This window comes from Manis pentadactyla, chromosome 12, assembly GCF_030020395.1.
Source record: "Manis pentadactyla isolate mManPen7 chromosome 12, mManPen7.hap1, whole genome shotgun sequence".
NCBI lineage: Eukaryota > Metazoa > Chordata > Mammalia > Pholidota > Manidae > Manis > Manis pentadactyla.
In genome coordinates, this window is record NC_080030.1 from 17346940 (window position 1) to 17626310 (window position 279371).

General features: G+C 51.2%; 11 protein-coding genes, 3 long non-coding RNA genes and 2 other non-coding genes across 37 annotated transcripts; 12 read left to right on the top strand and 4 right to left on the bottom strand.

Moving 5' to 3' along the window:
- Nucleotides 1-3323: 3323 nt before the first annotated feature.
- Nucleotides 3324-18337, top strand: MAP1S (microtubule associated protein 1S). 3 transcript variants are annotated; one of them, XM_036876059.2, is made up of 7 exons: nt 3324-3675; nt 4830-4931; nt 6350-6450; nt 7239-7379; nt 8074-10429; nt 17045-17280; nt 18095-18337. In XM_036876059.2, exons 1-7 carry the CDS (start codon nt 3339-3341, stop codon nt 18248-18250), a joined length of 3429 nt encoding a protein of 1142 aa, XP_036731954.2. In that variant the 5' UTR covers nt 3324-3338; the 3' UTR covers nt 18251-18337. The 3 variants fall into 3 exon arrangements, with proteins under 3 accessions (XP_036731954.2, XP_036731955.2, XP_057346098.1); XM_036876060.2 differs by having other exon boundaries at nt 6368-6450; XM_057490115.1 differs by lacking the exon at nt 18095-18337 and adding an exon at nt 16657-16736 and having other exon boundaries at nt 17045-17181.
- A 9768-nt stretch (nt 18338-28105) lies between these two features.
- On the top strand, nt 28106-54179 carry FCHO1 (FCH and mu domain containing endocytic adaptor 1). Of its 8 annotated transcripts, none has more exons than XM_036876077.2 (29): nt 28129-28175; nt 31534-31598; nt 32898-32942; nt 33680-33750; nt 37537-37628; nt 38662-38736; nt 39816-39957; nt 41314-41466; nt 41713-41817; nt 43125-43223; nt 43299-43413; nt 44494-44538; nt 44650-44728; nt 45463-45487; nt 45887-45946; nt 46440-46616; nt 46701-46725; nt 47094-47145; nt 47666-47757; nt 48112-48387; nt 49713-49825; nt 49920-50007; nt 50180-50288; nt 50964-51119; nt 51437-51569; nt 52142-52341; nt 52975-53030; nt 53400-53564; nt 53895-54179. In XM_036876077.2, the coding sequence occupies exons 4-29, from the start codon at nt 33724-33726 to the stop codon at nt 53915-53917; spliced, it is 2682 nt and encodes an 893-aa protein (XP_036731972.2). In that variant the 5' UTR covers nt 28129-28175; nt 31534-31598; nt 32898-32942; nt 33680-33723; the 3' UTR covers nt 53918-54179. The 8 variants fall into 8 exon arrangements, with proteins under 8 accessions (XP_036731969.2, XP_036731977.2, XP_036731972.2 ...); XM_057490116.1 differs by lacking the exon at nt 28129-28175 and adding an exon at nt 29709-29781; XM_036876075.2 differs by lacking the exon at nt 28129-28175 and adding an exon at nt 31159-31260.
- Nucleotides 54180-57619: 3440 nt separating this feature from the next.
- Nucleotides 57620-72674, top strand: B3GNT3 (UDP-GlcNAc:betaGal beta-1,3-N-acetylglucosaminyltransferase 3). Its single transcript, XM_036876142.2, has 4 exons — nt 57620-57767; nt 67769-67828; nt 69116-69721; nt 71111-72674. Exons 3-4 carry the CDS (start codon nt 69155-69157, stop codon nt 71660-71662), a joined length of 1119 nt encoding a protein of 372 aa, XP_036732037.1. The 5' UTR covers nt 57620-57767; nt 67769-67828; nt 69116-69154; the 3' UTR covers nt 71663-72674.
- A 2188-nt stretch (nt 72675-74862) lies between these two features.
- INSL3 (insulin like 3) lies at nt 74863-77161 on the bottom strand. Its single transcript, XM_036876162.2, has 2 exons — nt 76594-77161; nt 74863-75719 (listed from the first exon to the last, which is right to left on the bottom strand). Exons 1-2 carry the CDS (start codon nt 76793-76795, stop codon nt 75514-75516), a joined length of 408 nt encoding a protein of 135 aa, XP_036732057.1. The 5' UTR covers nt 76796-77161; the 3' UTR covers nt 74863-75513.
- A 1158-nt stretch (nt 77162-78319) lies between these two features.
- Nucleotides 78320-93742, bottom strand: JAK3 (Janus kinase 3). 5 transcript variants are annotated; one of them, XR_005022800.2, is made up of 24 exons: nt 93475-93584; nt 91573-91765; nt 91019-91142; nt 90614-90725; nt 90294-90439; nt 89690-89984; nt 88937-89059; nt 88680-88837; nt 88103-88214; nt 87676-87862; nt 87000-87127; nt 86653-86784; nt 86021-86105; nt 85112-85239; nt 84277-84409; nt 84053-84204; nt 83764-83914; nt 82957-83096; nt 82686-82875; nt 82188-82312; nt 81809-81949; nt 81444-81561; nt 81121-81231; nt 78320-79632 (listed from the first exon to the last, which is right to left on the bottom strand). XR_005022800.2 is itself a non-coding variant. In XM_036876062.2 (24 exons), the coding sequence occupies exons 2-24, from the start codon at nt 91754-91756 to the stop codon at nt 79525-79527; spliced, it is 3315 nt and encodes a 1104-aa protein (XP_036731957.2). In that variant the 5' UTR covers nt 91757-91765; nt 93604-93742; the 3' UTR covers nt 78320-79524. The 5 variants fall into 5 exon arrangements, 3 of the variants coding, with proteins under 3 accessions (XP_036731957.2, XP_036731956.2, XP_036731958.2); XM_036876062.2 differs by lacking the exon at nt 93475-93584 and adding an exon at nt 93604-93742 and having other exon boundaries at nt 81777-81949; XM_036876061.2 differs by having other exon boundaries at nt 81777-81949; nt 93475-93583.
- Nucleotides 93743-93771: 29 nt separating this feature from the next.
- Nucleotides 93772-106970, bottom strand: LOC130680085 (uncharacterized). Its single transcript, XR_008993096.1, has 3 exons — nt 106299-106970; nt 100707-100776; nt 93772-93869 (listed from the first exon to the last, which is right to left on the bottom strand). It is a non-coding gene; the product is annotated as an uncharacterized LOC130680085 (long non-coding RNA).
- A 51-nt stretch (nt 106971-107021) lies between these two features.
- RPL18A (ribosomal protein L18a) lies at nt 107022-110309 on the top strand. The gene is made up of 5 exons (XM_036876157.2): nt 107022-107161; nt 108503-108682; nt 109100-109229; nt 109881-109990; nt 110165-110309. The coding sequence occupies exons 1-5, from the start codon at nt 107144-107146 to the stop codon at nt 110255-110257; spliced, it is 531 nt and encodes a 176-aa protein (XP_036732052.1). The 5' UTR covers nt 107022-107143; the 3' UTR covers nt 110258-110309.
- On the top strand, nt 109607-109740 carry LOC118907504 (small nucleolar RNA SNORA68). The gene has a single exon (XR_005022826.1). It is a non-coding gene; the product is annotated as a small nucleolar RNA SNORA68 (small nucleolar RNA).
- Nucleotides 110310-110352: 43 nt separating the features above from the next.
- On the top strand, nt 110353-126222 carry SLC5A5 (solute carrier family 5 member 5). 7 transcript variants are annotated; one of them, XM_057490119.1, is made up of 17 exons: nt 110353-110461; nt 111959-112391; nt 112990-115428; nt 116244-116309; nt 116630-116681; nt 116857-116924; nt 117753-117907; nt 118366-118506; nt 118590-118719; nt 119565-119653; nt 120518-120630; nt 120706-120776; nt 121199-121285; nt 121374-121567; nt 123118-123242; nt 123938-124053; nt 125154-125636. In XM_057490119.1, the coding sequence occupies exons 3-17, from the start codon at nt 115063-115065 to the stop codon at nt 125316-125318; spliced, it is 1938 nt and encodes a 645-aa protein (XP_057346102.1). In that variant the 5' UTR covers nt 110353-110461; nt 111959-112391; nt 112990-115062; the 3' UTR covers nt 125319-125636. The 7 variants fall into 7 exon arrangements, with proteins under 7 accessions (XP_057346102.1, XP_057346107.1, XP_057346103.1 ...); XM_057490121.1 differs by lacking the exons at nt 110353-110461; nt 111959-112391 and adding an exon at nt 125674-126222 and having other exon boundaries at nt 112791-115428; nt 125154-125243; XM_057490120.1 differs by lacking the exons at nt 110353-110461; nt 111959-112391 and having other exon boundaries at nt 112764-115428; nt 118635-118719; nt 125154-125638.
- A 33013-nt stretch (nt 126223-159235) lies between these two features.
- Nucleotides 159236-168280, top strand: CCDC124 (coiled-coil domain containing 124). Its single transcript, XM_036876156.2, has 5 exons — nt 159236-159283; nt 163605-163774; nt 166955-167144; nt 167639-167753; nt 167848-168280. The coding sequence occupies exons 2-5, from the start codon at nt 163616-163618 to the stop codon at nt 168053-168055; spliced, it is 672 nt and encodes a 223-aa protein (XP_036732051.1). The 5' UTR covers nt 159236-159283; nt 163605-163615; the 3' UTR covers nt 168056-168280.
- Nucleotides 168281-168600: 320 nt separating this feature from the next.
- Nucleotides 168601-168704, top strand: LOC118907503 (U6 spliceosomal RNA). Its single transcript, XR_005022825.1, has one exon. It is a non-coding gene; the product is annotated as a U6 spliceosomal RNA (small nuclear RNA).
- Nucleotides 168705-181338: 12634 nt separating this feature from the next.
- On the top strand, nt 181339-203254 carry KCNN1 (potassium calcium-activated channel subfamily N member 1). Of its 3 annotated transcripts, none has more exons than XR_008993098.1 (9): nt 181339-181534; nt 185709-186191; nt 186788-186883; nt 189590-190008; nt 192830-192971; nt 194967-195077; nt 195633-195735; nt 200197-200266; nt 202296-202431. XR_008993098.1 is itself a non-coding variant. In XM_036876119.2 (9 exons), exons 1-9 carry the CDS (start codon nt 181385-181387, stop codon nt 202548-202550), a joined length of 1854 nt encoding a protein of 617 aa, XP_036732014.1. In that variant the 5' UTR covers nt 181370-181384; the 3' UTR covers nt 202551-203254. The 3 variants fall into 3 exon arrangements, 1 of the variants encoding a protein (XP_036732014.1); XR_008993097.1 differs by having other exon boundaries at nt 195633-195769; nt 202296-202349; XM_036876119.2 differs by having other exon boundaries at nt 181370-181534; nt 195633-195760; nt 202296-203254.
- A 1223-nt stretch (nt 203255-204477) lies between these two features.
- ARRDC2 (arrestin domain containing 2) lies at nt 204478-211255 on the top strand. Its single transcript, XM_057490126.1, is given in 9 exon segments — nt 204478-204736; nt 204739-204865; nt 207688-207756; nt 207990-208137; nt 208649-208751; nt 208840-209096; nt 209273-209435; nt 209700-209857; nt 210102-211255. Coding segments are annotated over 9 exon segments (1155 nt in total). The 5' UTR covers nt 204478-204660; the 3' UTR covers nt 210156-211255.
- A 15984-nt stretch (nt 211256-227239) lies between these two features.
- Nucleotides 227240-228251, top strand: LOC130680087 (uncharacterized). Its single transcript, XR_008993100.1, has 2 exons — nt 227240-227738; nt 228045-228251. It is a non-coding gene; the product is annotated as an uncharacterized LOC130680087 (long non-coding RNA).
- Nucleotides 228252-241809: 13558 nt separating this feature from the next.
- Nucleotides 241810-247959, top strand: LOC118907485 (ral-GDS-related protein-like). The gene is made up of 9 exons (XM_057490125.1): nt 241810-242488; nt 243226-243441; nt 243752-243855; nt 244341-244410; nt 245143-245208; nt 245552-245620; nt 246529-246650; nt 246763-246873; nt 247240-247959. Exons 1-8 carry the CDS (start codon nt 242171-242173, stop codon nt 246848-246850), a joined length of 1053 nt encoding a protein of 350 aa, XP_057346108.1. The 5' UTR covers nt 241810-242170; the 3' UTR covers nt 246851-246873; nt 247240-247959.
- Nucleotides 247960-262976: 15017 nt separating this feature from the next.
- On the bottom strand, nt 262977-269972 carry LOC130680086 (uncharacterized). The gene is made up of 3 exons (XR_008993099.1): nt 269038-269972; nt 265190-265761; nt 262977-265107 (listed from the first exon to the last, which is right to left on the bottom strand). It is a non-coding gene; the product is annotated as an uncharacterized LOC130680086 (long non-coding RNA).
- Between the last annotated feature and the right edge of the window lie 9399 nt (nt 269973-279371).

The following is a 279371-nucleotide window of genomic DNA, read 5'->3' on the forward strand; positions in this document are numbered from 1 at the left end:
CATCATCATAACAATAAAAATCTCAAGTGTTTGCAAGGATGTGGAGACCCTGGGGCCCTCACACACTGTGGGTGGGGATGTAAAACGGTGCTGCTGCTGTGGAAGAATCAGGCAGCTCCCCAAAACCTAAACACAGAATTACCATAGGACCCAGCAGTTCCACTCCTAGATATACACTCAAGAGAACTGAAAGCTGGTACTTGGCAAAAAGATGGAAACAATACAATTGTCTGCCAACAGATGAATGGATCAGCAAAAGTATGGTAGATCCATACAAAGGAATAAAGTAGTCATACACGCTACAACATGGATGCATCTTGAAAACATTATGCTGAGTGAAGAAAGCCAGATGGAAATGGCCACAAATTGTATGAAATATCCACAACAGGCAAGTTCAAAAAGACAGAAAGGAAGGGGTATGTGGGGGGAACTTGGTGAAGGGGGGAGCCTAGTAAACATAATGTTCTTCATGTAATTGTAGATTAATGATACCAAAATAAAAATAAATAAATAAATAAAAGACAGAAAGGAGATTAGTGGCTGCCAGAGGTTGGGGACGGGGGTGGGAAATGACCGCTCATAGGGCTGCAGTCTCCGTTTAAGGAGATGAAGTTGTTTTGGATCTAGATGTTGGTGAGGGATGCACAACATTGTGAACTAAATGTGCTAGAAGTCACTAAATTACAGTTTAAAATGGTTAAAATGATGTTATATGTGTTTACCACGATATAAAAATTTTAAATGGCATTCACGAACACTACATAGTAATGAAAAGAGGCAACACCCTCTCCTTATCACAACATGAGGAGCAAGAGAAGACAGCTCGAGGAGTGGACCCCCTGTGTGATCCTATTTATATGAAGTTCAAAACCGGGTAAAACTCACCTGCAGCGACAAAGGTCAGGGCAATGGTGGCCTTGAGGGAGGGGAGAGTCAATGAAAGTCTGAAGGAACTGCCAGGGCCTGGGAATGTCCTAGGTTCCAATCCAAGGGTCATCACCCTCATCAGCCTCCACTCCTGACATTTGTGACCTTGACCATGCCTCTGGTAAACCTTGACAAAAATGTTAAAAAAGAGAAAAGAACTGTCAGGAAAAGAAAAGAGCACCCAGCAGTCTGGAAGGCCAAGAGTTCTGTTTTCCTGACGCGCGCCATCGCCTGACCCCGCTGCCAGCCGTGAATCAGTCACGCAGCTGAGAGTGGACAGAGGCAAGAGGCAGCAACCTGAGTCCAGGGCTTGGGGTTTCAGAAATGGTTCCTGGATGCTTCTTTATCTCTGGGGAAATGCTCCCCACTCTCCCCACGTCAAAGTCTCAATCTGGGAACAACCTAGGTAATGAAGGGCAGCAGCAGGCTGATCCTGCCTCCCAGAACTTCTCATTTCTGTCTTGATTTGTTTTGTACACCTGCAGAGACAGAGGGTGCACCTCCAAGAGAGACAACTCAGCGTCTCCTGGGCTTGGACAGTTGTCAGAAAGTTTGGTGCAACATGATTTTTTTTTGGACAGGGAAACCTCAGGACTTCAGAACACTCAGAACATCAGCCCCCAGAGGCCTAAGGACGGACCCTTCCCACCCAATCAGACCCCACCTCACAGAAAAACGTCTTGACACCTCAGGGCCCTTTAAGACCAACTAGAATTAATACCAGCAATCATGACTAACAGCCTTAGCAGGAGAGCATAGACTTCAGTCAAAAAGTCCTGGGTTGAAGTTCTGACCCAATCAATGAATACACATGAATGAATGAAAGAATGAATGGTGGGCAAATGGGCTTTTCACTCCCATTCTACAAGTCTTTACCATGCATTTCCAGGACACCCAGCCTTGTCCTGCAAAAGGCCACGACCCCAGAGAGGTTTCAGCCTGGTCTGGCCTCCAACAAGCTTCCAGCCTCGTGGGAGAGATAGAGCCTGACATGGACGCTCTCACTCTTATTATTGCTCAGACCAATAAGAAGTCACATGTAGCCAGGACATTGAGAAAGGAGCCAAGGAGGAGGAGGGATCAGGGTAGAGGAAGGATGCCAAGCCCAAAGAGAGAGGAAGTGGAGTTCCAGAATGTTAGACGGCATGTGACCAGCGACTGTTACACACTGACCAGGCAGGAAGTTGGGCTCAACAACCTAGATAATGAAGGGCAGCAGGGGGCTGATCCTGCCTCACAGACCTTTTCATTTCTGTTTTGATTTGTTTTGTATACCTCCAGAGATGGGGAGGTGTAGTGTGCAGCACGTTTTCTTTGGGTGACATGAGAGAACAAATAACACAGACAACACAGACAGACAATGGCTGCAGCCCGGATGTGGCGCAGCACTTTTATTTTTATACTGCCTTTCTCGGACCTCAGCCAAGTGCTATACTCATCTTTCCCTTCTCCCGGGGGGACAGGCCAGAGCACCTTGTTGATTTTCTTAACGTCTGCCCAGTAAGCAGGGGCAGTGTTTTCACACGTCCTCAAGGTCTCCCTGTTTTCAGAGTGAGGCTTCTTGCTGGCTCATTTCAAAGACAAGATATGCTTCAGTGGGCAGATAACGTCCAAGGACGGCACCAGTTGTTCTCAAGCTAGTGCTTTCCCACGCTGTGTTCAGACATGGGGGAAGGTGCTTTGCCATTCCGCATTCAGACATGTGAGAAGACAAAGGCCATCCCCATCAGGGAGGTCACTCCCAAGAAAGACAGCCCAGCCCTTCCTGGGCATGGGCAACCGTCAAAAAGTTTGATGCAACATGACATTTCAAGTAGTAGCCACCATAGGTAAAAGGGCTGGGTGAGATTTCTGGGGGGAAGGAGGGATACCCATGTGACCCTGGCAGTCCCTGCCACAGGCTGGATCTGGAATCAGACCCACTTGGGTATGAATCTCCTCTCTACCACTTAGGGGCCTGGTGACTTCATCTCTCCAAGCCTGGCTTCTCTCCTTTGACATGAACATAGTAACAGCAACTGGAGTAAAATGCTGGCACACAGTAAATGAGTAAGTGCATTGCTCTGCTCTGGGCGCAGAGTGCTCCAGAACATATCCCAAACACACCTGTGCTTGCCTACCTCTAAAACTGTGCCCTTAACCCTAATTTCTGTCTCACATGCTCTTGCTCTATGACCCACACCTGGCAAACTCCTACACATCCCTCAAAGCCCTACAAGATACATTTCCTTTCTCTGTACAAGCCCTGAGCCGGGAAGCTGGGAGCATCTGGGCCTAGTTCTGATTGGGCCCACTGTGATGTGATGTGAGTTCCTGAGGGCAATTCACCAGGATTCTGCTTGGTATGTGGTGGGCTGGCGGTCAAAGCTTGTGGAATTAATGGATGCCTGGATGGGTGGGTGAATGCACGAATGATCATTTGGAAGGGGGTGCCCAAAGCGAAGACCCAAGAGCCTGCCAACCACTCGGCACTCACATCGCCACCTCCCACACCCTCAAAGGGCCCACTTCGGCAAAGGGGGGCTTCCGGGAGGGGTCTTCAGCCCTTCCGGTCCAGCCCCTTTAAGGGGCGGAGCCAGAGGGACCGACGCTCGGATCGCCGGGGCGGTGCAAAGATGGCGGCGAGGGCTCCGGCGACGGCCGCGGGCCCTGGAGTGGCTGAGACCCCGAGCTCGCTGCTGCTCGTGGTGGGCGGCGAGTGCGGGAGCCCGGGGCTGCTGGCCTATGTGCTGGAGGAGCTCGAGCGAGGTCAGACCGGCGGGGGACACAGGGCCAGGGGGGAGGGAGGAAGGGAGAGGGGCGGGGCCTCGCGTCTGAGGCCGGGGGCCGGGCCGGGGGCGGCGGACCGAGGGGGCCTGGGGCTCGGTCACCCTCACCGATGGGCGCCTACGGAGGAAGCGGCACGCGGGCCAGCGTTGGGCTGCTCCGCCCCGACTGCGTGCAAACCGGGGAGGGGACACGGGTCCGGGTTTGGGAGCCGCGCGAGACCAAAAAGACAACAGCTTCGCTTCCCGCCCGCCCGGCCTGCCGAGGGGAGGGCGGGGTCGCGTCGAATCTCCCAGTCTTAAGCAGCCCGGGTATCCTGGCCTGGGTATGCTGGCCGAAGGAGAAGGGACAGCCAGGCCCCAGTTTCCGTTGCTCCTGCTAATTGCGGTGTGGGCGGGCGCGGCCTGCCCAGGGGATTTGGCATCTGGGGAGGTGAGTCATAGGTGCACCTGCAAGGTTCACCTGCAGCCTCTTGGCACGGTGGGGCCTGGGGCGTGGTGTGCCCGCACCCTGTTAGGAGGGCATTATTCCTTCGTCACTCAGATCCGCTCTGCCTGTGGCCCATCGCCTGTGAAGTGGGATGGCAGCACACGCCTCCGCTCACGTGTTTGGGGCGTGTTCCCCCGCAGGGCATGATAAGCAGGCTCATCCCTGCCCTCAGGGGCTAAGAGTCTGTGAGAAGTTGGATCCAAAGGGAGTGAGCAGACAAACAAGTTTTAAGCATGTGTGGCGTCTGGAGTACTCTGAAGGATGCAAAGGGTGGGGTTGCAGGGGACGGGCCTCCCAACGGTGGGAACAGCTGGTCCAGGCTAAGAAGTGGGAGTGTTCCTGGCAGGGCAGGGGGAGATAGTGGATGGGACAAGGTGACCGTATGAGGAGGTGGGGTCTTTCTTGCCGATGATCTGCATCTTCTCTGTAAGGTACCACGTTTCAGTCTGGGCTTTTTGATGCAGACATAGTGAGATCCAAGAGCGTGTTGGGTGGTTCTGAGTCTTCTGGCTGGCTCCTGCAGGGACAGGTTTGGTGGGGAGGGGGCTGGGGCTGCTTCTACGCCAGGATGCTAGTTATTGAAACTTTCTGGGAGCTGGGGAGCCTGGCTGATTTCCCTCCTCGTTGCTCTCCTTCCCCTCGACCAGGCATCCGGTCCTGGGACATTGATCCTGGCATCTGCAGCCTTGATGAGCAGCTCAAGGTCTTCGTGTCCCGGCACTCGGCTACCTTCTCCAGCATTGTGAAAGGTGAGGCTCGGGACCCCATGTGCTCCAGCTGCTCCCCTTCTTTGGGCAAGCGTTCTGTGAGCACCAGCTATATGCCAGGCTTGGGGGTTGGGGATGGCTGTAAACAACAACAGTAATAATATAGCTGAGATCTTCCAGGTGCAGAGCTGTGTTGCACCCTGACCCAGTGCTACTTCCCTTGGCCATCAACATCCCACAGGGCAGGAACTTGTGTTCTCGGTCACCTGAAGTAAGGGGACAGGGGAGACCTCTGAAGAGGGGGCATTTTGGGTAAGAAGCAGCTAGGGCTGGTCTGTCAGGTGGAGAGAATGGCCCAGGCAAAGGTTCAGGACATTTGGAAAGTGAGGGGCAGCTGAGTGGGCCTGGAGGGTGAGTGTGGGCCCCGTGTGGCGGGGCCTGTGTCTTGTTCACGGCCCTGACCCCCTTAGGCTGGGTAGGTGCTTAAAGGTGGAGAGCTGATAAAGAAGAAGCAAGACTGAGGAGGGGTAGGGATGCCTGATCCACCCCACACAGCCTGTGGTGACCCAGGGTAAAAAGAGCAGCTGCTGGGTGGGGTCCAGGTACCACCTGCAGCACCCTCATGCCCCAGCCGGCCTGTTGAGTCACCCCTAGACTGCTGCGGGAGAGGAAGGAAGTGTCCGTCGCCTCATTGTCCCAGTGGTTCCGGGTGGCTTCCTGACCCCCAGCAGGATGGGGGAAGACTGGAAATCCCATCTGCGCTGTGTGACCTTGGCAGCCACTTCCCCTCTCTGTGCCTTGGTTTCCCCACCTGAATGGGGCAACATCCAGATGTCATAAGAAGCATGTGATAAACTGATAAAGGCTGACCAATACCAGAGGGTCCTGTCCCTCCAGTTTTGGGGCTTGGTGCTCCCTGTTTGAAATGTTTGAAGCACCTCTGGGCTTTGGAGGGATAGACCAGGCTTCGTTCGGATTCCAGAATCAACCCCGCTCCCCTCTCCAGGGCCCTGAGGCCTCCCTGCCCTTGGCCCCCTATACTGCCCCCCACTCCAGCCCCACCCACCATTTCCTGACCTTCAGACACAGTGAGCCCAGGCCTGCCTCAGAGCCTTTACCCACGTTGGGCTATCTAACTGGTGTACCCGTACGGGCCTTCCCTGCATTAGGCTCGCAGACTGTAGAATGGGGGTGATGATGGCGTCCCACACAGGGCTGCCAGCTGCAGAGGGGGCCCTGTGAGCAGGGGGGGTCATTGTGTTCACAGTGTGAAGCCTGCTGGGGTTTCCTATTCTTGCACCATCCAGATCTGCAGGTCTACCATGCATCTCTTGATCCCTGATGACCCCCTGGCTGGGGTTTCCCAGAAGCAGAATCCTGGAGGGGCTTGTGGCTGCCTGGGGTCACACAGGGAGACAGGGTTGATCCTGGGCCCACCTGACTCAGCCCCAAACTCATAGGGCCTGATTCCTTCCCAGGCCAGCGGAGCCTACACCACCGAGGAGACGCTTTGGAGACCCTGGTCCTTCTGAACCCATCAGACAAGTCCCTCTGCGAAGAGGTAGGGAACCATCAGCTCCTGCAGGTTGTGGGCTACTGGAACTGGCACCATCCTGCATCCTAACCTCCTGTGGCCTTGGCTTTATGCTGCCTGAAATCCTTGCCTCCCATGGCATTGCCCCTTCCCTCAGGAAGCCTCCCCAGATGGGTCCAGCCTCAGCTTATTCCCTCCTCAGGGGTGATGATAGGAGTAGGTAAAGTCAGAAACGGCTGGAGTTTGGCAGGAAGGAATGGCTGGAGGCAGAAAGGCAGGACCCAACTGATGTTTGTATCTTATGCCTTACCTCTGGCTGGGCCCCAGTGGTTGTCTGAATTGACTTCTGAATGTTTCTGGCTTCTGAATGTCTGTGCCCACCTCCTAGTTATCTGTGTGAATGATCAGCAAGTCAGAGCCCCACGGCACCCCTCTAGAGAAGCTTGTACAGGCTGATCGCACTGATTAAAAATGTTTCCCTTTTGTTCTCTCAAGAGGCTCTGAAGGAGACAGAGCCAGACACAGATATCCTCTTCCCCGTGGTACTGGGGATGGGCCAGAGGGAGCCCAGGAAGGGTATGGAGGGCTTCCAGGAGGAGGGAACACTAGAGCCCATCTTTGTGGATTTTAGGGAGGGCCCAGCAGAGGGCCCAGAGGCAACCCTTCCAGCTTCTAGTTGAGCACTGGCCTGGCCATGGGGTGGGGACAGGAGTGGGGTGGTTGTATGCAGGTTGAGTCTGAGGGCCACCCCAAAGTGGGGTGCTGACTGTGTCACTGCACAGAACAGGGCCTTTGACACTCTCCCCCTCCCTCAGCTCCGGAACCTTCTGCTGGACCCTGCCCCCCACAAGCTGCTGGTGCTGGCCGGGCCTTGCCTGGAGGAGACAGGGGAGCTGCTGCTGCAGTCGGGGGGCTTCTCCCCCCGCCACTTCCTCCAGGTCCTGGGGGACAAAGAGGTAAGCTACTCCCTCTGCACCCTGCCTCCCTGGCTCTGAATTCTGCCACCTCCCCTTTGGGCTGTGAGGCCCCAGTGACCTGCTGTCCCCCTGACTACCATCCCCTCCTCTGCTGTGGGATGCTGATGGTGACACACGTCCCTCCTGTTGTCAGGACCCAGTCCCATCACCTCGTACAGTGTGTGGTCTGAGGCAGGGACTCTGTAGATCAGCAGACATCCCGGAGGCCTCAGGCTACCCCCAGATTCCAGGTGCCAGCTAGGATGGAGCTAAATGAGGTCTCTTTTGGAGCCTTTAGTCAGGTGGGGCAAATGAGCAAAAAACTCTGGCAAATCATGTTTTCACATTGTAGTGAGTGATAAAATGATGGTGAGGTAAGAGCCAGGAACAGAGTTGGGGGCTGTGGAAGGCCTCCCTGGAGGGAACTGGGCTCTTGGGGGCCAGAACAGCATGTGCAAAGGCTCTGGGGCAGGGAGAGTGAGCAGTTGCGTGGGGAAGTGGGGGGACAGGTGGTGAGGCAGGACCATGGGCGAACATGGGCTGTCGGAAGGCCTGGGTTTTGTCCTGATGACACAGTTGAACAAGGGACTGTCCCTGCCCCAGGAAGTAGGACGGGTATCCTTGCCAAGTTTTCCCAAGGGCCTGGGTGTTGTCTGGCTTCCGGTGGCCCCCCTAACCATCCCTGTTCCTACAGATCCGGGACCTCCTGGCCTCCACACCTCCACCTACAGACCCACCCAAGCTCACCATCACCTGTCCGACCTTTGGTGACTGGGCCCAGCTGGCCCCTGAAGTGCTCGGCCTCTGGGGTGTGCTCCAGCTGCAGTTAAACCCGCCTGTGCAGCTGCCGGCTTCCGAGGGCCTGCATGAGTTCCTGGAGTATGTGGCGGAGGCACTGGAGCCGCCATCCCCCTTTGAGCTGCTTGAGCCACCAGCCTCTGTGGGCTTCCTCAGGCTCGCCCGGCCCTGTTGCTACATCTTCCCTGGCGGCCTGGGTGACGCCGCCTTCTTCGCCGTCAATGGCTTCACGGTGCTGGTCAACGGCGGCTCAAACCCCAAGTCGAGCTTCTGGAAGCTGGTAAGGCACCTGGATCGGGTGGATGCTGTGCTGGTGACCCACGCGGGTGCAGACAGCCTCCCTGGCCTCAACAGTCTGCTGCGGCGTAAGCTGGCGGAGCGTGACGAGGCGGCGGCCGGCGGGGCCTCTGAGGATGAGAAGCTGCGTCGGCTCATCTCACCCAGCCTGGGTGTCGTGTTCCTCAGTGCCCGCGCCGCTGCCTCGCGTCTGGTGCGTGGTGAGGATGAGGCGGAGCTGGCCCTGAGCCTCCTGGGCCAGCTGGGCATCGCTCCTCTGCCCCTGAACCGCGGGCCACTGCCGGCAGAGCCCACGGTGCTCTTCCAGAAGATGGGCGTGGGCCGGCTGGATATGTATGTGCTGCACCCGCCCTTGACCGCTGCTGACCGCACACTGGCCTCTGTGTGCGCCCTGCTGGTGTGGCACCCCTCGGGCCCCACAGAGAAGGTGGTGCGTGTGCTCTTTCCTGGTTGCACACCACCCGCCCGCCTCCTGGACAGCCTGGTCCGCCTGCAGCACTTAGGGTTCTTGCGGGAGCCTGTGGTGACCCCCCAGGACCTGGCAGGGCCTCGGCGAGCTGAGAGCAAGGAAAGCGTGGGCTCCCGGGATAGCTTGAGGAGAGAGGGCCGGACTATGGCCCCCGCACGGCCTGCCCAGGAGCGCGCTGGGGCAGCACGGAAGGTGATGGCCCAGGCTGAGGCTCCTCGCAGGGTTGAGAAAGAAGCCAGGCCCCCCAGGGAGGTGAAGAAGGAACCCAAGCCAAGTGTCCCTCGGGCCCAGCCCCGGGAGGTGCGCCGGGCAGCCTCCGCTGTCGTCAGCACCAAGAAGGCAGGAGCCCAGGCGGTCCCCAAATCCCGCAGAGCGCCCAACAGCCCCCGCCCGGGTGTCCCGCTGCCCAAGAATGGGCCCCGCAGTCCCCCCAGCTTCCGGTGTGGAGACGGCAGCCCCCACAAGGAGGCCTGCAGCTCCCCCGCCCCCCAGCTGGTGGCCACGCCCAGCCAGGAGAGCAGTCTGGAGCTGGGGCCGAGCCCAGCCAGGGAGGACTGCGGCGGCACGGCCGGGGAGACTCTGGAGCTGCTCTTGTCCACGAGCAGCCCCCGGCCCTGCACACCCTCACCTGCCGGAGCCCCCCAGGACCAGGCTGAGGGCAGCGGGCGGCTGTCCCTGAGCCCACTGCGGGGCGGGGAGGCTGGGCCGGATGCCTCGCCCACGGTGACCACACCCTCGCTGCCTGCCGAGGTTGGATCCCCGCACTCCACGGAGGTGGACGAGTCTCTGTCCATCTCCTTCGAGCAGGCACTCCCGCTGCCGCCCGCTGCCTCAAGCGAGGCCGGGCTGAGCCTCCCTCTTCGCGGCCCCAGGGTGCGGCGCTCAGCGTCCCCACACGATGTGGACCTGTGTCTGGTGTCGCCGTGCGAGTTTGAGCACCGCAAGGCAGTGCCCATGGCACCAGCACCCGCCTCCCCCGGCAGCTCGAACGACAGCAGCGCTCGGTCCCAGGAGTGGGCAGGGGCCCCAGGGGCCGAGGAGACCCCGCCCACGTCTGTCAGTGAATCCCTGCCCACCCTGTCTGACTCGGACCCCCTGCCTGCCGCCCCCGGCCCCACGGACTCGGATGAGGACATGGAAGGCTTAGGGGTCCCTGGCTGCGACCCGCTGCCCGAGCCTCTCAAGTTTCCCCCACCGCTGCCTACCCCGCCCAGCATCTGCATGGTGGACCCTGAGATGCTGCCCCCCGAGCAGGCCCAGCTGACGGAGGGCCTCGGTCGCACCCGGAAGCCCCTGGCTCGTCCCAGCCCTGGCCGTGCTGTCCCCAAAGCTGCTCCAGTGACCACTGCCAAAAGCAAGGGGCTGGTTGGTGGGGACCGGGCCAGTCGGCCACTCAGCACCCGGACTGAGCCTGGTAACAAGGGAGGTCGGGCACCGCTATCCAGGAAGTCCTCAGTTCCCAAGACGACAACTTGGGGCCCATCTGGTAAGTACCTGGGGCCTGGAGTCCTGAGTCAGGTTACCAGCCCAGGACCTGTTCTCTGTTTGCTGTGTGTCCTCAGCCGCACCTGCTACCCTTCCTGGGCCTCAGCCTCACCAGTAAAACAGAAGCTCTGGCCTCACTCTATAAGCACTTGAAATGCTGAGGCACTTAAGCAGAGGCATCAGTGGAACCATAAAGTGAGCTTCTGTCATCTTGAATTTGCTAGTTGACCACAGTAAGCAAAATGAAATGGGCAAAGCTAACTTTAGTAGTATATTTTATTTAACTCCTTTGTATTCTCAAGGTTCCCAAGACCACCCCTGGGTTTATGTTGGATGTTTGGTTAGGAGGACCCGGCATGTGGTCATAGTTGTGGCTGAGATGCGTCCGAGTGAAAGGACCCAGAGCAGACATTACAAAGGGAGGAAGCCTGGGGGTCGAGGTCAGGGGAGTCCTGGGAAAACCCAGCACAAGATTCTGGAGTATTCTCCCGGTGGGGTCACACACTATGGGCTTAATTCCATGAGGAAGGAGGTGTGATGGCCTGTCTGAAGTGTCTGCCAGGCAGGTTCATTAGAGACCCAGCACCCAGGGTTTCTGTCGGGCTGGTCGTGCTTGCGCCTTCTGTTTGGCACAAACCAGAGTTCCAGACTCATCAGAAATGGGAAAGCAGGTGTTCGGCATATGCCGTGTTTTTGTGCAGACAGCACAGCCTCCTTGAGCTGCCCTTCTCATTTGCAGGGTGGTGGGAACCTTTCAGAAATCTACCACCAGCCAAGAGCCGACCAGTAGGCAAGGCTTTCTAAGGATAGCCTGCTGTGCCAACTTCTTTCTCCAGTTTTCTTTAACTGTGATGAAATACGTAACAAAATTTAGCCATCACCATCTCTGAGTGTACTATTCAGTGGCATTAAGTCCGTTCACACTGTTGTACAACAGTTACCACCCTGCGCCTTCAGAACCCATTTCATCTCGCAAAGCTGAACCTGTCCCCTGAAGCCCTACCTCCCCTCCCCCTCTGCCAGCCCCTGGCACCCACCATTCTACCTTCTGTCTCTTATCAGTGTGACTCCTTTAGGGAGCTCCTTTAAGTAAAATCATATAATAGTTGTCTTTTTGAGACTGGCTGATTTCACTCAGCATGATGTCCTCAAGGTTCGTCCATGCTATAGCATGTCAGAATTTCCTCCCCTTGCATAATGCTCCGCTGTACGGGCACCGTATTTTGTTGAACCCTTCATCCATTAACGGATGCTTGAGTTGTTTCCACCTTTTGGCTGTTGTGAATAATGCTGCTGTGAACATGGCTATGCAGGTAGCTCTCGCACGGCCCTGCTTTTCAGCTCTTTGGGGTACATACCCAGAAGTGGGATTTCTAGATCAAATGGTATTCTATTTTTAATTTTGTGAGGAACTGTCCTACTGTTTTGCATAGTAGCTGCACCATTTTATACCCACCAAAAGTGCACAAAGATTCCAATTTCTCCACAGCCTCACCCATACTTAAACTTTCTACTTTTTTGATAGTAGCCCTTCTGACAGGTGGGAGGTGGTAACTCACTTTTGATTTTCATTTCCCTAGTAATTAGTAATGTTAAGCATCCTTTCCATGTGTTTGTTGGCCATTCGTTTCTCTGGAGAAATGTCTGTTCAAGTTGCCTGTTGTTAAATCAAGTTATTTGCCATTTTGTTGCTGGGGGTTGTGAGGTTCTGTGTATATTCTGACTATTAACCCATTATCAGGTATATGACTTGCAAATATTTTCTCCCATTCTCCGTGTTGCTTTTTACTACTGATAGGTATCCTTTGCACAAAAGTTTTTAATTTTCATAAAGTCCAGTTTGCCTATTTTGTTTTCCATGCTTTTGGTGTCATATCCAAAAAATCACTGCCAGCTCCAGTGTCAGGAAGCTTTTGCCTTATGTTTTCTTAGAGTTTTATAGTTTTAGCTCTTACATTTTGCTCTCTGATCAATTAAGTTATTTTATATGTATGGTGCTAAATAAGGGTTCAACCTCATTCTTCGGCATGCCGAGATCCCATTTTCCCAGCACCATTTATTGAAAAGACTCTCCTTTCCCCACTGAATGGTCTTGGCCCCCTTGTCAAAAATCATTTGATCATATATGTGAAGGTTTATTTCTGGGTTATTTTATTGCATTAATCTGTATGTTTGTCTTTGTGTTAATACCACACAAATCTTGATTACTGTCCCTTTGTCCTAGGTTTAGAAATCAGGAAATGTGGGTCTTCTAACTGTTCTTTTTCAGTTGTATCTTGGCTTTTTGGGGTCCTTGGAGATTCCATATGAATTTTAGGATTGATTTTTCTAATTCTGAAAAAAAAAAAAGAAAACATCATTGAGACTTTGATAGGGATTGCATTGAATGTGTAGATCACTTTAAGTAGTGCTGACATTTTAAGTCTCCCAATTCACAAATATAGGATGTCTTTCCATTAATTTATATCTTCTTTAATTTCCTTCAGCAGTATTTTTTAATTTTCATGGAGATATTTTATTTCCTTGGTTAATTCCTAAGCAGTTTATTCTTTTTGATGCTCTTGTAAATGGGATTGTTTTCTTAATTTCGTTTTCAAATTGTTTCATTGTTAATGTTTAGAAATGCAACCGATTTTTGTATCCAGGTGCTTCCCTGAATTCATTCATTCTAACAGATTGTGTGCACATGTCAGTGTGTGTAATCTTTATTTTTACCTATAATCCCATATCATCTGTGATCAGAGGTTATTTTTTCCTTTCCAATGTGGATACCATTTCTTTTTCTTGCCTAACTGCTCTGGCTAGAACCTTCCAGTATGTTGTTTCACTAGAAGTAGCAAAAGCCAACATCATTACCTTGTTCCTGATCTTAGAGAAAATGCCTTCAGTCTTTCACCATTGAGTGTGATGTGAGGTGGGTTTTTCATACATGGCTTTTATTATGTTAAGGTAGTTTCTTTCTATTCCTAGTTTGTGGAGTGTTTGTATCATGAAAGAGTGTTGAATTTTGTTAAACGCCTTTTCTTTGTTAACTGAAATAATGGTATGGCTTTTTCCTTCATTGTTAATGTGGTGTATTATATTGATTTTTCATATGTTGAGCCATCCCTTCAACCCAGGGAAAAATCCCACTGAGTCATAGTATCTAATCCTTTTAATATGCTGCTGAATTTGGTTTGCTCGTATTTTTTTGAGGATTTTTGCATGAGTGTCACCAGATGCAGTGGTATGTAGTTTTCGTTTTTTGTAGTGTCTTTGTCTGACTTTTATATCAGAGTATTGCTGGCCTCATAGAATGACATAGGAAATGTTATTGCTTCTTCAGTTTTTTTGGAAGAGTTTGAGAAGGATTCATGTTGTTTATTCTTGAAATGTTTGGTTGAAGCCCAGGAGGTTTTTAATGATTGATTCAGTATCCTTGCTAGTGATAGGTCTGCTCAGACTTAGTTTTTGTGATTCAGTCCTGGTAGGTTTGTGTTTCGAGGAATTTGTACAATTTGTTGTAGGTTGCCCAGTTGTTTGTGTGTAGTTCATAGTACTTTCATAATGCTTTTTGTTTCTGTAGAATCAGAAGTAATGTTGCCACTTTCATTTCTGATCTTAACTGATTTAAGTCTTTTTTCTTAATCTAGCTAAAGATTTGTCAGTTTTGTTAATCTTTCTGAAGAACCAACTTTCAGCTTTGTTTGCTTCAGTGTTACTTTTCTACTCTCAATTTTTAATATTTCCGATCTATATATTTTCTTTTTTCTAGTAGCTTTGGATTTACTTTTGCTTTTTCTAGTTCCTTAGGTTTTGAAGTTAGATTGTTGAGATACTCTTTATTTATATAAGCATTTCTAGGTATAAACGCCCCCATTTATCACTGCTTTTTCTCAAAGAGATTCTCTTTTTCTTTCAGTAGTTTGATTCTCATGTGTCTCTGTGGGTTTTTTGGAAGTCATCCTCTGTGGAAGTTGGTCGAGTTTCTTGGATGTTTATATTAACATATAAACAAATATGTAATCAAATATGGGAAGTTTGGGGCCGTTATGTCTTCATATATCTTTCTGCCCCTCTCTCGCCTCTTTCTGGGACTCCCCACATCCCCATGTGCATACGGGTACCCTCGATGGAGTCCCACTGTCCCTTAGACTGTTAACTCCCTCCAGCCTTTTTCCTTTCTGTTCCTTAGACGTGATAATTTCCATTGCCATATCATCAAGGTTGCTGATTCTTCTGCCCATTCAAATCTTTAGTTCCTCTAGTTATTGTACTTTTTAGCTGTTGAATTCCTTTCTGGTTTATTCTTGTGTTTTCTGTCTCCTTCTTGATATTTCTCATTTGTTCATAGACCATTTTCTTGACCTTTTCCACGTCTCCCTTGATTTCTTTGAGTCTCTTTAAGCCCGCCGTTTGGTCTTCCTCAGGGATGGTTTCTGTTAATTTTTTTTTTTCCTTTGAATGGGCCACACTGCCTGTTTCTTTGTAGGCCTTGTGGCTTTGTTATTCTTTGTTTTTGTCTTTTGGGGTTGGGGCGGGTTTAGTTGAAAACTAGATGTTTGAATTAATAACGGGAAGAAGCCCTGGTGATCCAAATCTCCCCTTGCCTAGGGTAGGTTTGCGTAACTTGTTTGTTTGGTGGTGTTTAATTGTCGTGTGCCGGGGATCCGAGTGAGGTGTAAACTTCAGGTGTCCTGGGTCCGGTATGAGCCTGCACCTTTCCCTGCACCCACCATGTGGGTGACTCACCCAAGTTCCCCCGTATGTGTGCTTGCTTTGGAATCCTAGTCCTTGAATGCCTGGCTCCCAGAAGGGCAAAAAGACAGGAGGGTGGGGGAGAAGAAGTGTTCCACCCTGTAACTCTCTCCTTAATCACTTCAGCCTGATGGGGAGGGGCTGCCAGCACAGTTGCCCTCTGGCCGGGAGACAGGTTCCTTGTGCCGCCCACTGCACCATCATCCCAGCATCCTCTGCTGCATCCACTCTTTACGGCATGCTATTTCAAAATACTGCAATGTGTAATTAATGTAAAGACTTACTAGACAGTCCCCTTTTCCACGCTGAGCCTTGGGTGCCTGCACGTGTTTTGCTGTCCACACTCAGCTCGCACCTGCCATGTCCCAGCGCTCAGCAGCCACTGCATGGGGCAGACCTAGAACTACCCGGGGATGGCGGCGGAGAGCAGTGGCGACGATGGCATTACCACCTGTAGCTCTTGTTCACTGAGCACGTGCTCACCTTCCCGAGTACCTGGCTGGTCCTGCCCTCCCAGGGGTGACTGCTGTGTCCAGCTTCTCTCCCAACATGGCCTGTCCTCGGCTCCTTTCCCCCGCGGTCTCTTGACTTTCTCCTGGCCTCCGTGCCTGCCTGAGCTGCCGCTGCTTGTCCTCATTAGGCAGATTCCTTTGACAGGTCAGGAGTTACCAGCACAGTGGCAGGGGGAGGGTGGCCACCCAGGGCCTGTTGAGTAAAGCCAGCACCTGGAGGCAGGGAGTTGTCGGAGACCCCGTCTGCTGGGGTGTTTGGCCTCTTTCTGGAGACCACAGTCTTGTCCACTCAGGGCTTCCTGTTCCCACTGCCTCCAGTAAGCTGACCTTCTGTGCTGGTGTCAGCAAACCATGTGTCTTCAAAGACCAGAGAGTATACATTTCCAGCTTTGCAGGCCAGGTAGTCTGTCCATCAAAACTTCCTGTAGTGCAAAAGCAGCTCAGTAAGGAACTGAACAGGCACTCTGGCATACTGCAGGTATAAAAGCCGGTGGTGGCCGCATTTGGTCTGCGGGCTGTGGCTTGCTGGTTCCTGCTCTACCCTGTCCTCCTGTCCTGCAGCTCTGCCCATGGTCCCCTCCTTCTCTTTGCTCTTCCACTTCCGGCGTTCCTGTCACCCCTGTACCTCCATAGCCACGGGGCCTTCCTCTTCCTGAGGCTGACCTCAGGGTCCTTGCCGCTGCTATCCTGCTATGAGCGAGGGATACTGCCAGACCAAAGCTATGGGTTTCATTCATTCTGCAGATGCCCTGTCCGCCCTCTGAGCCCACACTTTGAGCTGGTGGTTATGATTATCAGACACCAACTCTGGCAGGCTTACTGTGCCAGAGACCCAGCTGTGTCCTCAATTGGTTAATTGTGAGTTCCCTAGCCTGGGGGTGGTGGCCTCAACCCCTTTCATAGGCCCTGGGTTCAGGGCCACGGATGACAGTGTTGCCCGTTGCCCTTTGGGGCAAAGATGTTTGTGTCTTGTCCCCAGTGAGGCCCTGGCGCCCAAGGGAGCTTGAGAAATGCCTCTTGAGTCACTGAATGGATGGATGCTGCAGCAGAGTGTTTCAGGTACTGGCTGCTTTCGGAGCTCAGGCTCCACAGCCCCCTCTTCCAGAAAGCCCTCCCTGACTGGCCCCTCCTACACGTCTTCCCCCCCAGTCCTGGGCATATCTGTGTCCAGGGGCAGCCAGTCCCGGCACTGAGGGGTGTTTGAAGAGTTCTTTGAGTAACTGCCCATGCCAGGGAGTTTGTCAGCCATAGAACAGTGAGGTCAGGCCTCCCGCCGAGGAGAGAGCCACGTAGAGAGGCGCAGGCCGGCTGGGAGCTGCTTCCTGTTACTGGGAGCTCATGACTGACCCCGTCCCTCTTGTCTGAAGGGTCAGCTGGCAGCCGGCCAGGTGGGTCAGCAGCCCCGTCCGGCTCCCCTGTCTACCTCGATCTGGCCTACCTGCCCAGTGGGGCCAGCGCCCGCCTGGTGGATGAGGAGTTCTTCCGGCGAGTGCGTGCGCTCTGCTATGTCATCAGTGGCCAAGACCAGCGCAAAGAAGAGGGCATGCGGGCTGTCCTGGATGCGCTGCTGGCTGGCAAGCAGCAGTGGGACCGTGACCTCCAGGTGCATGACCACCCCTGGGCCTCATTCTTGGCACAGGGTGGAGTCCAGGGCTTCCTGGTGTCTTCCTGTTGATCCCACAGTCCTATCACAGTCCTATGACGTCTGTGTGACCTTCATTTACCTAAGGGGGTGGGGGGAGGGAGGAGGTTCTCAAAGAGACCAGCGGAGTGCCCAAGGTCATGGACACTCTTCTGTGACGTCTTCCTCAGCTGCCTGCAGCTGCTGGGATGAGGATGTGAGTGGGACCAGTTTGATCAAACCCCCCTGCCAGGAGAATTGGCCAGGAGGAGTTAAGTGGTGTGTGGGGTGTCTACAAAGCAGGACAGTTTAGAATTGACCCAAGAGCTGAGGTCTTCCCAAAGGCAGCCTTGAAACGGAGCTTTGAGGGGTGAGGCACATTTGGGGAGGAAGGAACTACCTGTTCAGCACCCAGTCCAGGAAGCCTGCAGTCCCTGCTCTCCTGAAGCTTATAGAGCAGCTGGGAGGGAGGGGCCCGGGTGTGGGACAGAGTGCAAGCGAAGACTCAGAAGTGGGAGCAAGCTTGGTGCGGCCAAGGAGCCCCAGGGAGGCCTGCAGAGGGGTGGGCAGGTTGGCCGGAAGTGTGATGTGGGGTTGATGAGGGACTCACAGAGCAGTGGCATCTATAGGGGGCCCTTGGGTGCTGTAAGGAAGAGAGGGACTCTGGGGACAGGCAGACCACCTGCTGCAGACGTCCAAGTGAGAGGGTGACAGGGCAAACAGAGGGACCTCCCTGTCAGGAATGGAGGGCAGGGGGCATGCCCCCTCACTGCCGGTTCATCACTCCCTCCCGCAGGTGACCCTGATCCCCACCTTTGACTCGGTGGCCATGCACGAATGGTATGAGGAGACGCACGCCCGGCACCAGGCTCTGGGTATCACGGTGCTGGGCAGTGACAGCACAGTGTCCATGCAAGATGAGGCCTTCCCTGCCTGCAAGGTGGAGTTCTAGCCCCACTCCCACCCACCCCCTCTGCCTAGAACCTGCCACCATCCTGAGGTTTGCCTGCGTCACAAATAAACCAGGTACTCCACTCGGCTGTGGCCTCAGTTCCTTTCTCTGGCGGGAGACCTGGCATGCCCGGCGCAGTCATCGCTGCTGCATGGTACACCACTTTGCAGGGAGTAGCTTCCGTGGAATCCCTGGTAGCCCCCAGGTCAGGCCTCTGTGTCACAGATGGGAAAACCCAGGCCCAGGGGTGGGCATGCCTCTCAGATAGTGACCACTGGCCAGTGGTGCTTGGCTGCTGACTGCAACCCTCCGGGAGGGGCCTGTTTTATGATGGGGAAGCTAGTGCCTCTGAAGGCAGCTGCCAGAACCCCACACACAAACCAGTCAGTGGCCAGGGTGAGATTTGACAACCCCTCAAAACTCATCCAAGCCCCAGCTCCCTGTACCTGTGTACAAATGGGCCCTAAATCCAGTGGTAAGCGGCCTTTTCACAGAAGAGGAGACACAGAGAGGGACAGGCTATGAAGACAGAGGCAGGTATTAGGGTGATGTGGCCACAAGCCAAGGATGCCGGGGCCCCCTGGAGCTCAGAGGCAAGGGAGGGATTCCCCTCCCTCAGCCCAGAGCTTCCTGGGGGGCTCACCCTTCCCACACCTGGACTTAAGGCTACTGGCCCCTAGAACAGTGAGAGAATAAACTCCTGCTGGGTGAAGCCCCCCAGGGTGTGGGACTTGGTGACCCTGACACACTATCGTATGTCCTAAGCGGGTCAGCACACCGCTTTCTTCCTTGGCAGCGGTGACCTGAATGACTGTGTGCCTGTGTAAGATTTTGTGGTATGGACTCCTCCGTTTGGCTGGCTGAGCCAGTGTCTTAGTGTGTTCAGCACACCACAGACTGGGCAGCTTCAACAGTGGTCATTTATTTCTCCCAGTTCTGGAGGCCAAAAGTCCAGGATCAGGGGGCCGGTATGGTTTGTTTCCAGCACACTTCCCGGCTTGCAGGTGGCTGCCTGCAGACTCTCCTCACGTGGCAAGAGAGCGCCCAAGTTCTCCTGGGTCCTTTCTTACAAGGGCACTGGGGCCTCTTTGAACCTCATGACCTCACCTAACCCTAAGCACCTCCCGAAGGCCCCCCCCTCCAGACACCACCACACTGGGGATTTGGGCCTCCCCCTACGGATCTAGAGGGCGTTCTGTGCCTGTCAGCCCGTCAATGAGCAGTGTTGTGGTAGGACTGGCCCTTGGGGTTCTTACTATGATTGCAAGATGTCCTTCAGCAACCATCAGGAAACCCTGACAAAATAAAGATTTATTACTTACAAGACCTGGAAATTAAACAGCATAGCTGGGACCACACGGCAAGGTAACAGGTAGAGGGACACAGCCTGCGAGCCTGGGGTCCTCCTTTGATTGTAGCTGAGCGGGCCTAGGGTTTCCCAGGCTCACTCTTCATTAAGCTTTAAAACAGAAGGGCAGGAATTTGAAGCATGGGAAGAGAAAAAACAAGTGGCCCACACGATCAGTTAGCAAAATCCGCCAAGATCTCTCAAACCAAGGAAGCCTCCGTGGGGGAGGTGTCCCGGCTCTATCTGGTCCCTCGGCGGCCCTGTGTTCCCTGGAGAGGGAGCTCTTTGGGAGCAGATGCCTCTGAAGCGGAGGCCTCCCAATCAAAGCTTATATCAGGCCCTTGCGTGATAAGAAAAAAAAAAACCCCACCTGTTGGGGCTTAACACTACAGGGGGCACAATTAAGTTTATAACAGTCAAGGGTCAGAGTCATCGGGCCAAGGACAAAGTTGGATTCCAGGACGGCTGCCTCGTGGGGGAGCCACCTAAACAGTCTCCAGGCATCTTCACGTGAGGCGCGAGGGCTTGACTCTGAGGGCCGGGCAGTTGGAAAGGGCAGTGGATGTCAGGAGAGCCCGTGTGTGAAGCCAAGGAAGCTGGGGCCCTCGGCCACCAAGCCCCAGGCACCCCTGGACAGAAGTCCCCACCTCACCCCACCGTGCGTGTGCCGTGGGCCCTCCTGCCTGATGTGCAGGGCGTGGACCTTTTCTCAGCCTTTCCCCTGTCGTTGCCAGGTAAGGATGGGCTTTTCAGTCCTGGGGTGGGTCACCGTCGATGTGTGTGGCTCCATCACCTGATATTTCATTTTGGCCAAAGTGACAAGTGATGGGGTCAGTCTCCTGTTGTCACTTCTTTCATTACCAGGGAAGTTTTCTAATACTTGCTTTTCATGAACTGGTTCAATTTTTTACTCATATGTTTGTTTCTTGTACATAATAATTAAAAAATAATAATTTTTTAATTGTTTAAAACCAAATAGAGTCTGCTATCTTAACATTAATATGCTTTGTGTTGCAAGCCTTCTTCCAAATTTACCTTTCAGTTTTGTTTACGCATGGTCTTGCTGTCAATGTTTTATTTCCATGGTTTTCAAACCACAGTCCTTAAATGTCTGAGGTTTGTGCTTTGAGAGGCCTTTCCTGTAGTTGGCACGGATTCTCCCATGGCTTTTTCTTTCTGTTTATAACTCCAACTTTTATTTTTATCCATCTAGGGTCTATATTGGGGATGAAGCGAGATGTAGGGATCGCCCCACCCCAAAGGGCTGACCGGTTGTCTCATGCCGAGTAGACTTGAAACAGACTCCTCCTCCTGAGTAAGATCCTGTGTGTGGGCATCTATTTCTGAATCTGCTGTAATCTGTCACCAACTTCTCTGACCATCTCTGCACAGTTTTCATTAGTGTAGCTTTGTGTGTCTTCATAGTACTTCAGACAGATCCTCCTGTATTTTTTTCCTTCATGTATTTGCAGCCATTTTCACATATTCCTCTCTCATGGGAGTTCTCGGATCTCCACAAGGTTAGGGCAAAACACATACTTAAGAAGCATTGTAAACTTCTGCTTCTGACTAGATAGCAGACTAGATTCCCAAGCTAATTCCTCAATAAAACCAATTAAGATTGCTGGATAAAAATGAGCTAAATCTATGTGCGTCAGCAGCCCAAAAAGAAGGAATGGTCAGAAGGCCAGAGCACCAGTGCGGGCAGAAGCCCCAGGAGGAAGCAGCTTTTGTGTCAGACAATGTCTGTTTGGTCTTCTGTTTCCATGGACCTTCAGGATGGTAGAGATGATCAGTCAAGACCTCAGGGCTGAAGCCGAAATCAAAATAAGATCTTCCCAGGAATGGAAAGGGCACTTGGGTATCTCCAACTTGGTGCCAGCAGGAGTGCGGAGAATCTAGTCCCATGATCTGTGACCTCACGTGAATGCATTTCCAACATTACCTGGGCATCCCAAAGCCTCCAGTGGACAATATGGCTTAGGGCAGTCCGGCGTGGCAGTGACCCTACAGGTCTGCTGGAAGGACCTTCAACCCTCACCTTAAAGAGATCCGCCAGTCACGTCCCAGGAACTGTGAGGGTGCATCAAAACGCACAACCTGTCAGCGTGAGTGGGAGCCGGCAGACGTGGTGGCATCCTCAGACCCAGGAATCCTGAAACTGGGTCAAATGTAGTTTAACCCTGAAATATGGACAAAGAGCAGGAGGAAACAGTATTATTTATAGAACAGTCGAATAGAACTATAACTAAAAATAAAAGAAATGAGATTTCAAACCCTGGGCGTGGCTAACTGGGTTTGAGGTAGCTGAAGAAGGAACCAGTGAACTGGGGGACGGAGCTAAGGAAATTTCCCAAACACGGGAAGAGGAAAGGCAGGTTACGAGACACAGGGGAGGAAGCAGCAAGCTCTGAAGGGGATGATGGTGGAGAACTTTCCAGAACTGATGAAAGACAGTTCCTCTTACAGAAATTCCTATGAAAGCCAGCCAATCCCCAGCAGGGTATGTATAGAAAGACAAAATACCAGAAAAAAAGTGCAGAAAACCAAAGTTAACAAAAAAATGAGAATGATGGACAAAGATCCAGCTCCTCAGCCCCACAACGTGGATCTCGGGACATCGCAGGGTGGGATGCGGGTGGGGATGCCATCTTCAAGGTGCTGGAGAAAATAACCCCAAAAATGCTCACCCAACAGAAATATCTTTGGGGGATGAGATAGAAATGAAGACCCTCATTGGATGAAATCCTGAGGGGATTTTTTTTTTCAGGCAGAAGGAAAGTGATCCAGGTAGAAGGGCTGACATGCAGGGGAAAACAGCAGAAAAGTGGTAAGTATGTGGGTGTGTCCACTGTGTAGAATTAAAAACTAAATTTAGTGGCAAATAACAGCCAAGTAGAGTAAGTTTTTAAAATCTTCGTATTTGAGGGAGAGATAACATTACTTGATTGAACAGGATTAATAGCTACAGTAAATACCAGGAGAACAGAATTAGTCTATGTAACTTCCAAATCAGAGGGGGAATATCAGAATGAAAAATAACCCAAAACAATCCTTCCATAGGGGAGGAGGTACAAATAGAAAGCCCAAAATAAGATAATGAAACACATAAAATTTGCCAGTAATTACAATATGTGTAAATAGGTCCAAGAACTCCAGTTACAAGACAAAAGATTGTCAGGCTGTATTTTTTTTTTAATTCAAGTGTTTTGCTATTTACACAAACATCTAAACATGAAGATGATAAAGTTATATTTTTGGTATACTACTATAAATAAGGAATATCAAATCAGAGCTTTTAATTCACCAAGAAGATGTAACAGTTCCAAACTGGTGTGCACCTAATAATACGGCATCATATAAAGAAAGTTAAGACTCACTGGAAGGGATCATAAGTTTATCTTTTTAAAAACCTTTTAATAGGTTTTCTAACACTGATGCATCCTTACATTCCTAGAAATAATCCCACTTTGACTTTATTTTAATAAGCTTTTTTCAGGGGGCAGGGGGAGGTTCTGGGCTTTTTGCCCTAAATACTTGGTGAATCTTGTTCTTCCGATTTCTGCTGTTGCTGTGTTTCTTAACATTCTCACTCAGCAGTCCAGCCTGTCAGAACACCCACCTGCTAGAACGTGTGGTGAGCCAGGGAAAGGTACCAGGCAAATCACAGACCAGCTCTAAGGGCTTCCACTAGGGAATGACAGGCTACTTCTGCCCTCCTCTGATTGACCAAAGCAAGTCACATGACCGCCTAATTCGGGAGCTGAGAGGTAGTCTATCTGGAAAGAGGAGAATCAAATAGGATGAAAATCAACAAATAACTGCTGATGTATCACCCCCAGAGAGTTTTGTTCTGGCTAGGGGTTAGCAAACTCACTGTCAAGAGCCAGATAGGAAATTTTTTTGGTGGTGTGGGCCATACAGTCTGCTCAGGCCACTCAAGTTGCCTGTTGTAGCTGAACAAATGGACATGGCTACATTCCTATAAAACTTTATTTACATAAAGAGGCCATGGGCCCAGTTTGGCCTTTGGGCTGTGGTTTGGCAACTCCTCGTCTCGGGCATTACTCTGACTTTCCCACCAGCATGCTGGGATAGTTTGGGACCTGGAGTCTCCCCTGGTGCCTCCTCACCCGCACTCCTGCCCCTTCCCCTCTGTCCCTCTTTCCCCTCTGTCTTCCTTCCCCAGTCCCTCCTGACAGCTGTCTGGCCCAGCCTCTGCCAGAGCATGCACTAAAAATACCCCCTGCAGCAGCGGAAGCACCTGGGGGCCCTGAAGCTCCAGGCAGGAGCTGGACATGCAACCTTGGCTGGGGCATCCACTCTCTGCACTGCCTGTTCATGCCGGATACCTGGAGCTGAGCCACAACCCCCCTCCAGTACAGGTGTTGCTTCAACATCCAGATCGCACCTCCAGGCCTTTAACCTGCGGCGTCTTCTCCCTGAAATGCCACTGTCAGTCATTCACCAAGCAATACATTCTGTGTACTGCCCTCCCAGGGCAAACAGTGTCAAGTGGGGGAGCAGACCCATAGGAGGAGACAAGGGTCCATGGAGGCCCTCCACGCGCCTGCGGATGAGGGAAAGCCTCAGGATGCAAAGGATTAAGCCATCTTTGAAGAGGGAGAGAGTAGGCAGGGTTTGCTCTTCTAGAGGAACTGAGAGGAGACTGGTAATATTGTAGCTCCCAGAACAAAGGGAGGTTGCAGACAGGGGGGGCCCTACAGCTGCCTGGACACCCTGGGACTCCTCTTTCAAGGAACTGGGGCCTTGGGGTAGGGGAGGCCAGGAGCAACCCAGGTTTTGCATGTGGAGTTGGGAGAGGTTCCGAACGGGGGGCAGGTGGGGTCGGGGCACTTTTCTGGGAAGATGTGAGCCCGTAGGAGACTGTGATGGGGGAGGCAGGGATGGTTTTTTCCAGGAAGAGCAGCACAAAAACCTTTCATCTTCCAAGCCCCACTTGTTAGGGCGCCACCCCCAGGAAGTCCTCCTGGCTCTCTGTACCCCCAACCCACCCAGCCCTGTCCTCTGACTCTTCCTGACTCACTGCTTTTAAAATGCCGCCTGGTCCACCAGCAAGTCATCCTCTTGTATTTCTTGGTCTGTAGCCTGGGCTGCTACCAGGACAGGACATGGTCCCCACCTGCCTGCACCCAGTATGTGTCTTTGCCCACCGGGCACACGGTAGGTACTCAGGAAATGTTGGTTTGTGTCTCAGCGAGGCAGCACAGCTGGGTAACCTTGAGAATGTTACTTAATCTATCTGCCTCCACCACCCAATCTCAGAAATAAGAAAATTGGCCTTAACCTCCAGGAGGCCTGGGGCTGTACTTGCAGTCACTGGACCCACAAATCTCCTTCCCCAACCCAAGACGGTCTGCTCTGCATCCTGTCCTCCCAGCCCCACAGCATCTTTGGGGATCCAACGTCAGGGCCAGAGGGAGCTTTGACACCAGCACACCTGGGTCAAATCCTGCCTCTAACATGTCTTTGCTGTGTAACTTCAGAAAGTAGCCTCTCAGTCTCGAGCCTTCGTCCCCTCACCTGTAAAACAAGATTATCCCCCTTACCCACCTGGACTCTGGCCCAGGCTTAGAGGAGGCGTGAATGGGCAGTACATCTGCAGCTCAGACCTCACCTGGCTGGTGTGGGTGGTACCAGGGCCCCCACAGAGCTCCCAGCCTGTGGCGGGAGGGGATTGAACTCCTGGGTGGAGTGTGGTGGTCTCAGTTCTGGAGAGGAAGGCGACCCAAGCCTCCCCTCCCCACCACCCCTCCACTCCCAGTGGGTATGTTTGCATCCTGAAGCTGCCATACCTGTGCCCTGGAATGGAACAGTTCTTTAGCAAGTGGAGGATAGAAACTGTGTTTCTCACTGTTGGAGCTGGGAGGTTCCAGACGGGCAAGGGGAGGAGGCTAGAATGATCCATTAGGTAATGGATTAGATGTGGAGACACCTGCATGAACTCATATATGACTTAATACAGATACAGACAGTTACAAAGGGAAATATTTACAGATCTGTGTATATACACTATTGGTATACCCACATTTATGTCCTTTCCCTGGCAGCTGAGAGAGCCTAGTAACAACAACGACACCCCATTTGCAACCAGCACCCCTCCTGCCCAGATCCTGGTTCCTGATAGTACAATGGTCCCACCTTATCTGCGGAGGATACAGCCCAAGACCCCCAGTGCATGCCTGAAACCGGGGTAGTACCAAACCCTGTATATACTGTCTTCACCTATATGTACATCACTATGGTAAGGTTTAGTTTATAAGTAGGCACAGTAAGAAATTAACAATAACTAATAATAAAAGAACAGTTCTAACAATGTACTGTAATGAAAGTTATGTAAATGTGGATTCTCTCTAAATACTGTACTGCACCCACCCTTCTTCTTGTGATCTTGTGAAATGATAAAATGTGAGGAGATGTAGTGAGGTGGAAGATGCAGGCATTGAGACCTAACATTAGGCTGCTATTGTCAGAAGGAGGATCATCTGCGTCCAGACCAGCTGACCGCAGGTAACTGAAATCCTAGAAAGTGAAACCATGGGTTAAGGGGGTAGCTACTGCATTCTCCAAAGAAAGGCACTTGGGAAAAAAGGCGGATTCTAGGACTGGGTCGGGAAATACACGAGATGAGCTTGTAGCATTTTGTAGTGGCAGAGTAAGCAAGTATTAAAAGAAAAAAACAAGAGGTGATAGAGGCGTGTCAAGGGGATGTGAGAGTCAACTGACTGAGCTTCCAGTGGCCAAAGCTGGGAACAATTTGAGTAAGAAAATCAACAAAGTAGTATTAGGTTATAAGCCAAAGTGTAAAATAAATATGCATGGGTCCACACTGACATGAATGACTGAACAGATAAATAAATGAGGGAGAAAAGACAAATCTCTTTGTCAGAAGAATCCCCAATAATTTGAACAAATGCTCTGCTCTGGGGGAGAGGGAGCAGACTCCCCACCCCTCAGGTGTGGGCTGTGCATGCTGACTTCCTGCCAAAGGGCACAGCAAGGAATGGGGGAAGAGGGAGACTTCACAGTGTAACAACGGACAGCCACTACCTCAGCCATATTCTACATCACAGCGAAAAGTCACACTGATGGCACGTGCCCTGGACGCAGTGTGATGAGGAAGCTTTACCTCTGTGGCCTCCCCCCAAACCCCCCAGCCCAGTCCAACCATGAGAAAAACCAAATCCCACCTGCAGGTTGTCCTACAAACCCCTGGCCAATCCGCCTCAAAACCGCCAAGGTCATCCAAACCAAGAAAATCCAAGAAATTGTCTCAGCCCAGAGACGCCGAAGGAGGCTGTCAACTAAATGTCACGTGAAATCCAGGGATGGAAAAAGGGTATTAGGGGAAACTGAGGAAATCTGCATCAACTATGGGCCTTAGTTAATGGTAATATCTCAACACTGGGTCACTAATTGTGACAAATGTACCATATTAATGTAAGATGTTAATGACAGGGAAACTGGGTGTAGGATACACAGGAACTCTACAGTCTACAGTAATTTTGTAAATTGAAAACTCCTCTAAAATAAGTGTGTGTGTGTGTGTGTGTGTGTGTATATATATATATATATATATATATATATATATATATATATATATATATATATGTAAGCTGTAATTGCCATGGGGAATGGGGACTGTCTGGACAGTCGGTGGAAGGAACGAGGCCCAAGTAGGAGGCTGAGGAGCATGTGGGCTGGGGATGACGGCCTGGACCAGGCCACTGAGGGGCACAGGAAGATGGGCAAATAGGGGTGATTCAGGAAGCAGGACCAATATGAATGATGAATGGAAGAAGATTCTCAGAGACTCCCAGGCTTCTGGTCCACACCCCTGAGCTGCCCTTACCGAGTCAGGGAGGCTGGGGCAAGGAGACCTGCCAAGTGTCCCAGTGGGAGGCTGAATGGGGGACTGGAAAGTATTGTGTCAGCCTCATCTTATGAGGGCCCAAGTGAGGGAGACGGGAACCTTTTCTACTTCTGACATGACATCATCTTGCAGATGGCTCTTCCCAGCCCTGGGGCCAGACCCTAGGCAGCTGATATGCTGTGCGGCCTCCAGGCAAGTCCTTGCCTTCTCTGGGCCTCAGTTTCCTCATCTGTAAAATGAGTATCAATACTGTCCTGCTCACAAGTGCCTGGGCGCTTAAGAAACTGGTCACCCTTTCCCGCTCGCACGGCATCTCAGATAGAAGGAGAGGCAGCTGTGGCTTTAATTTATGCAAATGAACTGCGGGCCATGGAGGCGGGGGTGGTGGGGCTGGGGAGGAGAGGAGCCAGCCGTGTCTCCGGTTCAGCCAATCAGAGAGCGGGGCTGGCAGAGGGCGCCTAATTGGCTCAATGACGGGCCGCGCGGACTTAGATCCCGCCCCTGCCTCTGGGAACCGTCGCTGGGGGCTGGGGCTCTCTAGGACACGCCCCTGGGCGGGGCCACCCCGCCGGCGGCGCCGCAGCCGCGGAGGGAGGGAGGGAGAGCAGGGGCGGGGCGGTCTCGGGTGCCAGAGACCAAGCCGCAGGTGGAGGCGAGCGCGGGGCTCGGTCCGAGCTTGGGAGGTGAGTGCTGTCCCAGGGAACCCCTCCGAGGCCCCAGGCCCTCGCAGCCCCCCGTGCACACTACACTGGTCAGTCCCCGCGGCAATGGGGTGCAAAGGCGCGGCGGGGCGTGCGGGATAGCGACCAGGGGGTGGGAGGCTGCGCGGTGGGCACCCGGCCTCCCTACGGTGATAATCGAGAGTCAGCGAAGGAAGATAGGCACCCCTCTCTAGGTCCCTAGTCTCCTGGCCTAGAACCAGAGCGTGCAGGGGAACGGCTGTTACGCCAGACCCCTCCCCAAATCCCTTTATTCTAAGCCTGGATGTGGGTCTAGGTTCCCGGGTTGCAAAGATGGGGGCGCAGCTCCCCTTCCAACCTGGAACCCAGGACAGCCGAAGTGGAGACCACCCCCGGTTTCCCTCTTCCCAGCTCAGGCCTGCAGACCCTTGGGACAGAGAGGAAGAACCCCCTTCCCTTTTTCTCCACTGTGTACCCCAATCCAGGCTTGGTGGAGGAACTGGGGGTCCCCTGGTACTCTAGTCTGTACTATCCCAGTCCTTTACATAAGGATGGGGTGGGGACGTTTCACTGGCATACTCTGCAGGGACCCCAAATTGAAATTCTGGGGAGGGGGTCAATGTGGGGTCCCTTGCCTGGCAGGGATTGGCCAGGCCAGGCCTGGGAGGGCCTGAAGCAGTGAACTTGGGGGTGGTCCCTGCCTCAGTGGGGGGTGGGCAGTGAGCATCTGTTCCTGCGGATTAAAATAAATCGAGGTAAATTAGGATCTTGCTGGAGGCTGACTGCAAGTGGGGTGTGGAAGAGGGTGGGGGAAGCGGCGGGGCGGGGAGGTGGGGCGCTCCATCTGCCTCAGATACCAGGAGTTGCCTGCCCCAGCCACCGTGGGACCACGAGGCCGCTTTGCTTGGACCGTCTCACTGGTGACCTTGGGCAGGTGACAGCACCTCCCTGAGCCTCAGTTCTCCCCTTTGCAAATGGGGTTGTGGGTTTAAGAGGTTGTATCTACAGATTCTGAAACCCACCCACCCCATCTTTTGACAGATTGTGATTCCACCCTTCTGCTTAAGATGTCAGTGGTTTGGGGGGTGAGAGAGCAATAGTTTTGAGACCTCGCACCACATGCCTTGCTGGCCTAAGCCTCAGTTTACTACACTTCAAAATGGGTTGATGGTCGCACTATTGCATTTCCGGAAAGGCCACTCTGCCAAACAGTAAAACAGATTATCAAGCTGCAATCATTGGAACAACCTGATCTGACTGCCCAGGGCATACCTTGACCCACATACCATGACCCACGCCAGGGGCGAGCCAGTTCCTGGGTGGGGTCCTGGGCAGCAGGAAGTGGAAGTCTCAGGCAAGCCTATTCCCTGTCTCTTGGATCATGGCTTTAGCCCCTGCACCTTGGTGTGTCCTTCTGTGAAATGGGCTGAATTCCCCCTGGAAGATTGGAACACTGTGGGAGGATGGGAACTATAAATACAGACATGATCATTATAATACTAATCACAATATTTATGATCATAAATGGGGTCACAGCTGACCAGAATAAGAGGAGAGAGGTAAGCCTGCAGGCATGCCGCTTGCTGTGTCTCCAGAACCCGGCAGTCAGGTATGCAGTTGGTGCTCAATAGGTGTTTGCCAAACAAAGCAACAAAGGGAGGGGACCAGTGCAGTGGACTGAAAAATTCCTAAGCTCTACAGCTCAGTTGCTCTGTGACATGGAGCATGTGCCTCAGTTTCCCCAATGGGGTGATGGCCAAGTTGAAACACTGTCCCAAAGTGCTGTTAAGAGAATCAAGCCAGATTGTGTAAATGGTCACAGCTCTGGCGGCCAGGCCTAGGGGAAGGAAGCACATGACAGAGCTGACCATTGAAAGACCACGGCCAGGAGGCCAGTCCCCAAGGAAGCAAAAACTCCAACCTGGCCCTACTGTGCAAAATCAGGGGTCCGAGGGAAGCAAAAGGTCAGATCTTGTTTCATAGGCCCCTGGAAGCCTAGAGAGGTCAGGGGAGGCCCCAGGTCACACAGCAGGAGAGCAAGGGCTTGGGACAGCCAGCAGAGGCCCTGCTTTCTTTGCTGACATGGTTCCTGCCACGCTTTGCCTGCCCACAGGTTCCGTAGACCAGGCGCAGAGCCTGGTTTTTGGAAATTGGTGCTGGGGAGGCAGGATCTCTAGATGGGGCCTGGGTCTTGTGTCCAATCACCCCCAGAGAACTCTGTTCCTGCTTCCTGCAGCCAGAGGGTGGGGGAGTCAGTATCAGCTGGCAATCAGCTGTGTGCCACTGGGCAAGTCCCTGTCCATCTCTGGGGTTTGCCCTGTGGAGGCCCCGAGACTGGGGTTCAAGCAGGGCTGACTCCTCCATCAGAGGCAACGACCACTGTGTCTTGGGCATAATACTTTTAGAGGTCCATGAAGACGTTTTAATTTCTTTTAAAATCAGAAGGAAAAAAAGAGTTTGGGAGTCACAGAAAACATTTTAATATATGGTATTAATATACTCACCTCTATGGCAATGCAGTTGAAAACATAGCTTAAATTCTTTTCTTTCGTGGAGGAAGGGACCCAGGGAAGCAGAAGTACCTTGGCCTGTAGAAGTCCTAATGCGGGCCTGGGTTCAAGTCTAACTGCTGCCATTCACTGACTGTGCGACCCTGGTTGTGTAGGGTCCCCTTCTGAGCCTCAGTTTCCACCTCTGTAGAAACAGGCATGATTAGCCCACCTCACGATGGTGAGATGTTGAATGCTTAGCCCAAGGTTGGCACTTAATCTGTGGGTGCTATTATATTACAATTGTTGTCATGATTATTACTGGTTGGATAATAATAGCCCCAGGCTGGGGGCCCCAGGTTCAGGGGCCTCAGTTTACCCATGCATGGCCTGCATGGTTCCAGAAAGGTCTCAGGGGTGCTAGTCTGGCAAGGGAGGGGGGTGGCGGTTGGGCGGTGGGCGGGGCAGGGTGAGCTTCCTGTCCCCCACGTACACAGGCCTCCACTCGGTGCTCACGGAAGTGGCAGGGGCCGCGTGGCTACCTCCTGGTGCCTTCCCTGTCTGACAGGGCCTCCCAGCCCCACTTGCTGCCCTGTCCGGTGAGTTCCAGCCCTGCCAGGAGGCCTTCTCCTTGGCCCCCCAACCCAGGAACAGAAGGAAGGCCCTTCTGCCCGGCTGGGTTCAGGAGAAATAGCAGGTGTCACTTCCTGGGCTGGGCTGGGCAGGGGCCTGTGGGGGGGTGCCACCTTTCACTCTGCCACCCTAACCCCCATTACACTTCTGAGTGGTGGGGCAGGCTGTGGGGGGCAGAGGGGACGTGGAGACCCAGAGCCCCATATGGTGGTTCTGAATGGGAGTTCTTTGGCAGACAGGCCAAGAACAGAATCAGTGACCAGGAGACAGTGAGTGACCTCTCTGTGCCTCAGTTTCTTCATCTGTAAGTTGGGATTGAGCCCCACACTATGGTTGTGAAGGATGAATGAACTAGTACCTGTGACGGGTGGGACATGGTGCCACACACACATACTGGTGCTCCATGTATGTGGCAGGGGGAGGGGCAGTCTCATCGGAGTTGTAAAAAGAGTAGTGAGATTCTTAGTTTCTGGGGAACTTGGGCCTGCTGGCTCCCAGGATCCCCTGTCCTCTAGAGCAGCACAGAACTTTCTCTATCTCTGCTGTCTAATATGGTGACCACCAGCCCCAAGTGGCTACTGAGTCCTGGAAGCAAGGCTGGCATAACTGAAGAGCTGGGGTTTTAACTGTTTGATTTTACTTAGCTTAAAATGAGGTTGCCACCTGGGACTAGTGGTTCCCATATCAGTTAGTGCAGCCTTAAGGGATTTGGAGATGCTCAGGGTCTAGGTCACGGCCAGAAACTGAGAAATGAGATGGGAATTTAGGGCTCTTCATCCTTGGGATCTCAGCCAAGCATGCCCTCCACCAGACTGGGTTTCCTCAGGGCTTGCATTGGCAACTGAAGTTTCTCAGGGGCCCCAGCATTACCCAGCAAGAGGGGTGGTTGGGAATGTTTCTTGAATCAAATTTTTTTTTTTTTAGCCTGGTGAACTCCTATTCGTGCTTTAAAACCCCAAGCCCCATACCTCTCCTTCAGTACAGGCTCCCCTAGTTGTTTCTCTATTTTGCCCAACTCTGACCCTGCAGAAATGGGTATCTATCCAGCTCTATTCCCCTAGACTAGAGGCTCCTCAGGGCCCAGGGCCAAGTCTCCGTTTCTTCATCTGTAAGTTGGGATTGAGCCCCACGCTGTGGTTGTGAAGGATCATCTAATGGACCCTGGCATTGTCCTGGCCTCATGGGCAAATGGTGGATGCTAGGTGACTTACAGAAGTCAAGGGACTGGGGGATAGATGGTAATGGGTCAAATTAAAGTCACTTTCAAGATTAGATAAACTGAGGCTCAGTGAGGGGTGCCCTTTTCCAAGGTCCTCGCTTGGTCCTTTCCCAGTGAAGCCCAGGGAGCTTTCCCAATCCTGCAGGCAGCAGCCCTGACACTGCTGCCACTGTAATTCCTGGGCGCCTGGCTGCTGCTGAGCTGCCCGCGGGGTCATGAATTATGGATGAGGCCTGCCGGTTCCTGTGACAAGCCCGGTCTCCAGAACACGCCAAGGACACCGAGTGTCCCTCCTTCACTGAGTGGCTTGGCCCAGGCCCCTCCGCAAGGAAGCCTGGGGTCCCCCAGAAAAACCCCTTCTAGGCATTCCCTCTTGTTTTGCAGATGGGGAAACTGAAGCACAGAGCTGGACAGTGACTCAGACACCAGGTGAACATTGGCCTCTGGGTGGCAAGGTTGGGATTCATAGGGACACCAATGTCAGCTGTGCCACCATGGTGAGGGGTGAGCTCTCCATCCCAGGAGTGTGCATGAGACTGGACCTGTTGTGGAGGGATTCAAGAGCTCCTGAGGGACTCTTGGGGACACTTCAAAGACCCTGACCCATGTGGCCAATCATGGTCCATCTCTCATCAAACCCTTTTCCCACAGGAACTGTCCAGTGTGGAGTTAAGTGCTCAGGTCTGGATTCAGCTGGCCCAGGGCACAAATCTAGTCACTTCCTGGCTGTGTGACCCTGGCAAGTGGTTTCTTCTTGGGGAAGGAGGAGGCTGCTCAGTTTTCCCACCTGTGGAATGGCCCAGAGCTTTTCCACCCAAGCGGTGGCTCATCTAATATGCAGCCCCTGCCAGTGAACTCCTATTCATGCTTAAAAACCCCAACTCTCATGCCCTTCCTCTAGTCTGGGTTCCCCCAGCCCCTATCCCTCCATCTAGTGCAGCTCTGACCCCCTGGACCGAGGACTGCTTAGAGAGTTGCTTGGGTATGGGGTGGGGGTGGCAGGAAGGAAGGGGAGGATGATCCTGCCAGGCCTTGGGCTGGATCATTGCAGGTACTCTGGGGCTTTTGGTTCCTCCTCCAAAGGGAGGAGAGTTGGAATTTCCCCTCCTCAGGCTCAAGGTGGCCATGACTTTGCAGCTCAAACTTGCCTCTCTTTCTTCAAACAGGCACTGAATAGGAGCCTGCAGGGGTCTCCACAGAGGTCATCACGATGTCATATTTTGGAGAACATTTTTGGGTAAAACTGACTCTTATTTTGGAGGGGGTTCCTGGAAGGGCTGTGGGAGGTTTTATGGAGATGGGGGAGCTAGTAGATTGTCAGCAGAGTCCTGGGCAAGTGGAGGGTCTACAGGGGTAGAAGTTAAAGTGGGAAGAGTCAGGCTGGGTTTGAATCTACACCCCCGACTTCGTGGGCCTTTTGAGCTCAGGCAAGTTCACAGTTTGAACAACAGGCAGATTGAGACCCAGGGCAGGAATCTTTTACCTTAAGTGGCCCAATAAAGTGCAGAGTCAGGATCCAATCCCAGGGCCAGACTAAACTTCAGGATCCAGAGTCATTCCAGGCAGGGAATTTCCATGTCTTTCCCATCCTGGAGAGTTGGGGGGTTTTCTTGATCTGACCTCTAGAGGCCCCCTAACCCCTCGGCTGTATGCGGTGAGGACCACAGACGGTGACCCAAGAGGGCTGAGTAAGCAGACTTGTTTACACTCATTCATTCCCTTCCTCCCTGCCACTCCCACCCCATACCCAAGCAACTCTCGGAGACACTGGGGTCCCCAAGAGGCTCCGTCCCAGCTCTGACCCCATGGAGCTCCCAGTCTGGGGGACACAGAGTCAGCCGGACACCTCCAGACCTTCAGGGTCAGGGCTGAACCCAGCCTTGCAACCAGAGGGGAAGCCGGGACACAGAGCCATGCTTGCTGTGGGCTTTAAAGGCTGAGGTTTTCCAGGATGTAAGAAAGGCACTCCAGGCGAGGACTCCTCCTGCAAGGCCAGGCTAATGGGGAGCCGCAGAGGGTATGTGAACAAGGGAGCTGAGGAAGGACCAGGCAGAAAAAGTCCCTTCCCCAGTTGTGAGGTTGGAGCTTGGAGAGGGAGCCCGTTGCTAGGCAAGTGGTTGCCCCTGACAACAGGCCGCTCCCTCCCCAGCTGGGGCTCTTCTTACTGGCACTTGTTTTCTTAAAGGGGCCGCACCCCCTTGCCACCTGCGTGGGGAGGGCAGGGGGCGGGCAGTTGGGAAGGCCGACCTCTGTCTTCTCCCCAAGGGTCAGATTCCTTGGATTTGTCTTTGAATGGCTGTGTGACCCCAGCAAGGGGCTGCCTCTCTCTGAGCCACTGTTGGCATCCCTGTATAAGGGGTTGACCGTTTGAGGATTAGTTGTCACCCACATTTTGGAACCCTGACAGCAGCACCTACACTTTAAACTTTAAATCCTTTTTAATTGCATGAGGTATGCAAGCTCGCTGCAGAAAATTCAGATCAGCAGAGGAAATAGAAGCCACCCCCGATGCACACCCCTTACCTAAAGATACCCTGATAGAGGGTAGATAAGAGCTTTGAGCCTGGGATTTGATTTGGTCTCTGCTAGAAACCCTTGGGCAGCTGAGTTTTTGTCTCCAAGCCTCAGTTTTCCCATCCGGGAAAGGGGGATGAAATTCCTGCCTCCCCAGTACTTAGGGGGTGCCCTTGGGATAGCTGTCCCTCGCAATATTTCTTTCAATCAATTGTTTGTATTGGTGGCTCTTTACTGGGTGACACTGAGACCCTAGCTGTCCTGAAGGAGGCTCCAATCAGGGGAGATCAAGCCAGACAGGGATGCCCCAGTCCCACTGGGCCATGGCAGGGCCAGAGGCACGGAGGGCACTAGGGAGCCATGGAGGAAGTGTGAGCAGGAGAGGGACATAGTTAAGCTGTGTTTGGAAGATCCTTCTGGGGCTGGCATGGGGGCAAGACTGGACTCCAGAGGTTCTGACAGGAGGCACAGGCCTGAAACAGACCCTCCTAGGACCTCCAGCTGCCAGCCCAGTCTGAGGGAGGCAGATACTGCTGGGGGCTTTGCCAGGTCTGGGAAACAGGCCAGCAGTTGGCTCTGAGTCAGCCCCAGATGCTGGCCTGGGCGGCAGTGCCTGGTGCAGCCTCACCCAGGGATCCCCAGGGCGGGCAGAGCAGGCAGGGGGCTGCTGGGCTCTAGGCACTGTGCAGGGGGCCTTGGGTTCACCAGCTTACCAGCCTCATCTCACCAAGACCATTAAGAGGTGTGTGCTATTGTTGTCTCCATTTGTCAGTAAAGGAAACTGAGGCCCAGAGAGGGGAGGTCACTGACCCAAAGTGACCCAGTGCATAAAAGGAGAATTTGACACTTGAAACTTCAAAGCATGACTCCAGCCATGAGAACATAGAACATTATATTCCAGAAGAGCAAGAGGAAACAAGAGTGACTTTTCAGGGCAGTGGGTGTCTGAGGAGAGCCTGAGAAGGTTCCTGAAGGAGGTGGGCCTGGCAGTGACCCTTGGAAGGATGGGTGGAAGGAGATATATAGGCTGGTGAGCCAGGTGGTGGGAGTGGCCCAGGCCAAGGTGCAGTGGAGGTAAGGCACAGCACGTCTTTGCACCACCTGCCATTTTGCTGATGAGGCCAAGAGGGAGCTGAGAGGTGAGGTTGGAAAGGCAATTCCAGGCTAAGGGTTTTGGACATTAGCTGGTAGGCAATAGGGAGTGATGGATGATTATAGAATGAGGGGTGACTGTTGGAAGATTTGAGATTTGAGCTTGAGCTGTCCTGGGTCTGCCCCAGTCTCAGCCTCAGTTTTCCCATTTGTGTGACAAGAAGGATCATCTGGTAGTGACTTCTGGCTTTAGCTTTTAGGCTTGCAAGTAACTGAGGAGGGGAACCCCACAGGTTTGGGGGTGGCTGGAGGAAGCCACCATTTCCAGAAGGCCTGCTGAGTGCTGCCAAAGGCATTGGTTCAGTGATCCATGTTGGGAATTAAATAACATCAGGTCTCGCCACAAGCCACTTCTTTTAGTCCTGATTACAAGGCCCTATTTGGTGCTCCGTGTCTCCAGTTCCCTTGGACCCCAGCTAGTCTCCCTTTTTAATGGACAGCTTAGTGTTCAGACACGATTCCCTTCACGTGCGACAGGATCCAACCAGCTTTAAAACATTGTTGCCTTATTATTTTCCCATTCCCTTCATTATGGCGTGGGATTCTGGTTGTCCATTTATAATAGAGGTTTTGTGTGAGGCACCAGGGTAGAGGCTCTGTTCCCACCAGCACCAGGTAACAGCAGAATAACTCATTTGTTCATTTGTTAAACAAACTCAAATACCCTTTCTGGGCCCCACCCTGAACTGGACATCGCTGCATCCTGAGAGAGGGGTCAGACCCAGACCCTCCTCTGGGCATCTCAGGGAGTTTCCATGTCGAAGACAACAGAAACCATGTTACAGTGATTTAACCAACAGGGATAATGGCTAGCAAAGGTGAAATATTGTGGGAGTAATTCAGCTTCAGGTTTGGTTTGATCCAGTAACTTGACTCAACACATTTTTTTGGACCCTTTCAGATGCAACGTCTTTACAAAGTTCATGGTTTCCATTTGGCTTCCAGTATCTCCTGTGTCTGTATAAATTCCTCATTTATGGAAAGACACACAATAAAACAGATGGGAAGAGACTGAGTGAGAAACAGAGGCAGAGAGATGCAAAGAAACAGAGAGAAAGAGATACAAAGACAGAAAGATGGAGACAGGAAGACACAACAAGCAGAATGAGAAAATCTTTCCCTCAACTATTTAACGAAAGTCCCAGGCTTCTCTCTGATTGGGCCAACTTAAGGCCCATGAACCAATCCTTGTGACCAGGGGGGAAACGCAGCAGACTGATTGGCTACGGCCTCACCCAAACCCTACAACCCTGGGGATAGATTTCTGTTGATTGGCTTCCTTTGTCCACGCCCCTGTTGCTAGGCAGCCTTGACATCATCATCCCCTTTCTCAATCTCCACCCCCATTCCCCTACAGGGTGAGAAAAACCATGGCTTTGAGGTTCTGTATCACAGCGTGAAGCAGGGACCCATCTCAACCAAGGAGCTGGCAGACTTCATCCGGGAGAGGTGAGGCCCCCACACCCTATGACCATGCCCTGCAGTCCGTGCAGCCACGCCCACTTCAGGCCCCACCACCTCTCTCCTCTCCCCCTGCGCCTCCCTCCACTGCCCAGTAAGGATCCAGATCCCTGTGGGCTCCAGGAAGGGCTTGAAGGCCCTGGAAACCTGCAGGTCTCCGCACGGTTAACCCCACGCGCCCTTCATCAACAACAATCCCCAGGTTTCTAATGCCTCCTTCTAAAGAGATGATAATATGACCTACTTAGAGGAGACATTTTTGAAAACGCAAACTCGTGTCCTGTGTACAATAAAACACATATTCGATGAAATAATCTACATTTCACCATATAAATGCTCCACCATCCATATCCCAGGAAACATAATAAACTCGAATTGTAAGGTAGCCTTCTGCTCCCCAGCTACTCAGCAGGTGAACACTTGTTTAATCTAGGCAGAGAGTCCAAATGATTATAACCAGGTGTTTCTCTTTGTGGCTGTCCAGGCGGACCATCTGAGCTGCACAGGAAAGGGACCACTATTTATTTTGAGGGCCTTCAGCACCTAGACCCATCCATTAATGTGGTAACAAATGGGTGCCTCTATCAAAAAATACCTTCCATGTCCTCCCCAAATAATTGGTTTTAACTGGGCACATTGCTGCCCCAAACAAAATTAATGTTCTATTAGGACAAAAACTGTGAGTGGATATTAGGCAGGCATTTAGCAGAGTCTGTCCAGCGGGGAAAAGGGCATAGGAGTTTGCTCCTGCAATTCAATGAAGCAAACTACAGAAAGCATGTAGAGTGTGTGCTCAGAAATTTTTTACCTACTGTTCTACTGCTATTGCTGCTAGTAAAATATATTACTTAAGGATAAAAACCTCTCTTAGGAATTTCCAAAATGCCTCCCCCATAGCAGGGGACTATCCTTGAAGCTACTGTCCAGATGTTTAAGGTTGGGCAACTGAGGCCTAGGGGAGTGGAGTCTCTCTCAAGGGTGCTCAGGACATTCCCCATATTTTCCCTGACCTCCTACCCAGGGCCACCATCGAGGAGACCTACTCAAAGGCGATGGCGAAACTTTCCAAGCTGGCCAGCAATGGGACCCCTGTGGGGTGAGTGAGCCATGGGTGGGGTAGGGATCACCAAGGTCGCAGGGCCCTGGGGGCATCGGGAGCCTACCCTTGGGTGGACATGTGACATGTAGAACAGAGTTGTCCCCCTATTTATGTGGCTAATTGAACAGAGGAATATATATATCATTCATCTACCCACTAGTTCATTCATTCATTCAACAAACATTTACTGAGCACATACTATGCTATCCTGGGCACCAGCGACTGAGTGGCAATCAAGACAGATAAAATCCCCAGTTACCTCCATGCCATGTACATCCGGGATGTGTGACAACCCGGATGTCACACACAAACATGAACAAAATCCTTCACTGGGGTGAAAAGTGCTAGAAAAGAAATGAAACAGTAGTGTGAGAGGTCAGGTGCTTCCTCTGGGGTGGGCTCTGGTTTCCTTAGCTCCAGTTTTGGGAGCTGAGATCTTAATAATGTGGAGGAGCCAGCCCCGGGAGTGTCAGGGAACAGAGACCTGGACGGGAGGCACAGCCAGTGCAAAGGCCCTGAGGGAGCAATGCATTCTGCATGTTCAAGGAAGAGCAAAGAGGCTGGCAAGGCTGCAGAGGCTGGGCAAGGTGGAGATGGAGTGCAAGGGAAGGAAGAGGGGACAGGGCCACAGGGGCCCAACACACAGGTGACTTCTTTTAAACTGGGATGTGATGTGGTCCCAACTGCCATTTGCAAACTTCCCCATGGCTGCCGTGGGGCAAAGGTCTTGCGTATGGTGATGGAGGAATTAGATGCAGGCCCTGTGCATTTTGTTGGGGCAGGTTGACCCTTAGCTGCCCTTCAGTGTGAGGCAGGGCCTGGATTTAAATTCCAGCTCTGAGGTTCATTTGCTGAGGGGCCTTGGCTGAGTTATAGAGCCCCCTGTGCCTCAGTTTCCATCTGTCACAGACCCGCCTCGCACAGTGGCAGTAGGGATGAAATAAGCTAATACATATTCATGCTTAGCAGGGCCCAGTGCGCAAGAGGTGCCTGAGCCAATGCCAACTGTGTTCTCTGAGGGGACCCCTGGGAGGTTGGGCCTGCTGGACCTTGGGTATGAGCCCACCTCTTCCCAGGACCTTCGCCCCGCTCTGGGAGGTCTTCCGTGTCTCTTCGGACAAGCTGGCCCTCTGCCACCTAGAGCTCACTCGGAAGCTACAGGACCTCATCAAGGATGTGCTGCGCTACAGTGAGGAGCAGCTCAAGATGCACAAAAAGGTGTGTGCCAGCAGGCACTGCCTGGGCCGGTGGGTGGGGGTCACCAGTGGCTGGAAGGATGCTTCGAGCCTCCAGCCCCTCATGTGTGTCTCTGAGAACTCTGTTACTTCCACAACATCAAACCCAGACTCCCACAGACCCGAGCATTTTGCAGGTCAAATTGCAGACTCCCAAAATTCTAGACCAGGAGCTGCAAACTATGGCCTGCATTCCAGATCTAGCCCACCACCTGTTTTGGTACAGCTTGCAAGCTAAAAATGGCTTTTTACATTTTTTAATGGTAGGGGATAAAAATCAAAAGAATATTGCTGAAAGGTATATGGGAACTCTTGTACTGTCTTTGCAAATTTCCTGTAAATCTAAAAATATTCCAAAATAAAAAGGTTATTTAAAAAAGAATTTTAAAAAATCAAAAGAATATTTTGTGATATGTGAAAATTATATGAGACTCAGATTTCAGTGTCAATAAACAAAGTTTTATTGGTGCATAGCCACACCCATTCATGTACATATTGTCTGTGGCTGTTTTCAAGCTGCAACAGACATGTTGAGTGTTCGTAACAAGCCAAACACATTTACTATCTGTCCTTTTACAGGAAAAGTTTGTCGGCCCCTGGTCTAGAGCATTAGAAGCTACAGGTCTTGTTATTTGACATTTCTAGACTCCTAACAAACCTAGAATCTTGGAAAATTCAAACCTTAGTTTCTCAAGATCCCCAAATATTCAAAGCTCATGATTCTAGAGTCATAGATGCTTTGCATTTACAGAGCTCTTTTAAATCGGCAGTTTTAAAGCCCCCAAAATACTGTGCACTTAAAAATAGCTAAGATGGACAATTTTATGTTATGTGTATTTTATCACAATTCTTAAAAAATGGAGGGGGGCAAGGAAATTCTTTGTGGGCTGTTATGGGACAGTCTTGGGAATGGATTATTAAGTGGAAAAAACAACAGTTAAACAACATGGGTGGCTGCCACTTGTCATTAAAAATGGGCTAGAACAAGCACATTTGTTTGTCCATGTGTTAGTATTTCTGGAAATGTATGGGTAATAATAGGGAACTCCTAAGTCAAGCCCTTGGAGTCCGAGGGAGGTTTTTTTCCTGAGCTCACCCCTTAAAACTTGTGAAATGTGAATTATGTGTGAGTATTACCTATATAAAAAGTTAGAATTGTTGAGATTAATAGAGTATTAGAAGAAGGAGACTCAGAAAAAAAACCCAAAAAGGCCTGGAATCCCACAGAAAGTTGGGGAACCTGAGAGGTTTACAGCATACCCCAAGGGGCTGCTCAGGCCTGGCTCCCCAGTTGGGGCTTCAGATGGCACTCACAGTTCCCCTTCCCCGCCCCATGCAGTGCAAAGAGGAAGCAGTGGGCACCACGGATGCTGTGCAAGTCCTTGCGGGTGTCAGCCAGCTCCTGCCCAAGTCCCGCGAAAACTACCTGAGCCGCTGCATGGACCAGGAGCGGCTGAGGAAGGAAAGCACCAGCCAGAAGGAGCTGGACAAGGTGGGCCCGTGGCTGCCGGTCCCCAGCCACCCCAGCCCATGCAGGTCTGAGGCATCTGCTGCGGGGTGGAGGGGCTGCCTGATGGGAAAGTAAAATGTCATTGAACCTCCATGTGTCACCACACCCTGGGCACCCCAACAAGTCTTCCTTGGGGGTGGGACTGGGAGGAGGGGGAAGTGCCCTGAGTGTCCTCCTCCCAACCCCTCCCAACCCCTCCCAACCCTGTCTCCTCCCTGTGCCTCCTAGGCAGAGACCAAGACCAAGAAGGCAGCCGAGAGCCTGCGGCGCTTGGTGGAAAAGTACAACTCTGCCCGCGCGGACTTTGAGCAGAAGATGCTGGACTCAGCTCTGGTAGGAACCAGGGTTTCTAACTCAGAGTACTACGCATTCCTTGGCCCAGGATGCCAGGGGGCTCGGAAGTCCAGAACTTCCCAAACCTTTGGCCCCCAGAAGCCTTAGGGTCACAGGCTTCAATCTGTAGAATTCTAGAGCCAGTTTGCTATTGTTATTGTTGATATTATTATTTCAAAAGTCAAATCATTTTTGTGGCTTAGTTTCCCCTTCTGTAAAATGGGGACAGTAATAGTGCCTCCCTCACAGAGTTGTTGTGAAGATGAAATGAGTCACTGTATGTGCAGTGTGCAGATTAGTACCATCCCCATAGTAACCACTCTATAAATCGTTACTATTATTAATATCATTATTTCTGTTATTATTGATGAGGTTTTTGAACAAGACAGGTCTAGCCTCCATTCTTCACCATGTATGTGAACTTTTACAAGGCACTGCACATCTCTGGGTCTGTATCCTCCAAAAGGGTGACTATGTCCACCAAAAGGCTGACTGGAAGCTCAGCATCAGGAATCAGAATTTTTGTTCTCTAATTTTGCATGTCATAGAAACCTTCATTCAAACTAAGAAGATTTATAGGCTCAAGGAACTGAAAAGTTAGAGGGGAATGCTTCAGGCACGGCTGGATCCAAGTGCTCAACTGGAAGTTGTTCCTCTCTGCTTCTCAAGTCTGTTTTCTTGCTGTGGGCTTCATTCCCAAGTAGACATGCTCTTCTCTGTGTGCGTGTGTGTGTGTGTGTGTGCGCGCTTCATTCCCAAGTAGACATGCTCTTCTGTGTGTGTGTGTGTGTGCTTCATTCCCAAGTAGACATGCTCTTCTGTGTGTGTGTGTGTGTGTGCTTCATTCCCAAGTAGACATGCTCTTCTGTGTGTGTGTGTGTGTGTGTGTGTGTGTGTGTGTGTGTGCTTCATTCCCAAGTAGACATGCTCTTCTGTGTGTGTGTGTGTGTGTGTGTGTGTGTGCTTCATTCCCAAGTAGACATGCTCTTCTGTGTGTGTGTGTGCGCTTCATTCCCAAGTAGACATGCTCTTCTGTGTGTGTGTGTGTGTGTGTGTGTGTGTATGTGCATGCAGCAAAATGGCCATCAGCAGCCCCCATATGTATTCCACCAACTCATTGACTCAGGGTCTGAATATGTCTCTTTCCCTGTAGTTACCGCAGAAGTCTCAGAGCAGATTCTCATTGGCTCTTCCCCCAACCAATCACTGAGGCCAGGGGGTTGGAACATTCTCATTGGTCAGGCTGGGTCAAATGGCCACTCCTTGTGGTCTCCACCTTCCCTTTTGCCCCTCGCCTTCTGCCTCAGCGCTTCCAAGCCATGGAGGAGAGCCATCTGCAGCACATGAAGGCCCTGCTGGCCTCCTATGCTCACTCGGTGGAGGACACCCATGTGCAGATTGGGCAGGTGAGTGGGGCTGGGGCTAGGGAACAAGGCAGGGGGTGCTGGGCAAGAGGGCCCTGGCCCTGCCCAGTTACACAGTCCATCCATCTGGCCCAGGTGCATGAGGAGTTTAAACAGAATATAGAGAACGTCAGCGTGGAGATGCTGCTGAGGAAATTTGTAGAGAGCAAAGGCACAGGCCGGGAGAAGCCTGGTGAGTCGGCACATCTGCTGGGGTTAGGTTGTGGGGCCCCAGCTGCAGGGAAAGAAGAGGACTCAAGAGGCAGGAGGCTAAGCCTCCCTGTGCCCTGGTTTCCTCACTGGAAACGTGCATTGATGACAAACCTCACTCTGCAGCCTATACAGGAAGAGGACTTGAGGCCTGGTCTTACATGTAAATCTTACAACCAGTTACCATTGAGTGGGGCCTTCAGTGCCGGGCTCAGCTCTTCAGACGTTACCCTGAAGGCCCAAGGGAGCCACTGAGGGTTGTTGAGCAAAAGACCAATTAGAAAATGTCCAGATGCAGAGTCAGGGAAGAGTTGAGAGCAAAAGTTTGGGGATCAGATCTGGGTCTGTGTCTTTTCATCATTGCTTGCTGTGTGACCTTGGACAATGTCTTGACTTCACTGAGCCTCAGTTTCCTCATCTGGAAAGCAGTGATGAATAATCCCCACCTAATAGTGTTTTGAACATCAGTCATTTGATGCAGGTAGAGGGCAAAGTGTGTGCCTGGCACACAGTAGGTACTCAATGAATGCACAGTTTACATCCCCAAGTCTAGTCAATTGCTAAGGTCTGTCCTTTTTCCCTTCTGTCTCTATAGCTCAGGCCACCTCTCTTTGTATGGGCCCCCACTTTTGCCCCTCACTGGCCCCAGATCTGTCACACCCTGCTCCTGCTCACATACCTTCCACGGCTCCCTGTCACACTTGGGAGAGAGTCCCCGCTGCTCATCCTGACACTTGAGACCTAGCTCACAGCAGACTCATGGCCCTTTCTCTGACCCACCCAAGTCCCACCCAGAAATGCTGGAAGTAGAAGGAGTAACTCAGACATCACCCTTTCCAGCCTATCCTAGGGTGGCAACCATCCCAACCATTCCGGAAATCTCAGCCCATCCCGTCATGACCATCTCTGGAGCTGAGTTAGCATCTTGGCTCATGCCCTGGACCCTGACTGGCCTTGAGCTATTGTGTGACCCAGATGCTATTGTGTGGCCAAGGGTGTACTGGTACCTCTCCCAGGCCCAGTCTCCCCACGGGACTGAGTTTCTCAATCTCTTCTGTCTCAGGGCCTTTGGACTTTGAGGCATACAGTGCGGCTGCCCTGCAGGAAGGCAAGTACGTCTGGGCCTGGATGCCCAGCCTGGACCATGAGGCAAGGGAGGCAGGTCTGAATGGGAAGGGGCACCCTTAGGCTCAGTTCTGCCCCCCTCATCTGTTTTCAGCAATGAAACGTTTGCGGGGAACCAAGGCCTTTCGCCTCCCGGGACTGAGCCGGCGGGAGCGGGAGCCACCTGCAGCTGTGTGAGGAAGCACCCCTGCCCAGCCCTGGCCCAAGCTACCCCAAGATCCATTCCCCTGCCCAGGATATCCCAGAAGTCGTCTGCTTAGAGTAGCCCATTCCCTCTACCCAGGCTAGACCACAAGTGCCTCTGTCCCAGGCTAGCTCAGTATTACCACTGCCTAAGCTAGTCTAGATTCTTCCTTTTGCCAAGGTTGGACATGATCTGCCTGTCCCGACTCACCCAGGGTCACCCCTACCCAGGCTGGCCCAGGATTTCTCCCTTTTGTCAAGGCTAGCCCTGCTATTGCGACACCTGATCGAGCCCAGCAATTCCTACTTTGCGAAGACAAGCCCAAGAGTCTCCCCATCCAAACTAGTACCGAATTCTTCCTCATGCCCATGTTTCCCCAGGCTAATCCAGGATTAACTCTGCTCAGCCTAGCCCAGGATTCTTCTCTTTCCCCCTTTATTTCCCTGATGAGGCAAGCCCCTACATTTCCTACCTTCTCAGGTCAGCTTTTCAGATTAGCTCCTGGGTTCCTCCCCTCCCAAGCTGTTTGACACCCCCAGCTCAGCAAACTCCAAATTCACTTCCTAGTCCATGCAAGGCCCAAGTGCCCACTGCCTGCAGGGCTAGCTCAAGACAATATTGCGGCCCAAGGGCCGCCCCCAGGAGCCATGTCCATTGTTGCGGGCTGAGGAGGGGGCAAGATGAGCTAGGGAAGCTGACACTAACATCTCTCTCCATTCCCAGAGGTTCCCTGGAGCCTGATTCAGTGGTAAGTGCCATGGGAGTGGGAGGGGTCAGGCCAGGCTGCAGGTGGGAGGGGTTCAATCCTACCTTGACTCCCAAGCCTGGAAGCCAAGCCTGGAGCTCAAGGGCCTAGAGGTGGCACAGCTTCGGGACCGAGTTCAAATCCCACCTTGGCTGCAAACCCCTGCGGACCATGGGGGGAGGACTGATGTCCTTAGCCTCAGTTTGACCTCCAGCCCTTGCCCCCTCAGGAGGGGCAGTGGCATGTTCTTTTCCCCCAAGAATTTTTCCACCCACTCGGGGAAAATCATTATTGCCTTTGGGGCTTTTAGGTCTGAGTCAGGGCCCAGAGATGGGAGAGGGGCATGGCATGGTCGATGGGAGGTTTGGTTGGGGGGGCCTGACTTACCTCTTGTCCCCCCAGACATGTCCAGAGGTGGATGAAGAAGGTTTCACTGTCCAACCTGATGCGACCCAGAACAATATCCTCCTGGCACCCTCTGGGGGCACTTGTTGGCACAGCAAGGACAAAGCTCTGTCCACAGTGATTCATTCACTATTAGCAAGCCCTCTCTGTGCACACTATGGGGCGGGGGGGGGGGGGGCGTGTCACGAAACCTACCAGTATGGATGAATTAGATTCAAATTCAGTCTTCTGCTATGTGGGGTCAGGGCTAAGTAAGAGGGATAGAGGGGGGCTGGGTGACCCCAGAGGGGAGGCAAGGGACTCCCTGGAGGAGGGGCACCAGTGATGGGGTTTAGCAGCTGAATAGAAGTTGCTAGTTTAGGCTAGAGCATGTTTGTGCAAAGAGTTGGGGGGCAGGTGGCAAAAACGTGTCAAGGCCAGGGTGACAAGTGGTGAGAGATGGAATTTTACAGGCCCGCAAACGGTTTGAGCAGGAAGGGATAGATTTGAGGGCTGACTGGAGGGAGACCCTGTGTTGGGATCTGCTTGGCCCCTTAACCGAGGTGCACGCACAGCAGAGCCCTCCCGCTTCTCATCCAGTGACTCTGACTTCGACGATGAGGAGCCCCGCAAGTTCCATGTGCACATCAAGCCCGCCGCAGCCCGCGCCCCAGCCTACAGCCCCGAGGCGGCTGCCGCGCAGCTCAGAGCCACGGCTGGCAGCCTCATCCTCCCTCCTGGCCCAGGGGTGAGGTGTGGGACAGCTGCTCCCGATGCAGCTGGTGGGGCTGGCTGGCCATCCACGACCTAATGGCTCCCCCTTTGTCCACAGGGCACCATGAAACGCCATTCTTCACGTGAGTAGCCTGAGGGGTGGGCATGTGGAAGAGAGGCTGGGCCTGGAATGTGGGTGTGGGTTCAAATCCCAGCTCTGCTGTGTGATTCGGGCCAGACTGCTTTGACCCTCTGTCTCTCAAAGACCACTCTGACCCTCAGTCCCCTCTTCTGTAACATTATAAGGTCATGAGAATTAATTGAGAGCTGAAAGGGGTAGCTGGGGCCAGGAAAGAAGCCAAGGCCTAGAGATAGGTTGGCTCAAGTTTACATCCCTTTGCCTGTTTTGCTGATCACCGTGGGCAGTGGGCTGGACAGTCTCCTGGTCTGTGGAGTGGGGAGCCCTGCAGGCAGGGCAATAGGAAGACTAAGGGAGGTGTATCTCTCATAGGGGATGCTGCTAGTAAGCCACAGAGACCTCGATCTGCCCCAAGGACCAGCAGGTGGGTTTCACCAGCGTGGGACATTGGGCCAACATAAGTGGGCAGGTGGGGGCTATCCCTGCCTCCTCTCTCCTCCCCTTCTCAACCTGGCAGGGCGTTGAGGGCTTGCTATTTTTCAGTGACCACTTATGCATTTGATGAACATTTGTTGAGTGCCTGCGGTGTACTCGTGTTAGTCTGGGTTCTGGGGATGTATGATCAAGATAGGTCCCCCTTCTTAGAGTCACATCCAATTGGCCAGATTTTAAGAATAACAAATAAGTGAGAGCATATTCTATACTTCCAAATTGTAAGAAGAAACTAAATGATGAAAGCTAGGAGTGGGTAACTGTAGTTGGGGTAGCAGTGGAGGGCCTCTGGTGGTGGTGGTGGGGATTTGGGCTGAGTCCTGAATAGGAGCAGGAGGTGGCTACAGGGTTTGCTGGGAGCTCAAGACCAAGAACAGCATGTGCAAAGGCCCTGAAGTGAGAGGAGGCATGGAAGCAATAGAAACCACCAGTCTTGTCCACTCGGTCCCCAGCTGTACAGAGAAGCTGCAATCCGATGAGCAGGTGTCCAAGAACTTCTTTGGGCCGCCCCTAGAGTCTGCCTTTGACCACGAAGATTTTACAGGTGATGGGCGCAGGGACTTCAGATGCATGGGCGGGGCCAGCAGAAGAATGGGTGGGGCCATTGCAAGGGGAGGCCGGAGAGTGGCTGGAGGGAGCTTGTGAGGTCCTTTGGGGGTCAGTGTGAGGGCGCGCGACCCCGGGAGAAGGTGGGGCCTTTGCGGGAGTGAGGGTAGTAACAGGTGGATGGGCGGGGCAGCGTGGAAGGGAGGGGCAGTGACCAGAGCTGTGGCCTGCTGGGGTGGGCAAGACTTTGAATGGGGGCGGACCCTTTCCCGACATGGGCGCGGCCTGCAGGGGGATGGACAGGACTCCGAGTGGGTGGGGTCTGGAGCTGGCCGCCCCCTCCCTCCCCCAGGCTCCAGCAGCTTCGGCTTCACCTCCAGCCCCTCGCCGTTCTCCTCCTCCTCGCCTGAGAACGTGGAGGACTCCGGGCTGGACTCGCCGTCCCACGCGGCACCCGGGCCCTCCCCGGATTCCTGGGTCCCCCGTTCGGGCACCCCGCAGAGCCCACTTAGCTGTAGGGCGCCGCCCCCCGAGTCGATAGGAACACGGCTCCTACCTCTGTCGGACTCAGCACAGCCCCTCGCCCCATCCCCGGGCCCCTGGGGTCTGGAGGCCGTGGCTGGAGGAGGTGAGTCCAGCGGCCCCGGTTCTGAGTTATCGGAGCCCCGGGGGTAGGACTGAGCGCCTTCTGTGGCCAGGGCCTGAACGGGGTGCTGGAGACACAGCTGACGCCGAGGTGGTCAGAAACCCCCGAGCTTGCAGGGACAGTAATGATACGCGTATTTAACAAGGCAGGTGGTGACAGGTGCCTGACGAAGGCTCAGCAGGGTGGGGCTTCCCTGGAGGCCACATCTGAGCTGAGGTTTGACGGTGGTGAGAACAGAGCCGTAGGGACAAGGCGGAAGGGTGTTCCCAGCAGAGGGCGCAGTGGGGCAGAGGGAGGTCCCCCAGCGAGAGGGGCGGGCCCAGGGCGGAGCTGGGGCGTGGCTGGAGGTACGACGGGGCAGGGAAGTCCTAGGCTTGGGGTGGAGGGCCTCCCGGGGACCCTGAGTCAGGGAGTGTGGGCCGGGCCACAGGCGGTCCCCAGCAATGGTGACGGTGCTTAGCAGCACCCTTGGTTGGAGAAGGAGCCTGGTTGGAGCTGGCTCGTGGGAGCACCAGGGGAATGAGTGGAGCTGCCAAATGCAGACGACTCGAGTTGTCTATCTGAGCTTCACTGTAGAACTTGGGTTCTCAACCAGGCCAGTTTGGTATTTGGCAGTGTCATCACTGCTGTTTGATTGTCACCACTGGGGATGGGTGAGTACCACTGGCATCTAGTGGGTGGAGACTGGGATGCTGGTTGACACCCTGCAGGGTACAGGGCCTTCCCTCCACCCCCTCAGAGAATGATCCAGCCCTAGACATCAGTAGTACCTTTGAGAAACCCTGGGGGAGGGGGTAGAGGGTGTAAGTAAGTGGTGGGGAGGTGGGCGAGCAAGCATTTGTAGATGGAGCAGAGCAAGGGACACTAGGGAAGCCAGAGAGCTAGGGGAACCTGTTAGGTTGTGAGTTAACTTTAAAGGGTGAGACTCAGACACAGACCAGGGTAGGAAGTTACCCTCAAACTCTCAGAAAGGATGATGGTCATGGAATTTCCAAAATCAGATTAAAACCTTCTGTCAAATCCCCAGAGGGTGCCTGCCTCCTGAGCATCCAGCCCTTGCTTGTATACCCCCAGTGATGGGGAGCTCACTCCTTATCAGGCCACCAGTCTGGTGTGTGGGAGGCTCAGGGTTGTGAATAGTGTCTATAGTCCTGTCTGCCACCTTTTCTGCAGTTCCAGGACTTCAGACCCAAGGTGTCTCCCCAAAATAAGCCTGACTTCCCATTTTTTACTAAGTTGTTTCTCTGGGGAGGCCTGAGAGGCCCAGGGCAGCATCTCAGCCACGCCTATTCTCATGCTCTCCCCAGACCTGATGCCTGTAACTGCTGACCTCACAGCCAGGGAGGGCCTGGCAGCTCCACCCCGGAGACCCCGCTCCAGGAAGGTGTCCTGCCCCCTCACACGCAGCAATGGAGATCTGGTAGGGTGAAGGCAGGAGCTGGGCTGAGGTGTCACCTCTGGGGCAGCATCAAGGCCCTGCTCCTGGGGCCCTCACAGCCTGGTCTACCTTTCAGTCTCGTTCCCTGAGTCCTTCACCACTGGGGTCCTCGGCCCCCAGCACTATCCTAGAACGGCCCAGCTTCTCATCACAGACAGGACATGGTACGTGGGGGCAGCCCTGGGGCCCTCCCTGGGTCTCGGTTCCACCTTCTCTAGTCTGGGTGGATGGATAAGTGGTCCAGTGGAGGTCCCATTGGCAGAGGGGACGGTGTGAAGCCTGGGACCTGGGCTCACTCTGTCTGTCTGTCCCCCGATCCCTCCCCACTACCCCCAGGAGTCTCCCGGGGCCCAAGCCCTGTGGTCCTGGGCTCCCAGGATGCCCTGCCTGTGGCCACTGCCTTCACCGAATATGTCCACGCCTACTTCCGCGGCCACAGCCCCAGGTACACAGAGAAAGGGGATAGTTCAGGCTGTGAAGGGGCAAACACGGCTCCCTGGGGGCTGTGCCTCTGGGTTCCAGCAGTGACAACCTTTAGTATGTTTCATGACCTACTTTACCACAGAAGGGCCTTGAACACTAAGCTGAGCGATCAGGCACTTTGAGCAGGGCTAGGTACTGCTGTAGCCTCAGGTTAGAGGAACTCTTGTGAGAACTTCCTGCGAGGCTACTGTGTGGGCATCAAAATAAAGGGAGCAAGACCAGAGGCCAGGCCCACGGAGGGGCAGGTTAAGGGCTAGTTGAGAGAGGCCTAAGGGTAATCTAGAGGCGGTGCCCAGCAGAAAACACCATAAGAACAAACCACGAAGAAAGGAGGGTATTAGACCTTAAACCCAAGCTAAGGAGTTATAAAACTGAATGTGTTTCTTTGAACCTCCTGCCTAGGGGAAAAGAGAACTAAGGTGTTTCTACCTCCTAACCCAGGGTGGATTCTTTCTGGTACCTGGATTGCTGTCCAGACAGGAACTCAAAGGGAGGAGGCTGGGGTCCGGGTGCTGGGAGTGGTCAGGGCCTGGCTGCTTCTGCGGAGCTGCCAGCTGCCACGGAGCCGGGAGAGAGGGGAGGATGAGGTGCTGGGCAGAGCCTGAACCAATGCCCAGTCCTCTGACCCCCATCCCAGCTGCCTGGCTCGAGTAACTGGGGAGCTGACCATGACCTTCCCTGCTGGCATTGTGCGCGTGTTCAGTGGGACCCCACCCCCGCCGGTCCTCAGCTTCCGCCTCTTGCACACGGCCCCCATTGAGCACTTCCAGCCCAATGCTGACCTGCTCTTCAGGTATTTATGGAGGGTAGGGGCGGGGGCAGGAGGTCCCAGAGGTGGATGAGGGGGTTAGGGGCCCCCAGCTCTGAATTCCTGCCCTGCCTCTTGGGATTGTCTGTGTGGCCCTGAGAAGTTGCTGTCCCCGCTCTGAACCGCACTCTCCTTCCTTCCTCTGCTTCCCATCCCTCGTCCCCTGGGGGTCCTGCTTTGCTGGGCCCAAGGTGAGCCAGGGAATCTACATCTTTAGAAAGCCCTGGGGTAGGTCGGATGCACTGGGCGCTTGGAAGGCATCTCCCGAAGAGGGTCGGGGTGTTTATTTCTGGTCCCTACAGTGACCCCTCCCAGAGCGACCCTGAGACCAAAGACTTCTGGCTCAACATGGCAGCGCTGACTGAGGCCCTGCAGCGTCAGGCAGAGCAGAATCCAGCGGCCTCCTACTACAATGTAGTGCTGTTACGATACCAGGTGGGCCACGTGGGCGGGGCGGGGATGGCGGGGGCGGGGCGAGGCGAGGTGGGGGGGCATGGCGGGGGCGGGGCGAGGCAAGGCGGAGGGGCATGGCGGGGCGGGGCGAGGCGGAGGGGCGGGGATGGAGGGGGTGGGGCGGGAAAGGGAGGCAGAAACGGAGGTGAGTAGCCGCGAGAGAGCTGGGGGAGCTGGGGGAGGTTGGCAGGGTGAGCAGGAAATGAACGGTGGCTTCATAGTCGGACCAGGCCTGCCCTAGTGCAGATGGCACCGTTATGTAAATGAGAAGTGGCCCCATTCCGGAATCTTGAGCCCGGCACCTGTCAGCAGACTTTGTTAGAACGAGGCACTCTCCTGCCCTCTGCTGAAAACATGGTGTAGTGCAGGCTCTGATCCGCAGTCGCCCCGGAAAGAGGAATGGTCCCCTTCGGGCTGCATATGCAGTGCTGGATCTGGTTGGTTGAATGGCGGGCCGCGAGGCAGGGTCAGGGGAGTTGAGTAGTGCGTGGTGTGGCAGGACAGGGTGGCCCAGGCCACGGCCTCTCTCGTGTTCTTGCTTTTGCTCCTCCTAGTTCTCCCGCCCGGGGCCCCAGTCTGTGCCTCTGCAGCTAAGTGCCCACTGGCAGTGCGGGGAGACCCTTACTCAGGTCTCGGTGGAGTACAGCTACCGTACCGGTGCCACAGCCGTGCGCACACCACTCACCAATGTCCAGATCCTGCTGCCTATGGGGGAGCCTGTGACCAACGTCCGCCTGCAGCCAGCGGCCACCTGGTGAGGGCATACTGGAGGCCAAGGGAGGTTCTGCGGTGCTCCTGTGACACCCCCAGAACTCCCCTTGATATAGCAACTAAAGGGTCTGTCCTAGGCCCAACCGATCACCATGAGCTCACCTTGCTTAGAGCTAAGGATGGTGTTGTTAACAACAATAATAACAACATCAAGAGCTTCCTACATGTCAGGTGTGTCCCATGTGCTCTGCATGCAGTGACTGGCTCAGGGCTTATAGCAGTCCTTCGAGGTGCCATCATTTATAGAGTGGGAACTGAGGCATAGGGAGGCTAAGGTACCTATCTTAGGTCACACCAAGGATTTGAAACCAGCCTGCTCTTGGCACTGGGCTTTTAGTCACTGCACAGCATTGCCTTTGTTTTATGCAAAAGGTAGAAGCTGCCATGAAAAGCCAGGCTTAAAGACTGAATGCATCATCTAAAAATGCTGTAAGGATAGAGGGCCCTGGGGCCCAGCTGCTCTGTACCCTACTCCCATTTCACAGATGGGAAAACTGAGGCAAGGGAAGGGACCTACTTGGTTTGTTGGGTCATGTAGGCAAGAGGCAACTGAGCTGGGCCCCTGCTCCCAGTGTCCTCTCTGGGGGACACTTGACCAAGCTTCTCTCGATGCCAGGAACCTGGGAGAGAAGCGGCTCCTATGGAAGCTTCCAGACGTGTCTGAGGCAGGGGGTGAGTTATGGTTGTGCATGAGGGCTTGGGGGTCACAGCTGGGAGGGACTTATTTAAACTGGGGGAGGACTGGGGACATGCTGGGGGCAGGGAAGCGTGGGCACTGAGGAAAGCTTGAAAGGGCTTTGACAAAGTGGGGGAAAGGGCATCCCTGGGGCAGGCACAGCAGATATAAAAGCCCCGAGGGAGGGCTCCTTAGCAAACCACACGTGGCCCCATGGGTACAAAGGGGAAGGATACAAGGGCACAGAGGATGTCTGAGGGAGAGGATAGAGGCCACAGGTCAGAGGGTGCGGGTGTAGGGCCCAGGAGGAACCTGGGTCTCAGTGGGACTGGGACTGGAGCCCTGCTGACCTCAGACCTCCCCAGGCTCTGGCCATCTATCTGCCAGCTGGGAGCCGTGCTCAGGGCCCAGCACACCCAGCCCAGTGGCTGCTCAGTTCACCAGTGAGGGAACCACTCTGTCAGGCGTGGACCTGGAGCTGGTGGGCAGTGGCTACCGCATGTCATTGGTAAAGCGGAGGTTCGCCACAGGTACTCCCCTACCCCACTGCTGTACACCCCTGGAGCTGGGCCCAAGCGGGAGCTAGGGGAGACACTTGGAGTGTTGGGGAAGGATGGGTGGGTGCTGGGACTTGGAGACCCAGGTTGGGGGACACAGGTGGGGAGGCTGGTCAGGACTGCAATGGGAGGGGTCAAGAAGGACTGCCATCTCCTACCCCCACCCCATTCTCCTGCCCCCATAAGAGGCTGTGGGGGACCAAGGGGAAGTGGGAACAGCAGGGGTGTTTTGAGGAGGATTGGGTGAGGGGTAAGGAAGGGGTAAGGGACCCCCTTTTCCCTCCTCATGGCCCCCCTCCACAGGAATGTACCTGGTGAGCTGCTGAGTGTGCAGAGGCTGCCCAGCCCTGCTGGTCCTGGCTCTGCCCTGCGTCCTGGTGCTCACTGACTGCTCCCTGCCTTCCTGCCAGACTCTGGGTCCCACCCTGGCCTCCACCAAGGCCCCAGCTATGTGGAGAGAAGACCCACACCCAGCCTGGCTGAGCCTGAGATTCACTTCTGCTCACGCCAGCTCCCATGCCAGTCCTTGGACTTTTAATGTTCTTTAAATAAACACTTTATTTTCTAATAAAATAAATAATGAGCCTTTTCCTGCTCCAGGAAATTTCTTTCACACTGCTAGAGAAGACGGATGGCAGAGATTTAATATTCCATCCCACCTCCAACCCCTACCCCTGCCTAGCCTAGGAGAGAAAAAGCCAGACATGGACACTCCCCAGCGCCACAGTCACCACCAGTCCCATGGGCTCAGAGTTGGGCTGGTGGAAAAGACAAGTACTAGAGGAACCCAGAGGGGGATGTCAGGAAATTTCCTAAGAAGGGGGCATCATAAATGGGGCTTTGAGGTATAAAGAGGAGTTTGCAAGGTGGGGCTGGGCATCCCAGGCATGGTGAGTTGTGAGTTCAGTGTGAAAGCAGCCAATCCACATTGATTGAGCCCCTACGGTATGCCAGGCAGCAGAGACACAGCTGTGAGCAGGACAAAGCTCTTCGTAGAGATGAGGTTATGAAGCCAAAATGCCTGAGTTTTAAGCAAGTGACTTGACCTCTTCAGGCCTTAGTTTCCATCTCATAGCCCACCTCACTGGGTGGCTGTGGGGAGACCACACACCAAGGAGTAAATGCCAGCAGTGCTGGCAGGGGAGCCAGGTAAGCAAGGGTGGCCTGAGTGGGGCCCAGGCCAGGTATGGTAATGTGCATACTGTGTGGGGAGCAGGTCTGAGCTTGGTGGACCATCCTGGGTCCCTGTGGACATCTAGCGGCCCTGGGGGCCTAACCAGAGGCTGTGCGGATCCTAGGGACTAAGCTCAGGAAGCAAGAAGCAAGATTTGACCTGCACTCTCTGACCGTCCCATCCAGTCCTCTGAAGAGAGAAGTGGTGGTGGTAGTGGGTGGTCTGGCTATGCCTCTGTTTCCCTATCTGTGAAGTGGGGGGAAATTCTCTAGTTGGAAAAGGTCTGGGGAGCATCCTCAGTTCAGTGCACGAGCCACACCACACACCACCGCCCACCCATGTGAAGAGTGATTGCACACATGAAGAAGTCAGAAAAATGAATGGCATTTCAGACCATGAGGGCTCCAGCACACACACTGTCCTGCCCGGAACAGGAACAGCTCTAAGACTTTGTAACCTGTTGAGATGGACCATCCTCCTTGAGGTTTAGCTCCCCAGCTGCAAGGTCTAGTTCACAGCCACCCTATGGGGCCCTGTGGTTGGTTCCCTGAGCTCATGGGCCCCATAAAGGAACCAGAATCAAGTGTCCAATCCTGTGGGAGTGTCCCCTGCATTCCAAGTCTGTGCATGTGCGTGTGTGTGCACTTTCAGTGGCCTTGGTCCCTGCAAGGTGGTCCCTTTGCTGGTCCCCAGCTGAGCAGCTGGGGTGCTATCTCCACGGGATGGGCCACTGCATGAGGGGACAGGATGTTTGCCACCACTTCCTGACATGGAGGCACTTTTTCTTTCGGATGTAAGTGAAATTGGGTGCCCTTTAAAACACAGAAGGCATTTCCTGGGTGTGGCGCCCTAACTGCCCAGCCTCCCGGAGCTGGTGTGACCCATACCTACTTTGTGAGGGTGAGCCCAGGAGGAAGGGTGGGACACCCATGTAATTGGCCATCCCTGGACAGGCAGGGTGTCATTTGGGGGTTTATGATGCCCTCGTCTCCTGTGCCTGGGAGGCCCCAAAGCCTCGTCTGGGGGCACAAAGCAATTAAGAACCACTTGCCAGAGGTACCCGCATTTGATGAGTGGCCTCATGGGTGAAATTCACATCACAGAGGAACATTTAAAGTGAACAGCTCAGTGGCATGTAGCACACTCACAATGTTGGACAACCACCACTCTGTCTAGTTCCAGAACATTCCCATCACCCTGAAAAGGAAATCCCGTGCCCATCACACACCACCTTCCTCCTCCCCCAGCCCCCGGCACCCACTGATCTGCTTCTGTCTCTATGGATGTGCCTGTTCTGGGCGTTTCATATACATGGAATCATACAACAGGTGGCCTTTTTTATGTGTCTGGCTTCTTTCACTCAACATATTTTCAAGGTTCATCAACTCTGTGGCATGCGTCAGGGCTTCATTCATTTTCGTGACTGGGTAATATTCCATTGTACATGTACACCACATTTTGTTCCACTCTTTGGCTATGGTGAATAGCGCTGCTGTGAACATACGCATACAGGATTTGTCTGAACATCTATTTTCGATTCTGTTGGGTAGATAGCTAGCAGTGGAATTGCTGGGTCATACAATAAGTCTTGTCCCCGTTTGAACATGAGCGTTCCAGAACCAGAATCCACCTGGAAGATTTTGGAGCCACTGTGGAGGGTGCGTGTGTGGATCTCCTTGCCTCGAACATCCGACCCGGCGGGCCTCGGGTTCCCGTGGTAAGGAGAGCTCCATGTGCCAAGCCCCGTTGCCTCCAATGCTCAATTTGCTCCCAGTCCTAATCTGACTTCAGATTAGGGCCCAGAGCAAGTTTCCAGGGCCACAAGCAGGAAGGGGCCAGTTTCTCAGTGTGGAAGGAAAGGGCAGGGCCACTGGCAGGAAGTCATTCAGAAGGTTGACTCCCCCTCCTTAAAGGGGCCTATGAACTCCGGAAACCCACAGGGCTCCATAGAATGGGCAGGGAAAAAGAAGTTAGGTTGCTGATGCCCCACAAGGGGGAGAAATGTCCTCGATGGACTCCAAAATCCAAGCGTTTTTTGAAGCCAAAGTGTGCATGCCAGAGCCACCGCAGTTCCAAAGCATCCTCATTTGATGCAGTGACATTTGATGTAATCGCCCTTCCTACTGGCAGTGTAGATCATGCCCTTGTGACCTAAACCTCTCCCCACTCAAGGAGTCAAGACTTAGCTCCTCCATTTTCCAGGCAGGGAAACTGAGGTACAACCAGTTTCCTCCCCTGGAAGAGACAGGAATGCGGGAGGAAGCTGGGTAGGGGTGACTCAAATGGCCGCCTGGCTCACCCCTGTGGACCTGCATCTCTCCCATCCCAGAGCTTCCCTACTCCAACGTGTCAAGACTAGAAACTACTAGAGACTCAGAGGTCAGCACAAGGGGGTTCAAATTTTCACCAATACCCCACCCCAAGAATCTTCTGATTCATCCTGCCACTTCCTGCATGCCGGCCGTCAGCATACGGACTTCTGTGGGCTCTGGATAGGTTTAAGGGTTCTGGAATCTTCCAGCCCCCTGCAGGTGCCACCTGACTCCCTGCCCTCTACCCCTTTAAATCACTTGTCCATGCAACACATGTTTGACCAGCCCTGTGCGGGGTTGCCCTGTGCCAGGGGCTGGGAAGGCTATGCTTGCATACCTCCAACCGCGGGGAGCTCACTGCTTGCTCTGGACCGACCCAGGTGGGGTTGGGGCCCCAGAAGAGCAGGAGGGGCAGGAGAGGCTAGAGCAGGACAGTGTTACCAGGAGCCACCCAGAAAGGGGAAGCGATGGGGGCGGAGAAGGGAAGAAGGGAGGGGCCAGCGCGGGTGGGGTGTGTTGGGGGTGGGGTGGGACTTCGACCGCCTGCCCCACCTGGAAACCAGATGCAGCTGCGAGGAAAGCGCGGGAGGTAGCCGGCAGGGGCGGGGGCGGGCGCCCAGGTGGAACTTCCTCCTGCCGGGAGTCGGGAGGAGCCCGGAGAAGGGGTCGGAGGCCGGAGTGTACCCTGCGGTGAGTGTTGGGGGCCCCTGAGGATCTGTCGGAGCCCCGTGTAGGTTAGCAGGGGGGAATCGGGGCTTCAGCAGAGGGGGCCGGGTCTCCACTGCATTTACCCTAAAGATATCTGGAGGTCCAAATCTCTATAAACCCATCGCTCCCACCCATCCTCAATAATAGTAGTCAGTGTTTCCAAGGCTGGCTGGGGCTCGGGCATGCCTCCACTGCAGCAAATGGACACAGTAAGGCCGCCCTGGACCCCAGCCCCTCCTTCCCCCCTCCTCCCAGGAGAGGGCTGGCTCAGAACCCGGCAATGGAGGGCTTTCTGTGCGCTCGGCCGGTAATGTCACTCTTGCTGAGGTTGTTAGCGCACTGATTGGCAGGGCCTGGGCTGGAACAGCACCGAGTTTCCTGAGTTGAGTTACTACTGTGTCTTGAGGCAGCTACTGCTGACCCGCATCCCCGCCAGAAGCAGGGCCAAGTTCCAGTCTGGGGAACTCAGCCGACCTCCCTGGGGTGCAGGCCCCTCGCTGCTCAGCCCGGTTGTGTGGCTTGGGCAGGATGCCCCTGGTCTCTGGACATGCCTCAGTTTCCTCTCTGCGAGGTAAGACAACGATCCACCTTCGAAGAGGATGCCTGAGGTGCTCGGCCTGCGGAAGCTTTCAGGACCAGGAGCACTTCTGGCCGCTAGGGAATCTCTTGGAAGTGACTTTAGGTCTCTGAACCTCAGTTTCCCTGTGTGTCAAATAGGACTCGTGGCATACTGAAATGGGTCCATAAGTGCTCTAGCCACCCAGTGGGTGTCCATGGAATGTCAGCCATCACCGTAACTCTATTGCTATTATTTTTAGATCCTTAACCACCTTTCCAGGTTCCAATCAACATTCTCTCTCGGTGAGATTTCTTTTCTTCATGGCCACTTTTCAGATGGGGAAACTGAGGCCTCCCCCTACCTCTGGCCAGGGTCTCCTGTTGTCCACATCTGGGATTCAGGGCCCAAGGGGAACTGCCTGGATTTGGGACCACAGCATCCCCCCAGCTGCCCCTGTCGGTTCCTGAGGCAGCCACCATGCCAGGCAGAGCTGAGGAGGCCGGAAAACAGGTGTGTCAGTCAGCTGGGCCCCCACCTGGCCTAGGTGAGCAGATTGTTTGCCCAGCCCAGCCCAGCCTGGACACCCGTCCATCTCCTCGCCCTCATCCCCAGCTGGTGGTGATTTCTGCCACGTACTCTGAGTGTGAGGGACCAAGAAGGGATCTTTGAATTTCTATGCTCAGGGCCAGAGCCCAGAGGATTGAGACAAGCCAGCTAGGCCCAGGGACCCTGGTCAAGGTAATGTGTCACTGGGCAACTTCTCTTCCTGCACTAGTGACTGAGGCCCGAGCATGGGCTAGTGACTTGCTCCACCTCCCCTGTGAGGCAGGGAGGATGCCCACTGTGGTCCCTTCTCTTGATGGGAGCCTGACCTGGATTTGATTGCCCTCCATGATGGGGAGCTCACTACTAATAAACTAAAGGAAGCCACACCAGGCCATGGTTAAAGGAAGGGACTGGGCTCACACTTGGCCTTCCTTGAATGAGTTCCTTGACCTCAAACTGTTCCTCAGTTTCCCTATCCATAAAAATGAGGCTCACAGTGCCCCACCTCCCAATGTAGGTATGGAGTGTCAACGAGTAGATGGTGGAAAAGACCATGTGCAGACAAGGCATGTTAACTCTAATCCTGATTATGAGGTTCATTGTGCTCTCATTAGTGACATTTATCATTTATCATGACAGAAATAATGTTGTGAAGACTGCCAGACCCTAAGTACAAGGCCAGGAGTAAGACCCCGACCAGCCTGAAGGTGTGGGGGTCTTCCAGGAGGCCCTGAAAGGAGGGGCCCATGACATCTAAGTCCCCATCAGCCCTGGATCATGGGAAAGGGCCTGGGATGCTCCTGGGGCTCAGCTGGGGCAGGGCTGGTGTTTAATCCGGGACCTCTGTCCAGCCTCAGATTCTTTCCTGGACCTGTTCCAGGTACCCTGGGCAGAGGTAGGGGAGGGACAGGTCAGCGAGTGAATCACCTGTGACACGCCCTGGAGTCTTGAAACAGAAAATTCTAGGGTTTAAAGGGTGTATCTCATGGTACCCTTACCCCTTCTGCCACAGCCAGGGGTTCAGTGATGTTGGGGGTATGTTTGCACCAAATCCACTCGCACGCATGCTGTTACTAAAGCAGAGGCTGGCCATACGAGCCTTTCTAAAGAATTATCTCCCCTGGGCTGCTGCTGCTTTTTTCTCTGTTTACCAAGCAACTCATGCTTCTTGTTAAAAGAGACCAGCCCATCATTACTGGAAGGCCAAGCTGGTATGAACCTGGGAGGGATCACCTTGAGGGCCAGCATGTCAGGGTTCAAATTCCAGCAACCCTCCTCAGTCTCCATTGGCTGTGTGACCTCTGGTAGGTGGGCACCCTCTCTGTGCCCACCTCGCCGTCCAGAGAACTGGAAACTACCCCCTTCCCCAGAAGGCTCAGCGAGAATATTCCCAACTCAGGGAATCATACTCTCAGGAGCCAGGACCCCAACTCACACCCTGTGTCTCTTTAAGCCTGGAACTTTCTCTTCTCTGTAAAATGGTCTTGTTCACCACTTCCGTGTCCTCTGCTAGTAATTCAGCTCCATGAACACAGGGCTTTCTCCTGGTCATCTTGGCTGTGTGCCCATCCCTAGACCGGGGTGTGACCCACACTAGGTGCTTGGTGCTTGCTCAGAGCAGCCACAAGTGTGCGAGCTGGAGTGGCCGCTGCTGCTGCTTTAGTGTTGTCGCTTTTGCTCTGTGTAAGTGTGTGCTTTGGAGGAAAGGCCACTGCTTGGTCCCCCAGCCTTCCCAGGACTCACACTGTTACACACACAAATGGGGGGTTCTCCTGTCCCCAAAACCTCTCACCTTGCCTTTTGGCAGCTCCGGAATATTCCATGACCCCAGGCAAATCCCAGCTGAGGGTTGTGCGGAAGGAATCGAGTCCACAGTACTGATGGTCAGCACGTGCCAGAGGGGAATCATGAGTTGGCAGCTGACACCATCTAGCTTTGCAGATGAAAATGCAGAGGCCCAGTGGGGCCTGGCTCCCTGCCCGGGGTCCAAGGATGCTTGGTAGCCAGGTCACGATGTCCTTTCTGAGGGCCACCGTGGGTGCTTCAAGGGCATCAGCTCTTGGTCCCTCAGTGGCTGGGCAAAAGGCAACTGAGCCCTCACTTTCCTGATTCTGAAACTGAGCCCTGGCGACTAGGCCAGTGGTGGGTACCCAGGTCCATGGGTCGCTGGATCTGGAGTAGGGAGGGGCATCGATGGTTGTGTCTGACTGGCCTGAGAAGGATCCAGGACTCACCCATTCCCGGACTCAGTTTCCTTATCTGGCAAGTGGGAGCATCCTGCGGAGAACCGCCTTGATGTGCTGAAGGCCATCACCTCAGTGACAGGTAGGTTCCCCGTGGTGCAGGGCAACCTGGGGGGCAGGTCTCGGCCCTGAGGGGTCAGCAGGTGGGGCCTTGCCACCTGGGCTGCATGACGTTCTCATGCCCCTTCGTGTCTCAGCCCCTCTGCCTTCCCAGCCTTCCAGGGGACAGCAAGAACAGAGGTGCCTGGAGCCACATGTGGTGGGCTTTGCCAGTCATTGGCTGCTACCTGAGGATATAGGCAGAGGATGTGGAGCCGGATTTCTGTCTCTAATAGGGGCCCCAAATTAATTCTGCTGAGTGGTCAGCCCCTCCTGTACATCTGGTGTTTCATGAATGTTCAATAAATCATTAATATTTAGTGCCATGTATATGCAGTGAATTATGAATATTCAGTGACTTGTGTATTGGCAGCTCAGGGCTCACTAATGGCTCGTTCATATTCGTTGTGATAATATTCACTCTTGCATCATGAGTATCCCTTGCAATTATTAATTGCTGCCTTCCAACTATTTTGTATCTTATAAATACTGGATACCTACTATATAATTAGGTCATTAATATTCAGTTCCTCCGCAGACATTTGATGCTTGCTCTTTAAAGCATTGTGAATATTTCAGGGCTGTGGATATTTGGCTATTTAGAGCATTAGGAATATTTAGAGTTGGGAATATTCAGTGTCTCTCGGTTCTGTCCCCTGGGCTCCACGCAGGCGCTTGTTGATTTGTCGTGACTGAATGGCCCACATCCTCCAAGGCCGCAGGACCCCAGGCAGGGGATGGCGGCCGCTGTTGCCTGCAGAGGGCTTGGGCTGAAGTGAGGCAGGAGGAAATGGCCAGTATGTGGGTCTTCGTTAGCGTTTTCCCCTTGTGCAGCAAACACCAGTGGGTGTCACTTAGGATACAGCCCCACCCCACCTCTGGGGCTCCAGCCTAGCTGGAGAGATGGACAGGAAAGAAGTGAGTGGATTTCCCATGTGCAATGGTGGTGAGTTTTGAGGAGAAGAGCAGAGCCGGGGCAGGGTATTTTAGCGGGCCAGTTGGGGTCCCTCTAAGGAGGTGACATTGGGCTGAGTCTGAAGACTAAAAAGAACCAGGGCAAGGAGCAGGGATCCCAGGTGGTGGGAAGAGCAGGTGCAAAGGTCCTGTGGTAGAGCTGCAAGGAGCTATGAGGAGGTTGTTGAGGCTGGAGCAGATGGGCAGAGGTTGTCGGGGGCAGGGAAAATGGGAGCCGACTCAAAGCCCCACACCAGGCAGCCACACCCCAGGGGAAGGCACTTGGGTCTTGGCCAAAGAAAACTGTCTTTTCTGTGTGCACTGGAGGAAGCAGGCTCTGGGTCATGGTGAAATCCCACCAGTGCGTGGAGGGCAAACAGTCCCAAGAAGGACTGGTTGGTCTGGCGGTGGGGGGCTGGGCAAAGATCCCTGAGAATCAGTCCAGATGTCACTGATGGTGACTCTTTCCACGGTGGCACTATGTCCCATTTTGCAGGGAGGGGCACCCAGGAAGCCCTGCCATGTGCAAGCAGTACACGGATGTGGCCATCCATCATAGAGCTATTGGGCCTTCCTGGTTTGCATGCCAACATGTCCCAAAGACTGTCACCGGACATCATACCCGGGTCACCCACTGCCCCATAATGTCCCCTTGTGAAAGGCTCACAGGCTTTTCACATTCTGTTGTCCCTGGTCCTCCCTTTTCTATCCCCACAGCCAGGCTTTAACTCTGTTCATCATATTTCCTGAGCCCACGCACCTCTTTGTACTCTGTCAGCCAGCCCCTGTCCATGCCCCCAAATTCTTCTGCCTGTTTGCTGCCCTGCCTCCACTCCTGCCCTGATTCTTTTTCCCCTGCCTGAGCAGCTGCAGGGGACTTCTTAAAAACATGCATCCATCTTGTCCCTGCCCTGCCCACCCACCCTCCGTGGTTCCCCATTTCTCTTCACATGTAACATAAATTCTTCATGGTCTGGAAACCCCCCTCACACACACACCCTGACCATGTCAGCAACCTCCCCTCCCCCTGCACCAGCCACAGCTGGCCTCCTCCCTCTCCCATCAACACCCTAAACCTGTGTTCACCTCAGGGCCTTTGCACTTGCTGTGCCCTCTGCCTAGGGCTCTCCAGGACTCTGCCCCAGGTGATCCCCATCATCCTTCAGGAGATCCCTAGTCTGGTCAGGTCCCTCTGCCTACACTGTGGGCCCCTCTTCTTCAACAGCCTTTATCCCAGTTGCAACCAAACTAATCACTTCTTCATGTATTACTATCATAAGGGAGGGGCTGGCTTGGTCACGGCTGCCTCCCTGGCACCCTGCATACAGTAGGTGTTCAGTAAATACTCTGCGGCCCATGGGTCGATGCAATAGGTAAAAGGATTGCTCTCATGCACATTCATAGAGGCACACACCGGTCTGCCCCTGGCGTGGCCCAGCAGCAGACTGTTGGCCTACCTGGGTCCCAGGTTCTCTATTGACAGCTGTTTAGCACATGGCTCCCTGTGACAGGTTCTGGAAGGCTCTGGGGTCCAGGCAGGGAATCTCCCAGCAACTCCAAATCAATAGAGGGATGGGGTGGACAAACTCTACTCCTTGGGGTCCTGGGTTCCAATCTTGGTTTACACTGAGGCTCAATGTCCCCTGTAAATGGGGATTTGAGAGGCACCAAAGAACCAGGATGGTGAGCCAAGGTCACTGAGGTCGTCCCCACCCAGCCAGGCAGGCCCTTTGATACACAATTGTAAGTGACCCCATTGCGTGCTGGGGGCGGGGGCTGGGGTGGTGTCTCAGCACTCCAGTGTCTGGTGACAGAACAGACCCCAAGGATGAAGGGACTAGCCAAGGTCACCTTGGGGCAGAAGGGGCCGTTCCACACTGAGTCTGACCTCTCAGCTCCCGGCTGCCACACCCTGTGGGGCTCCTCGTTCCCAGGTGCAGCCCCACTTCTCAGCCTGGCATTCACAGTCTGCCTTCATCCCCTATCCTCAGAAATCCTCCTGTTCTCCAGATTCTGCTTTTCAACGAAACACATTACCCATAATTCCTTGATGACGCTTGTTTTCTTTCCCGCACCATGCTCTCGTGTTTGCTCTTTCCTCCACCTGAACGCCCCTTGGTGAACTCCTATGCATTCTCCAGAGCCTCAGCTGCAATGTCCTGGTCCCTTCTTCTCTCCCAGCCCCATTTCCACAGGTGTCAAGATTTGTCTCCCCCAGACTGGGAGCTTCTTGGAGGCGAGGCCAGGCCCAGGGTCGAGGCTCTCCTGTTCCCCAGAACCTATTTGTTGAATGAATGAATGGTTTTTCTTATGTATACTTGGGATGAAAATTGCTGAGACCCTTTCAGGGTGGAAGGACCTGAAGACAGCAGGGGTTTCTAGGGTAATGCAGGGCACCCACTGGACCACCTGGGGCTCCAGTTCCCCATCTATGAAATGGAGGTGGTGACTCCCCTAGAGTTACTCAGACCCACGGACTTCAAAGTGAGCAGCTGTTTGGGCTTCAGCAAATCTAATCATTGCATTGAATGGTGAGAACTGGAGAGAAGGGACAGCAGGATCTTGGGTGGGGGTCAGGGAGTTGAACCCGGGCCTGAGAGGAGCTTCTCATCAAGCACCCAGCCTCACCCAGAGTTGCTGCTCTGTTGCTTGGAGGAAGTAATATCAAGAGACATCCCCTCCCTGGCACAGCCAAGCCCTGAAGGCCCAGCATTTCCCACAGCAGGTGTGGGGTCCCAGTCCCTTTAGAGAGAAAGACCCACCAGGACAGGTTGGCAACTGCTTGGGGTGGAGCCCACAGACGCACCCAGACAGGGTTTACTGGACCAGTGAATCCTCAGCCCTCTCCGCCTTGCTGAAAGGGAGGCCTGAAGGTTCCTCTTCCTCCTTCTAGTGTGGGATGTTGTAAGGATGACAGTATTTCCTGTTTGAGGTTTTAAGGGGCCATGAGTCAGCAGGGTCCTTAGTAGACAGAAAAGGGAAAGGGGGCTTGGATGCATTAACAGGGGTCTAGTATAGGGAACAGAGGAGGTGAGCTTCCCTCCCCCACCCCTGATTTGAGCTGTCAGACCCCAATCAGGAACTTCATGGAGCCTTGGAGGGTGGATCTCCCCATGGATCTGCGGAGAAAGAGTTGGGAATGCAGATAGCCAACAAAGGGCAAGTGTTCCATCTGCAAAGCGTTCTTACAAATAAACAAAGAAAAATGCAAAGAAAAGAATAGGCATTCACTTAATTAAAATCATATGGCCAGCCCAAGAGGTCCTATTTTGCCCTGACACCCTGATCCCAGTCATGAGAGCTATTTAATTGCTTTTCTCTCTTCCCATGCCTTTCCTCTTTCCATTGCCCAGGTTTGGCTGAATTGTAAATACTCATATTTGCTGAGGTTACCGTCCTTTGTACCGGAGCCCTTGTTTGAAACTTTGAAAACACGTTCCTGGGGAACTGGTCGTTGGCCCATGTGTAATAAATATTAACAAATGTGTAATAAATACGTAAATAATACATAGATAAACAACAATCTTGTCAGTACGCCCCATGATCAATTTATTAAACCTCTATCAAGCTTCTTTGTTCCCCTTGTCATTCTCTTCTGACTTTGCCCCCTTTGAGGTCTCTGTTCCAGTTTCCATGTTGGTTTAGGTCAGGATCCCTCAACCTCGATCATGTTGACATTTGGGGCTGGGTCATCCTCTGTGCCATTTGTGGCCCCCTCTTAGTGCCTTCCTGTGCCCTGTAGGGTGTGAATTTAAGCAACATGCCTGACTTCCACCCACTCGATGCCATTAGCAGTCCCACACCTCCACACTGCCCAGATCAGGACAGCAAAAATGTCTCCAGACATTGCCAACTGTGCCCTGGGGGCAGAATCACCCCAGATTGAGAACCCCTGAGTTAGACTCTAAATATGGTTGGGGCGCAGGTGAATCACCCTATACATTTTCACCGGGCCTTAATGAGAACATCTCTTGCCCAGGATTTGGTTCCCAGACACCGGTTGTCTTCCAGCCTCTGTGGGTCTCCTGCACATTGTGGCGTCTCCAGTCTGATTTCCTGTTTGGTGATGTGATCTTTCTACTGCAGCTCATGAGGATTTTTTCCAGCCTTGGAGCTCAGGGAGTGCCAGTTTGCCCAAGAGCATTTATTTCTCGTCGTCCACCCTGGACTCGGCCCTCTCTTTAGCTCGGGGAATATGTCCTTCTAAGGTTCAGTTCATCCTTGCCTTACATTTGTCAGATCATAGTCTTATCTAAGAGTATTAGTCATTTCGGGCCTCCCAGACCTGCCCTCCAGAAAGCCAAACCCTCATGGCTGGCAGCCGCCAAGCTGGGGATGGAACAGCAACAAGGCAGGTGTGTGCCACCCTGAGGGTCCTGCAGCTGCTCAGGGTCCACCAGCTCACTCCCACCACAGGACCTTTGCCCCTGCTGTTTCTTCCCCTGGGCCTGCCCACCAGACCTCAGCTATGCTGGCTCCTCTGTGTCATTCACCTTCCAGCTTCCATGTCCTCTAGACCTCAAAACCCAATCCCGCCACCAGACCCCATTTCCTCCTGTGGCTTTTGTCACCTCGTACATTTCACTGAGGTTTTTATTTGGCGTTTGTCCCCCTTGAGAGTGCGGGTTCCATAGTAGCAGAGACTTTTCAGTACCTCATGCCTACTCGACATTGTGTCTCCAGCCAAAGGAGGTGCTTGGTACAGAGGAGAAACACAGTAAATATTGGCTTGAATGAATAAACATATAAATCCATTCTGAGAGTCAATATTTTTTTCAGATGTTGTGGTAACCCAGTGTTCATACATTCATTCATCATTTAACATGTTTTTTGAGCACCTACTCCTACTATGCCTCAAGCACAGTTCTACAGTCTGGGGGAAAATGGGGAGGAAGACAGGGTACATGGAGCTTCTGTTCTGGTTGGGGGAGAGAGACAAGAAACTATACATTTAAAATGTTTTGTTGTGTATTTTAGATGGTGAAAAGTGCTGTGGGAGAAAGTAGAGCAGTGTTTGGGGGATCAGGGCTGCCAGTGAGACAATGTGCCCTGAGCACACCCCCTAAGAAGGGAACATCTGAGCAAAGACAAGAAAGAAGGACGGGAGGGAGCTGTGGCAAATCTAGGGAAGAGCATGACAGCCTGAGGGAACAGCCTATGCGGAGGTCCTGAGGCAGGACTGTGCCCCGTGTTTGAGGCTAAAATCCCCTATAACACCCTTACATAGGGTGAATTCCCCCACCCCTCATCCCTAACCCTGCTCTTTTACATGGCAGCTCAGAGACATCAGCTTCTTTCTCAAGGTCATGCAACAGAACTTGTGGGGTGAGATCTGAGCCAGTTTCTGGGAGACTCTGGCTGGAGGCACCTGGGCCAGGTGGTGTGCAGAGACAGTGACGACATGTTGGGGAAACGGCCTCATGGACCCCACAGGGAGGCCCTGTCCCAAGCTCCAGCACTGATTTGCAGTTGTAGATGGAAATGGAAGTCACTCTTTCCTTGTTCCCAGGCAATAGCTGGGTGGGGCCCCTTGATACTGGAGGGACCTGCCAGAACCCACTGACTCCCCTACACTGTTCCAGGTGCCAGTGGGGAGAACGAGGAGACCCCAGACCAGCACAGACATCCTGAGGCAGCCTGAGGTAAGTGCTGGGGTTCATATATTCATTCAACAAGTGGTTGTTGAATGCTCACAAAGTGCTGGCAGTTCCCTTCATGCCTGAGAGTTGGGGGGTTGCTCAGATGCCCTCTTTATAGCGGAGGAAACCATGGCCCAGGGTATGGAGGGCGCGCAGCCAGGCAGTGATGGAGTCAGGATTTAAATCCAGGAGTTGGGCTCCAAAGCCTGCACCTCTCTGGGTTGAGCCAATAAGTGCAGAATGGGTGAGTCCTGCCCTGAGTCTAATTCAGCAATTTCATGCTGCACTAAAAATAAATCCTCAAATTTAGGGCTGGAAAACAGTGCAGACATCACTTTTCCAGTCAAACGGACATTGACAGAGTCCAGGGTATCCTGGGAAAGGAATCAGAAAGAGAGACCAAGGGCTGTGCCTGGATATGGGGAGGGAGAGCTTCTAGCAGGAAGGGACATTAGAGCTGGGGTTTTGAAGGATGAATAAGAGTTTGCCAGAGAGAACCTTAATGAATTTACTTTTATTCATAAATTCATTCATTCAAACACTCCCTGCTTCCCCCATGTGTCTGCCTCATGCTGGGCAATGTTAGGACTTTTAAGAAGCCCCCAGTTTTGGGAAGACAAAGCCAGATACAAATTCCACCCTGGGATCAGGATTTGCCTGGAGGGAAAGACAGGGCTAGAGGTGCCAAACAGGGAAGCAGGACTCTTTCTGAAGGGTCAAAGAGGGCTTCCCAGAGAATGGATCATTTTGGATGAGTTCTGAAGGAGGACTAGGAGTTTGCCAAGGAAGATAGCTTTGCTTGAGACATGCTAGTTCTGAGGGGTCTGTGAAAAGCCAGGGGCCATGCTCCGGACATGGCCCAAGAAGACTGGGTGGTTGTATCAGAATCCCAGGAGCTCAGAGCTTCCTGGGAGGACAAATAAAAAGGGAAGCAGGAAGGACTCCAGCAGCTCCCAGCTGGTTAAAGGGGCTTCTCTGCCTCTGTCAGGAAGGCTTCTGGGCTATCTCCGAGGCAAGGACATGAGGAGGGCCAGGTTGGATGGGGTGGGTGGGGTGGATTCTGGCACAGTGATTCTGGGGGCCTCACCTTGGAATCTTCATGACCCCATTTTCTCTGTTAAAAAAAAAGGAGCCAGCATGGGTTGGGGGTGCTGGAGAAGGTGCAGCGCTAGGGGGAGGAAGAGGTGGGAGTGAGCTCGGAGCAGCTCTACCCCTGTGCCAGGTGTTGGGGTCCACAGCAGCTCATGGAGAGTGCTTAGCCCACCCAGGTGATAAGTGTTTTCTCTGCAGGGGTCTCTTAAGACCAATCTCAAATCCCAGCTGACCGGGATGAGGTGCTTCTGGTCCCTGCGGACAGAGGTGGGCCTGGCTGCAGCCCTGGGCACCTTAATCTTTCTTCTCTTCCATCTGCACGTGTCACCCCCCACCAGCCCAGGACTGAGGGAGTCACCAGGCACCCCTATGGCTCTGACCTGGGACTCTCCGCCCTCCAGCCCCCAAGCCGCCCCCTGCCAGGCCAACACCTCTGTGGCCACCCTGCCGAACTTCATGGGTCAGCCGGAGCATGTGCGCAACTTCCTGCTGTACAAACACTGTCGTGACTTCCAGCTGCTGCAGGATGCACCCCTGGACAAGTGCACGCAGCCAGTCTTCCTGCTGCTGGTGATTAAGTCCTCACCCAGCAATTACGAGCGCCGGGAGGTGGTGCGACGCACGTGGGGCCACGAGCGCCAGGTGCAGGGCTTCCCGCTGCGCCGTCTTTTCCTGGTGGGCACGGCCCCCAACCCACTGGAGGCCCGCAAGGTCAACCGGCTGCTGGAGATAGAGGCGCAGAGGCACGGGGACATCCTGCAGTGGGATTTCCACGATTCCTTCTTCAATCTCACGCTCAAGCAGGTGGGATGGCTGGGGCTCGCCTGATCTAGGGCCACCTATCCTTCCTGCCCAGATTGCCACCACCGGTGTCTGAGGGACCCGGGGAACAGGGGTTCCTATCAACACCCCCTCCACTGTCCTCATGGTCTGAAGTGTTCCTCTGGAGGAGACAAAAAAAAAAAGGGCTTCCAGAGCCTGATGACCTGAATTCAAATCCAGGCTCTGTTTCTTACTTTCTGTTTGCCCTTGAAGATCATTTACCTCTCTGTGCCTCAGTTTCCCCTTCAGGAAAATGGGATATTAATTGGACCCATCCACCTCTGAGGCCTTTTGGGAGGATTACATGAGGTGATGTTTATAAGGCACCTGGAGTGGTTCCAGGTACTCAAATAACCCTGGCAGGAGGTGGGCCTGGGACACCGGACAGAACACATCTTGTTTATTCTGGTCTTATCTCCCCATGAGGCCCAGCTCTATGCAGTAGGTGCTTAATAAAGATCTTTTTGGTGGTCAAGAACCCATGGGAAATAGAATCCTGCTCAGGTGCAGATGAGGAATTGGTGGCGTGGCCCCAGGGTCCCACCCAGGTTGGCAGGGGTAGAGCGAACAGTAGAGACACAAGTTGATGGGGCCCAGGGCAGGTCCTGCTCGTAGTAGGTAGGCACAGGTCTGGGTTCAAGACCTCACGTCTCTAGTTCTCTGTTGTGTGACCTTGCTCAAGGCACTTGCTCTGGAAAGCCTCGTCTGTAATGGAGTTGAAGACCACCCAGCCCTCCTGAGGTCACATGAGAGATTCGAGGCATCCGGCATGCAGCAAAAGTTACTACGGAGGAACCCAAAGCCAAGGCTGGTAGAGGACCAGAACCTCTCAACATGCCGTGTTCTTAATGCAAAATGCAAAAGCATGTGGCAGACAACAACTTGACAGACAGGAATCTAGCACCTGTGAAGTACTGACCCCACACTGGGTGCTGGGGAGAGATGGAGAGACACGGCCTCCCCAGGGAGAGCCCAGAGTCTGGTAGGGATGGTAGATAAATAACAATCAACATGAGTATTTATTTAACAGCAGCGCTCAGCCAGGCAGACTCAGAAGGAATAGCAATAAATGTAACTGTTGTGACAATTTTCAAGCACGTCCTTGTGCTATACAGAGCATTGCCTGTGGATCCCCAGCACTCCTAGAGACAGGTCCTATGACGAGGCCTGTCTGGAAAGTTGGAAACTGAGGCACAGAGAGAAGTAGTTGGTTGTTGACGTCACCCTACACTGGGTAGGGTGGGGGCTGAAATGCAAGGTGGCCTGGGGACACACCCTTGCCTGGGCTTGCTAGGCTGGGACGACCAACAGGGACCCAAGGCTGATTGCCCCAGCCCTCCAGCCCATGCACCCCGTCCTCTCCTCCTGCAGGTGCTCTTTCTACAGTGGCAGGAGACTCGGTGCACCAATGCCAGTTTTGTGCTCAATGGGGATGATGACGTCTTTGCACACACAGACAACATGGTGTCCTACCTGCAGGGCCACAACCCTGACCACCACCTCTTTGTGGGGCAGCTGATCCTCAATGTGGGCCCCATCAGGGTTCCCTGGAGCAAGTACTATGTGCCAGAGGTGGTGACACGGCAGAAGCACTACCCACCCTACTGCGGGGGCGGTGGCTTCCTGCTGTCCCGCTTCACGGCCGCTGCCCTCCGCCGGGCTGCCCACACCCTGGACCTCTTCCCCATCGACGATGTCTTCCTGGGCATGTGCCTGAAGCAGGAAGGCCTGAGGCCTGCCTCACACAGTGGGATCCGTACGGCGGGTATTTGGGCCCCCTCACCACACCTATCCACCTTTGACCCCTGCTTCTACCGGGAGCTGCTGCTAGTGCACCGCTTCTTGCCATATGAGATGCTGCTCATGTGGGATGCACTGAACAAGCCCAAGCTCATCTGTGGCAAGCAGACACAGATGTACTGAGGTTGTGTCAGGGTCGCCAGCCTCTAGGCTCCTGTCTCCATCTCCCTCGAAAGGGCCTGTATCTTCCTCCCGGAAAGCTGAGACCTTGTCCTAAGTGGGCTGGGCAGAGGGGAGTGCTACGGAGGGTTTGATGAGTGACTAGTCTGGCAGGTGAACTCATACACACCCCTCAGAACCCACCTGGTACTTGAACTCATGTCCCATCATCTTCCTGGACTCTCTGCTGAGGGACCATCTCTTTCCATGGCAGCTAAATGGCAGAAGCACCTCTAGGCTTCCAGCTGCCATTTGAGTCACGGTCCCTCCCTATCCCTATCTTCAGTCTTGATTATGGGCTGGACCCCCAGACAGTGGCCAGCCTCTCCCTGGCAGTGAACAGGCAGTGCTTTCATGGTGGCTGAGCTCTGGCCTGTGGAGTTCAAGGCCAATTGGGAGCTCCTGGGTTCACATGCAGTTGAAGCAAGAAGCATTCTTCTTCCAGGGCAAAGAGGGGTTCCGTTCTCGACCCCCCTCTCCAGGTCTCAGACCCCCTCAGATGGTGGGAGGAGCCAGGGAGACCATGAATGGGAGCACCCCCACTCCTGCTTGTGGTTGTCAAGCACTCCAACTGGAAGCGGTCTGTCTCAGGCTATGGGAGCTCAGAGTTCCTGGGGTCTGTGGCAGGACCCCGCCCCACACCGCTGTTCCCCAAGAATCCACAGAACAGCCCTGGGGTCAGAGGGGTCCTCACAGGGCTCAAGGCCAGAACACACACCGACCCAGACCCCAGAGGAGAGGAAGATTCAGGTCCTTGGGTGGCCCTGAGCCCCCGGGACTTAGGACTGGCCCCCACCCCAGTGTGTCTTTTGGGTTGGGGAGATCCAAGCGAACTGTGCCCACCAGCCCTGGCGGCCTCAGACAGGTGTCTGGGACTTGGCACTTTCGTGGGCATTGTAGTGGTGGTGGGGAGGACTTCTGCAGAGGGAGGACTGGCAGGTGGGTCTCAGAGAATAAAATGTTTGGTGAAAACCTGGAGATTGTTTTTTTTTTCAGTGATTTACAGTTTTCAACTCAGATCAGTCTACATTAATTCATAATGTTACGGAAAACCTGGACGGGATCGCTGACGGAACCAAGCGGCACTCGGAGGTCTTGGAAGGCGGGTGTATTTCACACTGGTGGGCTCAGAGGACAGTGCTCTCCAAAGGTCTGAGCCCCAGAGTACAGCCTTGCCATGCCTTTCATACATTTACTTCAAAGCTAAGGCAGGAGTCAGCACCCAGAAACTGTTGCAGTGGGAGCTATTAGGTCATTACAGGTGTATTCAGGATGCTAGTTATATTTTAATCTATTTCTGTAAAGGTCGCCTGGATACCGTATTATAAACTAATGGGCTTCCATGACTATGATTAACAAGCTGTTCCATACCACTGAGTCCCTGAGTCCCGGTGGGGTTGGGGGGGAATACATTGCTACATTGTTTCAATCCCAATCATCCAAGCACCTTGTGGTTCCTCTACATTCCTGAAGCCTCAACATAAACCCTGTTTCCTTGGCTTCCTTGGCTTCCCACCATACCTGCCAAGAGGGGGAGGGATTTGAGAACTTTATGAGTATTTCTTCATCAATAAAAGTCTCATTTCCAGTAGAAAATTTACACCAATTATAAATGGCATGGATGATGTGGGGTGGGGGGGTTGCAGGGGTTTCTTTCAGTCAGATTTGACATCATCCCACCCCTGCTCATAAACCTTCCATGGCTCCCATTACCCTCAGCTCAAATATCCCCCAAGACCGAGTCTCACTGCCAGCTTGATGGCAGGCTCAAGAGGGACTGGCAGAGGGTAGGGCTGCTCCTGTGTGGGACACTGGGGCTGCCTTTGCCTCCTGCTTCTGGCAAGGCTTCTGAATCCTGTCCTGGCCACCACCCACCCTCTCCTCTCCTCCCACTAGGACCATGGCTCTTCTGTCCTCTGTCCTGCCTCCTTTCTCTCCCTTTATTTATTATCTCACCTGTTATGTGCTGCATGTTTTGTCCTGTACAACTCCCATGGGAAGAGTTGGCAGATACCTACCTTATAATGAGAGTACAAACCTGTGAGTAATCAAATAGGAAGTTATCAGAAGCAGTAAGGGCTTTCAGGGGTATTAAAATGAGGCAATTGGATACACTGATGGGGATGAACATTAGCTGGGAAGTCAGGGTTTTGGACCTGATGGAGGAGGACATGGCCTTGGGGAGAACTGGGAGAAAGGCATTTGAGGCAGAAGGCACAGCATGTGCAAAGGCCCTGAGGTGGGATGATCTGGTGCATTTAAGTTGCAGCAAAGAGGCCATGACTGGGTGAGTAAAAAGAACATGGAAAGAGAGGGAACGTGAGATCACAAGTACTGGACACATGGAAACTTGCGGGCTAGATGAGGAGAGAGTGTTATTTTGAGGGTGATGACTCCTTTGGAGTAAAGCAATTACATGATTGATTTTCACGTTTTAAAAGCCCTGTGGCTGCCATGGGAGTTTTTGGGAAGGGAGGAGGAGGCTAAGGCAACATCCAGGCAAGAGTTGGCAGGTCTAGATGAGGCAGGGGCTGCAGAGGTTTCTAACAGGTAGATCTGACCCCATTCTGCCCCTGTTCACATACCTTCTGTGGTTCCCCATCGCCCTTGGGAGGGAATCCTGTTCCCCTGTGGTAATGGACTGAACAGTGTACATCCACCTGGAACCTTAGAATATGGTCTTTGCAGATAGAAAATCGGGATCAAAATGAGCTCATCTTGGTAGGCTCAAAATCCAATAAGTCTCTTCAGGAGAGAGAATAATGAGCACAGACACGGAAAACCAGGCGATGAGAAGGTGGTGGCAGAGCTCGCAGTGATCAGCTACAAACCGAAGAATGCCAAGGATTGCCAGCAGCCATCAGAAGCCGAGAGAGAGGGATGGAACAGATGCTTCTTCAGAGCCTTTCAAAAAGAATGAGCCCTGCCACACCTTGACTTCTGACCCTGGCCTCTAGAACTGTGAGCGAAGAAAGTTCTACTATTTTAATCCTCGCTGTTTGTAGTCATTTGTTATAGCAGACTTAGGAAATTCAAACACATGTGACTGGATCACATAGTCAAATGCTTGGTCATTTTGATGAGGGAGGTCATATCATACAATCCCCATCTCAAGATGAAAAAAGGATGCAAGGGAGAAGAATGGTGAGAGTTGGCTCAGTAAATGTCCACTGGGACTCATTCAGACATTCAGGTGTGTGTCACTGTTAAGTGGACATGAAGTGGCATTGAGGCATCCCATGGGTCTCAACAGATGCCTGGATCTAAGTCCAGCAACTGGCCATTCCCTCCCTGTCTGACCTTGGCAAAGTGACCATCTCCCTAGGCCTTTGTTTCCTTGCTTTGTATTGTAATGACTCTTGAATTGTCATCAAGTCCTGGAAGTGTCGACAAGTTGCCTGGGGACAAGCCTATGTGAGGGCTGGCCCAAGCTTGTGCCTTGAGAAAATGCAAAAACTTGCTTTGGATTCTGCAGGAGTTTTATTTATTTACTATCAGGGAGACAACAAGAGGGGTTTCACAAATGTGGGGACAGTGGCACCTGGGGCTCCTGGAGGTGAGGACATTTGGCCCTCGGTGGCACCTCCACAAAACCAAGGATCCTTCGAGCCAGTGCTGGGGACTGGTTTCCCCCCCCTCCAAGTTGGCCCCACAGAAGACAGGTGGCCTAGAGAAGATGGTGAGAACCCCATCCCAGAAAGTAATCGACAATGTCCCCACAGATGTGGGGCTTTGCAGTGCTGTGTGGCTTCGGCTGCTCACCAGACCAGACCTTTCTGGCCTCAGGCTCCCATGAAGCCATGCCCCAGGAGGGTTCAGTGGGGACAGAGTATCAGCAGGTCCTGGCGGGTGCACCCACTGAGGCAACAGTGGCGGGCAGGGGTGGTGACAGCGGCCCGCCGGTGGGGGCGATGGCCAGAGGCCTTGGGTAGGAGTTGTGGGGCAAGTACCAGCTCAGGATCCCCATCGGCTGCCAGCCTGTGGAGGAGATGTCGGTCTTCCAGCCACAGCAACAGCTCACCTGGGAACAGAGCAGAATCCCCCATGGACAGAAGCCCCCTGAGGACCCCCGCACACACACTGTGTGCACACACAAGCTTGCTTCCTGCTGAGTGATCCCACCAAACACTCATCATGCACATTAAGCGTGCACATTGTGATAATGCATGTTAAGGGTACATTATGCTTATGAACTGCCTACTGTATCCCAAGAGCAGATTTAATCCCCCATCCAGATGTTTGCACTCTCCGCCCTCGCCACACTCAAGGCCCCAGCTGTGCCACCCATCCCACGGACGAACAGAAGACAGCAAGGTTGACATGTGACACATACATGGGCATGTGCGTGCAGGCAGTGGGCACCATGGACATGCACACCCCTGGGTAAGCACACACAGGCACACAGTCCCCTCTACTCCCTCCGTGCATGTGCACACCCATCTGCACCCATGTCACAGAGATGCACACATGCAGGACACACACGTGTGACACACGTGCATGCAAACCTGTTTCATATACTCTGTACCAGCGTCAGGAATAGGGTGAGGAGAGTGAACACTGGCTCTGGCACACAATTTAAGGGGCACCAGAAAAGTCAACAATCAAGAACAATCCTATTTTATTGCAACTTAGAAAAACTCAAAATCAACGCAAGAAATCATGAAGATTCAAACAGTGAAACTGCAAAGAAAGATAGGATCTGACCATGAACTTGCAAAACCTCCCTTGTCCTGCACTGCTACCTGCATGGCAGGGGACGCGTCCTCCGCGGATTTGCATACACCAGCGCGGCTCGCAGGTGGTACCTGCGTGCAAAGCCGCCGGCCTGCCTCGGAAACCTGTCCAGCTGCTCCCGCGTGCACCTGCCCCACCTGGAGACCCCAAAGAATACTCACGGTCGCCGCCAGCCGCCGGCCGGCCCTCCTGAGGGGACCAGCGCGGGCCTCCGCACACCCTCACTAGCGCGCGCACGAAGTGGTGGCCGCACAGCTTCTCGGGGGCTTCCCGGGCGGCCGCGGTGCCGATAACGGGGCGAATCGCGGGCGCCAGGGCCGGACCCAGCAGCACCAGTGCCCAGGTGAGAGGGCGGGGGTCCATGGCGGCGGAAGGCGCCTGGCCCCAGCGGAGTCCCCCACTTATAGGCGTCCAACCCGCCCCAGCTGGGGACCTTGGAAGCGGGACAGAGCATTCCTCAGGACGGTTCCGAGAGAAGGTCAAGGGCGGGGTCAGGGCAAGTGTAACGTAAGCCCTGACAGTTGGGTTTTCTCTTTTTTGTCGTGCAAGGACCTGCCTTTAGCTTTGAAATGAGAGGCATGCGCTTCAAAGGCGGCAATCCAGTACCCCAGGGTAGGGCTAAAGAGCTAGGCGCACTCCACTTCCTGAGGCTCCCTTGTTTTAGAGATCTTGGTCGATGTCCGTAACTGGCCATTTGGCCATGGCTTTAAATTCCCACTCTTTGTGTTTTAAAGTCACCAAAAACGAGTGAGCCAGGGAAACCCCACGCCCCTACTCTGGACGCAGATAAAAGCAGTCCAGAAAAAAAAAGAAAAAAAAAAAAAGCAGGCCAGGTGGGTGGGGGTGCTCTCTACTGGGCAACTTTGCTGTGTGGCCCCAGCTGCTCCGTGTAAATTTCCAGGTCCTATAAGAAATAAACCTTAGTTTTTCCAGTTTCCTGATGGCTGTTGAAGGGGATCTTGCAATGGCAGTGAAAACCACAAAGACCAATCCAGCCACAACACTGAAACCAGTACAAAACAATGGGGGGTCTCTTTCTCCTTGAGCCGGGGCTTGGATGTACCCCTCTAAGGGGTGCACCGGCAGAGTCTTTTTAAAAATGATTTTAAAGAGTTGAAATCAGTAAACTGAGAAATAATAATTCCATGGATGGGGGTAATCCAGCCACCGGAGACCAGGGACATTCAGAATCTTGTTGTCCTTCTTACTGTACAAGGAGACCACTGCAGGGAGGGGACCTTACACCTGCCCAAGGGCCCAGGAGGCTGGGCCCTGTGACTGGTGGTGGTGGCCGGCTCTGTGCCAGCCTCAGCATGGTCTCCTTGGGCTGCACAGGTGCTGGAGGGCCAAGAATAAAGGGGCAGATTTGTACCCAGGCAGGGGAGAGTGCAAGCTGAAACCCCCATCTCTCTTGAGCCCAGAGCAGGTCCCTCACCTTTTCACCAAAGCAGGTGGTTTTTCCTGGGTTAAGAGAGTAGTCACAGAGATCTTTGTCTCTCCCGGCCTCTCTCTCCATCTTTCTGTCACTCTCCATATCTTTCCAGCCATCCTGATTTGCACACAGGGGACTGGCTTGGCCCCTGCTGATGTTGGTCCCCTCCCCAAAGCCTAGCCCTCCCAACCTGGCCTTGCCCTCTGACCCCCTCAGAGCAGCCTGTTCCCTCCACCCAGCAAAAGCCTGTAATCAGTTCCCCAGGCGGGAGCCAAGGCCAGCAGCTGGGGCTAGGGGGAGGGCTTCTGTCCTCCAGGGCCCCTGCCAATGCCTCACCCTTCTGTCCCTCCTCCCCTAGCCTGCCCCGAGGCTCCATTGTGGCCCCTAGGGGTCTCTATCCCCCAGTCCCACATAGCCCCCAAGAGTCCCCATTGCACAAGTCTAGCAACAAACCATCTTTTCCACTGAACTCATTTATTCATTCAATGAATACTCCCAGAGTCCCCTCTGTGCCCACCCCAGCCCAGCCACCAAGGATCCTCCAGGTCAGAGGAGACGGAGCTGGACACAGACACCACCCCAGTCCTAGGGTCAGAGAGAAGTACAGTGAGTGATGGAAGCACACCAGGGAAGCCTGCAGGGAGATGATAGCTAGGGTTTTGAGAGATGAATGAGAGTTTTCCTGGGAGGCAATAGTGACAGAAAAGACTGGCAGGCAGGTGAGGAGTGAGAAGGGCTTAACCTGCACCAGACACCTTCTCACAAGCCTCTAGGAGTCAACTGCACAACCGAGGGCCCATCACTATTAATCTGCTCCTTGCATAGGAGATGGAACTGACACTCAGAGAGGAAAGCCGACTTGCCCACAGTCACACGGCAAGTAAGTGGGAGAACATCTCTGGCGCTTAAGCTCTGGACTCTGAGCCTCGCTCTTGCCATATTTTTCCCTCTGCCAAAACCGCCTTTCCTTCCCTCAGCTGCTGAAAAGCTCCTGGGATGTTCCAGTGTCTGTAATTGCATGACCTCCCATCAGGTCAGAAAGGTCCCCCATGTGCAGGGGGTGAAACTGAAGTCCTGGGACACTCAGGTAGTTAGGGAGACCTGAGACCCCAGCCTCTCCTGGCCCCTTGCTCATTCCCAAACAGCTGCACAGGCTTCCCCAAAAAGGGAATTTCCAACTGGGGCAGCCACTCTAAGTCCTTGGCTTCCCCCAGCAAAAGAGGGATAAGGAATAGAAGCTCAAGATTATACATATACTTAAACCTACTTAGCATCCCCACTGGAAGTGAGACAGGAAACTCAGGACCACGCCCTAAGAGGATGGGCACGATGGGAGGGGCTGAAATCTGGTCCCTCAGTTCTGCGGGGCAGGGCTCAGTGGGCCTCACTGAAGTGTCTGTCTTGAATCTTTACGATTCCAACAGCCACCAAGCTGCTGCTGCTCCACAAGCCAGGGGTGCCTCCCAAAATGCAGTGCCATTTGCCCCATAGGGGTCTCTGTGAAGCAGGAGGCCCAGAGAGGTGCAGTTCTCTGCCCAAGGCCACACAGCCAATCCATGCAGACCAGAACCCACAGGTCTGTGTGTAGGAGATATAAAAAGGACAGTAAGTTTTTCCTTCCGGACAAGAAGGGAAGGCATGATTCTTGAGCCTCCAGATGCTACCCCTGGCTTCCACTCCACAGTGCATCCAGCTGGGGTCCCAGGGTGCTAAATGGAGGCCGGTCTTGTGGGCTAGGGGCCCAGCACAGCTTCATGAGCTCATGAACCTGAGGGGATGGGAAGAGACATGTTGGCACATGTGAGCAGTAGGGTGGATATGACTCTTATTCACAGTTTTAAAGTATAAATTAGATTCCATGCCTCCCCTGCTCCAAAGCCTCCTATGGCTCCCTATTGCTCTTAGAGCAAAATCCCGTCCCCTGCACTGCCTCCCTCCCTTCATCACCTCCTCTCTAGTTCCTTGCAGCCACATCCATCCCGTCTCATTATTTAAAGGCACCAAGCTCATCCCCAATCTCAGGGCCTTTGCACCCACCCTCCGCTGAGCATGCCCTCTCTCAGCATGCCCCATGGATGGGCTCCTCCTTCTCACTCAGTCATCACCCCCTCTAAGAAGCCCTCCCTGACCACTCCCATCATTTCCCTCTGTACATCTCTTTCCAGACACTGATCACCACCAAAATGCTAGTTAGTTTCTGCTGGTTACCTGGAGGACAAAATAGTATCTATTGTCTTCTGCTGGGTCCCCACCAAAGAGCCCGGCATACAGTTGGCTCTCAATAAACATTTGTGGTCACTTTTTACAACAGCCAAGGTATGGAAGCAACCTAAGTGTCCATCAGTAGATGAATGGATAAAGAAGAGGTGGTACATATACACAATGGATTACTACTCAGCCATAAGAAAGAAACAAATCCTACCATTTGCAACAACATGGATGGAGCTGGAGGACATTATGCTCAGTGAAATAAGCCAGGCGGGGAAAGACAAGTACCATATGATTTCCCTCATTTGTGGAGGATAACAACGAAGCAAAACTGAAGGAACAAAACAGCAACAGACTCACAGACTCCAAGAAGGAACTAGTGGTTACCAAAGGGGAGGGGTGTGGGAGGGCAGGTGAGGAGGGAGGGAGATGGGGATTGAGGGGTATTATGTTTGGTACACATGGTGTGGGGGATCACGGGGAGAACAGTGTAGCACAGAGAAGGGACACAGTGGATCTGTGGCATCTTGCTGCACTGATGGACGTGACTGCATTGGAATATGGGTGAGGACTTGATAATATGGGTAAATGTACTAATCACATTGTTTTTTTATGTGAAACCTTTATAAGAGCGTGTATCAATCATACCTTAATAAAAAAAAACATCTGTGGCCTGAGTGGATTAATTTGTGAATGATCAACCACATGTCAGACACTTCCAGAGAAGTTGTGATGATAAATGCAAAGCGTTGCCACCATTTCTTGAGCACCGACTGCGTGCTGGGCTCTGAGCTGAACACTGGCCACTGTTAACTCATCCAATCCCCTTCCCTATTCTGTAAGGCGCTGTTATTCCTATTTTGCAGATAAACTGGAGGCTCTGAATGTTTGTGACTTGCCAGCGAGAGCAGCAAAGGGGAGGCCAGGATCCCCTTTAACCTCGTGCCCCTGCCCCGTGCAGTGGAGACCCAGAGGGGCCAGCTGGCTTGCCCCAGACCCCAGGCCTATTTGCAGAGTGGGCAACTGAGGCAGGCCCTCCAGCGCTCACCTCAGCAGGGCAGGCAGGAGGCGCCGGCAGTCTCAAGCCCTCAGCCAGCAGCTCCAGGAGGCGGCAGAGAGCAGGGACGTCTCGGTCACAGCCCATCATGCGCAGGAACTCCTGGGGACACGGGGAGCGCCAGTGGTGGGGGAGGGGCCCCCTGTGATGGAGCGGGGAGGGGGCTGCCTGGGGGAATGGTCCGCCAGAGTGAAGAGAGGTCCTCCCACTGTGACCAGGTGACGCTGAACAAACGCGGGACGCGGGCACAAGCGGCGGGATTGGCCAAGAAGGGGCTGGGAGAAGGGTGCTGGGGAACCGGGGCGCCGACTCACGGCGGAGGGGCTGCAGCTCTTGTCGCCGTAAGTGAAGAGCTCGTACAGGACGACTCCGAAGCTCCAGACATCCGACTGGCGCGAGAAGATATTGTCCGAGAGGGACTCCGGGGCGTACCTGGGCGGGGCGGACAGGGCGGTCTTGAGGGGCGAGGTGGGGCACAGGACGGGAACGGGGGACGGCGGAAGGTGGGGGCTGGGGGGTCATTCCCGTCTCCGGGGGCTCAGTTTACCTGATTGTGGGGTGAGGGATTCTACAACCCTGCGGGGGGCCGGGGCTGTGGGGGAGGGGCGATGCCTGTGCGGAGGGCCCGGGCAGGGTGGGCTCCTCACCAGAAGATGGGGCTCTGGCCCGGCTCTCGAACCACATAGTAGTCTTTGTCCAGCGGCAGCAGCTTGGCGAGGCCGAAGTCGGCGATTTTGACGTGCGTCTCACTCTCCACCAGGAGGTTACGCGCTGCCAGGTCGCGGTGCACGCAGCGGCGGGAGCCCAGATACTCCATGCCCTGCGGGCGGATGGATATGGGGCGGGACCCTAGGATGGGCAGGCAGGGGCGCCCAGCCTAACCTAACATCCAACCCTAAGCCCAGCCCAGACCCTAAGCCTAACCCTACCCGTCACCCAACCTGGACTCAACCCCCGGCCCCAACCTGACCTGGACCCCAAACTTCAACCAGCGCCTACACGCAGACCCCGCCTGGGCAGAGCCGGCTCAGTCCCCGCAGGTGCCGGGGCGCCCGCACCTTGCAGATCTGGGAGGCGTAGAGCAGCAGGCGGCCGGTGTTCAGGTGCGCGCGGTGCCGCGGCAGGAAGTCTCGCAGACAGCCGCAGGGCAGGTACTCCATGACCAGCCGCAGGCTCTGGCGGCCTAGGGCAGGCGGGGAAGGCGGGAAGAGGTCACCGACGAGCCCCATTTTGTCTACTCCCCTTTCCCATTCCTCCCCGTTCGGAGTGCGATCTTGGGTCCCTCCCGGCCTCAGCATTGCTCTCTATAAAATGGGAACTGCAACTATGACGCTTGTCGCTACTGTCTCTTGAGTACTTCCTGCAATACACATTGATGCATTTAAACCTCATAAACACCCATTTTTCAGGTGGCTCTTGACGCTCAGAGAGGTTAAATCGCCTCCTCAAGGTTGCCCAGCTGCTAAGGTTTAGAGCTGGAATTCGAACCTGTGACCGCTCTAATTCTGGGTAAGCGATGGCGTCGCTGGTGCCCTGCTGGTGTTCCCAGACCTCACCTGGGCCGTAGCTGACTCCGCGGTACTTGACAATGAAGTCACTGTGGAGAGCCTTGAGAATGTGGATCTCGCGCTGGAAGTCCCTCTGCTGGTCTGGCCCATTGTGCTGCAGCTGCTTCACGGCCACCAGGGCGCCTGTGTTGTCGCCCAGTGGGTCATAGCGGCACAGTTCTACGCTACCAAAGTTGCCCTGGGGGGACAGTGAGGCTGTTGTTCACATGCATAAGGGCAACCCCACCCACCAAGGCCCATCCAGGCACACCCACCTCACCTTGCCCAGCTGTGAGATGTACTTGAGGTGTCTCTCCTCAAAGATGGTAGGGTCCTGGCAGGCATAGAGCTGGGCACCATTCCACAGCCCATCACGGGGCGCCAGGGCACCAGGTGTGGGGTCAGAGAGGAGCTCATAATCTGGGGGGCACAGGCAATGAGTGACCAGCACTCTGGGCCCTGGGCCCCCACTCCTAAGCTGATTTGCTATTTGACCTCAATTTGCATGCCTACCCTCTCTGTGCACTCTGGCAGGGCCACTACAAGCCAAAGGGTACTTTGTGGGGGCTGAAAAAAGGTGCCCCCTGAGGAAAGGCAGTCCCCTTATGCAGTGCACACCCTGTGCAACTGTACATGGCTATGGAGACAGAAAGGTATTATTTTCCAGATTCTACTGCTGTGAGGTGTGGTCACATAACTGAGCTCAGGCTGATGGGGGAGATGTGCTGGGTGCTCCTTTAGATCTGGCCTGTGGAAACCTAGTGTGGGACCCTCTATGCTCTCTCTCAACTGCAGAGGATCCAGCAGGGGATTGAGGCCATCGGATGGGTGGAACCACAAAGGGAGAGGTGTCTCTTGACCAGGACACTTCCATCAAATGAGAATTAACCACCCATCATGTTCATCCATGAGCTGAGGGCCATGTTTGTTACAGCAGCTGTTGAGGCACTTGCTGACTGCTACAGTCACCAACCACTCTAACTTGATTAGGTGCACAAGGTGGGCTCTGCATACAAACCTTGCTTTTCTCTCCCTGGGCCCAATAGGACATGCTGGCCCCGCCCACCCTGCCTGGCCCAGTGGGCACCTGATGTAATGAGGCTGTTCAGGTCGCGGATGACTGCGCGAAAGGAGGGCCTCTGGCCTGGCTCGTAAGCCATGCATTGTTCGATGAGCAGGGCCAGCTCCACCCACTTGGGGGCAGGCAGCTGTTGACGTTCCTCGTAAAACTGGAGCTTCTGAGGATGGGAGGAGGGACTGGTCACCCCCAGTTCACCCTTAGAAGGTTCCCCAGAGCAACCATCCTCCCCAAGCAGGACTTTCAGTCCACCTTTCTGTCAAATGGAGTCTCTAGAGGCCAATGCCAGTGCTCTGACCTTAGCCGGGTCCAGGGTGCTGATGGGCATCGTGACACCACTGAACACCTCCCAGACGGTGGCACCAAAGCCCCACTTGTCAGCTTCCAAGCCAAGTGTCCGGGCCTCATGAAGACACTCGGGGGCCACCCAAGGGATCCTGTCAGTGAGCACTGGAGGTGGGGATGGGGTCAGGGATCCACTTCCTTTTCCTCTAGAACCCTCCCTCCTCTCTCGGTACTTACTTTCCAGGCTTAGCACAGTGGGGCTGACCCCAGGGTCACTAAGTTTGATGAAAGGTGGGTTCCCATCAGTCCCCTCCCGAGCCAGGAGCACCTTCCGGGCTGATACATTGCCATGGGGGAGACCTTTGTCTTCCTAAATGAAGCAGGCATAGGGAAATGCCAGAGAGAGTTTGATGAATAATTCTTCTGACTGGTGAACTCCTACATGTACTTCAAAGTCCACCTGGTACTGCTCAGACCATATTCCAGCCTCTTCCCCAGACTACTGGCAGCCTGTCTTACCTCCTCTAACCCATCCCCAATGCTGACCTGTGTTCCTCCCCTTCTCAAACACTGCTCCCCATCCCATGATTCCTCATTGCCTTCAGGTTAAAGTCAAAGATCTTATCTGGGCATTCAAAGCCCTTTGAGATCCAGCTCGTATTCAGTCTTCCCAGGAGCTTCTCTCATCCAGGCCCCACCACGGTCTTCTGCCAACTGAATTGCCTGATGCCTCCTGGGACACGTAACACGCCTAAGCTGCAGGACTTTGCCCAGGCTGGTCCCTCAGCCTGACATTCCATCCTTCCTTTCTCCTCTTGATGAACTGCTATTCAGCCTTCAATGTTCCCTCTTCCAGAAAGCTTTCCTACCCCGCCTCATTGCTCACTACTCACCCCAAGATCAACAGATGACCCTTCTGCTCTTACATCTCTGAGCCTATCTATACCTACACTTTTCCCTCAGTCTAAAATGCCCTCCCCTTGCACCCTTGCCAAATTCCTATCCACACTATAGAGCCCACTCTTAGTTCCCCCTCTGTGAATGCATGTGCAGCAGGCAGAGGGGCACTCACCAAATAGTTGAGGGCATAGGCCAGCTGTTTGATCACCTGCAGCTTCCAGGTGGCTGACACCAGGTGGCCACACTTGCGCAGATATGTGTCCAGCGCTCCCAGGCGTACAAATTCCTGCACCATGATGCCTGGTGGTGGCAGGGAGGGGTAGGGTTGGGAAGCAGGACTGTACCTGTATTCAACAGCCTCTGCCCCACCCCACCTTCAGGGGACCCTCCCGGGAACTCTCTGCTCTGACTGTTCCCTCCATCCTACTCAGCTCTCCTCTCCACTACCCATCTCAGAACCATTTGCCTGAAATGCCTGGAAGGTGCTGAGCTTTCTCTGTATCTCACTTCCAGTCCTTTGCATGTTCTGCCTAAAATATCCCTCTGCCTTATCTTCCCTACTTCCTTTTCATCCTTGCCCTCCCGGCTGAGAACTCCTCCTTGCCCACCCAGAATCATGGCCTGACCTCCAAGCTGGGTTAGTGGACTCTGACCACCTACTGCCCTGTGCTATCCCCATCGCACACAATCATTTATCACCCTGCCCAGCCTATCTATGTTCTATGCTAGGCCCCCAGCTCCTGGCACATACTGGTCTCCTGATAAATAGCTGCTGAACCAGACTGATGGAATCATGGCCTGGAAAGGTAACGTGGCCGTTGCAAAGCTGCAGAGGTGGTACACAGCTAAGTGAGATCAGAACCCAGGTCTGTTTGATCTGAAATAGTTCTGGGGAGCTGAGTATTGCTGGGAGCCTGCAGCTGCTGCCCAAGGACTGACAACTGAGGGCCATGGGTACAGGGTGATGGATGCTAGCGGACACGGGACCCCAGCCAGGGCAGGCTCTGCATGTGCACTGCTAATGCTGCTGTAGACAGGCTCAGGGTGGCAGGGCAGAGGCTGGGCCAGGGGTGTGTCTCACTGTCTCCAGCCATGCACACGCCGTGGAGCAGCACAAGATGTTGGTATGACACTTGACTCATCAAGCTTGCTGCTTCCAGGAACGACTGGGAAGGGAAGAAGGGAGACAAGATGCAGGGGTTCCTCCACTCCAGGGTTCAAAGGGCCCCAAACTTGTTTCTCACAAGCCTGCCTCCTTTGGCCCTGGAGTCTGCCATTAATGCACACAGCACTCTTTATCATGACAATTGGGTGTGGGCTGGAAGTCCTCACTGTAGTCTACCTTGAGTCTCTCATGCAGAAGTGGGAGATTTGGACTTGAAAAGGGCTAAAGCCTTCCCCCGTGTGACCCAGGCCCTGCTGATGCCTCCCCATCCACATTGTTCCCCTCTTCCCCTTTGCTTGCTCCTCTCCAGCCACTGTCCTCCTCACTGTTCCTTAAACATGCCAGGCTCAGCCCTGCCTCAGGACCTGGGCACTGACTGTTCTTTCTGTCTGATGTACTTTTTCTGTTGGCATCTAAATTCTCCAACCCTTCCATATTCCATGATTTGGAGATGCTGTGGTTACATTTCTGCTGCTTTAAAATTCTTCTGAATCTATGACTCTCTCTCCAGCCAGCCTTGACCCAGGCCTGGTCCTCACTCTGCTCACCTCCATGCAGTTTTTATGCTTGGCATCCATCACTTTGAGCAACACCTCCGTCTCCCAGGCCTCCCCATCTACGGCCTCATGGCGACAGCCCCGGTAAATCTTGGTGAAGGATCCATGTCCCAGGTTCTCATACTGAAGGGTGAGGGGCAACAGTAAGTGGGCTCCCATGGGATCCTGGCCCCCATCTCTGGCCTGAGCAAGGTACAGGCACTGGCCCCATTTTACAGATAATGAGACAGAGGCACAGAGAGGCTATGTCACATTCCTAAGGCCACACAGCAAAGGCGGATGTATATCCGGTCTCCACATCCCAATGAGTCATCCCCCCATCTCCTGGGACCCCTTACCCACTCCAGGCTGTCAGTGGGGATCTTGTGAAATGTCATCTGACTCAGCTGGCATTGGGATTGGGGCTGAACAGGGGATGATGTGGGCAGGCTGCAACCCCTCCGGACCACAATCAGGTTGGACTTTTCTACAGGAAAGAGGTGGAGGGAGAGAACCTGAGGTCAGAGGTAAAAGGTCCTTAATGGTTTGCTCATTCCCTTAGTGTGGGTGTACCCAAGAAGATGAGGATTCCAGGGCACCTGGTTTATTCGAAAGGAGACTCCAGGAAGCCCCGTTTTGGGGTGGGGAGTGAGACAGGAAGGGAAGGAACCTGCAGAGGGTGCCAGTGAGTAGGCAACACTGTGGGCAACCTAGTCTCAGTCCTGTTAATGACTCTGGGAGACTCTGGAGAACTCACACTTCAGAGCCATCCTAGCTGAGGCGTTTGTTTTGAGTTGACCCAGAGGGAGAGGCAAGAGATAGAGATTAAGTGGTAGTGACATTGTGCAGATCTAGACGTGCCTGGATCTAGCTGTACCTGAAAGTGGCCCTATCCCATGAACCAAAACATCACCTTTTCTTCCCTAAACCCCCCTGACCTGCAATCTCTGCCACCTGCCATATAAGAGCTGTGACAGACACAGGAGGGTGGGGTCCCAGAGCAGTCACTCAGCTCAGGGAAGAGAGCAGGCTCACCTTTGGGTCTGGGAGTGCAGCAGAAGGTGAGGTTCAGTGCAACCCCATCCACATGCAGCCCACCATCCCAGCAGGCTGTCAGGAGCTCTCGAAGACTGCTGTTGGGATGGCCAAGGCCAGCCAGGGAGAAGGTTCCTGAGGGGTCGCGCTGGATGAGGCAGCCCTTGTAATCAGGGCCTAGAGGGGTCTGCAAGGAGGAGTGGTCCTTGAGTGGGAGTAGTCAGCACCCTCCTGCTTACTCCTTCCTCGAGCATAATAGCCTCACTCCAATCTCCAAGCCTTTGCATACACTGTTCCTACCACTGGGGATATCTTTCCCTCCCCTTCCTCAGGAAGCAAATGCCAACTCATTTTCCAGGGCTCAGTTCAAATGTCACCTCCTCCAAGCAGCCCTGCCTGCCCTCCTGGTTCCCAGTGGTGGACCGACCTGGACACAGACAGTGAGCAGGAAGCTGTCAAAATCCTGGGGGCTACGGCGGAGAACATAGGAGCCGGGAAGTGAACCCCCAGTCTTGAGCTTGTTGATGGCAAAATCCAGGCTGTGGTGAAGTGTGAAGAAACCGAGTGTCAAAGACAGAGAAAGACAGAGAGATGGAGGCAGAGAAACCAAGCTAGAGCTGGATTATAATTTTGGTCTCTGTAAACCTTGGGACCAGGTAGCATTGTCTTGCTCCTTCCCATCAATAAACTAAACCCAAAGTATGGGTTTGTTTGGTTTTTTTTTTTTTTTTTGGTTTAAAGAAGAGGCTGCAAGTGAAGCCAAGCACCACTCCATCCCCAGGAAGTGACCCTGGGATCCCCGAGGACTCAGAGAGGGAAGCCGCTGCCCTAGGCAGCAGACAGATGGCCCCAGCCTCATTTAGTGGCCACCATGCACCATGGGCTGTTTCTGTCCAGGGTTCCTGGGAGGCCAGGACTCTGGGATTCCCAGAAGGGGAGAGACTGGAGTCGGGACCCTGGTGGGTCTGGCCGCAGAGGGATGGCATGGGGGGGTGGGACCTTACGTGATGGGGCCGTGGCACTGTTCCACCACCTCCTCCAGCAGCCGTGGTGGGGCGACCTCCTTGCAGAAGTAGTGCCGGGAGTCAGTGGTCAGTCGGAAGTAGCCGTCCACCAGCGCCACGAAAGACAAGGCCGCGGGCAGCCCCGGGAACTCGGCCTCCTGTGAAGATCCGCGTTAGCGCGTTCTGCGGCCCCAGGGCGACGGTCCCGCGTCCCCGCCCCCGGGGTCAGACAGGGAGGCAGGGTGTCCAGCACCCACCAGAATCTGGTTGTCTGTCCTGGTGATGGTGACCAGTCGGTGCTCCCCAGCAGGGCCAGCGCGCGGGGCCTGCTTGATGCTGATATCCACGATTTCTGGAAAGTCGCAGAAGGGCTGAAGGACCTGGGAGGTGGGAGTCGGGGGGAGGAGGGTTAAGGCCCTCTGACAGTCCCCAATCCCTCGTGGTAGCCGGGAGCCCGACACCCTCCCACGGGCCCCTCCCCCAGCCCCGCCCAGCCCAGCGCTTTCCCACACCGCCCCCGCCAAGCCCCACCTCTTCCATCAATCTCCCCTCTGTCCGCACGCCCTGCCCATTCCCAAACACGTCGCACTCCACCCTTGCCAAACCTTGCCTTCTTCTCTAGGCTGTTCCTTCCTTGAGCATCACTTCACCGCCCTGCCTCTTTCAGTGCAGTCGGAGCTCTGCCCCCTTAGTCCCGCCTCGACCTTGTTAGCTCTGCCCCTGCCCGTCCGTTCTGCCCGTCCTTCCGTCCTCTATGCGCCCCGCCCACTTCCTTCCCGCCCCCTCGTTCACCCCCACCTGTCATTCAGCCGGCCCCTCCCCTCCCCCACGGCCCCACCCAGCTGTTGGCCCAGCCCACTGGTCCCTTCCTACCAGCCACGCCCACTTTCATTTGCAGACCCCTCTCGGCCGGCCCCACGCCAATCCCCTCCCTTGGCCTCACCCCTCAGTTCCGCCTATTCTCCTGCCCCCGCCGTTAAGGCCCCACCCTGCCCAGCAGCCCCCCGCACCTCCTGTCCTCCTGGACTCCAAGCCACGCCGCTGCCACCATCCACGCGGAGCAGCCCGGGCGCACCCTGACCTCCACCAGCCCCGGGGAGGCCCACGACGAAGGTCTCGGCGGCCCTGGCCGGCTCCAGCCTCTCCAGGTCCATGATGTACTTGGCCATGAGCGAGTGCCTGTCAGCCTGGCAGGCGGCCACGCGGCGCAGGGCCCGGCCCACGGTCCTCCGGATACGCTTCCGCGTCACGAAACTCAGGCCCTGGATCAGGTCTCGAAGGCCGGGGGGCAAGCAGACCTTGTAGCTGCGAGTGGGGCGAGCAGGTCCTCAGTGTGGGGAGGATCTCCGCAGGGGCGGATGGGGACGTACACAAACGCTGGCTTTAGTTGAGGGGCTGGAGTGTGGCCTCGGTGCATGCGGTGGGGCAACGCACACAGGAGACACTATCAGGGACATACATGGTGGGAGGGCTTCAGTGTGGGGAGGGCCATTGGTGCCCACAGGACAGACAGGGACACACACAGGCCTTTCAGCTGCAGGAGGCGGGACACTGATGGAGCCTGTTTGCTCACTCTCAGGTAGAGGCTGGAAACCACAGCCTGGAAGCCCTCACCTGACGGTCTTCAGCAGCTTCTCGGGCCGCTGGGGCTGCTCACGGGCCATCCGGGCCAGGTCCAGCACGGCCAGGCTGAGACACTCACCCTGCTCCTTGAGGCCGAGGCCCACGGGGAAGCGGCCGCTCACCAGGTCGTTGCGGTGCTGGGGGCCGGTCACAGCCCAACCATGAGCCCTGATGTTGCCCTGCAGACCCCCTCTGGGCTGACCCCCAACCCTGGGCTGCCACAGGGAGGGTTGGCCAAGGCCACCCAACCATGAGCCCTGATGTGGCCCTGAAGACCCTGGTCCCTGGGATGACCCTCTCACAGACCTTACCTGGGCAAAGAGGTGCTCCAGGACTGGCAAGTCAAGGATGGCACTGGCCAAGTCCTTTCGTAGTCCAAAGCGGTGGCACTTCTCTAGCCCAAACCAGTTGGGGAAGCAAAAGCTGTGGAGGGGACAGGGAGAACCCCGCAATAGAGGTTTGGGGGGTGGGGGTGGAAGACTGTGCCAAGACCTCACCAAACCCAGGTTATGTCATTGACTTGCTGTGTCACCTTGAGCAAGTGACACACCCTCTCTGGCCTCAGTTTCCTCATCTGTGAAATGAGCAACGATCACACCCTCCCTAGGGAGATCGTAAGATTTTCGGATCATTGTTGTTTTAAACTCCCATTTCCTAAGCCCTCAGCATAAGGTATCCCCTCCTGGTATTATGTAGGGGTTGGGGGGAATTCCTACCGAAGCCTGTAGACAAGAACCTGGGTACCCATGTCCTCCACGGAGAAGATGTGGCTTGGGGGGAACCAGCAGGACATGTCCTCCGTGGCCAGAGCAAAGAGGGAGTGGTACACGGGCAGGATGCCTGAGGGGACACCCCCATCAGTTCCTCCCCTGGTGTCCCCATTTGTCTCCTGCAGGGATGCCATGGTTACCCCCATGTACCCCCACAGGGCTATTTCTCACCTTTGGCTCTGACACTGTGTCCCACCCCTGCTCATACACACTCAGGGGCTCCCCACTGCCCTTAGGAGAGAGGCCATGCACTAAACCTGCTGCTCAGGGCTCCCTGCCCCTTTCCCAGAGCACCTCCTTCCAGTGTACATTTTATCTCAAGGGATGACCAGCTGTTTCCCCTCATGTGCCTCTAAGTCTTTGCACATGCCATTCTTTGTGCACCTTCTCACCAAACTCCTACTCATCCCTCAAGGCCCCAGCTCTGATGCAGACTCCACCTGGCAGCTATTCCACTACCTACCCCTCCCTCAGGTCCAGTCTTCTAGGAAACCACTCACCACTGGCCTTAGCAGCCCAGACACACAGCTCTTCAGCTGAGTGGTCCCCAAAAGAGAAGGATAGGCGCTGTGGGGGTCCAGGGCCCCGAGGGGGCAGCAGCACATGGAGGGCACCAGCCTCTGAAGATGAGAGGCTACAGGAGCGCTGAGAGATCAGGGGTGTCTCCTCACTTGGAGGTGCCATGGGAGTAGCCTGTCAGAACAGAAAGAGAGGGAGCCCTTAGTTCTGGCCAAAGAGGACAAGACTACAAAGCTTTTGGGGGTTGAGGGTGCAGGGATGCTGCTGGGTGAGAAAGGGATAGAAACAGTGAAAGAGGGAGGAGAGACACACAGAGAAAAAGTGAAAGAGACAGAGGGGCATGAATGTGCAAGGTGGGTGAGGAGACATAAACCCCCAGATGAGGGCTCTGTTGGGGGCTGGAAGATATTCTGCACTTTAATTTGTGGGCATGTACACTCTTGTCAGTGCCCAGAGCAGACATTTCCAGTCAATCTGCAGCCTCCACACATACCCCACTTCCAGCTCCTGCCAGAGGCAGGCATGAGCAATCAATTACAGCCGTACAGATTTGCCAACCAGGAAGCAGATGGGTATTGGCTTGTGCATATGGAGGGTTAAGGGGAACCAGTGGCCGTCAATTCCTGTGGGTCTGGGGGTCTCAAGTACTGTTGTCGCTGGGGCTGGAAGCCTTTGTACCTAGTGTGATGCATACCTTGGGGACGGATCCAGACTGATGACTCAGTTCAGAGGCACTTGTGTGTCTGCCTCCCTCCCATCCTACCATCATCTCTGTTCCCTTCATCACACCCTTTATTTAGGCCTGCACAGCAAGAAGGCCTTTCCTGGGATGGGCCCAGGAGGCACCACTCCCTTGTTCCCAGGTGTTTGACACTTGCCTACCTCCAGCTTTCTCTCACTGGTGGGGGACCCCAGAGCTCAGGAGCCCTGGCTGGGCAGAGAGGGATTGAGCTTTGAATCCAGTGAAGATAAGGGGAAGAAGGAGGGTTATCCACTTAAACTGGCCCAAACGAAGAAGATACAGAGAATGCTGGGTAAAAAAACTATGTTCCAAAGTAATAATGGGGCTGGAGGCAGCACTGGTGAGGGTTTAACACACCCAGAATATAAGCCTGGGGCAGGGTAAGTGAAGACCCAGCTCTGGGTTCCAATTCCAGCCCCACCATATCCTGGCAAGGTTCCCGCTGCTGGGACTCAACTTTCTCAGCTGTAAAATGGGTGGACTCCTTGCTGTGGGTGAGGTGGTTTGCACAGCCTAGCCCAAGGTGGCCACACATCTAATCCACACCGATTGGCACGATCCTTGGTGACTTGCCCAGTGAGCACTTGACCAATGCCAACTAAACCAGACTGGAAGGGCGCTTGGAATGGTGGTTTGGCAGTTACCTTCTGGGAGGGAGGGCATAGTGGGAACATGAGAATTGGAATATTCTCAGCCCCAGGACCCCTGGGGCCCCTGTCACTCCTCACAGGGGTGACCACTGTCCTGTTTCTAACAACCAACCTCATCTCATCTGACTTTGTCTTTTACATAAATGGAATCACACAGTGCATCTTTCGTTTAAATTAAAGAAACAGGATTTTTTAAATACAGAAAAGTGAAAAAAAGAAAAAGTTAGAGGTGGTATTCAGGGCCCAGAAAAATGCCCCTGTCTTAACACCAAAAATCCCACATCCGGAGACGGTTGGCTATGTGCTGGCCTGGGGCCTGGGAGGGAGGAGGCTGGGAACCTGTAGGGGCCGAGAGCTCCGGGCAGGGCACATGCACAATTAATTGCTCCGGTGCCCAGGGCTGGGAATTTGAAGCCTCATTTTAGGCAGGACAGAGACCCGGAGAGGAGGGTGCTCTGCCGGAGGCCACACAGCCCGCCTTCCCAGCTCACCTCTGTCTGGCAGCTTTCCTCAGAGGCCTTGAAGGCAAGCTTGCCTTTGTCTCCATCCACCCCCATCCACAGGGTCCAGGCACACAGCCCCAACCCCCAACTAAGCCGGGTGGCCCCGCCAGCTCTTACCTGGAGGGTGGGGTCCCTGGGCCAACGACGGGGAGGCAGAACCAGGCATCAGCAGGAGGAAAGTCCCACTCGGCTCCTTCCTGTGTGGGCCCCTCTGCTTCCTGAGCTGCTGTCATTTACCGAAAATCATGGCCATGTGGGGACAGGGGCGGGGAGGTAAGAGCACCCGGCGGGGAGGTAAGAGCACCCGGCGGGAGGGGCACAAAGTTCCGGAAGCCTCCGCAGCAGTGGGCCCTGTTCAGGCAGAAGTGTTGCAGACCCCAGACCTAAGGGAAGGGTGATAGCTCACAGAGGGGCTGGGTCACCAGGGGCCTCAGGAGGCTCCAGACTCACTCTCACTGCGGTCCTGGCAACTCCATGGCTCCTCGGGCCTCAGTTTACCCATCTGTGGCATGTATGGGTTGCACACCCAGTGGAACTAATTTTGCACCCAGGGAAAAGAATCTGGTGAACCTGCCCAGGAAGGAGGCTGGGAAATTGCCCCACTCAAAGGTCAAGTTCTTGGGAATAGTTCTCCCATGAGGCCCTAAGAGGAATAATGGCCCCCTTCTGTGCATCATGCCCTATGCCTAGCCCTAAAAATGAAACAAACCAGCCCAAACCTACCTGCCTGAGGGTTCACCGTACCCTCTGGTCTGGCGGGGAGGCAATGAATCTTTACAGATAGCAAAGAAAACCAGGGTGCCAGGACTGGCATAGGCCAGGGCTCAGAGGGGCCTCTACACAGAGGCTCCAGTTAATTGAGCTGAGATCTGAAGCAGAACAGGAGACAGTGCTCCTGGTGGATAGCACAGCAAGAGAAAAGATCCTGAGGTGAGAATAAGCTGAGCAGCTGGAGGAGCAGAGAGGAGGCTAGTGTGGCAGGAAGAGGTAAGAAGAGAGAGGACGTAGGACAGTCAGCAGGAGCGCAGTCTAACTGATCAGGGTTTAATGTCCCCGAGGCTGTCATGAGTGGAGGAGGCGGGAGATCAGGAGAGTGTCCTTAGTAGGATACAAATCCCAGAAAGTAAAGCTTTGTGGATAGATTTTAGAGGACTCTCATCTCTAATCCCTTCACCAGTCCTGGCACAAAAATGGCTTTGATTCAGTCACCCACACTTATTGGGCACCTCCTATGTGCAGGTCACTGGGGACACAGCAGGGGACAGGATGGACCCAGTCTTTGCCTGGTGGAGCTGACAAACTATAATCGAATTATTACCAATTGTTTCAGTGGCCATCAGGGCAAGGCTTCTAGAAGATGCTGGGAGGGCTTCCTGGAGTGACTTAGATACAAAATCCAAAGACAAGCGGTATTAACCAGAGTGATCTGGAGGTGAGGGGTGTTCTGGCAGGCGGAGCAGCCCAGGCAAAGGCTGGGAGGTTAGCCACAGTCACAGTGCTCCTGAGAAGGGCAGGATGGCAGGGACACAGTGTGCCAAGACCTGGTTGGAGGCATCACCAGGGTCTTATGGGGTGGAGGGAAGAGGATGGGCTGTGTGCTCAGCACAGAGGAAGCTGCAGCAGGCTTGTAGCAGTAAGTGCTGCTGGAGGCTTAGCCATGGTATTTTTCTTTCGTTTTCGGGGTGACTCTAGCAGAGAGGAATGCAAACATGTACTCCCATCCTGGCTCTTAGACAGACGGTCTTGCCCTCCAGGAAAGAAAATGAGTTTCTAGGCTCCTGACAATACCAGTGTAAATGTCAATGTGGTATTTTGAAAATAAACAGGAAGGGAAACAGGGTCAGGACAAAGGTGGCACCCTCAGCCAGAGAGTGGCACATGAAGACTTCATGGGGAGCTTCCAGGGAGGCAGAGAGCAGAACTTGCCTAAGAACAAATTGGAAACTCCAGTGATGCAAACATCACAAATTTTCTGCTGGCAAAAAGCCCATAAATACAGTTGAAAAATTAAGAAATGAAACTAGAAATAATAACAATAAGAAAAGTGCAGAATATCTTCCAGCCCCCAACAGAGCCCTCATCTGGGGGTTTATGTCTCCTCACCCACCTTGCACATTCATGCCCCTCTGTCTCTTTCACTTTTTCTCTGTGTGTCTCTCCTCCCTCTTTCACTGTTTCTATCCCTTTCTCACCCAGCAGCATCCCTGCACCCTCAACCCCCAAAAGCTTTGTAGTCTTGTCCTCTTTGGCCAGAACTAAGGGCTCCCTCTCTTTCTGTTCTGACAGGCTACTCCCATGGCACCTCCAAGTGAGGAGACACCCCTGATCTCTCAGCGCTCCTGTAGCCTCTCATCTTCAGAGGCTGGTCCTGGGCCATCTCATCTCTCTTTCCTGCTCCAGCAGAAGCAAAACTGGCCTTCCCCCTCACCTCTTGGGTACAGATAACCACAGGGGGGTTGCTGAATAAACCGTGGCCATTCTCAGCAAGGCATATTACACAGCTGTGCAAAAGAATAATATACCAGTTATAATTCAGACTTTTGAGATACTTTGTGAAGCAAAAAGCAAGGTGCAGCAGATTGGATTAAAGATGGCAGAATAGGAAGTCAAGGCAGAAACCTCCTCCAAAAAACACATAAAAGAAGAAAATATAGCAAATAAAACTAAACCTGAAAATGACCTGAAGGCTGCAGAACAGACCACCTGCACCAGAGGAAGAAGAGAAGACCACACAGAAAAGGGTAAAGTGGCAAAGCCATGACTGAGTGGGACCCAAGCCCTCCTCCCACCAGTAATGTCTCCTCCAACAGGCAGGAGAAAGAGGAATGGATAGGGAAGAGACTAGGATCCCAGAAGCACTGCATACCTGGCGCTGGAGATCTGCCCTGGGATCACAGGCCCACATTACACTGGGTTCTGGTGAGTAGAGGGGCTGGACACCAGGGACAGGTGGGACACTCTGGGAGACTGAGACTCCAGCCAGTGTGCAGGGCAGGCACGCTCCGCCATTCCTGAGACCCAGAGCAGAGGTGGCAGTTTGAAAGACTTGCCAGCAGTGGGAGGGGTACCAGAGGGGTGAGGGTTGGATGGAACTCTCTACTCAGGAGAAAGGGCAGGTGGAGGATACCTCCCCAGCCCTTCTTTGGCCCAACAGGTCGGGAACTCTCAGGAGCCCCAGACACTCCATCCCCCTTGCTGGCAACACAGCCCTAAGTTCCCTTCCTGCACACACTGCTGGGAGCCAACCCACTTGGACCAGTGGCAGCATCAGACTTTGCTGCCTGGCAGGCAGAGAGACACTCTCCCAGCTTCCTTGGCTCTATTTCAGCCCAACCAGGAGGTGCCTGCAGGAGCCAGGCCCCAAGAGCTCCTTCCTCCCTGCAGGTGTCCAAACCCAGTGCTGTGTGTCCGGCTTGGAAAGTAAACAGGCACTTAGGTCATGGAAGCACAGAGATCCCCTAACAAAAGGAACCCCAGGAAGACAACACCAAGACATGTAATAATTAAAATGGCAAAGATCAAGGATAAGGAGAGAGTGTTGAAAGCAGCCAGAGAGAGAAAAAATATTACTTGTAGAGGAAATCCCAACAGGCTATCAGCAGACTTCTCAACAGAAAACTCTAAAGGCCAAAAAGGAATGGCAGGATATATTTACTGTACTGAAACAGAAGGACCTCCAACCAAGAACCCTCTACTTGGCACAGGAAGATTATTATTTAAATTTCAAGCAGGTATTAAACAATCCCAGATAAACAAAAGTTGAAGGAATTCACCACCAGTAAGCCAGCCCTACAAGATATGTTAAAGGTACAGCTCTAGATGGAAATGACCATAAGACTAAACAGCTTTCATCAGTGAAAATAAACCCATAGTAAAGGTTGTAAACCAACTAATTACCAAGCATGTATGAAATTAAAATAAAACAAAAGCAAAATCAACTATATACAAAATCAGACAAGGGAAACACAAAAAGTGCAGATTATGACATCTAATATGAAAATGTGGAGGAGGAAGAAGAAAAAAAGTACCTTAGATTGTGTGTGAAATAGAGCAATCAGCAACTTAATATAGAGTGTCATATAGTAAGGACGGTATCCTTGAACCTTTGGAACCACAAAACTAAAGCCTACTAGAAATACACATACACACACACAAATTAATTTAAAAAAAGAGAAATCCAATTACAGCACTAAAGAAAACCATCAATAACAAAAGAGAATAAGAGAGGAAAAAAGGGACAGAGGGGAGTTATAAAAAAACAGCCAGAAGACAATTAATAAAATGGCAATAAGTACATATCTATTGATAATCACCTTAAATGTAAATGGACTGAATGCACCAATCAAAAGACATAGAGTGTGGGAATGTAAACTAGTTCAATCACTGTGGAAAGCACTATGGAGGTTCCTCAAAAAACTCAAAATAGAAATACCTTTTGACCCAGGAATTCCACCCCTAGGAATTTACCCTAAGAATGTAGGATCCCAGTTTCAAAAAGACATATGCACCCCTGTTTATCGCAGCATTATTTACAATAGCCAAGAAATGGAAGCAACCTAAGTGTCCATCAGTAGATGAATGGATAAAGAAGATGTGGCACATATACACAATGGAATATTATTCAGCCATAAGAAGAAAACAAATCCTATCATTTGCAACAACATGGATGGGGCTAGAGGGTATTATGCTCAGTGAAATAAGCCAGGCAGAGAAAGACAAGTACCAAATGATTTTATTCATATGTGGAGCATAAAAACAAAGAAAAAACTGAAGGAAAAAAACAGCAGCAGAATCACAGAACCCAAGAATGGACTAACAGTTACCAAAGGGAAAGGGACTGGGGAGGGTGGATGTGAAGGGAGGGAGAAGGGGAATAAGGAGCATTATGATGAGCACACATAATGTGGTGGGGGGGCACGGGGAAGGCAACACAGCACAGAGAAGACAAGTGGTGACTATAGCATCTTACTACACTGATGGACAGTGACTGTAATGGGGTATGTGGTGGGGACTTGATAATAGGGGGAATCTAGTAACCACAATGTTACTCATGTGATTTTATATTAATGATACAAAAAAAAAAGACATAGAGTGCCAGAATGGATAAGGAAATGAGACCTATCTATACGCTGCCTACAAGAAACTCATTTCAGACCCAAAGACATACACAGACTAAAAGTGAAGGGATGGAAAAAGACAGTTCATGCAAATAATAAGGAGAGAAAAGCAGGATTAGCAGTATTTATATCAGAAAAAATTGATTTCAAAACAAAGAAATGAGTGAGAGACAAAGAAGGACATTACACAATGATAAAGGGGTCAGTCCAACAAGAGGGTATAACCATTATAAATATCTATGCACCCAACACAGGAGCACCTAAATATGTAAAACAAATACTAGCAGAATTAAAGGGTGAAACAGACTGCAACACATTCATTTTAGGAGATTTTAACCCACCACTCACATCAATAGACATCATCCAGAAAGAAAATAAATAAAGAAAGAGGCATTGTACAATACATTAGACCAAATGGACTTAACAGATAGCTACAGAACACTCCACCCAAAGCAGCAGGATACACATTTTTCTCAAGTGCACATGGAATGTTCTCCAGAATAGATCACATAAAAAAAAAAAGGCAAGGTGCAAAACTTCCTGGGAAGGAAGTTTTGGTTTGTGTCCAAAGAGATGACGAGGATGCAGACTCTTTTTGCAGGGAAACATAAAAAAGGACTCCTCCTAGTGGTGGCCACTGGCAAGAGAACTAAGGAGCCATGGTGGGCGAAAGAGAGAGACAGTTTATGTTATTTACCTTTGCGTGCCTGTTGAATTTTGTATTTTTAAATAGAGTTTAAAGCTAAGTGTTTGATCAAAAAGAGGAAACATTTAAGTACATGGGACGGGAGAGGAAATGGGAATTACCAGAGCTCTTTTCAGAGGTTGACTGTGAACCAAAACAACAGCAACCCATATCAAGTGGTGACGAGTGCACCAGGCACTCCCTGCGGGTGTATTTTACACAGAGCAATTAATTTAATCCTTGCAACAATCTCAGAGGTGTGGACAGTACTCCCCTTTTACAGAGTGGGAAATCGAGGCATGGGCAGAGGGGTCATGTGACAGGACAAAGAGCCCCCACCTTGTTTTGCTTCTCACAGTGCCCCAGGACACCCTCCCACCCACCTCCATTAGGCTGAGTGTAAGTCCGGGAAGAGGAAATCCTGGAGCAAAATACCTCTAAAGCCGTAATCAGTCAAAGGGAGAAATAAAGTTTAAAACCCATTTATTGCTTACATACTGCGGTCTGGGGCCGACTCTCTTTCCTGCTCTGGCAGAAGCAAACCCGCCCCCACCCTCACCTCTCAGGTGCAGTAAGCCCGCCACTGCCCAGGTAACTACCCATTCATATGGAGATGAACTACTCTCTCTACCCCTGAAGAACCCCTGTTGATATGCAGATGCACTAAAGCCAGGCGTGATATTCTGGAAACATTACAATTTTACCCACACTGAAACAAGAGGAATGGGGTCTGGCCTCTAGCTATGGGGTGATAGCTGCCTGGAGCCCTCAGAGACCTTTTTCTTCTTTATTTTCCTCCAGAACATACATCACGCTCTGCTGTGGTGTAGATTTTTCTTATTTATCTTGTTTTTTGTCCATTTCTCCCACTAACATGTCAGCTCCCACAGTGCTGGAGTTTCAGGGTGTCCTGGTCATGGCTGTGTCCCCAGTGCCCAGCACACAGTAGGGAATGAATGGGTGGATGGATCTGAAGGAGGAGTCTCAGGAGGGTTGGGAGCAGGGACAATATGGAACAGGAGAGGAGGGGCTAGGAGACCAGGGCCTGGGCCTCATGGCATCTGGGGTACAGTGGGGTGGGTGGCTTGGGGGAGTTTGCAGACAAAGGGACAAGGGCAGAATCTCAGGCCGCTCCTGGGTCTCAGGTCAAGCCCTGGAAACCGGGAGGTGCCAAGAAGCCGAGATGGGGAAAGGACTAAGCAGGACAGCGTGTTGGAGGGTGATGACCAGGCCAGCTGGGGAGTGGCCGCTTGGGGTGCAGTGGTCCAAGCCGGGGTGTGGTTGAGCCCGGATTAACAAACAGGTGACCTCAAGGTCTTGAAGAAGGAGGATGAGGACAGGGGTGCCCACCAGGATCTCAGGCTGGGCCTGATTGCATGGAGGTGATTGCACGGAGAGGCCAGCAATGCCTAGCTTACCATTGGTGGTCTAGGACCAGTTTACCCTGTGGCAGGAACCAACGGACACTCGCCAGGTGGGACGAAATATCTAAAAATAAAAATAGAACTTTTACAAAACAAAACAAAATGAACAAAATGGCAGTAGACTCATAGACACTGAGAAGTGACTGGAGGGTACCATGGGGGAGGGGGTGGGGGATAAAGGGGCCCAGAAATTCTCAGTCATAATGTAAGTTGGTCACGGGGATGGTAGAGCAGCATGAATATAGCCAATGATTCTGCAACATCTACGTTGACAAATAGTAACTGCACTAGTTGGGGTGAGGATTCAATAATATGGGTAACTATCGAACCACTGTGTTGTATACTGGAAACCAATATAAGATTGTATATCAAAGATACTTCCATTTAAAATAAATAAAGTTTTTTTTAACAGACGTTAACCAGAACACCCCCTCCCACCCCCTCCCCGTGTTCCTTCCTTTCCCTGGGCGGGGGGACGCCCTGACTCAGGCCTTGGAGATGGAAGCGCTGGGCCTCAAGGCCAGAGCTGGGCAGGGGCTCCCCTTCTTTCCCTCCCCCTTCCTCTTCATCCCCTCTCCCTTCCCTTCCTCTGGTCCCTCTTCTGCTCACCCCATACTCGATTTGTGCCCCAGGCCCCCACGCTGCATTCATTCCCCAGGCCAGTTCCTTCCCCAAAACCTGGAGAACCCGAGGCCCAGCGCACTGAGTTCATGTACAGCCAGCAGGGGCTCCCCGCAAAAATTAAATCCCACCACAGTCCTGGGAGCTGGGGACTATTAACTGCGTCATGTTATGGCTGGGGAAGCAGGCCCAGAGGGGCGTTGCGCTGAGGAACTGTTGGTGGGCTGGGAACCTGGGTCACCCCGGACTAGAGCGCTAGCTGCTGTCCTCGGTCCCCCGCAGAGCCAGGCAAGGGCTCTGCTGCCACCTCGTGGACACTAGAGGCGGCGCAGTTCAGGTGGCGTCGCCTCTCGCCCGGCGGGAGTCCCGCCCAAGGAGAGGACCAGAGCGGGGAGGCGGCAGGCTTGCTCCCCTGACCCCCCTTGGGCTCCTTTCCTCCCTCATGCTTCTCTCCAGCCAGTTTTCCGAATTTTCACAACCTGAGTGTCCACCGCGAAGGCTAACTAATCTCCTCGGGCCTGTGTTGAGCTCACGACTTCATTAGTGCCCAAAAACTCATTAATTCGAACCTACTTGAAAAATTGATGACCACGGTTAAAGGTAATTCTTAACTGAGTTTAAAAAGTAGTGTATAAAAGTACATATTAATTTTATTGTTGGGCCTGTAACATGTAGAAATGTCAAATATATTTTCAAATATATTGGACAAACATGCGAATGAACTTGCTAATAATAGCACAAACAGAGGAGGGACGCAAAGCTGTATTGGAATAAGGAGATGACACTAGGTAGTAACTCTAATCCATAAAAACAAATGAAGAGAACCAGAAATGCAAAAGAAAAATGTTAATATAACAAAATCTATAAATACGTATCTGCTTTTCTTTATTTTTGCAGATTCTTTAGCAGGCATACAAGTGCCCGGAGTGTTAATTATAACAATATACTATTGGACTTGTAACATATGTAGATGCAATATGAATGAATAGCAATAATAGCACAATAATAAGATAAAAATGGGAAGAGGAAATGAACTATATAGGAGTAACATTTCTATAGCACATTCAAGTGAAGGCATAAATCTGAAGTCGATTCTAAGATAAGATTTATATGTTAAGTCCTAGATCAACCCCTAAAGAATTAGCCCAAAAATATAGTGAAAAAAATCATTAAGGGAATTAAAACACTACACTGGGAAATAATCACTTCATGCATTAGAAAGCAGTAAAGAAATACACAACTGGGACTACATCAAACTAAAGAGCTTCTACACAGTGAAGAAAACCATCAAGAAAATGAAAGGGAACCTACTAAATCAGAGATAATACCTACAATCTATGTATGCAATAAAGGGTTAATATGCAAAATATATAAAGAACTTATTCAACTCAAAGCAAAAACACAATGATTTTCAAATGGGCAGAGGAACTAAAGAGACATTTGCCAAAGAAGACATCCAGATGGTCAATAGGTACATGAATAGGTGCTCAGCCTCACTAATCATCAGACAAATGCAAATCAAAACCATAACGCGCTAGCATTCATTAACACCCGTTAGAATGGCTATTATCACCAGTAACACAAGACATAACAGGTGTTGGTGAGGATGTGAAGGAAAGAGAACCCTCGTGCACTGTTTGTGGGAATGCCCATTGGTGCAGTTGCTATGGAAAACGGTATGGAGACTCCTCAAAAAATTAAAAATAAAACTACCAGATGATCCAGCAATCTCCCTTCTGGGTATATATATCTGAATAAAATGAAAACACTAACTCAAAAAGATACATGCACCCCAAGTTCAATGAAGCATTATTTACAACTGCCTTGACATGGAGGCATCCATTAGCAGATGGATGGAAAAAGAAAGTGATATATATATAACGGAATATTATTCAGCCATAGAAAATGAAATCTTGCCATTTGTGACAGCATGGATGGACCTTGAGGCACTATGCTATGTGAAATGAGTCAGACAGAAAAAAACATAGTATGCCTCCACTTACACGTAGATACATATAGATTCCACTTATATGTAGAATCTAAAAAAAAACTGAACTCAGAAGCAGAGAAAAGCTTGGTGGTTACCAGCAATGGGGATATGGGGCAATGGGTGAAGGGGGTCAAAAGGTACAAACTTCCAGTTAAGAGATAATTAAGTTCCGGGATGTAATGTACAGTACGGTGACCATAGTTAACACTAGTGTATTGTATGTTCACAGGTTGCTAAAAGTAGATCTTACAAATTCTTATTTCTTACACACGGGAAAAATTGTAATTATGTGAGGGTAAAATTGTAATATTTCCAGAATATCTCGCCTGGCTGTAGTGGATCTGCATATCAACAGGCATTCCTCAGGGGTGGAGAAAGGTTCATCTCTATATCAGTGGGTAATTACCTGGGCAACGGTTTATCTGAACCTGAGAGGTTAGGGGGAGGTCTTGCTTGCTTCTGCCTGAGCAGGAAAGAGACAGCCCCGGATTGCAGTTTGTAAGCAATAAACAGGTTTTAAACTTTATTTCTCCCTTTGACTGATTTAGATTTTAGAGGTATTTTGCCCCAGGATTTCCTTTCCCCAGACTTACAGAGGTAACAGATGTGTTTTATTTTTTTTATCTGAAACACTGTAATTATGTGAGGTAATGGATGTGTTAAACTTACTATGATGATCATTTTGTAATACACATAAGTCAAGTCTTTATGATGTACACTGACAAAAAACACAATGTTATACGTCAGTGATATCTCCATAAAACTGGTGCTGAAAGAAGGAAAGCTGTACAGGAAGCATAGAGAACAAAAAAGACATGAGACACAGAAAATAAAAAGTAAATGACAGAGGTAATGTTAAAATGACAATACTCCCCAGATTGATCTACAGATTCAACACTATCAAAATCCCAACTGGCTCCTTTGTAGCAATTGCCAAGCTGACACTAAAATTCATATGAAAATTCAAGGGACCCAAAATAGCCTTTTTTATCTTGAAAAAGATCAAAATTGGAGAATTCACACTTCCCAATTCAAAACTTATTACAGCAATTAAAACAGTGTGGTACTGGCATAAAGACAGACATAGAGATCAGTGGAATAAAACTAAGAATCCAAAAATAAATGCATTTATTTTCAACAAGACAGTTCAAAGGGGAAAATAATAGTCTTTTCAACAACTGGTGCTGGAATAACTGGACATCCACATACAAGGGAGTAAGTTTGGACCCTTGTTTCATACCATATACAAAACTAAGTCAAAATGGATCAAAGACCTATGTGGAGGAGCTAAAACTATAAAATTCTTAGAAGAAAATATAGACATTAACTTCATAACCTTAGATTAGGCAACAGTTTCTTAACTATGGCACCAAAAGCATCAAAAGAAAAGGTAGATAAATTGGACTTCATTAAAATTAAAAACTTTCATGCTTCAAAGGATCCCACCAAGAAAATGAATACATAACCCACAGAATGGAAAAATTTTGCAAATCTTATGTCTGATAAGGAATTTGTATCTGTCATGTATATAAAGAACTCTAACAACTCAATATTTTTTTTAACTCAGTTTTGAAATAGGCAAAGATTTTTGGATACACATTTTTTCAAAGAAAATATACTTTTGGCCAATAAGTACATAACAAAATGCCTAACATTAGCCATCAGAGAAAAGCAAACCAAAACCACATGAGATTCACTTCACACTGACTAGCACGGTTAGAATTAAAAAGATGAATAATAAAAAGCATTGGCGAGGACATGGAGAGGGAATCCTCATATTGCTGGTGGAATGTAAAATGATGCAAGTTTAGAAAATAATGTGACAGTTTAAACATGAATTACAATACGACCCAGCAATTCCACTCCTAATTATATACCCAAGAGAAATGAAAACATACATTGACTCAAATATTTGCATGCAAATGTCATGATCTCTTTACTTCCAATAGCCAAAAAGTAGAAACCACCCAAATGTCCATCAAGTGATGGATAAACAAAACATATCCATACAATGCAATATTATTCAGCAGTAAAAAGAAATTAAGGACTGATCCATGATATGTGAATGAACCTTGAAAACATATTGCTAATGAAAGAAGCAAATCGTGAAAGACCTCATTTCATATGATTCCATTTAGGTCAAAATGTTTAGAATAGGTGAATCCACAGAGGCAGAAAGTAGATTCCTAGTTGACTAGGGCTGGGGGCATGGGGAGGGAATGGGAAGTGACAGTGAATGGTAAAGGGCTTCTTGGAGAACTTTTGGATATTGCTAATCCTAAAGCTAAAACTCAGTTCTTTTATCAGCAGAAATAGGTTTATTTGGGAACAGAAGAGAATTCCAATTCAGGACATGCAAACTACAGCAAAGCCAGAGGCAAGTTCAGAGAACAAAGGAGAAAACTTCTGTTTTATAGAGGAAAGGGGGAGTTGGCAAGAGCTAGTCTAAGCAAAAGTACTTTGGAAGAAACTGGGAGTTCCACCAATGGTGGAACACAGCTCATTGGCTGAACTGTCATAGTGTCTCATTAGCTGGGCTGTTGCTGGGAGGAAGAAATCTTCCTCCCACTGGGTAGGAAAGTGGCTAATATGGTTGCTTTTAAGGTGTTCCTTTCTTTGGTGTGGTCTGCAATGATCAGGGGTGGTAGGCATGAGAGGTCCCCCTGCTTGTCTCCTGAGGACCATGTCAGAGAGGTTTCCCTTCATTAATTTTCACAATATTCTAAATGTTATGGTTGAGGTTGTACAACTCTGCATATACCAAGTATTTTATAAATGTGTCTTTAAGTGTAGTAAAAACCAGTGAATTGTACAATCTAAATGGGTAAACTGCATGGTATGTTAACTGTTTCTCAACAATGCTGTTATTTACTTCTTAATTAAAAAAGAAAAATGCTGATTGGACTCAGATGTCACCTTCTCCCAGAGCTCTCCCCCCGCTAAAATAAATCCTCCAATGTATTCTCTCTTCTCACCTGACATCGTGAATTGTTTGTGGTTCTTTGCATTTCTATCTTCAGCTTTCCCCTCCAGGAGAGACTTATTTTGTTGGAGCAAACCGCTAAGCTCAGAGCCCCTCAAAGGAGGGGACTGAACCTTGATCAGTTCTTACCCACCCCCATCCCAATGCTTCCTCGCCATCTGCACTGGATGCAAGATGGGTCTGCATCTCTCCTACCACAAAATACAAATCACACCCCCAAACTAATAACTAGCATTACAGCGCTTAATGAATATTAGCGTTTTTTAATTGCTGATTGCTCTGTGCCTGACGTTTTATATCGCTTACTTAATTATTGTAAATTTCTAGGAGAAAAACAGTTGTATCATTTCCATTTTACAGATGAGACTCTCAGGTCCGTGGCTAAAGACCTCCGTAAGACGTCTCTGGGGGAGACGAGACACGGAGTGGGGAGAAGCTCCACGATCTGATCAAAAACACCGCCGCCCACGCAAAGTCCGGTTCTACACAGCAGCAACCCACGGGAGAGGTACTTTTCAACCGGCGACCCAGACTCCTGGAGCTGCCTGCAACTTCCGGGGTGCCCCGCGCGCCGATGCTCCCTTACAAGCCGCGGCGGTACAGGAGCGGCTAGCCCGCTGCCTCTTGGGAGTTGTAGTCTCATCACGAGAGGCGGGGCTGTAAGAGGTTGGTGAATCCGGAGCCAACCAAGAAGTGTATTTTGTTGAGCGCAGGACCAAAAGCCAATGGACTCGCGGCTTCGAGAGGGCGGGACTTCCGACATAGGAGTCTTTGTGCGCGGCGGCGTGAGGCCGGATACTTCTTTTTGTGGGTGGCGGCGAGCGTGCGGGCATCGCCATGAAGGCTTCGGGCACAGTAAGGGGGGGCGCAGCGGACCAGGGGCCCGGGGAACGCGGCCCGGAACCAGCTGGGACCCTCGGGTAGTGGCTGGGGCCTCTTTGGGGGGACCGTGCTCCTTGCTGGGGACCGCGCGCCGCTGACCCCAGGCGCAGCCAACATGGCGGCCACCGCGGGCGCCGCATGGGGAGGCCGGTGTTTGGCCCGGGCCTGCTCGTGCTCGCCGGGACCGCGGAGCGGGATCTCCTTTCCAAGGAAAGAGACAACTTGTGCGGCTCGGAGGGTCGCTCCACGGGACCTCGTCGAGGCTCCGAGCCTTAGTATCCCCATTTGTAGAGTGGACATGGTTGCTGCGGGTGGGGGTCTGGAGGTGGGAAGGGGAGCAATAGTATATCCATTATCGCGGCAGAGCTATGAAATGTAGAAGGTGGTTGTAAATCTGAGCTGATAGAAGGAATGCAAGCCTTGGTTCTGTGGCAAGTGCTTGGCAGAGTCAGGGGACGATGGCTCAGAGATGGAAAAGCAGGACCTGCGGAGAAACAGGGCTTGTGGGTAACGTACAGCCTCCAGCTTTAGTTTCCACCCTGGGAAAGAGGTCGGCCGCATCGGTCCCTTCCTGAACGGGTGGTCCGCTCGGCTGACAAGTCAGATTGAGAGGTGGAAGTAGGAGCCGAGTTAGAATTCTTTGGGGGCTGTTGTCTGCTCGTATTAAGTAAAATGACAGTCGCTTACAGAGGTGGTTTGTCTGCTGTATTGCAGAGCTTGGACTTCGCAGACATCCTCATATTTGCTTCTGTGTGAACAGGGAGCTTCCACTTGGGAGTCCAGACCCCTTGGCTGCAGTGCAGGGAGCCCAGGGCTGGGGAACAAACTGGATTTCTTGTCTTGGGTTTGCCTGGAGTAGGCCCTGAGATCCCAGACTGGTCACTGTCTCTGAACCGCAGGGAGATAGAAGACTTTGGCAAGATGTTAGCTGCAGTGATGCTATGGAGGAAGGAGGCTGCCTGACTGTTGTTCCCTTCTCAGGGCTGTGGCTCTAGGCCTCAGCATTTCCCACTAATAATAAAGGGAAAGGGAGGGACAATGGCGTTGACATCCCTGCCTGATGCCCAGGGCAAAGGGTACACGCATCTCAGCTAATCCTGCCCTCCATTTTGTATGGCATTGTACAGTGTATTATACACAAGCATTGTATAGTGGTGTGACCCAGATTACACATGGAGGCCTTCAGATAGGACTGTCCCTTTTGGATTCCCTGATCAGTTGTCATCAGGCTTGGGAAGGGGAGCAGAGTGAATCTCCACAGTTGCTTTGGGAATCTGGGTACTGGCCCCATGTCACCCCTGTTTCTGTTTTCAGCTGAGAGAGTACAAGGTGGTGGGGCGCTGCCTGCCCACCCCCAAGTGCCACACACCACCCCTCTATCGTATGCGAATCTTTGCACCTAATCACGTTGTTGCCAAGTCCCGCTTCTGGTACTTTGTGTCTCAGCTGAAGAAGATGAAGAAGTCTTCAGGGGAAATTGTCTACTGTGGGCAGGTACGGGGTGTATGGGACAGGTTGGGGGGTCCCACGTGGATTCATACTGTCCCTTGAGGCATCCCTTGCTCCACAGAGTTACCAGACTCACAGCCCCTGGTCCAGCCCGCATGTATTCAGGCCCCCAGAGGGTGTCCCCTGGGATGTTGGCTCTGATGGACGCTGGACTCTGCAACATGAGGCTGCACTGGGCAGGAGCTGGTTTGCAGCCCAGGTGGTCCCAAGAGAGTTGGTTTGGGAGGAGTCCAGAGCTGTGTTGGTCCCCATGGGGGAAGCATCAGGCCTGGACTGCTCTGCACCCCTGGGAGGCCTGGGTGCCGAGCTGTGATTGGAGCAGAAGGAGCCGTGGTTAGGTGATAGGGGCCACTCTGAGGCCCCCTTGTTCCTCTGGCCTCAGCCAGTCTTTTCTCTTTGCAGGTGTTTGAGAAATCCCCTCTGCGGGTAAAGAACTTTGGCATCTGGTTGCGCTACGACTCCCGCAGCGGCACCCACAACATGTACCGGGAGTACCGGGACCTGACCACCGCAGGCGCTGTCACCCAGTGCTGTGAGCTCTGGGCATCCCACACCTGGGTCGCTCCTTTACCTTCACACTGCAGGCATCTGTGGGTGGGGGGGTTCCAGGGTGGTGATGTGAGATGTAGGGGATGTTAGCTAAGGAGGTAGGACGAGTGGAGAGGATTCCCAGGTGTGCCTTTTTCTGGAATCTGGCAGCAGGTGGACCTTTGGGGTCAGAGGGTGGGGCCTCAAGCCATTCCCAAGCAGGCTTGTGCATCACCACATTCCCATACAGAACCTCCCTCTTGGGGTCCCCTGTGTAGCCGAGTCCCCACCCGGAACCTAGTCCGGCCCCTGTCCAGCATCCAGCATTGGGACGTGGCACCCCTGGGTGCTCCTAGGTGGATCACCTATCGTGGCCAAACCCATGCACCTGAAATCATAAACTGCTGTTTTTTTATAGCAGTAGTTTAAATAGAGGTGCTAACAGCAACTGGATCTTGTCGCCTTTGGGGGGCTGTGACTGTGCCCTTCAAAGTGAATTTGGAGGTTCTACACCCTCGGTGGCTATTGCCTTCCTGCACCAGAGGCTGTGGCCACCTAGTTCCCAAGTTGGGGGCCCCACAGGCCTGCACTTGACGGGACATTCTGGGGACACCCAGACTCCAGGATATACGCTCAGCCTACCTTCTCCCTGCAGACCGAGACATGGGTGCCCGGCACCGGGCCCGTGCCCACTCAATCCAGATCATGAAGGTGGAAGAGATTGCAGCCAGCAAGTGCCGCCGACCAGCGGTCAAGCAGTTCCATGTGAGTGCCCTGGGGGCCCTGCTGGGCAGGCTGCGATGAGGGGTTCTTGAACAGAGTTGGCCCTGCTGCCTCCCCAGCCTGGGGTAGGGCACCTGGTCTGACGCAGGAGCCCAGTGGGGGGTTGCCACAGTTAAGAGGCTGTCCCACCCCCTCACCCATCTCTCCTTACCACAGGACTCCAAGATCAAGTTCCCACTGCCCCACCGGGTCCTGCGTCGCCAGCATAAGCCACGCTTCACCACCAAGAGGCCCAACACTTTCTTTTAGATGTGGGGCCCCCCTGTCCCCAGTTCTGCCCAAATAAATTCTGTGGGAAAAGTGGGGTGCTCAGACATGCTTGTTTTCTTTGCATGCCCTGCAGAATTCAAAAGGGCACAGCCAAGCTGTGTGTTCTCTGCACAGGGTGGGGTCGTCCTCTCCTGAAGTGGGGGCTCAGACTCCTGATTCTCCAGAAGGGGTGCCCCAGGAATGGTGAGGTTCCCACCTCTACGAGTGCCTTCCTGCCCCACTGACCCCTGGAGCTTTGTTCAGTGAGGGGCAGGGTCCTGGCACCACATGGCCCAGTTTTCAGCCCCTTTAAGTGGCTGGCTGCTGTGAGCATGGGGTGCGCTGCGGGCAGAGGTTTGGCACCCAGGTCTGTCCATCTGCCTTGTTAGACAGGCCTTAGTGCCCCTTTTCTGCTGGTTCCGAGACATGATGCCAGGCCCTGGGTGGAACAGGATGATGGGATTGATTCATTCTACCTGGAGCTTTCCCCACCTGGCCCGGAACTCCTATGCTTGTTTCCGGGACCCTCCAAGCAGACATGATGGGGCACCCAAGAGCCATGAGCCTGCCATGCTGGGTTCTCTTCCCCCTTGGGCTGGGGGACCCCTGAGTGATGCTGCCCTAATCCAAGAAAGTTAAGGTCTCACTGTGGGGATCTCTCCAAAAACCTGGGGAATTCTGGGCATGAAGCTAATCCCATCCTGGGGGTGCCCACCCTGCCCTAGTCAGCCCAGAGCACCTGTCCTCACTGTGTGACCTTGGGCAGGCCTGGCCCTCTGTGTCTGGTGTCCTCACCAGGAGGTCGGGGTACTGACCAGATTTACTGCCATATGGGAGTCACTGCTGTGCAGACACAGGCAAGGGTCAGTCAGGACCCACTTTTGTTCCAGAGAGCCATGGGCTGGGGAAGCTGAGGCACAATGGGCAGTGGGGGGTGTGGGTTGGACCAGCACGGCCTAGGGTGTGTGCACCAGGAGTGCAGCTTTCCCTCCCCTGTTGGGGCCAGTCAGCATGATCAGCCTCGGATTTCCAGGAAACCAGGTTGCTCTAAACCCCAGCTGTGGTTGGAGGGGTGCCAGACTCTTGGGGCAGGGCTCCTGTAGAGCCAGCCATTCTCTGGAGAGAAGCCTGAGGATGGGTCCCTGGTTTCCCTGGCCCTTGGTGGCTGCTTAGTGTGCTGCTGATGGTTCATTCCCATCTCCAGGCCTCTGCACTTGCTGAGCTCTCTCTCTGGATATCCCCAGTTAATCACTAGCGTGGTCTCGCTAAAGTTTGTGATCTGCATCTAATGTGATGGTAAATTGGTATCTGTCCCCCAAGGGACTAAACTGGTCTGGGAGGGCAGAGCCCATGTGTCAAGTCCCTAGGAGTTTAGTAAGTCTTTGTGGGTTCCTTGATCTGCGTGCACCACATGGGGTAACTGATAAACTGAGTCTCGCATTTTTGGGCCAAGTTTTCTTTGACACTGCCAAAATTACCCCATAGATGTGCCAGTTTATTTTCCCAACAGCATTAAATAATGCTGCCCTTGTTTTCTTCAACCCTGCCAGCACAGTGCATTTGTAAACTTTGATGGCTGAAAAAATAACATTTTAGGATTTGAATTTGCTTTTCTATGAAGTAAGCACTATTCCCTGAATTAAAAGTCATTTGAACTTGTTTCTCTGCTGGGCTGCTGATCATTGTTTTGTTTTGTAAAAGCTCTTCACACAAGTGGGGCAAAAGTCTGAAAAAGAAAAAAACTCCCCGACTCTGCAGAGGGAATCGTGCTGGAACCACCTGGAGCAGAGGCTTGGAGTGAGGAGGAAAGGGGCCCGTGCACTGGGGTTGGCATCTTGAATCTCTGACCACCCTGCCTGGTCTGCTGGGGCCCAGCCAGCCCAAGGATAAACTAGGGCGGGAATCGAACCCACACAGCCATGGGGGACCCCTCCGGCATCCTCAGGCTGAGGTACTCAGGCCCTGCACCTCACTTCTGAGTCAGGACCATTAGGGGCAAGATTGGGTGCCAGAGCAAGACAAAACCCATGGGGTTCCCAGACCAGACCCAGATCCTCGGACCAAGAGAGGCCATCTGAGAACGAATCAGAATCACATTGGGATCCTCAGAACTTAGGATCATGAATTCTCACAGGTAAGGACACACCAAAAGTAATGGCAGTTCACTGCAGAGGGTAGGGTTCAAGAACAGACCCAGCAGGCCTTGCTGAAGCTGGAGTAACACAACCTCCTACCCCCAGTCCCTGCCACATCTCCAAGGAGCCACAGGAGAGCACTGGAGGTTCCCAAGCACCCGGCAGGGGCAGGGCAGCAGACCCTGCACAGCAACCGGAGAGCCCTGCCCCTCTCAGATTACAGCTGCTGGCCCTCTAGGGATCTCCCTGCCCCTCTCCACCCATCAACAGGATGGAGGTGGAGAGGGGCTTCCCTCCTGCCTGCCCCCTCCCCCATTCCATGACCGGAATTGTGCAGTCAGGTAAGTTAACCAGCATTCTCCGGGACTCACTCGTTCTCGACCCATGTCTGCCCACCTCAGAGAGTTTCCCTCCCAGAGACCCCACATAAAGTGGCTTTCCCAGGCCAGCGCTCAATGACCTTGCTTTATTTATTCTTGTCACCCAACGGCTTCTGAAATGGGTATTCATCCGCTGGCTTGGCCAGTGCCTGAGCTGGTGTGCAGGGTGGGTCCAGCTGCTGTGTCTCCAGCTCCTGACTCAGGGCCCTGCACACAGAAGGCGCTCAAGGCGCTCCAGCCCTGGTATCAGTCGGCAGCCTGGATCCTTCCTCCCACGGCTGAAAAGGATGTTATCTCATTCCAGAATCTCCCTGTGGAGACAAGGTGTGGCGCCCCCCACCCCACCCCCGCTGGTGATTTGTATACATTTGCATTCGTTTGCATGGCTTTTCGGGAAGGGGATCTCCCTCCCCCACCCCCGAAGATTTCCCTTTCCCCCGGTTTTCCAGTAGGATGCAGGGCGGCTGGCCCGGCCTGTGAAAATGTTGGGCTGTAAGAGGAACTCGGTGTCTTCTCCACCCTCCTGGCCCCGGGTGGAGGGCGTATGCCAACGGGCAACAGATGCCCGTGTGGCAGCTGCAGGCCCGCAGCCCAGGGAAGCGGCAGGCCCACCCTGCACAGTGCGTGGAGAGGGAGAGAGAAGACAGTCCTGGGGGACACGTGGGGATTCAAGAGAGACACAGAACCCAGCTGGAGTGGTGTGCATCGGGCAAAGGAGACCACCATGGGGCGGCAGAGGCTGGGGAGGACTCTAGTGCCACAGCAGCCAATTCTGTGGATTGTTAGATCTCATCCATTTAGGGAGGGAGGTAACCCCGTTTTGGAGGCCAGGCCAGGACTTCAGAGCCTCCAGAGGCCAAAGTCTCACGGGTGCACCAGCGAAGGGTCCCAAGATGATAGTGTCTGGGTCCCTTGTGGCATGACCACAGGCAAGGGACTTCCCCTCCCCACGCCCTGGTCTCATTTATGCAAATAGGTATATGCCAGACACTGCCTCCCCGGGTAGTCATGGGTCTCCATCTACCTAGGTTCACGGCTGATGACAGCCCCTCCCCCAAGACTTTCATTACGTAATTAATGCCTGGTACAGGGCAGACACTTAATGCGTGCTTGACTAGGGAACCAATGAATGAATGAATGAAGTGGATTCTGTGTCACGCTCCTGCTAGGCCTGCTTCAATTTATTCCTCTGAGGCATGGGCCATTTTATCCCTATTTACAGATGGGAAAACTGAGGCCCAAAGAGAAGGAAACACTTCATCGGGACTTTGAACCCCAGTGTGTCCCACTCAGCCTAAAGGAAGGCTTTGGTGGTGCTCTCCCGCTGGGCTCTTGAGAAACGAGGCGGGTCTAGGTACCATTTGGAGTTCAAGCAGAGCCAACTTTCCTCAGGCAACCGCGCAACCCTTTAACTGACCGGTCCCGTGGGAGAGTGAGCTCCCCGGTAGCTCAAGGCAGAACAGCACAGTGGGGATTTGAGTGCTGAAGCCACTGCTCTGGACTTGTGGCCTCCTGTGAGTGACATGCCATGTCTGAACCTCAGTTTCGCCACCTGCCCACTGGAGAGATTAATAGCCTGCGGTCAGTGCCCCACGAAGCAGGGACATTTAGGAGCCACCCCGCCCTAATCCCCCAGCCACCACGTGGCCCGTCCAGGCCTACCCAACCAGTCCAGGGCGGAAAGGGTGCCGGTCCTGCCCGCCCCCAAATGCGGGGGCGGAGTTTTGCCGACCCGGGAGGCGCATAAATCTGCAGCCGGCGGAGAACTGTCCCTTCAAGCCCTGCTGTTAGGGTCTCCAGCTGTTAACGCTGAGCACAAATTCCTGGGAGAGGGACAGACGGCTGGGCGAGGGGCACGCGGCTGCCTGGGGCAGTGCAGTCGGACCTAATGGGAGGCGAGGTGGACAGACAGACAGACGTAGGAGGTAGACGGTAGATGCAGAGGAGGAGCAGGGAGGCCGACCCTTGCGGGTAGGAGCCCAGATTCCTTGCCCAGGGGGCTTGGGTCTGAGCCCCCTCTCACTGCCTCCCCCCGGGACAGAAGGAGAAGGCGTGTGTCCCCCACAGACAGGGAGTGCATACCACCTGAGTGGACGGCAGCAGGCTCAGGGTTCCGAGCCCGTCTTCCTTCCTCTTACCTTAGGCAAGAGGCGTGCCTCTCTGTGGAGGACAAGCATCCTCCACCTTAGCGCAGTCCCGGTTTCTGGGCTGCTGTCCGCTTCTCTCACCCGGGGTGTTCGGGGTTGGCTGGACTGCCCGGTGGGAGGCTGCGCTTGCCCCCCACACCTGTATGTACCACATGGAGGACGTCGAGGCGGGGGCGCGGGTCACGTTCGGAGCCTGGGACTACGGGGTCTTCGCCCTCATGCTGCTGGTGTCCACTGGCATCGGGCTGTGGGTAGGGCTGGCGCGGGGTGGGCAGCGCAGCGCAGAGGATTTCTTCACTGGGGGCCGACGCCTAGCGGCCCTGCCCGTGGGCCTCTCGCTGGCCGCCAGTTTCATGTCGGCTGTGCAGGTGCTGGGCGTGCCGGCCGAGGCCTACCGGTACGGCCTCAAGTTCCTCTGGATGTGTCTGGGCCAGCTGCTCAACTCTCTGCTCACCGCTGCTCTCTTCCTACCGGTCTTCTACCGTCTGGGCCTCACCAGCACCTACCAGGTACCAGGCGGAGGCCCCGGGGCAGGACCTGCCAGGCTAGGAATGCAGGCGCCAGGCAGGGGGAGGCCCTGGGGCTTTCAACTGCTATATGGGAGGCCGCAGGCCGCCGACTTGGTGCTTTAATGGGGGCCCCCAGGCAGACAGGTGGGGAGGGTTCTGGGAAGAAGCCCCAGGCGATGGGTTGAAGGGCAGGAAGGAGGAAGAGGAGCGGGTCTCCTGGTACTCTTCGGTGGAAGTCCCCGCAAAGTGGCACCAAGCTCGGCCAGGTGTGCACTCACGTGTGAACAGACACACACCTGTCCCCCACAGACAAGGAATGGGTAGCACCCGAGTGGACGGCAGACGCGGGGCTGCAAGCCCGTCTTCCGCCCTTCCTCCTACCTTGGGCAAGAGGTGTGGCTCTGCTCGGCTTTCCCAAATGTCCGACCTGGCTAATTATAGGACCTCCCTCCAGAGCAGTGGGCAGTGATTAAAATCGTAACCGGTATACAGTAGGCAAACAGTTGGTCACAGGTACTCTGTGAATCAGGGGGCATGTTGATTCAGAGCAGCGCCTCCCCGGGGGCTGATTACACACCTCTGGGCTGGGGGGGGCGTGTGCGCGCCTGATGGAGCAGGCCTCCGGGGCACAGGCGCGGGGCCGGCGCGTGTGGACAGGTATTTGAGGACAAGTCAGTGTGTGCGCCTGAGTGCGGAGAGCGCAGTCGGCCTCTGGAGGGAGGGCAGAAGCTACGGGTGCGGGGGAAGGACCCCAGAGGCCTCGGGCCCCTGGGTGGGACCTGTCCTAGTGACCACGAGCCCACGGCTCCTTGCAGTATCTGGAGCTGCGCTTCAGCCGCTCGGTGCGGCTCTGCGGGACCCTGCAGTACCTGGTGGCCACAGTGAGTGGTCTCGGCCCCGCCCCAGCCTACAGTCTCTCTCTGGGGTCCCGCCTTCGTCGGCCCCGCCCACAGCCCATTCCCCAGTCCTTCACCTCTCCGCCCCCATCCAGCCAGGCCCCACCCGCCCGCCTGGCTGGCTCCGGCCCCTGCGGACTAGACCACAGGTTTGGCCCCTAGGCCCCTCCCATATGCCCGACCTGAACCCTCCCTACCACCGTCCTCCCTCTGCTTCTGGATCCCCTATACGTCCAGACGCCAATACCACGCTCTCCCCACCCAATACGCCCCACCGCCTCACCTGCCTCGCTCTCTGCCTGCAGATGCTGTACACCGGCATCGTGATCTACGCCCCCGCGCTCATCCTGAACCAGGGTTTGACTCTGAGAGATGGGGGGGCGTATGGCCAGGAGGGAGCACAGGCTAGAGACTGGACAGGAGGAGGGGAAGGGGCGGCCCCAAGGGAGACACGGGAGGAAAGAATCCTACAGACACCGGAGGCCAAGCCTGCACCCTGCCTGGCTGCCTAATGAGGGGTTTCCTTGCACAGTGACTGGGCTGGACATCTGGGCATCACTCCTGTCCACTGGAGCCATCTGCACCTTCTACACGACTGTGGTGAGCGATCCTACCCACCCACTCCATGCGGCGGCTCCATGCCTGCTGGCTGGGGGAGACCCTAGGCCCACTTTCCACTTCTTTATCTCCCCTTCCTCCTGAGGAAGCCCTTGGCCAGGCTACCCTTCAGTTTCCTCGCCTTTATAAAGAAAGGTGATTTGAAAGGCTTATGTCCAGGGATATGCTAGTTTCAGGTCTGGCTGGATCCTAGGGCAACAGTGGTGCCTCTGAGTCCCTCTCCCAACTCTTGAGGCCCCAGCTGCTGCGGGTTTCCATCCCTTCTGGCAGAAAGTGAGTTCCTGTTTCAGGAAGTGCTGGCTGAAGACCTAGGAGAGCTCTGTTTGTCTGGCCCAGTCTTGCCTGCAGGATGAGTCATTCACAAAAGTTTCTGGGACTGGGAGATTCTGAATGGTTATTCCTGGAGCTGCAGGTGGGGCTGGTCTTACCTGAAATACCTGACACGGGGCCTCTACAAAGGAAAATCCAGGGGCCGCCACAGGAAGGCAAAGGCATGGAGGCTGGAGGGTAAAAACAACAGCTAATAATAATAGTAGTAGTAATAACAGTAATAATTGTGGCAGCCATACTCACTCACTCACTGAACATTTGTATTTGCCAGGTGCTGTTCCAAATATTCGCTCATATTAATTAATTAAATCATCACAATCCCACCATCAGGAAGGGAGTTATGGTTATTAACCCCATTTTACAGATAAGAAACTGAGTCAGAGAAGAGCATCATTCCCAGCCACTGCCAGAGGCCAGGCCAGGTTGGCCCCAGACAGGTCCTTGTCTGACCCCCGTTTCATCCTCTGTCACATCCCGCAGGGCGGCATGAAAGCTGTGGTCTGGACCGACGTATTCCAGGTCGTGGTCATGCTGACTGGCTTCTGGGCAGTCCTGGCCCGCGGGACCGTGCTCGTGGGAGGACTCGGGCAAATGCTTGAGGTTGCCCAGAACCACTCCCGGATCAACCTGATGGAGTGAGTGAAGATGTAGAGGGGGACACTGCAAAACGGCGCGCTGGCATCCCTCTGCTCTAGGAGAAGCCAGCAATGCCTCCTACTCCAGGAAGACTTCCCTGCTCCCCTCCCTAGATTCCCCACAGACAGAACCCTGTCTCCTGTTCTCTACAGTCCCTTAGCCCCTATCCCTCCATCTGGCCCACACCTCTGCCCCACTCCACCCCCTAACCCAGACTGAGGACTGAAGGCTCTATGAGGTCCCAGCTGGGCACAGAAAGAATGGTTTTTTGAATGCATACATGGATGACTCAATAACAAATAAATTTTCAATATGGTAAACTCCTACTCACACTTCAAAACCCACCCCAGATGTCCCCTTAAGGCTTATAAGGTCCAGAGCAGCTATCTGGGGGCCCTTGAGAGGGTGAAGTCAGAGTGGCATTCCCAGGTGGCTGACTTGTCCTGCCCTCACCTAGCTTTGACCTGGACCCACGGAGGCGCTACACATTCTGGACTTTCATGGTGGGTGGCACCTTGGTGTGGCTCTCCATGTATGGTGTGAACCAAGCACAGGTGCAGCGCTATGTGGCCTGTCGCACAGAGAAGCAGGCTAAGCTGTGAGTATTTAGGAGGGGCAGGGTGTGGGCCTCTGGGACATACTATCCCTTGCTCCCCAGCCTGAGGCTGCCCCTTTCGCCAGGGCCCTGCTTATCAACCAGCTGGGCCTGTTCCTGATCGTGTCCAGTGCTGCTGGCTGTGGTATCATCATGTTCACGTTCTATATAGACTGTGACCCTCTCCTCACAGGGCGTATCTCTGCCCCGGACCAGGTAAGTCTGGCCCAAGCTCCTAGGCCGTTCCCACCTCCACTCCCACTTCTGGATGGATGAACCTCTGGGAGCAAGGGTGGAAAAGCATTCCTAGAAGAGAGAACAGCGTGTGCAAAGATCCAGAGGCAGGGAAAGGCTTGGCTCAGAGGAGGCTCTGGGAGGAGTGCAGAAAACGAGACTGGGAGGCAATGGGGGGCTCTGAGAGGTATGCAAGCAGGGGAGGGGCACATTCATACTTAGAGTCAGAGACTCCCTGAGGGATATCAAGGAGAAGATGGGACCATGGTCCAACATCAAATAATGTTGCTCATATCAATAATGACCAGCTCCCAAGTCCCAAGCACCTACTCTGTGCCTCATGCTGTTCCCTTCACAAGCAGTTAGTCTCCCATCATATCCTTCAACATGTGATGAGGCCAAGACTGTCATGCCCCCTCTTTACAGATGAGGAAACTGAGTCTGGAGGGGAGGGAACCAATGGTATTGTCACACCCTGGCTGGAGCTTTTTCCCTAGAGTCAGGAGAGGCTGAGTCTACCGTCCTCTCCTGGGGTCAAATCCTGGACTGCCTGACTGTGCAACTTCAGGCAGGGATTGCACCTCCCACTTTACTGTCCTCATCAGTAAAATGGTGATGACTCGGGACTCTGCCTCACTGGGAACCCAGGGCTCTGTACATGGTGGTGCTCAGTGACAATCCTCAGGTACATGCAATCAATCAACAAACACACTAAGTGTCCCCTATGAGCCCAGTCTTCACTGAGTACTAGGAATGAGCAGTGTGAGGACAGAAGCCCCTGCCCCTGGGGTGCTGCTATCCCAGAGGTTGACCCCTGATTCCCCTAGTACATGCCTCTGCTGGTGCTGGATATCTTCGAGGACCTGCCTGGAGTCCCTGGGCTCTTTCTGGCCTGTGCCTACAGTGGCACCCTCAGGTGAGTGGCCCTGAATGCTCACCCAGTCACATCTGAACCCCTTGGGGCCGCCTGTCCTTATTGGCCACACCCCTATGGGATTGGATGTTCTGGGCATGTCTGTCATTTACTCTTTCTGCTCAGTCCCCAGGGGACAGTGCAGGTGGCTTGACACCAGTGAATTGGCAAGGTGGCAAACTCCTACTCACACTTCAAAACCCATTCCAAATATCCCCTGGAAGCCCATAATATCCAAAATGGTCATTTGGGGCTTTTGGAAGGGTGAAGTCCATGTGGCATGTGGCTAACTTGCCCTGCCCTCACTCACTTTTGACCTGAATCCACGGAGGCACTAGGCTCTGCACATAAGGATCTCAGCTGCGGGGTCTTTACTTATCATCTGGCAGGGACACACCTGACTCCCCGCTCTCCCTTACTGTTTCCTTCCTGCCTGCCCCAAGCAAATGTTTATTGAGCACCTGCTATGTGGCAGGTACTGCTGTTCTAAATACTGAGACACATCTGTGACCAAGCAGTCCCCCACAGCTGTCTTCAGGGGCTTCACATTTCAGTGGTTTGCTGTGACCAGGGTCCACATGGCAGTTATCTGCCCTCCCCTATTCTTGCTCCATAATGAGAACTTGTGTCATTTTTGTCCTTAGTCATGGGTGTCCTTGCTCCTTTGGGGGTGTGTGAGGTCTGTGGGGCTGTTGGGTGGGTATCTCTCTCTCTCTTGGGAGACTCTCCCCTTGGGGTGGGTGGGGTCCTGGCAGGTCAGGTGGTACAGGCAGTTGGGGGCCTCCCTCAGCAGGTGGGCCCAGAGGGAGCGTGGCTGGTCCCTGGATGTGTGCCGATGAGCCTGCTCCTTCTGTCTGTGTCCCCCAGCACTGCGTCCACCAGCATCAACGCCATGGCTGCCGTCACGGTGGAGGACCTCATCAAACCGCGGCTGCCGAGACTGGCCCCCCAGAGACTTGTTGTCATCTCCAAGGGGCTCTGTGAGTTGGGGGGACCCAGTTGGGGGGGCCACAGCAGCCTCTCCCCAGCTGACAGTGCCACCCCGTCCCCTACAGCGCTCATCTATGGCTCAGCCTGTCTCACAGTGGCAGCTCTGTCCTCGCTGCTGGGGGGAGGCGTCCTCCAGGTGAGCCACCCACCCCTGCGCCCCCTCCCCCCGTCTCCCCAAGAGGTGGCATCCTCTGTGTTGAATTGAAGCTCAGACAGGGTCATTCTTTCTGGGTTCTGTCTGACCTACTGGCAGCACACTTCTTGCGGCCACTTATCTGGACTGGAGGTGATGGGAGGTGGGAGGTTGAAGGTAGAGGCAGGAAGGCCTCACCCTGGCTTGGAGATTTGACCGGAGAGAGGATCAGCATCTTTTCCTCCAACCAGGGTAAGAAAGGCAGGAAGAGGGAGGCCCCTCCCCTTCAGAGAAACTGAGGCACAGGAAGTCTCAAGGCCCACAGTGGAATCCCTCAGGCCTTGCTTTCCCAGCGGGTAAACTGAGGCCAGGAGAGGTGGTTTGCTCTGCTCTAGCCCCACTCCCACCCCCACCCACTCTCCCAGGGCTCCTTCACGGTCATGGGAGTCATCAGCGGCCCCCTCCTGGGAGCCTTTATCCTGGGAATGTTCCTGCCTGCCTGCAACACGCCGGTGAGTAGGGTGCTCACGGGCCGGCGAGAGCCCGGGAGGGGAGGCCACCAGCTGGACACGCCTCCCCTGACGCTGGCTCCGCCCCCAGGGCGTCCTCTCTGGGATGGCAGTGGGCGTGGCGCTTTCGCTGTGGGTGGCCGTGGGCGCCGCCCTCTACCCGCCCAGCGCGCAGTCCATGGGGGTCCTCCTGTCATCAGCCGCCAACTGTGCGGCGCCCTCAGCCAACGCCTCTGGCCTCCTGGGGCCCCTCCTCGCCACCAACACCTCCGGCAGGGCCTCCAGGTGAGCGGGCTGCTCTGAAGGGTGGGCATCAGGCAGAAAGAAAGTGGCTTGGGAAGAACTGAGGGAGGGGCGTCCCCAGTAACGGAGGGATATTTCCAGTGGAGGGAAGGGAAAGTATAAAGGCCAGTTCAGTTTGGTGCATTCCAACTATAGTGAGCTGGGGCGGCTTTAATGGGGGAGAAAGGATAGGAGATGAAGTCCAGTCAGAGGTATTGGTCTGATTTTTTTTTAAATTAAGATATAATTCACAGGTCGTAAAATTAACTGTATAAAAGTGGCCTTTAGTACATTCACGACGTTGTGCAACGAGCACCTGTCTAGTTCCAGAACATTTCCATCATCCCAAAAGAAGACCTCAGCCCCCTCCCCCAGCCCCTGACCCCCGATCTGCTTTCCATCTCTATGCATTCGCCCGTTCTGGATATTTTGTAAAAACGGAATCATGTGTTATATGATCTGGTGTATCTGCCTGCTTTCACTCAGCCTGATGTTTTTGAGGTTCATCCATGCTGTAGCATGAATCAGCGCTTCATTTCTTTTCATGGCTGAATTATATTCCATAGTGTGGATGACCACATTTTGTTTATCTAACACCAGTTGGTGGTTATTTCCACTTTTTGGCTTTTGTGAAGAGTCCTGCTATGAACATTTGTGTACAAGTTTTGGTGTGGACATAGGTTTTCATTTGTCTTCATATATGCCTAGGAGTGTAATCGCTGGGTCATATGGTAATTCTGTTTAACTTTTTGCGGAACCACCAGCCTGCTTTCCACAGTGGCTGAATCATTTTACATTCCCACCAGCGATGTACGAGGGTTCCAATTTCTCCACATTCTTGCAAATACTTGTGATTTCCCTTTTTTTTTTCAATTCTAGCCAACCCAGCAAGTGTGAAATGATACCTCATTGTGGTTTTGATGTTGAACATCTTTTCATGTGCTTATTCATCATATTTATATGTCTATTCAGATCCTTTGCCCATTTTAAAGTTGGGTCACCTGTATTTTTATCGTTGAGCTGTGATTTATATATTCTTTATATCTTTATATTTTCTGGATACTAGATCCTTATCAAATGTATGATTGGCAAATATTTTCTCCCATTTTGTTGTTGTCTTTTCATTCTCTTGATAGTGTTCTTTGATGCACAAAAGTTTTCAATTTTGATGAAGTCCAATTTATGTTTTCTTTGGTTGCTTATGATTCTGGTGTCATATTTAAGAAATGATTATCAAATGCAAAGTCATAAAGATGCACACCTATGTTTTCTTCTAAGACTTTAATTTGGTTTGACTGTGAGGGCAGTAGGAAGCCATGGAGGGCAATAAATGGCAGGAGATGATCTGAGTTACACTTTAGTAATCCTCCCTGTGGCTGGGCATAGAGAACATCTGGGGTGGGTGCAGGATAGCAGGAGGGAAAAAGAACTGGCAACTGTACATGTCTGGGTGAGCAGTAATGGAGAAGTGGGCTAGGCCCTGGCCATGGAGATGGGAGCAAGTGAACAGACTGGGAGGCTTTTGGACTCATGCCCACCTCTCCCATCCCCAGCCCTGGAATGGACCCTGGTCGATCTGCCTTAGCTGATAACTTCTACGCCATTTCCTATCTTTATTACGGTGCCCTGGGCACACTGAGCACTGTGTTATGTGGAGCCCTCATCAGCTGCCTGACGGGTAAGCAGGGCATATGCCTCCCTCAGAGGGCACCCTGTCCATCCCTGTGCCTCCAGGACCCACCAGGCAGGGAAAGGAGGGAGGACACTCCTGTAGGCCAAGCAGCCACTGCATGCTGAACACGTCTGCACCTTCGTGCTGCACCGCCTTCAGGACAACACTGCACCTTGCAGGGCTTGTTCTATTTTGCAAAGGCAGGAACTGAGGCGCCCCCTACCGCCTCTCTATTCCCTCCATGTGCCCCAAAGACTAAATCCTTGCTAGAGTCTGCGGGATGGGTGGGTGGGGCACTGTCCTTGGTGCTGAAATATCAGGGCCTTGGTGACTCTCGGAATTGGGAATCCCACAGAAAAGTGGAAAGAGATCAAGAGAAACTTGCTTCCTGAGTATCAGACTGTCCATTTCCCAGGCCTTTATTGAGTCCTTCTCTGTGCTGAACACTATTCTGGACTCTGGGGCACAGCAGTGCATGGCATCACGTGCTGTATCCTCCCGGCCATCCACTGATGTTGTATTACAACTTCTCATTGTGTAGATGAGAAAACTGAAGGGCAGAGGCTTGCCAGCATCCCCAGTGGGTCACTGTTGGGTCTGGGGTTGAAACACATCTGAGCTCTGCCATCCCCTCCCCAGGACCTGGTCTCCAGTGCCCACTGCCCCTGCACTAAGTACCTTCACTTATCTCTGCCTTTCAGGCCCCACCAAGCGCAGTGCCCTGGGTCCTGGGCTGCTGTGGTGGGATCTTGCACGACAGACAGCATCGGTGGCCCCCAAGGAAGAAGTGGCTGTCCTGGATGACAGCTTGGTGAAGGTCCGTCTCAGAGCTGGGCTCCCAAAGCAGGGGGAGGGGCAGTGATGTGGCTTCGGGTGCTCCGGGTACAGCCATATTTGGGGGGATGACGTGGCGAGTCACCCTCATTCTCAACCTTTTGTTACCCCTCCGTGAAAAGTCTCATTTAGGAGCATATGTGTCTTCAACACTTTTCATTGGCCCCTTTAACAAAGACTGAGCAGAATTTCACTCTATGTATTCATTTTCCTCGTATCTGTTTTTACAATTACTTCCACTCTTTGGCAGGTAAAACTGGTTTGCCTTTAGGGTATTGATATAAAGTCTCTCTGAAAATGAAATGACTTAATTTTACTTAAGTTGACTAAGTGAGTCAACTTAGAGAACATCTTACATCAGAAACATGACAGGGGGTAGCCCATCTTCAGCTAAAGCCATGTAGTTGCTATGTGAATGCAATGCCTGGGGGGCCTAACCTAGGCCTGCCCCTGCTTTGGATTCTGTGCTTCATTCCATCACTTCTGAAGCACCTGCTGTGTACCCAGCCCTGCTGTGGGGTCCCTGCCCACTGTCTAAAGGGAACAGACAGAGCTAAGAAGAGAAGGATCTCAGCAGGTGATGAGGAGTAGGACAATAAAATAGGATGTTGTGATGGGGTGGCCTGTCAGAAGAGGTAACTGTTGACAGAGTGCAGAATGAGGAGAAGGAGCCAGGCATAGAGAGATCTGGGGCATTCTTGGTGGAGGGCAGAGCAGGTACAAAGGCCCTGAGGCCAGAGCAGCCTTGACAGGTGGAGGACTGGGGAGGGAAGAGATTTGGCTGAAGTGTTTTTAAAGCTCCCTCCAGCTGCTGTGGGGAAATATTTATTTTCCTGGAGGGAAACAGAGAATCAGATAGAGGAGGGAGGCAAGCATCTGTGTCAGCACTGATGGCCTGGTCTGTGGGGTACATGGAAGCTTTCCAGGCAGAGGGGACAGGACTCGCTGGTGCACTGGACAAGGGGGTATTGTGCAATCCTGGCCGGGTTCTGCCCTCCCCACCCCTCCATGTCCCTATCTAGAGGATGCGTGACACAGCAGAAGTGGGTGCTCTGATGGGTCTTTCTTGCCCAATCCCCTCAGGGTGCCGAGGGGCTGCCCCCTGGAGCCAACAGTCCTCGTGACTTCCTTCCCACTGAGGAGAACAATCTGCTCTTCCTGGGGCAGAAGGAGGTGAATGGAGCCGGCTCCTGGACCCCTGACAGTGGACGGGCCGGAGGTCATGAACTGCAGGAGACAGATCTCTAAGCCAGCCCAGGACTGCCTGCCTGGGGTGGCGTCTCAGGGTGGGCCAGTCCCAGGCTACAGGCCAACAGCCTCAGGCTCCCAAGGCAGGGCTGCATGTCTCTCCCCACGCCCCCCACCCCATCCCACCCCCCCTGCCATGGGAAGAGGCAAAGCCCCACTCTAGGGGGTCACTTATCCAGCCCTCTGCTTCCAGGCAGCCCCTAATGTTAGCTGTTGCACGCCTGCCCACTCCTCCGCAAAACAAGGCTGGGTTTTTCTCTACCTGCAACAGAACGATGTTGGAGTCCCCTCTGGATAACATGGGAAAACTCCAGGCTCAGCATTAAGGTCTGAGATAGTCTCCATTTCTTCCCAGGCACATGTCTGAACCTTAGCAACAATTTCGGAGGTCCTCAGGTCCAACCCCCTGAGCCCCATTTCACAGGTGGGGAAACTGAGGCCTGGAGAGGGGCAGCGACTTGGCCATGGTCACAGAGCAAACCAGAGACTCATCGAGAGTTGGACACCCTTCCTTCACCCACTGTTTTCCTTCCTTTGGTGGGTCAGATGTGACATGACCCCTGACCTCAGGAGCAGGAGGTTCTGGTTGGATGGAGGAAGGAGAAATAATGTTTCCAGACTCCCGTCGGTGCTCGGACATTTTATCTATCTCACCCATCAAGGACTCTGAACCCATTTTACAGAGGGAGAAACTGAGCTCATTTTACAGAGCTCAGTGAGGCTGCCTGAGGTCACCCAGCCAGTCAGGTCTGGGCAGAGACAAGCCTAGGCACTGCATGATGCTGAGGCTCCAGTGCCCACAGGGTCACTGGTGTATAGGGTCAGGTGGGTGTCCCGGAGTCATGCCAGACCCTTAGTTGGAGGCTTCAACATGCACATCAAATAAACAGACACTGAGGCGTGATGTTCTGCGCTTTCTGAAAAATCATTCTAGCGTTGCTTCTTCAGTTACATCTGAGTGTGAATCTGTCTCTTGCCCCCAGCCTATGACCGAATGCACGTGAGTAGTTCAAGCATCAGAGTGAGGTGATCACTCCAACACTGGGGTGCATTGTGCTACACTACTGGATGTATATCTTCCCTCACCTTCTGACTCGCTCCCGAAGCATCACCTCCTCACTGCGCTTTGCACTGGACCCCGTCAGCCTCCATGGTGTCTCCTCACCAGCCTTGGGTCTCTGCCCATGCACCTGTCATGGCTCCCATGGCCCCCGGGGGAGCAGGTAATTGGGGCTCCTGTACTGGGTTCAGTAGGATTCCCCAAATCCATGTCCAACCAGAACCTCAGAATGTCAGCTTATTTGAAAATAGGGTCTCGGCAGGTGTGCTTGGGTAAATTAGGATAAGGTCACACTGAATTAGATGGGTCCTGAATCCAATGACTGAGCCCTTCTAAGAAGAGCAGAAGAGACACAGATGCAGGCACATAGGGAGAAAGCCATGACTACACAGAGGCAGGGACTGGAGGGATGCATCTGAAGCCAAGAGTCCCCAGGAACTGCTGGAGGCGCCAGAAGCCAGAATGGGGGGCATGGGAAAGAGCCTGTCTGAGAGCCTTCAGAAAGAGCCCGGCCCTGCCAACACCTTGATTTCAGACTTCTGGTCTCCAGAACTATGAGAGAATAAATGTCTATTGTTTTCATCTAAGGCAGCCTCAGGAAACTAGCACACCCCTGCCCATTGGGAGGGGTGCTCAGTGACCTGGCCCTCTGTGCAGGCTGTTTGGTGGAGACCTTCCACTGGTTGATAGTCCTTGCTCAGAGTAGAACCCACCTTAGGGGTGGCTAGAGGTGTGAGGGGCAGGGGTGGGGCTAAGACTCCCCTGAGCAGAACAAGTTGCTCTGGCTGGTGTTTTAGAGACCAGCCATGGTGTCACATGTATCAATAATCCATCCCTTTCTATTGCTGAAAAGTATTCTGTTATACAGGTGGCCCACAGTTTGTTCATCCACTCACCATTTCGACCCTGAAAACAGCCAGTTATTTTACCAGCAAAATGGGTTTATGGCAGCAAAACAGGAATGGCAAAGGAATTGCAATTCGGGACACCCAAGCTATGGCAAAACCATAGGCAAGTTGGGAGAGCAAAGGAGTAGAACATTACTTTCTAGAGAAAAAGGAGGAAGTTGGGAGGGTCTGCTTTGAACCAATGCCTGCTGGCAATGCAGGAAGGTGAGAGTTCAGGGTAGTGACGGTTTCTCATTGGCTGAATCTGACAGTCTGTCATTGGCTGGTCTGTTGCCTAGAAGGAAGAAAATCTTCATTCCTTCTGTACGAGTAATAAAATATGCTTCTTCCTGTTGTAAAATGTAAGGTACATATCTCCCTGTGGTGGTCTACAGTTGACATCAAGTGGTAGGGCATGAAAGCTTTTCTCTTCTGGCCTCCTGACTCTATTTTAAATAAGGTTTCCTTATTCAGTTTCACATTTACAACTTTGGATCAAGCTCTTCCCTTGAAAGCACCACTAAGCAAGAGGTGGGTTATCTATGTCCCTCAGTACCAGGGAGACATTTCCCGGCTGTCAGGTCCCATGCTGCAGGGACAGTGCACAGCGGTGGGAAACCACTGCAGGCCACAGCTGCGTAACAAGGAAGGATGGGTGAGAGGACTCTCGGGTACTTCCCACAGCAAGTCTATTTCTTGCTGAGGTCATGGGCGTTGGAAATCATCCTGACTACTTTGTGCAACTGGGTGTCTATTTCCCGCAGAGGAGTTTATCCATGTGCAGAAGGTGGTGTTTGCTATCACACGGATGCCTCCTTGCTCAGCAAGCAAGGTAATCGAGAGCTATGCAATTGTCCAAAACTACTTTGGCATATGAGTCCAGTGATCATTGGGCTGCTGCTGCTCTGGCTGTGGAATTGGCCAGCTCTCCTCATGCGAGGGGGGATTTTTAATCAGGTGTTCCTTAACTCCAGTGAAGGGAGAACAGTTCTCTCTATGGAGGCAAACCTAGACTCATTTTAGATGGCCATGATGGTTTCATGAGGGGGACCAGTGGGAAAGCTGCTGTGTTGTTATGAAGAGAAAAGAGAACAGAAAATCCAGCAAGAGCACATTGTCCTTTATCCTCCAGCTTTCAAGGCAATGAGTTGCCCAAGGGTAGGGGCCATTACCAAAACCTCCACCTGTAAAAAAGTAGCCAGAAGATGCACATAGGTCTCCCTTTTAAGTATTAGCCTTTATGGACCCATTTGTGGGTATAGAGGCATTAGCCTCATTCAGCCAAGTCTCAAATACCATATTATCACATAATGAAAGTCTTTCTAATGATATGGATATGACAGCCAGCTTACAAGATGGGTAAGACAGGACTGACTTAAAATGGCTATTCTACGGTGTCTTTTACATATATATGAGAGATCTTGTTTCTCCAAACCTGGGTTACATTGAGGCAAGAAACAGGGTGTGTGGATTTAGTGTTCTATTCTAACCTTATAAAAGGGACACGTGGGACAATTCAGGCATGCTGGGATTGCTGCAAAATCTCTTAAAGGGTGGACTGTTGTTATGGAACAGATCAGGATTTCTGTTACCAAACGCAGTAGTCAGAAAGGTTACCCTCTGTTGGGATGGATTGGGAAATGTGGGTAAGAGCATTATCTGCCTAAGGAGGAGTGGGAGAAAATAGGTTCAGATGCCGAAGTGAGAAAAGGGTATACAGGTCTGGTCAAGGCACCCTGGGAAAGCTGTCTCCATCAGATGCAATCTGCTTCAATTCCTGGACATTTTTACTTTGAGGCTGCCAAACCGGGTGCAGGTTCAGCCAGGTTGGGTGCTTTCTTAAATGCGTCACTTGAATCCAAGAGTCTCTTCCCTTAAGTTTGGCAGCACCATGGTTGATTTACCCTCCCTGGTAGGTGCTTCCAATGAGGTGGGACCGAGTCCTTTTGGAGGTGTCTTTTCCAATAGATGAAATCTCTAGGTCGCAAAGTGGGATGTTTAAGGTCTACATCTCCTGGGAGCGCACTGTGAAAGATTGTTCTACCGAAGGATGGTTATTCTCGACAGAAGTGATTAGTCCTTTACAGGACTGAAGTCTATCTCCTTTTGCTGACTCTGGGTCAAAGGAGGCGGGGGCCAAGTGCATTGGATGTCCTGGGACTATTTCAAAGGGTGAGAGTCCATGGTTCCAGTGGGGCGGAGCTAAGATTTAGAAAGACCAAAGGCAGTGCTTTTGGCCAGGATATTTGAATGGTGTCTACACATTTTTCCAGTTGAGTCTTAATAATGCCACCACTGTGTTCGGCTACCCCTGAGACCTGAGGACGGTAAGCACTGCGCAAGGGTAGAATCAGCCGAACAGCACAGACTTGTCAAAGACCTTGGCAGATGAAGTGAATCCCCCAACACTGTGAAGCTCAAGAGGGATTACCGAGGCATGCAATGATCTTTTCTAATTGGATTATAGCCACAGAAGATGCTGTAGCCTGTCTACAAGGTTAAGCCTTAGTCCAGAGAAAAAACACACAAGCCATGACTAAAAACATATTTATATCCACGAGATGGGGGGAGCTGCATTAAATCTATTTACCAAACCTCAAATGTCCAATGGACAATTTAAAATATCTGGGAGTATGATTTCCCTCATTTGTGGAGTATAACAATAAAGCAAAACTGAAGGAACAAAACAGCAGCAGACTCACAGACTCCAAGAAGGGACTAGCGGTTGCTAAAGGGGAGGGGAGGGGAGGGAGGGAGCAGGGGATTGTGGGGTATCATGATTGGTGCACATGGTGTGTGGGGATCATGGGGAAGACAGTGTAGCACAGAGAAGGCAAGTAGTGACCCTGTGGCATCTTACTACACTGATGGACAGTCATTGCAATGGGGTATGGGGGGCACTTAATGATATGGGTGAATGTAGTAACCACAGTGTTTTTCATGTGAAACTTTCTTAAGAGTGTATATCAATGATACCTTGATAAAAATAAATAAATAAATATCTGGGAGTAATGTGGATGGGTTTCCCCTGATTGTATTTTGGAAAGGTAGGACGACTGAGGTAGGCACTCTTTATGGCTTTATTAATATGTCCCTATCAGTATTGGTTCATAAAGGGTATTTTTATTTCATTTTATCAGTAGAGCAATGGTTTAATGCATGTATAGTGATTACTAATGGGAATTTTAGAATCTCTGGCAGAACTGAGTTGTGATTTGGTGCGAGCCAGGGTTCTCTGTTTTTATTCAAGGCAGCCATGATTAGATTCCAGTATTGTTTTTCTTCTCTGGGGCAAGTTTTTGGACATCTCCTGTCAATTTTTCTGGATTATCATTTTGCGCAACACCCCTTTGAACTATGACAGAGGGTCGGTCATTGGTTCCTTTAAGAACAGCATTTTTAGCAGAAACATCAGCAAGGTGGTTTCCTTTAGCCTCCAGGTAGTCAAGTCTGGAATGACCACGGACCTTAATAGCCAGATAACCTGTCAAAAGTGCTCTTTTAATTTTCTTCCTGCTAGAGATAAGGAAACCTCACTGTTTCCATAACATTCCATATCGACTGTCATTATAGATGTTTGTGGTTTTGGCATTGGCTAAGGTACAAGCCCAAGTAAGGGGGTATAGCCCAGCCTCTTGGCCAAACTTGTCAAAGGTAGAGAGGGGCTGCCTCAGTGACTTCAAAAGGATTCACAATAGCATACCCAGCATGGTATTTACTGTGTTCATCCTTTAAAAAGATGCATCAGTAAACCAAGAAAAATCTTCTGTGGTGAGAAGAATTTCCTATGCATTGTCCTGAGGAATCAGAAGGTTAGCATTTAGCAGCTGTGAGGAATTTCCTCGGTGAAGGAGGGGTGAAGAATAGTAGGATAAAGGTCATTGCAGTGAGAAGACTTATGTGAGAAGCAGTTAGCATTTCATAGAAGGAGAGATGACTCACTGAAAAGTATTGAGTGTGGTGAGAACTTAGGAGGGCTTCTACTACATGGGCTATTAGAGGTCCCATGATTATTTCTTCACTGGCAGTAACAAAAAGGGCTGTGGCAGGAATGCCTCTGAAGCAGGGTCCAGTTGATGGCTGTGATACCCTTCTGGGTTGATGACAATCTCCATATTTTGGGGTGAGTACTCTAAGGGCATTCCCTTCCCTCTCACATGCAAAGAGGAAAAGGGGGAGCTGATAATTAGGATTTCCAAGGGTGGGGGCTTTATTAACCTTTTCTTTAAGGCTCCAAAGGCTATGTCATCCTGAGTTTGTAGGTTTTGAATACAATATATAGGGATTAGGCCATACTAGAAAAATTTGGAATGCAGTTTTGACAGAAGCCAACTAGACTGAGAAAACATCATAATTGGTCCTTAGTTTTGGGTTTGGGAAAGGTCAGGATTCCACAAAGCCAAGCTAGATCTAAACATAGCCCTTGTTTCTAGCTCAGGTTCCCTAAATATCAAACCTGAGTTTGAGAAAACTGGAAATTTTTCCTTGCAGACTTTATGTAACTGTAAGACTAAAAGGTTTAACAGGTAGATGCTTGGGAAAGAGAGCAGAAAAGCACGTCATCTAAATATTGTAACAAAGTAGAGCCTCCAGAAAACTTTATAGCATCTAGTCAACTTGTAAGATTTTGGAGAAGTAAGAAGGACTCTCTGTAAAACCTTGGGGCATTACCATTCAGGTGTACTGTTATCCTTCCCAAGGAAAAATGATAATGGCTGGCCTTATCACAAGGATGCTAAAGAAGGCTCTACGTAAATTGAGCACAGTGAAAAATTTGCTTTCAGGGGGGATGGAAGCCAATAAAATATGGGGGTTAGTAACAACAGGGTGTCAAGGGATAACAATATTGTCTATGTCTCAGAGATCTTGGAGAACCTCCATCCTCGGCTATTGGGTTTTCTCAATGTAAGGATGTTACAGGGACAAGGGCAGGGGATAATGAGGTCCTGAGCCTTATAGTCTTCTATTATGGGCTTGATGCCTTGAGGGTTTCTTTATATATACAGTATTGATTAATGTTGGGAAGAGGATTTGAGGGATCTCTTTGAATCTTCACAGGAGGTGCACTGTGATTCTGCCAATATCAGTTGAAGATTTTGCCCATAATGAGGGTGGTAGCTGACCCAATAGAGACAAATGGTTTAGTGTCCTTAGAATTAGCCCCTCTGAGGTGGAGCACGTAAAAGATGTTGAAGAGTCACTTGATTCACCTACTTTATTTTGGTTGCTCCTTTTGAAATTCTAGAATTATTTTCTCCTTTTGGGAGAAAGAAATTCCAGCATATTTTTCTAAGACATCTCTTATTAGTGAGATTTAGTGAGTCAGGGTGGGGGCTGGGTAGGAACTAAGGAGAAAAGAAGGGGTATCTCTTAGAGGACCTAAGCAAAAGGGAGAAGGTTTAGAGATAAACTGTTGAGGTCTATTAGAGACCGCCAGGATTTGAACTGTTTTGGCATTGAACTGAGGCAGTGGGTCGAGCAGCATAGTGTAGCTCCAGGGCTAAGGAGGATAGCCAAGGAGTTCATTCCCAGTCTGGAGGATTGTTTTTCTGAGCCAATTAAGGGGGTGGATTGGGAAGAGCTCCTTATTCTTTCTCCTCCACTCTTTACATGCTAGGTGTTTTACTCTGTACTCTTTTGTGTTTCCCTTGACTACTTTTTTTTTTTTTTTTTATTGAAGGGTAGTTGACAACAGCATTGCATTACATTAGTTTCAGGTGTACAACACAGCGACTCAACATTTATATACATGATATTTCTAGGTACCAGGTATCACCATACCAAGTTGTTACAATATTTTGACTATATTCCTTATGCTATACATTACATCCCGGTTACTTATTTATTTTACAATTGGAAGTGTGTTTATATATATATATATATATATATATATATATATATATATATATATATATATATATATATATATATATATATATATATATATATATATATATATATATTTTGTGAGGGCATCTCTCATATTTATTGATCAAATAGTTGTTAACCACAACAAATCTCTGTATAGGGGGGTCAATACTCAATGCAAAATCATTAATCCACCCCAAGCCCAATTTTCGTCAGTCTCCAATCTTCTGATGCATAACGAACAAATTCTTACATGGAGTACAAATTCTTACATAGTGAATAAGTTACATGGTGAACAGTACAAGGGCAGTCATCACAGAAGCTTTCGGTTTTGTTCATGCATTATGAACTATACACAGTCAGTTCAAATATGAATATTCATTTGATTTTTAAACTTGATTTATATGTGGATACCACATTTCTCTATTATTATTATTTTTAATAAAATGCTGAAGTGGTAGGTAGATACGAGATAAAGGTAGGAAACAGAGTTTAGTGTTGTAAGAGAGCAAATGTAGATGATCAGGTGTGTGCCTGTAGACTATGTGTTAATCCAAGCTAGACAAGGGCAATAAACATCCACGTATGCAGAAGATTTCTCTCAGAACATGAGGGGGGAGGTTCTAAGCCTCACCTCTGCTGCTCCCCATTTTCTCACCAGATGGCCCCCTGCAACTGTGCCTGTCTTAGGTTGTTCCTCCCTTGAGGAATCTTACCCGTCTCTGGCTAACCAGTCATCTTCCGGGGCCATACAGGGAAATGTGAAGTTGGTAAGTGAGAGAGAAGCCTTATTGTTTGAAAAGGTTAGCTTTTTACTTCTTTGCATATTTATGCCCTGTGGCTTCTATGCCCAGCATTTGTCTTGAGGTGTCTTTACCACTTGGAAGAATTATGATACTCGGTAAATTCGACGTGTGGCACGAGTTCTATTTAAAGGTTGTGATTAGGAAGGAAGAAGAAAAGCTATAGAAGTAGCAGGCAGAAGAAAACCTGGGAAGATTGATTATTTCTTTGACATATCTTCTTGTAGCGTAACTTCAGCATGGATAGGTTTTAAATGACTAATTAAATTGTGCACACACATTAACATAATAGGAATATAGTTACCTAACCAAAGCATGCCTGTAATTACCAGCCATCTCCAGTGAAACCAAGAAAACCAGTTAGGCACCTTAGGCATTTGTGAAAACTTATCTATGATATGGTGGATATTGTCTGACTGAACTTAAACAGTCTGAGAGAATTCAGATAAACTAGAACAACCCATTCCTGGGGACTGTTCATATCCCATATGTTCTTTTAACGATAAATAGTCTGTGGTTGTAAGATTTTGGAGCACTACAATTTGCACTTCTCCTAATTCTTGGTTGAGTTCCAACAGTATAGATCCAGTCAAATTTGTTGTTTTACTGTATGCACAGGCCAGCTTAGATATCTCCTTCATCATTCCCATGGCAAGTCCAGGAACTGGTGGGATGAGTGCATCTACACCTGTGACAGTGCGTGGATCTTTGTTGAAGTTTTTTTTTTTTTTTCTGATCATCTTCTGTCATGAGTCTTCCCGAGAGTGCTGATGTTGGAAGTTCTTTTTCATATCGTATCTTAGTTCATTTTCGGGGTAGCCAAATTAGGCTTTGATCCTCTGTATAAACACAAACAGACCCTTTGCCTACACTTTTATATGTCCTTTATATCATTGTGTAGAACTCATTAGAGGTCACCACATAGGAACTGCATTTTTTTTTTAATCATTAATCTACACTTACATGACGAATACTTTGTCTACTAGGCTCTCCCCTATACCAGGTCCCCCCTATATACTCCTTTACAGTCACTGTCCATCAGCGTAGCAACCTGTTGTAGAATCACTACTTGCCCTTGACTACTTTTGTGGATAGCTGATTTTATTTTTTGCCTTTAGTTAGTATTTGCTTGGTCTGCTTTCTTTGCTGTGATTTTATTTTCTCCGGTGACATCTGTTTAGTCTTAGGAGTGCTCCTATCTAGAGCAGTCCCTTTAAAATACCCTGTAGACGTGGTTTGTGGGAGGCAAATTCCCTCAACTTTTGCTTGTCTGGGAATTGTTTAATCCCTTCTTCAAACTTAAATAATAATCTTGCTGGATACAGTATTCTTGGGTCAAGGCCCTTCTGTTACATTACATTAAATATATCATGCCATTCTCTTCTGGCCTGTAAGGTTTCTGGTGAGAAGTCTGATGTTAGCCTGATGGGTTTTCCTTTGTAGGTGATCTTTTTCTCTCTCTGGTTGCCTTTAATAGCCTGTCATTGTCTTTCATCTTTGCCATTTCAATTATTATATGTGTTGGTGTTGTCCTCCTTGAGTCTCTTGTGTTGGGAGATCTGTGGGCTTCCATAGTCTGAGAGACCATTTCCTTCCCCAGCTTGGGGAAGTTTTCAGCAATTATTTCTTCAAAGACACTTTCTATCCCCTTTTCTCTCTCTTCTTCTTCTGGTACCCCTATTATGAGAATATTGTTCTTTTTGGATTGGTCACACAGTTCTCTTAATATTCTTTCATTCCTAGAGATCCTTTTATCTCTCTCTGCCTCAGCTTCTCTGTATTTCTGTTCTCTGATTTCTATTCCATTAACAGCCTCTTGCACCTCATCCAGTCTGCTCTTAAGTCCTCCCATTGTTTGTTTCACTTCTGTTATCTCCATCCGGACTTCATCCCTTAGCTCTTACATATTTCTCTGCAGCTCCAACTGCATGGTTATGACTTTTATTTTTAATTCTTTTTCAGGAAACTTGGTTAAATCTGTCTCACCAGGCCTTCTCTCTGGTGTTTGAGTGATTTTGGACTGGACCAGGTTCTTCTGCCTTTTCATGGCAATAGAAGTGATCCCCAGCGAGAGGCGCGTGTGTCAGCTGGGAGAACAAAGTCCCTTCCTGCTCACTGGTCACCTTTCCTTTCTCCGCTGCCTGTGCCAGTTAACCACACACAGGGAGCAGCCTCTGGGTTAATTCCCTGAGCTGCCATGCGCGGGGCAGCCCTCCAGATGCCAGGGGGTTGTAGGTGCACGGTGTGTGTTCTCCTGCAAGAACGGCACCCCTTTGTGCCTTTCGGACTTTGCGCCAGCTTCCTCTGCCTGTGTCAGGCAGCTGTGCACAGGGGGCAGCCTCCGGGACTGGCCTGGTTAGCCATGCGCTGGGAGAAGACTCTGTGTGGTTGCTGTGGGTGGGTCAGCAGGTTTGCTTACAGTGCTGGCAGCAGAGGGGAATGAACAGCAGGCTGCTTATCGCCATGAGGGGCTTTGGGGCTGCATTGCTACCCAGGGGGTTAGGGCACCTGAAGTTCCTTAAAATTCCCAGCCTGATGGGCCGAGTGTGCCAGGATGATTTTGTCCACCTGTTAAATAAACCCTTATCCCTTTAAGACTTTTAAGCCCCCACTTTTCTTTTGTCCCAGGGGAGCCGGCTGTGGGGACCTGCTCACAGTCTCCATTTCGGATTTTACTTTTCCATTTCTCCAATATCCAGTACACCATGCAATGTGTGTCTGTGCTCCCGGTGCAGATTACTAGGGCTGGTTATTTAGCATTCCTGTGCTTCCACGCCCTCCCCACTCTGATTCTTTCCCTCCTGCCAGTGAGCTGGGGTTGGGGGAGTGCCTGGGCCCCACCAGTTACGGCTTTGTATCTTACCTTTTCGTGAGGTGCTGAGTTCTCGCAAATGTAGATGTAGCCTGGCTGCTGGGAGGAGATTTCCACCACCCTACTCACGCTGCAATCTTGAGAAATTCCCCTCACCAACACTTTTCTGATTATTTCCATAATAATAGGTGGGAAATGATGTCTCATTGTGGTTTTGATTTGCATTTTCCTAGTGATTAATGATGTTGAGCATCTTTTCTTGTGTTTATTGGTCACTTGTACATCTTCTTTGGAGAAATGTTTTCAGTTCTTTGTCCATTTTTAAAATTCAGTGTTTCTTTTTCTGTTGTTGAGCTTTAGGAGTTTTAATATATTCTGGATATTAACCTCTTATTAGATATATAATTTACAAATATTTTCTCCTATTCTGTGAGTTGTCTTTTCACGATTGGAGTGCCGTTGGATACACATTTTTATTTTTCATGAAATCTGATTTTTTTCTCTTGTTGCTTGTGCTTTTTGTGTCATTTCTAAGAAATCACTGCTAAATCCAAGGTCATAAAACTTTTCCTGTATTTTTTCAAGAGTTTTATAGTTTTAGCTCTTACATTTATGTCTTTGATCCATATTGAATTAGTTTTTGTATACAGTTTAAGGCAAGAGTCCAACTCCATTCTTTTGTTTGTGGCTATTCTTTTTTACCAGCACAATTTATTGAAAAGACTGTCCTCCCCCCTCTCAAGCCCCATTGAATGGTCTTAGCACCCTTGTCAAAAATCATTTGACCATATACGTAAAAGTTTATTTCTGGGTTCTTCATTCTGCTCCATTGGTCTATATGTCTATTTGGGTTCTGGACCCAATTCCAATTTGTAGGAGGGGGTTTTCCCCACACCACCAAGCAATTCTCAGAATACCACACGGGTGTCCTACAATTAAACTCAATTCTGACACTACCTAAAGATAGCATCAGATTCCACAGGTTAAGGGCTTAGTCCCACAAGACTGCTTGTTTCCTGCTTCCCGTCAAACATCAGTTACAAGTCCAGGTTATCACCTGTGTTTCTGACCAACCAGCTATAGATTAGAGGTTCAAACATCCCCTCCGACTCAGGATGCCAATCACAAGTCCAAGTTATTACCTGTACTTCTGACCAACTGGCTACAAATCAGAGGCTCCCACCTCCTCGGGTTCATTTAATTTGCTGGAGAGGCTAATAGCACTCAGAAAACCTATTTGCTCACTAAATTACCAGTTTATTATAAAAGGGTATAATTCAGGAGCAGGCAGATGGAAGAGATGCACAGGATAAGATTTGGGTACAGGGCCAGAAACCTCCATGCCCTGAGTGCACCACTCTCCCTGAATCTCCACATGTTCACCAGCCCAGAAGCTCTCTGAACCCTCTCTTTTTGGGTCTTCATTGAGGTTTCATTACATAAGTACGATTGATTAAATGATTTGCTATTGGCGATTGATTCGACCTCCAGCCCCTCTACCTCTTCCATGGAAATCAGGAGGCAGGACTAAAAGTTCCAACCCTCTTTTCCTGGTTGGCTTATTGGCAAGCAGCCCCCATCCTTAGGTGCCTTCCATAAGTCACCTCCTTAACATAAACCCAGTTTTGGTGGAAAGGGACTTACTATGAATAACGACATGCATTTCACCTTTATGGCTCTGAAGCATTTTCAGGAACTGAGGACAAGATGAGATAGGTAGAAAAAAAAAAAGGAGAGACCAGCCCAAGCCCACATACCTAAGGCCTGATGAAGTGTGTTGTGACTCAGACCACTGGCTCTGTAAGGTTCTAAGATGTTTTGTTTTTCATGTCAGCCTATTGTTTTAACAAGTTTTATAGCCACCATGTCCTAAGTTTAGAGACCCCTTGGTCAGATAATCAACAGACCAGGACACAAACAACTTGTGACATGAACGTAAGGTTGCCCAATTTGATGTCTGATGGTTGTCTTTTCCTCATCAGACTAATTTTCTCATCCCTGGGTGGAGATTTTATATGCTAATGCTACATGAGATGATGTTGCAACATACATGTATGTACATAATCCATGCACACGTGCTAATTGAAACCCTCCCTACTCATGCTAGGTGACCTAATAACTAATAAATAAATATTTTTGCTCCACATAACAGGAGCTACCCTGATTCTTCGTAGGGCTGACTGTTTCTTAGGCAGCCCACCTTGGAATCTCAAGGGGTTTCTGTTTCTGTACTTCTCTAATAAAGTGCCCTGCTTGTTTGCATACTCCTAAGTCTCAGTGTTAAATTCTTTTAATATGCAAAAATAAGGACTGAGGACCCTGTTCTAGGGTCTGCCAGTAACAAAGAAACCAAATATTTTGACAAAATATGCTCATGTTGCTTTTATGCTCCAAGGGTTTGGGAGCTATGAGCCAGGAATTGTGGATGAAAACCAAAATATATGAGACATATGTAACATATATCTTACAAATCACAATATTACAATGTTATGTAGTTTTGGCTCTTTGGGGTTCCTTGAGAGTCCATGTGAGTTTCATGATGGTTTTTCTATTTCTGCAAAAAACACCATTAGGATTTGATAGGGATTGCACTGACTCTATAGATTGCTTTGGGTAGTGTTGACATCTTAACAGTGTTGTTTTCCAGTGCATGAACATGGGATGTCTTTCTACTTATTTGTCTTCTTTATTTTCTTTCAGTAACATTTTGTAGTTTTTAGAGTACAAGTCTTTTGCCTCCTTGGCTAAGTTTATTCCTAAGTATTTTGGTTTTTTTTAATGTTATTATAAATGGAAGTGTTTTCTTAAATTCCTTTTCAGATTGTTCATCATACCATATAGAAATGCAACTGATTTTAGTATGTTGATTTGTATCCTGCAAAGTTCTATCCTGCAACTTTGCTGAGTTGGTATATTAGCTCTAACAGCTTTTTAAATAGAATCTTCAAGATTTTCTGCATATAAGATTATGCCATCTGCCAACAGAGATAATTATATTCCTTCCTTTCCAATTTAGATACCTTTTATTTCTTTGACTAGAACTTCTAATATCATGTTGATAGAAGTAACAAAAACAGGCAGCCTTGTCTTATTCCATATCTTAGAGTAAAAGTTTTCAGTCTTTCACCATTGAGTGTGATGTGAGCTCTGGATTGTTCATATATGGTCTTTATTATATTAAGGTATTTTCTTTCTTTTCCTAGCTTGTTGAATGTTTTTATCATGAAAGAATATTGGATTTTGTCAAGTATTTTTTTCCTGCATAAATTGAGATAATAATGTGTTTTTCCCTTTCATTCTGTTAATGTGGTATATGGTATATTGTGTTGACATTTTTTGTATGTCAAACCTTCCTTGCATTCCAGGAATAAATCCCACTTGGTCATGGTGTTTATTTTAATATGCTATTGAAATCAGTTTGCTCGTATTTTGTTGGGGATTCTTGCATCAATGTTCATAAGGGATATTGGTCTGTAGTTTTCTTTTCCTGTAATGTCTTTGTCTGATTTTGGTATCAGGGTAATGCAATTTTTTTTCTCTTAAGGTTAAAATTTTTTGTGTGTTCAATCTAAGAAATCTTTGTTTAACCTAAGATGACTAAGACATTCTCCTGTTTCATTCTAAAAGCTACCTTGTTTTCAGAGTTAAACTCTTTGTATGAAATGTTTTATTCTTTCCAATCCCAAGTGAATCATTTTGGCATCTTTGCCAAAAGTCAGGTGCCCAATACAGGTATGGCATTATGTGCAGACTCTTTATTTTGGTCCACTGGTCTATTTCTCATTCCAATGAGAGTACCAATGTGAGGGTTTCTCACATTGGTACTACTGGCATTTGGAGCTGGGTCATTTTTTGTAGTAGAAACTGTCCCTGCGTTGTATAGCAGCATCCCTGGCCTCAACTCACTAGATCCTGGTTGCACCACCCCTCCAGCTGTAACAACCAAAAATGTTTCCAGACATTGCCCAATTTACCCCTGGGTGCAAAACTGCCTCTGGGCGAGAACCACTGGTCTATGCCTATACCAGTACCACCCTGTCTTGATTATGGTAGCTTTATAGTAAGACCTTCCAGCATCAGTAGAAACCAAGGTCTTTGAATGGTGCTGCCTGGCCCTGTCCCAAGGAGATTGGCCAGCATCTATGGGGAACAAGTGGCATTCAGAAAAACCAAGCTCTAAAGGTAAAAAAAAAAAATACAATCCAGGTGTCCATTTCAAAAGCCTGGAATACAGGACATGGTTCTTTCAAGAGACAGAAAATCAGGCTGTTGAGAAAAAGATCTGCAGAAAAAGTCCTGTTGCCCAGGACTATAGGTCATAGGGTGAAAAAGGCAAGATCCCCAGTGATATTTATAGTCAGAACTCACTTAGACTAGGGGAAAAAAAGAATGAGTGCCAGAATCAGTGAGCCTTGGGAATGGTGAAATTTGGGGCTGACTAATTGTCTATCACAGGACTTACCTGTGGATCGTAGGGTGTTGGAGCAGCATCTTTGGACTCCACCCACTAGATGCCAGTAGCACCCTGTCCCACCACTGAGTTGTGACAACCAAACATGCCTGCAGACGTTGCCAGTGTCCCCATGACAGGGGGCAGTATCATCCCTGATTGAACACCAATATTCTATATCCAAAGAGGGTCAAGATGTTATATGTAGGGTTTCCTTTTCTATAGTATATATTTAATGTTTAAAGTGACTCATTTTTTTATAATCAGAAGAGAAGAATATTTTGAAATGGTTGACATTATTGAGCATACACTATGTGCCAACTGTTTACTCATATCAGAAGTGTTGATGTTTATTGAGCAGTGGCTCGGTGATGTTTATTGAACAGTAAGCAATTTTTTGTAACTATTTTATGTATTTCTTTTTTAAATTATAGACTTTATATTTTAGATCCGGAAGTTCAGAGAGCTCCCATAGGCCCCCCTCTCTCCCCACCACTCTGTTTCCTCTATTATTAATAACTTTCATTAATGTGGTATATGTGCTACAGTGCATGAGTGAATACTAATACATTATTATTAACTGAGGTCTGCAGCTTACATTAGGGTTCACTCTTTGCATTGTGCATTCTATGGGTTTTGACAAATGCACTATGTCATGTCTCCACCATTACAGTATCATGCAGAATCATTTTACTGCCCTAAAAATCCTCTGTGTTCCACCTATATTGGTCTTGCCTTCAACACCTTTATCTGTTCGTTTGTTTGCTTATTCTTTGTAACTTTTTATCAATGATAGTATCATCTGGGCTCAATTCTTTGTCATATCTTACTGCACTGGCCAGCACTTCTGCATCAGCATTTAATATGAGCCATGATTGTGGGCATCCATGCCTCATCCTGGAATATACTACCTCTCTGTTTCACAGTCCGACACTGTTCAAATGGTTCCTTTCTAATCATGATCTTTGATCTAATTTCTTCATATTCCCCATTTAGTAAGAACTTAAAAAGAAATTGGAAATGGCTGCTGAATGTTATCCAGTGTTTTTCTAGCACAGTAAGATAGCCATTTGGCATTATCCTCCTTTTATCTATTCACTGAATAAATGAGGCTTTCTGATGTTGAACTTTCCTTGTCTCCTTGGAATAAAACCCTGCATGCTCCTGGTATGTTGTCTTTTAAAGCGCAGCTGAACTCAATTTGCTGATATTTTATTTAGCATTTTTGCATGCACTCAGGCTTCTGACCCCTTCCTGGCATCTTCTCAACCTGCAGCTGAGCTGAATCCCACAGGGAGTTGGGGAGAGTCTACTCAGAACATCTGCTTGAGCTCCACTAGGTGACTTCAACCCAGCAGCTCCCTAGCCCCCCACCCAGAACTGCTCCTCCTCTTCCAAGGAACCCTGCCACCCACCCTGGCACCCTGGGAGGCATCCTCCCCTTCTGCTCGCACTGACCCGCTACACCCCATCCCCTAGTCCTGTTGACACATTCTCCTAAGTTGGGAGACGTGCCCGGCCACACAGCTCTCTCTCCCCTCCCGCCCCCACACATCCCAGGGCCTCAGGCTTGTCTCAGTCTCCATGCTGATCTTGGCATCAGCAGCTGAGGTCAAAACAGAGGCCCCAATTTCTTTCATTCTGGTGCAGCAGGAGAGTCGTCAAGAAGGCAAGCTGAGCAGAGGACATGACCTGGAGGGAAGCAGGGAAGTTTCCACTTATTCTGCCCCACTTGCCCCCTCCTCGGGTCCATGACTGTTGTGGGCTTCAGGCTCAGCCAGCTCCAGGTACACCTGGGGACAGAGCAGGGCAAGGATGAAGGAGCCACTCTACGTCCTGCCTTCCTTGGGGCCAAGTGTCTCACTGGAGCTAGGATCTGGGATCCCCCTAAACCAATGGCTCCTCGGGAGGCAGCTCACCTCACATCCACCTCACCCGCCGTATAGAATCCCCACGAAATTGCTGTGCAACCTGCAGCCCATCACTGCCCCCTCTGAGTCATCCACATTACTTTCTCCAAATCTTGACCTAGCAATGGGCCGCTCAAGAGCAGGTCAAACCCATGGTTGCCCCAGCAATGCTGCAGAGACCGCACATCATGAAAAAAGAAAGATTATCTTTTATTTTCCCTTTATAAAAACATGAATATTGTATCCCACTATTCACATTACTCTGAAATTTACTTTTTCTTTCAAGAGTAAATCATAGAAATGTTTCTTGGGCAATAATTATAAGTCTTATTCATCTTTGGATTTTTTAAATTTGGTTTGTTACCTTTTTATTATGTAAGATCAAGTTTAAAGAGACAGATTATTCTGGAAAGCTTGTTATGAAAATCAGCGCATGCACGCACGTGTGCACATACACACACACACCACAGCTCCCATGTTTGATGAAACCAAGAAAAACATCAACACAATCCTGGGAGAAATAGGAACAGTGTAGGAGTGATGTGGACTCGAAGGTGTCAGGGGTAGGGGATATTTGAACTGGAGCCAGTCACATAGACAAGCCTCCCTCTTGCCCACCCCCAGAAGCCATTGGTCCAAGTTCCTGTCACTTAACTCTGAGTCTTCCCCTTGGTCACCCCTCCCAGTGCTCTGTCCTCCACTCTGCCCCCTCACTCCAGAGAGAGATAATGCCCAGCCTCCCTCTCCAGCTCACACACCCTCCATAGCTCCCTATTGCCCTCAGAGCCAAACCCACCAGGTAACAGGCCAACCACAATTCCCTGCTCCTCTTCCTCCCTCCCCTCCTTACCCCCACCCTCTATGAAATGGCAAAGACTCTGGGCTTAGAGCCAAGCAGAGTTCAAATCTTGACTTTGCATTTTACCAGCTAAATCTGGGCAGTTCCAATACTCAGAGCTTCACTTTCCCAGTCCGTAACAATGGGTGCTTTTGTTTCAAAGAAGTGGAGGCTCTGGGTACTGTAAAGACACTGTCCTTCACCAGAAGCATATGTAGGCAAAGAGGCACCAGATTGGCCACTATCTGAACACAGTGAAAACAAACCTGAGGTATGCAAGGGCTGCAGGGGGCCCACTGATTGCACACGGCAACCCAGAAAGCAAACAGAGGTTTGTGTCCCCAAAAGGCCTGGTCGCACAATAACACCAGGGCTCCGCCCTAGCCCACCCGGGGCCTCCACCGCCCACATAAAGGTGCAGGGTGTTTGCTGAATTCAGCCCTTGCTCAAACATTTGTTTTCAAGACAAGGCTCCTGCGGAGGCCCCATGCCCTTTGGCCAGGGTCGGAACCCTCAGCCGGGGTGGAGCAGGAGGGAGGCACGTCCGGGACTGCGTGAGGCTGCACGGGGCTGAACCCAAGGGCTTCTCTCCAGGCCCGGGACTTGGGTCCAAGAGTCCCACAGTGGGAGAACACGCCCTGCTCAGAGCATAGGCCACCGATTCAGAACCTCCAGCCTTCATCATAAAAAGGAATTAAGTATCCATACGTGCTACAGCCTGGATGAATCTTGAAAGAAGCCAGACACAAAAGCCACATAGTGACTAATCCCAACTATATGGAATATCCAAAACAGGCAAATCCGTAAAGACAGAAAGATCAGTGGCTGCTGGGAGCTGCGGAGGCGCACGGGGAATGACTGCTCATGGGGGTGGGGTCTCCTTTTGGGGTGATGGGAATGTTCTGGAACTAGATGGAGACGGTGGCTGCACGATATTGTGCATGTATTAAAGGTCACCGAATTACACACTATCTGATGTCATGTGAATTTCACCTCCACAAACACTAACAAAGAAATAAAATAATTTAATAAAGAAAGAATCACAGCACTATGGAAAACAGTACGGCAGTTCCTCAAAAACTTAAACATAGAATTACCACATGATGGAGCAACCCATTTTTGGGTATTTACCCACAAGAATGGAAAGCAAATATTGAAGAGATTTTTGCACACCCAGGTTCACAGCAGCATTACACCCAATCACCAAAGGTGGAAGCAACCCAAGTGCCACTGACAGGCAAGCAGACAAATGAAATATGGTCCATCCACACAAGGGAATATTAGCCAGCCTTAAAAAGGAAGGGGATTCTGACATATGCTAGAACCTGGGTGGACGTGGAGGGCATTATGGTTAGTGGAATCAGCCAGTCCCCAAAGGACAAATACTGTACAATCCCCCTTATATGAGGCCCCTAGAGTCATCAAATGCATAGCGACAGAAAGTAAAGTGGGGGTTGCCAGGGGCTGGGGGAAGGAAATGGAGAGTTAGTGTGTTTTGTTTGGGGTTGGCTTTTTAATTTGAGTTAAAAGTGATAGATAACATGATATGTCTCAGGTGTACAACATAATAAGTTGGCATCTATACACACTGCAAGGCGATCACCACCAAAAGCCTAGTTACCATCCATCCCCTACAGTTCATTCCTCTCTTCACCCATTTTGCCCGCTCCTCAACCCCCTTGCCTTCTGACAACAACCATCAATCTGCTCTCTGTAATATGAATTTGTTTTTGTATTGTTTTATTTGTTTATTTTGTTTTAGATTTCACATGTGAGTGAAATTCATATGGTATTTGTCCTTCTCTGGCTTATTTCACTCAGCATAATACCCTCAGGATCTATCCATGTCATTGCAAATGGCAAGATTTCATTCTTCTGTATGGTTGAGTAATATTCTATTGTATATATGTACCATATCTTTATCCATTCATCTATTGATGGACATTTAAGTGGTTTCCATATCTTGGCTATCGTAAATAATGCTGCAATGAATATATATTTTCAAGTTAGTGTTTTTACATTCTTTGGATAAATATCCAGAAGTGTAATTGCTGGATCATTTGTGGTAGTTCTAGTCTTGATTTTTTGAGGTATCCCCATACTGCTTTTCATAGTGACTGCATCAATTTACATTCCCACTAACAAGTGTACAAAGGTTCCCTTTTCTTCACATCCTCACCAAGTCTTGTTATTAATCTTTTTTATAATAGTCATTCTAACAAGTGTGAGGTAATATCTCATTGTGGTTTCAATTTACATTTCCCTAATTAGTGATTTTGAACATCTTTTCATGTGCCTGTTGGCCATCTGTATGTCTTCTTTGGAAAAATGTCTGTCCAGATCCTTTGCCCATTTTTTAAATCAGATTGTTTGATTTTTTATTGTTGAGTTGTATGTGCTCCTTATATATTTTGGATATTATCCCCTTATCAGATATGTGATTTGCAAATATCTTCTACCTTTTCATTTGGTGATGATTTCCTTCACTATGCAGAAGCATTTTAGTTTGATGTAATCTCACTTATGTTTGCTTTTGTTTCCCTTGCCTTCATGATCAGATCCACAAACACATTGCTAAGACCAATGTCAAGGAGCTTGCTACCTAGATTTTCTCCTAGGAATTTAATGGTTTCAGGTTTTACATTAGTCTTTAATCCATTTTTAATTAATTTCTTTTTTGGGGTGTATCATTAATATACACTTACATGAGCAACTTTGTGGTTACTAGATTCCCCCCATCATCAAGTTCCTCCCACATACCCCATTACAGTCACTGTCCATCAGCGTAGTGAGATGCTATGGAGTCACTACTTGTCTTCTCTGTGCTATACTGCCTTCCCTGTGCATTTTTTATTAATTTCTGTGTATTTGCATAAGCTAGTGGTCTAGTTCATTCTTTTGCATGTGGCTGTCCAGTGTTCCCAACACCATTTATTGAAGAAGTTGTCCTTTCTCCATTGTATATTTTTGGCTCCTTTGTCATAAATTAATTGTTTGTATATAGGTGGGTTTATTTCTGGGCTCTCAATTCTGTTCCATTGATCTGTGTGTCAGGTTTTATGCCACAGCTACACTGTTTTGATTACTGTAACTTTGTAATATAGTTTGAAACCAGCAAGTGTGATGCCTCTACATTGTTCTTCTTTCTCCAGATTACTTTGGGCATTACATAATGATAGGAAGTCAACCCAGCAAGAAGATATAACTTTTGTAAATATATATGCACCCAACATAGAAGCACCAAATATATGCAAATATTAACAGACCTAAAGGGAGAAATTGACAGTAACACAATAATAATGGGGGCTTGTTTTTATATTTGGGTTCAAGGAAGTTCAGTTTTCCTCTGGACTGACCGTAAGGGGGAAGAGAAGAATGATTCTCTATTTGGGCATCTTTATCTAGGAGACAGAGGAATGGGGCGAGGCTACACTGTAACTGTGAGAAGGGACAGTTGCTCCTGGCAGCCAGGAATGGGGACACTTGGCCATGTCTGTGGCTTGCATGATGTTCTTGTTTCTGTCTGTGCTCAGACATGATTATGAAGGGGTCTTCTTTTCCTGTTTTGAAATGGTTAGAGACTCACAAGAAATTGCAAAACTAGTACAGAGAGGTCCCATGCACCCGTCACCCAGCTACCCCCAATAATACATCTTAGGTAACTTTAGTACATTATCGAAACCAGGAAATTGATGTTGGCACAGCACAACTAACTAGGCTTCAGACGGGAGCAAGTGGATTTCAGGGCTCACAGAGATTGTCTTGCTTGAGGTTCCTTGACACCATGGAATAGCCAAGCTGGTAGACAGATCAACTCCCAGCTGGGAGAAGTCCCAGGCTGTGTTTCTCTCAGCCCTTCCTTTTGGCCAAGGATGAATGAAGTCAAGCTGCAGTGCATTAATCTGTGATATCCAGCCTTTCACTACTGCCAGGATCTTGCTGATCAGGAGGTTGCCATAAAACTTTATTAGCCCCTTCTGCTCTTCTGATTGTCGTGTTTGGATCACCTCATGAGGCAGTTGGCTCTCTGAAGTAGAATTTAAGACTTTGGCCAGGCTGCACTGATCAACTGCACCATAACAACTCCCCCAAACACCAAAAACAAATTATTTATTAGTCCTTGTAATAGTCTTACATTAGCTATCTACTACTGCATAACAAGTAACCCCAAAACTTTGCAGCTGAAAACAACTATTAACCTTAAAAATAAAACTGTCAGGTGACTGTAGTGGGGCTTGTGGGGGGGGACTTGGTGAAGGGGGGACCCTAGTAAACATAATGTTCTTCATGTAATTGTAGATTAATGATAACACAATAAATAAATAAATAAAAACTGTCAGTTATTTTACCAGCAAAAATGGTCTTTTTGGGGAATAGCAGAAACTGCAATTTGGGACATGCAAGGTATAGCAAAGGCAAAGGCAAGTTCAGAGACCAAAGGAGACCAAAGCTCTTTTACAGAGTGAAGGGGACATCTGAGAGGGGCTGTTATAAGCAAAGAGTCCATTGGAGAAAAGTGGGACTTCAAGTATCATGGCTTCTCATTGGCTGAGTTGTGACAGTCTCTAGTTGGCTGGGCTGTTGCTGGGCAAGGAGAAAACCTTCCCTTTGCTGGGGTAGGGAAGTATAGGCTCTTACTCTATGGGTCTGCAATCAGTGATGAGTGGTTGGGCATGAGAGTCCCCCTGCTGGCCTCTCAAGTCCATTTCCAATGAGATTTCCTTTGTTCAGGTTCACACAATAAGCATTTATGTCACTGTTTCTGTGGGTCAGGAATCTGAAGTTGCTTAGCTGGGTACTGGCTTAAGGTCTCATGAGGCCACAGTCAAGGTGTTGGCTGGGGCTGTAGTCAGCTCACTTGATGGGGACTGAAGTATCCTCTGCCATGATCACTCACAACACTGCCTGTGACAAAACATCCAACTTCCACAGCACTAATGATCCAATAGAGACAAACACCCCAGACAAAAGTCACTTTTTTTTTTTTTGGCTTAAACACATGTGGGATTTTTCTTACATAATGAGAAACCCAGAACTAGAAAGTTACTGGCATCCCTTCACATGTTCAGTGATGCCACAGACTTTTTCTTTTTGGCTTCTTTAGTGTGTCCTCTTTATCCCCATGCTTATTGCTTTCTGGTTGCAAAATGGCTGCTGCACCTCCAGGCATCATATCCACACGCACAAGGCAGAAAGCATGGGGAGGGAGGAAGCCACTGCATCGCCCTTTTATATTCCTCAGGACAGAAAAAGCTTTCTTAGAAATCCCCACAGCATGCTTCCAGTCATGGCCACCCCAACCTACAAAGGAAGCTAGGAAGTTGGGGCGTAGGAAACTATAGACTTGTAAATGTAATCTTGGGAGTAACTTCTCATCATTCTGTGGGTGATATTCATCAAAAGTGAGTCAATAAGTCCAGCCTATGCTCAAGGGGAAAGGATTATACAAATTTGTGACTAGCAGGGGTTGGGGAGGAAATCACCTGGGACCATCTTGAAGGCTTCCCCTTACAGGCCCATATGACCAAATCTAGGCAAAAAAACATGCCCCCAATCCAGCTATGGGTCTGTTTTCGAAATCCAGATAGGTTTTCCTTTTTTTTTCCTGGTCACAGATTGTTCAAATCAACCTACAGTATTATATTGCACAGCTTGAAGTGTTTGCTATAACACTCCCCACTGACTGGTTATGAGAAATCAACACTGGCAAATACATTTAAACAAGTCTGTGGGATTTGCAGAGCAGAAGCTATGTCTTTATAAGAAGCAGTCACATAGGAAGTCATAGACTCAAATGGGAACACAAGAATTGTTTACCGCAGCAGACATAAGCCAAACATTGGTCTCTTCCGGACAGAGATTTTCCAGGAGGAATTAAACAGTTCCTGCAAAAGAGGCAGGGTGTCTCTAAGGGGAACACATTGATGATTATAGTGAGAATAATCCCAATATTTATTTGGGTTCGCATTAGGGTCCGCCTTAATCCAGTATGACCTCGTCATAACTTAACTGTATCTGCAAACAGCTTATTTCCAAGTAAGGTCCCATTGACAGGTGCCAGAGGTTAGGATTTCAGCACATTGTTTTGGGAAACAAAATTCAACCATCCACATCTACCTTCTGAATTGTTTAAAGGAAACCTATTACGTTTTTGTCAATAGGATCAGGTGGGGATGAAGATGCAGCCATCAGCTGTTTTCCAGAAAAGTAGCTGTGATCTGTGAAAAATGTGCAAGAGCTTTATTCTTTCTTAAGTGCTGTAAGGAAACTGTAGGAGGTCACTAATGCATGATGAAGATAAGGAAGGGCATATTTAGAAAACTTTTGGCCAGGTGATAGAGGGTGTTGTGAAAATTACTAAGGGGAAATCTGGCTGGAATGGAGCAGGGAGGCTAGAAGGGAGAGCCCAGCACCACTTGTCAGTTACAGGAGGACATGTCAATGAGCGCCTCCAAAGGAAGAATCAACCACAGGCCCCAACAGGAAAACATGGACATTGCATTTCCTACAGGAAACTGGCTACCCCTGCAGCTCAGCCAATGAGAAATGGTTGTCACCCTAAATGCTTGCTTTTCTCCAGTGGGCTTTTGTTCAAAACAACCATTTCCAACGTCCTCTTTCTTCGATAAAGTTAATGTTTCTCTCCTCTGCTCGTTGGACTTGCTTATGGCTTTGCTGCAGCTAGCATGTCCTGAACTGCAATTCTTCACTATTCCTGGATAAACCCATTTTTGCTAAAATAACTGACAATTTCCTTTTTAAGATTAACCCTCATAATGAGATAACTTGGGGATCCAAACGCGTTTGATCTTATTTGGCAACAGTTTAAACCTGGAAGATGGCTGGGGGGTGTGGGTGTTCTGAGATCTTTACTAAGTTTCATTTTAGAAGTCTCTTAGTTGTTAACATGATAATATTCTGGATCTGTTGTATTATGAAATGCATGCCACCTGTTTTTACTTTTTTTTATTGACATACAATAAAAAAGTGTAGTTGATAGACAATATTATATTGATTTCAAGTATACATCACAGTGATTCAACAGTTATCGACATCATTAAATGCTCACCCCAACATATGTAGTTATTTATGATTTGTCAACACTGACAGAGGTTGTTATTGACTACTGTTTTTATTTTTAAAGGAGGATCCTAAGAAGTTTCATATTGCACCTGTGGCTTGCCTTGTATTAATTTCTCCTGGACGGTGCATCTGTGGAGGGCTTCCTGAGTCGGGATAATTCTTTAATAGAGGGAGGCAATTGTGGGCTTTCCTTCTTTGCAGAGAGAAGGAGGGTGGCTGGGTTTAGTGTGCTGTAAGGATGGAGAATAACACCTGTAAGGAGAAGCAGGACTATGTCCTCAGAGCTGCGAAGTGTGGGGTCTGCGAGCCTGGGGTCCAGGAATTTGGAGACCCCAGAACTCAATCCTGGAAGCTCCCACAGGCTCTCTCGTCGCTTCCCCAGCTCCTACTCAAGGCAACAGCTCTTGGCTCCTACACCTGATGAAAGATTGATAAAAACAGTGGTGCTGGGTGATTCCTGTGTTACTGAGCCAATAGCTCTGGTGCTTCTCCAGCCATTTCACTGAACAACCAGGAAAAGAAGTTGTGGATCTGGAATCCAGGAAACACATTGTGCAACTGCTTTTTGTACCGTCTTTGCACTTCAGAAAAACCATGTTTCCTTTGACTTAAAAAGTATACAGTCACTGAAAGGTATTGCTATGAGCATGTTTTACTTAAATACAACCAACCTAGGAATAGGGGCTCTTCTTTTGACGTGTCATCATTTTTTGTCTTTTAATCCTAAATTTGGTAAGAGAAAAAGTTCTCATAATAGTTTGGAATTCATGAAAAGTTGGAGCATTTGTGACAAACCCGATCGTTCCTATTTGTCTGTGCTTTTATAGGTGAACGAGTCGATGTCTGTGTTACCTAATAGCAATTTCAGGACACCCGGTGGGAGTTAAGGCACAAAAGACACCTTCAGGGTTGTGTTATTCTGAGTTTGGAACCGGCAGTTGGGAAAGGTAGAATTACGATGGATGGGTTGTTAGAGAAATTATTTAAGTCATAAAGAAAAGAAATAGTTACACAGCAATAAACAACCCTGGTTATTAGGAACTGAATGCTTTTCAAAAGTAAGGATGCTTCAAAAAACAATTTGGGAATATGTCAAAAAGCGTAAGAGTTAACAATATTTGGAGGACAAAAAAAGCAATGCCTGTATGAAGTAGCAGCCATTTTAAAGGGGGAAAAAACGACCAAAATTCTAATTTTACTCAGTGTGTACATTATTCTTGTAACAATTTGCAGTGAAGGATTTAATAGATCTTTACATGTGTGTATTTAGGCACACAGGGGTATGTGAATATTCAAATGTATAATAAATATAACACTTCTAATAGTAGCTTTAAATATAAAGATAGAAATTAATTTATCATTGCATGGAATAAAACCATGTGTATCATATAGAATCTGCCATCTTGAGAAACTTAATAACTTTCATAGTAAACAAACACAATCATACCCTTTATCTTGCATATAAAAATAATATAATAAAATTTTTTATTTATAATAAAGTAATATATTAATAGTATAACGAATCATTATACTGTAATAATTTTATTTAATAAAATATACTCTTATTTGCCTGAAATTGTTATATTATTATATAATATATATATTATATAATTGTTATATATCCAACCATTTATCTAAATTATCATCTCTAACCCAGTAACCAATTTTTCTTCTTTTTTTTCCTGTCTTGAGAGAAAAGTAGAGGTCATGAAAATAAGAACTATTTAGCTGTCTTCCCCATGAACATTAATTTTAATAAATTTGAGTGGTAAAATAAATTTTACATCTACATAGACACATACATTTTACATATATATAATGGTATTTGCATATCCTGTTAATGAAAGACATTGCAAAAAATAAGAGCAGATTACAATTATGTTTAACAACCAGCATTTCATATCGCTTTCTTTCTTAGAAAGTGAATTCCTTTTCAATTGCTACCATGGCAAATGACCACAAACTTAGAGGCTGAAAACCACACCCATTTCTTATCTCAGTTTCTGTGGGTCGAGGATCTGGGCACAGCATAGTTCACCGGGTTCTTTGCTCAGGGTCTCATGAAGCCAAAGTCAAGGTGTGGCCCGGCTACCTCCCTTGCTGGAGGCTCTGAGGAAGAATGTGCTTTCTGGATCATTCTGTTGCTGGAAGGATCTAGTTGCACGGAGGGAGGGGGGTCTCCAGCCCCCTCCATCTTCACACCCGGCAATGTGGGGGTCCTCACTTTGCTCATCTCTCTTCTGCCTGCAGTTGGAGACAGTCGTCTGCATTTAAAGGCGTGTGTGATTAGACCGGGCCCACCATGACCAGCCAGGATCATCTCTCTATTTTAATCAAGTCCTTAATCTTAATTTTATCTGCAAAATCCTTTTTCTCATACACCATAAGTTATTAGGATCCAGGATCCAGGGTGAGGACATCTTTGGGGGTGCCATTCTGCCTACCACAGAAATTGTCCAGGCATCCAAACATTATTCATTAATTAACTCAGTTACCTAACATTTTCTTATAGGTCTGGAAATTACATTTTCAGCAAACACACAAAGTCCTTGTAATTTGTGGCATTATGTATGTAATTTGTGGCACCGGCATGGACTCAAATACCATCAAATTCAACCTTTCTGAAAGAAATCTGTTCTACTGTATGTACACTTAAAAATGTTTAAGGTGGCCAATTGACTGTTGTATGCTGTAACCACAATTAAAAACAAAATAAACATAAAAATAAACCTATTTCCTTTTCACTTTGTTGAATATAATTCCACATTCATAGTTTTAAAATAAGTTACGGAAATGTCAATGACTTACTAAACTCATCAAAACAATAGTGGAAATTTAGGTTGCTTACATGATGAAAAACTTAACCTTCCTCTTGTACAAACTGAAATATTGTGATGGCAATTTTATTTGGGAAATGAAAATGTAAAGCTCCTTAATTATTCTAAAAGCTCTTTTATCTTGCAACAGTAGCAACAAGGCAATTATTTAAATACACTTCCCCAAGTTCAAATTTTTAAAAGCAAAAGATGCACAAATGAATGCTTTTATCTTTTTTAGATGTTTTTATATGTAACAGCTTTATTGAGATATAATTTGCATACCATACAGTTTGTTCGTACACAGTGAACAATTCAGTATAATTTAGTATATTCACAATGTGTAATCTGTCTAGTTCCAGAACATGCCCATGACTCCAAAAGGAGATCCCCAACCCCATGAGCAGTCACCCCCACCCCCGCCATCTCCCCTCCCCAGCCCCTAGCAACCACCAATCTGCTTTCTGTCTCTATGGATGTGCCTGTTCTGGATGATTCCATATAAATGGAATAAAATACTATGTGGCCTTTTTTGTCTGGCTTCTTTCACTCAACATCATGGTTTTGAGGTTCATCCACATTGTAGTGTGTGTCAGGGCTTCATTCCTTTTTGGTGGCTGAGTAATATTCCATTGTGTGGAAGGACCACATCTCATTTATCCACTCATCCATTGATGGGCATTCGGGTTGCTTTCACTTTTTAATGACTGTGGACAGTGTTGTTATAAATATGCATGTACAAGTTTTTGTGTCCCAGGTTTAGCTATTTTGTCCCATTAGCTAGAATAACACTCCAAGGACATGCACAGTAAGACAATGCTTTTCCTTTAAATTATCTTTAAAATTTTCCAGGTGAGGAGAAAAGGGTAAGGGACAGAAAAAAAGCAGAGTGGGCTTTAGACATGACATCCCATGATCAAAGGATCATTAGGATTCTTTTACAAGGAGAGGGGAGAAATTTTGGTGTAGGAAAACCCATTGGACATACACATACCCACACAAAATGGAGAGAGTCATCACATTGGTTTTTAACATTAACTTAGGCCCTTGACAACCTCATCAAGCCGCAAGATTGCAGGAAGCACTTATTACAGACACCCCCAAAGGCTGAAACAAAGGAAGGGTGTCTCTTATGTTAGGCAAAATGGTCTCTCTATGTAGCAGGGCACGACAGGTGACCTCCTTGTGACAGCTTTTTTTCCTTTGTTTTCTAAGACCCCTGTCCAAGGAAAGGCCCCACAGTCGCCACTGCAATTCCAGACTGCATTTCAAATTGTCCCTACCAGGACAATACCAGCAGGGAGAGGCTGTGTATAAGTTCACCTGACAGAAACACAAAAGATGCAGGCATCTGGTTCAGAAGAAGCATACATTTTGATCAAGGTCCCGTGAGAATGGCAATGACTATTGGGATGGTGTCTGTGCAAGTCTGAGTCTCCAGGACTTTGCTAAAGACTAGTCAAAAGTCACCAGGGGCCAGAAGCACCCCTGGCTGCAGGCAGATGGAGCTAAAAAAGCATTTCTGAGAGACAGAGAGAGAAAAAGGATCAGAGAACATGCCCTTATAAGGGTTTCTCTTCTCTTTTTTCTCTTTTCCTTTTAAGATCCCAAACTGGTGCAAAGTTGTCCAAAGGATGCTAAGCTGAGATATTTGGAACACCTCCACACCAGCACTGACTGAAGAGTTACTTATCGAGTCAGGCCTGTCCTCTCTCTACAGACATCCCCTTAAGGACACACAACACTCAAGGCACTTGGAGTGAGGCAAATGGTGGTCCCCCCAAATTATGTTTGTCTCCTGGGCCCTGGAACCTCTGACCATGACCTTATTTGGAAATAGCGTTTTTGCAGATGCAGTTAAGGTAAAGATCTCAAGATGAGCTTATCCTGCATGTCAGGCGGGCCCTACTTCCAGTGTCAAGTATCTTTGGAAGAGACAGAAGAGAAAGTAGACACAAGAAGGAGGGAGAGATTAGGGGGGATGCATCCACAAGCTGAGGAATGTCTGGGGCCCCCCAAAGCTGGAAAAGGCAAGGAAGGGTATTTCTCAAGGGCCCTTGCAGAATCCTGGTTGGCGACATAAGGGTCTTCGTGGAATCAAGGCAGGACCTCCATGCCTGTTGACGCCCTACAGCTAACCACCACCAGGAACATACCTGTGGTCAGACAAAATTGCGTGTATTGGCTCTTGCAATGGGGCTCCATGGAGAATCTCCAGAAGACAGTGTTAGGAGAGGCTTGTTATAAAACTAGGACTTATGTTAAATGACTTAAGGAGGGCTCAAGGAAGTGGTGCTTGCTTTGGCTGGGTGCAAAGAGCAGGGCAATTCTCAAGGTATTTGAACATTTTGAACCTAGGAGTCAGGGTGGGGGAACCCAGTGAGGCCAAGGCTGTATTTACAAGTGCAGAGGAGAAAGGCCGTCATCCCTCACATCAGTCGGCAGGCAGACAGGGAGGTCTGGCCGTTTTCGTGACATGGGCAATGCCCTAGTTTTTGTCTGTGGTCAAAATGGAGGGGTCTTGTTTTCATCTCACTCCATCCTGGCCTTGTCTAATATGAGGTTCTGTGAAATTAGGTTCAGCAGGAGAATGCCACAGCTCAGCTGTGGACACCAGGCCAACTCCCAGCTGACCACAGTCAGGACCTGGTTTCTTCTCACTCTGCACTCACCACCCAGCTTCTGAGCATGTTGTTCCCTCTGCCTAGAATGCACTTCCCTCCCATTCTTCTTCCAACTCCACCTAAATGTCAGCTTCTCGGAGAAGGCCTCTTTGGTCACCCAGCCCACCAACATCCACAATCCATTCTCAGCTTGGGGCATATATTCTAGCCCTGGTTAGGATCATAATTTTTTATGTAACTTCCGGATTGTGAGTCCCAGAAGACCAAGGACCATGTCTGTCTCATTCACCACTGTGCTCCCAGCACAGGCCCAAAGTAGACCCTCGATACTTATTTGAAAATTAGAGCATCTAAGAGGTTCTAGGATGTCAAAACAGTAGAAACCAAGAGTCCTCAGGACTTGCCGCAGCCGCACCCTGCAGCGTATGTGCCTGGAGGGAGTGGAAGTCCCCTTGAAGGCTTAGCTTGTTCTGGAACGATTCACTTGACCTGCACTCCTGAGTTATGTCAATATGAGGTAAGAGGCTCCCTGTCCCCAGGAAGGTGTCACAAGCCTGGCCCTTTAAATTTTTTCTATTTTATTTTTTTTACACCTGGCTCTTTAACAGTGGAAGGTTAACTAGATGGTGCATGTTGCCGTTGACACCTCCAAACACACCCCCTTATTGAGCAATACATGTTCATGTGGAGCCCCTCTTCTGGGTGACAAACACCCTTCCAGGTGCACAGGCTCCATCCTCCAGGCATCACAGCCACGGGAGACAGAACACAAAACAGGTCAACACATGGATAAAGCAAGTTGATGTTACGAGGGAAATAAAAAAGAGGTCTTGTGATGGCGCACCAACCACGTGGAGAGATCAGAGAGGACTTTCTCAGGAAAGGATATTTGGGCTGAGGCCTGAAGGATGTGAAGGACCTGACCATGGGAAAAGATGGCGACAGAGAGTTCAGTATGGGCAAACCCCTTGAGGCAGGACTGTGCCTGGCAACTTGGAAGAAAGACGCTAGTATGGCTGGGAGCTGAAGGAGGAAGGGGAAAGGGAGGGAGGGGAGATGGGGCGGTGGAAGGAGCCTTGCAGGGCAGCGAGAACCCACGGGAGGCTCTAAGTCAGGGGAGGTATACATGTCTGACTTGGGTCCCAGCAGTGTCACTGGAGCAGGCACTCAAGAGAATGGACTTTGCAGTCCCAAAGCCATGCCCTACTTCTCTCCCCACAGTCAGGCCCAGTGCAACCATCCTCAGAACTACTGAGACAGGGACCGTGGGTGTAGTCAGAGTAGGGTGAGGGCCTCTGGAAAAAGCAAGGCAGGATATTTGCAGTCAGAGCAGTGTAACTACATGCAAGGAAACCCCCCTACTAAAACTCTGTGTTAAACATTCAGCTCTAGAGTCACTCTTCAGTGAGATCAGTCGGTGTACCCCAGACAAAGAAGAATAGCACATGTTTATTTTATGCTAATCATTTATAATCATGTCTAAGATCCACTTTAGCACACTAAAAGGCCCAGGCCTCTGTGCTGTCTTTCCTCCTTCAGATCTGATGAAGTGATTTTGCAAACTGGGCAAACTAATTGAGCATGCAAGCCCAGCCATAACACAAAAAGCAAGGATTCCACCTTAAAGATAAGATTGCACTTAACTACTCTTTAGCAAACAAGGCCTCAGCCCACCCAGGGGTCAGGCTGAGCAGGTGGCCCTGTTTCAAATGCCCCCAGACCAAGATGCTGGTACCTCCGGGAGAAATCATCAGAGTAGGAGGTTACTTGTGTCAAGTTACTTGTAAATATCCTAGGACCACTTAATAAGTCCACACCCCTAAGCTTTTTTCATGTTCTCGAAAAATCTTCAACTGCCTGTAAAACCCCCTAGACAACACACCACTACAGACATTTTTGTCCCCTCCTGGTGTGAGCCGGAAGCTCTGTCCTTTCACTTTATCTCTAAATAAAAGCCCGTACCTTGCTCTCCTACCTTGAGTGTTTGTGAACTCATTCTTCGGCTTCGTGAACAAGAACCCCAGCATCACTACCATTTTTACAGATGAGGACCCCGAGGCTTAGTGGTGAAAAATCTCAAGTATAGGTGCCTGGGACAAATTGCCCGAACCCAGCCTCCGAACCTAATTGTTGACTAAAATTACAAAACAAGGTGTGTGTCTGGTGGGGTGGGGGTGTAGTGATCCAGGAGACAGAACTGGTGAGGAATTTGAGCCCCTTATGGTCACATTTTGGCCAAATCAATTCCTTGTCTCTCTGAACTTCAGTTTCCCCACCTGGACGGCGCGGAGTGTGTTCATTTCTCTGCCCTATTCTCATGCCCTCACGCCCCAGTTTATCGGGTGGGGAAGGCTGACAATGTGGACTCAGATAAACCCTGTACAGCGCAGAGCTTCCACCTCCAGGCGAAGCCAGTCTACAAACCACGCGTAAACCGCGGGCTCTGGTGCGCCCTGGCGGCCAGGCACCACCTGGATGACGTCACCAGAACAGGCGGAAGTCGGGGCCGCCATATTTCACTGGGCAGCGGCCTTCTTGGTAAAGGCAATTTTCTAGATGTAGTTTCTACTGTCAACTCCGACCTGTCCAAAATCCGAAGTGAGCACAAGGAATGAGAGTTTATAGAATACCTATTTCCTGAAAAGAAACAGAAATGGCCGATGACCTGGTTTGGGATGGAGTCCAGGGCTACATTCTCTTTACCAACATGGCGACGCTGATGAGACGTAATCAATGCGCACCTCCGGGAGCTCGGCGCGCAGGCCTATCAGTGACGTCACGGATGCGCCACCGGGCCGGCGCTGGGGAAAGGAGGTAGGAGCGGCAGTGGCGCTGGCGGAGCTCGGGCGCGGGGCGCGGGGCGCGAGGCGCGGGTGGGCCCAGCGGGGTGGCTCGTCCTGGGACCACCCCGCCGGGAGAGCTAGAGTTAGGGGTGCTCAGAGACGGGGTCCCTTCTGGCGCCCAGTGAAGGCGGCTCCTGCAGGGGCAGTGCCCATTTCCCGGAGCAGTCGACTGAGACCCAGGGGGACAGCATCGTGTTCGAGGCCACCCAGCTCAGGCCCTCCCACTGAGCAGCTTCCAGGCTTGGGGATGATGGAGCCGGGTAAAGATGTCCCCCGGCCTCTTATTGTGGGATCAGGGTTGAGGAAAGGGACGACGTGTGGGGGGAGGATAGCAGGAGGGCTTCTTGGAGGAGGCGGCATTGAGCTTCCCTTTTCTGTTCTTTTACTTTCACATCCAGTCGGCCACTTGGGTCTGGATTCCCTCCTAAGTGTGCTCCTTGCCCAGCCAGAGCCACTCCCCGGACCCCTTCCTGAGCTCCCTGCTTCTGTCTCACCCCTGGAGCTCACCTCACAACCCCTGAGGGCTCTAAACCCCTAGATCTGCACTAATTGCTTTTAACACCCTGCGCACCTTCCCATCACCCTGGAATACAAATCCCCTCTTCCCAGCCTGCCTCCCTCACACTCCTTGGGGCTAAGGACTCCCACCCCTTTAGGCCTTTCCTTCGATGACTCCTCCAGGAAACCCTTTGACACTCTCCACTCCCAGGCTGGGTCAGAAGCCCCCTCCAGGCTTCTGCAGCGCCCTGTATGTCCCTATCACATCTCTGATTGCACATTGTCACTCTTATTGTCTGTCTCCCAGGCAGCCTGGAAGGCCCCTCAGTGCTGCCTCTTTCCCCAGTGTCCCACACATACTAGGTGCTCAGTGGATGTTTACTCAATGACAAAGTGTGTGTGTGAGTGAGTGTTGACCACGCAGAGAAGAAAAGCTGTCTGTATTAGTCAGTCTGGGCTGCCGTAACAAAACACCACAAGATGGGTGGCTTACAACAGAAACTTATTTGCTCAGAGATCTGGAGGCTGGGAAGTCCAAGATCAAAGTGTTGGCCAGTTTAGTTCCTGGTGCAGGCTCTTCCTGACTTGCAGGGGCCACCTTCTCACAGTGTCCTCACACGGTGCAAACAGCAAGCTTTGTTGTCTCTTGCTCTTAGAGGGGCAGCAGCCCTGTTAGACTAGGTCCCCACCCTTAGGACCTCATTTAACCTTTATCACCTTCATACCAGCCTTGTCTCCAAATACAGTGTTATTGAGGGTTAAGACTTCAACATAGGAATTTTGGAGGGACAGAATCATTCAGTCCTGGCCTACAGATGGGGATCAAAAAAGCCCTGTCGGGCTTCGTGATGGAGTTGATCTTGAGCGGTGTGGTGTGGGAGGGGATACTGGAGCAGAATCCCTGTGAGTGGGCAGGGTTTTCACAGAAGGAGGGGGGATGGGAAGGTGTACACAACAAGAGTAAAGGCTCAAAGGCTGGAGAGAGAGGTGAGTGGGAAGAACAGTGAGAAGCTGAGTGTATACTAACACAGAGTGTGAAGTAAATATTTAGGGAACGTTAGAAATAGAGACTTGTTTGTTCATTTGCTCCAAACATTTACTGAGTTCCTATTGTGCAGGCCATTGGGGATACAGCAGTCCCACCCTCACATTACTCCCAACCTGGTGGGGAAGATGGACGGTTGTCAAATAATCATGTTAAACAAATATAAGATCTCAACCCAGACAAGTGCCTCAGAGAGAAGTTTATGGTCTGAGAGTCAGGGCTCTCCAGGAAGACTTCCTGGAGGCAGCAACACCTGAAATAGGCTCTGATGTCTAAATAGCAGTTAACTGGTACAAAGAGGACTAAAGAGCAGCTAGGTGGAGGCCACAGCATGTGCAGGGGCCCTGAGGTGGGAAGCTGTTAGGTATGTTTGAAGAAAGTTCCCCTGCTGCTGAGTGAGGAGGTGGAGGGAGAGGTGCATGGGAAGTTCCCTCATCTATAATCTGGACAGTGACTCCTATTACTTGGCACCCTCCTGGGAAGTCCAGGAGAGGTTTTCTGTTGGGTACACTACAGACACTCAGTAATGAATATTTGATTTGGGGGCCTGAGGGGCAGCTGGGAGAAATGTGGGCTCGGGCTGGCATATCTAGCCCCCTGGTGGCGGCTCTTGCATCCTGTCCAGGGGCCAGGGTTGGGGTGGGGGCTAGATTAGAATCAACCTCACGTCTCAGATGAAACTGAGGCCCGAGGGGAGCATTTCAGCCAGGATTGCAGAGCCTTGACTCAGCTCCGAGTCTCCTGGGCCACTGATTCCCATTTTTCCCTGCTCCGCCCCACAGGGCCCTCTCCTTGGTCTCAGCTTGGATTGCCTGGGCGAGGGGCCACCCCTCTGTGTCAAGCAAGGGGCTCTGGTGGCCTCAGTCCTGATCTGCGTTGATGTCCCACCAGCCAGGACCTGGGTGGGGAGGGGCGGTGGTTAGGAGCACAGTCATCGCGATGGTCTGGGCCATGGTTGGAATCTGGGCTCCTCCATGAACCCGTCTCAAAGCCACAGACTCCTCAACTGTAAAATGGGGAGATAAGTGCCAGCCTTTGCTGCTGCCAGGGAATGAAATACACCTGGCCCAGTGCATGGCGTTTCAGTTAGTATCACTATCATTATTATTACCCAGCTCCATTTGAATCCAAACCCATTCTGCCCATTGTCATTCTCTCAGTGTTTCGTGGCCACCCTCAGCCCCTCACCCACTCACACTAGAGCCAGAGGGGACTTTGGAACCACCTACATCAGAATGTGTCCATGCCCTGTTCAAAGCTGCCTAACAGTTCCCTGGTACCCACAAAATAAAGTCCTTGACCCCTACCTCCCCATCACTCACCCACAACAGCCTCAGCGGCTGCCGCACTTCTTGTAATGCATGGCCTCATTCCTGCCGCAGGGCCTTTGCACATTATGTACCCTCTGCCTGGAAGTCTCACCCACCCCAACCTCACAGGGCCACCTCCAGCCCATCCCTTCTGGTCTCAGCTTGGCTGCTACCTACCAGGGCTATAAGAACTCACAGACACCACATGTACAGCACTCAGCCCAGTGTGTACAACGCTGCAAACAGCTGATATTAGTTTCCAGTGGGACTCTGGGATGGGAGCTCTGCCACCCACAAGTCACACAACTAGGAGAATGGTGTGAGGAGTTGCCTGGTGGTCCCGAGTCAGAATGGCATCCACGTTCTTCCCCCTTCATTCTTGGGAGCTGGGCCTGTTCCTCCAAGGTTCGGCAGGAGGCTGAGTGGAGATGTTCAGGGGGGAAGAGGACAACCCAGGAGTGAGGAGCATCAGCCCATTTCCCAGATGAGGAAAACAGGCCCAGAGAACCAAAGGCAAATGCCCCGGGCTACACAGTCTTCCTTTCCTCACCTGATAGGCCCGTGTGACCTGATCATGTCCCTTGGCTTCCCCGCCTCAGAGTGGGAATAAGGACAGTCCCTGTGTTTAAGGCTTTGGGGACATCTATTGAGTTGGTGGAGGGCTGGGCTTGGGGAGAGTGGCACCTGCCATTTGTGTGTATCGTCATTTCCCCAGCAGCCAGCATGGGACTCGAGACGAGGTACCTGCAGGACACCAGCTTCACTGTTGCTGTCACACGTCCTAGCTGTGGGAGCCACGGCTGGGTCATTAGGGACAGTTCATGGTGGTTCCAGGGTGGGGAGGACTTGGCCTCAGGGCTAGGGGCCCAGGGACTGAAGCCTCCCAGGTGGCAGAGTAGAAGGGGCCTCACACAGACTGGCCCACAGGGGTCTGTAGCAGCATGACTAATAAGATCCAAAAAGTGGAAACAACCCAATTGTCCATCAGTGAATGGATGGATGGATAAAACATGATTCATCCACGCAATGGAGTATTATGTGGGCATAAAAAGTAAGGAAGCACTGACACGTGCTACCATGGGGCTGGACCACAAAAACCTCCTGTGCAGTGAAGGAAACCAGACACAAAAGGCCATGTGTATACGATCCCATGTATACGAAACGTCCAGAACAGGGAAATCCATAGAGACAGAAAGCAGATGAGTTGGTGCCAGGGCCGAGGGTGGGGGAGTGAGTACTTAATGGGGATGGGGTCTTCTTTTGGGGTGATGGGAATGTTCTAGAATTAGAGGTAATGAGAAAAAAGATCACAAAGTCCAAAGCCCTTGTTCTCCAGACCAAGGCCATTAAGGCCTCAAGGGGGTGCTGGCTGCACTGGTCTGAGTTTGGGGCTGTGGATAGTGGGTGCCCCCTGCTCACTGGCCCCTGCCCTCCCACAGCCTGCTGAGGGATGCCCAAGAAGTTCCAGGGCGAGAACACCAAGTCCGCAGCGGCCAGGGCCCGGAGGGCTGAAGCCAAGGCAGCAGCTGATGCCAGGAAGCAGAAGGAGCTGGAGGATGCCTACTGGAAGGACGAGGACAAACACGTCATGAGGAAGGAGCAGCGCAAGGTGGGTGGTCCACACAGAAGTGTGGTGTGTGGCAGGGTGGTGTGTGGCAGGGGTTCCTGGGCCTTTGGCCTGAAGGGCAAGGAAAGAGGCAGAGGCAGCAGCAAGGGCTTGTGCAAAAGGCCTGGGGTAGCCAGGACTTGGCACGTTTAGGATTGGCGAGACAGCCACCACCCGCCATGGGCTTGTTTCTACCCTTGTGAAATGCCAGGGTTGGGCCACCCTGGCAATTTTTACCCAGGAGACACGGCAACATCTGGAGGCATTTTTGGTCGTCATAACCAGCAGTGCAGGGTACTACTGACATCTAGTGGATGGAGGCCAGGCATGCTGCTCAATATCCTTCCATGCACTGGATGCCCTGCAACAAAGAATGTCAGTAGTGAGAAGGCTGGGACGAGCAGCCGGGGCCCGCAGCCTTTTCCAGGTGTTTATTAAACGATGGAAGAGGACAGGGATGGTCTTCTCTCCCACGATGGGTCCCCGTGCCAGACACACTGTGGGTGCTTAATTGGTATCTGGGAGTGATTTTCGGGGTGATGCTGACCAGCTTGGTCCAGTAGGTGGCGCCAGAGACCCATTTCAGCCTTTGCTCCTGGTCAGTGGTGCCTACCCGGACTGATAACGGTGACAGAAAATAGCTGAGGCGACCTGCCATCCCTGCATTCCCACTCTGTGGGGCTCCTAGCACTCCTGTGTTTTCCCCAAAATCTTTCTCTCCAGGACTGAATCCTGCCTTGCTTTTAATTGTAATATTGAATGACACTTGTCCCCGCCCCGCGTCCACCCATGCTGCATTCCGACCTGTGGAGGTCTTTCAGTTTTCTTTTTAACCATCATTTTGACAATATAGGAAAGTTAAAAACCCCAAGGGAAAAACAGTGTCTGCCAGAGATCCGTTATACAGGCAGACAAGCTGGAGACTTTCCCACAGCCCCAGATCTGCAGCCCAGCCCAGGACCCTGGCACCAAGGGTCCAACTCAGGCTGGCATCTTGAGCCTTGGGGTCATCCACATCCTCCAGATGGGGAAATTAAAGTACAGAGAAGGCAGGAAGCCCAGCATCCATGCCTCAGTGCGTACGCAAATGGGCTAAAACCTTGCCAAAACTGTAGAGGGCTGCAGTTTGCAAACCTCTGTTCTCCAGAACATTCCCAGCCCTGATGCCCCTCCCAGGCAAATCCCCTTCCTGAATATTTTACATGAAGGTGCTGATGGTTCTTCACCTTTGTCTGGCTTTCTGGCTGGTTTGTCTCCCTCCTCCCACTGTGGGCATGTAGGACCCAGTCTGTGGGCACACCTTTTTCTCCTTAGGTGACAGCTACTTTAAAAAGATACTGTTTCCAGGAAAAAAGCAAATCTATGCTTGCTCCAAAACACTAAAAAAAACAATACATCTCCCTCTGCCACATAACACCAAAGGCTTTTCTCACCCAATACCACACCCTAAACAAAGCCCTTGTTCTCAGTTAAGTGGGGTACCACAGCCAGATTTCTCCCAGCCACCAGGCACCAATCTTGGGCTGGACCATAATTCATCACCTTATCTGGAGGCTGGCATTTTGTCTCTACTTGTTCCATGTTAACTGAGTCAGCAGTGAGTTCCCAACCATCTGGGTTCTATGTCTATTAGTTATGAGGCTCATGACTCTGGAATATTCTGCCAAGTAGACACATCCTTCACCCATTACCAGATGCTGTCAACTGCTAATTGCCCTTTTTAAAAAACAGCAAGTGACTTTTTCAAGCACTTGTTGAACGTCAAAGGTCAAAGTATAAATGCTCATGCTCAGTCCTATCCCTAGAGGTTAACAGCCACCTGCTGTGTGTTCTTCTTGAGTTATTGGAGCCCTCTGGAATTCATACATTCAGCGCATTTTTACTAAGCATCTACTATGAGCTGGGCCTGGGGCCAGAGGCAGCCATTCAAAATCCAGACTGGGGACTGCCTTCTGCCTCCAGGATGAAACAGATAATCAGGAGACTAGAAGCAGAGATTTGCAGAGAGAGCCATGTGGTGGAGGGGTGGATAGGGAGCCAGGAGCTCAGGAAGAGCCAGTTAACCAGGGGAAGACATGGCGACAAGAGCTTTAGGAGTGAACAGCTAGTGGAAAGGCCCTGGGGCAAGGCTGTGCTGGGGCAGAGTGAATGCGGGCTGGTGAAGGAGCACCATGCAGGGGTCAGAGAGCCTTGGGAGGGTATTTCCTCTGACCAGCAGGGCAACTGAGGCTTAGAGCACAATAGCTCTGCCCGAGGTGCCTGAGCACAGAAAGCAGGAACCCAGCAGCTGCATATAAACTCCTGAGCTTTAACATCCCTCCTCACCCAGAGGCCCAGTGGGTGTCCTCAGGGACATTGTCCCACTACTGGAGTGTCCTGGCAGGCCCTGCAGGAGCCGTACCATTCCCAAGCTGTGGGAGGCAGATGACGGGGTTGGAAGCAGTGGGTGAGCAGGCAGGAGTGCTTGCTGCGCAGGGCCTTGTGGGGGGCTGAGAGGCAGCAGAATATTCCAAGCCTATGGCTGCACTGCTCAAGAAATGAATCAGAACCTGCTCTGCCCCTGCCGCAGTGGAGGGGTAATGGCCAATGACAGGTCCTGTCAGCCAGATGTCCCCTCATCCAGCTGGCATCAGGGCCTCTTTGGAGAGCAACGTGGGGTGTCCCAGCCTGTGATGCTTGGTTGGGGACACTCAGTGCCTCCCTCAAGGTCCCCTGGCCTATAAGGGCAGAATCCCTGCACCAGCCTTTTAAGTGGGGTAGCTCTTGTTGCCTTTGGATTCCAACACAACCCCGCCGCCATACCTTTGACCCTCCCGTGGCCCTCCATCTGCCCTCCCTACACCTCCTCCCTTCTCCAGCCTCTGTGCTGCTCCTTATGGTAGGTAGTTCCTGCCTCAGGGCCTCTGCACATGCATTACCTCCACTAAGGACTCTCCTCTCCTAGCTCTCCTCCTGGCTGGTTGGTCCTCCAGCCCAGCTTTCACTTTTCCTTGGAGAGCCACCCACCCACTTCCTTGGCCCAGGTTCCCTGCAGTTCCCACAGTTATGTAGGATGGGAGCCCCCGGAGTAGGTCCATTGTGCTCCCACTGTGTCCAACATGGTGCCTAGCACACAGCAGGGCCTTGATCCCAAACCCCATGCTTTTGGGGCGAGGTTCACTCCCGACCGCCCTATCATCCCAGGAAGAGAAGGAGAAGCGGCGCCTGGAGCAGCTGGAACGCAAGAAGGAGACGCAGCGCCTGCTGGAGGAGGAGGACTCGAAGATCAAGGGCGGCAAGGTCCCTCGGGTGGCTGCACCCAGCAAGGTCACCCGCGCCCAGATTGAGGAGACACTCCGCCGAGACCATCAGCACAAGGAAGTCCCGGACCCAGGTGCGGCCGCGGCCCTCTCTGGAGCTGCCTGTTTACCCACTAAAGGATAGGCAGCCGGGCTGACCCCTGGGCAAGATGCGGAGCCCCCCACCCCCAGAAAAGTTGCCTGGGCTCTGCCTGGTGAACCAGGGTGAGGGGGCGTTGTCTTGGCTCAGAGCACAGACGGCACAGGCACACAGGCGCGTGCACTTCTGACCCCGACGGCGGCTTGTGCTCCCCGGGACCCCCAGGGCGTAAATGGGGTGATCTGAGGCTGAGGAGACAGTAGCCAGGTGACCAGATAGATGCAGGGATTTTAGAAGTACGGTGTCGACTGGGTAGGTGGGTCCTGGGAGGGCTTCCAGCTCAGCGTTTCCGTCCTCCCCGCCGTGATTCTGCTCCGCCCGCCCGCCCCTCACCCCTGGCTTTTCCCCCCACCGTCTCTCATCTCCCTGGAGCGCTGCGTTTCAGCTTATCCCGGCCTCTGTTACCCTCACCCGGCCCCCCGCCCCCAGCCGAGAAAGCCAAGAGCCACCTGGAAGTGCCGCTGGAGGAGAACGTGAACCGGCGCGTGCCGGAGGAGGGCAGCGTGGAGGCGCGCACCGTCGAGGACGCCATCGCGGTGCTCAGGTGGCGGGGCGAGGTCTCAGCCTTGGGGGCGGGGCCTGGCCCTTGGAGGGCGGGTCCGGGCCCCTATTCCCGTGACGCCGAGGTCTCTCTGCAGCCTGGCGGAGGAGGCAGCGGACCGGCACCCTGAGCGCCGCATGCGGGCGGCCTTCACGGCTTTCGAGGAAGCGCAGCTGCCGCGGCTCAAACAAGAAAACCCCAACATGCGGCTGTCACAGCTGAAGCAGATGCTCAAGAAGGAGTGGCTGCGCTCACCGGACAACCCCATGAACCAGCGGGCCATGCCCTTCAACGCCCCAAAGTGAGCCTGGGACTGGAAGAGCCGCCCCGCGTGCAGTCGGGGGCGTGATCTCGCTCGCCCTCCCGCTAGGGCAGCTCTGAGGGTTGCGGAGAGGCCCGAGAGCCACGTGGCATCACCGGCCACACTCCCTGTTGGAGGGTCGTTGCTGAGAGTGACACCCACCCCGCCCCTTCCTGTGCTCACAGAGCCCGGGGGCCAAGTGCACAATAAAGGCCGTCAGTGAAGTTGACTGTACGCGCTTGAAGTCTGCGTGGTTAGCTGGGTGGGTGGCGGGGAAAGGAGGGTTGGAGCGTGGGGGAAGGCGGGGACCACAGCGGGAGAAGACAAGGACCCCCAGCAGAGCTCCTGTTGCAGCAATCCTACAGTGTCCCCTCCTAGCTGGGCCGCTTGTCCAGTGACGGACCTGTTACCACCATCCCCAAAGCCTGACTGGGCACTGCAAAGAGATGGCTCAGAGAGGTTGAGGCACTGAATAGAAGTCACACAGCACTTGAGGGACGAAACCAGAGGAGAGTTGGAGACGAAGTTCTAGTTAAGAGTCAGCAGCTACTGCTCGCTTCGGTAGCACATATACTAAAACTGGAACAATACAGAGATTAGCATGGCTCTTGCACAAGGATGACACGCAAATTTGTGAAGCGTTCCATATTAAAAAAAAAAAAGTCAGCAGCTAGGTCACAAACTGTACTTGGGGTCAGGAAATGCTGGCTGCTCTGTTATTCCAGCATGGGAAGCATCGGCTCTAAGTCCTGGGCAGGCTTAGTGGGAGATGAGTTAGATTCCATTGGAGAGGCAGGGCACTGGGCAGGCAAAGGCCTGAAGGCTGGAGCAGGCAGGTGGATCCAGGTGGAAGTGAGCATGCCATCGGCAGCTGCCTGTCTGGGAAGGGCTGGGTGAGATCTGGAATTGGTTCTGTCTTCCTAGAGTTTGGCCTTGAGGAGTCAACACAGCGAGGGCAGCTGGGAGATGGGCTCACATGGGAGTCGGGTCAGGGTCCAAGCATTTAATGGGTCACTGCTATGGCTCCCACTTAAGTGGCACCCTCCCTGTGCCGACAAGGCTGCCCCTGCAGCCTCAGGTCCCCATTTTCCATCAGCTCCACTCCCCTCTCAGCTCTAACCCCACCCACTTCCTTGCTGTCAACCTTCCCAACACAGCAGGCTTGTTTCCCATCAGGGTCTATGCCCCATTAGTTCTATCTGCCAAGAACACTCCTCTCAGATCCTCACAGGTATCCCCAACTGGGTGGGGTTTGGGCTGGGCCACAGGGAGCCAGCTTCTGCCCAGAGATAGGGAGGTAGAAGGCTTCATGGAGGGAGGGCCTTGAAAGCATAGGAGGTCTCCACACAGACAAGAGACAGAAAAGGCCAAAGGAACCATGCATACAAAGGCCTAGAGCTTACAACTCTCCTGTTCAAGGGAGGGGTGCCATTAATAATTGGGTACAGCTGAAAGTACACTATGGAGATTGCCTGAAACAATGGTAACTGTCATAAAAACCAACATATATTGAATGCTGGCTTAGTTTGGGGACCCCCTCCCAGGGGCCAACCCTGAGACAAGGACTAAAGGGCCTGTGAGGAATCCAGGAAGACCCCATGGTGGGTAGGGAAGTGAGATGGAGGGAAGGAGCCCTTCAGGGGCCACCAAGGAACAGAGTCGCCACGAGGGAGTGGGGAGACTTTACCAACTGTGAGAAGCATCCATTAGTTGCTGACCCTGGTCTAGCACATGGTAGTACCATTTCACTGAGCCCTGAGGATGGCCCCAGAAGGTATGGGAAAACCAAGTTAGCTGCCAGTGCTAAGAGCCTGAAGCTGGGGGGAAGCCACCAGGGGTGGTGGCTGGGCTGGGAATCAGGGCCAAAGATGTCAGATAATGGGTGGAGGAGCCCCACAAATGAAGGCCTCTTTCTCTTAGCTCTAAGACCTTAGGCCAGGGCTTCAATGGTTCGGGGCCTCAGTTTCCTCCTATGTAAAATGGGACTAAAAATGGTATCTAGGCTATCTCAAGAATCAAAAGATGGTGCTTGGGAAGGGCATATCCTGAAGTGGTGCTTGGCAAAGGAACCTCCTGCATGGCCACGTTGGGGTCTTGTGGCTCGGGATTAGGGATGATCAGGAACCAGTAGTGACCGACCCAGGCGAAGAAGCCAGCTGGGCCTTCAGGGCCTCGGATACAAGGCTAAGTAAGGAATAGGACTTCACGCCAGGGCGATGGGAGCCATGGCCGGGGTGTTAGCAGAGCAGGAAAGGGTATCGCAGCTGCGCGTGGCAAGATCTGCAGGGGAATAGTAGGGGAACGGCCGGTGGAGCAGAGAATGAAGATCAAACTTAAGATAGGAGCTGAGAGGGCACTTTCAGTCTTAAAAAAGAGGCGACGGTAATATCTCCTGCTCCTTTCTGCAGAAAAGTCCTCTCTCTCCCCGGCCCCGCCCCCGCGGAATCCCAGGCCCGCGCGTGCGCATAGGCAGCAGGGAATCCCCGGCTCCGCCGCAGTGCGCGGGCGGGGGCGTGAGACGGGAATTCCAAGAGCTCTCCGCCCTCCCCGCGTGCGTTGCCAGGACGACCAGGAGGGGCTGGGCGGCGCTGGGCGCGCTCTGCGCCTGCGCGGGGGTACCGCTTCACGCGCCAGGGCTTTCCCGTCGCGCGGGAGTCGGGCAAGGGAAAGCCGTACCCAGCGCGCATGCGTCGACCCCCGCCCGACCCCCTCCCCCGTGGGCCAGGGAATCCTCACCCGCCGCAGTGCGCACTGGGGGCGGGGCGTGGAAACCGGCTCAAACCGGAGCGGGGTTTGTTGAGGAGGTGGCGGAGGAGGGAGCGAGAGTGGGGTCTTTCCCAGGTTTCTACTCAGGTTATTGCCGTCGCCTTGGCAACCAGGCGCGCGGGCTGCAGTGAGGGGACGGCGGCGGCGGTCTTGGGGAAGCCGGGCGGGCAGCCCTGCGCTTGCGTGGAGCTGCGCGCCTGTGGTCGGGGTTCCCCTCGTGCTCCCCGGGGATTAGTGGGGCGGGTGCGGGGAGGAGAGGAGCGGGTGGGCGCTGGGGGAAGAGGTGAGCACAGAAAGGCTGTGGAGGAAAGGAGAGGGCCGAAGGGATGCGGCGCGGGGACGGGGATGCGGGAGAGGGAGGGGACGGAGGACGGGTGAGGGAGAATGTAGAGGAAGGGGGACAACAAAGGAAGTGGGAGGAACTAAGGGACGTGGACAGTGAGGGGGACAGAGAAGCCTTAGGGGACACTGGGGGAGGGACGGGAAGGGACATTGGGAAGAGGACCTACACCCACAGGACATACACCCCCAACCCATATCCGGGCCAAGGGTTTTCAGATTAAGAGGAAATAAAGCACAGGACACCCAGTTAAACTTGACTTTCGGATAGACAACGAATAATTTTTATTATAGTAACTATGCCTCCTTCTGTGCCCCTTATTTTATCTGGCAGCCCTATTTTTGGTCAGTCACTCTCTTTTCCCCCTACCGGACATCACCTGTCCATTGAAGCTTTCTGAAAGCCACGGGGACCCCGAGGAAGACGCCTTTGCCTTTCATCTGCCTGGTTCCGCACAGCTCTGCATGCTAGGTGTCCGCGCACACACCATGTCTTCTTCCCATCCACCTGGCCTTGAACACCAGCTAGAGATCGAGTCCTGGTCAGGCAGTGAAATGCACAAAGGAGTGGCACCCACAGGCACCTCTGGTGCCTTCTCTCAACACCCAGGTTTGAGGGTCTCCCCCCAAACCCTCTGCCATACGGTGGACCTGCTTAGGTGACATGTTCTCTGCACATCCTAGCTGCACAGTCACCTCTGGGAACCTCCAAGGGCCCCCTACTCTGGGCTTGTGACCCAGGGAACCCCACTGGCTGGGCTCCCCCTCAGTCTTGGCACATAGCACATAGTAAGTGCTTCAAGAAACACTTGAGGGTAATTTAATGGAGGCAAGTATGGAGGGAGTGTTCATTTCTCAATACAGACATCTGCATTTTTCCAACCCTCTCCAGCCTTTGTACCCTCCAACAAAACAATTTTCCTTTTGTCCTCCCCTTTGGTTTCAAAAAATGTAAGATAATAAAACATTATGGAAAAGCTAGTAACAGGACAGGGCAGGGTAGGCAACCCCAGGCTGCCCCCAGCACCTCCAACTTCCGCACCACTTCTCCTCTTTGCTCTTCATGCTTATTTGCCATTGGGACCCTGGAACATTTGAGCCTCTGGCCTGGCTTCTGCTCAGCAGGCATGGAACTTGGTCCACGTGGATCATTTTTCCCAAGAGCATGTTTTTCTAGAAATGGCCTAAGTGGTCCCCGGCAGGGGAGCATTTGAGCGCCCCGCTGTGTTTTTAGTTTCACTGTTCAGGCTATGCCCCTGCAGAAGCAGGTCCTGGATCTTTTGTGCCATGTCCCAGGCATGCTTTCCAGGGTGGCTAACTAGGCAGAGGGTGGTGCCATCCCTTTATTTCGAGCTGGGCAGCTCCTGGGATGATGCTGGGTCAGAGTCAGAGTTGGCCCACTCCTCTCGTGACTAGGCCCAGGTTGTACCTACATTCCTCCTGGGGGAGGCAGAAGGTGTATGAACAGATCATGCCTGGGGTTGGGGACAGTAAAGCAAGGTAACGTGCCCAGAGAAGTGATGACTTTAGGCAGAAGGTGACATTGGCAGAAGGAGAGCCAAGAAAGGGCTATCCTGGCAAAGGAATAGCGATGTAAAGGCCCTGAAGCTAGTGGGGTGGATTGGGCTGTCCAGGGAGACAGTGGAAGGGCTGGGACCAAGGGGAGTGGGAGGCAGACCCTGCAGGGCATGGAGGAGGTGGCAAGTCAGGGTTCTTCTCTTGGTTCAAGGGGGAGGGTGATGGTTATGCAGGGACAAGGACATGGGTGAGGACAGAATTCTGTGGGTGCGTCAAAAAGGACTGTGGAGAGTCAGTGGGGACAATATGAACTTCGGGACTGGGAGGGGCATCCTGGCGGTTCTACAGGGCAGTGTGGGGTTTCAAGGTCAGGGGACACTGCCACCCTCCCATGACGCATGCCCTGTCAGGCTGGCTCCCAACTCCTTGGCTCCCAACTCCTTGGCTGTGTCACACCAAGGCACTCCCCCCATGGGTGGGTCCCCTCTCTGCCTCCAGAACGCAGACCCCGGCGGCGGCACACCACCCCCGCTTTGTTCTCTCCACACACGGTCACGGTGGTGCTGGCGGCCCCCTGTGAGGGCGGCTCACACACACAGCGGGGTGGCGGGATGCGCTCCCCGTCGCCTCCCACCCCCACGCCGTCCCTTCAGTCCGCGTCCCCCAGCCCCGCCCGCACCGCGGAATCCCGGCCTCAGGACCCCGCCCGGGAGCGCGTTACCTTTCAGGAGCTCCCGGCGAGGGGGAGAACTATTTTTAGAATGAATGGAAGAAAAGAGGTGGGGAGAAAAACAAAACAAAAAAAAGGATGGAGGCTCGGAGAAGCCTCCTGGCTCCCGAGGAAACTCCCCTCACCCAGGCCAAGGCAGGTGGGTGGGGGTTCAGAGGCGCGCGGGGCAGGGGGCGGCAAGGACGAACACGGTGGTCGGAGAGGGCGCCCCGTTTCCAGGGCGGCGGGGAGCGAGGGCTTGCTGCAGAAGAACAGCAAACCGTAGCCCGCTGCCCCATAGACTCCTGAGAGCTGGAGGTCCCCCGGAGGTGGGCGCTGTCCAGTCCCAAGAGAGAAACTGAGGCTCAGAGACGGGCCTAGGCAGGGCCAAGGTCACCAGAGGGGCTGAGCCTTGGGCTCCCCCAGCCCCAGTGACCTAGATCCGGAGCCGCGTTGTCCTGATTTGGCAGAGTGACCTTCAGAATCCCGTTGCCCGGGCCTCTGTCACTCACATTCATCAGGGTCCCTAAATCGTGCAGGGAGAGGGGGGATGTCAAGGCCCAACAGTGACACAGAGAAGTTTTCTGGCTACCGGGGGTCCTCCTCCCTCACTGGGACCTTCCAGCCAGAGCAACGTCACTAGCTGCCCGAAGCCTCTGGGTAACCCCACCCCACGGACCTTCCAGGTCCCAGAGTCCTCTCAGGATGGGGGGCTTAGTTGCTTTCTTTCCCGGAGGGAGACTCACCCTGAGTGAGGGGGTAGCCTTATTCTGTGTTGCTGGGGCGTTGGGCCCTGGCCAGGGGCTCCCCCCCTCTCTGGGTCTCAGTTTCCCCGTTTGTCAAATGAGCGCCGGGGTGGGGGTTGGGGGCAGCGCGGGCAGGGGAGGCCTTCCCAGCGTTCGGAGCGCTCTTGCAATTCGCAGTCACGCCCCAGGGGGGAGGGGTCTTGCTCGGGGCCCAGCGAGGGATTCCCTCCCCGCAACCCCCTTCCTAAGGAAGCTTGCGGGGGAGGGGGTCGCGCGTGCCGTCGCCGCCGCAGGCTGCCTCCCTCCCCCCTCCGCCTGGTGGGCGCCCCCTCCCCACCAGGGGGCGGGGCGGGGCCCAGGTCGGCGGGGAGGGGGTCAGCTCTGCGGCGGCGCGCGCGCGCCCTCCCGCTCACACGCCCTTGCCCCGCCGGCTGTGCACTTGTCTCTGCGCTCGGGGCGGGCGCTAGGGCGCCAGCTGCTGCGGCGGTCTCTGGCCGGTGAGTAGGCAGTAGTTGGGGGGTGGGGTGGGGGGACAGTTTGCAGGGTGGAGGTCCCACCGGCTCGCTCTTTTTCCTCGGTGGCGGCGTATCGGTCAGGGTTGGCCGGCTAGCGGGATTCAAAAGGGGAGTGCGAGAGGGAGGGAAATCCCTTCGACTGTCCCCCAACACCAAGCCCGGAGTCAGCTCCAGACGCCCCCTCACCCCACCCCATGACCCTGTGAGGAGGAGCTCCCGCTCCTGGAATTTGGAATAGAGACATCCCCACACAGAGGGGAGAGTGAAGATACCTCCCGCGCTGTCCTGGGGCGGGGAGAGGGAAGGACCGGCCCCATCGCCCCCTCCCCCTTTCCTCCAGTTCCCCCGCCGGAATCCCCGTACACGCCCCAGTCCTTTCTGTCTCTCCCAGTGTTAAGTGGGGATTCCCTTGGCTGGACCTGCTGTAGAGTGCAAGGGAACCCCGCACCTGCCAGCCTACTGTGTACGGGAGCTCAAGCTCTGCTCTCTTCCTAAGCTTATTCCCTCCCCCCCCCACCCGGAAGAGGGGGTGAAGCCCAGAGAGGCTTATAGCATTTACCCAAGGTCACCCAGCTGGGGACGGCAGAGCTGGGTCTGCGGCCAGTTCACTAACGCCTGGTGGTGACAACTCTTGGGTGCTCTGCTCCCTGCATTCAATTGTGAGGATGGGTCCGAGGGCCCTGTTTGAGGGAGGGCTCCTGGAGCTGAGAGGTTGGTGGGTTCCTCACCCTCTCTAAGCCTCTCTGCTCTGCTGGAGGGAAACCCCCACCTGGCTGCCTCTAGGGTTCCCAGGTCTCTTGCCCCTCCTAGTCCCCCCTCCCTAGCCTCCCTGGAAGGAAATTGGGAGGTGGGGCTTTTAAAGCCCATAGAGGCTTTCTGGGTGACCTTGGACAATCCCCCTGCCCTCCCAGGACCAGGGTCGGCTCCAGGGTCCCCCTGCCTGAAACAGGCAGTGTCTGATTGTCCAGGTGGACATGGGCCCACTCAGGTCTGCGGTGAGAGAAAGGGCAGCCGTGATGGCCACAGCCAACTGTGTTTCCCCTTCAGCCCCATTCTGGGGTCTGGCCATGCCCCCTACCCCTCCGTAACACGGGGTTGCTCTGCATCCCCTTCAGCTGCCTCCGCCAGGGCAAGACCCGGGTACTCTGCTCTTACCAGGACTCTGGAGAGTCCTGTACAGAAAGTGGGTACCAAGGGAGCTAGGTGAGCCAGGGACCCCTGACTCTTCCGTCCTCCATACAACCTCGCCTACTCAGATCTCCCCTGCAGAGAAGGAACTGGGGGTGGGGCACGAGGGGGGAGGACAGGGAACAGCACAGGGAAAGGCAGAGCCTTCAGTTTGCAGTGTTCAGTGGAAGGAGGTATGACCTCCAGGGAGGGGGCCTTGTATGGGGAGCAGGTGTCAGCAGGGGCTCACCAGGGAGCCCCAGGGAGGGAACTGGGCCCCACTGGATCTTAATGCCTCTGATCTTAAGTTTCCTTAAAACTTACAAGGTAACCCAGCTAGTCAGAATGAAAGGGGGAGTGCCGGAGGATGTACAGATCTGCTCTGAAAACTATTGCAGCCTGGGAGCTGTCTGTGCCCCACCTTTCTGAGGTCATGCTTCCACCCCACACCCCATGTCTGGTCCTTCCTGGTTGAAGGGAAAAGAAAGGCAGCCACAGCCACCTGCCAGCTAAATGGTAACTCAGCAGGACTGAAGGGGACAGGCCCTTTGGTGGTGGCTCATCAGGGAGACCCCTGCATCCAAGCGTGAGTGAATCCCAGACTCAGGCCACCTTTGGGAGGGGGGATGACCCAGGCGTTGGATAGAAAAACCGGTGACTTAAGAAGAAATGCCAGTCTTTGTAATAATACAAATACAATAATAGTGCCTGTGCTTTCTAGAATGCCCTCCTCCCCACCAGAGAACCACTGTTTCACTTTCTCTAATCACTGGTGGTGGGGAACCTGCTCAGAGAGGCTGGGTGAAGTGTCACATAGCCAGATGGGGAGAGTTGAACCAGATTGAATCTCAGTCTCCACTACGTGGATAGTGTGGCCTCAGTCCCTGGAGGCAGGCAGCTCTTAGGGTGAAAGATCCTTAGCTCCTTCTTTCCCCTGCGAACATTGCCTGACATTCCAGGTTAAAAGGAAAGCTGCCCATGCATGTCTGGAGAGAACAGAAGCAACAGTCCCAGATGGGGGAGGGGGATCATTTAGTCCATCAACAAACACCGAGCAGTTAGCATGTGCCAGGCCCTGAGCTGGGCACTGGGGCTACAGCAGGGACTGAGGCAGGCCCATATCAGCCCTTGTGACATGTACAGAGAGGAAAATAAAGCACAGTGAAGTATTAGAAAATGAACAGGTAGAGATCTCCTGTGGGTGGGCAGAGGGGTCTCTCCAGGGAGGGGACCATGAGGGAAGACCTGAAGGAAGAGGAGGAGCTGGCCAGGTGAGAGCTGGGAGAACAGCATTCCAGGCAGTGGGAATAGCATGTGCAAAGGTCCTGAGGCAGAAACGAGCTTGGCATGTTTGAAGAACTGTGGGGAGGCTGCTGATGTGTCCTAAACAGAATGAATGAGGGGAAGAGAGGAGGAAGATGAAGGTGGGAGATGTGCAGGCAGGGACTGAGGATTGAAGAGCAATGAGGAGCCATGGAGGGTGTGTAAGCAGGGGAAAGACATGGTGTGATTTATGATTTTCAAAAGTCCCCGTGGCTGCCATGGAGCACAGGGAGTGGAAGTGGCAGAAGACCAGAGGGGAGGCGAAGGAGTCATCTGGGTAGAGTCAGCTGGACTGGGACAGGTGTTCTTTTGGTCCGGAAGGGTGAGTAGGAGTTTACTGGTGACCCACTAGAGACGAGCCTGGGGTCTAATTGTACAGATGCCATGAGGGCCACAGGGAGCCACTGAGCACTCAGAATTAGAAGCAACATGATCATATTTTAGCAAGGAAAGATCCCTCTGAGGGCCTGGCAGCGACTGGACTAGAGCCAGAGAGACCAGGAAGGAGCTTTTGAAATAGTCCAGGTGGTGGTAACTAGGAGCATCCAGTGGGCACTTGCTTTGTGCCTGGCATCTTTGATGAGGATTAGCACCCTAGCCTCTCCCAGTGCCCTTGGAGGGCCCTTGTTGCCCTGCTGAGGGAGCTGATGTTCAGAGAGGGGCAGTTCTTTGTCCTGACCACTGTGTCAACTTTCTGGGGCTGCCCTAACAAGTGACCACAACTGGGGTGGCTTAAAACAACAGGAATGTATTCTCTCACCATTCTGGAAGCCAGAGGTGTGAATTCCAGGTGTGAACAGGGCCACAAATCCTCTGAAGACTCTAGGGGAGGGTCCTTGTCTCTTGCAGCCCCTGGGGTGGCTCCAGGGGTCCCTTGGCTTATGGCTGCACCCCTCCAATCGCTGCCTCTGTCTTCACACGGCCTTATTGTAAGACCAATTGTTAGATTGGGCCCACGGTAAACCAGCATGGCCTCATCTTACTTGACTCCATCTGCAAAGACCCTATTTGCAAATAGGGTCACATTCTGAGGTCCTGGGTAGACTGGTTTGGACAGTCCCCATCCCCGCCACCCCCTGCCAAATTCCAGTCTAAGTAGAACCTCAGAATGTGACCTTATTTGCAAATAGAGTCTTTGCAGATCTTTGCTGTGCTTCAGAGTCAAACCTTTGCCCCCAGAGTTTTGCCAAGACAGGGGCTGCACAGACAGGGACAGAGGAGGGGTGGCCTGGAGTGAATTTAGGGGCAAGGATGGACAGGTCTGGAGACCCTTTGTATGTGGGGTTCACTGGGGAGGAAAAGTTAGTCTGGAGGAAGGGGACACTGGTGTCTGGATTAAGGATGCCACTGCCACCTGAATGGATATGACAGTGCCAGGGCAGGTACCCTATTGGGTGTGGCAGGGGCTCCAGACCTCAGCTGCTCTGTGGGGGACTCTGTGCTCACAACAGAACTGCTTCTCTGCCTGCCTGTCACCCCTGGTTCCCACCTCCTCCTCCAGAGCAGTGACAGAGGGCTCAGTGGGCTACCCATGGTGAAGACCAGGTGCAGGGGGTGCCAGGTGCAGCCCTTCCCCACCCCTCCCTGGCTTCATTTCCTCTGTGGACTGTTTTCAAGGGCCAGATGTACCTATTTATTGACTCAAGATCTTACCTTGCCTGCTGGAACTGTGACTTTGGAGAATTTGTGTCTCTGTCACTACAGTATCCCCAACTCCAAGTACAAGCCGTGCTTTACAGCAGGCACTCCATAAATGCTGATAGAATGATGGAAGCCTCTCCAAATATCTGAACGCCTTCCCAGCTCCTCAGGGCCTTCCTAACAATTCACCAGACCCTCAGGGGCTTAACCCTTAACCCTCAATGACTTCTGCTCTGTTCAGAGTCCTCCCACATCCAGCCCTGTGCGTGGGATCCCTGCTTGCCTTAGACTCATCCCACCCTGCTAGGTGAATATTGAGTGAATGAATGAATGAATGGTAAGTGAATACCTTCCCCACACTCCTAGGGGACTCAGAGTCCTGCCTCCTTCCAAGTAGCTGTGGGTGGGCTAGACCCAGGATGGGTCTGAGATTTCTGTGGATACACAGCTGGTGGACAGGGGCAGGCTGTCAGCTCCCCTCCATTCAGGCTGCTGCCTCTGGGTCCCTCAGCTTTTTTGAGGTTCTCTCAGGTGTTCAGCTTCCAGATTCTCTTCCACTGCCTGGGACATGTGGTCCAGCCCAGTCTCCTGGAGGAAAGGCTTCCTATTAAGCCAGCACACCCTCCCCTGCCCAGTCTGCAAGCCATTTCCCCGGAGTGTGAGTCCTGTGGGCATCCTAATTGACAAGTTTATTTGCAGGCTCCCAGAGATCCTTCCAGCCAACCATGGGCTGGCTGATGAGAGGTTCTGTCCAGAATGGAGACTCAAGCAGCCCCCACCCTCCTGCCACCACTGCCAGCCTTGTCTCTGAGGACTGAGGTTCCAGCAGGCAGCCGGGCAGACCTGGGTAGGAGGTGCTCAGTCACCAAGTCCCTCATCCTGAGTGCTCCCCTTGAAGAGGGTCTCTGATCCCTCAGGATAGATGAGCCCCAAGGGAAAAGAGAGATCTTTCCAGAGGAAGAAGGTGGGTACAGAGTCTGGGCAGGGTGGGAGGCCTGGAGGAGCCTTGGGGGCTGTGGCCATTGCTTTTGTGAATTTCTGTCTGTTGCCATGTTGGACATGAATTCAGGAAGTATCAGATGTTTCAGGAGTCCCACAGCGGCCTGTGCAAACTGGGGTCAGCTCATGGGCACAGTGTGAATGCTTCCCCAGGGCAGGGACTGGTATGGGGGCAGGCTTGGGCCTTGGGGGACCAGGACACTGAATGCGGTGCAGGGATGTGTGTGCCAGATCCAGGGGGAAGATGTGGGTTGTTCCATCAATGCTGTGCTTTAGAAAGAGTACCTGGCAGCCCAGGTGAGGGAGAAGCACATGCAAAGGCCTGGGGATGGGGCTCGTGAGTAGGTGGAGGATGCAGGAAGGATGGCCCAAGATGGCGCTCTTTTAGGGGGTCCCATCCCACTCCTGGCACCCCTGTGGACACAGCAGGGTGTGGGTGGTCCCCAGGCCTCCGTCACCATGGCCAGGCCTTCCTCAGGGTGTCCCTGACAGGCTGGTATGAGGAACAGGAGAACTGTCTGACAACCTGGGCTGTCACCTGACCCTGCTCAGCCTTACCACCATCCCCAGCCCATGGGACCACCCCCGTCCAAGCAGCCCACTGCTCATTCATTCATTTGGTCGCTAATTTCTGGACTCTGGAGGAAACAAAACACCTCAGCTGCCCTCAGGCAATGCCGAGCAATCAGATGTTCCTGACTCTGTCCCAAGCTCAGAGCTGGAAAGGAAACAAACGAGCCTGCGAGAGAAAGAGATGTGGGGAGCTGCTGTCCCCCGGAGTCCCCAGGCTGGGGGGACAGAGCCGGACTCAGTTACCTCCAGCAAGGTAGGAACAGGATGAGGCCAAGGTAGTGAAGCTGTTTGGGGAAGGAGATGCTCCCCACCTCCCAGTCCCTAAGGCCACCCCCAGCTGCTATTAATACTGAAAGAATGAGTGGCCCAAGGACACCCTGGAAACCAGGGGAAAGGAACACGGTTTGGACACCCCCAAAACAGGCTCCTGCTGTCCTGCCGTCTTGGCACTGGTGCTGAGTTAGGACTGGGGGTGGAGGCTCTGTCCCAGAGAAGATGGCCTTGAGCCATAACCCCAGCAGGCACCCCCTCTCCTGTGTCCTATACACTCTTCAGTTGCCAATGACCTGTTTCCCCACCCCAAGGCTCCCCGACAGGGAGCAGACATCTGCAGAGGTCATTTTAGGAGGGAGGTGTCCGGTCGCTTTGCAAAATTGTTCCCTCGGGAGGTGCTTGTGAAAGACCACAGGCGAGCACTGGTAGAGGGGTGACGAGTTTGGGGTCCGAATGTGGGGGAGGCGATGGCTAGGAGTTCCCGAGGACTGTCGGGGGCGAGAGTTGTCACTTCGCGAAGGTTCCCTCCATAGCGCAGGGCAAGAGAGCGACTTTGAGGACCCGCCAGCTGAACGCCGGGGCTGAGAGGGGCACTCGGGAATGTGGGATCTTTAAATGTAGGCGGGGTTTGTGGGGTCGCCGAGGGCGGTGCCAACCCGGGCTCGACCAATCGGTGGCACCACCCGCGTCGCACCGCCCCCTCCTCTCCTGGCCGGGGCGGGCGCGCGCCCCCCAGGCCGGGCGGGTGGACTGGGCGGCGGGTGATGCGCCCGCCGCCCCAGGCCCCGCAGCCTCCGGGCTCTGCGCCCGCCGGCTGCTGCCCGGTCCGGCCCCGGCCGCCGCCCGGGGGTCTGCGACGGTGCGGGACCCTCACCCTTCCAACCTCGTCCGCCCGCCGGAGCCGAGCCCTGCAGGTATGGAGTGGCATGGGCTGCGGCGCCCTGGGAGGGAGGCACGTCCCGGAGGGAGACGTGGTTTGGGCCAGGGGCCAGAAGGGTCTCCCTGAGGTCCGGAGCCCAGGGACACGAGGAGGGGTAAAATGTGTGTTTGTGCAATGAGTGAAGCTTCAAGGACCCCCTTCGGGAAAGAGAGGGTACTGGGTCCACTTTGGGGTGGGGGGCAGATTAGCGAGTGTCCTAGCTCCCTAGATATGGTGGGGGGAGCTCTCAGGGTGCAGGCAATGACCCAGGACTGACTAGGAAGGGGAGGAGGAGATGCTCCCCACTGGCCCCTGGATCAAGCAGTTACGGTCGCTCCTGTAAGGGTCAGGGAGCCGGGTATCCCAGACCTCCCTGGGCGGAGGTGGGGGTACCTCGCACAGAACACTGCTCTAGGGTGTCCTGGAGGGCGGGGCTGCAGATATGAGTGCTGGAGGCTGGGGGCCAGTCAGATGCAGATAAAGATGGATCAGAATGGGTGGCTCTGGGGAGGGCAGGGCAGGCTAATTGCACCCTGCTGCCTGCTGGCAGGTTCCTGATGGGTGATGCTGGGGGAGAAACACCCCAGGGGAATTGGGTAGTCAGCCAGCACTTCTCTGTACCCACTCCCTGGCAGCCCATGGAGTGTGAGGGCATGTGGATCCTCTGCACCCTGCAGAGCCAGAACCCCAAGAGTGCTGGTAGGGGGGATGTCTTGGGGTCCCTCCCCCACTCTCCACAGGGACACACACCCATGACTCTCCCACACACCCTGGAAGGTTCTGCCATGTGCTGCTCTGGAAGTGGTTCCTGGGACCGGTGGAGTGGGCATTTCGCCCCAGAGGGGGCTTTGCCTGGATGGGCAGGGGACACTTTCTCCTGGTCCAGCTCTGAAGGAGACTGGTGTGCAGCAGTGGCACCACAGCCAGCATGCCCACAACCGTGTGCTAAGCATGTTCCACTGGAGATTGCACTCCATTCTAGCCACCAGTCCTGCTGGGTGGGCACCAAGACACCCCTTTACTGAAGAGGCAGCTGAGGAGGGGGTTATGACTTTGTCCTGGCTGGAACACCCGCAGTTCATTTCCGGGCAGCCACTGCGAGCCACCCTGCTCCGTGGCACCTGCCCACCTTCCTGCACTCCTCAAGCACTCCTGGTGCCCCCTGCCCTGCTTGGCTCACAGCTTTCCCACAGTGTCTTTTGGGATGGTTGTGGTGGGGAGCCCAGATGACCCCTGCTCGTCTGCCCACCCAGCTTTCAGCAAACAGAGGTCTTGTGCCCTAGATGCATTAGGCAAGCTTGGCAAATCTAGGGACCGTCAAACCAAAATGCAGTCTGCACGGTGTTTGTAACCTCTTAGGGAACTCCTTGGCAAACTCAAGGCCTTCACCCAGAAAATTTTACACCCTCTTATGGACATCCACACTTTGGCCAAGGTTTCTGGCTCCTGGGAATCTCTGAGGGTCCCAGAGGGCTGCAGTGTTAGGTCCAGACTGCAGCTGGGGAGGGGAAGGTGGGCCTAGGAAGGGATGGGGTTTCTTGTCCCCAGGGCTCTCTGTTCCCACCCAGCCTTTAGAAGCAGACTGCCCCCTTTTCCTGTGGAAACTCAGGCAGCCCCTTCTATCCTTCCATTTCCTTTGAGGTCACAGGAAGGGTCAGGCAGCCACCATGCCTGTGTCCCCTCAAGGGCAGAGCCAGGCTGACACCCTTTCCAGATGGCAGCTCATCAAGAGGGAACCGGACACATCGTGCCACCCACTGCCACCGGCTCCCCCATGGCACTAACTTAGTCCTTGCCCTTCCTGGCTGGGTGACCTTGGGCAAAATGGCAAACCTCTCTGAGCTCTGTCTCCCATCTGTAAAATGGGAGGAGGAATGCCACCCACCTTGCTGAGCAGCAATAGGAATTAAATTCCATCATTCTGATAAGGGCTCTGTCTACAATAAGCTGACACCAGGAAGTCCCACACCACCACCACCACCACCCCTGCCCGCCCAGGAGCCACCTGCTGCCTGTACCCACCTCCCTCCTGCCCAGGGCACCTTAGGACGGGGCTGCCAGGCGAAGAAGAGCATGGCGATCACAGAGCTGATTTTGGCCTATGCGTCGGGCGGCTGAGTCACATCCCCAAATTGCATCTTCATCTATGCATTTTGGAAGGTCGTTTGCCATCCAAACGCCCCCACCCCCTTCCAGGTCCTGTTTGCCAGGCCACCCGCCTCTCCTGCCTGTGCCTTAAGCCCTGGCTGGGGGGACCTTCTTTGCTTTCAGAAGGTGCCTGGCGTTTCCTCATCTCCCAGGCAAGGGTGGGGTCTGGGGGCCACTGTGCATACACTGTGTATCTCATCCCCTCCTAGCAGCTGATGGCCCTTCAGGTGGCAGGCAGGGGTTCTAGACCAGAAGGAGAGTGGCACCTGAGTGTGAGGACAGAAAGATCAGGGCCAAGGTCAGCCTTATAAACTGAAGTGCTGAGTCTGCAGGACATCAGGCCTAATAAACTGTGAAGCTGCAGGCCACAGGTGGCCACAGCCCGGCTGATATGATGGGAGTGGCAAGGGTGATGCCATGTTCTGAGGCTCATGAGGTCACTCAGCCATGGGAGGAATGTTTCCTGTGCTCCTACTGTATGCTGGCGCCAGCCTCTAGGGACATGTGCATGGGACAGACACTGGGGGGTGCCAGGCAAGGGCACAGGCGGTCCTGTGATGCGTGCCATGGTGACCCAGGTCCTGCCTGGAAGCATGACTCATCTTGGCACATCCTGAAATGACAGTTTCCCCATTTGTCACCCTCAGAACGTAGTTTCAAGACTGCGGGTGGGGGCATCCTGTCTGTGCATACAGCCCCCTCTCACAGGTCCCCCAATGCATGCCAGCTTGGCCTTTTCAAAGGGGACACACTTGGCTCACTGCCCAACATTGCCTGGCTGGTTGGGAAAATCTCACAAGGCAGCCCAGTCCCAAATCTGTCCTGTAAGGAGATTCCACTTCCTTAAAACCAGCCAAATCTCAGGATCCCCTTCCTGGGGGAATTGTGAGGATTAAAGAGAAAATCTGTGTGAAGGATGGAGCCTTACACACAACAGATGTTCAATAAGTGTCAGGTGTGGTGACAGCAGAGGGGACATGCTGGAGAGGATGAGAGAGTGGGCGGGGTTGGGGTGGGAGAGGTCCTGGCAAGTTGGGACCCAGGAGACCAGACTCCAGGCAGCCTCCTCCTGTGCCTGTCACCGCCACCAGGGTCCTTGCTCTTGCATGTGATGCCATGGGGACACTGTCCTGTGCAGGGGCAAAATCTAAGCCTGTCAGAGTGATCTGACAGTCTGCTCCTTGGTAACCTGGTGGGGAAACTGGGGCTAGGCTGAGGTCAGAGGGCCGGGCTCACAAGGCCCTAAGAATGAATTCTGGGGTCTTAGAGTTAAATTGCAGATTGCCATGCTGGTCCTGGAATCTGGAGGTCACGGCCCTCCCTCCACCCAGGCAGGAGGTTGCTGAGGGTCTCTGCAGCCGCAGCCACAGTTCCTGACATCCTCCCAGCCTTACCAGGCCTCTGAACAACTTTGTGGGAGGACTGGAGGCTGAGTAGAGTGAGATGATATTATCTAACAGCCTGAGGGTTAGAAGGAGCGCCAATTGTAACCACCTCTGAGTGGATACTTAGATAGCGTCTGGCCCTCCCAGGCAAATCTGTTGTCAAATTCCATCTCAAGGCATTGAGAAGTGTTTACTGAGTGTTGGCTGTGTGCCAAGCATTGTTCTAGGTACTTGGAGGCACAGAGCGTCAGATGGCAGAGGTCTTGTAGGAGAGTGTTCCAAGCAGAGGAAACAACACGTGCAAAGGTCCCAGGGCGAGACCAAGCTTATCAGTATCTGGTGATAAGGAGCCAGTGTGGCTAGAAGGATTTGAATCTGTGGAGAAAAAGAAGGATGAGATGGGTGGGAGCCAGATCACAGGGCCTCCTGGCCATGGTGAGAAATTTGGTTTTTCTGCAATGGGAGAGTTTTGAGCAGAGGAGGGACATAGCCAACTTGGATGTTTCTGGAATGGCCAACCCATGTCAGCCGCTCTACAGTCAAGGCTTTCTGAGACAGAATGTTCTGCGGTGGTAACAGTGGTCCCTGGCCTTCTGGTCCGGTCCTGTCATGACCATGTCCCCTCTGCCCATTCAGGTCAGCACTGGAACCCAGCCACTGAGCCATGCCAGGCCCCTGGCGGCCTGCAACGAGCCGAAGCCCAGCACCCACATAGTCATGAACAGCCACAGCCGCAGTGGCTGCAGGGGGCAGCCACTGGGCAGCGGGCTGGGTGCTCTGGGCCGAGACCCTCCAGACCCCGAGGCTGGCCGCCCCCCACAGCTCCTGCATGGCCCGGGCCTCCAGGTGGTGGTGGCTAAGAGCGAGCAGGCCAGGCGCTCGCCTGGTAGTCCCCAGGGGCAGCCTCAGGACCAGGAAGAGGAGGAAGATGACGAAGAGGACGAGGCAGGGAGGCAGAGGGGCTCAGGGAAGCCTCCAAATGTGGGCCACCGCCTGGGCCACCGGCGGGCACTCTTTGAGAAGCGGAAACGCCTCAGCGACTATGCACTCATCTTCGGCATGTTTGGTATTGTTGTCATGGTGACCGAGACGGAGCTGTCCTGGGGGGTCTACACCAAGGTAGGCCCCCGCCCAGCCTGCCTAGCTCCCCGCTGTTCCTTGGGCATGGGGTCAGGGACATCAGCCCCAGGAGAGTCAGGTGGGGGATGCTGTGGGGACCCCTGGGGGCAGGGAGGCTGCAGACTGGGGTGGAAGGCCCCGCCCGTCCCATTCCCTCTGCCCGGCACCAAAGGGCCACACCCTGGCTTAAAGTGGGGAAGGTGTCTGTGTGCGGGACAGGCCCAGGGTCAGGGAGTCTTGGAGAAAGCCTAGTGGGGAGCAAAAGAGTTTCCCCACCATTTTAGAGTGGGCAGGGCTGGGTTACAGCCTGCCTGGGGGTCCCCTCTGCTCCCCAAGGGTTTGTGAGGACAGAGAGAGATAAGGGCCATGTCAGGCTGTAAACTGTGAGGTGGTGAGCCTGGATGAGGCCCGGCCCTGTGAACTGGGAAGTGCTGTGCCCATGTGAGGGCTGGACTTGATAACCGTGGAGTGGTGCCAGTCCAGGCTCAAGGAGCAAGGACAGGAGCGCCCTTCCTGAGGGCAGCACCGGAATGCAGGTAGGGGATCGGGAGCGCTGCGGCCCCCACCACGCTGCCTTCTGCTCTCTCTCTGCCCAGGGGTCCCTGTACTCGTTTGCCCTTAAATGCCTCATCAGCCTCTCCACGGTCATCCTGCTGGGCCTGGTGGTCCTCTACCACGCCAGGGAGATCCAGGTCAGTGCCCGGCTGGACCGGGGCAGCTCCCCTCCCCATGCCCCACAGCCCTCCACACCAGCCGCCTGTGGCCCCAGCCCCCTAAAACATAAAAGGATCAATAGACTCGTTACAGAAAAAAACTACCTCAGTGAAGACACACTGTGCGGATCACTCTAAATTTCCTTGGAACGTTTATCTATGCTTTAATTTTCATTGATTACTTGCAGAAGAAATGGGTGGTGCAGGAGTAGGAGGTGAGCTGGGGTCTGGTAAACAGGGACGATTTTTCGGGCCCTGGGGTCTCCAGAGGTCTCGCAGCTGTGGAAGCCAGTGCTGGTAGGCACCAGGCCCCTTCCCTCACTCGACTGGGCTCTGCATTTGAAATGCTATTACATCACCAGGTGGCTTGTTCTCCTATTTCTGGGGTTAATCACAATCTCTGGTCAGACCCCAGAGAGCTTATCTCAGGGCTTGTCCGGCACATGTGCCCACAGTGAGCAGATGTCACCTGGGGCGGGCCCCAGGGCCCACGGATGCCAAGGGGTGTCGAGATCTGACTCCTGACTCTCACCTCTGACCCCTGACCTCAAGGAGCCACAGTCTGGTGGGAGATAGGCATAGGAAAACCTGCCTGGATTGCACCATGTGTAGTCTTCTGTGGGGGCACCTGGGGTCCTAGATGTGGCCACCGTGGAGAGGGGTACAGTAGCTTCTGAGCTGGAAGGAAGCAGTTCTTAAGGGACAGCTGCTAGGGACAACATCTGGTAGTTTCTAAGTTAAACTCAGTTACCCTCTGATCCTATGATTCCACTCCTAGGTATAGACCCAAGAGAAATGACAACATACATCCACACAAAAACTTGGACAGGTATGTTCATAGCAGCCCAACTCACAATAGCCAGAAAGTGGAAACAACCGAGTGTCCATCATATGAATAAACTAAACGTGGTCATGCAGTGGAATATTCAGCCATGAAAAGAAAGAATGAAGCCCTGTGTGAGTTTTATTTGGGTTGCCCTAACAAAGTACCACAACAACGGAGTGGCTTAAACAACAGAAATGTATTGTCCCACAGTTCTGAAGGCTGGAAATCCAAAATCCAAAATCCAATTTCTCCTGATGCCTCTCTCCGTGGCCTGCAGACACGCCTCTCTCGCTGTGTCCTTAGGTGGCCTTTTCTCTGTGTTTATACATCTTTAGTGTTTTCTTCCACTTCTCAGAAGGACACCAGTCCTCTAGGATTAGGGCCCCACCCTTAGGACCTCATTTAACCTTAATTACCTCTGTAAAGGTCCTTTTACCAAATACAATCAGTGAGGCCTGTATGGGAGGCTTTATGAATGGTAAGGGGATGTCAGTCAGTCCATAATGCTCTACCGTCTGGCCTGGTTCCCAAAGTCATATCTCTCTCCCCTGAAAAAATACCTTCACCCTATCCAAATAGCTCCAAAAGTTTTAAACCATTCCAGCATCAGCTGGACATGCAGAGTCTCACTAGGGTACAGGCACACCTCATTTAATTGATTTTTGCGTTATTGTGCTTCACAGGTATTGCATTTTTTACAAATGGGAGATCTGGGGCAACCCTGTGTCAAGCAAGTCTGACTGCACCATTTTTCCCCACAGCACTTGCTTCCTTGGTGTCTCTGTGTTCCATTTCGGTAATTCTCACAGTATTCCAAACTTTTTCGTCGTTATACTTAAGGGTGATCTGTGATCAGTGATTACTACTGGCTGAGGGCTTAAATAATGGCTAGCATTTTTCAGCAACAAAGTATTTTGTAATTAAGATATGTACCTTGTTTTTTTTTTCTTTTAGACATAATGCTATTGCACATTTAATTGACTACAATATAGTGCAGACATGAATATGCACTGGGAAACCAGAAAATTCATTAAACTTGCTTGTGATATTCACTTTATAGCGGTAGCCTGGAAGTGAACCTGCAAAATCTCCTGGGTATGCCTGTACCATCTAAATCAGATATGGGTGAGACCCAGGCAAAATTCCTCTCCAGCTGTGAACAGGACAGGTCCCCGTTCTTCCAAATGACAGTGGCGGGGCAGGCATAGGCTAGACATTCCCATCCCAACAGGGAGAAATCCTAAAGAAGAGAGGAGTGACAGGTCCTAAGTGAGTCTAAGAGCTAAGCAGGCAAATCCATCAGATTTGAAGGCTTGAGAATAATCCATGCTCTACCTGCAGGGCCCCACTGGGGTGGCAGCATTGCCCCCTCAGCTCTGGGTGGTGGCCTTTTGTGACTGGCTTCTTTCACTCAGCGCAATGTTTTTGAGGTTCATTGACATTGTAGCATGAGTTGGAGCTTTATTCCCCTTTCTGGCCCAGTCATGTTTTATTGTGTGGACGACCACATTTTGTTCATCCATTCATCTATTAATGGACATTGTTTCTGCTTTTGGCAATTATGAGCAGTGCTGCTGTGATCATGTGCATACAAGGATTTGTTCAAATGCCTGTTTTCATGTCTCTTGTGTATATTCCCAGGAGCCTGGCCGCTGGGGTATTGGTAGGTCCGTGTTTAAGTTTTGGGGGAACACCTGTGCCATGTTTAGTTTGAATTGTGGCCAACGCTTACAGTGACAGAGTCTCACGTACGAGGCCATGTTTCTCCTCAAAGCTGAGCCAGTGGGGTCTCAGGCCTGGGGCCTCCCTGGAGGGACCTGGGTGCATGTCCGAGACCCACTGCCCCCCGCCCTCTGCAGCTGTTCATGGTGGACAATGGGGCGGATGACTGGCGCATCGCTATGACCCGCGAGCGTGTCTTCCTCATCTCCCTGGAGCTGGCCGTGTGTGCCATCCACCCGGTGCCGGGCCACTACCGCTTCACGTGGACAGCGCGGCTGGCCTTCACATACGCGCCATCAGCGGCCGAAGCAGACGTGGACGTGCTGCTGTCCGTCCCCATGTTCCTGCGCCTCTACCTGCTGGGCCGCGTCATGCTGCTGCACAGCAAGATCTTCACGGACGCCTCCAGCCGCAGCATCGGCGCGCTCAACAAGATCACCTTCAACACGCGCTTCGTCATGAAGACACTGATGACCATCTGCCCTGGCACTGTGCTGCTTGTGTTCAGCCTCTCCTCCTGGATCATCGCCGCCTGGACCGTGCGTGTCTGTGAGAGGTGTGCTCGGCCCCCAGGCTCCCGGCCCCGGGGACCCCATGGCCCCCGTGACTTTAGGGACCCAGGGCTCACCTTGCCATCAGTTCCATGGCCCTGACCCCTGAGGTGCCCCCCTCAGTGACTGCCCCCTCACAGCCCCCTGGTCCCTGGGCCTCCAGCCGTGGTGTCCCCAGCCACCCCAAACCCGCACCCCTCCAGGACCCCAGCCCTCTTCTTCCTCCTCCTCCCCCAGGGGGGTCTGATGTTCCTCTTCTGCCTCCACTGTGGGCAGCCAACCTCTGACCCCTGGGCCAGGGTGATGGAGGCAGCGGGAACAGGGACACCCCCCATCTGCCTGTCTCCTTGAAAATTTAACCTGCTCTCCTTCTCCCTTCTGCCCGCCCCACTGGACTGTAGGGAAAACATGTGAGTCCTACCCTCAGCCCAGCCTTGTGCACAGAGCTGCCGCCATCCCAGCCCCCAGGAATTTAAGATTAGCTGCCGGGAAGGGAGGGAGTGTGAAGGGGAGGGGTGGCCAGGACCTGGCCGGAGCCTGCAAGCCGTCGGGAGAGGCCACCCCAGCAGGGCCTGGCCAGGCAGGTTGGAGTCTGGAGTCGGGCCCAGGTTAAGGGGAGGCTGGCCACTCTCAGGCTGTGTCCACTGGGGGTCCTTATCTCCAAGGTGGCAGGAGGAAAAAGGGCTTGGCTCTTGCATCTCCTTCAGGCAGCTGAGCCTGGGGGTTCAGGTGTCTCCTGAGAGTTAAGAGCCTGAGGTGAGTGAAAGCTGGCCCAGCCTGTAGGACCCTGCACACGGTTTTATCTGAACAGCGTTGTAAGGTGGCAGGTTGTCAACCCAACTTACAGGAAAGGAAACTGAGGAGCAAGGGACAGTCCCAAGGGCCCAAGTCCTGGTCATCTCCAGGGACCCTGGGGGGCTCCAGGGGAGGGAGGGGCCCTGCTGGGCCTCTCAAGGGGCAGGCGTGCCTTGTCTGGGGAAGGGGGTCTCTCCTGCCTTGTGCCTAGCTGGAGAAGGCCCTGGAGGGGTCTGTGGGACCAGGCTTCCTAGGGGGTCCCTGGGGTTGGACCCTCCCCCCAGTTCTCATCCCCTCTTAACTCCCCCAACGACTTCTGCCTCAGCTTGATGTGGGGGTAAAGTTCCAGCTTTCCTGCTGCCAAGGCTTATCATCTGGGTGTCCCATGGGGTCTCCTGGACCCCTGATGTGTCCCCATGCCAGTTCCCATCCCCCACCCCTTTGGGGTCCCTGGAGAGGGAGAGGGATTCCTAGGCATGCTGAGGTCCAGTCGGGGTCATTTTAGGGGTCCCTGGGTGGGGGTGAGGAATGGGGCAGGGTCAGGGGGCAGCCAATCCTAAATTCTGGGCCCTGTGATGCTGCTTGAAGCCCCCTTGCCTGCCTCGCTCCACCCTGTGGCTCTGTCCCACCCCATCCCGCCTCCCGCATGCTCCCCACTTCCCGATCCTGGGTGGGCCCGTGGCACCTACCATCACTCTAGCCGGGCCTGGGCTCCTTGGCCCACTGCTGGGGGGCCCCTCTCCTCCTGCCTCCTGTGTGTAGGGGGCTGGTCTCCCGAGAGGTGGAGGTCCTCAGATCCTTGGGGCTCAGGTACTTTGGGGAAAGGCAGGGCTCAGTCCCTGGTCCTCCTCGCCCAGCCAGCAGCCTGTAAGCCCAGGCTGGATGGGCCTGGGATGGCATCCAACTCCCAAGGGCGCAGGGACCCCCAAACACCAGACCTCCGTCCCTCTCATGCTGCTTTAGAGCTTCCATCCCCCCTGCCCCGGAGCCCTTGACCCCAGCCCCATCTGCCTGCAACAGCCCTCTCCCCGCCCCCACCTGCAGGCCACCCCCACCAGCTGCCCTGCCTCTGTGCCTCTGCAGTGGATCCCTAACCTTCTTGAACCCCCCAGGGCCCAAGGTCTGCAAAGAAGTGTGTCAGCAAGAAGGAGCCCCTAAGCTGCCCAAGCTGGAGGGGCTTTGCAGGCTGTTGGCTGGGCTGGAAAAGAACTTCAAGGCGCCCCCAGAACTGGAGAACTGACTCCTCGGCCCCCTAGCCTGGGTTGACCATAGATAGAACCTGTCTGCCGCCCATGTGGCTGGGTTCCTAGGCCTGCCTGTGATGGGGACAAAATCATGTCCTTTGCAAGGCCTTTGGGTCTGTCTCCCCCATACCAAAAGTGTAGCCCCAGGCCTCACCCCAGTACCAGGCAAGCTACCCTCTTCCTCCCCACCCTGCAGACAAACCCCAGGCCCAGTGCTGCCCTCCACATATTGGTCTGTCATCTCCCGAGTCCTGGGATATCCTCCTCCAGCTCCTGTCTCCTCCAGTTGTCCGACCTCCTCGGGGCTTCACGGGCTGGGGAAGTTCTTCCTGGTGTCTGACCTGAATCCTCACCTCCACTCCCTGCCGCTTCTGGCACCCGTGGCTGCCCATCTCCGCATCTGTCTATGTGTGTGTCTTTGGGAGGGGGATCGTGGGCACACGTGGGCGCACCCTCACCTGGTCCCCTCTTTGCCTCATCACCAGAGAGGGCAGACATCCCGGGCAGCAGCTTGGGGGTCGGGCAAAGGAAGAAGGTTGGAAGGGATGCTGGAGGGTGGGGGGTGGGCGCCCTTTACCCCGTGGTGCCCTCGGGAGGACACTAACCACCCCCACCCGCTCTGGGGGGGCACCTGTATCACTTTGAGCCCCTGAGTGATCAGCTCTCTGCAGCCAAGGCCGCCGTGCAGGGCAGAGCCAGGGCTCTGCCACCCTGGCACTGCCCCGAGAGTGTGATGGGGACAGAGGGGTCCATGTGGACTGAACAGGCCCTCCCTGGCTTCCCCCAGGTACCATGACAAGCAGGAAGTGACCAGTAACTTTTTGGGAGCCATGTGGCTTATCTCCATCACCTTCCTCTCCATCGGCTACGGTGACATGGTGCCCCACACTTACTGCGGGAAGGGCGTGTGCCTGCTCACCGGCATCATGGTATGGGACAGGGCCTCTCATACCCCTGAGCACAGGGAGCTCACTCCATCGCGAGGCCTCACATTTCCTTTTCGTGTGGGCCCGCCCTTCCGCCACCCTCCTTATTTCCAACCCCCAAGGGTGGGCAGCCTCGATGCCTGGTGCCTTCTCCTCCCTGATTCTGTCATCAGGTTCCCTGCCTCGTAGAAACTTCTGCCTCATCAAGCTGCTTTCACCTCCTCCACAAACACTTGTCCGTGTTTTGCATTATGAACTGTCCACTGCATGGGAGGATATTGTCCACTGCATGTCCTCTTCACCACTGCCCCCTGCACCCCAATTAATAACATGTTCATTTGTGAAAAACTGGTGAGTATCACCAGGCAAAAGAAGCCGACCTGACCCCACCCCAGGGGCCACCCCAGACTATGCCCTTTCTCTGTCACAGAGACATGTGTTTCCTCTTGCAAAAAGTATGATGCCGTCCCCACCACCATTTCCCTTCCTCCTGCAGAGGAAGGGGACATCTTGCTGTGACGCAGCCCAGCCCCCCTCACTGCGTGCACACTCGCCATCTCCCGAGGCCCGTGGCGCTGATCCCTCTTTGCCTCTTATCCCCTCCCGTTTGGACACCAGCTGGGGGTCCACGTCCCCATCCTGTCCCCAGCGGGGCCTCCCTTCCCCTGGCCAGGCTGACACAGCCCCTCTTGTTGAATGGCATCACATGTATTTGCTTACTTCGTTTTTGCCAGAGGGGCGGGGAAAAACAATCAGCGTGCTCCACCTCTGTACCAAGCAAATAAACTTCACACGTAAACAAAGAAACATGCTCAGATAAAGTCTAAGTAAAACCCAGAAAGTCCAAGACACAGTGTCAGACACCCTTTTCCGTGCTGTGTGCTATTCCATGTGGACATTTCCAGCATTTTGTTTGCCCTGTCAACACGGCTTTTCCTGACAGTGCTCTCCCACGTCCTTCCAAGAACTTTGTTCTGGCCAAGAACCCACGACAGGGTTTCCTCGCGGCTATTTTGTGCCCACCCCCCACACCCCCAGGCTGGGCAGAACCCCAGGACTGTCTGATGCTCCTCCTGCTCTTGCCCACCATAAATGTTTCTACCATCCTTAAGAAAAACTGAACCGCCCAGGCCCTCCAGGGGCCGAGCCCACACCTTTCCCTCCTTCCGCCTTGTCTGCAGTAGCCTTGGGGGAAGCAGCTGGCAGGGAGGCCCCAGGGTAGCCTCTAGCACAGGTGGGGAGCCGACTGCTGGCCCCCCTCTCCTGCCCCTGCCACCTGCCTCCTGGCCACTCCTGGGGCGGATGACACCTTATGAATGTCCTGGACTCCCAGGCCCCCCTTCTTGGTAGAAAGACCTACCCCCACCCTCCCCCTTACATCCCTCTGGCTGCCTGCCCCCCACCAGGGGCCCGCCCCTCTCCCTTGTCTTCTCTGTCTCCCAGGCTGCTTCCATCACAGGGGAGGCCTCCCTTCCTTCCACTTCCCCACGTCCTGGGACCTACACTTGGCTTCTTCCCCCCTGCAAATGCCCCACTTCAGGCAGTCAGCCTGACCCACCCTCACACCACCTTTGTCACCCAGCCAGCTGGCCCCCCATTACTGCTCAGCAACATGTCAGCCAGGTCTCTGTTCCCAACACCCAGAACCCAAAGCCTTGATAGAAGTGCTTGCAAATCCACCTCTGTGGTCATTGGCCCCGAATGTACCTGCAGACCCTCCCTGCACATTGTTCCTTTCTTATCTCCAAGTCTGTTTCCCCCTTTGCTTAATGTGGATGAGAGTTCTACCTCCCAGGCTTGTTGGGGATTGAATGAGCTAATCCATGACACATGCATCCCCAGACGTTTGACAGACATTAAGCAAGTAAGATCAGGAGTCAGCTGCGTAAAGGCAAGGGTGGAATCAGGGTGGGCTTCCTGGAGAAGGGTTTGTGTCCTGCCGCAGCTGGGATCCACACGAGGCGGACACTGACATGTCCCCGACCTCTCCACCTGCAGGGGGCTGGCTGCACCGCGCTTGTGGTGGCTGTGGTGGCCCGGAAACTGGAGCTCACCAAAGCAGAAAAACACGTGCACAACTTCATGATGGACACCCAGCTCACCAAGCGGGTAAGGACTCCAGCCCCCATCACAGCCATCTCCCCTTCTGGTTGTCAAGGGCCTTCCCCACCTTACTTCTGCACAAACCAGGCATACACATGTGCCCACAGATCACTCTACTGCACTCTGTAGAAGACTGCCCAGGGCTCTGCCACTGATACCTACACCTATGAGCCGCGCACAGAGCAATGTGGCAATGCCTAGTCACAGCCCAGCCATGGGCACACAGCAAGAAGTAGGGATTCTGGGGCTAAGCAACCAGGTGCAATTATAAGCTATCTGACCTTGGCAGGTTGGCCTCTCTGGTCCTCAGTTTTCCCACCTATTAAAGGAGGGGGATTCACCGAATTAACATTTGCAAGGTGTATAGAAAGGGTCTGACTCCTGGTGAGTGTTGTGTGTTAGGTACGCACACACAGAGCACAACTGTAGACATAATATAAACATGGCCCTGCCTTACAGTTCTAGGACCTCAAAGGGGCAGTTCCAAGAGTTTCTGGAAGTTTCCAGAGCATTCTGTGCTTTTGTGCCCACCTTGAGGAATTTTTCTTTCTCTGGCTCCAGGTGAAAAATGCCGCTGCTAACGTTCTCAGGGAGACGTGGCTCATCTACAAACATACCAGGCTGGTGAAGAAGCCAGACCATGCCCGGGTTCGGAAACACCAGCGTAAGTTCCTCCAAGCCATCCATCAGTAAGTCCAGTACCTTTCCCGCTTGTGTTTCTGTGTCCACCTGGCTTGGAGGCAGCCTTGGCCTCCAGGAGGAAGCTGTGGGTCAGGCCAGGCAGCTCAGCATGGCCTTGTCACAGCTCCTCCCATGCCAGGTGGTCAGTTGGTTGGGGGCTGCAGCTTTTGTGCCGGGTAGGATGGTGGGATGATCAGGGGGAAGCAGGTTACAGGCCCAACACATGTCCAGGGCAATCATGTTTGATTGGTCATGCCACCCACCCAAGAGAAATGGCAGGAAGCCTATTTTATTCTCTGGAATATGATTTTACACCTTAGACATTGAAGAAATTCCTTTTTTTTGCTTTGGCTCCCAGGAAGCTCAGAATTAAATTTGTCGCCTGATTGAAGTGATCAGGTGGGGTAATTAGAAATTGCTTTCTTTCCGCTGTTGTCTCTTTGTCCTGAGAATTACTTAGTCAAGCAGTTCGCACCTTGGCTGCTCATTGGAGTCACCCAAGGGACTTTTAAAATCCCACAGGCTGCACCCAAAGCCAGTTACTGTAAGTATGGGATGCAGCTTGGGCTTAAGTTTCAGTTCCTCAGGGGAGACCTTGTGCATCCAGAGTTGCAAACCATTCCTGTAAAGGGCCAGATACTAAATATTACAGGCTTTGTAGCCCTGACAGTCTCTGTCATAACAACTCGACTCTGCCCTTATATCTGGAAGGCAGTGAGATGAATGGGTGCCACAAAAAACATAAATGTTTGTTTTTCAAAAAGGCAGCTGGCCACATTTGGCCCACTGGCCATAATATGTTGATCACTGTCCACTAGAAACACCATGTGAGCCACGTATATCATTTTAAATTTCATAGTAGCCACATTTAAAAAAAAAGGAAAAGGTAACAAGTGAAATAAATTTTAATATATTTATTTAATATATCTAAAATATCATTAAACATGGATTGATATAAAAAATCATTGAGATATTTTAGAAAGTTTTTGTGTAAGTCTTCAAAGTCCATTGTGTATTTTACATTTATAGCCTGTTTTTATTCAGACCAGACACATCAAGTGCCCTGTAGCCACATAGAGGATGGATGGGATATAGAATGGATTTAAGTCTAGAATTTAAATAGCTCTGTATTTTGTGGTGTGGGGCACTCAAATATAAATTACAATTGAATCATGTGATACCTGATTTAAAAATAATAAAAACATTTTTAGGCAATTTTCAGAATGAGCCCACGGGTTCCTGTCTCTCAGCATGGGAAACCTCATTCACAACTAGATTCCCCTAAATAAGTCAGAGGGACACCCCTACCCCAAAAGCCGCCAGGCCAGATTCAGGGACCAGTGAGCCAGAGAGTGAGGCAAATAGTGTTAAGGTCTGAACTAGTACAGCCCGACAGGTACTGGGTCAGCCATGGGGAACAGACCGATGAGTCAGCCGTGGGCACCGATGAGAGGCAGCACAGAGAACCCCAGTGTGAGTGGTGGAGTGGGGAGGCTGGGTAAGGAGAGAGCCCAGGGTGGGACCGGGGCAGCCTGGTTTCTGGGGTGCCAGAAGGTAAAAGAATATGACCATGGGGAGACCAGGTCATGGGAGAGGAAGCTCAGCCAGCTGGACTTTATAACTTTTTAATCCTATTTAATCATTCTTGCCTCTTTAAAAAACAGCTTTGTTGAGGTATGGTCAACATACAGTCAGGTACACCTATTTAACATGCAGTTTGATCAGTGTTAACATATGTAAATACCCTTGAAACTATCACCACAGTTAAGATAACGAGCAGATCATCACCTCAAGTGTTTCCTTGTACCCTTTACTGTCCTTGTGTTTTAGCTAGAATTCAGTCCATTTACACCTACTGTGTTTATTGTACACCTACTTGTCTTTAACTAGATAGTCTAGTCCATTTATGTTTACAGTGTTTACTGTTATAATGGTATTGATTTCTCATAATAACAGCCCATACCTCACAGGATTTTGGAAAGGCCTGAATGGGATTATGTGCAGAAATAGCTGGCATAGTTCCTGGCACAGACAAGTGCTTGGTAATGAATGCCTTCCTCCAATCCCTGCCTCCTGCCTCTGCTTTGACGTTGCCTAAAAAGCAGGGAGAGGGGCTGGTACCCCACTTACTCGACTTTACTGTGCTCAGGTGTTAGTCCTGCTTCGTCACAAGACCCCAAGGCCCTTGAGGACAGGGATCCCACATTATTGACCCTTCTGCAGTTGTTAACTGACCACTGGGTCCCAGTCTGGTCTCTGCCACCTAACTGTGGGGCTTTGGAAAGTGACAGTGCCACTTCAAGCTTCATTTTATAAAGTGGAGATGATGGTAATGTGTCTCTTCTCAGGAATGGGTTGTCAGTCAAACACAATTGGGGTGACCAGATGACTTACCTGTGCCCTCCTGCCACACAGCATTTTCTCAATATGGAACCTGGTGTCCTTGTTATAACCACCCATGATATGTTCATTTGGTCACTGCATGAGCATTTCCTACACCAGTTGGTACACCAGGCATGGGGGACACAGATATGGCCCTGCTAGGACCTTGCCCCGAGGAATGTTCCAAAATGTTCTTTGGGGTAAGCGGGGATAGTGGGAATTGAGGAAAGCCAAGTCTGGAGAGAAGGTGCCTGCTCTATCATTTACCTGTGTCCCTTTGTTCTGCAGTGGGACTGTCTCAGTCACCCTTAGGTCCCCCTGTACCCCTCAAAAAAAAGTGGCCCTGTAAGAACAGCTGATGAAATCAAGCAAGTGTGAACTAGGGCCTAAAGGGTGGATGGGATGGGTAAGAAACCAACAGGTGGGCAGGCATACCAAGGAGTGTCCACAGCCTGGGCAAAGGCAGGGAGGTGGGGATGAGCCCAGTGTCGGGGAGACTAGAGGTCTCATCTGCAGGCAGGAGGGAGCCACGTCATGTTCTTGAGCTGAAGAGTCCCAGTGGTGGAAGCTATGTGTGAGCAGTCAGTGAAAAGGAAGAAATGGAGAGGCCAGATTGAGGAGCACAGCATGGCTTTGGGGAGTGTATGTGCTCCCTGGGACTGCTGAAACAAAGGATGGGGGAGTTAAAACAACAGAATGTATGATTTCACCATTCCAGAGGCCAGAGTCTGAAATCGAGGTAGTAGGCAGGGTCTGCAGGCACCAGAGAGGACCTGTACAGGCTTCCCCCTAGCCTCTGGCAGCCTCAAGCCTGGCTTGTAGATGCATTATCCTGATCCTTCGTCTTTCCTGACATTCTCCCTGTCTTCACATCATCCTGCCTCTGTGAGGTTACGTCGCCCTACTTCTGTGAATGTCTGTGTCCAAATTTCCCTGTTTTATCAGGACACCAGTCACATTGGAGTAGGGCCCTCCCTGAGGACCTAAGCTTAACTTGGTTAAATCTGCAAAGACCCTATTTGCAAATGAGGTTACATTCTGAGGTCCTGGGGGTTGGAATGTATTTCTTTTTGAGGAACACTATTCAACCCATAACAGGGAGGTTCTAGAAAAGCCAGGAATGACTTCCCTGGGGAAAGCAGGTTAGGGCTCTTCAGCAAGCCTCTGCTTCCTGTCCAAGGCACCCCCCAAACCTCCAGAGCTGGTGGTGTTTGTTTCTACCTCCATTTCCCCAGACCAAGGGCTGGGTCCTCCTGCCAGCATGGGCGGGCCCCCCAAGGGGCCTCCTAAGCATCTATCCCATGTGGACATGCTGGGATTGAGTTTGCAGCAACGAGGAAGAGAGTCCTACAGGAATGGTCTGAGCCTCAGTTTCCACCTGGGAAAATAGCACAGGCAGTTTTCTGGACTAAATGCCACCACCAGGGCCAGGTGCTTGGCACAGGATGGCATACAGGGAGGCCGCAGAGCTGAGGGCATCTGCTTTCACTGGGTGATCATTGCCAGAGGAAGAGGATGGAAGGTAGAAGTGTCCCCAAGGGGCTGGCACTACCTCCTCAGGGGCTGGGCTACTTCCCAGAGCAAGGGCAGCAGCTGTTGCCAGCCTGACCCTGGGGCCACACACTCGGGAGGCGGGTGGGGCCGGGCATATGCCACCCAGCTGCACGGAGATTAAAACTGCCTTGTGATTTCTCTCTTCTCTGCCGGGTCCTACCAGAGCTCAAAAGTAAGTCTCTTCCTAGAGGTTAGCGGTGCATGGCAGTCACGGGTGAGGGCACACACCCAGGGTAGCTCCTGGAGGCTTGTGTCCACCCACCATGCAGGCTTCACTTAGGCCTGGGGGAGGCCAAGGTCCTGGGTCATCCTGAGTTGGGCTGTGTGTACATGGCCAGACGGTGGGCACTGTGCTGGGAGGGAATGGGCTGCAGGTGCCTGACCCTAACTTCCACCTTATTCCGCACTGCATGTTCTACAAGGCGACCCCCCAGGTGGGGTGGGTACACGAAGGACCCCCATATCTTCTACAGCCGCTAAGCAACCCCACCTGCTCACTGTCCCACAGGCTCCGGAGTGTGAAGATTGAGCAGGGGAAGCTGAATGACCAAGCCAGCACTCTCGCCGAGCTGGCCAAGGTGAGCAGGGCTGGGTGGGGTGGCTCCCCAGGAGAGGACTCACTTCCTGCCATGGGAGGGACAGCAGACAGGTGACACAGGCGAAGGATGCAAGGTGGGCAGGGACCCCCCACCAGGGGACAAGGGCTCTGTCTGCAAGAGTCCACTATGACTAGAGACTCTGTGAGAGACACTGAGAATCTACTTCTGTGTGTAAACTCTTTACATTTTAACATTGGCATCTTATTTAAAAAATTACCACCTAATAAAATAGCTTTAATAAGAGCATTTAATTAGTGGGCTAACTTGGTGAAATTGGTGAAGTGGTACTTTTGTATTTAAGCATGTCATCTAGATACAAACTCTAAAGTTAAAGAGAAAAACAAATCTCTTGCTGTGGATGAAAATTCAAATTATAGCATTAGCAGAAAACTTATTTGTGCAGGAATTAAATACATTTCAGAAATTACAGTTTGTCACATTATTCTGAACTCCCTTCTGACCAATGATGTGCCTTTCATAAATAGTTCAGGTGTGAACGTTGCTCATTGGCTTCATCCCAATCAATTAATCACTCTGAGGCTAACTTAATATTATCTTTAGCAGATGTTAAGTCTTATCCTATATTACTTATACCAGCATATTTTGGATCCACTCCCTTTCGTTATTAAGAGTATGCAGTGTAACTTAATATTAACCTACATAAATTTAGTTTGTAAGGGAACATTACAGAGGAGAAAAAACATATTCTAGAGCCCTGAAAATATAATTCAATTGGTAGGAGAAAGAACAGAATCCTAAGAGCATGTAGAAATCCTTGGCCAGCGAATTTGATGTCGTATGAGAGATTACACATAAAATGCCTTTGAAAACTCAGGTACTAGATAGATATTGGGGTTTAATCTCTGACAAAAATAAAATGTACTATTCTAAGTTAAAAAAAAAAAAATTAAACCTCGGACAGGGCCAAAGAGAACCATCCCAGGGCTGGATGCCTGCAGATGTTAGTCTGTGGCCCTGGGGCCTGTGGTCCCGTGAGGCAGGCTGAGGTGAAGGTCGGTGGCCATAGGAGGGGTCCCCCCGAGGTGCTAGTTAACCCTCAGGTGGGGTAGGTCTACCAATAACAGAAAAGGGTGGGGGGCAGGACAGAGGCAAAGGTGTGGAGGCTAGAAGGGAGAGGCTGGGTGAAGCGAAGCAAGGAGCCGTGTGGGTGCCTCATTCTTTCCGCCGACTATGGAGCGATTGGTTGGGGCGTCTTTTCCCACCTCGGCCCGGCACTGCCCCTTCAGTCCTCCCATACGAGGGCCGGGAAGGGTGGTGAGCTGAGGTCGTCGGCCTTGTGTCTGATCAGCACGCAGCTGTCGACACGAAAAGATGTTCTGCGCCACCTGGTGGCGAGAGGCGCCTGCACCGAGGGATTTCCCTGCGTGGCTGGCCACGGCTCTGGGCACATCTGAACAACCAGGCCCTGCTTGCTGGGTGGTGGGAAGCAGTTTAGGTGATGGGTATGCCCCACTGCCTGCTGTAACAGTAATTGTTTGGCTGTCATGTTCCCTGCTCTGTGATTGGGTCAGATCTCGGGGTAGACACCTCTTCCCCTAGAATCTAATGGGTGCAGGGAGGGGGCAGTTCAAAGCTGAGCCCCCTTCCACATCCGCATGACCATCACCCCAGTCTGTAACCTAAGCCTAAAACCTCCCACAGGTCTATGGGCTGTGATTCCTCAGGATGAAGGCACTGCCCAAGACCACCCTTTGGCTTCATATGTCATGTGGCCAGTTCATCCCACTGGGGCAGCTCTGGCCACATCCACCTGGCCCCAGAACCATCCTGACCTCCCTCAGGCCTGCTCACCCCCATCCTGGCACGCAAGGTGGGGTCTATCTAGCGAGAGACCCGTGGGGCTAGGTGTGTCGTCACCATTGCTCCTCACTTGGGTCCCCTTAATGGGCCCCTCCCACCCCACCCAGGGCTGCTCATCTGTCTCCGGGTCTGTCCCTCCCTCTCATCTGGCCTCTCCTCTCCCTCCCACCCCTTGTGTCTCCGGCAGACCCAGAATGTCATGTACGACCTCATGTCCGAGCTGCACACCCAGCACGAGGAGTTGGAGGCCCGCCTGGCTGCCCTTGAAAGCCGTCTGGATGTGCTGGGCACTTCCCTGCAGGCCCTGCCCAGCCTCATTGCCCAAGCCATACACCCACCCCCTGCCCCCCTGCCTTCCCGGCCTGGCCCTGGACCCCCAGACAAGGTAGTTCAGAGCCCTCGGCACTGGTGGCCACCTACGGCCCCTTCAGACTGTGGGTGACAGCCCTGCCTGCCACCAGACCCCTCAATCTTGGCCATCGTGTGGCCGCCACTCCACGCCACCCAGGACGCCCTGTACAGCAGCGCCTCTTGGAGTCCAGGAGCCAAAGCTGAGTTGGGCTGAGTGGACCAGGGCCCAGACTGTCCAGGCAAAGGGCGGAAGGCAGGGCCACACCACACGTTGTGGAACAGGCCACAGCCTGCTTCCTGCCTGGTTGGAACTGGGGGAGCCCGGAGCTTCCTCTGGTTCCCTGGTCCTCCGACTCTTCCCAGGCCCCCAATGGGTGTGGAGCAGCCGGGAGAGGGGTCCTTGCCAGTTCTGAATAAAGCAGGACCCACTCAGTTGCTGCCTGTCATGCGTGGCTGGGAGCCCTCATCATCACAACATGGGAGGTGGACACTGGGTCCGGGTGTCAGCATGGACGTGGGGATCAAGGTAAGCCCATCCCATCACTATCCGAGCTTGGTATCCCCCAGGCCCACGCTCGGTTGAGGACACCTCCTTGAGGACATCTGCACCATCACCTGGTGATGATACAGGCACCCTGCAGAGGGCAGGGCCCAACTGGGGCCTGCCAGAGGCAGCAGATAAAGGGAACATTCCTGCTACCAGCCTGCTTTGCTGGAGCACCCACGTGGGCCAGGCTCCAGTGGGGCCATGGGTCACAGTCCCATGGGGGAGGTGACAAGAGTGAGGAGGAGGGTCATTCAGTCTTCACTGGATATGCATTAAGCGCCTGCTGTATGCAGGGAACGTACTGCAAACTACTACACTCACTGTTCACTAGAACCTGACCAGGCCAGGGTGAGTAAACTGAGACTCAGAGAAGTGAAGCTACCAGCCTGGGGCTGCAGAGCAAGGAGGGTTGAGCCAGGATTCAAACTCAGGGTCCCATGGGCCAAAGTGAAGACCCCAGACTTGGTGGTGGGCACTCTTTAGGAGATGTAAGTAGTGGGGTGTGGTACAATTCTGGGTTTAGAGTGGCCCCTCTGGGGCAGGACTTGGGGTGGGCTGGAAAATTCCAGACACAAGTAGAACAGAAAGGTCCCTCTGGCGTTGGGCTTAGCGTGCTGCAGTGAGGCAAGGGTGGCAGGCACATGGCAGATGCTGGGGTCCTGGTTCCTGAGGAGGCTAATCTTTGGCTGGCTGAGATCTCCAGGCCCTGGTAGCCTCTGATAAGGCCATTGGCTCCTCCTGGCTTGGTAGATAGCTTGGGTGCAAGAACCAGAAGGGTCTGGGGAGGTGCCTGTGGGCTGGGGTCAGACCTGGGTTCCACTCCTGACTCTCCCACTGCTGGGTGCCTCTGGGCAGTGGTTGCCCCCTCTGGGGACCTCAGTTTCCTCATCTGTAAGATCCAATGAGAATAGGATGCTGTGCCCCCCACCCCATGCTGGGGAACACCTAGTTTGACAGAGGAGGCACAGTAAACACAGCAGTCACTGACACAGTGACCAGACCCATGGAGAAATAAACAACGTCAGAGCATAACTACGGTACTCTGGAGGGCTAACAGCTGGGCACTGCGGTGGGGGGGGGGGCGGGGGGCGGTTGGGCAGATGTGGGGAAGAGCGTACCTAAACAGTGGAACAGCCAGTGCAAAGGCCAAGAGGCAAGACTTCAGCTTGGTGTGCTTGGGGAACAGCTAGGAGGTGGCAGGGAGACCAGCCAGCAGGCCGAGGCGGTCTCAGGGCCAAAGGTGCCGGGTGGAGAGCGACTTGAGACCACAAGACTGCCCGGCGGCTGCCTCCTCTCTGGGCCAGCCACATCCGCCCCTGCCTGCCTCTGACTCAACAGCGCCGACCCTACAAAAACAGAGCCCGCCCCGCGCTGGGGGGTGGCAAAGTTGGCCGCGCGGGCCAGCGGGAGGGCCGCACGTCCCCAGGGGCCGGGGCTCGTCACAGCGGCGGCCGAGGAGGATCAGGAAGTGCGTCGAGTATGCGCCTGCACAAGTTCGTCGGGGCCGGAGACCGCTCGGGAGGGCGTTCCGGGCTGCGAGGCCGAGGGCTGAGACCCGGGAGGCCTGAGGACACGCTCGGGCCCCGCGCCTCTTCGCTGCACTCTGGACCCCGCTCCCGGGGCGCCCTCCCCACCGTGCGCCCAGGCCTGCGCCATGCGCCCCAGGGGCGTGCACAGCTTCGCGCTGGAGCTGGCGCGGGGCCCGGCAGGCGCGTACCGCCGCGGGGAGAGGTGGCGGCGCGCGTGGGGGCGGCCACGCACTGGCTCCAGGGCCGAAGCGTAGGTGTCAACGCGGGGTCCAGCGACTACGCGGCCGCCGCCGCCGAGACGTATCTGCAGCGGCGGCAGCTGCTCCTCCAAGATGAGACGCTCATTACCCCAGCTGGGGTCTCCCGGGACCCTCTTCCCAGTCTGGGCGCCCCACAGCCAGAAGCCTGTCAGCTTAAGAGTCTATGAGGTCGGGTGACACGTCTCAATAAGTGGGGATGTTTCCCCACTGGGACACCTACCCGCTTCCCAAACCCTATTTTTTGGGAAAGTCTCCCAGGGTATGGGTGCCACTCCACCCTCACTCCAAGAGCCAGGACTCCCTTCACCTAAAGGCTTTGGGGTGGGGATCCACTATCCAGAGCGTGGGTGTCCCCTGGGTGGAATTGGGACCGATCTTTTGGACCTCAGGATTCCCCTTCAGCCCCAGGCCTAAGGAAGACCCCCATCTCACGTTCTCAGTTTACTCTCCTTCACATCACACCCATTTACGGGCAGGAACGAGTTCTTCCCTGGGTTGGGGGTTCTGGTGGTTGCAGGTGAGGGAATGGAAAAGCATCCCACATGAAAAGGAGACGAGTGGGGTCAGATCAGGCTGGGAGTCCGAGGTCTTGGCCACCTCCCTATCCTGCTCTGAACCTCTGTCGCCACCCTCAGGCCACATGGCCACCCAGTAGCAGGACAGAAGCCTCAGAAGGGGCGAGTCTGTGCCCCAGCACCGTGCTGTATGGCTGCGGAGGATGTCGGCTCTCTGGGCTGCCCTGGCTGCCTCCTCTCGGCTAAGCCAGACCCCACTATACCCATCTGCAAAATGGGCGGAGGTTGGTGGCAGGAGGCAGCTCAGACCCGGCTCCCTGCCAGCAGACCCCTTTCTCCCAGCACTGCACACCGTAGATGGTTTGCCTACAGCCTTTCAGCCTCGTCCTAACAGCTCCCAGGTGCAGGGGGACTCTCCCCAAGCCAGCTGTGGAAACCCAGGCAGAAGCGGAAGGGGCCCAGGAGGCACTGCCCTATCCCTGTGGCTCAAGGGAAATTGGGGCTGGTTCCACTCACCAGCGACTTCCTTAAAACAGTGGAGGGGCGAAGCTTGAGGAACTGCGGTGTGACCTCTGCTGAGGCCCTGCCTGATCCTCTCTGGGCCTCTGGGGAACCATCTTTGAAATGGACTGAGGGAGGCCCTAGCTAAGTACGAGCCTCCTGGTCCCTCCAGGGTCACCTCATCCCCACTTCTTCCCGGACTTACCGTCTCCTGTCCTCCCTCCAGGCTCCACTTGGCCCTGGAAGAAGGTCCCATCCCCCTCCCTTTGGTCCTGCTCTAATCCCTGTCACCGGCTGCGGGTGACCATATCCGGTTATGCCCAACCCCACTGGGGGTTCCGAGGCCTCAGGGGGTGGTCTCAGCGTCTTCTGAGTGAGACTCAAGAGACCGGTACCGTAGGGGGTGGGGTGGAGCAGCAGCGTATTCTGCTGCCACCAGTGGGCGCCGGCCCCTGCCGACCACGAGGAGGCAACTCCCGCCTTGAAATCCTACGTGCGCTTCTTTAGGGGAAACTCGGGTCCAGATTGGGGTCATACCATCCCAAGGGCGCACCGCAGCCCTGGACGCGGGGGTTCCTGGAGTGTCCTCTCCACTCGGCTCTGCCAGCCCGGACGGGGTGTGTGGAGCTGGCACAGGGGCTGGGCCTAGAGGAGTTGGCAGGTGGCTGAAAAGTTGGGACAGGAAGTGAAAAGTCAGGAGTGGGTTTGATGACCCCGGAGGGAGGCTCTGGAAGGGGTCGAGTAGGAGATCCACTGTGATTCCTGCACAACACTCTGAGGTTGGGACTGTTTTTCTTCCGGCTCCAGGAACGTGGAAACTCAGGCGCCAGGAGTTGTCATAGTGCTGGGCAGCGTTCGAATTAGAAGAGGGGTCAAGAGAGGCCCGAATGGAGAGAGGCCCCATTCACTTCCTCCCTCTTCTCCCCTCCCCCTCCCCACGTTGTACAGAGGGGGAACTGAGGCCCTGGGATAGTCCTATGGATGTCAGGGTGGAAAATGGGGCCAAGTCGTGCCACACCCCTCCATCTTGGGCTGGACATATCTCCGAGTCAAGTCTGTAAGTCGCGGCTCGCTGATGATTAAACCGGGGAGCAGAATGCTCTTGCTGGGTGACCTCAGTCCCGGGCTCCGCGTCCGGGCGTCAGTTTTCCCTCTTTACCCCAGGTCCCGAGGCCCATTCAGTTTCACCCCAGGATGAGCGAGGGGTAGGGAGCAGCGGCCGCAGCCAGGGGCTGTGAGGGCGTTTGTTATTTTGCTCCACGCCTGGGCGGAGCTACGCCCCCTCGCCTTGCCACTGGTGTATTCCTTTTCGGGGGCGGAGTCTACGTCTCTCCCGCCCCTTTCCGTATAAAGGCGGCGCTGGCACCGGCCAGCAAGCTCCGGCCCGGTGAGCGAGGTCATCTGCGCGCGCGGGGGGCAAACTAGTGTTCGGGGACTACAGCCTCCACGCCTCGCGCCCCAGGGTCGCGAGTTCAAGGCCAGGGTCCGCGGGGTTGCAGGTTCGCGTCCCCGGCGCAATGCTGTTCGATAAAGTAAAGGCGTTCTTGGTGAAGCTGGATGGCGCGAGCGCGGGCGCCGAGCCGGTGTTCAGTGGCGGCCAGGCGGTGGCCGGCTGGGTGCTGCTAGAGCTGACTGGCTCGGCGCGCGTGGGCGCCCTGAAGCTGCGTGCGCGGGGCCGCGCCCTCGTGCACCGAGTTGCGCAGCGCGGGCCCCAGCACAGCGTTCACGGAAAGCTACAGCGAGTGCGTGGAGGTCGTGAGCCACCGTGCCACGCTAGTAGCGCCAGGTACAGGGCGGGGATCCCCGCGTGGCGCACGTGCTGCGCTCTCCCAGAGCCCCGCGCACCTGCTGAGGCGCCCCCTCTTGTCCTATCTGCAGACACAGGAGAGACTACGACGCTGCCTCCTGGGTGCCATGAGTTCCCATTCAGCTTCCAGCTGCCCCCGTAAGTCATCTGGGGTGCAGGATTGTGGGGGAGTCTCCAAGTTTGCAGCTTCTTCCAGGTTTGAGGCTCCACTGCTTTGTATGTGGGGACCTCAGCCTCAAGACTGCCCCCCCTGGGGGGGCCCTCAGAGTGTCACTGTGGGTCTTTCACTCCCCTTAGTCTTTGGGACTCCCCCCCACTTCCCACCTGCATGTCTCTATCTGATCCCTGAAGCTCCTTTACTCCACCCCCAGGACCCTAGTGACTTCTTTCGAGGGCAAACACGGCAGTGTCCGATACTGCATCAAGGCCACCCTGCACTGCTCCTGGGTCCCTGCCTGCCAGGCAAGGAAAGTGTTTACTGTCATTGAGCCGGTGGACATCAACACACCTGCTCTGCTGGTGAGGGGCTACTCCTGGGGGGAAAGGGGCATTGCAGGCAGGGACCTGGCTGCGGGGTAACCCAGACTGGCTGTTTAACCCCTCACTCTGTTCACAAAGTGGTGGTTACAACAGGGCCCTGGCAGGGAGGGAGGCAGGAAAGGGGTATGTGTAGAGTCTAGTAGAGCCAGGTGCAAATTCCAGCTGCTGTGTGGCTCTGGGCAAGTGTTTAACTGTCTCTGAGCCTAAGATACCTCATCTATGAAACAGGGCACAGCCAGGGCTTGTGGTAATAATGGCTTACTGAGCCTGAGCTGCACACAAAGCTTGGCTTGTTCATTTTATTTTCAGCTTTAAAAGATGGGTCATATCCCTGGACCCATTTTCCAGACAGTTCCTGGATTGTTAAAAAGCAACCAGGAAAGTAGGCCATGCCCCAAATCCTCCCTCAGCTGGGGTGGTTTGGAAGCTCCACAGGGTCTGTGGTTGGCACAAAGTGACCCACTCGTGTCCCTTTCCTCCTCCCCACCAGGCCCCTCAGGCAGGAGCGCTGGAGAAGGTTGCCCGATCATGGTAAAGTAACCGTGGCCTGGTCTCCCTCTCGGCCAAAATCAACCGCAAGGGCTACATACCAGGTACCAGGTGGGTGGGGCCGGTCGGGGAAAAGAGCCATTTTCCGGGCTGCAGGTGGAGACACTGAGGCCACACTGCTGCCCACTGCAGGTGAGGTGATCCCCGTCTTTGCTGAGATTGACAATGGCTCCACACGCCCAGTGCTGCCTCGGGCAGCGGTCATTCAGACACAGACCTTTGTGGCTCGAGGTGCCTGCAAGCACAAGTGAGCAGTGGTGGCCAGCCTTGCAGGCAAGCCTGTGGGCCCTGGACAGCAGGCACTGTGGCAGGGCTGGGCACTTCAGATACCCCCTGTGGGTCCTTCCATCCTGCGCTGCCACGTGCTGCATGTGGGCTACTCCCTCAAGGTAGTGTGTTTGCCTGGTCCTAGGAGGCAGGGGTGGCTGCATCTGCTGTGTCCCCCAGACTGGGGTCCCTGCGAGGCTGGAGCTGGGGTCTCAGCCCCCTGCCACCCCTGGGGAACAGGAAGGGTCCCCTTCTGTAGAAGGGCCTAGGCACCCTCCACTGTGGCTCATTTTTTCAGGTCTGCGTGGACATTCCAGGCACCTCCAAGCTGCTCTTAGAGCTGCCACTGGTCATCGGCACCATTCCCCTGCACCCTTTCAGCAGCTGCTCCTCCACCGTGGGCAGCCGTGCAAGCTTCCTGCTGGACTGGAGGCTGGGGGCCCTGTCAGAGCAGCCTGAGGGTGAGCTCTCCATCCTGCTGCCAGGGGGTAGGTAGACACGGAGGCAGGTGCCAGGCCGACTCTCCCTCCCCCAGCCCAATACCCTCATCTGTAAAAGTGCACAGTAACGATCATGTTGGCAGCCCCAGGTCCCCCCAGAATCCCAGCCTGAGGGCACACAGCCTGGCAGCCCCAGAACTAGCACAAACTGTCTCCAAGCCATTGGCCTCGATTTGGGGGTTCCCCTTCTCAGCCAGCCTCACCTGCCCTATCTCTTACCTCCAGCCCCTCCCGAGTACTCAGAGGTGGTAGCAGATGACGAGGTGGCAGTCACAGAGCAGAGCCCTTTCCCGCTACCACAGGATCCTGACCTGATATTCGAAGGCCCTTTCTTCGCCTACATCCAGGAGTTCCGCTCCTGCCCACCACCCTTGTACTCCGAGGTAAGCTTGGGGATCCAAGAAGCCCCCACGCCTCTCCAGGCCCTGGGAGCTGAGGTGGGGGTAGAGGCACATAGGAGGTTTAAATGATAATGGGATTCCTACACATCCAGTCCAGGCCTGAAGCCACCTTGCGCCTCAGCCTGCTCTGGCTGGGGCTGCATGTGGGAGTGGGAGATGAGTGGGGTGGGGAGGGGTGTTTCTGAACCCAGTCCCCCCTACAACTTAATGGGACTGCTGTCCTCAGGAGGACCCAAACCCACCCTGAGAGGCCATGAGACCACGCTGAGTGACCTGCTGAGGGGCAAGCTGATACCTTGAGGGATGAGGCTACATATGTGCTTCCAGCCACCATGGACACAAGGAGTGGCTGGATCAAGAGCAGCCCAGGCTCCCTGCACTGAAGTTCGGGAAACCGAATATTGGAACAGGACAGAGCTGTCCCGACATCCGCTGGACAGGAAGAGCCAGACTGGTCCTCATTAGGCATCAGATGGCCAGAGCAGGACCCAAGGGACTGTTCAACCTGTCTATGCCTGCCTGTGGGCAGAGCTGATGTTCCCCAGGAACCTCCAGTCTGGGGGCAACACAGCCACACAGAACTACTTCCGTTCTCATGGGACCAGAAGAAGGGGTCAGGGGCTGGGAGAGTCCCAAAGGGGGAACACAGAAGACTTTCTGGGGGAAGGGCATTTTAGCTGAGGCTTTGGCATATGAATAAGAGCTTAGCAGGCAAGCGAGGAGCAAGAAGGCAGAGAAGGTCAGAGCTGAGTGATGTTTGAAGACTGCCCCCCTTCATCTTAGAACTGGGGCTCAGAGGACAAGTGCGCCAAACTACAAGGTCCGGCAGGTGACATGGCCCAGGATTGAGGCACTCACGGAAGCAGGTCATTGGAACTATGTGGGGCCTATGCGCGTCAGGAGCAATAGCTCCAGCCTTTGAAGGCTTGGGAAGCCAGAGATTCCAGGCCCAGGCTAGAACTGCTTGGGCTCCTCCAAGTACTACAGGACCTGAGACTTCCTGGGTGTTATGTGGTGCTGAAAATCCAGTTTCAATGCATGATAAGACTGGCTATATAACTTGGAAAAAGAAAACGTAAGGCTCCTTGTTCAAAGATTTTAAGAATTTCAAGACAGTAACAACAGAACATTCAGCCAGACCCCGGGGACAGAGATCAGCCAGAGGTGACACAGGGCTGGTGAGCTTTTGGAGACCCCTGAGTTCGGGAGGGATAAAGCATGAGGGGCAGCTGGGCAAGCCTCCCAACTGCAGAGGCCCAGCCGTGGCTGGGCCAGGACCCCCGCATGGGTCTCAGCATTTCTGATAAGCCTTGAATTGTTATCTTTCTGAGAACACATTGTAATGTACAAATTAAAAAAAAAATAAAAGTCTAGAACAAATAGATTGGGTTTGTTCATTTCTTTTCCCTAGCTGCCAGGGAAGCTGGGTAGCCTTGACTGCCAACCTGGCTTAGCATCTCAGGACTGAATTCCAGGCTGGGGAGGGTTGAGCAGCCCATTGTCCAGAAGGGGAAACAGACCCAGAGACACACAGGCTGAGCTTGGGCTGGAGCTGGACCCACACTGCCCTCCCCTCATGCAGTCACAGGAGCTGGGGATGTGAATGGTGGAGGACAGGTAGAGGTCCCATCTATCCTCAGTAAATGCAGAGGAGGCAGCTGGCCGGACAGGGGGAGGGGGTCCCTGGTGCAGGAGGATCCTGCCCGAGTCTGGGCTTTTTTTGCCATTATTAAGGTGCAATTCATATACCATAAAATTAACCATTTAAAAGTATACCATTCATTTAGCACATCATGTCACATATCATCACCTCTATCTAGTTCTAGAACATTTCCATTACTCCCAAAGGAGACCCCACCCCCATGAGCACCCACTCCCAATCTCCTAGCCCCCAGCCCCTGGCAACCACTGATCTGCTTTGTGTCTCTGGATGTACCTGTTCTGGACGTTTCATGTAAAGGGAACTTTGCAACATGCAGCCTTTGGTGTCTGGCTTCCCTGCATGATGGTTTCAAGGTTCATCCACATTGCAGTGTGTGCCTGGGTTTCTTTCCTTTTCGTGGCTAAGCAAAAGTCCACTGTATGGATGGACCACATTCTGTTTGTCTGTTCTTCTACTGATGGACATTTAGGTCTCTTTCATGTTTTGGAGACTGTCAGTAGGGCTGCTCTGGACCTGCCTGTATGGGGATTTGTTTAAATACTGGGTGTTAAGGCACCAGTAGTGGTACAGAGGCTGTTACTGTGGAGCTGGAGGTAGGGAGAGTGAATCCAGCAGAGTGAGCTCACTCACCCAGGGTCCAACAGTAAAGATAGACGGGTCACCAAATAAAACCACCCCTGGGTCTCTGGAATCCATGCCCCAGAGCCCATGTGACATCCCACATGAGGGCTCACAGCAAGGCCAGAGCGCAGGCTCCACCCAACTCCAGGGCCCCTGCCCCTTTTAGGCAGGACCCAATTAGAACCCAGGTCTGATAAGCCCTGGCTGTGCTCACCAGCCTGCCCAAGGCAGCAACAATTAACTGGCAGCCAGGGATGGTCACTGAGAAGGCTGAAGGGCAGGGATGAAGACGGGGAACCTGGGGCTGGACAGTAGGGAGATCTGGTTCCAGGCTTTGCTTTCTGTGTGACCATGGGCAGGTCACTTGCTTCTAAGCCTCAATTTCCCCATCTGAGACTCTGGGACACCTGCCCTCCAGAGTGTCAGTCATCCCCTGTCTCCAGTCTGAATATTTGAGCCCTGATTTCCACCTGTTCCTGGTCCTGAAATTCACCCGGCCCTTCCTGTCCAGCAGCATCTTCCAAGAGCAGCTCACCTAACTTCAAGCTCAGAGCAATGAAGGTTCGGGGTTCCTTGGGGCCAAGCTGAGGGGAACTTACCCCCATCACCTGGGGTGTGCAAAACCCAGATCCACATTCCTGAACTGAGAAGAGTCTAAGGTGTTCATTGCAAGAACAGATGCCAGGATAGTTCCACGAAAGTTCCTCCAGCGGGCCTGGGAGGACAGGCTACCTCCTGTCTGCAGAGGCCTTTGCATATGTGGTTCCCACTCATAAAAGCCTCTTATGGCTGGCTCCTCTTTACCCACTAGTCTCATCTAGTCAAGGACATGTCAGCCTCCTGGCTAGAGTCACCCCCACCCCCCCGTCCTGTTGTCTTCATAGCCCTCATCACTCTGAAATTCTTGCTGAGACATTCACTTGTTTATCAGAACTTCCCAGAGCAGTGCTGGGTCAGGGCTGTGTTTCTTGCCCCAGCACACAGCTGGCATGAGGGTGGTTGTTGACTAAGTGACTAGAGGGGATGAAGATGCTGATGAGGGTGGGAGTGTTGCTGCCTTACACTTGTTCCCAGGAACCCCCAGAATCAGACCTGTCACCCATACAGAGAGTCAAACACCAGCCTTCTCTCTCTCTCTCTTACTACCATCTCCCATCCTCTTTGTCTCCCCCATCTCTGCTTCTCTGCGTTGTGTTCTCGCTGTCTCTTCTATTCAGTTTCTCCGTCTGTCTCTCATTGTCTCTGTCTTCCTCTGTCTCTGGCTCACTGTCTCTGCATGTCTGTTTCTTGCTCACCATTTCTCCGTCTCTCTCAGTCTCTGTCTCCTGCCCTGGCCAGGCCGGGCCTAGGACAGGATGTGGGGTGACAGGCAGGCAGGGCTCCTGCTACTTGTTTTCCTGCCCTCACTGGCAAGGGACCCAACTGGGCTGCTGTTCAGGAATTCTCCAGCCACCCTGCTCCTGTCACCAGACACAGAAGCCACTGGCCTCTCCTCCCAGCACATTCTGTCCTGAGCAGGAAGCACTGGGGGCAGGCAGAGGCCAGGGCAGTGGGGACGTTCCTGCTGGGCTCCAGGGTACAGGACAGCTTGTCCTGGTGGCCTTGCTTCCCACCAGCACTGCCCCCTCACACCTCCCCTCCCTGGTTTGGGCTTAGGTCTTCCTGAATGGGGCCTCTGTGTTAGCTCATCCTAACCTCAGGGCCTTTGCACCTGCTGTGCTGTCCACCTGAAGTTCTCTGCAGGCTTTGATCATACCCACCTCAAGATGCACTCCTTGTCCTTAGGCCAGAATGCTCCCTTGATTCCCCTACTTCTGCCCTGATGCATTTTCCTCCCTGATCTTTCCACCACCTCCCCAGAATTATATATTTACTTGTTTGTTGATAGGGTATCTGTTACCCCAGGGCCCCACTGTAGCCTTAGCCCTGGGCACACACAATAGGTGCTCAGGGAATATGTTAGGATTGACATCATTTCCTCCCAAAGCTCAGCTCTGCTTGAGCCGCCCAGGCTCACACCCATAGCTCCTCATCCTCTCAGCCTGCCTGACCTCCCCCACCCCTGCCTCCTGACTCTGCTGCCCTCACTGTTCCCTGCACCCCCTGCTGTTCCTTGCACTCTGTCACAGCAGCAATCTCCTACCCTTTCCCCCTTTGCCCAGAGAGTTCCTGCCTCCAGGTACACCTTTTCTGCAAGGAGCTGGGTCTCGCTATTTTTCAGGCCCACTGGGCTCCACACACAGGAACAACCATGATGTACACACACGTGTGCAGAAATACATGAGCATGCGTGCAGACACAGAAACAGGCCAGCAGACTCTGGCACACATGGCTGAGACCTCAGCTAACACAGACCAGGTGCATGTGTGTCTACATATGTGCATGAAGCATGTTAACCCCTATTGGAACAAAAACAATAGTAATGACCAGTTCCTGGTGCCCATTGGCCCAGCTGAGGGCTGGTGGGGTGTTCACGTGTGGAGTCCCCCACCTCAAGGAAACGGTCATGCCTTCCATGTTACAGGTGGAGACAGGACATAGGGTTTGAACCCATGCCAGGGTGTGCACAGACTTGTCTACACGCGCCTCTGCCCTCTTTTCCCCCACCTAGGACTTGTACCCCATCCTTTTTTTGATGTTCAGGAAAGGCCAGGAAAGTCCCCAGAAAGCATCAGGCCAGACAAGAGGACCAGGAGGAAGCAGTGACTCAGCTGGCAGCCATCAGCGCCTGCCAAGCTGAGCAGCCCCAACTCAGGATTCATAGAGAACAACAATAAGGGGTATGGGGCTGCAGAGTAAATGGCCCACACAGCAGACCAAAGGGAGGGGCATGCCTCAGTGGGCCCACTGTGCTCCAACATGTCAGCCCTGCGGAGCCTTATTCACAGGTGGGGAAACTGAGGCACTGAGAACAGGTGACTTCCCCAGGGCCTCCCAGCCAGGATGGTACAGAGGACCTCTAAGTCCTAAGTCCTTCGTAAAAGGGTCTTGGGCACATCGACAGTCCCTGCCTGCCTTTTGGTGGGCAAAAGAAGCCGGGTCCACCTCATGGCTCCAGAAGCGGACATATGACCAGTTCTGGCCAGTTAGAGCCTTTTGTGTCCACCAACTACAGTACAGTTCAGGGATAGGCAGGTGACTCTGACTGGGCCAATTACCCTGGGAGTTTGGGGTCTTTCCAGAAGGGATGATAGTGGAGGTGATGATAGGGGCCATCTGTGGACCTAGAGGGAACGTTGGGGGCTGGAGGATCCTGAGAGGGCTTCTGGGAGGAGAGGACATCAGAGTTGGAGCTTTGAAGGATGAAGAGGAGTTCACCAGGGAGCTGGAGAAGGGCATTCCAGGCAAAGGAAACATCCTATGCAGCCTCAGCTGGCAAGAGAGAGCCACACATGTCCTCAGCCATCCCAGCGGCTCTGTGGGCTGGAGCCTAGCAGCAGCAGGTGCAGAAGTATCTGTTCATTTGCTCCTGGTGTCTTTGCATGGGTGAACCACTGCCGTGCGCCTGGCACTCCAGAGGGAGGCAAGTCAGATCTCAGGATCTAGACACCCAACACCACATCTTCCTTCCTGTGTGATCCTGGTCTAGTTGCAAAACCTCTTTGAGCTTCAGTTTCCTTGGCTGGAACTTGACCTTGCTGAGGACAGGGTCAGTACTGGGCACAGAAGGAGGGCAAGGTCTATGGAACTAGATGGCAGGGTGCTGAGGCAGTGGGAGAGGGGCTGGCCCATCCAGAATATTCCATCAACAGTTCCTGATCTCTCTGAAAACAGGAAACCAGTTCTCATGGGAGCTCCCAGCAGTGCTTCCTGAGCCTCCTCTTGACACATGCTAGTGGGGGTGTATGTATGGACATAGGTGGATCCTCAGTGTATGCTTGTGTTTGCATGTCAGCCTTGTCTGTGGAGGTGCCCAGAGGCATGTGCACGTGTGCTGCATCTACTTGACTGAGGGTTTCCACATCTCAGGCAACATGGGAGCAGATGTGGGCTGGTTGGAGCATTTGCAAGTCTGGGTCTCAATGTTGAGCATGGGAGTGTGTCGGCAGTGAGCACTGCTGTGTGCTGCCAAGAGCTGGCTTGTGTGGGAGCATACCAGTCTGTGCAGGCTAGTGCTGATTAAGGACTGGTGCGTGCTGAGGTGTGCTGGCTAATAGGAACCCGTGTGACAGCTCCAAGGCCTCTGAATCCCCAGGCTGGCCCCGATTCAGCTGCGAGTGGTCACTCAGATTCTTTCTCTTTGCGGCTCCAAACCCACCATGGCTTTTCCTGGTCCCCAAGGCCCTGCATGGACCCTGTGACTACCATGCCCACCTTTCCTTCCACCTGCCTCCCTGCTGTTCTGGGAGGCTGCCAAATATATCCCTACCTCAGTGCCTTTGCACCTGTTATGCCCACTGGCCAGGCTGCTCTTCCCTCCCCTCCTCTGTGTCTCTCAGGCATCAGCCTTTGGACAATCACCTCCTTCCTGTTTCTTGCCCTCCTCCCAGTCCTGACCCCAGTCCTCAGCTTTTACTACTTTCCTTTGCATGCTAGGGTGAGTGGCTCCCTCTATAAGCCTCAGGTTATTCTCCTGTAAACTGGGGCCAATCGTGGTGTGGCCTCATTTGCCCAGAGTCACCCAGGGAGCAGAAAAGCCTCGATTCAAACCTGGGCCGGCCTAATCTCAAGCTTTGTCCTTGCTCATATCAAGTGGAGGAAACACCAAGGGTCAGGGACAGTCTGGGGTCACTCAGTCACAGGAGCCGGGTGGGGCCAAACTGGGGCCTCCGCTATGTCACATTCCTGGGACGCCTGCCTCTTGCTGGCAAACTTCTCCAATCCCTAATACCCGCTTTTTCCAACTCAGTCCTGACCCCATGGGCTGAGAGCATTTGTGCCTGGCCGTGTCTGTACGCTCCCGTCAGGCCAGAGCTGAGGCCTTTCAGGAGCCTAGCATCAGCCAGCCAGGAGCACGGGGCCATGGCGCCCACATGCTGAGTTTCTGGAGCTGGCCCTCTGCCCTTGCCGTGCCTGATCCCCAGGAGGTGCCTCTTGCTGCCATTCACCCTCAGGACCTGCCGAGCTCTGCGATTTCAAAGGGCAGGCAAGATACTCCCACTTGCCCCTGAGGCCCATGTATTCTGGTAACTGCCCTGCCCAGGTCCGTGGCCCCTGTGGCCTTGGCTCATGTCGGGCTGGTTCACCTGTGAAATGGACCAGAGACATTCCGAGGCCCAGGTACTGTGCTGGGGGCTTCCTGCCCATGTCTCAATGCCGCAGCCCCTCACACACTCCTGAAACCTACAGAGCCCCCTGTGGCCTGGCCCCCATAGCCCCTATTATGAGGCTCAATCCCACCTCAGGGCCTTTGCTCTTGCTGTTCCTTCTGCTCATATAGCCCTTCCCTCACTCTTCACAAGCTCCTCTTTCAGGTCTAAGTTCAAATGTCCCCTCCACAGATGCCCCTTGGCCTGCCCCAACCGAAGCTGCCTAGTTCTCGCTCTCAGCCCCTCCCTTGTGCTTCTGATAATTCAGAATCATGACACACCGGTGAGTCCACAGCCGTCCTCCGCCTCCTTTCTGTAATGGGAGCTCCGTGAAGGTAGGGCTGCAGCCTGCAAGTGCAGGAACCCAGAGTGCGCCCCCATAAAGGAAAGTCTCCTATCCTTGCCTCTGGCCTCCAGCTTCTTGCTGACTTCCTCCCACAGTCCCTGCATGGTGTCTCAGGGGGCAGAAGGCCCTGCTCAGTTTTTTTGTGCATTGGCCTCTCCCAGGAAACTCTCCCCTCATGATCCTGAGCACCCTCTCCTTCCAGACTCGAAGCTTAGGAAGCTCCTCATTCTGGCCACCCCAGCTCACAGCACAGATGGGGAATCCAAGGCCAGGAGAGGTCCTGTTCATGCGGCCAGGCTCAGCATGTCCCTCCTCTGCTCACACACCAGCCACCGCTCCACAGCACCCCTCAGGAGAAAGCCCAGCTCTGGCTCAGCATTCAAGGCCCTGCCCGTGTGTGGCAAGATCCTTTCTTTTCAATCTTCACCTGATTCTCACTCACTCTTGGGTCTTGTCTTGGTTGCATTTCCTGGTATTGACTGTTGATACAGTCCCAGGACACATTAACTGCTATCAGAGACCAAATGTTTGCCACACGGAGCAGGTTAGCACATGAGGCTGCATGTGACTCCTACAGAGTGAGGGGACTCATATGCCTCGTATGGGAACATCATGGATCACTGTGCTCATTCTCTGTGGAGCAGGTGAACACCAGGAACCACTGACTACTGACAGAATACTAAGTGCAGTACCGGGAACAGGGACCTCCTAAGAGCTTAGATCAGGAACTGACAAACTTTTCCCAGAAAAAGTCAGATAATAAATAGTTGAGGCGGAGGGGGCGGAAGATGGCGGCGTGAGTAGAGCAGCGGAAATCTCCTCCCAAAACAACATATATCTATGAAAATATAACAAAGACAACCCTTCCTAGAATAAAGACCAGAGGACACAGGAGAATATCCAGACCACATCCGCACCTGAGAGAACCCAGCGTCTCGCGAAGGGGGTAAGATACAAGCCCCGGCCCCGCGGGAGCCGAGCGCCCCTCCCCCCAGCTCCCGGCGGGAGAAGAATAGGCAGAGCGGGAGGGAGACGGAGCCCAGGACTGCCGAGCACCCAGCCCCAGCCATCCGGGCCAGAGTGCAGGGCCCTCGATACTAGGGAAACAGGGCAGCAAGAACAGTGAGCAGGCACTGGAGGCTGGGCCACAGAGGACATAAGAAAAGCGCGCGACCATTTTTTTGCTTTTTTGCTGTTTTGTTTTGGCGAGCGCTTTTTGGAAGTCTTAAAGGGATAGGGACCCCAATACTAGGGAAACAGGGCAGAAAGACCGACCGGTGAGCAGAGGCCTGAGGCTGGCACCGGAGAATAAAGAAAAACGAACGACCACCTTTTTTTTTTAATTAAAAACTTTTTTTTTTTTTTTAATTAAAAAAAATTTTTTTTTCTTTTTTTTTGGTGGGCGTTGTTTTGTTTTGGCGGGTGCTTTTTGGAAGTCTTAAAGGGGCAGGGCGGGTCACTTAATCCAGAGGTAGGGAATCCGGGGATCTCTGGGCACCCTAACCCCTGGGCTGCAGGGAGCAGGGAGGCCCCTTACGGAGATAAATAGCCTCCCAGCAGCTCCTGCTCCAACGCGACTCCACCATTTTGGAGTAGCTGCCCGAGCCAGGCCACGCCCACAGCAACAGCGGAGATTAACTCCATAGCAGCCGGGCAGGAAGCAGAAGCCCTGTCTGCGTGCAGCTGCGCAGCACAAGCCACTAGAGGTCGCTGTTCTCCCAGGAGACGAAGGCCACAAACCAACAAGAAGGGAAGTTCTTCCAGCCGTCCCTCGTCCCAGCTCTGCAAACTATTCCTATCACCATGAAAAGGCAAAGCTACAGGCAGACAAAGATCACAGAGACAACACCAGAGAAGGAGACAGACCTAACCAGTCTTCCTGACAAAGAACTCAAAATAAGAATCATAAACATGCTGACAGAGATGCAGAGAAATACGCAAGAGATATGGGATGAAGTCCGGAAGGAGATCACAGATGCCAGAAAGGAGATCCCAGAAATGAAACAAACTCTGGAAGGGTTTATAAGCAGAATGGATAGAATGCAAGAGGCCATTGATGGAATTGAAATCAGAGAACAGGAACGCATAGAAGCTGACATAGAGAGAGACAAAAGGATCTCCAGGAATGAAACAATATTAAGAGAACTGTGTGACCAATCCAAAAGGAACAATATCCGTATTATAGGGGTCCCAGAAGAAGAAGAGAGAGGAAAAGAGATGGAAAGTATCTTAGAAGAAATAATTGCTGAAAACTTCCCCACACTGGGGGAGGAAGTAATCGAACAGACCACGGAAATACACAGAACCCCCAACAGAAAGGATCCAAGAAGGGCAACACCAAGACACATAATAATTAAAATGGCAAAGATCAAGGACAAGGAAAGAGTGTTAAAGGCAGCTAGAGAGAAAAAGGTCACCTATAAAGGGAAACCCATCAGGCTAACGTCAGATTTCTCAACAGAAACCCTACAGGCCAGAAGAGAATGGCATGATATATTTAATACAATGAAACAGAAGGGCCTTGAACCAAGGATACTGTATCCAGCACGACTATCATTCAAATATGACGGTGGGATTAAACAATTCCCAGACAAACAAAAGCTGAGGGAATTTGCTTTCCACAAACCACCTCTACAGAACATCTTACAGGGACTGCTCTAGATGGGAGCACTCCTAGAAAGAGCACAGCACAAAACACCCAACATATGAAGAATCGAGGAGGAGGAACAAGAAGGGAGAGAAGAAAAGAATCTCCAGACAGTGTATATAACAGCTCAATAAGCGAGCTAAGTTAGGCAGTAAGATACTAAAGAGGCTAACCTTGAACCTTTGGTAACCACGAATTTAAAGCCTGCAATGGCAATAAGTACATATCTTTCAATAGTCACCCTAAATGTTAATGGGTTGAATGCACCAATCAAAAGACACAGAGTAACAGAATGGATAAAAAAGCAAGACCCATCTATATGCTGCTTACAAGAAACTCACCTCAAACCCAAAGACATGTACAGACTAAAAGTCAAGGGATGGAAAAACATATTTCAAGCAAACAACAGTGAGAAGAAAGCAGGGGTTGCAGTACTAATATAAGACAAAATAGACTTCAAAACAAAGAAAGTAACAAGAGATAAAGAAGGACACTACGTAATGATAAAGGGCTCAGTCAAACAAGAGGATATAATCATTCTAAATATATATGCACCCAACACAGGAGCACCAGCATATGTGAAACAAATACTAACAGAACTAAAGGGGGATATAGACTGCAATGCATTCATTCTAGGAGACTTCAACACACCACTCACCCCAAAGGATAGATCCACTGGGCAGAAAATAAGTAAGGACACGGAGGCACTGAACAACACAGTAGAGCAGATGGACCTAATAGACATCTATAGAACTCTACATCCAAAAGCAGTGGGATATACATTCTTCTCAAGTGCACATGGAACATTCTCCAGAATAGACCACATACTAGGCCACAAAAAGAACCTCAGAAAATTCCAAAAGATTGAAATCCTACCAACCAACTTTTCAGACCACAAAGGCATAAAACTAGAAATAAACTGTACAAAGAAAGCAAAGAGGCTCACAAACACATGGAGGCTTAACAACACGCTCCTAAATAATCAATGGATCAATGACCAAATCAAAATGGAGATCCAGCAATATATGGAAACAAATGACAACAACAACACTAAGCCCCAACTTCTGTGGGACACAGCAAAAGCAGTCTTAAGAGGAAAGTATATAGCAATCCAAGCGTATTTAAAAAAGGAAGAGGAATCCCAAATGAATGGTCTAATGTCACAATTATCGAAATTGGAAAAAGAAGAACAGATGAGGCCTAAGGTCAGCAGAAGGAGGGACATAATAAAGATCAGAGAAGAAATAAATAAAATTGAGAAGAATAAAACAATAGCAAAAATTAATGAAACCAAGAGCTGGTTCTTCGAGAAAATAAACAAAATAGATAAGCCTCTAGCCAGACTTATTAAGAAGAAAAGAGAGTCAACACAAATCAACAGAATCAGAAATGAGAAAGGAAAAATCACGACGGACCCCACGGAAATGCAAAGAATTATTGGAGAATACTATGAAAACCTATATGCTAACAAGCTGGGAAACCTAGGAGAAATGGACAACTTCCTAGAAAAATATAACCTTCCAAGATTGACCCAGGAAGAAACAGAAAATCTAAACAGACCAATTACCAGCAACGAAATTGAAGCGGTAATCCAAAAACTACCAAAGAACAAAACCCCCGGGCCAGATGGATTTACCTCGGAATTTTATCAGACACACAGGGAAGACATAATACCCATTCTCCTTAAAGTTTTCCAAAAAATAGAGGAGGAGGGGATACTCCCAAACTCATTCTATGAAGCTAACATCACCCTAATACCAAAACCAGGCAAAGACCCCACCAAAAAAGAAAACTACAGACCAATATCCCTGATGAACGTAGATGCAAAAATACTCAATAAAATATTAGCAAACCGAATTCAAAAATACATCAAAAGGATCATACACCATGACCAAGTGGGATTCATCCCAGGGATGCAAGGATGGTACAACATTCGAAAGTCCATCAACATCATCCACTACATCAACAAAAAGAAAGACAAAAACCACATGATCATCTCCATAGATGCTGAAAAAGCATTTGACAAAGTTCAACATCCATTCATGTTAAAAACTCTCAGCAAAATGGGAATAGAGGGCAAGTACCTCAACATAATAAAGGCCATCTATGATAAACCCACAGCCAACATTATATTGAACAGCGAGAAGCTGAAAGCATTTCCGCTGAGATCGGGAACTAGACAGGGATGCCCACTCTCTCCACTGTTATTTAACATAGTACTGGAGGTCCTAGCCACGGCAATCAGACAAAATAAAGAAATACAAGGAATCCAGATTGGTAAAGAAGAAGTTAAACTGTCACTATTTGCAGATGACATGATACTGTACATAAAAAACCCTAAAGACTCCACCCCAAAACTACTAGAACTGATATCGGAATACAGCAAAGTTGCAGGATACAAAATCAACACACAGAAATCTGTGGCTTTCCTATATACTAACAATGAACCAACAGAAAGAGAAATCAGGAAAACAACTCCATTCACAATTGCATCAAAAAAAATAAAATACCTAGGAATAAACCTAACCAAAGAAGTGAAAGACTTATACTCTGAAAACTACAAGTCACTCTTAAGAGAAATTAAAGGGGACACTAACAGATGGAAACTCATCCCATGCTCGTGGCTAGGAAGAATTAATATCGTTAAAATGGCCATCCTGCCCAAAGTAATATACAGATTTGATGCAATCCCTATGAAACTACCAGCAACATTCTTCAATGAACTGGAACAAATAATTCAAAAATTCATATGGAAACACAAAAGACCCCGAATAGCCAAAGCAATCCTGAGAAAGAAGAATAAAGTAGGGGGGATCTCACTCCCCAACTTCAAGCTCTACTATAAAGCCATAGTAATCAAGACAATTTGGTACTGGCACAAGAACAGAGCCACAGACCAATGGAACAGACTAGAGAATCCAGACATTAACCCAGACATATATGGTCAATTAATATTTGATAAAGGAGCCATGGACATACAATGGCGAAATGACAGTCTCTTCAACAGGTGGTGCTGGCAAAACTGGACAGCTACAGGTAGGAGAATGAAACTGGACCATTGTCTAACCCCATATACAAAAGTAAACTCAAAATGGATCAAAGACCTGAATGTAAGCCATGAAACCATTAAACTCTTGGAAGAAAACATAGGCGAAAACCTCTTAGACATAAACATGAGTGACCTCTTCTTGAACATATCTTCCCGGGCAAGGAAAACAACAGCAAAAATGAGTAAGTGGGACTATATTAAGCTGAAAAGCTTCTGTACAGCAAAAGACACCATCAATAGAACAAGAAGGATCCCTACAGTATGGGAGAATATATTTGAAAATGACACATCCGATAAAGGCTTGACGTCCAGAATATATAAGGAGCTCTCACGCCTCAACAAACAAAAAACAAATAACCCAATTAAAAAATGGGCAGAGGAACTGAACAGACAGTTCTCCAAAAAAGAAATACAGATGGCCAACAGACACATGAAAAGATGCTCCACATCGCTAATTATCAGAGAAATGCAAATTAAAACTACAATGAGGTATCACCTCACACCAGTAAGGATGGCTGCCATCCAAAAGACAAACAACAACAAATGTTGGCGAGGCTGTGGAGAAAGGGGAACCCTCCTACACTGCTGGTGGGAATGTAAGTTAGTTCAACCATTGTGGAAAGCAGTATGGAGGTATATCAAAATGCTCAAAACAGACTTACCATTTGACCCAGGAATTCCACTCCTAGGAATTTACCCTAAGAACGCAGCAATCAAGTTTGAGAAAGACAGATGCACCCCTATGTTTATTGCAGCACTATTTACAATAGCCAAGAATTGGAAGCAACCTAAATGTCCATCAATAGATGAATGGATAAAGAAGATGTGGTACATATACACAATGGAATACTACTCAGCCATAAGAAAAGGGCAAATCCAATCATTTGCAGCAACATGGATGGAGCTGGAGGGTATTATGCTCAGTGAAACAAGCCAAGCGGAGAAAGAGAAATACCAAATGATTTCACTTATCTGTGGAATATAAGAACAAAGGAAAAACTGAAGGAACAAAACAGCAGCAGAATCACAGAACTCAAGAATGGACTAACAGGTACCAAAGGGAAAGGGACTGGGGAGGATGGGTGGGTAGGGAGGGATAAGGGGGGGAGAAGTAGGGGGGTATTAAGATTAACATACATGGGGGGGTAGGAGAAAAGGGAGGGCTGTACAACACAGAGAAGGCAAGTAGTGATTCTACAACATTTTGCTATGCTGATGGACAGTGACTGTAAAGGGGTTGATAGGGGGGACCTGGTATAGGGGAGAGCCTAGTAAACATAATATTCGTCATGTAAGTGTAGATTAGTGATACCAAAAACAAAGCAAAAAAAAAAAAAAAGGGCAGTTCCTGTGTGGTAACCTCCAACGAGTTCTACACAAGGGTATAAAGGGCATATAAAAGTGTAGGCAAAGGGTCTGTTTGTGTTTATACAGAGGATCAAAGCCTAATTGGGCTACCCCGAAAATGAACTAAGATACGATATGAAAAAGAACTTCCAACATCTGCACTCTCTGGAAGACTCATGCCAGAAGATGATCATCAAAAAACCCCAACAAAGATCCACGCACTGCTACAGCTGTAGATGCACTCATCCCACCAGTTCCTGGACTTGCCATGGGAATGAGGAAGGAGATATCTAAGCTGGCCTGTGCATACAGTAAAACAACAAATTTGACTGGATCTATACTGTTGGAACTCAACCAAGAATTTGGAGAAGTGCAAATTGTAGCGCTCCAAACTCTTACAACTACAGACTATTTACTGTTAAAAGAACATATGGCATGTGAACAGTCCCCAGGAATGGGTTGTTTTAATTTGTCTGATTTCTCTCAGACTGTTCAAGTTCAGTTGGACAATATCCACCATATCATAGATAAGTTTTCACAAATGCCTAAGGTGCCTTAATGGTTTTCTTGGTTTCACTGGAGATGGCTGGTAATTACAGATATGCTTTGGTTATGTAACTATACTCCTATTATGTTAATGTGTGTGCGCAATTTAAGTAGTAGCTTAAAACCTATATATGCTGAAGTTACTCTACAAGAAGATATGTCAAAGAAATAATCAATCTTCCCATGTTTTCTTCCGCCTGCTACTTCTATAGCTTTTCTTCTTCCTTCCTAATTACAACCCTTAAATAGAATTCGTGTCTCATATCAAATTTACCGAGTATCATAACTCCTCCAAGTGGTAAAGACACCTCAAGACAAATGCTGGGCATAGAAGCCACAGGGCATAAATATGCAAAGAAGTAAAAAGCTAACCTTTTCAAACAATAAGGCTTCCCTCTCACTTACCAACTTCACATTTCCCTGTATGGCCCCAGAAGATGACTGGTTAGCCAGAGACGGGTAAGATTCCTCAAGGGAGGAACAACCTAAGACAGGCACAGTCGCAGGGGGGCCATCAGGTGAGAAATTGGGGATCAACAGAGGTGAGGCTTAGAACCTCACCCCCCCCTGTTCTGAGAGAAATCTTCTGCATACGTCTATGTTTTATTGCCCTGGTCTAGCTTGGATTAACACATAGTCTACAGGCACACACCTGATCATCTACATTTGCTCTCTTACAACACTAAACTATGTTTTCTACCTATACCTTGTATCTACCTACCACTTCAGCATTTTATTAAAAATAATAATAATAAAGAGAGAAATGTGGTATCCACATATAAATCAAGTATAAAAACCAAATGAGTATTCATATTTGAACTGACTGTTTATAGTTCATAATGCATGAGCAAAACCGAAAGTTTCTGTGATGACTGCCCTTGTACTGTTCACTATGTAACTTATTCATTATGTAAGAATTTGTTCTCCATGTAAGAACTTGTTTGTTATGCCTCAGAAGATTGGAGACTGACAAAAATTAGGCTTGGGGTGGATTAATGATTGTGCATTGAGCACTGACTCCCATATACAGAATTTTATTGTCGTTAACAACCATTTGATCAATAAATATGAGAGATGCCCTCACAAAAAAAAAAAAAAAAAAAAAAGGACAGACTTCCAATGGTAAAATAAATAAGTAACCGGGATGTAATGTATAGCATAAGGAATATAGTCAAGATATTGTAACAGCTTGGTAGGGTGATAGCTGGAACCTAGAATTATGTATATAAATGTTCTACCATTGTGTTGTACACTTGAAACTAATGTAATGTAATACTGTGCGTCAACTACCCTTCAATAAAAAATAAATAAATAAATAAATAAATAAATAGTTGAGGCTTTAGAGGCCATATAATCTCTGTCCCAACTGCTCAACTCAGCCATAAACAATACACAAGTGAGGGGGCATGGCTGTGTCCCAAGGAAACCTTATTTGTGGACACAGAAATTTGAATTTCATCTGGTGTTCATGTGTCACAAATCTTCCTTTGGTATGTTTCCAAACATTGAATAGTGTAAAAGCCATTTCTAGGTGGTGGCCAGGGCTGTGGTTTGCCAGCCCCCCCAGATGAGGCTCCTGATGGGAAACAAAATGTCAGGATTCATTGTTTACAAAGTATCCGAGCTCTGTTTATAGTGCTTCCAGGTCTCCAGCTAAGAAATACTAGGGTGGGTTGATGATTAACAGTGTCTGATCCTTGACAAGTAACAGGTATCAGGGCTTGATGTTTACAAAGGATCAGGGCAGAGCAGGCATAATGGCTAATGGGGTGTCAGGAGCTGGGTTTCGGTTGGACCCAGCCCCCCCCCCCCCGCTCCCTGCACCGCACTGACCAGGTGGGGCGCTGCTGCTCTTGCTCAGAAAACTGTTTACCAAGTATCCAGTGACAGGGACCAGTGGCAGGGTATCAAGTCACAGCACCATCACACCAAGATTTGGGCCCTCTGACAACACCTCTAGACACCGGCTGTTTACAGGGAACCAGCTGCCCTATTTCCAGATGCTGGAGTCCAGACAGCCGGTGGGACAGGCTTCTCTGCGATGCCAGCAGAGGGCCCTGGGCCTGGGGACACCCTCCTCAAAATGAGAAAAGTGCTCCTAACCCAGGCAAAGGGGGGCTTTTGCTCATTCAGGGCCCCCATACTCAGGCTGGGCTCCTGGGAGGCAGGAAATGAGCGCTGAAGGCATTGGGTCCCGTAGTCTGGCTTGTATTCGGCCTCTGCTCATCCCTGGCTGTACCACCTTGAGCACATCACTTACCCTCTCTGGGCCTCTACTTCCTTATCTGCAAAATGGGCATGAGATGGATCACAGGTGCCAGACAAAATACGGGATACCTAGTTAGCCTTGGCTATCAGATAAACAATGAACTGTGTTTGGTTTTCTTTTTTTAGTGTAAGTATATTGCATGCAATACTTGGGATATAATAATACTAAAAAATGTATTGGCTGTTACCTGAAACTCATAATTAATTGGGTGCCTAGATGTTTATTTGCTAAGTCTGGTCCCCTGATGATGAAACTTCCCTGACAGGTGAAACTATATGAAATTCAAATTTCAGTGTCCATAAATAAAGTTTTATTGGGACACAGCATGACCACTGTATATTGTGACACTATCCTTGCCTCTGCCAGGAGCTCATGGGGATGGGTCCAAGTAAGGTCTGACAGCTGGCTCGTAAGTGTATTGTCTGTCTCTAGGAAACAGGCCCTGGGTGACAAGAATGAGTTGCACAAGAATGTCAGCAAGAAGCTCCAGACCGCAGGGGTCCTGCAGGAAGAGTGCCAGGGTTCTTCATTCACAGCATGTCCCCAGCACCCAGAGCCCGGCCTGATGCCCTGCAGGGATCAGTAAAAGTTGTTGCATGAACGAAAGATGGGACTTAATAAATAGTTACTAAACTCAAAGACTGAGTCCACCATTCTTTATTAAATACTTACTGTGTGCCAGATACCCCACTCCCTGCCTGCCCAGGGCTCCTCATCAACAAGGGAGATGAATACTAATCCAAATATCACCATGAATGCAAAATTACAACCTGGACAAGATCTGCCAAAGGGAGACACCAGGGCTAGGACCTCCTGCATGGGGTCTTGGAAGGTTTCCTGGAGGATGTGACACCTGACAGAGACCTGGAAGAAGAGATTTGTAGGTACAAACGGGTTAGAGGGTCCTAGGCAGAGGGCACAGCATGTGCAAAGGGCCTGGAGTGGGAGTGAGCACCATATGAGGAGCTGTCTTTGTGTCGCCTCCAACAGCCTTGACAATCTGCAGGTTCCAGCAGACACAGCTGAGCTTAGGATGGCCAGGGCTGCCTGGCAAGTACAGGATGTGCTCCTTCAACCGCTCACAAGGGCAAAGACAAAAGCCCATCCAGCACTTCCTGGGTGCAGGTGGGTGCCAGATGAACAGTGCCCAGTACTGCTATGCCCTGGAATTTCCTAAGCCACCTGCCTAGTGGGTGGACCCTTCTCTCCCTCATTGTTGTAACTGCGTCATGGGCTGTGGGACAGGAGGAATGGGACAGGGCCCCAGGATGCTGGGTGGGGTGGAGTCAGGACAGACAGAAGAGCTTTGGGACAGCCAGCCGGGAACCCTCAGGACAGAACCAAGGCTGGGATGGCAACAATAGCAACCGCAGTAATAATAATAGCCTAGGGGCTACAAGTGCCAGGAGAGGCATCATTTAATAGCTTCCAGGATGGTCCCATAGCATCCCTACTTTACAGACAGGGAAACAGAGTCCCGAGGTGAAGCTGCTAGCTGAGGGCTCGAGGTCGACTCCAGGACTAAGGGGTCTTAGTTGGGCAGTTAAGACAAAAATCCCACAGCATGAGTGGCCTAAACAACAAACATTTTATTTCTCACAGGTCCGGAGGCTGGGAAGCCCTGGATCAAGGTACAGGTAGAGAAAGCCAGGGAGAGAAGAGAGAGACAGGGAGGGACAAAGACACAGAGATAAGGAAAAAGAGAGATAGTGGAGAGATGGGGAGAGAGAGACCAGGGAGAGACAGACACAGGGAGAGCTCCTGGGCCTTTAATCCCATCTCCCAGGTCCGGCCTGGACCCCTCCCCAGGCCCCAACCCGGCAGATGCCTATCCTACATACATACAGGGAAACTGAGGCCCCGAGCTGCCAACCTGCATGTGGGCCCTGAGGATGGAGTGCAGGGAGGGGCCCAAAGGCTGCAGAGGAGGAACAGAAGGGCCTGGGCTGCCCCGTGGGTTTTGGAGCCAGGCTTGTTCTGTAGGAAGAATCCCACATCTTGGATGGGGAATGTGACCTTGGGATTCACAGGGACCTAATAAGATAGAGGGGGAAGGCAGGGGTGGAAATGGGGTCAGCACCGCCTGGGTTACTGTGAATCTGGGGACAGCCCGTGGGTCACCGCATTCTTGAGATTTTCCCTGACACAAAATGTTTTAAAAATAACCTCTGGGCTCCTGAGGGCTGATCTCAGGACTAATGTCCAGGATCCAGGGACATTTCAGCAGCTCCTGGAGACCAGGTCAGAGGTGCTGGAGGAAACCCAAGGATGTCCGAGGCCTGAGACAAGAGGCAGCAGGCTGCCTCAAGGCGGAAGCCAGAGATTCTGCTCTGAGCATCCTCCTGCCATGGAGGAACCATGGGCGCGTGCCGCACCAGCCCCCCGAAGCTGGAGTACCCCACTGGTGGACCCCCTCCTCACTCTTGGGTGGGCCCGTTCAGTGCACAGAGCAATCTGCCTCCCCAGGGCTGACTTCCCGGTGATGCTGAGGGAAGCCCAGACACAGGAAGTGAGGGGGTTTTGAGGAGACTTGGGGTGTCACCCCATTCCCCAAGACCCGAGCACTGGGGCTGGCCTTATCACTGATATGCCTGAGCAATGGGGCTACCACCCAAATGAGCAGCTCTGGAGAGACCCAGCATTTAACCAGGAAAAAAAATCTCTGAACTATGGCCTCTACCCAGAGTGGGAACAGAAGGGCAGACAGATAGCCAGGAGCTTAAAATGAACTTGACGTTCATCCCCAAACAGGAAGGGGAAGACGCCGGCCGTGTGAAAGTGGGTTCATCCAAAAAAAAGCCTCATAGTGGGAAGAGGAATAAATGACAGCTCTAAAATTTATCTGGAAGGTCAGAAGATTGGAAATAGCCAGGACACTTCTACAGTAGAACAGGGCGGTGTTACCTGTCCTACCAGACACTGGGGCCCATTACAAAGCCTGTAATTAAGTCAGAAATATTGGCACAGGGAGAGGCATGTTGACCAACTGATGGGAATTAACTGCTTACAGACACCCTATGCAGGTCAGGAATTGGCTCCAAGATGGAGAGGGTCTGTGTCCCAGCAGCGGGGAAGGGGAAGCTATTCCACAAAAGGACCTGGGAAGTGAGAGTCCATGTTGAAAACAATTAAATTGGATCCTTAGGTCGCATCACACACAGCACTCGAAGCCATGTAAGTGAAGGAGTTATGTACAAAAAATAATAAAGAAAGCTTAAACATCTTGGTAATGGACTGGAAGTCGGGACAAAGAAAATATACAAATGAGAAACAGAAGGAATAATCAGAAAACAAAAAATAAAATGGTGAAATCTAGCCCTCTGAGATCAATAATCACATTAAATGTAAATCATTTTAAGGAATGAAAAGAGAGACTGGCAAAGTGGATTTTCAAAAAAAACATGACCCAGCAATATGTTGTTAGCAAGAAACCCCCTTCAAATATAATGATATGAGTAGGTTGAAAATGGAAAAGTGGAAAAAGATATCCCATACATACATTAATTTTAAAAAAGAAAAAAAAGAGCAGTAGCAGCAATATTAATACCAGATGCAAACTTCAGAGCAGAGTAAATTACCAGGGACAGAGGCTAATACTGTATAATGATAAAAGGGCCAATCCACCAAGAAGACACAGCATTCCTGAATGTGTCTGCATCAACCAACAGGCCTGCAAAATATATGAAGCAAAATCTGACAGAACTGAAAGGAGAGATCAGCAAGGATATAGAACTCAAGACCACCATCAACAGAATCTAATTGATGTTTATAGAGCACCCCATACAATAACTGCAGAATACCCATTCTTTCCAAGCTCCCGTGGAACACTTACCAAATAGACCATACCCTCAATCACAAAACAAACCTCAGCAAATACCAGATAATTGAAATCAGAAGTGAGTGTGTTCTCTGACCACAATGGAATCAATAACAAAAATAACAGGAAAATCCCTAAACACTTGGAAACTAAACAACATACCTCATCCATCAAAGAGCAAGTCTTAGGGCAAATAAAAAAATACACTGAACTGAATGAAAATGAAACTACAATGTATTGAAATTTGTAGAATATGATATATGGAAACTAAAAACAAACGAAACAGAGATAGACTCATAAACACAGAGAACAGGCTGGTGGTTGCCATAGGGAGGGAAGAATGGAGGGATGGACAGAACAGGTGAAGGGGATAAAGAGGTACAAACTTCCAATTACAAAACAAGTAAGCCACAGGGATGAAAAGTACAGTATAGGGCACATAGTCAATAATCATATTATATTATTGATATATTGTTATAAATAAATAATACTGTAATAACTTTGTGTGGTGACAGATGGTAACTACATTTATTGTGGTGAGCATTTTTAATGTATATTACTGTTGAATCACTGTTGTACACCTAAAACTAATATAATATTGTGTCAACTATACTTCAATAAAAACTGATCCTATGATGCAAGTGAAATAGCTCCTATGATTTTAAAAAAAAGAAACAGAAAAACCAATAGTGAAAATCAATAAAACAAAAAGCTGGTTCTTTGATAAGATCAATAAAACTGACAAACCTCTAACAAGATCGACAAAGAAAAAAGACACAAATTAGCAATATCAGAATGAAACAAAGGATATCATTGCAGACCCTACTGACATCAAAAGGGTAATAAAGGAATACTAGCAACTATACACACATAAATTTGACAACTTAATTGAAATGGACAAATTCCTTGGAAATCACAAACAACCACAATACACCCAGTTTGAACTAAATCATTTGCATAGCTCCAAACTTTTAAGGAAATTCAATTTGCAATTAAAAAAAAAAAGTCTCCAGGCTCAGATAACTTCACTGGATAATTAAACCAAGTGTTTAAAAAATAATTAACACCAATTCTAGACCATCTCTCCCAGAAAACAAAAAAGGGAAAACTTCCCAAGTTATATGAGAAAGCTTTTAAGAAGATACCAAAACAATACAAAGACAGTATGAAAAAAAGAACACTACAGTTCTCATAAAAATAGCTGCAAAATCTTTAGCAAGATATTAGCAAACAGAATGCAGCAATATATAAAAACTATTATACACCATGACCAAGTGGAGTTTATTCTGGGGATGCAAGACTGGTTGAAAAAAATCAATCCATGTAATTCACCATATTAACAGGCTACAGAATCCACAAAAATAAGAACACTATTAGAGCTAGTAAATGAGTTCAAGGTTGTAGGATACAAGATCAACATACAAAACTCAATTGTATTTCTATACATGTGCAAAGAACAATCTTAAAAATAATTAAGAAAATTCCACTTACAAAGGCATCAAAGTAAAATACTTAGAAATAAATTTAACAGAAGTATAAGACTTATATGCTGAAAACCACAAGACATCAAGAGAGATTAAACACGTAAATAACTATAAAGACATCCCCGTGTTCACTGAATATAATACTTAATATGGTTGATGGCAATCCTCCACAAATGGATCTACGGAATCAATGCAATCCCTATCAAAATCTGTGCAGAAATGAGTTAACATAACAGGCCTGAGAGCGCTATTCTTTGATAATCCGGCTGGCAAACTGGGGCCTTGACTAGGATCTGGGAACTGGGGGAGGGCTCCCACCACCCTAACTGATAAGAGTAGCTCACTGTGCCTTAACTGTGCAAACAATATGATTTGTGGTAATCAGCTTTTCTAGTGGGAGTTTGGGTTTTCGTGTGTGCAAAGAAGAGGGTGTCTGCATGACCAGCCCCCAATAAAAACCCTGGGCCTTGAGGCTCCAATGAGATTCCCTCACAAACAACATTTCACACATATTGTCACAACTCTTTACTGGGAAAATTTATGCTGAAAGAAGGCAGTCATAAAAGACCACATATCGCATGAATCCATTTATATTACATGTCCAGAACAGGCAAATCTGTAGAGACAGAAAGTAGATTAGTGGTTGCCTAATGCTGGGGAGGGATAGAATTGGGGGAGCCTGGGGTATGATAACTAAGGGGTATGAAAAGTATAGGATATGAGTTTTCTTCTTTTGGTGACAAAAATGTTCCAAAATTGAATATGGTGATGGCTGCACAATTCTGTGAACATACTACAAATCATTGAATTGTACACTTTAAATGGGTGAATTATGTGACATTTGGATTATTTTTCAATAAAGTGATGAAAAAAAGTGGCAAATAAAATATATTGGTTCTTTAAGAAATTCTGTTGAAGAGTGGCAAGAAAAGACTCGGAGGAACCAGTTAGGAAATTACTGCAATAAGCTAGGCAGTTTGCACCAAGGTGGTCAAACATTCTTGGTCAAGCACTTCTATCACTTCTATATGGTTCTAGGAAAAGCAGTTACTGAACAACCATTACCACCAATTTCTTTCTTGTTTTAAAATTGAGATATAGTTGATACATGAGTTTCAGGTGTACACATTAATTTTCAATTACGTACATACCCTAAAGCACTTACTAATTGATATACATGAACCTAGTGCTCTCCCTCACAGAGTAAATGGAAATAAGTAAAACACAATCCTCCTCCACAAGCATTTCTGTGTTCAGAAAAACAAAGCTCATAATGAAATAACTACAACACAAGGCAAAATGTGGCGAGTGGCAAAGTGAGGTGAACATAAAATTGCCAGAGGTCTCAGAGGACCCATGCTGTTGAACATGCTATTCGTGTTAACACCGTCACCACTGTCACAGTCACCCCAGCACCAGCCAGGAGTGATTACTAAGCGTCTGAGTGCAGGAGCCACTGTTGGGCTCTTTAAGGGGTTGGACAATCACTGCTCTCCTCGCACCTGTACACATCTCCATGTGACGGCTATTAAGGAAATGTACGAATAAGTATGCAAAAATGCCGTTTTAGGAATGGAAAGGGATTCTAACAGAAGGAATCATTAATTACCCTTTTCATTTGAGGAATGCCTTGGCACAATCGGCTTTTGTCGGGGGTGATCCTGGGCTGCGGAGACACGCGCTTTCCGAGTAGCCACGAACTCCTAGTGGCCACGTGAACTCCACACCCAAGTCTTCCGCCTTGACTTGAAAGCAGCAGGCACAGAGGGTCTAAGCCTGATGCCCCCACGGGACGAGGCCGCTTTAGTGTCCGGAAGCCCAGGGGGGCCCTTGAGGCTGTGCGCGGAGGGGAGGATGCCTGCAGGCGCTGGGCGGGAACCCGAAACCGGAGACCCTTCCTCCCCTCTGGCTGACATCCATTCACTGAAAAAGGTAGAATCCGGACGGAAGGATGATATTTTTTTGCCAGGTAATGCTATATTTAAGTATGTCCTGTCACATGTTTTCTGACAGGAAAAAATCCCATTAACTGCCCGCTTCCCTCAGCCCCATCTCCAGCTCCGACGGATGATGTATGTATATAATATATACGGCAAAAGGCTCTTCCAATACCTAGAAAAAATAAGTTTTACCTCTAACAAGCCATACACGGATCGGAACAGCTGTGCATTGGAAAGTAGGTTCCCACCCTTTGGAAACGTAAACAAGAACACGCATGACGCGCGGCGGGAGAGGAGACCAGCCGCTTCAGAACAGCCGTCACAGCAAAACCGCCTCAGACGGACGCCGCCGGGAGAAGCAGCCTCAGGGCCGCGCATGCGCTCGGGGCCTCCGGCCCGCGCCATTCCCACCCGCAGGGGCAGCGGGGGCTCAGCACGCCGGTCAGCCAGACCGGAAACCGCCACGGGGCGCCAAAAGATCGGAGGACATGCTCTTGGCACTTTTCTTCAGGGAATTGCTCTTTCGCATCTCGGGACTCTAGAAGAAAAGGCATACTAAGGTCTGCGTACACAGTTACCCCGCCTCGTAGACGGTGGTAGCAACGAGTGCCTGATCCCCAGCCTACGGTCCGCCGAGTGGCTTCTCTGTGCCCCAGCGACCCATTAATAAAACGGGGGTTAAGACAGTGCCTAATTCATAAGGCTGTGTGGGAATTAAATGAGATAATGCGTGTACTTATCAACACCAGGCGATTTTTCAGGCCATACCCCAGAGCAGCTAAGTTAGAAACTCTGGGATGCAGCCCAGCTGCCAGTTTTAGCCCATCTGGGTGATTCTGAGGCACATGAACTGTGAGAATTATTGCTCTAAGAAGGCTACCCGCTGAAACAGCTAACCAGCTTTCTTTGTCACTATTACAGATTCCATGACTCCGCGGCTTCTTAAATATGTTTCCTGCTTGAAATTCTAAGAGCGTCATTTGTTTCTTGAGCCCAGTTGTGAGGCCAGTATTGTGGGCCAGATACAATAAGCAAGGAGAGATTGCCTGGAGTCTTTCAATGTAGGTGATCCAGCAATAGAAGTTAACTCTAAAAGGCCAGATCTAGTAAATGTCAGGTGCATTACACAAACAATAAGCAAATGTTCTAGGAAATCAGAGGAATTTCCCAATCTGAGGGAGAGGAGCCTAACCTGAAATGGCCACTGCCAAGCAAAGCCCACCCCTCAAAAACAGCTTTAAGTCATTTTGTACAGCCAGGCAATAGAACAGGCCATAGCTGCCTGATTAAGCCCCTGCCTTAAAAAGAAACCCCAACATATGTAAAGTCCTCTTTCCTTCAACAGATGACCTCTGAAATAAAAAAATGAGAATGTTTATAAGTTTCTAAAGTCCTTTATTTTCTCCCTCCACAGCTTCAATAACACAAAGGTTTATATCAGAGTAGGACGCCACCCTTTTGTGCTGCAGGCTGGGGACAGGATGTGGGGTCAGGGCTGGGGACACTTTGGGAGTCCAGGGAAGGATGGCCAGGGCTGGGCAGCAATGGGGGTCAAGTTTGACAATGGCTGGTGATGGGGGCCATCTCCCTCACCTAATTGGCGGGACTCCTGGGACACTTCACTTGCCTTTTCTCCTGTTTCCTGGGGAACAAGGAACGGTTACTTGTCTTCTTGCCATTGGGCTGTAGCAGGTCTTTATGTATTGTAAATACATGTCCTTTGTTGAGGTATGACTTGCAAGAATTTGCTCCAAGTCCACGTGTGGCTTGACTTTTTTTTCCTCAACATGACTCACGAGAGAAATGGAAGTGAAATGTAGGTGGAAAACATAGATAATGCACATGAGAATGGCTAAAATTAAAAACCTGAATGAGAGAAGACATGAACGTAGTATCAGAGTCCCAGGTTATTGTGTGGAGAGGGGGCAGTATGGGGGCAGCTGCGTACCCGGCCGGCTGCACAAGGCAGGAGGCACTCAGCAACAGCATCGGCTAACAGGTTCCCAGCAGGAAGGACCAGCGCTGGTACTCACAGCACAGAATGAACTGAAGAACTGGCAGGGGCAGGGCCAGGACAGGCTGACTCCTGGGAGCTGTAGGCTCACCTGTTCACTGAACCGAAACCTCAGTGAGGCCCAAGTTGGCTTGAGTTTCTCTCATAGGATTCTGAAAGTGGTAACAAGTGTAGCAGCAGCAAGGGGAGCAGCCTGGAAGGTAAAGTGGAGGCCCTGGGCTTGCAAGCACTGCCCCCTCGGCTCCTGAGGCCTCTGTGGAGGGAGTGGGGCAGTGGGTCTGGACATAAAGGCATCTTGTGAGTCCCCTCTTCTCATTTCCCCAACTTGTTCATGTGCTAGAAGTGGGGGAGGGGCTCTTGAGAAAATTCTGCATGTGAGTATTAAATGCAAGGCTGCCGACTCCAGGCAGTTGCAAGGAGACACTCCCTTGCTGATTCTAACAGCAACATGTGCAGAATATGAACACATAAGACAGTCCACTGGAAATCTGCACCGCAGATGGCAGTTCCTGTCTTGTCAGCCAGCGCTGATATTCCAAGAAACGCTTAGAGCTGTGTTTTTCAACTTGTGCCTATCTTCAAGAAATAAAGTCAGCTCTCCCTCAAGGTATTTCATGATCTGTTTTGGGACTGCTGTTAAGGGAATATAACAGTAATAAATGAATTTGTAATAGAAGAAAAGGGGAATCAAATCTTTGTTCAAAACTGAACATTAACATTTACTGGAAAGTGAACTCAAACAGCCCCAGAAACTTTGTCCACTAATGGGCGGGGTTGGGTGGGGCAGCAGTTTCTTCTCCAGATTTTCTTAGTCTGAGGGTCAGAGTTAAAGCTGAAAGCTGATTTTGTTCAACCCTAAGCATCCAGTCCCTGGGGACTGAGGAGCAGCAGAAAAGAAAAACACAAAGCTAGTGAATTGGCGCAGAAATGTCTGCTTGGACCCTTGCAAGCTGCCACTTCATGTGTCTGCACCCCACCCTCTCTCCTACCATTTCCCCTCGAAAAGCCCTGACCGCTTGTGTGTCAGGAGGACGGTGGTTCTTCAAGGCAGGAGCCTGCCACTCCCTCATTTGCTAGCAAGTCAGTAAACTATTCTTTCCTTTCCTCAAAACCTTGTCATTGTGTTTTGTGGTTTGACCTCAGGGATGAGGACAGGGTCTTGGTATCAGGAGCAGCACCCCCCACCCTGACCAAGTGCCCGCAGTGCTGCTCCTTCAGTGTCAAGAGGCCACCTGGCTGAGTTGTCAGGGACGCAGAGCTCCCGGCTTCCTCCTTGCTAGCCACAGGGGACTGTCGGCAAGGAATTCATGCTGTGTGGCAGGTCAAGTACAAGCCTCTAGAACTCCCTCTAAAGTATACATTGAAAGCAGTACTGCCTTCCAGGAGAGGTTACAGATGTCACCACCAAGGATTTGAAAGATGTCAGGGTGGCGATTTCCACATACCCTTATTGAAGTCACTCATTTGGCCTACTCAGAAAAGGCTTGAATCTTGGAGATGACATGATGTTCACCATAATCGGAGTGTCTCAAATTGCAGTTCCTGCTGCACATGGGGATTCATCACTTGATCCCCAAGCACCCAGTGTGTAACTATTGGTCAGGAAAATGCTCTTTGTTCTCTTCCTGTGAGTAAGTCCAGCAGGGCAGTTAGCTTTCAGCCGGCAAGGAGAGAAAACTATCTGAGAGGTATATCAGACCTCCAGACTTAGGTTGTCATTTAGACAGAAGGAAGCTTCATCTCCTTTTCCTTCCAGAAGCCGTCACACTGGCCCACCCCATTGATGGTACTAGGCTGATTGGACCCAGTGATCAGGAAGTACAGCTCATCTAGGCATATTGATAGCACAGTCACATGTCAGAAGGTAGGAAATAAATCCAACAAAAATTCAGGGACCTTTCATCCTAGAGAAGTTACTATAAGTCTATCTTGTGGGCATGCCAAGCTATCCCTTCTAAGGTGAAAAATAAGATGCTATATCTGCACCCCCCACCCCAACACATACACACACGAGCACAGCAGCCTGGTGAACGCACCTACTTTGAGAGCAGACTGGACTTTTGGAAGGTGGACGCCAGTAGATGACACGACCTGGATCTCCTCTCATTGCCGCCCCTTCAAGGTGCACACCTGAAAACGGCCTAGAAGGGGACTGACTTGCCTAAGATCACAAGGCCCGGACCCCAGCCTGCCTTGCGTCGTGTTCCACGCTCCATGCCAGGCCTGGTTGGCATTCTTCCATCTCTGAGTCTGTGCGACAGACACACGTGATACCAGCCCCCAGGAGCTGGAGGTGTCATCCATATATCCCTGGGGATGTCCCTAGGGAGGAATGTCTGGCGTGACCCTGCCTGTGCAGGTTGGGATGTTGGGTAGCTCCTGGGAGGTGCTGTGGCTTCAGCAGGACAGGGAAGTGGTGAGAAAAAGCGGCCTGAGCTCAGCTCTTCTCTCAGAGCTGGAACTCTCATGACATTACCAAAGAGCGAGGGGAGGGCTATGGTGGAGATCTGTGTACTCATGCGTGGCAAGGGCCAGGAGGGTGGGCAGTCAGCAGCCCAGAGGGGCATGTGGGCGTGTCTGAATGCAGGGAGGGGCCCAGGAAATGGACCCTTGAAGAAGTGATGTCACTGATGACATGCCCAGTAGAACCTTAATTGTGACCCGGACGGAACCCAGATCCTGGTGGCAGACCCCAGTCCTGCTCACTTGACCGGAGGCGCTCGACAGAGCAACATGTGGTCTTGTTGTGCGGAGCCTTCTGAAGGCGTGGGAGTCAGGGAAGCCGAGAGAGAGTGGCCTCTTGCTGCCTGTGGGCGCTGGCTCAGAGACCACCTCCAACGCCTCTGTCCGTGTCTCCCGAGGAGCCCCGAGGTAACACAGGGCAGCCCAGAGCAGGCCACTCCAGGGCCAGGCCACGAGTGTGACCCATCCCGGGCTGACCTTTACCCCGGCCCCTTGTGTGTGTGCGGTGGGCGTGGGGCATGGGTGGCACTGCAGGCTGGGGAGGAGGGGGGCTGTCAGTGTCACAGCTCTGGTCTCATCATTCAGGATGTGGAGGTGAGTGTTGGGACCAGGTACTTCCACCCACATGTCAATCCTGAGCCCGGGGGTGACCTTTCCTTCCCTGAGCGACTGGATGTCTACACAGAAGGCCACCCTGTGTGCCTGATCTCTGGGGCAGGGTTGGGGGCCCACACTGCCCCCTGCGGGGAGGTCCACGCAGCCATGGGTGCCTCCTCCCCAGCTACCAGGTGCCGGCTTTGCAGAGCTCCACCCTGGGAAGCGTGGAGGAGCTGGTGGATGGATTCACCTACTCCATCTCCCTCGAACTGGGGCAGGCTGTCTACACCCCAGGACCCCGTTCCACACCTGGCAACCTGCCAGGGCCCTCCCACGAGAGTGGCCGACAGTCCCACTCCAGGGGGCCTGGAACCTCGTTCCCAGGGGCACCCCGTGCCTCTCCTTGTTCGCATCCCAGGGGGCTGGGGGCTCTCGGGTGAGCTGCAAGCCTCCCTCGTCCTGGTGGGTCCTGGGTTTCCCACTGACTATATCCCTGCTCCCCCTCTGTGTGAACCTGAGCCAACTGTCCATGGGACTGAGGTCCCCACGTGCAGGGCTCCCCGGACAGGAGTGAGGAGGAAGGGGAGAAAGCGCTCAGTATGAGTGGAACCAGCTCCAAACACCAGCCAGAGCACTTCCGAGGCCACACTCCCTCCCAAGGATGCCAACCAGCTGGCAGCTGTGAAGGAGAAGCAGGGACAGTTCAGGGCAAGAAAGCTGTCTTCAGGGACAACCCTCAGCCGGAACATTTCTTGGTCCCTACTTTCTGTAAGGTATGCTGACCAGCCGGCCACAGGCCGGCTGCTCCCCCAGTGAGCACCCACCCCCTCGGCACAGTTGGGCCTCTACCCACAGCCCGCTGTGTGTCTTGCGTGTCCCCACGTGTCTGAGCCACAAAGTGCTCCTCTGACAGGCAGGGTGGCTGGCGATCAGCCTGTTAGGGTGCCCATGGGGAACACAGGGGGAGCCTTAGAGGGGCTCCCGTGGCACCCAGCAGTGCAGAGAGGACTGCCGGCCAAGCTGGGCTACTTCGGGGCTTACTTCTCTGTACCCGATGAAAGCCTTTGGCCTCACCGTATTGGAAAAGCACATGGAAAGCAGCCTTTGGAACAGAGGCTCACGATTCCCTGTGGCTGGGCCAGGTCCTTGTCCTCACTGTGGCCACATGAGGGACCTCTGGGGGCAGGAGAGGGGTACCTGGACAGGTTCTGGTAGGACTTCCTTAAGCAACAATAGGTACGCAGTGCCCACTTTGTGCAGACCCTTTGGAGAAAACTTAGCATAAATGAGTGAAGGAAGCAGACACAATACTGGGACCCCATCCCGGGTGGACTCGGGCATTCACTTCAGGCATCGTCCACAGGTCACGGTCAGGGAGTGTCACAACTGATGCCATCACAGCCTCTTCAAGCAACAGGGGGCGTGACGAGGGGCCAGAAGAGGAACAGAAAATGTGAGCATTCACTGGGTCCAGAGGGGGCACTTCCCATCTCACAGAATGGGGGGAGGAGGAGTTTGGGGCTTGGGGCAGGGGGAGCCCAGCAGAGCCCAGCAGGTCACTCATCTTTGGATTCCCATGGGCAGGCTGACGACTGGGGACTTCCTCTTGGGGAGGATGGGAGAGGATGGGGTCCCAGGACAGACACGCAGGGTCAGGAAGGGGAGGGGCAGGTGCCTGGACAGGCAGGGGAGTGCACAGCGGCCAGGCCCACACAAGGGTGGACCGGGAGGCCAGTGTGGCTGGAAAGACCAGGCTTCTCACTCTGCCACCCCCAGGCCTTCCCCCAGCCCCAGGATGGGACGGGCTAGGCGCCTTGCCTGGGAGCCCGAGCATGTGCCCAGCGACCTCCATGGCAGCCAGCCTTCATCCACCCTGGGACCCACGGTGGCAGAGCTGGAAGGTGAGGGGCTGCAGCCAGGGGACCATCTAGGGTGGGCTTCCCAGACTGGGGTTCCCTTCAAGGCAGTGAGGGCTTTTCTGTCATTGTACGGTGCAGGGAATCAGCCCTGGGGTGACCCTTTCTCTGTGTCCTGCTCCAGACCCACGGCAGAGGCGGCTGGCTCCAGAGACAAAGGGAAGGCCGGCTTCGTGGCTACAGCTAGTCCAGGCGCTCCTTCAGACCCCTGTGCGGGAGCTACGGCCGGTGTCACCTGCCTCAGCCCCTGCAGAGCTGGAGGACATCCCAGCAGAGGCCTCAGCTCCGAGGCAAGGACCCAAGCTGGAGCCCCAGGAGCCCTCAGGCATGGGGCCCAGAGCAAGTGCTATAATGGTACCAGGCCTTGCAGAGCCAGAGCCATGTTCAGACCCCATGAGTCCCTGGGATATCCCAGGAGTGGTCTCAGCCCCGGTGCCAGGCCCCGAGCTAGAGCCCCATGAACCCCCGGGCCTGGGTCCCGTGGCACCTGCAGGAATGGCACAGGGCCTGGCAGAGCCAGAGGCGGACCCGGAGCCCACCATCGCCTGTGTCGCGATCACCCGGGACGTGCCAAGGACGAAGGAGCGGTCCATCCTGCAGTTCCCCGCCCACCTGGTGGCCGAGCAGCTGACCCTGATGTGTGCGGTGAGTGGAGCAGGCTCTCAGGGTTGGGGGTGGGCCTTCCCTGTGTCACGGGTTGCCCCAGACCTGCTGTCCCCTGATGTAGACTCCTGTGATCTGGGCCCACGTCCCAGCTTCCCCTCGGAGTTACCATGTGCCCTGAGAGACTCTCCTCACCCCCAAGCCATCCCTGACCATGGCACTTAGGGAACCTTGCAGACCAATGAGGAGGAGCGGACGGAAAGGGGGCAGGGCCTGGTGGGCTGGGAGGGGCAGGGCAGGGGAGGGGTGCTCAGGGAGGTGCTGCCAGGGCCTTAGGTCCTCGGGCCATTGGCCTGCAGGCCTCCACAGCCTCCGCACTTCAGAGGCCCCTGCCATGGACCTGACGGTGTGGGAGACACAGACACCAACAAAGGCCCTGGGTGGAGGTGTTTTGGGGGAAACTGCACCTGAGTGGGGAGTGGAACCCACGGAGTGGGAGAATGGGAGGCAGATGCCCCAGGATGGGCAGGTGTGAGCTGCCTGGTGCTGCAGGGAGGAGGTGAGTGAGGGTGCCTGCGAGCAGAGCCCCTCCGTTCCCCACCACTGTGGGGTCCTGTGCATCCGGTCCTGGGCGCCTCAGTGGATGTGGTCTGAAGCCTGGATGACCACAAGGCCCACAGCATGTCCCCAGCTGCCTGGGCCCCAGCTCTGACCAGTGACCCTGCCTGGGAACAGGGGCACCAGGGGCACAGCTGGGTGACACCCCTTGTCATCCCCAGGAGCTGTACAGCAGGATTGAATACGGCGAATGCAAGGCCTACTTAGACAGCCAGCCACTGATGGAAGGCACTGAGCTCCTGGCCCCCAACGTGCAAATGGTCATCAGGCAATTCGATGCCATGGTTAGCTTGGTCATCTCCTCCTGCCTCGGGACCGTGACCATGACGGCCCAGGACAGGGCCCAAGTGGTGCAGTTCTGGATCCGGGTGGCTGAGGTGTGTCATGGGATGGCCCCTGGGATCCCTCCTTTGCCAGCTCTCAGGATGGTTGTCTGCGGTCTGCCCTGAATGGTCACTGAGCCCCTCGTGCCAGGGGCATGAGGATGTGGACTCGCAGGCTCCGGGGGTGTTACAGCCATCCCTGGCCCCTTCCTTGGGTTGAGCTACAGTCCTCCACCCAGGAGGGCTGCTCAGCAGGTACCAGGTGTGCTGGGCTCCCTGGGTGTCTGTCTCCTTAAGGACAGGAGTTCATGGGGGGACAGAGCAGAGAAGCAGGCCAGGCTCTCAGCTCTGTCTTCCCTCCCAGGAGTGTCTGGCCCTCAAGAATTTCGCTGCCCTCTGTGCCATTCTCTTGGCCCTGCGGAGCCGTCCCATAGGTCGTCTGGAGAGCACCTGGGGACGTGTTTCCTGGTGGGTAGTCCTGTCCCTGGGACCGGGGCACCTGAGTGGACAGGGACACCCCTACATCTTGCAGTGTCCCTCAGTGGGCTGGGACTTCCTGGGAGGCGGCAGAGCCAGGGGCAGGGATGGCAGGCTCTTGGGGTCCTCTGTGGGTTAGGCCAGGGGTACACCTGCAGGAATCAGTTTCCTGCAATGTCAGGTGTGGGTTGAAGCCCATTGGAGATCTTGAGCTTGTGCTCTGCAGCAGGAGGTCTCTGCCCCAAGGATAGCGACCTGGCCCAAAGCAGATTCGCCCCGGGGAGAACTGGGAATGGAGGCCCTGGGTGGAAACATGCAATGCCCTACCCCGGCCCCGGATTCTCCAGGGCGCAGGGCTGTGGTGGAAAGCCTCATGCAGGCTAGTGGATCTCCTGGATGCCCCAGGAAAAGGGGCCTGCCCCCAAACTCTCCACCTGCTGGCCATGTTTCTCCCTCCTCCTCTCCCCTCCCCTTAGGAAGAGCTCCCGGACCTACAAAAAACTTAAAAAGAGGGACGAAGAGGCTAACAGAGAGTGGCTCCTCAAGGTAAACGGAAGCCAGAGGACTGGAAGGGGGGGTCCTTGGGGCAAGTCCTCTGCCGTGCTGTAGCACAGCTTTGGGGCAGACTTGAGGTGTGCGGGGTGAAAGGGGGAAGCTGATGGGGAAAGTAGGGTCCCCCAGGCCCCTGAGGGCCTCGTCTGTCTCTCTCCCTGGATCCACTTGACTGTGGGCCTGGCATCCAGTGAGGCCCCACAGGACAGGCTCCAGTCGGGGCTGGGGCTGGTGTGGGGTCGGCAGCAGGGGTGGGGCCTGTGGCTGAGTAAGGTCGGCTTCTCCCCTGGGTCCCCTGAGCCTGTCACTGCCCCCTCTGGGCCTCGGGCTCCTCATGTTGACATGGACAGTTGCCATCACCCTGGGGTGCAGGCATCCCTGGTGAGCAGGGTCCAGGGAGCACAATACAGGCTTTAGCTTTGTGGCCCCCCCACCCGAGTCATGTGAGGGGAGCCGTGCTGATAGACAGGTGACAGTGAGTCCTCAGGGCACCCTGGGAAGCAGAGGGACCTCCCCTGACACTCTCAGGGCAGCGGCCGAGGCCCAAGGGCCCCCATGAGTATGAGTGTGTCCTGGAGCTGAGGTCGCTCTAGGGTGAGAGCCTGCTGGAAGTGGGGACAGCATGGGTGCCAGGAGGCTCGGGCAAGGCAGCCATCCACCACAGTCTGGTTGTGGGAGGCCACGTGGGAGGGGAGCATGAGCACCTGAGTGTCCTGGTCCTTGCAGGAGGTGAGGGCCCTCATGAAGCAACAGCTGTGGGCCCCCAGGGGATGCCAGCATAGGAAGAAGCAGGTGAGAGTGGCATGGCGCGGGTCACGGGCGGTGGGGGCGACCCTGTACCTGCCCCTGGTGCCACCAGCCCTGAGCTGCCGGCACTGGGGTGACCAGGAGGAGGGCGAGAGCAGCTGGGTACAGGGGGAAGTTGGAGGACAGGTGTAGGGACCACAGGTCCTGGGATTGGGCAAAAGCCAGCCCTGGGAGGGACGAAAAGGGGAGCTCAGGGTGAAGGGAGTGGAGGGAGGCAGCACAGGGTGACCCAAGGGAGCTGGGGGCTGCGGGTGTGGGGTTCAGGGGAGGCTCTGTGGGCGCCCCTGGGCAGGTGGGGACTCATCACCTCCCCACCCCGGTGGCACAGGGCATGGTCCCATTCCTTGGATTGTTTCTACGTGACGTGCCTGTCAACCAACTCCCGGAAAATAACGACGTGAGTGACCCAGCAGGGAACAGGGGGGCAGGATGGTGAGATTTAGAGAGGAGAGAGCCCCCAGTGAGCCCGGACCTCTCAGCACCGGGCCTCCCCCCCTCCTGATTCCCCCATCCACCCCAGGAGCTGGGCTTCTTGGAGAGGAGTGCCAGAAGGACGGGCTTAAGCCCCGGTCCTGGCACCAGGGTAGGTGGGGCTGAGGGCTCCAGGGGGCAGCCTCTGGGCAGGACTGGTCTCCCCCTCAGGCCCTGCCCAGGGGGAGGGATGTTGCTCCTTCAGGGCAGGAAGCACATCAGGGGGCTGGCAGTGCCTTCCTACCTGAGGCCCCAGTCTCCCTGTCTGCCATCACACAGTTGCGTGGGAAGCTTGGCCTCAGCTCCCCAGTGCAGTCCCCGCTTCTCTGTAGCCCCGATCCCGGGCCAGGTCCAGGTGCTGTTTCTGGGCAGGCCTGCCCCTTGGAGGGCCGTGGAGGTCCTCCAACTTGAGAAAGGGTAGGGACGTTCCGGCCTCATTCTGGGCTCAGGGGGCTGTTTCTGATGCACTTTGGTTGCCTTCCTGCCTTCCAGGGTTACGGGATGAGACAGAGACAGTTGAGCACCCAGTCATGGAAGGTGAGGGATGGAGTCAAGACCCCCTGGGCAGGACCCTGTCTGGCCCATCCCCTGGGTCTAACGTGTCTTGAGAGTGTTAAGACACAAAGAGCTGAGGATACTAAAGGTTTTGTCAGGTGGGGGGTGGCACCAAGGCCTCCTTCCTGGAGGAGGAGCTGGAGACCCAACAGTGGGAATAGGCAGGGCTGGATGGCATTGGAGGGAAGGCGGGTTCCCGTGTGAGCAAAGATCCGGGACCATCCCAGTGCCCCACTCCTCACACCCTCTTGTCTGCATCCTGTCCTTCCTCTGCCCCAGGACACTTTCATCCTACAAGAGATGATGATCTACAAGTACGCGGCCGGGCTGTATGACCTGGAGCCCGAGGAGCGCTTCATCTCATTTCTCCAGGCCGTGGAGCCCCTGGACGAAGAGCAGAGGTGAGGCCCCCCCACCCTAGTGAGGCGTGGGCTGCAGCTGCCGGCAGGCTCTGGGGGAAGGGCCCCCTGACGTGTGGCTCCAGGGGCTCACAGGTGTCCCTCTGTCCTGCAGCTACAGCCTGTCCTGCCAGCTGGAGCCCCCAGGCCAGGGCGCCGGCAGAAAGGGACTGTTGCAGTTCTTCAGGCCCCACAAGATGTAAACTTACCGGCCGGCCAGGGCCAGGTGAGTTTCTGGGTTGGGGCGATCGGCAGGGGGTGGGCTGCTCCTCAGCCTCAGGGAAGCTTCGGGCCATGCTGGGTGTGGGGGCGTCCTAAAGACCGGTGGGGCTGGGGTCCCAGCTCCAAGGCCGACCAGTCCTGTCAGACTGAAGGGTGGTTCCCCGCCCCCTCCGGGACCCAGCCTCCTCCTCTGTGAGTAGGTGATGCTCAGGAGCCTTCCCGTGACAGGGACGCCCCCGGGTGCTGGTGACTGACCGGACCCTCCGCACAGGGTCCAGAGCCCAGAGGGCAGTGGGGACGGGGTGGAAGCAGGATAATGGGGGGAACCCGGGATAACCTGCCTCTTCTGCTCACCCACGTGGCCCTGTAGCTGCTGTCATCGGGCCCTCGGCCCTGCTGGTGTCCTGGCTGCATGAGGAGGAGAGCTTCTTCCCATTCGAGCAGGTGGCACCTGGCGCCCCAGGACCCCAGTCTGCTTGCTGCTCCTCCTCCTCCCGCTGCTCATCCTGAGCCTCTGCTGGGGCAGGTGCTCTGGCACCTCCTCCATCGGCAGACTCGGGCAGCTCCTGAGGCTGCCGCTGTATCCTCAAGGGCCTGTACGTAGCTGCGGCCAACCTGGCCCCCTTCGTGCTGTGTCGTCCCCTCTGCTCGTGGCCCGCTGGACAGAGGTGAGCCACCCCACCGTGTGGAGGATGTTCCCCTTCATGTAGGTGGCCTCCCGCCGTGACACCAACTCCTGCCTGGGCGCTGTCAGCCACCGAGTCGTAGCCACAGGGTTCCAGGAAGAGATGGGGGCCGTCCTCACCAGGCCCGGCCTTTCCCGGGATGGACACAGAGACTGCGCAGTGCTGCATGGGACCACCGTCCCCGTGGGTACCCAGTGGAAGCATCCGAGGCTGCAGGGGTGGCTGGCCGTAGCAGGGCCCCGGGACATGCTCCCAGCAGAGCCCTTATGCAACTCCCTCCCCTCATCCCTGAGAAATAGCCTCCCCAGGTGCAGTGTGGTCTGGGTGTTGTGTCTGAGGTTTATGGTTCCTGGGGGTTGGGGTCATCCCTGTGCAGAATGTAATAAATGATGAACGGTTTGCCACGACACTGCTCTTACTTCTCAAAGCTCTGCCCCTCCTGCAGACATCGTGTGCCCCAGCCCACCCCATCCCCAGCCCTCAAACTCTATGACGCAGGGGGGCCCTGACCTCTGCCAGGTTGTCCTCCATCCTCTGTCCTCCCCCTGTAAAGTGCTCAGGAAGAGCGGGGCGCTCTAAGCCCCAGGCTGGCACACCTTGGCAACACTGGGGAGGGCTGTTCAAACAGAAACTGAACCTTATTTCCTGTCACCTATAGATTATGATCAGACACCGAAACTTGCTGATTAGAAGCCCCAGGGTGTCTCCTCACGTCTTGAATACCACTGCAGACATACCCACATAGATCCCACGGCTGCAGGGCACCAGTCTAGCACTGTCCCATTTAATGAGACACAGCTGCTCCACACATTCCAGAAAACTCCTTTTCAAAAAACGCTGAACTTGGTCTCTCAAAGCACCTCCAAGAGGTGCACTCCTTCCATTGGGGGGCTTTCTGTGAGCCCAATTTCTTCACGCTTCACACCTCAGAGCACCCCCCAAAGCTCCCAGGTCCCCAGTCCTCCCCCATGGTGCCCCTCAGCCATCCATCCCCACGCCAGGCTGCTGAGTGGCCTGACGTCTGTGACAAAAGGCTCGGGAGGCTGAGCAGAGGCACTTGGCTCTGTTCTCCCCATTACACTCCCCCAGGGCTCTCGGGATGTGTTCACCCTCCCAGGAGGGGAGGCCTGGCCTGGAGGGGAGTTCCAGGATCAGCACAAACACTCCCTTGCAGGGGCTCCAGGCTGGAGAGAGTCTACAGGTCTTACGATGCAGGTGGAGCCCCAGACTGGGAATAGGGAAGCAAGGAATTCATGCTGTGTGGCAGGTCAAGTACAAGCCTCTAGAACTCCCTCTAAAGTATATATTCCAGGAGAGACTACAGACTGATGTCGCCACCAAGGATTTGAAAGATGTAGGGGTTGTGATTTCCACATACCCTTATTCAAGTCACTCGTTTGGCCCACTGAGAAAACAGATGAATCTTGGAGATGACAGTGCATGATTGTGGCTTCCATCCTACACTAGATCCGGATACAAAAGCACTTGGCTGCGCTGTGCGACTGGGAGCCCAAGGAGCACTTCATGTCGTTTTTCCAGGCCATGGAGCCCCTGGATGAGGAGGAGAGGTGAGGCCCAGCAGGTGTGCTGTGTGGGCTACAGCAACTGGTGATGGAGGTTGGATTTGAGCCCCTGGTGGTCTGTCTCTAGGACAAGCACATTTCATTCCCAGAAAGTATATCGGGGTAAGGGGGAGACCTCCCTGAATGGCCACAGCGGCTGTCCTAGCTTTTCTTTCTTTCTTTTTGTTTTGGATCTGAAATCATACCTTTTATTTACTCAGAGAGTGAGTGGTGTTGGTTCCCTATGTCTCAGTTCTCCACAGGGTAATGCAGTGAGAGGCAAAAATACCCTATGTGCACACTGGAGTTTGCACCACAAGGAAGGAATTCTGAAATCATGAAACTTGGAGCTTACACTGATAGCTGGCACTTTGGTCCATTTGCATTTCTGGAGATGGAAATAGAGATGTTTGCTCCGGAATGTAAACAGATCCTCACTCTGGAAAAGAAGGAAAGGTCTCCTCTATTTCTTAAATACCCTGGAGTGTAAACATAAGGCTCTGGGGAGAGAGGAAACTTTCTATCTGTCTCGTGGGCTCCGTCTTTTGGATCCTTATGCAGTCATATTTAACCCAGATACCAAAGCTGTTTGCTCAGAAAGTCCTGACCATGCAGAAATGTAAGAATATTCATGAAGCATTGTTTCCTGACAAGTATATGTTCTGCAGTGAGCATCTATGAGATGGGAAATGTGATTCTGCAGTTATGTCATTAGTTTCGTTTCTTCATGCATTGGGCGGCTCCAGCTAAGGGTGATTTTGGTGTTTAAAGATGAGCAAACCAGCTGCTTCCTCAGGTACTTAACTGAGGAAACAGTGCTCTACTGCGGTTACATAAGGAAACCCTGCGAGGTTTATTAAGATGCACGTAGGTCTCTTTTTCCTAAGAAATTTGAAGTGTAATTTTGTCAATTAAAACCACAATGATATATCACTTCACACCAGTTAGGATGGCCAACACCCAAAAGATAAACAACAACAAATGTTGGTGAGGATGTGGAGAAAGGGGATCCCTCCTACACTGTTGGTGGGAATGTAAATTAGTTCAACCACTGTGGAAAGCAATATGGAGGTTCCTCAAAAAACTAAAAATAGAAATACCATTTGACCCAGGAATTGTACTCCTAGGAATTTACTGTAAGAATGCAGCAGCCCAGATTGAGAAAGACATATGCACCCCTATGTTTGTCACAGCATTATCTTTGAGCATATTAAAAATGGTGCTCTGTTGATATAGCTACCATATGCATATATGTTTAGACATCACCTGTCAGCCTTTTTCTTGCTTATTTAGCCTCTGATTTCCCTGAAGTCTTATGTTAATTCTGGTTTTTCGATCATACTGTAACCCCTTATGGTTTACAGTGTAAATATTGTGCTTAGGGAATGTTAACTGCATGTGTGGATTGCTGTCCTTCATCAGCGGGGAGCATGCTGTGTATTTTCACCTGTGGTATCAATTCCTTACCCCGCATTCCCTCTGCTGCTCTTTCAGTCACATCCCACTTCTCCTTCCACTCTGTCCTGACATCTCCAGTATTGTTCACACAGCGCTTTTGTTGAGATATTGGTTCTTCAACTGTCTTGCCATTCAGGAATCCAGCCTTTGCTGGGATCAATCACTTCTTAAATTAACTTCTTAATTTAAGTTCTAACATAAACACAAAACACAGCCTTAATTTGGAACACAGCAGAGCTCTTTCACAATGAGGAGAAAAAAATTTCCTTCCTCATACAGAGAAACACAGAGAGGAGAAAATGACAACCTGGATCACACTAAGATATATTATGAGCTGGTTTTTATCAAAGTTCACCAGTGAGACAGAGGAATGGAAAGCCTGAGTGGGAGAGACTCAAATTACCTGCATCTGGTAAAGGACATCAAGCCAAATTAGGTAAATAATTTCATCCAATAAAACAAAGTACTGAAAGCCCACTAGAAAAATATGACCAAAGCTAGAATAGACATTAGATAAAAGAGGATAAGCAAATAACTAAAGTGTTTTTAAAAAGCTTTCTACCCTGTTTAATTTCAGGGAAATGCTAATAAAAGTTGCAATGAGCTGTTTTAAGACAGAAATCAGGTTAGATGAATCAAAAAATACCAGGAATACCACATGCTCCCCAGGTTCTGGAACAATCAGATCATTCATGTAGGGCTAGTGAGAATTTAAATTGGTAGAACTTCTTTGGAAAACAGCCAGCATCTACTAAGGCTGTATGCACGCCTACCGTGGTCCCTGCACACAAACATCCCCAATATTGCGTACCTGTTTGGTCCCAACAACCAGAGTCAAAATCACTGTTCTAGAAACTAACCAAATGCTCATGAATAGGGAATGGATATACACAGCGCTCTCTGCAGCCCCTGGGACCCCACACAGCAATCAGAATTTACAAATAATTACTGACAGAGGAAGAATCTCCCACATCAATTGTTGAGACACAGACAGATGCAGACACAGCCCAAGGATGTACAAGGATTCTGATTTTTCTACATCCCTGCCAACACTTCTTTTTGTAATAGCCATTCTAAATGAGGAGTGATTATATTTTGGTTTTGATTTACAGTTCTCTGATTATTAGTAATGTTGAACTTCTCTTCATGTGAATCCCATTTCTCTGTTTTTAAAGAAGTATCTATTCAAGTTCTTGGCTCATGTTCCAATTCTTTTCCCTCCTGAGTTGTAGAAATTACTTACATATTTTTGGATATTAACCCCTTACCAGATACACGATTTTCAGGTATTTTCCCCAAGCTGTACGTTGCTTTTCCATTTGATTATTTCTTTTGCAGTACAGAGCTTTTTAATTTTATGCAGCCCCTCATTTGTTTTTGTTTGTTACTTGCACTTTGGAGCATCTGACCTAAAGTGATCAGCAGATTCAATATTGTCCCCATAAATACCACAATGATTATTTTTCAAAAATATTTTTTTAAAAACTAAGATTCAGATGGAACCACAAAAGACCCAGAAGAGCTAAACAATCTTGAGAAAGAAGAAAATGGGAAGAACCACACTTCCTGACTACAAACTATATTACAAGTTATAGTAATTAAATCAGTATGGTCCTGGCATAATGATGCACATGTAACTCAACAGAATAGAAGAGAGAGAGCCCAGAAAGAAACACGTACAATCAACTACTAAGGAACCAAGTGTAAATAGGAATGGGGAAAGGATAGAATCTTTGACAAATTATGCTGGGAAAACTGCATAAACCCGTTAAAGAGCTCTCCTGCTAGCTTATGCTCTCTCCTCGCCCTCTCCCCTCCACCCCCCACCCCCCCACACACAAACACACACACACACACACACATACAATCATTAAATACCAGTGATCTTTTGCCATAACCTGGATGTATTAAATCCTGTATTTGCAGATACCCTGAAGTTTTAAGTGGAGTGTTTCCAGCAGGCAAGTAGAGGGCCAAAGGAGATGGGATATGGAAACCTCAAGCTGGTCAGTGGAACGGGAAGCTGGGTCACCTCAGGGCTGTGCAGTTCTGGCAGGTGAGGTTTAGAGAGCCGTGACTGGGTCCTGGCCAGGGCTGGGGACAGACATCCCTGTCCCTGTATCCAGGAGCCCCAGCCCAACCCAGCTGAGATCAGAAGGGCAGCCACACAGGCCCCCCCAGAAGCCAGGCAGGAGAGAGAGAACAGCCTAGACTGAAGTCCAGCTCTTCCACCGAGCATGGGGGAGCCGTAAGGCAAGCAGAGACTACACAGCAGTGGGGGTGGGCCAAGTCCCCACCCAATTCAGGGAGAGGGAGAAGTGGGTTTGCTTTGTTACACTCTACGGGTTACATCCAGGTTATTTAGTAAACCGGGAAGAGAATTACAATAGCATTTTCCTTTCTTTTAAAGCCTCTGAAAACATCTTGTCAGAGAGGCCACATGACGGGGCCCGGAGGTGTGCTGGCAGCCGCAGGTGCAGGGGATGCTGCTCACTGCCCGAGCCCCCTCCGCAGCAGTCACACGGGACTCTTCCAGGCTCTGGCCCTGCCCCTGCCGTTCCTTTTCAATCCGACCCACCTTCAGGCCCCAGAGGACGAGCCAGCCCCTCCCTGGACCAGTCCTCAGCTACCCAGCCCCACAGCAGTGCCAGCTCCTTGCCTGCCTTTCAGCTCAGGTGCAGGACGGAGCTAAACACCGTCTGCGCTGCTGTTGCAGTGGTGAGGACGATCCCAGGGGAGCAAGAATTCAGGGCAGACGGCAGCACGTGAGGAAGAGAGCAGAGTAACAGGAGTGCATTTTCGTGCAGCGCGCTCCTTGGTCTCAAACACGGATTCCTCACAGCAAAGCGATCATGCCTGTCGCAGCCCTTACATGTGGCATAGCATTCATACAACAGATAGAACAATAGTACCAGTGCAAACAGGCCTGACATTTGGAGATGCCAGTGTGGGGTGGGGGCAGATTTACACGGATAACTCACTTGACCTATAAACTCATTACAAGCATTTTATATTGGTTCAGTTTGTCAATGTTATCTTATGACCAGAGTTTCTCCCAGAGTGATGTAATAACTCTGTTTTGCAGGCTGCCATTCAACCTTGCCAGGCTGCAAACGCAGTGGTAGTCTTGGCAAACACAGAGCTTCACCCTTCGGGGCATCTGGTGTGCTTTGGCTGACAGGTACTATTTTCTTGGTCTGAGGTATTAATAAAATGTTGGATTTCTCTCCAGGCATAACCCACTTATCCATCCCTGTACCCTAAGCTGTAATTTCCTCCTCTCTTCATTTGCCATTTATCTTTACCCAGATTTTTCTGCCTATGGAGTGGACATCAGGTCTGGCTACTGTGCTGGTCCAGATGGCTGGCAGCAATACCAGTCTCACAAGTGCCTACCCTCAGCCCCCTTCCACCCTGAGTAGGGTTACCCAGGAGCAGAGCCGGGGGGCTTTCCTGGCTACTAGGAAGCACAGCTCTGCTATCAGTTCTGACCTGGCTACCTGGGGTCAAGGCACCATTCACCTCAGCAGGCGCTTAGGAATTATGGCATAAAGATTTAAGGGTGTGGTTACATCTTCTTGCTTATTTAGTAAAGTTCACTGCTCTGGCACCCTCAGAAGCAGCTGTGTTCCTGGAACCACTGAATGGGTTAAGAAAAAACAAAGTTGTGGTGGTAAGAACAGAGCAGTGCACTAGCAACCTTTCCCAGACCCCCTTCCCCAGACCCCTGGAGAAGCAGAGGAATCTATCCTCCCTTACCCGCCTCACGTTGAGTGTGAGCACCCGCTCTTGAAGGCATGTAAGTGAGCCCCTCGTGCCTTTAAATCCCATTTTAGACAGCCAATGTTCCCATAGCCCGTTCCAATTTTCTATTAAACCACTGCTCTGAGAGTGACACTCCGTTCCAATAGCCCGTTCCAATTTTCTATTAAACCACTCCATCTGATGGGATGTTTCTCGGCCCATTGCGGAACATCATGGTCGGTAAAGCGTGTCCCCTGGTCGGAGATGTAACTTGGTTGTCCAAACTGGTATAGAATCTTCAGTTCTAAACCTTAAACGGTATCTTCAGCATTTCACCTACCACTGGGTATGCAAAGCGTAGTCCCGAATAAGTGTCTACTCTGCTAACGACCCACTTACAGCCTCCGAGAGGTACCAGCATTGATCCAATGTCACCCACTGGCCAGCTATGTGCAGGGTGTGCCCACTGGGGAACTTTCCCCATAGCCAAATGCAGTCTCTGTCTCTTTAGCTGACAATCCGAAGAGGTCTTGCTGGCATTCCGTGCCTCACAGGGTGCAAGAGGAATACGTGTAGACTCAGCCTGTGCGCGCGCTGCTGCAGCTCCCCACGGCCACTCTTTGTATGGACCCCGGCGGCTGCCTCCAAGGGCAGCACCAGCAGGCCCACCTGGTGGCTACAGTCACCTCCCACTCCTAGAAAGGCTTCTTCTGATGCAAACCAACATGGCCTGCTTTAACATGACCCTCAAATTCCCAGGGCAATATCCATATGGCCGTTGCCAACACGGGCATTACTTTCATAGCCCAGTTTCCATTTCCCGTCTACCTGGCCACACAGCCAGTCCAGTGGCCACAGCCCCAGGTCATAGGAACCCCAGCACAAGGGGCTTTAATCACTCCTCCATTCTCCCGTTACTGCCCAGAAAAGGGCATGGAATTCAGCCCACTGAGATAGTTTTTGTTCTCCTTCCTCCCAGCCAGTCTTGCCATCCTCGGGTCTTACTGCAGCAGCTCTCCAACCAGGATACTGTCCATGCCTCCTGGAACTGCCATCTGTAACCAAGCAGCTCTGTCGTTCAGCTGAGAGCTGTTCCTAGAGCACCGTCCATGCAGCTCCCTGGGGGCTCCAGCGTCGGTCCCAGAGGAGATGAGGCTGTCTGCTCATGGATCCATGGGGGCCTCCTTACAGCCCCCCGGCAGCCTGCCCCTGCAGGAACCATATCAGTTTGATTATGGGACTCTTCTGGGCTCTGCCTTCCCCATTAGGGTGTTTCTCTGACATCACCCAACACGTATGGGTACCTCAGGTTTCAAAATTGTTTTATGTACTTCAGTCACTTAAGCAGTCTTGATTAATTCCCAACAGCATGTTAATAATTGTCCCTCAAGTGGTGTGTACCAGGCAGCAGCATGTGGGAACTTTCTGGTCCAACATCCCAAGGGTCACAGCAGGGAGGTGCTCATTTTCTTTTTTTTGCCACAAGCTGCAGTCTGCGTGGGTGTGGGGGACAGACCCTTCCAAAATCAGGTCTGAGTGGGGGTCACAAGGGCCCAGTGGTGTCAAGCACACAGCTTCCATGTATAGTTCTGACGTGGCCCGCTTCTGTTCAGGACCCCACTCAGATGCAGCTTTCTTTGATGGAGTCTTACACACAGGAGCTAGAAATAGTCCCCAGTGTGAAATACGAGTCCTCCAAAATCCAAATAATCCAAACAAGTGCTGGGCTTCTTGTTTGGACCTGGTGGGGGAGTGACAGCAGTTTATTGATAGTCACACTTCTGGAATATCCTGGGTGGCTCCTGCCCGCGTTCTTCCTACGAATTTCACTGAGCAGGACCTTGGACCTTCGCTGGATTATTAACCAGCCCTGGTTGATCACGTATGTCCTTGTTGCATTCAAATGAGTCCTAGCCAGCTCCTCCGTTTCTGATATTACGATAATGTCACCAACATCGTGTATTATTACACTTGAGCATTGTACCAAGTCCAAATCCCTCCTGACCGCGTAGTGACAATCAGCCGGGGAGCTCAGATCCCCGCCTAGCACAGCAGAGGCAAACTGGGATCCTTCCCACCTGAAGGCAAACCGGGCTCGGCTCTGTTCAGGAACTGAGATGGAGAAGAAAGCATTTGCAAGGTCCATCCAGGGGTACCAGCCTCCTCCAACCTGCTGTACTTTCTGTACAGCTGACACCATGCCTGGAACTGCTGGGACCTTGGGCAGTACCCACTAGATCTAAGCTTGAATAGTCTCTATGTGCCGTCCACCTCTACACAGGCCACACAGGACTACTGCACAGCAAATCTGGGGACAGCAGCGCTCCAGCTTCCAGCATGTCACTCCTAAGAATGGTGATATGTTTGTCAAGTTCCAGCTATTCCCAATTTAGCATGTCTGACTAAACAGGCCTGAGGGTGGGCTTACATGCCTTCTGTGTTACTGTATTAGGCAGGGGAAGCCAACCCCAGTCAGACAGAGTATCCATCCCAATAATCCTTTCAGGTAAAGGGGACGCAACCACCTCAAGCAAAACCTGCTCAAACACTCAATTTTCATCCAAATTTCCACCTCAATATCATCAGCCACTGCATCTCCATATCCTCCCAATCTAACCTTAGCCCCTGCTAAGACTTCACCAACAGGTTTTGGTATCATAGTGCATTGGGCTCCTGTACCAAGGAGCCGCAGGGCCATTTTCCTCCTCCCCCTGGCCATTTTTCTCACATACATGCGAACGGTCTCAGGTCCCAGGCTGGGGTGTGGCCAGAAGACCCTGGCACTTTTGTCTATCTTTAAATTGATTAACCTGCCTGACCACCACTCCCGGGGATTCCCGGTCAGGTTTCTTATTGTAATCATGGACTTCAGGCTTTTTAAATTCCTCCGAACTGGGGTACACAGAGTGGAGTTTTTGGGCTGCTGTAATGTTGCAGCAACAACAGGGGTTCCCACAGGCTCACCCAATTTCTGGTAGTGCTACTTTAATACCTTTTCTCAACCCCACCAGTGTCTGCTTGATTCACACAATTTTTCAATGACCATCTGAAAACTCCCACTCAGTTGGGCCGAGTCCCTTGACCCTCCCCATTTTCCTAGTTATGCTCAGGTTCTTGGTATTGTAAGATCCACGAGGGGAAACTGAGGTAAGAAATCTGAGGAGCCTCCTCAAACTGCTCGATTTTGTAGCCGTCAGGTTACATGGGCTGCCCATGTACTGGGACCCTTAGCCTCAGCGCTCACCGTGACCTGTGTACCAGGACCATTCAGTGGGCGCCTACCTTGGTCACTGCAAAGCCAGTCCCACATAGGAAGCATTAGCAGCTCTTGCATCTGGGGTGTTCCATCTGCATTTAGAGGGGCGGTTGGGCAGTCCCCCTTCTCAGGATATACAGACCTCACAGTGGCTTTTACACAGTGCGCCAGGCAGGCTGATCCCTTGGGAATAACCTCCCGTGTGTCTGGATCACTCCCAGACCCCTGTGATTGCCCAAGAGGGAGAGAGGGTCCCGCATCAGCCCAATCACACCCTGCCACTCGGAGGCATTCAAAACCAGACACGGCCCCCAGGCTGGGGCCCTCACGATGCCCTTTACTAAAGGTTCTTCAGGAAGCTGGGGACACCGGTCCGCACAGGGAGCCAGTTCCCTTACACTATGTTCCCTGGTTTCACACATTTCCTGGCTTTTGCCTCCTCCTACATTATTTTCTTGGCAACTAGAGGTCTTAGAGGTACTTTGTGTTGCTTGACACCATTTTCCCTTTCTAGGTGGCTTTGAGGCTCATGGCCGAGGCTCAGGTTGACCCAAATCCCAGCTTGGTTCCGCATCAAGCCCTGACCCAGCACTTTCTTTCATTTTCATTTTGACTATTACAGATAACAACAACCAGGGAAAGGATTATTTAGCCTGCTTCTTACTCATCTGCATTTCCTTACATAGCCACCAAGCCAACTCCTTAGGAGGTGGGTCCACTGCTATTTCTAAATTCCACTAACTTTTACCCTTTAGTAGCCAATTTTAGGGCAGCTGCTCCTTCATACCAAGGGTCAGTGGGCAGCCGTCCAGGCATCAAGGGTTCCTCATTCCCTGCCCTTCCATTCTTTCTCTTAAAAAACCACATATTTCAGAACACATGGGCAATTCTAGCAAATCCCAGCACCCTGACACCAAATGTGTTTTCTCATACACATCATAGTACAACTCCTTTTGAGTTTGCGGACATGATTCCAACATTGCGCGTGTGAGTGCGTGCACGTGTGTATGTGTATGTGAGATCTCACAGACACCAGGCAATTCTTAAACACTGGCAGGGTGTCTGAGAACTCAACTCAGTTCTAATGGCATCTGCCTGGAGATGGCACCAGATTCCCCAGGTGAAGGGCTCCATCCTACAAGACTCCCCACCTGCCCCTCCAGATGCCTGTCGCAGGCCCCAGTTGTGACCTGTGCTTCTACAGAACTGGCTACAGATTGCAGGTTCCGATGTCCTCCCACTTAGATTTGATTGATTTGCTAGAGTGGTCACAGAACTCAGAAAAACACATTTAGCAGTTTAAGAATGGGTGCCCTAAAGAATGCAACTTAACAGCCAAACGAAGATACGCATAGGGCAAGCTCCCAAATAAAGGAGGTTCTATCCTTGCAGAGTTTGGGGCCTGGGGACTAGTTCTGTTACACACGGAATCAGTTTGGTTCCCCAAGCAAGGAAGCTCTCTCCGACAGAGAAGCAGGATCCGGAGAGAGAGATACCCATCTCATTGATGTTGCTGAGGGCTTCACTGTATAGTCATGACTGACTCTATCATTGGCTGATTCAACCTCCAGCCCCCACCATCAGGTGGGGTCTAAAAGTCTCTCATTAACATGACAAGACACCGACTTCACCTTTAAGGCTCTGCAGTGTTTTCAGGAAGTGTGGAAGAAGAAGAAATATACCTGGCAATTATGTATTTGGGTTACTGAATGACCAAGTATGTATGTTGTATAATTGATTATATCACAATATTCAAAATAATGTTCATTACTTGTGTTACGCTCACTGCTGTGCCAGGCCAGGGGAGTACAATCATGCAAGACCAGTCTTCTGCATGGAAGGAAGACCAAAGTCAACATAGTGAGAAAAAAGATAAACAAGACAAGATCCAGTTGTAACCAGTTACATTAAGTCACTAAACAGGGCACTGAGATAGCAGTTCATGACGGGAAGGAGGAGGACCAGGCTAAAGGAAGTCATTTCCAGGAGGTCACATATAGGCTGAGAACAGAAAGGGGAATTTCAACAATAAAAGGGTCATGCATCATGATCAAGTGGGATTTACTCTGGGGATGCAAGGATAGTTTAATATCCACAATTAATCAATTTGACACTCACAGCAACAAAATGAAGGATAAAAATATGATCATCTCAACACATGCAGAAAAACTTTTGACAAAATTCAATATACATTTACGATAAAAATTTGAAACAAAGTGGGTATAAAGAGAACACACCTAAACATAAAAACAGACATATATGACAAACCCACAGCTATCATACTCAACAGTGCAAAGTTGAAAGCTTTTCTCTAAGAACAGGAACAAGTCAAGGATACCCTCTCTTTTGCCATTTTTGTTCAACATTATACTCAAAGTCCTAGCCACAGCAATTAGCCAAGAAAAATAAAAGACATTCAAATTGGAAAGGAAGTAGTAAAACTGTCACTATCTGCAGATGGCGTCATGCTATATGTAGAAAACTCAAAAGCATTCACCAAAAATGTATTAGAAGTAGTAAATGAATTAAATAAAGGTGCAGAATACAAAATCAATATTCAAAAGTCTGTTGTGTTTCTATACACTAAGAATGATTGCAAAAAGAAGGAATTATAAAATCATTCCTACTTACAAATGCAGCAGAAAGAATGAAATACCTAGGAATCAATTTAACCACAGAAGTAAAATAACTATATGCTCAAAACCACAAAATACTGATGAAATAAGCTGAACCTCACAAATAAGTGGAAAGATAAACCCCGCTCATGGATTGGAAGAATTAGTATTGTGATAATGTCCACAGTATGGAAAGCAAACTACAGATTCAATGCAATCTCTGTCAAAGTATTCATAGCACAAGAAGATAATACAATGCTATGAGCTACATTACCTATGCTATATTTCCATCCCTGTGACTAAATTATTTTATAATTTGAAGAATGTACCAAGGTATCCCCTTCACCAATAAAAAGAGAATATAAAGAAGGTTAGAATCCTGAAAAAAAAAATCTACCATATTCTTCACAGAACTAGAATAATCCCAAAATGTCTGTGGAACCACAAAAGACCCCAAACAGCCAAACCAATACTGAGAAACAACAAAGCTGGAAATATTATGCTCCCCAGTTTCTAACTATACTACAAAGCTGTAGTAATCAAAACATTATGGTATTGGCAGAAAAACAGATCCTTATATCAATGGAACAAACTAAAGAGCCCAGAATTAAATCCATACTTACATGGTCAGTTAGTTTACAACAAAGGAGGTAAGAATATATAATGGGAAAAAAATCTCTTCAATAAATGGTGTGGGTTATACTGGACAGCTACATAAAAGGAGGACCAGTTTCCTAAAACATATCCAAAAAGAAACTCAAAATGAATTAAAGACTTAAATGTAAGACCTGATACCACAAAACTCCTGGAAGAAAATATGAACAGCAACCTCTTTGACCCTGGTCTTAGCAACGTTTTTTTTTTATCTCTCTCCTGAGTCGATGACAATAAAAGCTAAAATAAACAAATGGTACTACATCCAACTAAAACGCTCTGTACTGCGAAGGACACCATCAACCATACAGAAGAATAATGTACTGAATGGTAGAAGATGTTTGCACATGACATATTCAATTTGGGGTTAACATATAAAACATACAAAGTACTCCTACAACTACTACTGAAAACGTAATGCAATTTAAAAAATGGGCAGAGAACCTAGACAGGCACTTTTCCAAGGAAGACATGTAGATGGCCAACTGACACATGGAAAGAGTCTCAGTATCACTAACTGTCAGGGAAACGCAAATCAAAACTACAATGAGAACTCAATTCAAATCTTTTAGAATGGAAGTTCGAATTAGAGACAAAAAGTAACTAGAAAAAGATGTGGAGAAAAAGGAACCCTTGATTGCTGGGAATGGGAATTGGTGTATCCAATGTGAAGAACAGTGTGGAGGCTCCTCAAACAATTCAAAATAAAACTCCCATATATCCCAGCAATTTTGCACTAATTTGAGAAGACATATGCATCTCTATGTTCACTGCAGCATTATTTACAATAAGATAAGGAAGCAGCCTAAATGTCCATAGATACATGAATGAACATGTGAAACACACACACACACACAGTGGCATGTTACTCAGCTTTAAGAGAGAAAAAAAAATCCTGCCATTTGGGACAACATCAACAATGTAAGTCTCCTTCAGAGTACTTGCCCTTGACATGAGGTGCTGTGAACTATACTTGCCCTCTGTGACCTTCTTCCCCATAAAACATAACTCCAAGTAATCACAAGAGAAATGTCACTTTAAGTGCGAATGGGGAAAAATTCTACAATATTAATCGCAAAGAATCTTGAAAATGGAAAAGATCATCCAAAACAAAGAATGTCTCAGAAATGCCAACAACAAAGAGTGTCCGAAGGAGACGAGGTCACTGGATGTACTGAGGTGTCCTGAACTGGATCTGCGAGAAAGGGTCCAACTATGGAAATCTGAGGGAAAGAATCGATGGCGGATGGTGACAGTGCAGCATCACTGTCTGTAACTGTAACAACGAACTGTAACGATGGTAGTAAGAGGGGAAGTGACCCTGCTCTGTCTTTGCAAATTTTCTGTAAATCTGAAACTATCTTAAAATAAAAACGTCCTAAAACACTTTTCATAGTTTACCACTTATAATCTTTAAACTATCTGCTAGAAACTATTAATTTTGATTGTCAACTAATTCTACTGTTTTGTTTTTTAAAGATACTATTTATGTCACAGAGAATTAATTAACCCCAGAAGATACATAATTTCCAAACTGTGTTACAGTTTCCACATTTAATGGAGAAAGCATGTGTGTTATTTACTTATTATACATAATCTTATTTGGCAGGGTCTTTTTTAAGTCATTGTTTCACTGGTATGGCTGTGTCCTGGGGTCCCTCTGAAAAAATGTCATCATAAAGATATGTAGAGATTCAGATACTATGGGTGTGTATTTCACCTCATGGCTAAACATATTCAAAAGACTGCTTAAAAGAACATAAAATAAAATGGTCCAGTGTGACTGGCTCACAAACTCCAAGAATACCTCTATATTTCATCAGTAATTAAACAAAATCAAGTGCCTGTAACTCAAATACTCACATTACAATAATGAGAACAGAACGTGTGACCATGAAGAGATTCTATGTTCTGTTTCATCTTGATATTTTCTAATCAGAAAATGTCTAAAACTTATTTAAACATCAGTTCCTAGGTGAAAGTGAGCAAACAGTGAAAAAAAATCAAATTAGAACTGGCAGACATTCCTGCAAATGATGGTAGGTGCTGGTAAACTGTGTGCTAAGACGTAGGTGATTCTTAAGCGATCACACAGAATTATTATTCAAAGCTAGAACACTGGTATGCTCCACAATTTGATAAAACTTACACGTTGATCTAATTATTTATTGCTAATGATGTAGGTGAACATAAAAAGTGATCTGTTGCTTTATGCTTACAATTCAAAAGGAACATATAACGTGCCTAAGAAATCGGGTTAGATCTGAAATACAACTGAGAACAGAAAACGCTAATGGTTTTTCTACAATTTTGATTGCATAAGAGAAGTAACCCTGCATGAATACTTCAGAGGACAAGCTATGTTTAAGGTAAGAGCACTGCCAACACCACAGAAACACGGCCCCTGAACAGCCCCAAAGGCTGTCTAGAGGAGACGCGCACCACTGCCCCTCTCGGTCTACAATCACAGGAAATGCAGAAATAGGAAAGGAACGCGGGGCAGAGAGAACAACTGGCAAAGAAACAGTGATCAGAAAGAGTAATTTTTCCACTACCCTCTGGGGATATCCTGCCAAGTGTTTCTATGCAGTTTTAGAAAGACTTTGCTTGAAATGTGGATGGGACCACTCTGAACCATGAAGTTAGTTAAGGTAATGAACCAGGACAGGAGAGCAAAGAGCGCCAATGGTGTGTCTCCTGTGTATCAGGCCAAGGTGTAGGGGCTTTATTTCTGCTACATTATCACTTCATCTCGACATGATTAATGTGACTTTACTCATCACCTTCATACATGAGTAAAAAATTACTTCAGAATCATTTCCCTAAACAGAAATGCAAGGACATAAATATTCTTAGAATTCCTGCCACTTTCACCCAACTCCTTAGGCTCAGTACCTTTTTCATACAAACAGAAAGAAACATAGCTCTAAAAGCTACTATTCCATTTCAAATAGACCTCACTCACATCTAAGTGCCTAAATGCACTGAAACACCATGTCCACACCTTGACAGCAGAGAGGGGAGCAGTCTCCCAGCAAGCTAGCTGGCCTGCCACCTCAGCAAGCAAAGGGCCACTAACCAACACCAGCCCGGGGTGTCCCCAAAAGGAGGCTCCTTTACCTGTGACTACTCATGCTCTCTGGAGAAGGGCCACCAGGCAGGACCACAGGGGTGACATCAGCACATAGGCACAAAGACCTACAGGGCCTGCACCTGCCTCGGCCCCCACAGGCCAGCCAGGGTGCTCCCTGTGTGGGGCCTCACATCCAGCACCTGGTCAGCCTCTCTCTCTGTGAGGGCGTCCCCTCGCCTTGGAGCCTGGGTGACAGTGGTCAATCACCTCCTCTGCCAGGTCTACTGGGTTTCACCACTCCTTACCACCGTGGCCTGCACCTTGCCTTGATTTCCCTCTTGTGTTCCCACTAAGCAAGAGTCGCCTCAGAGCTCTGGATTTTTAGTGTGACCTTAACAGTGTGCTCCTACTTTATGCCTTTGGGGAGTTACATCTAGATCCTAGTTTTCTCTGCACAAGCTTTAGCATAGTACACTCGGGATCATTCCTTGAGAGCCCCCTGCCTGTCCAATAAGTGCAGGGACTGTCTGGCATCTCCCTGTCAGAGCTTTGGTCAGACTCACAATCCTGTTTCCCTTCCCTGGGGCTACAGGTAGGGAAATGCCACAGCCCCAGGATGGCTGCCTCTAAGGAAGGGAGGTCAATAGCATAGAATCATTTACATGGTGGACTCGGGTTTCAGCCTGACTACTGCACAGACTTCATTTACATTATACAGGAGAAAGTGGCACAGCCTTAACAGGACGGCTTTGAATGAGGAGCAAGGGAACTTTTTCAAAAGCCAGAGATAAAATTCAGAGGCTGGGACGGACATTTATTGGGGGGGCGTCTATATACTTCCAACACCAGTTTCTGCCACTGCCTGGGAAACACCCTGCTAGTCACCCACTGTAAGAAATCTGGTGACACAAGAGGTCAGGGGTCATCTGTGACTCTTCCATAGGCAGCAGCCTAGCAGGAGGTTCACTCAGCGCCATCACATCCATCGGCCGGAGCGGAGATCCAAGGACCACTGTCTACTAGTCCGGTCTGCCCTCCCAGTCTGCAGCTTATGAGAGGAAAGCAGGAGCTCCGCACAGCCACTCCCTGCATTCCCATTTATCCAGAAGTGGGAATTATGGACGGCACACACTGGGAAACTTTCAACAAGACTTAAGACTGGCAGGCGACGATAATTGTCTTTTAGGTGGCTAACGGGTACACAGACACATTTTCATTAGATAAAAAGAACACCATTTAGACAGGAATAAAAGTGAAGTGAAGATCACCTACCTTGCGGTGCTGAGCATCGGGGTCCGTGATGCTGATAAAGTTAGAAGAGAGTTAGGAACGCCCCCTGCCTCACTCAGAGGCCAGGGCGGCCTGGAGAAGCAGGCTGGAAGTCAGAGAGAGACAGAAAGAGGGACACTCCTCACGGATACCCAGTCGGGATGTCGGGGTCTGATTCCAGACACGCGGGCCTTTGAGAAGCCGCTGAAGCGCATCCTCAGCCTAGACTCTCGCAGGTGCCCACGGCCTTCCTCAGTCCCTGGCGTCCAAGGAGATGCCTCTGAAGGGGAATCCTGTCCTGGCCTCCACTCAGGTGACTTTCCTGGTTCCCAAGGAAGACGGGTGATCCACTGAGGGAGACGCAGGGGAACCTGTCACTCGAGACTTTGAGATCGGCAGCCGGGTTAGTCCCATTTAAGTGGCTGACGAGCGCCCAATGATGTGTGCCACAGACGGCTTCCTTCTATAAGGACAGTGAAAGAAAAGGCAGGCTTGGATGCTGATACTCACCTCCGAAGTTATCCCAGACGAGCCCCCCAAAATGATGCAGCTTCTCACACCACAAGGGTATGAAACTAGAAATAAATGACGCAAATAAAACGAAAAAGCATACCATCACATGGAGGCTTAACAACATGCTCTTACATAAACAATGGATCAATGACCAAATAAAAAGAGAGGTCAAGCAATATATGGAGAAAAATGACAACAATTATTCAGTGACGCAAAATCTGTGGGACACAGACAAGGCGGTGCTAAGAGGGAAGTATACTGCAATACAGGCCTACCTCAGGAAAGAAGTACAATCCCATTTGAACAGTCTAAACTCACAGTTATCACAACTAGAAAAAGAAGAACAAATGAGGCCCAAAGTCAGCAAGAGGAGGAACATTATATAAAGATTAGAGTAGAAATAAATAAAATCGAGAAGAATAAAACAATACAAAGAATCAGTGAAAGCAGGAGCTGGTTCTTCGAGAAAATAAACAAAATAGATAAACCCCTTGCCAGACTAATCAAGAAAAAAAGAGAGTCTGCACATGTGGACAGAATATGAAATGAGAATGGAAAAATCACTACGGACACCACAGAAATACAAAGAATTACCAGAGAATACTACAAAAAATTATATGCTGACAAACTGGATAACCTAGAAGAAATGGACAACACTCTTGAAAAATACAACCTTCCAAGGCTAACCAAGGCAGAACAGAAAATCTGAACAGACCAATAACTAGCAACAAAATTCAACTGGTAATCAAAAAACTACCTAAGAACAAAACACCTGACCCAGATGGCGTCAGTGCTGAATTTTATCAAACATTTAGTGAAGCTCTAATAGCCATCCTCCTTAAACTTTTCCAAAAAGTAGAAGAGGAATACTTCCAAACACATTCTATGAGGACTGCATCACCCTAATACGAAAAAACAAGCAAAGACACAATAAAAAAAAGAAAATTCCAGACCAATATCCCTGACGAACATAGATGCAAAAATACTCAACAAAATATTAACAAACTGACTTCAAAAATACATCAGAAAGATCATCCATCACGATCAAGCAGGATTTATTCCAGGGATGCAAGGATGGTACAGTATTAGAAAATACATCAACATCATCCAGCACATCAGCAAAAAGGAGGACAAAAACCACATGATCATCTCCACAGATGCTGAAAACACATTCAACAAAATTCAACATCCATTCGTGATGAAAACTCTCAACAAAATGGGTATAGAGGGCAAGTACCTCAACATAATAAAGGCCATTTATGACAAACCCACAGCCAACATCATACTTAACAGTGAGAAGCTGAAAACATGTTCTCTAAGATCGGGAACAAGACAAGGATGCCCACTCTACCCGCTTTTATTCAACATACTACTGAAGGACCTCGCCACGGCAATCAGACAAAACAGAGAAATACAAGGCATCCAGATTGGTAAAGAAGAAGTCAAACTGGCCCTGTTTGCAGGTCATATGATATTGTACATAAAAAGCCATAAAGAATCCACTCCAAAACTAGTAGAACTAATCTCTGAATTCAGCAAAGTTGCAGGATACAAAGTTAATACACAGAAATCTGTTGCATTCCTGTACACTAACGATGAACTAGCAGAAAGAGTAATCAGGAAAACAATTCCATTCACAATTGCATCAAAAAGAATAAAATGCCTAGGAATCAACCTAACAAATGAAGTGAAAGGCCTGTACCATGTAAACTACAAGACACTCTAAACAGAAATTAAAGAGAACACTAATAAATGGAAACTCATCCCATGCTCTTGGGTAGGAAGAATTAATATTGTCAAAATACCCATCCTGCCTAAAGCAATCTACAGATTGAATGCATTCCCTATCAAAATATCAACAGCATTCTTCAACGAACTGGAACAAATAGTTCAAAAATTCATATGCAACCACAAAAGACCCAGACTTGCCAAAGCAATCCTCAGAAGGAAGAATAAAGCAGGGGGAATCTCGCTTCCCAACTTCAAGCTCTACTACAAAGCCACAGTAATCAAGACAATTTGGTGCTGACACAAGAACAGACCCATAGACCAGGGGAACAGAATTGAGAGTCCAGATACTAACGCAAGCATATATGGTCAATTAATATATGATAAAGGAGCCATGGATACACAATGGGGAACTGACAGCCTCTTCAACAGCTGGTGTTGGCAAAACTGGACAGCTACATGTAAGAGAATGAAACTGGATTATTGTCTAACCCCATATACAAAAGTAAACTCAAAATGTATTAAAGAAAGACCTGAATCTAAGTCATGAAACCATAGCATTGTTAGGAAAAAACACAGGCAAAAATCTCTTAGACATAAACATGAGGAATTTCTTCAGGAACATATCTCCCCAGGCAAGGGAAACAAAAGCAAAACTAAACAAGTGGCACTATATCAAACTAAGAAGCTTCTGTACAGCAAAGGACACCATCAGTGGAACAAAAAGACATGCTACAGTATGGGAGAATATATTCATAAATGACATCCAAAATATATAAAGAGCTCACGCACCTCAACAAACAAAAAGCAAATAATCCAATTAAAAATTGGGCAGAGTATCTGAACGGATACTTCTTCAAGAATAAATTGAGATGGTCAACAGGCACAAGAAAAGATGCTCCACCTTGCTAGTAATAAGGGAAATTCAAATTGAAGCCACAACGAGGTATCACCTCACACCAGTTAGGATGGTCAGCATCCAAAAGACTAGGAACAACAAATGCTGGCGAGGATGTGGAGAAAAGGGAACCCTCCTACACTGCTGGTGGGAATGTAAACTAGTTCAACCATTGTGGAAAGCAATATGGAGGTTCCTCAAAAAACTAAAAATAGAAATACCAATTGACCCAGGAATTCCACTGCTAGGAATTTGCCCAAAGAAAACAACTTCTCAGATTCAAAAAGACATGTGCCACCCCTATGTTTACTGCAGCACTATTTACAAGAGCCGAGATATGGAAGCAACCTAAGTGTCCATCAGTAGATGAATGAATGGATAAAAGAAGAGGTGGTAAATATACAGAATTGAACACTACTCAGCCATAAGAAACAAATCCTATCATTTGCAACAACATAGATGGAGCTAGAGGGTATTATGCTCAGTGAAATAAGCCAGGCGGACACAGACAAGTACCAAATGATTTCCCTCATTTGTGAAGTGTAACAACAAAGAAAAAATGAAGGAACAAAGCAGCAGCAGACTCACAGAGCACCCATGCCTGGCGGCCACATCCCAATACACCCCCCACCCCCACCAGCCCCCTCCTCAGGGGGCCACGCGCACCACTGGCCCGCTCCTCAGGGGACCCCGCGCCAGCGCCCCCTCCTACCTTGAACCAGCGCCTGGAGCAAGTGCAGCTGGAGCGTCCGGAGCGGCCACCACCCGCGCCGCCGGCCTGCGCTCAACTTTGGCCGGGCTCTCGGGCGCCACGGTGCAGCAGAGCGGCCGTTATCTGGCAGCGGCGGGCCTCCAGGAGCGCGGCGGCGGCGGCGAAGTTGTAAGCAGGGAAATTTCCGTCAGAACGCCTTCGGCGGCCCCGCAGCCAGTGCCAGGGCCGCGCCGCGGCTCCTGAGGAGTCCGCCTGCAGTTGAGGAGACGCCGCTGCCGTCCTCCTCCTCGCCGGGTGCAGGGAAGAAAGTGCGCCCTCCCAGGGGCTGCCGAAGCTGCTGATTGGCCGAGGGGAGGAGGCTCGCGGCCCCGCGCCCCGCCCCCACCCCCTCGCCTGTTTCCTAACTCGCTGACCCGCCCACTAGGAATTTCGGACGGACCAGCCGGCCAGGGCGGCTTCCTGCACCGCCTCGCCCCCTAGGGACGTGCAGCAGGCCCTGCAGGTACTGCTGCCCTTGACCCTTTGGTGACCACAAATCCAAAGCCTGTAATGGTAGTAGGCACATATCAATAATCACCCTAAATGTAAACGGACTGAATGCACCAACCAAAAGACACAGAGTTACACAGTGGATAAAAAAGCAATACCCATCTATATGCTGCCTACAAGAGACTACTTCAAACCCAAAGACATACAAAGACCAAAAGTGAAGGGATGGAAAAACATGTTTCATGCAAACAATAGGGAGAAAAAAATCAGGAGATGCAGTACCTGTATCACACAAAATAGACTTCAAAACAAAGAAAGCAACAAGAGAGAAAGAAGGACATTCCATAATGATAAAGGGGTCAGTCCAACAAGAGGATACAACCATTTAAAATATCTATGCACCCAACACAGGAGCACCTACATATGTGAAACAAACACTAACAGAATTAAAGGGGGAAATAGAATGCAATGCACCACTCAAAGGCAGATCAACCAGACAGAAAATAAGTAAGGACACAGAGGCACTGAATGACACCCTAGAACAGATGGATCTAACAGACATCTACAGAACTCTACACCCAAAACTGCAGGATACACATTCTTCTCAAGTGCACATGGAACATTTTCAAGAATACATCATATCCTAGGCAACAAAAAGAGCCTCCGTAAATTCAAAAAGATTGAAATTGTACCAAACACCTACTCAGACCACAAAGGTATGAAAGAAGAAGTAAATTATGCAAAGAAAATGAAAAAGCCCACAAACACATGCAGGCTCAGCAACATGCTCCTAAACAACCAATGGATCCATGACCAAATAAAAACAGAGAACAAGCAATATATGGAGACAAATGACAACAATAATTCAACACCACAAAACTCTGTGTTGGGTGCAGCAAAGGCAAGTATATTGCAATAAAAGCCTACCTAAGGAAAGAAGAACAATCCCATATGAACAGTCTAAACTCACAATTAATGAAACTAAAAAAGAAGAAAAATTGAGGCTAAAAGTCAGAAGGAGGGGCATAATAAAGCTTAGAGCAGAAAAAATTTTATTGAGAAAAATAAAACAGTAGAAAGAAATCAATGAAAGCAGGCGCTGGTTCTTCGGGAAAATAAAATAAACTCCTAGCCAGACTTATCGACATAAAAGAGAGTCTACACACATAAACAAAATCAGAAATGAGAAATGGAAAATCACTACAGATGCCACAGAAAAAAAAATTATTAGAGAATACTATGAAAAATGATATGCTAACAAACTGCATATCCTAGAAGAAATGGACAACTTTCTAGAAAAATACAACCTAGCAAGGCTGACCCAGGGAGAAACAGAAAATCTGAACAGTCCAATTACCAGTAACGAAACTGAATTCGTGATCAACAAACTACCTAAGAAAAAAACCTTTGATTACATGGTTTCACCGCTGAATTTTATCAAACATGTAGTGAAGACCTAATGCCCATCCTGCTTAAAGTTTTCCAAAAAGTAGAAGAGGAGGGACTTATGCTCATTCTATGAGGCCAGCATCACTCCAACGTCAAAAGCAGGCAAAGACATCACAAAAAAAGAAAACTACAAGCCAATATCTCTGATGAACATAGATGCAAAAATACTCAACAAAATACTCCAAACAAAATTCAAAGTACATCAGAAAGATCATCCCATCATGATCAAATAGGTTTATTCCAGAATTGCAAGGATGGTACAACATTTAAAAATCCATCAGCATCATCCACCACATCAACAAAAAGTACAAAAACCACATGATCATCACCATAGATGTTGAAAAAATCAACAAAATTCAACATCCATTTATGATAAAAACTCTCAACGAATTGGGCATAGAGGGCAAGTACCTCAACATATGAAGGCCATATATGACAAACCCACAGCCAACATCATACTTAACAGAGAGAAGCTGAAGGCTTTTCCTTTAAGATTGGGAATAAGACAAGGATGCCCACTCTCCCCACGTTTATTCAACACAGTTCTGGACTTCCAAGCCACAGCAAGCAAACAACACAAAGAAATAAAAGGCATCCAGACTGGTAAGGAAGAAGTTAAACTGACACTGTTTGCAGATGACATGATACTGTACATAAAAAAACATAAAGGACCCACTCCAAAACTACTAGATCTAATATCTGAATTCAGCAAAATTTCAGGATACAAAATTAATACATAGAAATCTGTTGCATTCATATACACTAATGATGAACTAGGAGAAAGAAATCAGGAAATCAATTCCATTCACAATTGCATCAAAAGAATAAAATACCTAGGAATAAACCTAACCAAGGAAGTGAAAGACCTATACCATGAAACTACAAGACACTCATTAGAGAAACTAAGGACACCAATAAATGGTAACGCATCCCGTGTTTATGGATAGGAAGAATTAATATTGTCAAAATGGCCATCCTACCTAAAGCAATCTACAGATTCAATGCAATCCCTATCCAAATACCAACAGCATTCTTCAACAAACAAGAGCAAATAGTTCTAAAACTCATTTGGAACCACAAAAGACCCTGAATAGGCAAAGCAATCCTGAGAGGGAAAAATAAAGCAGGGGGGATTATGCTCCCCAACTTCAAGCTCTACTAAAAAGCCACAGTAATCAAGACAATTCAGTACTGGCACAAGAACAGACTCACAGACCGATGGAACAGACTAGAGAGCCAGGATATAAACCCAAGAATATATGGACAATTTATATACGATAAAGGGGCCATGAATATACCATGGGGAAATGACACTCTCTTCAACGACTGGTGTTGGCAAAACTGGAGAGCTACATACAGGAGAATGAAACTGGATGACTGTGTAGTCCCACACACAAAAGTAAACTCAAAATGGATCAAAGACATGAATGTATGTCATGAAACCATAAAACTTTAAGAAGAAAATATAGGCAAAAATCTCTTGAATATAAGTATGAGAAACTTTATCATGAATCCATCTCCTTGGGCAAGGGAAACAAAAGCAAAAATGAACAAATGGGACTACACCAAGCGAAAAGGCTTGTGTATAGCAAAAGACACCATCAGTAGAACAAAAAGACATGCTACAGTATGGGAGAATATATTCATAAATGACAGATCCGATAAGGGGTTGACATCCAAATTATATAAAGAACTTATTCACCTTAACAAACAAAAAGCAAATCATCCAATTAAAAAATGGGCAGAGGAGCTGAACAGATACTTCTTCAAGAATAAATTCAGATGGCCAACAGGCACATGAAAACATGCGCCACATGGCTAATCATCAGAGAAATGCAAATTAGAACCACAATGACATATCACCTCACACCAGTTAGGATGGCCAACATCCAAAACACACACAACAACAAATGTTGGCGAGGTTGTGGAGAAAGGGGAACCCTCCTACACTGCTGGTGGGAATGTAAACTAGTTCAACCATTGTGGAAAGCAGTATGGAGGGTCCACAAAAAACTCAAAATAGAAATACCATTTGACCCAGGAATTCCACTCCTAGGAATTTACCCTAAGAATGCAGGAGCCCAGTTTCAAAATGACATGTGCACCCCTATGTTTATCGCAGCACTATTCACAATAGCCAAGAAATGGAAGCAACCTAATTGTCCATCAGTAGATGAATGGATAAAGAAGATGTGGTATATATACACAATGGAATATTATTCAGATATAAGAAGAAAACAAATCCTACCATTTGCAACAACATGGATGGGGCTAGAGGGTATTATGCTCAGTGAAATAAGCCAGGCAGAGAAAGAGAAATACCAAATGATTTCACTCATCTGTGGAGTATAAGAACAAAGCAAACACTGAAGGAACAAAACAGCAGCAGAATCACAGAACCCAAGAATGGACTAAAAGTTACCAAAGGGAAAGGGACTGGGGAGGACGGGTGGGAAGGGAGGGATACGGGTGAAAATGGAGCATTATGATTAGCACACATTATAATGTAGCGGGGGGGGTGGGGACACAGGAAAGGCAGTATGTACAGAAAAGACAATGATTCTATAGCATCTTACTATGCTGATGGACACTGACTGTAATGGGGTATGGTATGTGGGGGGGAATTGATAACAGGGGTAGTGTAGTAACTATAATGTTGTTCGAGTAATTATACATTAAAGATATCAAAATAAAAATTTAAAAAGTACAGCATTTAGTCAGGAATAAAAGTGAAGCATAGATCTCCTACCTTGTAGTGGTTGACATCGGGTTCCGTGAAATCAATGAAGTTAGAAGAGAGTTAGGAATGCCCCTGCCTCACTCAGAGGCCAGGGCGGCCTGGAGAAGCAGGCTGGAAGTCAGAGAGAGACAGAAAGGGGGACACTCCTCACGGATACCCAGTCGGGCTGTCGGGGTCTGATTCCAGACACGTGGGCCTTTGAGAAGCCGCTGAAGTGCAGCCTCAGCCTGGGCTCTCGCACATGCCCACAGCCTTCCTCAGTCCCTGGCGTCCGAGGAGATGCCTCTGAAGGGGAATCCTGGCCTCCACTCAGGTGACTTTCCCGGTTCCCAAGGGAGATGGGGGATCCACTGAGGGAGATGCAGGGGAACCTGTCACTCGAGACTTTGACGTCGGCAGCCGGGCTAGTCCCATTTAAGTGGCTGACGAGCGCCCGATGTTGTGTGCCATAGACGGCTTCCTTCTATAAGGACAGTGAAAGAAAAAGCAGGCTTGGATGCTGATACTCACCTCCGAAGTTATCCCAGACGAGCCCCCCAAAATGATGCAGCTTCTCACACCACAAGGGTATGAAACTAGAAATAAATGACGCAAATAAAACGAAAAAGCATACCATCACATGGAGGCTTAACAACATGCTCTTAAATAATCAATGGATCAATGACCAAATAAAAAGATGGATCATACACTATATGGAGAAAAATGACAACAATTATTCAGTGATGCAAAATCTGTGGGACACAGCCATGGCGGTGCGAAGAGGGAAGTATATTGCAATACAGGCCTACCTCAGGAAAGAAGGACAATCCCATTTGAACAGTCTAAACTCACAATTATCACAACTAGAAAAAGAAGAACAAATGAGGCCCAAAGTCAGCAGGAGGAGGAACATAATAAAGATTAGAGTAGAAATAAATAAAATCGAGAAGAATAAAACAATACAAAGAATCATTGAAAGTAGGAGCTGGTTCTTCGAGAAAATAAACAAAATAGATAAACCCCTTGCCAGACTAATCAAGAAAAAAAGAGAGTCTGCACATGTGGACAGAATATGAAATGAGAATGGAAAAATCACTACGGACACCACAGAAATACAAAGAATTACCAGAGAATACTACAAAAAATTATATGCTGACAAACTGGATAACCTAGAAGAAATGGACAACACTCTTGAAAAATACAACCTTCCAAGGCTAACCAAGGCAGAACAGAAAATCTGAACAGACCAATAACTAGCAACAAAATTCAACTGGTAATCAAAAAACTACCTAAGAACAAAACACCTGACCCAGATGGCGTCAGTGCTGAATTTTATCAAACATTTAGTGAAGCTCTAATAGCCATCCTCCTTAAACTTTTCCAAAAAGTAGAAGAGGAATACTTCCAAACACATTCTATGAGGACTGCATCACCCTAATACGAAAAAACAAGCAAAGACACAATAAAAAAAAGAAAATTCCAGACCAATATCCCTGACGAACATAGATGCAAAAATACTCAACAAAATATTAACAAACTGACTTCAAAAATACATCAGAAAGATCATCCATCACGATCAAGCAGGATTTATTCCAGGGATGCAAGGATGGTACAGTATTAGAAAATACATCAACATCATCCAGCACATCAGCAAAAAGGAGGACAAAAACCACATGATCATCTCCACAGATGCTGAAAACACATTCAACAAAATTCAACATCCATTCGTGATGAAAACTCTCAACAAAATGGGTATAGAGGGCAAGTACCTCAACATAATAAAGGCCATTTATGACAAACCCACAGCCAACATCATACTTAACAGTGAGAAGCTGAAAACATGTTCTCTAAGATCGGGAACAAGACAAGGATGCCCACTCTACCCGCTTTTATTCAACATACTACTGAAGGACCTCGCCACGGCAATCAGACAAAACAGAGAAATACAAGGCATCCAGATTGGTAAAGAAGAAGTCAAACTGGCCCTGTTTGCAGGTCATATGATATTGTACATAAAAAGCCATAAAGAATCCACTCCAAAACTAGTAGAACTAATCTCTGAATTCAGCAAAGTTGCAGGATACAAAGTTAATACACAGAAATCTGTTGCATTCCTGTACACTAACGATGAACTAGCAGAAAGAGTAATCAGGAAAACAATTCCATTCACAATTGCATCAAAAAGAATAAAATGCCTAGGAATCAACCTAACAAATGAAGTGAAAGGCCTGTACCATGTAAACTACAAGACACTCTAAACAGAAATTAAAGAGGACACTAATAAATGGAAACTCATCCCATGCTCTTGGGTAGGAAGAATTAATATTGTCAAAATACCCATCCTGCCTAAAGCAATCTACAGATTGAATGCATTCCCTATCAAAATATCAACAGCATTCTTCAACGAACTGGAACAAATAGTTCAAAAATTCATATGCAACCACAAAAAACCCAGACTTGCCAAAGCAATCCTCAGAAGGAAGAATAAAGCAGGGGGAATCTCGCTTCCCAACTTCAAGCTCTACTACAAAGCCACAGTAATCAAGACAATTTGGTGCTGACACAAGAACAGACCCATAGACCAGGGGAACAGAATTGAGAGTCCAGATATTAATGCAAGCATATATGGTCAATTGATATACGATAAAGGAGCCATAGACATACAATTGGGAAATGACAGCCTCTTCAACAGCTGTTGTTGGCAAAACCGGACAGCTACATGCAAGAGAATGAAACTGGATTATTGTCTATCCCCATACACAAAAGCAAACTCAAAATGGACCAAAGATCTGAATGTAAGTCATGAAACCATAAAACTCTTAGAAGATAACATACACAAAAATCGCCTGAATATAAACATAAGCAACTTTTTTCTGAATGCATCTCCTCGAGCAAGGGAAACAAAAGCAAAAATGAAAACATGGGACTACATCAAACTTAAAAGCTTCTGTACAGTAAAGGGCACCATCAACACTACAAAAAGGCATCCTACAGCATGGGAGAATATATTTGTAAATGACCTATCTGACAAGGGGTTAACATCCACAATGTATAAAGAACTCACACACCTCAACACCCAAAAAGCAAATAACTCGATTAAAAAATGGGCGGAGGATATGAACAATTCTCCCAAGAAGAAATTCAGATGGAAAACAGGGACATGAAAAGATACTCCACATCACTAATAATCAGGGAAATGCAAATAAAACCCACAATGAGATATCACCTCACACTAGTTAGGATGGTCAGTATAGAAAAGACTAAGCAAAAAATTCTGGTGAGCATGTGGAGAAAGGGGAAGCCTTCTACACTGCTGGTGGGAATATAAGCTAATTTAACCATTGTGGAAAGCAATATGGAGTTTCCTCAAAAAACTGAAAATAGAAGTACCATTTGACCCAGGAATTCCACTCCTAGGAATTTACCCAAAGAATATAATGTCTCAGACTCAAAAACACATATACCCCTATGTTTATTGCACCACCACTTAAGATAGCTAAGGTATGGAAGCAACCTAACTGTCCATGAGTATATGAATGGATAAAGAAGAGGTGGTACATATACACAATGGAATACTACTCAGCCATAAGAAAGAAACAAATCCTACCATGTGCAACCACATGGATGGAGCTGGAGGATATTATGCTCAGTGAAATAACCCAGGCGGAGAAAGACAAGTATCAAATGATTTCCCTAATTTGTGGAGGATAACAACGAAGCAAAACTGAAGGACCAAAACAGCAGCAGACTCACAGACTACAAGAAGGGACTAGCAATTACCAAAGGGGAGGACGGGTGGGGGAGGGAGGGAGAAGGGGATTCAGGGGTATTATGATTGGCAGACATGGGGTGGGGGGGAATCAGGGGGAAGACAGTATAGCACAGTGAAGGCAAATAGTTGACCGTGGCATCTTACTACACTGATGGGTGGTGACGGCAATGGGGTATGGGGGGGACACGATAACGTGGTGAATTTAGTAACCACATAGTTTTTTCATGTGAAACCTTCATGAGAATATTATAGCAATAATACCTTAATAAAATAAATAAGTGAAAGAAAAAATCTCACTTCTTGTCAAAAAGTGAATCTCTGGCATATTACTACACTGATGGACAGTGACTGCAATGTGGCATGGGGGGGACGACTCGATAATATGGGTGAATGTAGTAACCATATGGTTTTTTTTTTTTTTTAATAATTATTTTTTATTGAAGGGTAGTTGACGCACAGTATTAAATTACATTAGTTTCAAGCGTACAACACAGTGGTAGAACATTTATATACATAATTCTAGGTTCCAGCTATCACCCTACCAAGCTGTTACAATATCTTGACTATATTCCTTATGCTATACATTACATCCCGGTTACTTATTTATTTTACCATTGGAAGTCTATCCTTTTTTTTTTTTTTTTTTTTTTTTTTTGTGAGGGCATCTCTCATATTTATTGATCAAATGGTTGTTAACAACAATAAAATTCTGTATAGGGGAGTCAATGCTCAATGCACAATCATTAATCCACCCCAAGCCTAATTTTCGTCAGTCTCCAATCTTCTGAGGCATAACAAACAAGTTCTTACATGTAGAACAAATTCTTACATAATGAATAAGTTACATAGTGAACAGTACAAGGGCAGTCATCACAGAAACTTTCGGTTTTGCTCATGCATTATGAACTCTAAACAGTCAGTTCAAATATGAATACTCATTTGGTTTTTATACTTGATTTATATGTGGATACCACATTTCTCTCTTTATTATTATTATTTTTAATAAAATGCTGAAGTGGTAGGTAGATACAAGATAAAGGTAGAAAACATAGTTTAGTGTTGTAAGAGAGCACATGTAGATGATCAGGTGTGTGCCTGTAGACTATGTGTTAATCCAAGCTAGACCAGGGCAATAAAACATAGACGTATGCAGAAGATTTCTCTCAGAACAGGGGGGGTGAGGTTCTAAGCCTCACCTCTGTTGATCCCCAATTTCTCACCTGATGGCCCCCCTGCGACTGTGCCTGTCTTAGGTTGTTCCTCCCTTGAGGAATCTTACCCGTCTCTGGCTAACCAGTCATCTTCTGGGGCCATACAGGGAAATGTGAAGTTGGTAAGTGAGAGGGAAGCCTTATTGTTTGAAAAGGTTAGCTTTTTACTTCTTTGCATATTTATGCCCTGTGGCTTCTATGCCCAGCATTTGTCTTGAGGTGTCTTTACCACTTGGAGGAGTTATGATACTCGGTAAATTTGATATGAGGCACGAATTCTATTTAAGGGTTGTAATTAGGAAGGAAGAAGAAAAGCTATAGAAGTAGCAGGTGGAAGAAAACATGGGACGATTGATTATTTCTTTGACATATCTTCTTGTAGAGTAACTTCAGCATATATAGGTTTTAAGCTACTACTTAAATTGCGCACACACATTAACATAATAGGAGTATAGTTACATAACCAAAGCATATCTGTAATTACCAGCCATCTCCAGTGAAACCAAGAAAACCATTAAGGCACCTTAGGCATTTGTGAAAACTTATCTATGATATGGTGGATATTGTCCAACTGAACTTGAACAGTCTGAGAGAAATCAGACAAATTAAAACAACCCATTCCTGGGGACTGTTCACATGCCATATGTTCTTTTAACAGTAAATAGTCTGTAGTTGTAAGATTTTGGAGCGCTAC

Bases quoted from the DNA above. Each gene is read 5' to 3' on its own strand.
- MAP1S (XM_036876059.2), top strand. From the start codon at position 3,339: ATGATCATTTGGAAGGGGGTGCCCAAAGCGAAGACCCAAGAGCCTGCC. The intron at 4,932-6,349 runs GTGAGGCTCGGG...CCAAACTCATAG, and splicing joins CTTCTCCAGCATTGTGAAAG to GGCCTGATTCCTTCCCAGGC. The intron at 7,380-8,073 runs GTAAGCTACTCC...CTGTTCCTACAG, and splicing joins AGGTCCTGGGGGACAAAGAG to ATCCGGGACCTCCTGGCCTC.
- FCHO1 (XM_036876074.2), top strand. From the start codon at position 33,724: ATGTCATATTTTGGAGAACATTTTTGG. The intron at 41,467-41,712 runs GTGGGCCCGTGG...TGTGCCTCCTAG, and splicing joins GCCAGAAGGAGCTGGACAAG to GCAGAGACCAAGACCAAGAA. The intron at 51,570-52,141 runs GTGGGCCACGTG...TGCTCCTCCTAG, and splicing joins TAGTGCTGTTACGATACCAG to TTCTCCCGCCCGGGGCCCCA.
- B3GNT3 (XM_036876142.2), top strand. From the start codon at position 69,155: ATGAGGTGCTTCTGGTCCCTGCGGACAGAGGTGGGCCTGGCTGCAGCC. The intron at 69,722-71,110 runs GTGGGATGGCTG...CTCCTCCTGCAG, and splicing joins TCAATCTCACGCTCAAGCAG to GTGCTCTTTCTACAGTGGCA.
- INSL3 (XM_036876162.2), bottom strand. From the start codon at position 76,795: ATGGACCCCCGCCCTCTCACCTGGGCACTGGTGCTGCTGGGTCCGGCC. The intron at 75,720-76,593 runs GTGAGTATTCTT...CTCTGTTCCCAG, and splicing joins GCCGGCGGCTGGCGGCGACC to GTGAGCTGTTGCTGTGGCTG.
- JAK3 (XM_036876061.2), bottom strand. From the start codon at position 93,540: ATGGGGGTGGATGGAGACAAAGGCAAGCTTGCCTTCAAGGCCTCTGAG. The intron at 91,143-91,572 runs GTGAGTGGTTTC...GTGTCCCCTCAG, and splicing joins CTGGGCTGCTAAGGCCAGTG to GCATCCTGCCCGTGTACCAC. The intron at 87,863-88,102 runs GTCGGTCCACCA...TCCTCCTTGCAG, and splicing joins TGCTCACTGTCTGTGTCCAG to ACCCCTCTAGGCCCTGATTA.
- RPL18A (XM_036876157.2), top strand. The intron at 109,230-109,880 runs GTGAGCTCTGGG...TTCTCCCTGCAG, and splicing joins AGGCGCTGTCACCCAGTGCT to ACCGAGACATGGGTGCCCGG. The intron at 109,991-110,164 runs GTGAGTGCCCTG...TCCTTACCACAG, and splicing joins CAGCGGTCAAGCAGTTCCAT to GACTCCAAGATCAAGTTCCC.
- SLC5A5 (XM_057490119.1), top strand. From the start codon at position 115,063: ATGTACCACATGGAGGACGTCGAGGCGGGGGCGCGGGTCACGTTCGGA. The intron at 116,682-116,856 runs GTTTGACTCTGA...TTCCTTGCACAG, and splicing joins CGCGCTCATCCTGAACCAGG to TGACTGGGCTGGACATCTGG. The intron at 124,054-125,153 runs GTCCGTCTCAGA...CAATCCCCTCAG, and splicing joins TGGATGACAGCTTGGTGAAG to GGTGCCGAGGGGCTGCCCCC.
- CCDC124 (XM_036876156.2), top strand. From the start codon at position 163,616: ATGCCCAAGAAGTTCCAGGGCGAGAACACCAAGTCCGCAGCGGCCAGG. The intron at 163,775-166,954 runs GTGGGTGGTCCA...CTATCATCCCAG, and splicing joins TGAGGAAGGAGCAGCGCAAG to GAAGAGAAGGAGAAGCGGCG. The intron at 167,145-167,638 runs GTGCGGCCGCGG...CCCCGCCCCCAG, and splicing joins CAAGGAAGTCCCGGACCCAG to CCGAGAAAGCCAAGAGCCAC.
- KCNN1 (XM_036876119.2), top strand. From the start codon at position 181,385: ATGCGCCCGCCGCCCCAGGCCCCGCAGCCTCCGGGCTCTGCGCCCGCC. The intron at 190,009-192,829 runs GTGTGCTCGGCC...GGCTTCCCCCAG, and splicing joins ACCGTGCGTGTCTGTGAGAG to GTACCATGACAAGCAGGAAG. The intron at 195,078-195,632 runs GTAAGGACTCCA...CTCTGGCTCCAG, and splicing joins ACACCCAGCTCACCAAGCGG to GTGAAAAATGCCGCTGCTAA.
- LOC118907485 (XM_057490125.1), top strand. From the start codon at position 242,171: ATGGGGCCCAGAGCAAGTGCTATAATGGTACCAGGCCTTGCAGAGCCA. The intron at 243,442-243,751 runs GTGTGTCATGGG...CTTCCCTCCCAG, and splicing joins TCTGGATCCGGGTGGCTGAG to GAGTGTCTGGCCCTCAAGAA. The intron at 246,651-246,762 runs GTGAGGCCCCCC...TCTGTCCTGCAG, and splicing joins CCCCTGGACGAAGAGCAGAG to CTACAGCCTGTCCTGCCAGC.